Raw genomic sequence first — 242,185 nt, 5'->3', positions numbered from 1 at the left:
AACAACACATCCTCTTTAATACATCCTCTCTCGGCAAACAACAGATTTGGATTATAAAAATTGTTTCTGTTATAGAGTTGTAGAGGTATTTTTCATGAGAATAAGTGTTTGCGCTCAGCAGTTTCGTTTTTTTTTTTACTTTAGTGCATAGCGGGGGCTAAACTGATGCTCCGGAAAGGTTTAATCAAACGGAAGAAAACCGGTCAGAGCCTACAGATGGATATGTTTATTTACACAAATACATGTGCCACAATGGAGCACTTTGGCAATTTACAATAACTAAAACTGAATTGCAGTTCATCTTACATAAGAACATTAAAAGAAACTCAATTAAAACTACCCCATCTAGTGTCTGTTTAAAAGCCTAAATAAGGATGGTTTTGTTTTTTAGCATTGTGTTCCATTTGATCTCCAGTAGTTGCTCGTCCTGCCTTTTCCTTACTCCTGGTTGCTTATCCCTTGTAGGTGGCAGCCAGCTGGAGAATTTGTTTGAACCCTGCAGCTTAAGAGGACATTTCAGACAAAGCTCATCTGTAGGGTTTGGCAGGCCACCGAGTATGTTGAATAGTCAGAACCTAGGATGAACTTGAGGGCCCTCTGGACTCTTAAGGTCTGGCAGCACATACACTTACACGCACCAACTTATTAATGGACTGCTGAATCATTTTTCCTCTCGCTTTGTTTGCTCTTTTCCATATGTATATCTCTAAGCTACCCAGGAAAGGGCTAAAAATAGCCCATATTAATAAATGTTGCCTTAGAAATAAGGTTCATAAAATAAATAACTTGCTAACATCAGATTACATTCATATATTAGACATTTCTGACACTCACTTATATCATTCCTTTGATACAGCAGTAGCAATACGAAGATATATAACATCTTTTTGACCAGGAAGTCCTGATTCACGCAGTCTCCTTTGAACAGTTGATGTTGAGATGTGTCTGTTTGTTGTTACATACAATATACAGTTGAAGTCAGAAGTTTACATACACCTAGGTTGGAGTCAATAAAACTCGTTTTTGTCACGAATACCACGATGGTGGCTCCCCTTCCTGTTCGGGTGGCGCTCGGCGGTCGTCGTCACCGGTCTACTAGCTGCCACCGATCCCTTTTTCCTTTTCGTTTGGTTTTGTCTAATTGTTTTCACCTGTTCCTTGTTGGGGTTTTGGGATGGGTGTTATTTAAGTTCATTTAGCCTGCTGGTGTTTGTGCGGGCTTGTTGTTATTTTTGACGTATGTGGTGTTTGTGTTCTTTTGGGTTTTCGCTGTCCAAGTTTTTTTTTAGTAACTATGGTTTTGGGTTTTGTTGCACCTGTGTTTTGGGCTTCACCCATGTTTTTAACTGGTTTCTAGCCGAAAGGACATTAAAGCGTTTTTCCCGTCTACCTTCTGCTCTCTACGTCTGACTCCACACCCATCACTCTCCAGACGTTACAGTTTTTCAACCACTCCACAAATTTCTTGTTAACAAACTATAGTTTTGGCAAGCCGGTTAGGACATCTATTTTGTGCATGACACAAGTAATTTTTCCAACAAATGTTTACAGACAGATTATTTAATTTATAATTCACTGTATCACAATTCCAGTGGGTCAGAAGTTTACATACACTAAGTTGACTGTGCCTTTAAACAGCTTGGAAAATTCCAGAAAATGATGTCATGGCTTTAGAAGCTTCTGATAGTCTAATTGACATACTTTGAGTCAGTTGGAGGTGTACCTGTGGATGTATTTCAAGGCCTACCTTCAAACTCAGTGCCTGTTTGCTTGACATCATGGGAAAATCAACAGAAATCAGCCAAGACCTTAGGAAAAAAACTGTAGACCTCCACAAGTCTGGTTCATCCTTGGGAGCAATTTCCAAACGCCTGAAGGTACCACGTTCATCTGTACAAACAATAGTATGCAAGTATAAACACCAAGGGACCACGCAGCCGTCACACAGCTCAGGAAGGAGACGCGTTCTGTCTCCTAGAGATGAACGTACTTTGGTGCAATAAGGGTAAACCAATCCCAGAACAACAGCAAAGGATCTTGTGAAGATGCTGGAGGAAACGGGTACAAAAGTATCTATATCCACAGTAAAATGTGTCCTATATCGACATAACCTGAAAGGCTTCTCAGCAAGGAAGAAGCCACTGCTCCAAAACCGCCATAAAAAAGCCAGACTACAGTTTGCAACTGCACATGGGGACAAAGATTGTACTTTTTGGAGAAATGTCCTCTGGTCTGATTAAATGTTTGGATATAATCACCATCGTTATGTTTAGAGAAAAAGGGGGAGGCTTGCAAGCCGAAGAACACCATCCCAACTGTGATGCACGGGGGTGGCAGCATCATGTTGTGGGGGTGCTTTGCTGCAGGAGGGACTGGTGCACTTCACTAAATAGATGGCATCATGAGGGAAGAAAATTATGTGGATATATTGAAGCAACATCTCAAGACATCAGTCAGGAAGTTAAAGCTTGGTCGCAAATGGGTCTTCCAAATGGACAATGATCCCAAGCATACTTCCAAAGTTGTGGCAAAATGGCTTAAGGACAACAAAGTCAAGGTATTGGAGTGGCCATCACAAAGCCCTGACCTAAATCCTATAGAAAATTTGTAACCAGAACTGAAAAAGCATGTGCGAGCAAGGAGGCCTACAAACCTGACTCAGTTACGCCAGCTCTGTCAAGAGGAATGGGCCAAAATTCACCCAACTTATTGTGGGAAGCTTGTGGATGGCTACATGAAACGTTTGACCCAAGTTAAACAATTTGAAGGCAATGATACCAAATACTAATTGAGTGTATGTAAACTTCTGACCCACTGGGAATGTGATGAAAGAAATAAAAGCGTAAATAAATAATTCTCTCTGCTATTATTCTGACATTTTACACTCTTAAAATGAAGTGGTGATCCTAACTGACCTAAGACAGGGAATTTTTACTCTGATTAAATGTCAGGAATTGTATTTGGAGTTTAAATGTATTTGGCTAAGGTGTATGGAAACTTCCAACTTCAACTGTATCTCAATATTTGTATTATTTATTTTATACAGTCTATTTTGTTTTATTTTTTGCACCTTACATGAATTAAATTAAGTATATTATTTTTGCATCTCGGCCTCTTTGGGCTATTCCTTTTCATTATCCCTTTTTATTATCCCTTTTCATTATCCTTTTTATTATTCCTTTACATTATCCCTTTTTATTATCCCTTTGTATTATTCCTTTTTATTATTCATTTTCATTATCCCTTTGTATTATTCCTTTTTATTATTCCTTTTCATGGTTTGCGTGCAAGTACCTTTTGAACTCTATTTTTCTCCTACGCACCACCCACCTTTTCTTTTTAGCCTGAGCGCAAACCATCAGACTGGCTTTCTACCAGTGGTGTAAAGTACTTAAGTAAAAATACTAGTTCTACTTAAGTAGTTTTTACGGTACAGTATCTGTACTCTACTTTACTATTTATATTTTTGGCAACTTTTACTTTTACTTCACTACATTCTTAAAGAAAATTATGTACTTTTTACTCCATACATTTTCCCTGACACCCAAAAGTATTCGTTACATTTTAAATGCTTAGCAGGACAGGAAAATGTCTAATTTACACACTTATCAAGAGACCATCCCTGGTCATCCCTACTGTCTCTGATATGGCGGACTCACTAAACACATGCTTGGTTTGTAAATGACGTCTGAGTGTTGGAGCGTGCTCCTGGCTATCTGTAAATTTAAAAAACTAGAAAATGTGGCTGTCTGCTTTGCTTAATATAAGGATTTATTTATTATTTATACTCTTACTTTTGATACTTAAGTATATTTAAAACCAAATATTTTTAGACTTTTACTCAAGTAGTATTTTACTGGGTGACTTTCACTTTTACTTGAGCTATTTTCTATTAAGGTATCTTTACTTTATGTACTGTATGACAATTGGGTACTTTTCCCACCACTGCTTCATAGTCCTTTTTTCTCATCTTTATCAAGGGATCCATTAATTGTGGACCTCATTGCAGCTCAGTATTTGTATAATTTATTTTATACAGTCTTTTTCTGGTCATCTTTATCAAGGGGTCCAATAAATAAAGGGTAAGTGAGAAAAAGGGTAAACAATAAATGCGCACGAATTGGCGGGAGTCAGTTCGTAGTGGAGAGAGACCTTCCTCCAGCATGTCTTCCCCACACAATGACAACTGTATATTCATTCCATTTATAAACAGTCTCAACCATATATCAAATGTTATCTGAACTTCTACAAAGCCACAGCCTTGTCATAAAAACATAATTGAAAAAAAAGTTGCATAGCAGTTGAATAGCCTCAGTGAACTGTTTACAATAGGAAATGATGTACATTTGGACTTGGAGAGCAGCAGTGGTAGAATTGTGAGACAGCAGAGGAAGTCAGGCCTGAGTGAACACTGAAGGCATTGTAGAGGTAAAGTGATTGCACTCATTTCTCTTTGGCTTCCTCTAAACATAGCTCAAACACACATCTCTCAGTGGACACGGCCATCAGAAGACTGATTCAACAGGGTTCACTGGACTGATGACAAGTATGCAACAGTATTGGACCACAGAGAGAGGTACTGTCAACTTTCTCATGTTTATTTTTGTTCTACTAGAAATTGAACATGGTAGCCACGGAACCAAAACAGCAGAGAAGTTGAGCCTCACACTTAGTTGTGGAAATTGACCTACTCTGCTGTTTACTTTCTTCATCTACATTATATCGATGAGTCTACCTGTAATAACATGTGAAAAATCCTTCCTGTAAAGTGGCTCTGGCTATTTTTGTTAGATTTTTACATGGATTAAAATGACCCATTAGTAAACCTCTTTTTCTATCACTCATACTGTTGGTCAGTTTTGTAAAGTAACCAGAACATCTGATAGTAAAGTGAATATTTATGCCCTCTATTTATGCCTCTCTAGTGGCTGTAAAAATGTATACAGGCAGCATCGGAAGAGGAGAGGACCATAATTAAATGCCTCAATATAATGTAGTGTTAGTTTTCACTTTTCAGTCTCTCTATGCTGTCTTTTTACCTTCCAGCACACACAGTACATTTTCCATACCTTTGTCTCCCTTCCTTTATTCAAAGGTCTAACTGGAGGCACAGACAATATGAGTCTGGAGTCAGGGATGAGTAATCTGACATGTGATTGTCCCATCGACAGCTTCAAGCGCAGTGTGTTTCCTGCTACGTACCTGCTCCTCTTCTTCCTGGGCCTAATAGCCAACACCGCCTCCCTCTGGGTCTTTCTGAGCATGTACAGGAGGAGGAGGAGCATCACCATGGTCAACCTGTACATGGTGAACCTGCTGATGTCTGACCTCATGCTGGTGTGCTCTCTGCCTCTCAGATCAGCATACTACCTGCTGGACTCCCATTGGCCGTTTGGGGACCTCACCTGCCGCCTGGTCTCCTACGTATTCTATATCAACATGTATGGCTCTGTCTACTTTCTGCTGGCCCTGAGTGTCCTCCGTTACCTAGCCGTATCACACCCCTACACCTTCATGAGTCTGGAGGGTGGATCCTGTGGTTGGGGAGGGTGTCTACTCATCTGGATCTTTGTGTCCCTGGCCTCTACACCCCTACTGAGTATTGGGACTATCCAGGAGGGGGAAGAGCAGACCCGCTGTCTGGAGCTGGGCAGCAGCTTGGGCACCATCATCCTTCTGAACCGTGCTGCCCTGGTGGTGGGCTTTGCCTTGCCCTTCACTGTCATCTCTGTCTGCTACATGTGTGTGCTGCTCAGCCTGAGGCAGTGTAGGGCTGGGGTGGAGGGGATGAGGAAGCCCTCTACAAGAAAGTCTTGTGCCCTTGTCATCCTCGGTCTCTGCATCTTCCTGATCTGCTTCCTGCCCTATCATGTGGTGCGAACCCTCTTACTGGCAGCAGAGCGGAATGCTCAACTAAATGGCTGTGAGGATTCTTGCAGCTACCTCCAGGGGATTCGGAAGGCTGCCGTGGTAACGCTCTGTCTTGCAGCGGGTAACAGCTGCCTGGACCCGTTCCTTTTCTTCTTTGTGGGAGAAAACTTCAGAGATTTCTGCACAAAAAATTGTGGGAGGCAGAGTAGAGTTATTAACAACACAGAGAGACCAAGGATTCAAGAGCTGCAGCCCATAGAATTAACAGTCAATTTATAATAAACTTGACACTTCAAGCTTATCAAAAATGTTGCATTCACTTTCACGTTCAAATAAAATGTACACCTAGTCTATGGATGGATGATTTGTAGTTATAAAATTCCTGTAGAGCCAAATTGTTTGTGGATTTATAATTATGGGATCATTGAAAATAGGTTTATGATGAGACTAGGCCTGGGTCTTCTTCAAAAATGGTGGCTTTTTAACCAGCAGACTTTTTTAAATGATTGAACTTGTTTTTTTTAGCTAAAACCCCTTAACATTATAATTCAACATATATTACAGCTTACTGTATTTTGATATTTTTACTACATTAAATAAAAAATGAATAAATAAATGCCTGCCTGCTGAAAATCTTTGCCAGTGCGTGTGTAGGGAACCTGCCCCTCCGAAGCATGGTCTAGTACAGTGGTTCCCAGCCTTTTTCATTTACTGTACCACCAACAAAATTTTGCTCTGCCTGGAGTACCCCTGAAGTACCCCCTAATGTGCATTTTACCAGTAAGCCTATAGTCTCATGAGTCTTCTCAAGTACCCCCTGTGGATAGGCCAAGTACGCCCAGGGGTCCTAGTACCCCTGGTTGGGAACAACTGTTCAAGTAGTGTGATTCAGAAATTAGGGAGAGAGATTTTTTATTAGAGAAGAATGGATTAACCTTTTCAATGCTAGTTAAGGAAACCATAGTTATCACGTTTCACATTTGATTTATTAACTACAAAAAGGTAAGAAGTGTTTTTATTTTAATTCTGGTGCTGCTCTGCACACACATGCTTGTTAGCTAGCTGGTCCAACATTAAGCTAACTCTATGAAGTTCAAAGACATTCAAAGTTATTTCATAGAAGCCTGTAGGTATAATTCTGTGAGCCTAATTCAGATAATGCATGTCATAACAACAAGATGCCCAACGCTTCAACCCAAGCCTCCTCTACCCTCTCTCTGTCTCTCCCAACCCGCAAAATGTCACTCGCATCTCGCACCCTACACTCGTCTGTCTAATTCATTTTAATAGCTTGCCCGCTCCATAGCAAGCTGCTCTATCTGGACTGATTGGTGAAGTCATTTAATGTTGAGCTCAATGTAATTTTTTTATTGATTTCAGAGATTAGAAAGGAAGAGTTAGTGTAACAGTATAACTTTAAACCGTCCCCTCGCCCCGACACGGGCGCGAACCAGGGACCCTCTGCACACATCAACAACTGACACCCACAGAGCGTCGTTACCCATCACTCCACAAAAGCCGCGGCCCTTGCAGAGCAAGGTGCAACACTACTTCTAGGTTTCAGAGCAAGTGACGTAACAGATTGAAACGCTAGTAGCGCGTACCCGCTAACTAGCTAGCCATTTCACATCCGTTACACTAGCAACGATATAAACCGTTACTTTTTTGGGGTTCAAACCGGTTCAGAACTTTATTCTGCTGGTCGGAACAGAATAAAAAAAATATATATTTTCACAACGAAATGATTGGAAAATAACATAGGTTCCAACCCATGAACACCAGTGACACATCTTAAGGCCTCGCATGAAATGATGAAATGAATCATCAAATTGCCAACATTTGAAGAGAAAGTGCAGACTCTCCACGTGGTTTTCAAAACAGCCCCACCAACCTGGACTAACATAGTAAATGTAAATCCATTGACACTCCAATTAGTCTGGTATGTTTGTTTCGTCAGTGGTGGAAAAAGTACTCAATTGTCATGCTTGAGTAAAAGTAAAAATACCTTAATAGAAAATATACCCTGCCTAGTGGTACGTTCCGTTGAGTTTTGGCATATGAGAAGAAAATAAGCGACTTTTTAGCTTCAGCTAACCATCCTAAAATCTCATTAGAAATTAGGTGTACACAAGCACCATTGTGAGAAGTGATAATCTTCTATTTGTAATAATAATCATAATATGTGATGAGTATGACTATTAGGCGTAGGCAACAGATCTTGATGAGATGTCATTTAAAGCGATTGGAGCGCCCTTCGTGGTGCTCCAGGATCGTGCAATGATGTGAGAGAAGTTCAATGGAACTGTAGGTTGTCCCAGTAGTCATAGGCTTGCATCTGTTTGCATTTGTTTTATTGGATAATTATATGGAGAGTTGAACAAATTGCTGTCTTTAATACTGAACAAAATATAAACGCAATAAGTAAAGTGTTGGTCCCATGTTTCATGAGCTGAAATAAAAGATCCTAGAAATGTTCCATATGCACAAAAAGCGTATTACTCCTAAAATGTGTTTACATACCTGTTAGTGAGCACTTATCCTTTGCCAAGATAATCCATCCACCTGACAGGTGTGGCATATTAATAAGCAAGTTAAACAGCATGTTCATTACACAGGTGCACCTATGGCACTGTGCTGGGGACAAAGCATGTTCCAGTTCCCACCAACATCCGCAAAACTATTGAAGAGGAGTGGGACAACATTCCACAGGCCACAATCAACCGCCTGATCAACTCTATGCGAAGGAGATGTGTTGCGCTGCATAGTGCAAATGGTGGTCACACCAGATACGGACTGGTTTTCTGATCCACGCCCCTACCTTATTTTTAAAGGTATCTGTGACCAACAGATGCATATCTGTATTCCCAGTCATGTGAAATCCATAGATTAGGGCCTAATGAATTCATTTAAATTCACTGATTCCTTTATATGAAATGTAACTCAGTAAAATCTTTGAAACTGTTGCATGTTGCGTTTATATTTGGGGGGGGGGGGGGCTGTGTCCATGGGGGGAAGTAGTGGGGGGAGTAGCGGAGGGAATGTACATAGGGGGAGTAGCAGGGGGTAGGGGGGAGCAGGTAGCTGACTAGCGGTGGCTATTCAGCAGCCTGATGGTCTGAGGGTAGAAACCTTTGGCCAGTCTTTCAGTTTTTGCCATGATGCTTATGTAGTGCCCGCATCTGAGTAATTGAAGCAGGGAGAACATGGCATGGCTTGGGTGGGACAGGCCAAAGGTTGAAGAGTCCCTGTCGTGCCTTCTTCACTACGGCATCCGTGCGAAGATGAGTAGGCCGAGGAATTTGAAGTTATTGACCGTCTCCACGGCGGACCCATTGCTGAGGATGGGTGTGTGTCCAGCCTGGTTCCTCCTGAAGTCCACAATCAGCTCCTTTGTTTTGCTAACATTGAGGGAGAGGTTGTTTACCTGGCACCATGCTGTCAGAGTGCCTATCTCCTCCCTGTAGGCTGTCTCGTCGTTGTTGGTGGTCAGGCCTACTATTGTTGTGTCGTCAGCAAACTTGATGACAGAGTTGCGACTGTGTGAGGCCACTTAGTCATGGGTATACACAGGATACAGGAGGGGAATCTGGACACACCCTTGTGGGGCCCCGTGTTGAGGATCAGTGTCGAGGAGGTAATATTGCCTACCTTCACCACCTGGGGGCGGCCCGTCAGGAAGTGCAGGACCAAGTTGCAAAAGGGAAGAGTTCAGACCCAGGGCTGTGAGCTTTGTAATGAGCTTATAGGGCACTATGGTATTGAAGGCTGAGCTGTAGTCAATGAACAGCATCCTAACATATGCATTCCTTTTGTCCAGGTGGGTGGGGTCAGTGTGCATTGCAATGGCGATTGCGTAGTTCGTGGATCTGTCAGGGCGGTAGGCAAATTGGAGGGTCGAGTGTGTCAGGGAGGGAGGAGGTGATATGGTCTTTGATTAGCCTCTCGAAGCACTTCATGATGACGGAAGTGAGTGCTACTTGTCGGTAGTCATTCAGTTCAGTTACTTTCCTTTTCTTGGACACAGGGATGATAGTGGACATCTTGAAGCAGGTGTGTATAGAGGCCTGAGCTAGGGAGATATTGAAAATGTCAGAGAACACAACAGCCAGCTGGTCTGCACATGCTCTGAAGGCATGGCTAGAGATGTCATCTGGGCCTGCAGCCTTGCGAGGGTTACAGGTTTGAATGACTCCTCTCCTCAGCGGAGACTGTGAGTGTGTAGCCCACGTTGTCATCAGGGGCTCTCCTCGGCAACTCAGGGTCATTGTGCCCTAACCCTAACCCTAACCCTAACCCTCATCTGGTAGGGTGGCGTTGTTGACAGTGATGTCGCTGGCTTTCTTTTTGTAATCCATGATCGTTAGGAGCCCCTGCCACATTCGCCTTGTGTCCTACCCGCTGAATTGCTCCTCCACTTTGTCTCTGTACTTATGTTTTGTAAATTTTCGCCTAAAATGGCAAACCCAAACTGCCTGTAGCGCAAGACCTGAAGCAAGGATATGCATATTCTTGATACCATATGGAAGGAAACACTTTGAAATTTGTGGAAATGTGAAATTAATGTAGGAGAATACAACACGTTAGATCTGCTAAAAGATAATAACTTTTTTTAATCATCTTTGGTCACTAGATGGCAGCAGTGTACGTGCAAAGTTTTAGACTGATTCAATGAACCATTGTATTTCTGTTCAAAATGTTGACCAAATGCCCAAATGTGCTTAAGTGATTTATTAATACATTTTCAAGTTCATAACTGTGCACTGTCCTCAAACAATAGCATGGTATTATTTCACTGTAATAGCTATTGTAAATTGGACAGTGCAGTTAGATTAACAAGAATTTAAGCTTTCTGCCCATATCAGATATGTCTATGTCCTGGGAAATGTTCTTGTTACTTACAACCTCATGCTAATAACATTAGCCTACGTTAGCTCAACCATCCCGCGTAGTGGACACTGATCCTGTAGAGGTTAACAAAACTATTGTCCTCGGTCTCCTTGCCCTGTTTATAAGTAGTATCTCTCTCTTTCAGTTTCCTACAAGGCTGCTATTAATCCACGGTTTTTGATTCGGGTACGTTTTGAAAGATACTTTCGGTATCAAGTCATATGCGTTTTTTTAATGAATCCGATGACTGAGTCGACGTATTCATTGACATTTTCTCTAGAGGCAACCCGGAACATATTCCAGTCCATGTGATCAAAACAGAATTAGAGTATGAATTCTGATTGGTCAGAACTTCCCACCTGAGTCTTTGTTTGTAGGCAGGGAGAAGCAAGATGGAGTCATGGTCGGATTTTCTGAAAGGAGGATGGGAGAGGGCCTTATACATGTGTCGAAAAGGCATGTAGCAGTGGTCAAAAAAATAATTTCGATGTGTTGGCAATATTTTTGGAGCACGGTTCTCAAATTACTTTTGTTGAAGTCCCCCGCAACAATGAATGCTGCCTCCGGGAATGCAGTCTCCAGTTTGTTCAGGGTCCAATGAAGATCTTTGAGAGCCTTTGTGGTGTCGGTTTGGAGCGGGATGTACACAGCCATGGCGATAATCCCTGTGAACTTTCTCGGAAGGTAAAAAGGACAACATTTTATGACCAAGTATTCCAAGTCGGCAGAGCAGAAACTGGCAAGTTACTGTATGTTTCTCCTGTCACACCATGTGTTGTTGGTCATGAAGCAAAGCCCCCCACCCTTGCTCTTGCCAGAAAGAGCCCACTTCCTATCCGCTTGAAAATCTGTAAAACCCGCTGGTTGTATAAAATCCATCTGGATGTCGGAGGAATGCCAAGTCTCAGAAGAACAGAGAATGTTGCAGGATCTACTGTCCCTCTGGAAGGAGATTCTCGCTCTGAGTTCCTCAAGTTTGTTGATTAGTGGAGAATGGGTCGCCCCGGCATCTTAATCTCACTAAGACCCCGCCACATCTACTTCTCCATCTGCGTCTTCGCTTCCTACTCTCCGGTAGGACTCCTAAGCAGCTCGGCTCCTTGTCGAAGAAGCTAGCCCATTGTTCTGCTGTCTCAGGGAATTCGGGGAGGTCGGGTGGACGGTGAGTACCCAGCGATTTGTTTTCCAAAAGTTCTACTCGGGTGTGTGTAGTAATGCACAAAACAAACTGATTAAGAAAATTTGAGAAAAACACTAGAAAAAACACTAGAAAAAATGGAAACCTGCAATGTTTTATCGGAGCTCAAGGTGAGGTCCCTCTGTCGGCGCCATCTTAACTCATAGATCTGTTCCCATTCTTAAGTTTCGTTTTTGCATCTTTTGTACATCAGCTTCAAAATGTTGAAAATATAATATTTGTGGTTATTGAAAATATATTTCACAGCTGTTTAGATGGTACAATGATTCTCTACATTATACTTGCTTGTTTTGTCACATAAACTGAAATTAGGCAAACAATTAGAATTTTAGCAATCAGGAAACGGTGGAGACATTTCTGCATATTGCATCTTTAAACACTTTTATATATAAGCACCATGGCATGAGATTGAGGATCCATCTTGAATCAGGCATATATCTTAGTTTACATGAATGAAATCCAATATGCATTCATATCTATTCCTGTACTGCATGGAGAGTTGGCACTGAATGCATAATTGACACAGCAAAAGTACCTGAGATCAGTATTCTCTAGCAATACAGCTCCGATTCATTGTATTTTATGAGCATGCATCCAATAGCTTATGTGTTGAAAAAAAAAGGAAATTACATTGAAATTTTGGTCATTTAGCAGAGACTCTTATCTAGAGCAACTTACTAGTGAGTGTGATATTGGTGATATGGATTTATCATTGTTATATTATCATTATTCATTTCGACAGCTTATCAAATCAAATCAAACTTTATTTGCCACATGCGCCGAATACAACAAGTGTAGACTTCACCGTGAAATGCTTACTTACAAGCCCTTAACCAACAGTGCAGTTCAAGAAGAAGAAAATATTTACCAAGTAGGCTAAAATAAAAAGTAATAATAAAAAGCAACACAATAAGAATAACAATAATGAGGCTATATACAGGGGGCACCGGTACCGAGTCAGTGTGCAGGGGTACAGGCTAGTTGAGGTAATCTGTACATGTAGGTGGGAGCGAAGTGACTATGCATAGGTAACAAACAAACAGCGAGTAGCAGCAGTGTACAAGGGGGAACAATGTAAATTGTCCGGTGGCGATTTTTATGAATTGTCCAGCAATATAATAGATTGGGGGTAGAAGCTGTTGAGGAGCCTTTTGGTCCTAGACTTGGCGCTCCGGTACCCCTTGCCGTGTGGTAGCAGAGAAAAAAGTCTATAACTTGGGTGACTGGAGTCTGACAATTTTATAGACTTTCCTCTGACACCGCCTATTATATAGGTCCTGGATGGCAGGAAGCTTGGCCCCAGTGATGTACTAGGCCATTCGCACGACCCTATGTAGCGCCTTACGGTCAGATGCCGAGCAGTTTCCATACCAGGCGGTGATGCAACTGGTCAGGATGCTCTCGATGGTGCAGCTGTAGAACCTTTTGAGGATCTGGGGACCCAAATCTTTTCAGTATCCTGAGGGGAAAAGGGTTTGTCATTTTCTCTTCACGACTGTCTTGGTAAGTTTGGGCCATGATAGTTTGTTGGTGATGGACACCAAGGAACTTGAAACTCTCGACCCACTCCACTACAGCCCCGCCAATGTTAATGGGGGCCTTTTCGGCCCTCCTTTTCCTGTAGTCCACGATCAGCTCCTTTGTCTTGCTCATATTATGGGAGAGGTTGTTGTCCTGGCACAACGCTGACAGTTCTCTGACCTCCCTATAGGCCGTCTCATTATTGTCGGTGATCAGGCCTACCACTGTTGTGTCGTCAGCAAACTTAATGACGGTGTTGGAGTCGTGTTTGGCCACGCAGCCGTGGGTGAACAGGGAATACAGGAGGGGACTAAGTACACACCCCTGTGGGGCCCCAGTGTTAAGGATCAGCGTGAGAGACCTGTTGTTGTCTACTCTTACCACCTGGGGCGGCCCATCAGGAAGTCCAGGATCCAGTTGCAGAGGGAGGTGTTTAGCTTAGTGATGAGCTTTGTGGGCACTATGGTGTTGAACGCTGATCTGTAGTCAATGAACAGCATTCTCACATAGGTGTTCCTTTTGTCCAGGTGAGAAAGGGCAGTTTGGAGTGCGACTGAGATTGCATCATCTGTGGATCTGCTGGGGTGGTATGCGAATTGGAGTGTGTCTAGCTTATGCTTCCATAGATAGTAACAGAGAGCCATGTTAATTTAGAAACTTTTGTGAATATGGAATAAAAAACCTTCATATCCTGAGTTTTAGACCCTGACAAGGGCGGTGTTGGTGTCAATTCCCATTCTTTTATACTAATAATAATAATAATACATGATTACATGAATTAAAAAATATACATTTACAAACAAAAACCACTTCGCAATACAGCCATTGAACAGACATTATTAAATAAAGCATACTTCATATTTCCATAGAGGCAGTACACATGACAGGCGACACCACTCCATCGCAAAGCAGCTTAACAAACCATTAAGAGTGCAATGGACGCGTTGTTCTTCTCAGGAATGCAGATTGCGAACCCTGGGTGAACCTCAATTGTAATTCTTTGATTCCTCATGTCCTCTCTCCTTTACTCCTTCTCAAAATCCATTTGAGAATTAGAGCCAAGGTCCCTACCCTCGGAACTTCTCCACCAATGCGTTTCTAGAAGGAGACGAGGAAATGGACACATGGGATCAAGGAAAGACAAAATGAGATCCACCATCTGTGTTCTTGGGAGGCGCAGTAGAGGGAGGGGCCACCTGGGGGCGTGTGGGAGAGGAGCGGGCCCTGGTGGGTTAAACATGTCCCCACTGGACGAGTGTCGAGACGGGGCCTTCTGCCTCTTTAAACTCTATGGCTCGCTCTGCTGCTTCTCAAAGTCCCCCTCATAGCTGGGGGAAAAACAGGAGGGAGCGGAAGATGGTGGACAGAGAAGAGAGAAAACAAGGTTCATAAAGAGATAGACGGTTGATGACAATGATGATAAAACTAGTCATTCAGCTCAAAGTACTGTATGTACATATATTAACAATGAGATGGTGTGTGTGTGTGCGCGTGCGTGTGCGTGTGTGCGCGTACGTGTGCGTGCGTGCGTGCGCGTGCGAACGCCACTGTGTGGGTTCAAGATTAAACTGATTTTACATGATGCACAGTAGATCCATTAAAGGGGCCATCAGCAGTTGAAACAATAACAAAGCATCCGGTTTCACAAGCCTATGGCGATGAGGCGCAAGGTGGAGTTCTACAGGAAAGTGAGGATGGAGTTTTAAGAGTCTTTTCAGATGAAGAGATGGAGAAACTGTATTATGCCAATGTCTAGCAACGTTTAGCATGTTAGCTAACCCTAACCATAACCGTTTTAACTAACCCTTCACCTAACCCTAACCTTAAGCCTTTTAGCTAACCCTTCACATAACCCTAACCTAACTCTTTAGCCTAACTCCTAAACTTAACCTTAACCTTAACCTGTAGCCTACAGTGGCTAACATTATTCGTAACATTTAATATGATATGTAATTCGTAACATATCATAGGAAATGGGTGATGAACATTCACATATCAAAGATGGCGTAGCAGTCAGACGTGTGTGTTTGTCTTTGTCTTATCCCGTGTAAATAGGCGGTCTTTTTTGTATATATCTTAATCTCACTTTCTATCTACGAACTAAATATACTTTCCTGCAACCCGCCTCACTCAATGTGGTACGGATCTGCTATTTTTATTCCTTATAACTGGAACTACCATCAGGAGTTAGCCAGCTAACTAGCTACTAGTCTTTGTTAGCCACGGCTAGCGGTCTTCACCTTTTTCTCGGTCACTAGCCAGCCTTAGCTCGGACAATACCTGCCAGTCTGCACAGCGCGATGTCAACATAGAGCATTTCGGAATGCTTCTCTCTACCACATCACCGGATTCCTGCCGCTCTGGATCATTACACCGAATCATCGCAGCTAGCTAGCTGCAAACGAGTGGCTACTGTTAGCTAACGCCTCTGTCCCGAAGAAAGCACCAGCTAGCCTTGAGCTAGCCTCAAGCTAGGCCCATATACCAGCTAATTCTAGGGCTACAATACCTCCTTTGCCAATTGACCTGGACCCTTTATTGTCGACACGGAGCCCCGCCGATCCATCACGACTGGACTGCCGACGTGATCGCCCAATGTGGTCTCAACAGGCTATTCTGTTACAATGTCACCGAAGAACCATCTACCAGCCCCGACCCGCTAGCTTTTCTGAACGCTGTGTCCCCTACTCGCCTAGAATAGTAGTGACCGAACAGCACCCTGATTCACCTATTGCTGCTCTTTTGAACCTATGATCACTCGGCTACACAGCTGAAGCCCCCTAGACTGTTTCAATAACACGGTACCTCATTTTGTTAACCTGTCGGCCCCAGCCTTGAACTCAGGTCCTGTATGTACCTAACTGACCCGCTCTGCCCATTCATTGCCATTTACCCATTGTTGTCTTAGCTCTCCTGATCAACACCTGTGATTGCTTTATGCCTCTCTCTAATGTCAATATGCCTTGTCTACTGCTGTATTGGCTAGTTCTTATTGTTTTATTTCACTGTAGAGCCCTCAGTCTTGCTCAAAATGCCTTAGATAGCTCTTTTGTCCCACCCCACACACATGCAGAGACCTCACCTGGCTTAACTGGTGCCTCCAGAGACGAAACCTCTCTCACCGTCACTCAACGCCTAAGTTTACCTCCACTGTACCCACATCCTACCATTCCATTGTCTGTACATTATGCCCTGAATCTATTCTCCCACGCCCAGAAATCTGCTCCTTTTATTCTCTGTCCCCAATGCATTAGACGACCAGTTCTTATAGCCTTTAGCCGTACCCTTATCCTAATCCTCCTCTGTTCCTCTGGTGATGTAAAGGTTAACCCAGGCCCTGTAGCCCCCAGTTCCACTCCCATTCCCCAGGCGCTATCATTCGTTGACTTCTGTAACCGTAAAAGCCTTGGTTTCATGCATGTTAAGATCAGAAGCCTCCTCCATAAGTTAGTTTTATTCACTGCTTTAGCACACTCTGCCAACCCTGATGTCCTAGCAGTGTCTGAATCCTGGCTTAGGAAGGCCACCAAAAATTATGACATTTCCATCCCCAACTACAACATCTTCCGCCAAGATATAACTGCCAAAGGGGGTGGAGTTGCAATCTACTGCAGAGATAGCCTGCAGAGTTCTGTCATGCTATCTATGTCTGTGCCCAAACAATTCTAGCTTCTACTTTAAAAAATCCACCTTTCCAGAAATAAGTCTTTCACTGTTGCCACTTGCTATAGACCCCCCTCAGCCCCCAGCTGACCTGGACACCATATGTGAATTAATTACCCCTCATTTATCTAGAGAGTTCGTAGAGTTTGTTCTGTTAGGTGACCTAAACTGGGATATGCTTTACACCCTGGCCGTCCTACAATCTAAGCTAGATGCCCTCAATCTCACACAAATTATCAAGGAACCTACCAAGTACAACCCTAAATCCGTAAACACGGGCACCCTCATAGATATCATCCTGATCAGCCTGCCCTCTAAATACACCTCTGCTGTCTTCTACCAGGATCTCAGCGATCACTGCCTCCTTGCCTGCATCCATAATGGGTCCGCGGTCAAACAACCACCCCTCATCACTGTCAAACGCTCCCTAAAACACTTCAGCGAGATGCCTTTCTAATCAACCTGGCCCAGGTATCCTGGAAGGATATTGACTTCATTCCGTCAGTAGAGGATGCCTGGTTATTCTTTAAAAGTGCTTGCCTCACCATCTTAAATAAGCATGCCCCATTCAGAAAATGTAGAACTAAGAACAGATATATAGCCCTGGGTTCACTCCAGACCTGACTGCACAAAAACATCCTGTGGCGTACTGCATTAGCATTGAATAGCCCCCGCTACATGCAACTTTTCAGGGAAGTTAAGAACCAATATACACAGGCAGTTAGGAAAGCAAACGCTAGCTTTTTCAAACAGAAATTTGCATCCGGTAGCACAAACTCCAAAAAGTTCTGGGACACTAAATTCCATGGGGAATAAGAGCACCTCCTACCAGCTGCCCACTGCACTGAGGCTAAGAAACACTGTCACCACCGATAAATCTATGATAATTGAGAAGCATTTTTCTACGGCTGGCCATGCTTTCCACCTGGCTATCCCTACCCCGGTCAACAGCCCTGTATCCCCTCAGCAACTTGCCCAAGCCTCCCCCATTTATCCTTTACCCAAATTCAGATAGCTGATGATCTGAAAGAGCTGCAAAATCTGGACCCCTTAGAATCAGCTGGGCTAGACAATCTGGACCCTCTCTTTCTAAAATTATCCGCTGCAATTGTTGCAACCCCTATTACTAGCCTGTTCAACCTCTCTTTCATATCGTCTGAGATCCCTAAAGATTGGAAAGCTGCCGTGGTCATCCCCCTCTTCAAAGGGGGAGACACTCTAGACCCAAACTGTTACAGATCTATATCTATCCTGCCCTGCCTTTCTAAGGTCTTTCGAAAGCCAAGTTACCAAACAGATCACCGACCATTTCAAATCCCACCGTACCTTCTCCGCTATGCAATCTGGTTTCCGAGCTGGTCATGGGTGCACCTCAGCCACGCTCAAGGTCCTAAATTATATCATAACCGCCATTGATAAAATACAATACTGTGCAGCCGTCTTCATCGACTTGGCCAAGGCTTCGACTCTGTCAATCACCGCATTCTTATCGGCAGACTCAACAGCCTTGGTTTCTTAAATGACTGCCTCGCCTGGTTTACCAACTACTTCTCAGAAAGAGTTCAGTGTGTCAAATCGGAGGGCCTGTTGTCCGAACCTCTTGCAGTCTCTATGGGGGTGACACAGGGTTCAATTCTCGGGCCGACTTTTTTCTCTGTATACATCAATGATGCCGCTCTTGTTGCTGGTGATTCTCTGATCCACCTCTACGCAGATGACACCATTTTGTATACTTCTGGGCCTTCTTTGGACACTGTGTTAACAAACTGTTAAGATAATTATGTTCTCAATGTTCATAAACTGAACTTCAATTAACTACTCAGTCTGCAACCCAGAATTTGTAAGATACTGGTTGAAATGTAAACAGACAGAGGACCAGCCTACAATAGTCAAATGTTTATTCACGAGAGCGCTCTGAAGTCCATTATACAAAGACATCCATTTTATAGCTGTGCACATACTTCCACACAAACAGTAGATATCCTACGCACATACATACACACAAACAGTAGGTATCCTTCGCACATACATACATGTTCAAATCTTAAGCTACGCCTTGCTCAGACAATCTGTGTTTTTCTACTATACAGATACAGTGTTTCTTTAATCTGCAACATGTTTCATAATCTTCTGCAAGCCTAACAGTTTCTCCCCTCCACGGGTGGAGACAGAATGTCCTGAAAGGAACACAGTGGTCCAGCTTGTCTGTCGATAGCCCCTCTTATCATTTGTTTCCCACATGCACCCTGCTTACATACTAAAAAGGAACAAAAGGTTCTTGTTCTAATTCTGACTAAAACTACACACATCATCAGATTATAGTTTTATGATTCTAATAAATTTCATACAATTATATGGTTTCAGGGTGGAATATTCTAATCATTAATTTAAACATATAAATTCCATTATCACAAACCTCCAAATGAGCTTCAATGTCATACAACACTCCTTCCGTGTCCTCCAACTGCTCTTAAATACTAGTGAAACTAAATGCATGCTCTTCAACCGATTGCTGCACGCACCTGCCCGCCCGACTAGCATCACTACTCTGGACGGTTCTGACTTAGAATATGTGGACAACTACAAATACCTAGGTGTCTGGTTAGACTGTAAACTCTCCTTCCAGACTCACATTAAGCATCTCCAATCCAAAATGAAATCTAGAATTGGCTTCCTATTTTGAAACAAAGTCTCCTTCACTCATGCTGCCGAACATATTGTTGTAAAACTGGCTATCCTACCGATCCTTGACTTCGGCGATGTCATTTACAAAATAGCCTCCAACACTCTACTCAGCAAACTGGATGTAGTCTATCACAGAGCCATCCGTTTTGTCACCAAAGCCTCATCTACTACCCACCACTGCAACCTGTATGCTCTCGTTGGCTGGCCCTCGCTACATATTTGTCGCCAAACCCACTGGCTCCAAGTCATCTATAATCTTTGCTAGGTAAAGCCCCGCCTTATCTCAGCTCACTGGTCACCATAGCAACACCCACCTGTAGCACTTTAAGCATCAGCTGTCAGAGCAACTTACCAATCACTGTACCTGTACACAGCTAATCTGTAAATAGCACACCCAACTACCTCATCCCCATATTGTTATTTATCTTCTTGCTCTTTTGCACCCCAGTATATCTACTTGCACATCAAATCAAATCAAATGTATTTATATAGCCCTTCTTACATCAGCTGATATCTCAAAGTGCTGTACAGAAACCCAGCCTAAAACCCCAACAGCAAGCAATGCAGGTGTAGAAGCACGGTGGCTAGGAAAAACTCCCTAGAAAGGCCAAAACCTAGGAAGAAACCTAGAGAGGAACCAGGCTATGAGGGGTGGCCAGTCCTCTTCTGGCTGTGCCGGGTGGAGATTATAATAGAACATGGCCAAGATGTTCAAATGTTCATAAATGACCAGCATGGTCAAATAATAATAATCACAGTAGTTGTCGAGGGTGCAACAGGTCAGCACCTCAGGAGTAAATGTCAGTTGGCTTTCATAGCCGATTATTGAGAGTATCTCTACCGCTCCTGCTGTCTTTAGAGAGTTGAAAACAGTAGGTCTGGGACAGATAGCACGTCCGGTGAACAGGTCAGGGTTCCATAGCCGCAGGCAGAACAGTTGAAACTGGAGCAGCAGCACGGCCAGGTGGACTGGGGACAGCAAGGAGTCATCATGCCAGGTAGTCCTGAGGCATGGTCCTAGGGCTCAGGTCCCCTGAGAGAGAGAGAGAAAGAAAGAGAGAATTAGAGAGAGCATACTTACATTCACACAGGACACTGGAGAAATACTCCAGATATAACAGACTGACCCTAGCCCCCCGACACATAAACTACTGCAGCATAAATACTGGAGGCTGAGACAGGAGGGGTCAGGAGACACTGTGGCCCCATCCGATGATACCCCCGGACAGGGCCAAACAGGCAGGATATAACCCCACCCACTTTGCCAAAGCACAGCCCCCACACCACTAGAGGGATATTTTCAACCACCAACTTTCCATCCTGAGACAAGGCCGAGTATAGCCACATCATCATCTGCACATCTATCACTCCAGTGTTAATGCTAAATTGTAATTATTTCGCCTCTATGGCCTATTTATTGCCTTACCTCCCTAATCTTCTACATTTGCACACACTGTACATAGATTTTTCTATTGTGTTATTGACTGTACGTTTGTTTATGTGTAACTCTGTGTTGTTGTTTTTGTCGCACAACTTTGCTTTATCTTGGCCAGGTCCCAGTTGTAAATGAGAACTTGTTCTCAACTGGCCTACCTTGTTAAATAAAGGTTAAATAAAAAAATATAAATTATTTACCTGTAATTTGTGTGGTACTAAAAAAGATTCTGCTAATATGTAAAATTACGTGTAATAGCTAGGAAAAAAAATTAAAGGCATTTTTTTTCTCAGACTTGCAAAAACAATGATAGATTATTGCAGTGCTTTTACTGTAATAGAGATGTTTCCACCCCTACTGTACTCTTGTCCACACTGGTCTGCGAACCCACAATCTTCTGGCCCGCAGCCCTGTACGCTTTTAAAATGAATGCATTCCCATGTAATTCCTACAGGGCGAAAAACAGTTTCTAAAACTGCATAACTAAGGCTTTCGTCTGTCCAATAAGTGAGGGTAAATGGTAGACATGTTCTCTGCCATCCACTTTATGTTTTAGTTATTCTTTTGGATATAGGGGTGGGTCACTTGTTTTTTTTTTCAAGCATACAGTTAGGTAAAATATATTTTGCTCAAGGGAGTGTCATCCATTTTCATTTCAGAGAGCCATGTAACCCATATTATAAATAACATTTACTTCCTTAGCATGCTGATGATTTCAAGTTGTATTGGATTAATGTTTTATCTGTTGACATTTAATACATGTTGTTTAGTATATTTAGTACATTTAGTATTTTCTGTTTTCTCCGTGAGAAGCAAGTTCATTAAAGTTTTAAGTGATTTGGTTTATGTAGATACAATGTTGTTAACACACAGTAACCAAAAACCTGATCTAATTTGCATATTCATACTGAGTTTGCAGCAAATTTGCAGGATACAGTAGAATGTTCTCCAATAGTTTCCCATAATTGTTTGCCAGAAGTACACAAGTCGCTGCAAATCTGCCGCAACAGTTGGCAACAAAACTAATTTGCATGTGTTAATATGAACTCGCAGCAAATTGGCCAAAGGTTTGCCACAACTGTTTGCCAGTCTCTGCTCTAGGCCTACTTTAGTTCAAGGACAGCGTGCCTGCCTGGTGATCCAGATACACTCACTTTGGAGGACTGACTCATTCTAGTTCTGTGCTTGTATCACAGTATTAAACACACACAAACACAATAACAACTAAGACACTCATGAATTAATAACATGTTTATTAATTCACTCTTCACTTCCCTGACATGAGCTGCCGGTATTACAGGGTTATAATAAGATGCGTGCGTGTTGCAATGAAATAATTCCTACTGTCCAAAAGTGCCCCAACAGCTAAAAGTGCCCCAACCGCTAACTGCATCTTTTCTGGTTGAACATACTACTACAGTTTAACTTGTTGAGGATTTACATTTACAAAGCCGTGTCGTTACCATGGGGCTCAGCATCACTTCCACTGACGGGCCTCGGAGCTGATGTTGAGCACGGGCGATACCGTCACAGCTTTTACATATTGACGGTAGCTCCACCCAATCAGACTTCCTTGTATCTTATTTTCGACCAATACATTCAGTTGACATTGTGTAGGGGGCGGTAGTTATACATTCTCGGTTATTGAACCGCTACATTCAACAGTGGCGGCGGCTTCCAATCTGTCAGGTATCGAAGAGAGGTGTACTCGTTCATGCCAGAGACACGATTTGACTTAATTGGATATATTTTATTTTAAGAATTAAAATGCTCTCCAAGGTGTAGGAGTTGGGTTCCGTTTTCGAGCACATCACAACAGGTATGTCTCTATCCTTAGGAGAGTACTGTAAGCTAACGTTAACACGTTACTTAGCTAGCTACGAGATATAGAAGCTAGCTAGCTAACAAGCATTTACCAACACAGAATAGCAAACGTGCCAGTTTGTAGTGGAATTATGCTATCATACAGTATGATAGTTAGCACTGCAGAAAACATAAGTTTGTTTGCTAGCCATATCGCTAGCTTGTGTGTAGCTAACCAGATGTTGTTGGCTAGCTAAGTTCTGGTCGGCTAAACTAGCTAACGTTAATGCAAAGAGACTCTTATCTTCATCTGTGGTTTCAGTACCTGTAGCGCACTGATTATAGCTCAAGTTAGTTACTCAGTACTTACTAGGCCTACATTTAGTTTTGTCGACATTGATGACTGTGGTGTGCATGTCTATGTGATTGATGGATTGTCTATTTCTTGTAACTTAGGTCTGTGGACATTGCGACCAATGCAGAGAGATGGAGGCGGGCTCAGTGGTGCAGGAGGACATTACATTCCGAGGAGTGGAGTTTGCTGTGAAGATAGAACTAAAAGAAGGATTGCTAATAGTCGAGATCTCTGATGCAATGACAGCTGACCAGTGGAGGGGAGGGTTTGACCCAGCATGTAAGTGAAGCATTGTGAAATGACATAGTTAATTTCCATGGATATTATAGACATTACTATTTATTATTATAATGTTTTCATTGTGCCCCAGACATCGAAGACCTAACTCGCAAAACAGGCAACTTCAAGCAGTTTCCCATCTTCTGCAGCATGTTGGAATCTGCTGTTAGTATGGTGAGTCTGCGAGGCAGTAAAGGAAGTTAAAACATGTTTAAAAGTGTTCTGCCTAGGGTGAGTATAATTTGTGGAACGTTCCAACAGGAATCGGTTCCAAAAACTTTGTAAAGTACAAGGTTGCCAACAAAATTCACCTAGCTAACTAGCTGCCGAATAGGCATACTCTCACCACGTAGCTTATTCTTGATGTTTGTCCATCGGCTACCAGAGTGGGGACAGACATTTTTCGGGATAAACGTTGGGAGTGAAAAAAGTTATTAAATTGCCCACGCCCTACCCAGTATCTTATTCTGCCGCTATACAACTTTATAAGCGTTGTTTGTTGGGAGCCTTGTTATTTACGACGTTTTTTTCAACAGATTCCTGTTGGAACTTTCCACAAATTATACCCACACTTCTGATTATGGTGCATGCTTTTTCTTCAGACTAGTGAGTCTGTTACCCTTGACCTCTTGACCTATGCTGACCTGGAGCTCTTGCGGAACCGGAAGGCTGGAGTCGTTGGTCGTCCCCGAGCCCAACAGCAATCTCCTAACCTCAGTGCCAAAAGATATCTAATTCTTATCTACACTGTGGAATTTGACAGGTTTGTCTCTCTTTTAGTGATATCACTACCATAAGCTTGACTCAAACTCTGCTTGAAATGTACAACTGCGAAATTGCCATGTTAACCTTTCCCTATAGAATCCACTACCCCCTGCCCCTGCCCTACCATGGCAAGCCTGACCCTGCCGCCCTGCAGAAGGACATCAGAGCCCTGAAGACTGAGCTAAACGCCCTGGCCAACCATGCAGGTCACAAACCAGCAGAGCCAGAGATACGCCGGCTACGGGCAGAGTAAGTTATGATTTGTTACACTGTATTAATCAGGACAGTCTGTGTTGTTTTCTTCAGGTCAGAGGTTAAGGGTCCTGACTGTTCTGTCTGTTGTTAGACTCACGTTGGTCAGAGAGGAGAAGGAGGCTCTGGCCAAGGCTCTGGAGCGTCTGCAGTTAGTGAGGTCTGCTTCCACCCCTGGAGGAGGGGCTCGGGGGCTGAGAGAGGTGGTCAGGAGTTTAGAGGACCAGCTCCTCAGAGAGAGGGCCAAGAGTCAGCGCTCAGCCAGCAAGAGGGGCCAGGAGCAGCGCCTCCTACTGGAGCAGGTTGGTCCTTGTTTGCATCATATTTCAAATAAGCATGTACTCTGTAACTTTTATAACTTTGAATAATTTAGAATGCCTGGCCTACAGTTGATGCAAATAATGTAGTAGCATAGATTCCTGCATATCAAACAAATGTATTGTGTGCATGCCAACACTTGGAAGTAGACATTTTTGCGCCATTATAAGTAGGATTGCTTGGAGCTGATTCCATTGTTCAGCTGGTAGGCTAATTCTGACGTTTCCTGTCTCTCCTAGTTGGAGGAGCTAAGGGCATCGGAGCGAGCTCTACGGATTCGCGTTAAGAGTTTGACCAATGAACTGGCGTTGCTAAGACGAGGGTTAGTCAATCTAAGCATGTATGTCTTTCCTTTTTCTTTCTCTCTTTCACTTTCACTCACTCACTCCCACCTACTTACTCACTCCTTACAATACTCTCCCTGTGGCTAATGTTGTATACTATGTGTGTCTGTTTTTAGTAGGGTGACCAGTGGGGTGACCCCTGCCCTTTCTGGGTGCAGTGCCTCGCGGGGTGATGGGGAGATCAGGCGTTCACTGTCCCGGGAACGTAGTTTGGGACGTGTTGTAGTTCGGGCTCACTCAGGGTCCAGAGAGAGGACAGAAGAGAGGGGTCGGAGGTCAGAAGGCCAGAGGGCAGACTCCTCAGGGCCCCGCTCGTATGTTGCCAGACCCTCACCTTCTCCCACAGGTATCTTGTTTTTTCTGTCTCTATAGGAGTTTGGAGTTGACTGGTAATTCAGCTTCATTGCATTGATTGTTTTGACTTGGTGTAATTTTGGTAATGAAAAGGATACAATTAAAGTTGACACCACCAAGTCTGAGTAAAACTAACAGGGCTTGATTAACTGCTTGATCTGCTATCTTCAATGAAAAATCCACTCAAAATCTTTTGGTAACAAAATATAGTTTGAGTGGATTTTCCCTTTTAAGTATGAGCTCCCAGCCAATCCTGTCATTCCTGTTTTCAGGTTCGCGGACGCCACGCTTTGACCCCACTGCATATATCCAGGACAGACAGCGCCGACTGAGAGAGGCGGAACTCAAAAAGTCAGTCTCATCTCCCTCTATCCATTTCACTGTCATAACTGTATCTGCAGTGCAAGCTTCTGCCAATTATAACAGTGTATTTTGCATGTGAGACACTGGTATAGTGATTTTCATGTGTTGAAATGCTCAAGGATTTCAAATGGCAACCCATTTTTTTTTACTCTAATAGGAAAACCAATACTGAGTGAAACGTTCCCTGTAATCATGACTTAACTTGGCCTCCTGTGTTCTCTCTCTCCGTCAGCCAGAGAAAGGTCAGAAGAGAAATGTTAGCATCACCTGTTCTGGAGAGGGGCCTAGAGAGGGGGCGGTCTCGGTCCAGGGAGGCTTATCCCCAGCTGACCAGGGCAGGCAGTGGGAGCAGAGGGAGGAGCTTATCAATTGAGAATAGGAGAAGCAGACAGTCCTCTGAGAATTCATTGGTGGAGTTGGATGAGTTGACTATCAGGTAATTTATGCTTTACCATGCTATATCACTTGGTATTACAGTCCAAATGGGGTTTGTTTAAGTAAGTGAGAGATGTTCTGCTTTACTGCGTGTCTCAGACAGTTCCTCATTTTGTTCTGTGTTTCAGAGGAAGGAAGCAGACCTACAATGGTCCAACCATGGTGAGTGTGGTATGTTATTTTTTACAGCTTGTGATAGACCTTGATTTAACATCTTTGTGTTGAGTGACATTATTTATTTTTGTAGCCCAGAGGAAGACATTTGACCAGGAAGCCCCATTGTAGCACTCCCACACACAGGGTACGATCAGACAAAGGTAACCAATCAATGCCTACTCTTCAATCTAAAGTTTAATCAGAGTCAGTTAGCTAAAAAAAATGAATGTACTTTTAATATGAGCCCCGGTGACACATTCTGTGTGAGAACCTTGCTGAAACCAATGATTTACCATTATCTGTGCATTGCTTGTCCTTTACCCAGAAGGCTCCATAGATGGGGCTGACCTGTCAGAGATCGATGCCCGGCTGCAGGCCCTACAGGACTACATGAGGGACCTGGACACGGGACACTAAACCCTAGGCAGGAAACATTTGTTCAAAGACTTCCCTGTGCTGCAAACTTAGACCAATGACTACTACTATTTGACATTACTAGTCGACACTGTGACTAAACAAGATCACTGCACTACACTGTGATATTTTAGCACACATTATCAGCTGATAGGCTTTTGCAAGTGCAAACACAGATGGATGCACACACTGCTTATTTTGTCACCCTCTGGGAGACGGTGCCTGATCTGTGGATAAAGATACCACTGTGAAGGCTGTTAAGCCACTGTTAGTGTATTGAACTAGAACTGAGGCATGACTGGTTTTATAACTTATGCATTGTGTCTGTTGATGTGACCGTAATACCCCATTTTACCCCCCCTTTTTTAACGAGTGATTGATGAATGTGATTTCAGATGTTTTAGTCTGTAAATATAACTTTATTTGAAACATTCTGGGGGGTGGTTGCTTTTGGTGAGAGTATCTTTTTTTATTTTTTATGTTTTTATATATAAATGAAATCTAGTTTCTCATTTAATTTTATTGAAATGTCCACCCATGTTCTATTATCATTACTTCCTCTCTAGCTGTGTGTTATGACTTGATGATGGGGGTAATGCTGAGTGTCTGTTAAGGTGTTTTGGCCCATTGGATCAGAGATGGATTTTTACCAAATGCTGCATGAGGATTTATTGCTTTGTTTTTGTGCCATTAATTTTCTAATAGGTATTTAGCCAAAATCTTTGTATTTTTTTCTACTTTTACTAGACATATCTTCTCTATTAATAATCACTGCAGCAGCTTTGTCTCTCAGTAATGTGGTGTGAGTGAGTGCACCAAGTGCACTGTGTCCTCCCCCTCTGCAGTAGAGTTAGTTGGTTGGGTGGGCTGAAGGTTCCTCCCTAGGGCTGCAGCTCCACTACAGCTGACTGAGTCTCATGAATTAATAGCTAACCTACCCGGCCTGGACCCTTCCTCTCCGGGGTGAGCAACTGGGCCGTAGGAACAGCTGCTTCCATCTGCACTACTGTAGGAGGATGAGAATAGTGGAGAGAGCTGAGAGGCGTTTTGTGCTGTTTTTAGATTTTACCTCCGCTGCTAATAAAATGTAAGATGCTTTCCACTTACCTAAAACAACATCTATCAGAATTAAAGCCCTGCACCAGAGGCTGAAATTAAATGTACCTATCAGTTTTGGGATTTGTTGGTATTTTGTTACATTAATATTAGTATTTCCAAAATGTAAAAAACTTAACGTATATTTTCTTTAGATTATCATACTACTGTCACCAGTTTTATGAATTCTAACCACTTTAAAATGGACATGCATCAATACTTTCAAAGCTCACTATGTTGAATTACACAATTTCAAAGTCCAACTGCCATTTGCCGAAAGTCAGACTTCCCACACGCCAACTCATTTTCTCAGCTTCAGAAGCATCTGCTTTTACCAAATTTATATGGGGGGGAAACGTGTATCCACAATCTGTCCTGGACAAGTCCGGTCCTGGAGTGTCTTAACAAAATGAAACAACTAGTTAGGCTGACTTCATCCAGTGTCCAGAAAAATGCAGTTGTGTACAAATATTTAATGAGATTGCCTCATTTGCATATTTTAATAAACATTTTCTGAAATATTATCCCAAAAAGTGTAATACTTGTGTCTACATTCAACTGGGACAAGTTTGTGATATGATTGAGAGAGAAAAAAATCCCGATTGGGGTTTCCTGCCTGGCCTTAAAAGGATCAAATCACAACTTGACACATTCAATCTCTTTCAATGGGTCATAGTTATGCTAGCAAAATGTTGTGATTGTGTAGCACTTGCTAAATACTTTATATTGTAACCAAATATATACTAACCCAAGGTAGTTGATCTGTGTCGTTTCGAATAAGAGAAAATTGAGCATAGTGGGCAGAACAAGCATGGAGGTGGGCAAAGCCAAGCATGAGTTAGCGAGATCCTATTGGCGCGTTCTAGCATTATGATCATATTTCCGTTTTAAAAACTTTGGCAAAGTGTCATGTATATAAAATGTAGCTGTGTTCGTAACAGATTTTAGTTTTGTGAACAGAACAGTTTTTGAGATCTGATGTTTCATCGATGAGAAAATTAACAGAATCTTGGCCCAGTTTCACCCTCTCAACTACACGCGACCCGACTTCCTCTCACTACCATATTTGGTGGTAAGAAAACGTTCTAAACGGATGTTTCAGTTTATAGCCCCTGTGACTTCTCTCTGGGTTTCCCTTTATGTCTGTGCTAAAATTGCTTCTCCAATAGAAATCCCCCGATCACACTTGTAGGCGAGGTGGGTTCGTTTAGCGTATGTGTAGAAACATGTATTACGGTCTTACGTCATCTCGCGCCGAACTGCGCATGTGCAAACCGTCAAATCAGAGGCACTCTTTCGATATATCTAGTTTTTTTGACGAAAATGAAAAACTGGGGTTTGGGGTTTAACAAATCAATGGGAGAAGTGAAACATTCTTCCTTAGTTGTTAATTTTCTCGAAATCTTAAGGCACAACCTAGATTCGAGCAAATGTCTTAAGTAGTTGAACATATTACTACTCCAACCTCATGAAAGTGACAAATTGACACGTTCATTTTCGTCAAAAACAACTATCGATGGCGTGCACACGCACAGTGCGGCGCAAGACGACCGTTATAACCGATGACCTTCTTTCTGCCCATGAGTTTAGCTAGCCAACGTTGCAATGGCGTGATCAGGTGAATGCAGTCGCTCTGGATACGAGCGTCTGCTAAATGACTTAAATGTAAAAATGTAAATGATCAGGGATTTCTATTGCAAAAGCAATTTATGCCCATCTTCATACTGTACTGTCTTTGCTACAGCTACTCCTCGATGATTTACATATACATATTGATTAACGGACAACACATCATTGTCGTTTAGGGGTGGGGTTAACAATAGCTAATGCAATTCTAGCCCCCCCATGTGGCGACGAAGTATTATTGCAAGCACCTGGTTGAAAATATTTGGTCGTGATTTGGTGAATGTCGTTAGAAATGTAAACTTCTCGGAGACTGGCATATCTGCATTATCGCACGTGCAAACGGTAATGTAACTAGCTCTTGGCTGCGTTGGTGGTTAAACTGGTTTGAACGGTTAAAAAGGTGCATCAAGTTGCGGAGATCAACCAGGGTATTGTCCGTTCAATTATTGCTTCAATCCAAGATGAAACGTACGGTGGGCGTGGCTCCCTATTTTCGTTTGGACTAGCTAACTAACCTCGGCAGCAGCAAAATCAGGTGAGACTGCACTCATTCACCACAAAAATTCTGATGAGGATGACTAAAACTCTAGTGACCACAGTTCGAGCCCGAGGAGCAAGGGGGATATGAACCACAGTTGCTCAAACGCGTCGGAGGAGCCAGCGTTGTCGGCGAACGGGAAGACAGACTCCACAAAACATGCTGCTGATTTCCCCTCACATTGCGAAACCGTACACGAAAATGTTACACAACTGGTGGTCACATGTGAATCGAGCCGAATTGAATTGGAGGCCATGAGGATTAGCGGGCTCTCGGTTGGATCTCATCCCGACGAGGAGTCGATTTGCTCGGACAGTGGGTTCGGAGGCTCCCCCGCGTCTCTTCTCCTCAGAAAACTGTCAAACGCCTCATCGTCTGTGTTGTCACCAGCCTCGTCTTTTGAAGAAAATGAGGACGACCGCGGCTGTCCTGATGAGGTCCCCCGGGTGAGTGTAGGTGGTCATGATAATGATTATAATGCTCTATCAGCTGCCATATGATTGGACCAATCGGCATGAGTCTATGTAACGTTCGCTCAGGAAGATGCATGTGTCATTAGAATATATCATACCAAAACATCTTTGATTGTATGATTAGAACTGGTTTTGGTTCAACAGTTCTGCTTAGTTTAATCTGAACTGATTGAAATTAGGGCAAAGTGTGACTTCTGAAGTCCCAGTAAATTTCAAATCTGTCATGATGCCTGTAAATCTTATGCTTTTTTTTACTGCTGTGGAAGCACTAGTGCTGGGTGGATCTGTAAACACTGACACAGAAACTGTAAACACTTGTATCCTAGGTGCCCACTCTCCCTACCCCCTCTCCTCATCCTTCTATACACAGACAGAGGCTCAAAGCCTGAGACTGTATAGGCTGAGCTGGGGATAGGATAGGTTTATCACAGAACAAGGAGCCACAGGCCTCCCGAGTGGAGCAGCGTTGTAAGGCATTGCTAGAGGCATCACTACAGACCCGGGTTCGACCCCAGGCTGTGTCGCAGCCTGCCGCGACCGGGAGACCCATGAGGCGGCGCACAATTGACCCAGCATCGTCTATGTTAGGGTAGGGTTTGGCCGGCCGGGATGTCCTTGTCCCATCTAGCGACTCCTTGTGGTGGGCCGGGCGCATGCATGGTGACTTCGGTCGCCGGTTGTACAGTGTTTCCTCCGACACATTGGTGCGGCTGGCTTCCGGGTTAAGCGAGCAGTGTCAAGAAGCAGTGTGGCGTTTCAGGGGATGCATGGCTCTCGACTTTTGCCTCTCCCGAGTTTGTACGGGAGTTGCAGCGATGGAACAAGACTGTAACTTCCAATTTGGTATCATGAAATTCGGGAGAAAAAGGGGTAAAAAAAGAAGAACAATGAGCCAGATATTTCACTGGATGTAAAAGTGTGAAGCATCCGATTGGCGTTTCCACTCACTACCACATATAGTGATGAGAGGAAGCCCAGTGGGAGAAGATGGCGTGAGATGGATTTTAGCTGACATTATTCTCATTTTCTCATTGATGAAACATTTGATCTCAGTTTTCTGTTCCCCAAACTATAATCTGTTAAGAACAGAGTAAGTTTGTAGATTTTACCCTTTGCCCCAAAAATGTAAAATTGCTTTGTTTAGAAGAAGCGCAAGGGCGAATTTAGTTACTGTTCACTTCAGAGTAGGCGCCAATAGGCTCTTGCTAGCTCGTGCTTGGCTCTGCCTTCCTACTTGCTTGTTCTGCCCACTGACTAATTTGTTCCTATTGGGAATGACAGGCTGTGGTCTGTCTTGTTATAACACATCTTTGGTTTTGTCATGCTAGTATGCCTTTTAGGGCATTAGAGTATTAGACTGTATGGATAATATTAGAGACTGGACAAAGATGGGACAGTCCTTCTTTGAAATCTCATTGTATTTATATGGTAAACATGTAGTCTAGGCAACTAAGGTTGAAGTACAATAAGGTTTGTTCAACTCAACTTGCGGTGTAGCCTCTCCTTGCCAGGGGGTTTTGTAATGTTTAGTTTCAGGTGTAGCTGCAGGCCACTGCATACATAGAGAACAGGTTGGGCAAGTATTTCCACAGATCCTCATCTGTACATATTTCCAGGGGACACGTTTAGAGTTTTGTCAAACTACAGAGACATAGAGCAGAAGAATAGAAACTTAATAAAAGAGAGAGACATGTTAGCACCTTTTAATTAAAAAAATTAATATATATAATATATATACATAAAAATCTTTGATGTAAACAATGCCAGAGTGCTGCTGACAATTCCCTATGAAGTGACCTGCTGTAAAGAAGCAAAAAATAACAGCGAATTTAACAGATGGTTTTATTGATTAGCGTTTAGGATTATGTTATTCCAAGTCTGTTGTGGTGTCAACAAATTGCATGTCTGCTTTCGCTGGACATCTTCATAGGTTTTGAAAACCATGAGAAATAAACAGCACACCGCGGAATTATCACTTAGCAAAGGCCATGGAGGAAAAAGTGACGCTCTCGGAACATTCAGACAGAAACAGCGTTGGCCGGTCTGTCCTGTTTGTCTATCTGTGAATGACTCTGCACATACTCACTGGGGTACTTTAATGTGTGTTGTGGTCCAGACTTTTCTCAAGTTCATCACAGCTTTCAACAAAACAAGTCCAGCAGCCTGTAAATTATTGAATGTGTGCAGCTGTTACACAAGATCCCAGCCCAACCCCTCCTACATGTCTTGGCTCAGTCTGGTGGCCAATGGTTGTTTCCATAGAGACGCTCGGCCATAGGTCAGAAAGTTGTGTGATGGAGTTTGAGGTTGTCGCTCTCATGACAGTGTCTCTCAGTAAAGTCACAGGGGAGCAGGACAGACAGGAGTGAATGTAAGCTAGAGGTGTTGTACTGTACACTTTGTAATGAGGTGTAATTGCACGATTGATTGCTCTCCCCATGCAGAGTGTCACATGGAAGAAACCCAGAAGCACAGGGACCTCGTCTCCCCTCTCAGTGCCCCCCAAGAAGCCACAGCCCTGGGTGCAAGTAGTCGGACATGCAGGTTGGTTCTTTCTGTCTGACTTTTTCTTTAATTGATCAACTTAATTTGAACCATTATTTAACTAGGCAAGTCAGTTAAGAACAAATTCTTATTTTACAATGACGGCCTACCCCGGCCAAACCCTCCCCTAACCCGGATGACGCTGGGCCAGTTGTGCGCCGCCCTATGGGACTCCCGATCATGGCAGGTTGTGATACAGTCCGGGATCGAACCAGGCTCTTTAGTCACGCCTCTAGCACTGAGATGCAGTGCCTTAGATTGCTGCGCCACTCGGGAGCTGACTTCTGCCTTTCTGTATAGTCAAGTTAGTCTTTCTTGCTGGCTTACTGCTAATAGAAGATGGCTGTGTAGTACTAATGTGTTTTGAGAGTATAACATGCCCCCCCCCCCCCCCCCCCCCTTTGCCCTCTCGTGGCTGGTGGTCCAGGGAGCTTCCATGTAGGGGACTATGGGATGCTGCTGAAGCGTTACACTGAGGGAGAGCAAAAGTGCCTGCAGAGGCTAATGGAGGACTCTCTGAGACCCTTTGTGCCAGGCTACCATGGAGTGGTGCAGCGGGCCGAGGAGGACTACAACATGATGGACGACCTGCTCACACACTTCAACTCCCCTGCCATCATGGATTGCAAGATGGGCACCCGGTGAGTGAGACTGTGATTTAGAGACACTGGGGGCTGGAAATGTTTGCAAAAAAACCCAGATACCTTATTTATTTAAGTTTTCAGACCCGTTGCTATGAGACTTGAAATTGAGCTCCGGTGCATCCTGTTTCCGTTGATCATCCTTGAGATGTTTCTACAACTTGATCGGAGTCCACCTGTGGTAAATTCAGTTGATTGGACATGATTAGGAAAGGCACACACACAGGTCCCACAGTTGACAGTGCATGTCAGACAGAGCAAAAACCGAGCCATGAGGTTGAAGGAATTGTCCGTAGAGTTCCGAAACAGGATTGTGTTGGCACAAATCTGGAGAAAGGTACAAAAAAATGTCAGCAGCATTTAAGGTCCCCGGGAACACAGTGGCCTCCATTCTTAAATGAAGGAAGTTTGGAACAGAGAACGTCCTTGGTCAGCCAGGTGACCAAGAACCCGATGGTCACTCTGATAGAGCTCCTCTGTGGAGATGGAGAACCTTTCAGAAGGACAACCATCTCTGCAGCACTCCACCAATCAGGCCTTATGGTAGAGTGGCCAGACAAGCCACTCTTCAGTAAAAGGCACATGATAGCCCGCTTGGAGTTTGCCTGAAGGACTGAGAAACCAGATTCTCTGGTTTGATGAAACCAAAATTGAGCTCTTTAGCCTGAATGGGAAAAATGAATGTACATAGATCCTTAATGAAAACCTGCTCCAGAGTGCTCAGGACCTCAGACTGGAGTGAAGGTTCACCTTCCAACAGGACAACGACCCTGAGCACACAGCCAAGACAATGCAGGAGTGGCTTCGGGACAAGTCTCTGAATGTCCTTGAGTGGCCCAGCCAGAGCCCGGAATATAACCCAATCGAACATCTCTGGAGAGACATGAAAATAGCTGTACAGCGACGCTCCCCATCCAACCTGACCGAGCTTGAGAGGATCTGCAGAGAAGAATGGGAGAAACTCTCCAAATACAGGTGTGCCAAGATTGTAGCTTCATACCCAAGAAGACTCGAGGCTGTAATCGCTGCCGAAGATGCTTCAACAAAGTATTGAGTAAAGGATCTGAATACTCATGTAAATGTGTTATTTTTATTTTATTTGTCTAAACCAGTTTCTGCTTTGTCGTTATTGGGTATTGTGTGTAGATTGATTGGGGGGGGGGGGGGGACGACAATTGAATCAATTTTAGAATAAGGCTGTAATGTAACAATATGTGGAAAAAGTCAAGGTGTCTGAATACTTTCCGAATGCACTGTAACTATTGTTTGATTGCATTTTCATGGAGGTCTATAGGGAAGGCCTAATGTAATTGTTGGTAGTAAAAAATGACACAAAATGCACATCAGGTCACCCTCCCAAATTAGTTAATTTGAACTGGACACTAGAACAGTCCAGAAAAATAGGATGTGGAGATGTTTTTTAAAAATAGATTTTCTTAGTATCTCATGTGAGCTGCACTGCAACTCAGTTTTCTGTATTGTAAAGTGCACCAGTGTATAGACCCTTAGTTGACTATAAAATGTAGATCACTAAACCCATTTAAAGAGAAACAAGTTATTAATGTGTTTGATAAGATTACAGATTCTCTCAGGGGAACCACATGGGTCCCTGACCCCAAGTTTGGGAACCACTGCAATAACCTCTCTCTCTGCTTGCTTCCTCTCTCTGTGTAACTCCTTTGCCCCCTGCATTGCAGCCTGCCACTGGCTTTCTCACTACTCTCTGTAAAGAAAATATATTTTGTGAGAATTTATAGTAGCCTTTTTTTAAGATTATAGCTAGCTTAATTTCTGTCAACTGCTCCTGCTGAGGTCAGGCTCCGTTTAACTTCATCCTTCTAGCCAGCTAGTTGTACAGTGAGCTATCTGGCTAACAGTAGCCAGGTCACCGTTAGCTAGCCGTCTGACTGAAATATCAGCGACTATTTACCAATTGTACACTCATTCCCTGAGAGTCAGGTTTTTTGTTTGTTTGGGGGATGTCTGTTGACACGGCAGGAGTCAAGGGACGTTAAAAAAATTGCCTTAGACCACTGCGCTACTCGGGAGGCTTAAGGTGCTTGAGGTGTCACTACAGACCCGGGTTCGATCTCGGGCTGTGTCGCAGCCGGCTGCAACCAGGAGACCGCGCACAATTGGCCCATTATTGTCCATGTTAGGGGAGGGTTTGTCCGGTTGGGATGTCCTTGTCACATCGCGCTCTGGCGACTCCTGTGGCGGGTCGGGTGCAGTGCACGCTGACCCGGGCGCAAGGTGTACGGTGTTTCCTCCAACACATTGGTGCGGCTGACTTCCAGGTTTAGCGAGCAGTGTGTCAAGAAGCAGTGCGACGTGACAGGGTCGTGTTTCTGGGGGTGCATGGCTCTCGACCATCGCCTCTCCCGAGTCCCATCGTTGCAACTACCGTACGGACAAGACTGTAACTACCAATTGGGGAGTTAAAAATAGAATTTTTTACATACGTTCGGCATTTCGCAAGACCATTGTCAGCAGCGTCTCTCTCTGCCACTTGCCAGCGTTGGTCTGGGCAGAGGTAGTTTGTTTCACATCTCGGCCTGAGTTTGCCGTTGGGCAGAGTGGTAAATGAAATGCGCTGCTGACAAGGCACATCCCGGGGGAGCAGGTGAGCATACCTGAATTATGAATACACTCATTCGCAGAGGCAGGCGTGGTTAGAATATTAGCGTTCTGAGATTTGATCAACGCTGGGAACGCAATAATAATAAGTGGGTAAACTATAATTAACAGAATAAAAAGGTTAGTAAACACTTTCACAAATTAAAAAAAGTGCAGAAATGGTGATTACATGCGTTTACCCTCCAGTACATCCCTGCTTGTGATGAGTATGTATGTGATATTAAGCTGTCTGCTCTGTTAGGACATACTTGGAAGAGGAGCTGGCGAAGGCTCGGGAGAGGCCCCAGCCTCGTCAGGACATGTATGAGAAGATGGTGGACGTGGACCCAGAGGCCCCCACTGCAGAGGAGCGAGCCCTACAGGCAGTACTCAAGACCAGATACATGCAGTGGAGAGAGACCCTAAGCTCCACCACCACTCTAGGCTTCCGCATCGAGGGACTCAAGGCACGAACATGCACAGACACGCACGCACAGACACACACAGACACACAAACACAGACAGTCTGGGGCAAGTGAGCTGAGCAAGTTGAGCCTGCTCTGAGGTTGCCCAGGTGTAAAAATCCCCATTGTTTAAGTCACATGTGTCAAACACAAGGACACATTTCTATCAGGCAGCAAGCACTGCCAACTGGCTGTGTGCCAAATGGCAGCACATTGCCACACATGCCCCTCCTCCCAGACCCACACACACTGGCTGGCTCATATGTGTGTGGGTCTGGGAGGAGGGGCATGTGTGGCAATGTGCTGCCATTTGGCACACAGCCAGTTGGCAGTGCTTGCTGCCTGATAGAAATGTGTCCTTGTGTTTGACACATGTGACTTAAAAAATGGGGATTTTTTTATATCATTACTAATGCTAGTATAAATTACTACTAAATGACACTAGGGCATACGCGAATATTAAGGAGTTGTAAATTGTCATCTACTTTATGAAATTACAGCCTGAATTCAATGTGGCTTTCACTCGCCATGGAGTGAAAGTGCACAGACACATGCCACAGTCCTAGGCTTCTAAAATGTTGGGGTCTGGTATCGGTTTCTAAAGCTTGACAATGAATAACCAAAAGAACAAACCTACAACAAAACACCGTTGCGAAGGAGAAACATGTCGGCCTATTACAGCAACATTTGATCAGAAGCCTAGGCTGACTACTCAACTGCAAGAAGTTGAGCGCACCATACAGCAGTGCTGCATTCAAGAACACCATTATCCATGCATTGCAAATAACAATTAAAACAGGTTTTAAGTTCATGTTATAACAACCTAGCTATGTTTTTATTTTGAATCTTTAAATACATTTTGATTAGGGTCGCAGTATATTATGCAAAGCTAATACTTGTCCAGCCTTTGCAGCTAATTTCCTTCATTTTATGTATGTTAAAATGCTATATACAGTGTCCTATGTACATTTATAAGACATTGTAAAGGGGCATATTTCTTTGTTTTATGAAACAATGGCCAGTTTGGGTAGCAGTTGTATGCACATTTATATGTAAAAACAAACTGGCAAAGTCTGGCCAGCAAATTCGTTGGCCCGATTTGAGTTTGACGCCCCTGGTTTAAGTGAAGGATAGAAAAGTTGAGACTCCTCTGTGGTTTCCCACATTAGGCTGATGATTTCTTTTAAAACTGAAAACAAACAAACTGCAAAGAATTTCAGTAGCTTAACAGACTTGCTCCCCTATGTATTTATTTGGACGGTGAAGCTAAAATGTTTAATTTGACTCTAAGGCAGAATTTTGGATTTGAGAAATGTTTCATATTAGGCGACATTACAGAATGTCATCTTTTTTTATTTGAGGGTATTGTCTTACATATCCATTGTACTGTTATATAATATCTTTCATTTCTAATCTAGCTACGATTTCTAAGGAGGGGACAGTACATGTACATCAAAGTTGGGATCAAGAGACTGATAAACAGTTTTATCACCAGGCCGTCAGACTGTTAAACAGTCACCACTAGCCGGCCAACGCCCAGTACACTGTCCTGAACCTTATTCACTGTTACTAGCCGGCTACCTCCCGGTACACTGTCCTGAACCTTATTCACTGTTACTAGCCGGCTACCTCCCGGTACACTGTCCTGAACCTTATTCACTGTTACTAGCCGGCTACCTCCCGGTACACTGTCCTGAACCTTATTCACTGTTACTAGCCGGCTACCTCCCGGTACACTGTCCTGAACCTTATTCACTGTTACTAGCCGGCTACCTCCCGGTACACTGTCCTGAACCTTATTCACTGTTACTAGCCGGCTACCTCCCGGTACACTGTCCTGAACCTTATTCACTGTTACTAGCCGGCTACCTCCCGGTACACTGTCCTGAACCTTATTCACTGTTACTAGCCGGCTACCTCCCGGTACACTGTCCTGAACCTTATTCACTGTTACTAGCCGGCTACCTCCCGGTACACTGTCCTGAACCTTATTCACTGTTACTAGCCGGCTACCTCCCGGTACACTGTCCTGAACCTTATTCACTGTTACTAGCCGGCTACCTCCCGGTACACTGTCCTGAACCTTATTCACTGTTACTAGCCGGCTACCTCCCGGTACACTGTCCTGAACCTTATTCACTGTTACTAGCCGGCTACCTCCCGGTACACTGTCCTGAACCTTATTCACTGTTACTAGCCGGCTACCTCCCGGTACACTGTCCTGAACCTTATTCACTGTTACTAGCCGGCTACCTCCCGGTACACTGTCCTGAACCTTATTCACTGTTACTAGCCGGCTACCTCCCGGTACTCAACCCTGCTTCTTAGACTGCTCTGCCCTATTTACATAGTCATTGAACACTGGTCATTTTTAATAATGTTTACAAACCGTTTTACCCACTTCATATGTATATACTGTATTCTAGTCATGGCTCATCCTATATCACTACTCCTGTACACATCTTTACTATTCAAATACTGTCCATACTATCTCTACAGTGCCTTCAAAGTATAAATACCCCTTGACTTATAGCACATTTTGTTGTTACAGCCTGAATTCAAAATTGATTAAAATAAAGTAGCACCCATCTACACACAATACTCCAAAAATGTTTTTACAAATTTGATAAATCAAATACAGAAATATTTAATTTACATAAGTATTCACACTGCCTGAGTCAATACATGTTAGAATCACCTTTGGCAGGGATTACAGCTGTTAGTCTTTCTGGGTAAATCTCTAAGTGCTTTGCACACCTGGACTGTACAATATTAGCCCATTTATCTTTTAAAAAAATTCTTCAAGCTCTGTGAAGTTGGTTGTTGATCATTGCTAGACAGCCATTTTCTAGTCTTGCCATAGATTTTCAAGCAGATTTAAGTAAACTGTAACTAGGCCACTCAGGAACATTCATTGTTGTCTTGGTGAACAACTTCAGTGTATATTTGGCCTTGTGTTTTAGGTTATTGTCCTGCTGAAAGGTGAATATATCTTCAGACTGAACCAGGTTTTCCTCTAGGACTTTTCCTGTGCTTAGCTCTAATCCGTTTCTTTTCATCCTAAAATATTCCCTAGTCCTTGCCGATGACGATCATACCCATAACTGTCATCGGCAAGGACTAGGGAGTGTTTTAGGATAAAAAGAAACGGAGGCCTGGAAGCCTGGTTCAATGCCTCGCAAAGAAGGGAACCTATTGGTAGAAGAGTAAAAATAAAAAAGCATACATTTGAATATCCCTTTGAGCATATTAATTACACTTTGGATGGTGCATCAATATACACAGTCACTACAAAGATACAGGCGTCCTTCCTAACTCAGTTCTCGGACAGAAAGGAAACCGCTCAGGGATTTCACCATGAGGCCAATGGTGACAGATTTTGAGAGTATGAGCAATACTCCATCACCTATTCTGCCTTACTCTTGTGATGATTTAGTTTAACTTTAATAGCAAATTAAGGGCAACCATTGATGCCATATCCAAACGGAGAGGCCCTTGGATGAGTGAGGAAACTAATGCAGAGATGACGTGGAGAAAGGCAAAAGTTGCAGGTCCATTATGATATTCTGAGACAGCAACTTGGCATATTTAACAAGACCATTAGAAATGCCAGAAGGGCTCATTTTTCTCACTTGATCACTAATAATCAGAATAATACGAAAGTGCTTTTCTCAACCATTGGTCTGATAAATCCTACCCCTGCAAACCTATGTGAACTTTCCTCCACATCTGAATGTGATGAGTTTGCTGCATATTTCAGAGATAAGAAACATTAGGCTGGGTATCAGTCAAACAAGACCTGAATAGGAGTTTGACCTGTGCCCTACCCTACCACGCAAAGGCTCTATGGATTTATTTTCCCTGGTTGACACAGACATGCTCAGGAAAAAAATATCACAATTTAAACCTTTAACCTGCCTTCTCAATCTTATCCCCACCACCTTCAAAAGTGTTTAATTGCATATCTGAAGAAATGCAAGCTATTATTAATCACTCCCTGTTCAAAGGCACTTTCCCCACTGCACTAAAAACAGCTATGGTGAAACCTCTTCTGAAGAAAATCTAGATTCTCCATATGATCTTAGAGCCAACACAGATGCCAAACAGCTCTCTGTCCTTGTACTCTTGGATTTAAGTGCTGTATTCGACACTGTTGACCACGATGTCCTTCTGGACACACTGGAGAGGTGGGTTGGCCTCTAAATTGGTTTAGGACCTATTTAACCGGTCGAGAGTTTTCTTTGTCACCAACATAACTCAGAAAAAACATTATCACGTGGCATTCCACAAGGTTTGATTTTGGGTCCGGTACTGTTCAGTTTATATATGTTACTTCTTGACAGCTTATCAGACAGCACAGCATTGATTTTCACTGCTACGCTGATACACAGCTTTACAGTTCTGTGTCACCAGAGGATTTTAGCGCCACAGATAAATGATTAGACTGTATTATTAGTGATTTAAATACTTGGATGGCTCAACTTCCTACAGCTAAATTAAGACAAGGCCGAGGTATATATTGTTGGAGCCAAAGCACAGCGAGATGATCTATCCGCACATTTTCATTCACAGTCAATAAAGATAAAACCCTATGTCAAAAAAACAACCTAGGTGTAAATTCTATCACATGTTAGGAAAGTGACCAAAATAGTTTTTTAGCAACTGAGGAACGTTGCCAAGGTGTGTTTGTTACTCTCTCAGGCTGATACAGAGAGACTCATCCATGCTTTTATTACAAGCAGGCTTGACTACTGTAATACTCTCCTGTCTGGTCTACCCAAGAAAGCCATTGGTCAACTGCAAACGTACAGAATGCTGCTGCACGGGTACTGAGCAAGACCAGACGGAGAGCACACTGCCTGGTTTTAAGGTCTCTGTACTGACTGCCTGTGAGTTTTAGAATTCATTTTAAGATTCTTCTATTGATTTTTAAATCAATCCACGATTGTGCATCCCAATATGTCAGACAGACTTTTAAGTTATGTACCCAGTAAGTCCCACAGGTTCTCTGGCACTGGCCTTTTAACTATTCCAAGCCTAGGACCAAGAGCCATGGAGAGGCAGCCTTTAGTTACTATGCCCCCAGCCTCTGGAATAGCCTGCCAGAGAACCCGAGGGGGGACAAAACTGTGGACCTAGTTAAATGAGATCTTAAAACACACCTTTTCTGCTTTGTTTTTCCTTAGGGTGCTTTTAGTTGTTCAGTTTGTATTATTCTTGTTTTTTTATCCTCATGTTTGTTGTATAGTAAATATTTCAGTTTATTTTCATTGTTTTGTATTTGTTTTTTTCCTGTGACGCACCGTACCTTGTGTTGCGTTCCATGTCTGAAATGTGCTCTGTAAATAAAGCTTGATTTTATTTGACTTAAACAGTTAGTTTAATAGCTGTGATGGGGGAACTTAGGATGGATCAACAATATTTTAGTTACTCCACAATAATAACCTAAATGACTGACAAGAAGGAAGCCTGTACAGAATACAAATATACCAAAATCCTGTTTGCAGTAAGACACTAAAGTAAAAACTGCAAAAAATGTGGTAAAGAAATGATCTTTTTAGGATAAAAATAAACTGAATAGATCTCAGCACAGGCAAAATCCTAGAGGAAATTTTGGTTCAGTCTTCATTCCACCAGCCACTGTGAGATGAATTTACCTTTCAGCAGGACAATAACCTAAAACACAAGGCTACATGTTGCTTACCAAGATGACATTGAATGTTCCTGAGTTGTCTAGTTACAGTTTTGACTTAAATCATCTTGGAAAATCTGTTAAGACATGAAAATGGCTGTCTAGCAATGATCAACAAACAACTTGACAGAGCTTGGAGAATTTTAAAAGAATAGTGTGCAAATATTGCACAATCTAGGTGAGCAAAGCTTTTAGAGACTTCCCCAGAAAGAGTCCCGGCTGTAAACCCTGCCAAGGGTGATTCTAACATGTATTGACTCAGGGGTGTGAATACTAATGTAAAGGAGATATTTCTGTATTTGATGTTCATTAAATTTGCAAAAATGTATAAACATGTTTTCACTTTGTCATTATGGGGTGCTATGTGTAGATGGGTGAGAAAGAAATCTATATGAATCCGTTTGGAATTCCATGTAACACAGCAAAATATGGATTAAGTCTAGGGGTAGGAATATTTTTGAAGGCACTGTAGAGATAATATGGACAGTATATTTATATAAAAGGTGTGCAGTAGTTTTTAGAGTGAGCCATGACTAGAATACAGTATATACATATAAAGTGGGTAAAATGGTATGTGAACATTTATTAAAGTGAACAGTGTTCAATGACTATAGGGCATAGCCGTCTCGAAGGTGCAGGGTAAAGTACCGGGTGGTAGCAGGCTAGTAACAGTGACCAAGGTTCAGGGTAGTGTACTGGGCGTAGGCCCGGCTAGTGGTCAATGTTTAACAGTCTGATCGCCTGGAGATGAAGCTGTTTATCATTCTCTTGATCCCAACTTTGATGCACCTGTACTGTCTCCACCTTTTAGATGGTAGTGAGGTGAACAGGCCGTGGCTCTGGTGGCTGAGGTCTTTTGATGATCTTCTTGGCCTTCATGTGACACTGGGTGTTGTAGATGTCCTGGAGGGAAGGCAGTGTGCTTTGATGATGCTTTGGGCTGATCGCACCACCCTCTGGAGAGCCCTGCGGTTGAGGACGGTGCAATTTGTATTTTTTATTTAACTAGGCAAGTCAGTTAGGAACAAATTCTTATTTACAATGACGGCCTACACCGGCCATACCCAGACGACTCTGGGCCAATGTTGCGCCGCCCTATGGGACTCCCAATCATGGTCGGTTGTGATACAGCCTGGAATTGAACCAGGATGTCTGTAGTGACGCCTCAAGCACTGAGATGCAGTGCCTTAGACCGCTGTGCCACTTGGGAGCCCTAATTGCTGTACCAGGCAGTGATACAGCACGACATGATGCTCTCACTGGTGCCTACCTTCACCACTTGGGGTCAGCTCTTCAGGAAGTCCTGGGTCCAGATTCACAAAACCTTCTTAAGAAGAAATGTCTTCTTATTAACTGCAATTTTTTCCTTAACTATAGTTTTATGAAAGAAGTTAAGCAACGTTTCTATTCTTTAAAAAGGTTATTGGAAATGTTCTTGAACTATTTCTTATGTTTCTCCTTAAACAAGAAGTTAAGAAATTAGATTATTGAAAAAAATAAAGTTATTGGATTTGTTCTTTATTCCAATATAGCTAAACCCTTAAACTCAGGGCAGTGAGAGAATAAGGTCATGAAAGTAATTGAACATTCACCCACAAACTTTGTCTGAAAGTTTCAGTATAGATTATTATAAACCCAAGAACATGTTTCAGAACAGTAATCTCAGTACAAATATGCTAAAATGATTGCCATTGCTAGCTAAGAAGATGGTTAAGAAAATATTTGAGATGTTCATAAGAAAATCATAAAATCTTAGTTTAAGTGCAATTCATCAACAATATCCTATCTTTTTCTTAAGAAGCTTCTTAATTTTTTTTGCATAAAAAGTGTTTTCTGTGAGTCTGGGCCCAGGACCCAGTTCTACAGGGATGGGTTCAGACCCAGGCCCCTGAGCTTAGTGATGAGCTTGGAGGGAAATATGGTGATGAAGGTTGAGCTGTAGTCAATGAACAGCATTATTACATAGGTATTTATATTGTCCAGGTGGGATAGGGCAGTGTGCTGTGCAATGGCGATTGTGTCGTCCGTGGATCTGTTGAGGTGGTATGCGAATTGTAGGTTGTCGGGTAAGATGGAGGTGATATCCTTAACTAGCCTCTTGAAGCACTTCGTGATGATAGAAGTGAGTGCTACGGGGCGATAGTCATTTAGTTCAGTTACCTTCGCCTTCTTTGGTACAGGAACATCTTGCGGCTTGAGATGCCGTCTGGGCCGGCAGTCTTGCGAGGGTTAAAATGCTTAAATTACTTACTCACGTCAGGCAAGGAGAACGAGAGCACACCGTCCTCGTTAGTGGAGGGGGCATGCTTTGGGGGCTTCATGTTTTCCTCGAAGCAGGCAAAGGTGTTTAGCTTATCCGGGAGCGTGGCGTCGGTGTCCGAGGTGGCTGGCTTTTCCTTTATAATACATGATTGTCTGGAGTTCCTGCCACATTTCTCGTGTCGTTTTGCCTCTAGATGGAATGCTGCCGTCTGTCCAGGGTTGTTGGTTTGGATAAGTTGTAATCGTCACAGTGGCAACAACATCCTCTATGCACTTCCTGATGAACCCAGTGTATACGTTGATACTATTCTCAGAGGCGACCCGGGAAAATGTTCCAGTCCGCGTGATCAAAACAATCTTGAAGCATAGATTCCAATTGGTCAGACCAATGTTAAACAGTCCTTACCACGGGTGCTTCCTGTTGGAAGTTTCTGCCTATAGGTGTGATATGATTTCCCGAAGAGAGGGCGGGGGAGGGCCTTGTAGCTGTAGCAATGATCACGAGTTTGAGTATAGCCCAGGAGATGTTGACAGAATTTCGGTAGCGTTTTACTCAGATTTCCTTTGTTAAAGTCCCCAGCTGCAATACATGCGGCCTCAGGATATGCGGTTTCCAGACCTAAATGTCATTCCCTGAGGATGTGTAGCCTAAAGACCAGTGTATATAAAGTTACCTGTTTGGGCTCGAATGTCTAATCCAGTTTGCACATAGTCCAGTGTAGTTCCCTGAGAGCCGTCGTGGTGTCTGCTTGGGGGGGAATATACACGACAGTGATGATGACCAAAGAAAATGATCTCTGGAGGTAATGTGGTCGGCATTTGATGGTGAGATATTACAGATCGGGAGAACAAAAGGACTTGAGTCCCTGTACGTTACCACAATGCTATTGGTCTTTCGCACTCATTATTCATGATTCATTCATGATTATCCGTAATCATGGTAGCATCCACATTAGTGCAGGTGTTCAGAAACATATTCTATTCTTATTTACAATAAAATTAACTCCAAAATGTCACAATACATTATTTACAATTAATTTCTATTGAGCACAACATAATCTGAAGAACAACCAAAACAAACTGCAAATGCATCCATTAAATGCATCCAGCTAGGAATATGTGACCAAAATATGAAACGTTTGACTACTTTAATATACATTTAAGTGAATTTGTCCAAATACTTATGACAAATTCAAAATGCATTCATTTCTAAATGGTAAAACGTGTATGAAAATGCCCTGAAATAAAAAGTGACATTCTGTAATGTCGCCTCATATGAAACATTTGAAGCAGCATCCAAAATGCTGTAGTATACAGCTAAATTAAAAGTTTTAGCTGCACTTTTCAAATAAATATGTAGGGGAGTGTATCACAAAAGTTTTACCTGCTGTACTGGAAGTGTAACTTTTGTTCAGCGTGAGCCACTGTCTTATTGCTCTCCAGCGTGAGCCACTGTCTTATTGCTCTCCAGCGTGAGCCACTGTCTTATTGCTCTCCAGCGTGAGCCACTGTCTTATTGCTCTCCAGCGTGAGCCACTGTCTTATTGCTCTCCAGCGTGAGCCACTGTCTTATTGCTCTCCAGCGTGAGCCACTGTCTTATTGCTCTCCAGCGTGAGCCACTGTCTTATTGCTCTCCAGCGTGAGCCACTGTCTTATTGCTCTCCAGCGTGAGCCACTGTCTTATTGCTCTCTAGCGTGAGCCACTGTCTTATTGCTATCCAGCGTGAGCCACTGTCTTATTGCTATCCAGCGTGAGCCACTGTCTTATTGCTCTCTAGCGTGAGCCACTGTCTTATTGCTATCCAGCGTGAGCCACTGTCTTATTGCTATCCAGCGTGAGCCACTGTCTTATTGCTCTCCAGCGTGAGCCACTGTCTTATTGCTCTCCAGCGTGAGCCACTGTCTTATTGCTCTCCAGCGTGAGCCACTGTCTTATTGCTCTCCAGCGCGAGCCACTGTCTTATTGCTCTCCAGCGTGAGCCACTGTCTTATTGCTCTCCAGCGTGAGCCACTGTCTTATTGTTCTCCAGTGTGAGCCACTGTCTTATTGCTATCCAGCGTGAGCCACTGTCTTATTGTTCTCCAGCGTGAGCCACTGTCTTATTGCTCTCCAGCGTGAGCCACTGTCTTATTGCTCTCCAGCGTGAGCCACTGTCTTATTGCTCTCCAGCGTGAGCCACTGTCTTATTGCTCTCCAGCGTGAGCCACTGTCTTATTGCTCTCTAGCGTGAGCCACTGTCTTATTGCTCTCTAGCGTGAGCCACTGTCTTATTGCTATCCAGCGTGAGCCACTGTCTTATTGCTCTCTAGCGTGAGCCACTGTCTTATTGCTCTCTAGCGTGAGCCACTGTCTTATTGCTCTCCAGCGTGAGCCACTGTCTTATTGTTCTCCAGCGTGAGCCACTGTCTTATTGTTCTCTAGCGTGAGCCACTGTCTTATTGCTCTCCAGCGTCAGCCACTGTCTTATTGCTATCCAGCGTGAGCCACTGTCTTATTGCTCTCTAGCGTGAGCCACTGTCTTATTGCTCTCCAGCGTGAGCCACTGTCTTATTGCTCTCCAGCGTGAGCCACTGTCTTATTGCTCTCCAGCGTGAGACACTGTCTTATTGCTCTCCAGCGTGAGACACTGTCTTATTGCTCTCCAGCGTGAGCCACTGTCTTATTGCTATCCAGCGTGAGCCACTGTCTTATTGCTCTCTAGCGTGAGCCACTGTCTTATTGCTCTACAGCGTGAGCCACTGTCTTATTGCTCTCCAGCGTGAGCCACTGTCTTATTGCTCTCCAGCGTGAGCCACTGTCTTATTGCTCTCCAGCGTGAGCCACTGTCTTATTGCTCTCCAGCGTGAGCCACTGTCTTATTGTTCTCCAGCGTGAGCCACTGTCTTATTGCTCTCCAGTGTGAGCCACTGTCTTATTGTTCTCCAGCGTGAGCCACTGTCTTATTGTTCTCTAGCGTGAGCCACTGTCTTATTGTTCTCTAGCGTGAGCCACTGTCTTATTGCTCTCCAGTGTGAGCCACTGTCTTATTGTTCTCCAGTGTGAGCCACTGTCTTATTGCTCTCCAGTGTGAGCCACTGTCTTATTGTTCTCCAGTGTGAGCCACTGTCTTATTGCTCTCCAGCGTGAGCCACTGTCTTATTGCTCTCCAGCGTGAGACACTGTCTTATTGCTCTCCAGCGTGAGCCACTGTCTTATTGCTCTCCAGCGTGAGACACTGTCTTATTGCTCTCCAGCGTGAGCCACTGTCTTATTGCTCTCCAGCGTGAGCCACTGTCTTATTGCTCTCCAGCGTGAGACACTGTCTTATTGCTCTCCAGCGTGAGCCACTGTCTTATTGCTCTCCAGCGTGAGCCACTGTCTTATTGCTATCCAGCGTGAGCCACTGTCTTATTGCTCTCTAGCGTGAGCCACTGTCTTATTGCTCTCCAGCGTGAGACACTGTCTTATTGCTCTCCAGCGTGAGCCACTGTCTTATTGCTCTCCAGCGTGAGCCACTGTCTTATTGCTCTCCAGCGTGAGCCACTGTCTTATTGCTATCCAGCGTGAGCCACTGTCTTATTGCTATCCAGCGTGAGCCACTGTCTTATTGCTCTCCAGCGTGAGCCACTGTCTTATTGTTCTCCAGCGTGAGCCACTGTCTTATTGTTCTCCAGCGTGAGCCACTGTCTTATTGCTCTCCAGTGTGAGCCACTGTCTTATTGCTATCCAGCGTGAGCCACTGTCTTATTGCTCTCTAGCGTGAGCCACTGTCTTATTGCTCTCTAGCGTGAGCCACTGGCTTATTGCTATCCAGCGTGAGCCACTGTCTTATTACTCTCCAGCGTGAGCCACTGTCTTATTGCTCTCCAGCGTGAGCCACTGTCTTATTGCTCTCCAGCGTGAGCCACTGTCTTATTGCTCTCCAGCGTGAGACACTGTCTTATTGCTATCCAGCGTGAGCCACTGTCTTATTGCTCTCCAGCGTGAGCCACTGTCTTATTGCTATCCAGCGTGAGCCACTGTCTTATTGCTCTCTAGCGTGAGCCACTGTCTTATTGCTCTCCAGCGTGAGCCACTGTCTTATTGCTATCCAGCGTGAGCCACTGTCTTATTGCTATCCAGCGTGAGCCACTGTCTTATTGCTCTCTAGCGTGAGCCACTGTCTTATTGCTCTCTAGCGTGAGCCACTGTCTTATTGTTCTCCAGCGTGAGCCACTGTCTTATTGCTCTCCAGCGTGAGCCACTGTCTTATTGCTCTCCAGCGTGAGCCACTGTCTTATTGTTCTCCAGCGTGAGCCACTGTCTTATTGCTCTCCAGCGTGAGCCACTGTCTTATTGCTCTCCAGCGTGAGCCACTGTCTTATTGCTCTCCAGCGTGAGCCACTGTCTTATTGCTCTCCAGCGTGAGCCACTGTCTTATTGCTCTCCAGCGTGAGCCACTGTCTTATTGCTCTCCAGCGTGAGCCACTGTCTTATTGCTCTCCAGTGTGAGCCACTGTCTTATTGCTCTCCAGCGTGAGCCACTGTCTTATTGCTCTCCAGCGTGAGCCACTGTCTTATTGTTCTCCAGCGTGAGCCACTGTCTTATTGCTCTCCAGCGTGAGCCACTGTCTTATTGTTCTCCAGCGTGAGCCACTGTCTTATTGTTCTCCAGCGTGAGCCACTGTCTTATTGCTCTCCAGTGTGAGCCACTGTCTTATTGCTATCCAGCGTGAGCCACTGTCTTATTGCTCTCTAGCGTGAGCCACTGTCTTATTGCTCTCTAGCGTGAGCCACTGTCTTATTGCTATCCAGCGTGAGCCACTGTCTTATTGCTCTCCAGCGTGAGCCACTGTCTTATTGCTCTCCAGCGTGAGCCACTGTCTTATTGCTCTCCAGCGTGAGCCACTGTCTTATTGCTCTCCAGCGTGAGACACTGTCTTATTGCTATCCAGCGTGAGCCACTGTCTTATTGCTCTCCAGCGTGAGCCACTGTCTTATTGCTCTCCAGCGTGAGCCACTGTCTTATTGCTCTCTAGCGTGAGCCACTGTCTTAATGCTCTCCAGCGTGAGCCACTGTCTTATTGCTATCCAGCGTGAGCCACTGTCTTATTGCTATCCAGCGTGAGCCACTGTCTTATTGCTCTCTAGCGTGAGCCACTGTCTTATTGCTCTCTAGCGTGAGCCACTGTCTTATTGTTCTCCAGCGTGAGCCACTGTCTTATTGCTCTCCAGCGTGAGCCACTGTCTTATTGCTCTCCAGCGTGAGCCACTGTCTTATTGCTCTCCAGCGTGAGCCACTGTCTTATTGTTCTCCAGCGTGAGCCACTGTCTTATTGCTCTCCAGCGTGAGCCACTGTCTTATTGCTCTCCAGCGTGAGCCACTGTCTTATTGCTCTCCAGCGTGAGCCACTGTCTTATTGCTCTCCAGCGTGAGCCACTGTCTTATTGCTCTCCAGCGTGAGCCACTGTCTTATTGCTCTCCAGCGTGAGCCACTGTCTTATTGCTCTCCAGCGTGAGCCACTGTCTTATTGCTCTCCAGCGTGAGCCACTGTCTTATTGCTCTCTAGCGTGAGCCACTGTCTTATTGCTCTCCAGCGTGAGACACTGTCTTATTGCTCTCCAGCGTGAGCCACTGTCTTATTGCTCTCCAGCGTGAGCCACTGTCTTATTGCTCTCCAGCGTGAGCCACTGTCTTATTGCTATCCAGCGTGAGCCACTGTCTTATTGCTATCCAGCGTGAGCCACTGTCTTATTGCTCTCCAGCGTGAGCCACTGTCTTATTGCTATCCAGCGTGAGCCACTGTCTTATTGCTATCCAGCGTGAGCCACTGTCTTATTGCTCTCTAGCGTGAGCCACTGTCTTATTGCTCTCCAGCGTGAGCCACTGTCTTATTGCTCTCCAGCGTGAGCCACTGTCTTATTGTTCTCCAGCGTGAGCCACTGTCTTATTGCTCTCCAGCGTGAGCCACTGTCTTATTGCTCTCCAGCGTGAGCCACTGTCTTATTGCTCTCCAGCGTGAGCCACTGTCTTATTGCTCTCCAGCGTGAGCCACTGTCTTATTGCTCTCCAGCGTGAGCCACTGTCTTATTGCTCTCCAGTGTGAGCCACTGTCTTATTGCTCTCCAGCGTGAGCCACTGTCTTATTGCTATCCAGCGTGAGCCACTGTCTTATTGTTCTCCAGCGTGAGCCACTGTCTTATTGCTCTCCAGTGTGAGCCACTGTCTTATTGTTCTCCAGCGTGAGCCACTGTCTTATTGCTATCCAGCGTGAGCCACTGTCTTATTGCTCTCTAGCGTGAGCCACTGTCTTATTGCTATCCAGCGTGAGCCACTGTCTTATTGTTCTCCAGCGTGAGTCACTGTCTTATTGCTCTCTAGCGTGAGCCACTGTCTTATTGCTCTCCAGCGTGAGCCACTGTCTTATTGCTATCCAGCGTGAGCCACTGTCTTATTGTTCTCCAGCGTGAGTCACTGTCTTATTGCTCTCTAGCGTGAGCCACTGTCTTATTGCTATCCAGCGTCAGCCACTGTCTTATTGCTCTCCAGCGTGAGCCACTGTCTTATTGCTCTCCAGCGTGAGCCACTGTCTTATTGCTCTCTAGCGTGAGCCACTGTCTTATTGCTCTCCAGCGTGAGCCACTGTCTTATTGTTCTCCAGCGTGAGCCACTGTCTTATTGTTCTCCAGCGTGAGCCACTGTCTTATTGCTTTCTAGCGTGAGCCACTGTCTTATTGTTCTCCAGCGTGAGCCACTGTCTTATTGTTCTCTAGCGTGAGCCACTGTCTTATTGTTCTCCAGCGTGAGCCACTGTCTTATTGCTCTCCAGCGTGAGCCACTGTCTTATTGTTCTCCAGCGTGAGCCACTGTCTTATTGCTCTCTAGCGTGAGCCACTGTCTTATTGTTCTCCAGCGTGAGCCACTGTCTTATTGCTATCCAGCGTGAGCCACTGTCTTATTGCTATCCAGCGTGAGCCACTGTCTTATTGTTCTCCAGCGTGAGCCACTGTCTTATTGTTCTCCAGCGTGAGCCACTGTCTTATTGTTCTCTAGCGTGAGCCACTGTCTTATTGCTATCCAGCGTCAGCCACTGTCTTATTGCTCTCCAGCGTGAGCCACTGTCTTATTGCTCTCTAGCGTGAGCCACTGTCTTATTGCTCTCCAGCGTGAGCCACTGTCTTATTGTTCTCCAGCGTGAGCCACTGTCTTATTGTTCTCCAGCGTGAGCCACTGTCTTATTGCTCTCTAGCGTGAGCCACTGTCTTATTGTTCTCCAGCGTGAGCCACTGTCTTATTGTTCTCTAGCGTGAGCCACTGTCTTATTGTTCTCCAGCGTGAGCCACTGTCTTATTGCTCTCCAGCGTGAGCCACTGTCTTATTGTTCTCCAGCGTGAGCCACTGTCTTATTGCTCTCTAGCGTGAGCCACTGTCTTATTGTTCTCCAGCGTGAGCCACTGTCTTATTGCTATCCAGCGTGAGCCACTGTCTTATTGCTATCCAGCGTGAGCCACTGTCTTATTGTTCTCCAGCGTGAGCCACTGTCTTATTGCTCTCTAGCGTGAGCCACTGTCTTATTGTTCTCCAGCGTGAGCCACTGTCTTATTGTTCTCCAGCGTGAGCCACTGTCTTATTGCTCTCCAGCGTGAGCCACTGTCTTATTGCTCTCCAGCGTGAGCCACTGTCTTATTGCTATCCAGCGTGAGCCACTGTCTTATTGCTCTCCAGCGTGAGCCACTGTCTTATTGCTCTCTAGCGTGAGCCACTGTCTTATTGTTCTCTAGCGTCAGCCACTGTCTTATTGCTATCCAGCGTGAGCCACTGTCTTATTGCTCTCCAGCGTGAGCCACTGTCTTATTGCTCTCTAGCGTGAGCCACTGTCTTATTGTTCTCTAGCGTCAGCCACTGTCTTATTGCTCTCCAGCGTCAGCCACTGTCTTATTGCTATCCAGCGTGAGCCACTGTCTTATTGCTATCCAGCGTGAGCCACTGTCTTATTGCTCTCCAGCGTGAGACACTGTCTTATTGCTATCCAGCGTGAGCCACTGTCTTATTGCTCTCCAGCGTGATACACTGTCTTATTGCTATCCAGCGTGAGCCACTGTCTTATTGCTCTCCAGCGTGAGCCACTGTCTTATTGCTCTCCAGCGTGAGCCACTGTCTTATTGCTCTCCAGCGTGAGCCACTGTCTTATTGCTCTCCAGCGTGAGCCACTGTCTTATTGTTCTCCAGCGTGAGCCACTGTCTTATTGCTCTCCAGCGTGTGCCACTGTCTTATTGCTCTCCAGCGTGAGCCAGTCTTATTGCTATCCAGCGTGAGCCACTGTCTTATTGCTCTCCAGCGTGAGCCACTGTCTTATTGCTCTCTAGCGTGAGCCACTGTCTTATTGCTCTCCAGCGTGAGCCACTGTCTTATTGCTCTCTAGCGTGAGCTGCGCGTCAGTCTTGAAAATGGAACCAGAGTTTAGTTATATGTTCGGGCAGCGCAAGTATTTTAGGATTTTATGGAGCTGACCTGCTCACTTCCAGGTTTTGTTGAAATGAATAAAAGCATCTCATGCGCTGCAAAAGTTGCAGGTCCAATGTTAGCAAGCCAGTAAAACTGTTTGTGACCGTGTTACGGTGTTTCTTTGTTGCATGTAAACTATTTTCACATTTCGTGACTTTAATCTTCGGGCATGCCAAAAATACTCCGGACTTGCCTTTTGGACATTTCAGACCTAAATGTCATTCCCCGAGGATGTGTAGCCAAAAGACTTGTGTATATAAAGTTACCCGTTTGTGCACGCATGTCTAAACCATTGTTAAATCCTTGTGTAGAAGGCTGATGGTGTATGCAACACAAACTTTAAAAGGACCAAGAGCAGAGAAGAGGTGATGCAGGCACTGCAGGACTTTGTGGGTTGCAACACCCTAATTCTGGTGAGTGTTTCTCTTTCTCTTAAAGCTGAAATTTGCTTAAGGTGAAACAGAGCCACTGTTCGCCCCGGCCGTCTATTTGTTTTTTTGTTAATTTAACAGAAGAGCAGAGCATCCAGCATTGTGGTCAAAAATATTTGCAGTAACTTCTCTGTTGTTTTATTGCGCAAATAATGATGTGCAGTGATGTCAACGGGAGGAAAAGGGTTTGTTGTTTGGAGTAACTTCTTTTTTTGTAATATCGCAAATGGACGTGGCAGTTTTACCAAGTATATATTCCAGCTTTAATCTTACCCCCTTTACCTTTATCTTCCTCTCTCAGGATTATAGTTCTCTTTCTCTTCTCTTTCAGAAGGGATATCTGAGACGAATGAAGGATCTTCGACTGGTGTTGGAGGCATCCATCTTCTTCAGAACACATGAGGTAAGCCGTTTTCCACTGCGTTCATGGTATAATGCATGCTTTGCATGTCTTGATGCTGGTCTCTGAATGGCGAGGTGCACACTAACGTCTGTTTCTCTCTGCAGGTGGTGGGCAGCTCCCTACTATTTGTGCATGACAGTACAGGGAAGACAGGAGTATGGATGATTGATTTTGGGAGGACTGTCCCCCTGCCGCCGCCTCTCACCCTGGACCACCGCACCCCCTGGATAGAGGGCAACCGAGAGGATGGGTACCTGTGGGGTCTGGATAACCTCATTGATGTCCTGACCGATATGCTGCATCTCACCTGAACTGAACCTCACAATTGAATGACTGACACAGGACCTCATCCCAACCAAAACACCCTTTACCACCTGAACCAAATCCGAATGGCCATTTCAGCTTTTACCTGAGAGTTTTGACAAACGAGAGATTGTTCACATATTGGACTCGGATTCTGTGTTGGGGTTTAGGGGGTACTGGACTACCGTCTGTGGCTATAATGAAGGCAATGGGGGAGGAACAGAGGTGTATGTGGTGGACAAAGGAAAATAGTAGCACTAGTTCCTCAGAAGAACTATACAACAGCAATGCAAAATGAAACACTGCCCTTTTATCATCTTCCACATAATCCCCCCCAAACAAATTCCGCCATTTTGTTCTATTACAATTGTACTTAATAATCATCAGCTCTAAGTGTTTCTTACTCCAGGTTTGAGGGCTGTACGACCTAAACAATTAATGTTGATACTATACTATTATGCTCCACATAATGGAGAGGCCCTTAATATTAGAGGACTCATAAAACCTAGTAAAACCTCTGCGAACTGTGTTAATGAACACTGCCTTCAAGTTTGTTTATTAGTCATATACTCATGATATACAGTGCATTCGGGAAGTATGCAGGCCCCTTGACCTTTTTCCACATTCTGTTACATTACAGCCTTATTCTAAAATGGATTAAATATTTTTTCCCTCATAAATCTATACACAATACCCCCTAATGACAAAGCAAAAACAGGTTTTTAGAATTATTTGCAAATTTATAAAAATTAAAACTGATATCACATTTACGTGAGTATTCAGACCCTTTACTCAGTACTTTGAAGTACCTTTGGCAGCGATTACAGCCTCGAGTCTTCTTGGGTATATGACTCTACAAGCTTGGCACACCTGTATTTGAGGAGTTTCTCCCATTCATCTCTGCAGATCTTCTCAAGCTCTGTCAGGTTGGATGGAGAGCATCACTGCACAGCTATTTTCAGGTCTCTCCAGAGATCGATTTGGTTCAAGTCCGGGCTCTGGCTGGGCCACGCAAGGACATTCAGAGACTTGTCCCGAAGCCACTCCTGCGTTGTCTTGGCTGTGTGTTTCGGGTCGTTGTCCTGAACCTTCGCTCCCAGTCTGTGGTCCTGAGCGCTCTGGAGCAGGTTTTCATCAAGGATCTCTCTGTACTTTGCTCTGTTAATCTTTCCCTCGATCCTGACTAGTCTCCCAGTCCCTGCCGCTGAAAAACATCCCCACAGCATGATGTTGCCGCCACCATGCTTCACCTTAGGGATGGTGCCAGGTTTCCTCCAGACGTGACACTTGGCATTCAGGCCAATGAGTTCAATCTTGGTTTCATCAGACCGGATAATCTTGTTTCTCATGGTCTGAGAGTCCTTTAGGTGCCTTTTGGCAAACTCCAAGTGGCCTATCATGTGCCTTTTACTGAGGAGTGGCTTCGTTCATGCCACTACCATAAAGACCTGATTGTTTGAGTGCTGTGGTGATGGTTGTCCTTCCGGAAGGTTCTCTCATCTCCACAGAGGAACTCTTGGGCTCTGTCAGAGTGACCATCGGGTTCTTGTGCACTTCCCTGACTATACCTTCGACCTCATTGCTTTGCTCTGACATGCACTGTCAACTGTGGGACCGTATATAAACAGGTGTGCCTTTCCAAATAATTTCCAATCAATTGAATTTACCACAGGTGGACTTCAATCAAGTTGTAGAAACATCTCAAGGATGATCAATGGAAACAGGATGCACCTGAGCTCTATTTCGAGTCTCCTAGCAAAGGGTCTGAATACTTATGTAAATAAGGTATTTTTTTTATTTAGTAAATGTGTCATCGTGGGGTACAGCATGTAGATTAATGATGGAAAAACATTTTATTTAATACATTTTTGAATAATGCTGTAACGTAACAAAATGTGTAAAAAGGAAAGGGTTCTGAATACTTTCTGAATGCACCGTACATAGTGCAACGAAATACTTACTTGCAGGTTCAGCTCACGACAATAGAAATTAAGCGAAGAAAAACATTTGGGGCCATAAATATAATTCAAAGCGGCACTCGGACAAATTGTGAATTTACATGTGCCAGGGAATTGTGCAATAATAAATAGACATTGTGCAGTAGGTGTGTGTGTGCATGTGTGTGAGTCCATGTGTGATAGGGTGCAGGGAGTCTGTTATTCTGGCAGTCAGTCCTGGTTTAAGAGTTAAGTAGTCTGTTAGCTTGTGGGTAAAGAACTGTCTCTGAGATGGTGGTCCGGGAACAGACGGTAACGGAGTGAATAGTCCATGGCTGGGCTGGGCTGAGCGGGGTCCTTGTCCTGTATGGTGGGGAGCACAGTTCCAATGATGTACTGGGCAGTCTTCTCACCCCTCTGAAGGGCCTTGCGGTCGTGAATGGAGCAGTTTCTGTACCAAGCCGGGATGCAGCCGGTCAGGATGCTGTCAATGTTGCTGCGGTAGAATTAGGAGAGGACCCGGGGAAGCGTGCCGATTTTCTTCAGCCACCTGAGAAAGTAGAGGCGCAGTTGCACCTTGACCAGGGCTGTGGTGTTGTCTGTCACTGTGAGGTTCTCTGTGATGTGGGGGGTTCTCCTATGCAGGGAGCAGCCGTTTCAGTCCAGCACTCTCACCAGTCCCAGGGGTGTTCTGAGGGGACGTCCAGAAGCCCCAGAAGGCAATGAGGCCCATGCTTCTGGTCAGCAGCTCGTTGGTCTCGGGGCAGAAGTGCATGCCAACTCCAGAAGCAGGGCAGGTGGTTCTGTGAAACACGGTCATGTCCTGGGGGGTCAGTGAAGACACACAGAGACAGATCACTGTAGGCCCCCACCAGAATACGCTGGTTCGGTACAAACACCAGGTGCTCTACCCGGTACTTCCTCTCCATAGGGATGCTCAAGTAGTGCATCAGCTGGCCCTACCCATAGTCTCAGCAGGTGACTCACTTTATGCCTGAGCAGTGTTGGGAAAAGTACCCAATTGTCATACTTAAGTAAAAGTAGAGAACCTAATAGAAAATTACTAAAGTAAATGTGAGTCACCCAGTAAAATACTACTTGAGTAAAAGTCTAAAGGTATTTGGTTTTAAGTGTCAAAAGTAAGTATAATTGCTAAAATATCAAAAGTAAAAGTATAAATCATTTCAAATTCCTTATATTAAGCAAACCAGATGGCACCATTTCATTTATGGATAGCCAGGGGCACCCTCCAACTCTCAGACACCATTTATTAACAAAGCATGTGTGTTTAGTGAGTCTGCCAGATCAGAGACAGTAAAGATGACCAGGGATGTTATTTTGTTCAGTGTGTGAATTGGACCATTTTCATGTCCTGCTAAGCATTCAAAATGTAACGAGTACTTTGAGTGTCAGGGAAAATGTATGTAAAAAGTACATTATTTTCTTTAGGAATGTAGTGAAGTAAAAGTTGTCAAAAATATAAACAGTAAAGTACAGATACCCCCCAAAAACTAGTACTTTAAAGTATTTTTACTTAAGTACTTTACACCACTGCCTGAGCAGGGTGTGTCCACACTAAAATCCCACCACTGTGCCACCTCACCCAGAGAAAGTTGTGAGGCAATGTAGGTAGTTAGGGGCACAGGTGTATTCGAAATGTGTACTTGGAGATGCATCCAAGTACAGTGGAGCTTCTTGCTCATCTTTAGATGAACCTAAAAAAATAGGACTGAGATTCCTGGCTCTTCTGCTCTTTCTCCTTTAGAATTCAAATGGAATGGATGTTTAACAAAAAACTGAAATATGTCCTCAAATATATTTAAATATACAATCCTTAGTTGCTACATCCATTTTTGGACTTAAAAATGAATGACATACTGAACAAAAATATAAATGCAACATGTAAAGTGTTGCATTTAAGATACTAGAAATGTTTCATACGCAAAAAAAACCCAAAAGTTTTTGCATTCATTTGTTTACATCCCTGTTAGTGAGCATTTTCCTTTTCCAAGATAATCCATCCACCTGACAGGTGTGGCATATCAAGAAGCTGATTAAACAGCATGATCATTACACAGGTCCACTTTGTGATGGGGACAATAAAAGACCACTCTAAAATGTGCAGTTTTGTCATACAACACAATGACACAGATGTATCAAGTTTTGAGGGAGAGTGCAATTGGCATGCTGACTTCAGGAATGCCTATCAGAGCTGTTGCCAGAGAATGTAATGTTAATTTCTCTACCATAAGCCGCCTCCAATGTCATTTTAGAGAATTTTGCAGTACATCCAACCGGCCTCACAAACGCAGACCATGTGTAACCACGCCAGCCCAGGACCTCCAAATCCGGCTTCTTCACCTGCGGGATCGTATGAGACCAGTCACCTGGACAGCTGGTGAAGCTGAGGAGTATTTCTGTCTGTAATAAAGCCCTTTTGTGGGGAAAACTCATTCTGAATGGCTGGGCCTGGCTCCCAAGTGAGTAGGTCTATGCCCTCCCAGGCCCACCCATGGCTGCGTCCCTGCCCAGTCATGTGAAATCCATAGATTAGGGCCTAATGAATTTATTTCAATTGACTGATTTCCTTATATGAACTGTAACTCAGTAAAATCCTTGCATGTTGCATTTACATTTTTGTTCTGTATATTTACCCATTGATTCTTGAAGAATATCACTTATAAACGCCTCATAAGCATAGTCAAACTGTCATACCCCATCAGAACCCAAAATGTAAGCTTGTTTTACTCTGTAAACAATGTAAATGTAAACAAACACTTTATAGCCTCAAAACATTGTTAAAACTATAATTTTTATATCATGAATGGGCAGTCCTTGTATCCAAGGTCACATTTCTCCAGGCCCATCCCATAGCTTTGTTACCAAAATAGAGGTTGGGTGTCCACTTTGTTATTGTTTCAACTAAGGACTCTAGCTTTAAGCTTTAAACTTTTTACCTGTATGGTTTGTTTCAGTTGTGATATAAAGGTCTTCCAGTCTGGTATAATTATTTTAATTGATCCATCAGAGGAGGCTGGTGGGATGAGCTATAGGAGGACGGGCTCATTCTAATGCTGTAATGGAATATTTGGAACGGAGTCAAATGGGGTTTCTAGATGTTTGAATCCATGCCATTTATTCCATTCCAGCCATTACAATGAGCCCATCCTCCTATAGCGCATTCCCACCAGCCTCCTCTTCATCCCATATTTATTGTAATTTGAGCTCTCCCACGCATATCCTAAGCGACTAGTCACATGCTTTCCCATACAGAATTATGCTTTATCCACTTTCCTTTTCATGAATTGATACATTTTACCGTGTCATGATGGTCATACAGAATCATAGAATCATTGCGACAAAGAATGTGTAATTGGAATGGTATTGTTGTGGGTTTGATAGCATAGACAATGGATTGGTTTTGTGGATTAGTGAAGTAAACTGGATGGGAAGAGAGGAAGAAAATTGATGGACATTGCAAATTTAGGCAATTAAAACAACTGACAGATCTGTTTTATAGCTCTGCGCCAACAATCTTCTTTTTAATTAAATGGACTTCATAGAATTTGATGCTACTATATGAATTTAAAATATTTATTTTATTTTACAATGACAGCCTACCCCAGCCAAACCCTCCCCTAACCCAGACAACACTGGGCCAATTGTGTGCTGTCCTGTGGGACTCTCGATTACAGCTTGTGATATACCCGGGGATTGAACCAGGGTCTGTAGTGATACCTCTAGCACTGAGATGCAGTGCCTTAGACCGCTGCACCACTCGGGAGCCCACTCAGGAATTAATACATGGTTTACTCAGCAAATATTTAGAGCCAAAATAGCATGTCATGAAATGTCAAAAAATGAAACTCTACAGGAGCTTGTGTGACACACACACACACACACACAAAGAGCACTGTGAGCCCATTGAGGATATGTGAACTGGCTCATTGACACTTGGGAGAGGTAAGTATTCCGTTTTTCCTCTACAAGTTATACCCAGATTTCTTTGGAATGTGTTTTAGCATGTGCAGGTGAGGGCTGACAAATTGTCTGTTGTATTTTGTTGCCTTGCATTCAACCGCAGATCATCAGTGGTGACTGATTACTGATTAGTCTATGTACTTGACAAGATAGACTGATTACATAGTCTATGTACTTGACAAAATGGACTGATTACATAGTCTATGTACTTGACAACAGGGGCTGATTACATAGTCTATGTACTTGACAAAATGGACTGATTACATAGTCTATGTACTTGACAACAGGGACTGATTACATAGTCTATGTACTTGACAACAGGGACTGATTACATAGTCTAAGTACTTGACAAAAGGGACTGATTACATAGTCTAAGTACTTGACAACAGGGACTGATTACATAGTCTATGTACTTGACAAAATGGACTGATTACATAGTCTAAGTACTTGACAACAGGGACTGATTACATAGTCTAAGTACTTGACAACAGGGACTGATTACATAGTCTATGTACTTGACAAAATGGACTGATTACATAGTCTAAGTACTTGACAAAAGGGACTGATTACATAGTCTAAGTACTTGACAACAGGGACTGATTACATAGTCTAAGTACTTGACAAAATGGACTGATTACATAGTCTATGTACTTGACAAAATGGACTGATTACATAGTCTAAGTACTTGACAACAGGGACTGATTACATAGTCTATGTACTTGACAAAATGGACTGATTACATAGTCTAAGTACTTGACAAAATGGACTGATTACATAGTCTAAGTACTTGACAACAGGGACTGATTACATAGTCTAAGTACTTGACAACAGGGACTGATTACATAGTCTAAGTACTTGACAACAGGGACTGATTACATAGTCTAAGTACTTGACAAAGGGGACTGATTACATAGTCTATGTACTTGACAAAATGGACTGATTACATAGTCTAAGTACTTGACAAAAGGGACTGATTACATAGTCTATGTACTTGACAAAAGCTATCCTACTGTTTTGTGAGTGGTCATGATTGAGGGATGCTTTGGGGAATTTTGCTGGTAGTCTTGACCACCTGCTATTTGTTATGTGCTGCTATGAGGCCTGTGGGCACTAACCTGTGGGGGTTAGTCAATACACTTTGCAACAATAAAGTTTTACAACCTGTTCTCTAAAAATGACCAGAAGAATGGTCATTGATTTGGTTGATACATGCTTTGTGGTTGGGATGTTAAAATGGACTCAAGAATAATGGATTGATATTAATGCAAAATACAAAGTTTTGCATTAAAAAGCAATTGGTGACCATGTATGAAGAAATTCCTTAAACATTGATTTGTTCAATCTGTGCTATTCAGTGCAATCCAGAGCTGTGAATCCCAGTGCAGTACAATGCAGCTTGGTGTGAACAAAGGGAGCACTGACTACACTCACATGAACAATCAGCCCTTTATTCCTCAGGCCCAGAGCATATAGCCGTGCCTTTTCTAGGGTGGCTCTGGACAGCCCTTCCTCTCATATAGCAAATGAGACGGCTATATGAGACTCCTAAAGACTGTACAAGGTTAGGACTGAACAAGGCTGCTTCGTACTGCCACACACACACACACACTGTTAGCGGTTATATTGTACATGCATGTTTTACATTTTACCGTTGACTTTTGCTTATGTATTTCTCTTTCCCTCACTCTGTTTTAAACTTTCAAACCAGTCTGGTCATACATTCCCCCATAGGTGCTGTGGAACATACCAACCATTACCTCTGTCAAACACTCACTCTTTCTCAGTTGGAGGTGCTGTACTACCGCCACCCCCACCCAGCAGTGACTCTCTCCATGATGGCCTCCTATAGCCCTACCCACAAGGGCTGGTTTGGTGAGAGGGGTGTTCACCAGGGGATTGGGCTGGACATCCTATTCAGTGGCAGAGACTTTGACACATCTAATCTGTACTCCCAAAATGGCACTCAACAACTTCAGGAGGCCAAGTCCCATTATGCCTGTCCCAGGGCCCCCCAGAGGTCCCTGCATGGCTGGGGCACATACAGCCCCCCTCCACAGAGACCCAGCACTGGGAGCAGAGGGGGGACCAACCAGTGCCAGGGCTACTACGCCCACACCCTGCCCTTGCCCCACAGAGCACTGCCTGTCTTCAGACCCTGGTGAGTAACAGACAGGGGGAGTGAGGGTGGGACACCCTGGTGGGTGAGACATGGGGAGTGAGAGACGGGAAGGGAGGAAGGGAGGAAAGAGACACACCGGTGGGAGACAGGCGTAGTGAGACAGAGACCCAAGTGGGAGGGACCTTGGTGGGGTATAGATTTATATGTGTGCGGATTCCGGGTCAGCTGAGAGCCGCAGGGTCCCAGGGAGGATTAGGGGAAATGTGGGACACACCCTCCCCTCCACCATCACCATGTGACACATAACTTATAAAAACACACTGGGTGGGGCATCGTGGCAGCAATACATTATTGGATTAATGCTTGGGTAAGTCTCAATGGTGTTGAAATTTGATTAGAAAATGTCGATGCATGCCATGTGTGAGTTTGCACATCACCACTGGGTGTGCATTTATTTGGTGTGTGTCTGTCTGCTGTGTGTTTGTTTGTGGTGCGTTTTTGTATGTGCTGCTGTGTGTGTCTGTGCTGTACCCGTGGATATGGTATGTGTGTGTTTGTTTTGCCTTCAGTGTCTGCAGAAGCCCCCAGGGATATAACACTACCACAGTGGACAAACCTTGCATGCTTAGAGCCACTATTACATCCAGCCCCTCGGATTCCAACCACCCTGTCCAGGACCAGAGCCAGCAACACAGACCAAACCAGCAGCAGGTCATCAAGCAGCAGCATCAGCCAAGTCTCAGTCAAAAGCCTGTCTACCAGCCAAGCCTCAGTCCCACTCCAATCTATAGGAGACTCACAACCTGGCAGCTCAAGGACAACACTAATACAGACAACACCATCAAGACTAACAGCCCTCACAGTAACAGAATCAGGAGGTGAGTGTTTCTGTAAGTTTGAGCATGAGGAGAGAGTTATTCTATATTAATGCAGTTGTTGTATAGTGCCTGTACCAAGTACTTCATTAATGTGTAATTCATTGATTTAGAATAATTATAGTTCTGTAATATTTAGAGAAAAGGGTCTTTGAGATCTGAGTTGACAGGAGTATTTCTATTGAGTTGATCCAGACAGGATTTGTAGTGTGTTGAGATTGATTACTGAGTAACTGTACAGTACCACTCTGTAATCAGACAGGTGGACATGACATCCCAGAACGTGTTTGGTCAGCCGCGTGTCCTGGCCTCTCTGCGCTGCCCGCCCTCTCCACGACAGACCCACAAGACAACTAACCTAGAGGAGGAACTGAGGCTCATCATACTGGACACAGAGGACTCAGAGAGGGATGCAGTTAATTAGGCACACATCAGCTGCGTTTACACAGGCTGCCCAATTCTCATATTTCTTCCACTAATTGGTCTTTTGACCAATCACGTCTGATCTTTTGGGCTGCCTGTGTAAAGACTGCTATCTAGAAACATCGTAGATGCACAAGTGAGGCGATCGAAAAATAAATGTAGCCAATTCTACACCACAGGTTTAGTTAAACAAGAACATTGGGAGCTCTGCCTCCGATAAAGATGTCAACAGGTTTTATTTTCTCCTCCACCATTAGTCAAAACCACAGACTTCTCTTTCAAACCTAGTTAACGGACAAGAAGCACACAATGAAATATACAAACAGAAACAGGTTCTGGACTAGTGCAGGGTCGAGGGAAGAACTACCTAAACATTCATTCATATTCAAATCAAGAATAATCAAATATATTCTCTCAACGTAGTCAGACAGTAAAAACTAACATGACAAGTCACCCTCTTACCTGCACCTTCCCAGGCGGATGCACCTCAAACAAAAAAGAAACAGTATTTAAAGAAATAGAATATAATAACTATTTTTCCAGAAGGAACTTCAGTTGTGGCAAGTTGGATAAGATAAAGATATACTGTATAGTAAACATATTAACAGAAACATTCACATACAAATGCTTACAAAGTATATACACACACACGCCTTCGGAAAGTTATCAGACCCCTAGACTTTTTCCACATTTTGTTACGTTACAGCCTTATTCTAAAATTGATTTCAATAGTTTTCCCCCCCTCATCAATCTGCACACAATACCCCCTAATGACAAAGCAAAAACAGGTTTAGAAATGTTTGCCAATTCATTAAAAATAAAATACTTATATCACATTTACGTAAGTATTCAGACACTTTGCTCAGTACTTTGTTGAAGCACCTTTGGCAGTGATTACTGCCTCAAGTCTTCTTTGGTATGACGCTACAAGCTTGGCACAATCCTGTCTCTGAGCTCTACGGACAATGCCTTTGACCTCATGGCTTGGTTTTTGCTCTGACATGCACTGTCAACTGTGGAACCTTATATAGACAGGTGTGTGCCTTTCCAAATCATGTGAAATCAATTGAATTTACCACAGGTGGACTCCAATCAAGTTGTAGAAACATCTCAAGGATGATCAATAGAAACAGGCTGCACCTGAGCTCAATTTCGAGTCACATAGCAAAGGGTCTGAATACTTATGTAAATAAGGTATTTCTTCTTTTTATTTTAATACATTTGCAAAAATGTATAAAAACCTGTTTTCACTTTGGTATTGTGTGTAGATGGATGAGGAAAATTTTAATTTAATCCATTTTAGAATAAGGCTGTAACATAACAAAATGTGGAAAAAGTCAAGGTGTCTGAATACTTTCCGAACGCACCGTGTATGTGTATAATTATATATATACAAGATAAATGTAAGTCACAATTTTTTTTTTAGTTTTCATTTATGAGCTGTGCTGATGATGGTACTCAACTTTTAGTGGCTCTTGCTTTTTGGAGGTGAAGACAAGAAAATAGAGGCTCATTGTCAGACCTGTGACACACAGATGTTCAATATTCTAACATACTCATATTCAATGAGTACTAATCTTAAAGTTACAGAGTATGTCCATGTACTCATTTAACTGACCACAGCTCTGTCCCATAGTCCTGCCGTCATAGCCTCTCTTCAGAGATCAGCCTCGGCAGTGGTCCCCTGGATTCCAGTCTGGCATGTTCCCCAGTCTCTGACTGCCCAGAGCTGGAGGGGCTAGAAGACCTGTCTGCCTCTGAGCTGTCCCTGACAGAGGGCTGGGACCCTGGGCACATCCCCCTACTGGACCCTGCCTGGGGCCTGGAGTGGAGCAACCTTGTCAATGCTGCCAAGGCCTATGAAGGTAGGAGACTGTGTGTGCAAGAAGCATGTCTATGTGCCTGAGTTTGCTTATGAATGTTTGTGAGGAGCATGGCATTTTAGACCAAATTATAATATGCAATGATTTTTTTGTGATATCAGTGTATGTTGCGTTCATTTTTTATGCTTGTAGCAAAGAGGACAGTGGAGCCCATTCCTCCCAGCAAGTCCAAGAAGCATGGATCAGAGGGTGGACCTGCTGCTTGCCCACCTAATCATTACCCTCCTCAGGGCTACAATGCCCAGCCCACATTAAGAAGGTACAGTACACACACTCTCTCTCTCTATGGGCCCATTCCCTTTACTGGACACACACTCATAATGGCTGTACTCCGACTTAATGACCCAAGTCCTCTAAGATATTCATTCTCAAGCAGACATGGATAAGTTTGGACTGTGCCATTTATAGAGTTATGCATTTTAATTCAGCTTCAGCAAATTTGTTTTTTCCCTCATGAAGTTTGTGTTGAAGTTATTCTTTATTAACAATATGTTTTGCTTCTCTACAGTGAAGTGCCCAGTGATCTGTCAAGACTTCACCACCTGGAGGCGCTGCTGAGACACTTGGAGAGCAACCTGGAGAAGGTGCGACACTTCCGCCTCAGATACACAACCCCCATATCTCATCATTAAATCAATTTTGACCACTTCACCATCTCTTTTTAAATAACCCCATGACCTCTCTCTCTGTGACGGTCAGGAAAGGGAGGATAAAGTAGCCCTGATGGAGGAAGTGACAATTCTGAGAGAGACCAACCAGCGCCTGTGGGAGGAGTCTCTTTCATCCAACGAACAACTCTGTAAACTCAGTCTGTTGTGGCCCCAGGAATGATGCCTAGAGAGAGAGAATGACCAGTGACACTAAGAGGAGAGAGAGAGAGATGATTTGAAAAGAGGAGTAGAGGAAAAAATGGTTTCAAAAAAGATAGTACCTTGAAACAGAGTTTTCAAATGTAAATTGTTTTCAAAATGTGATCAGAGAAAGAGGACAGATCACGGCGAGTTACCAGAGTTTGTTGTAGAGGTTACTTATGCTGGGACAGTGACATGTACAAGCTGGCTAGATGCTTGAGTTGTTAGCCAGTTCAGTTGTACACAGTTGGTACGTTTTAACTCCATGACATTGTAATATTTCAGTTGTGTAATCCTCATGTTCTCTCGCCTCTCCTGCTTGTCAAAACCCATTGGATGAGAAAACCAGAGGTCCATCCCCTCTGACCTTCTCCACCAATGGGTACAATAAAATATTTAAGAAGGCACTGCTGAGATTTGAACTCAGGATCTCTTGTTTACTAGACAGGTTCTTTAACCAACTAAGCCACAGCACCCATAGCTGTAATTTCTGTTGGGTATGAAAACCCACAACTATTTTGAATCAACCCAGTCATGTTCATTTAACCCATAACTCTGTCTATCAAAATTACATGTAAAAAAAAAACAGATGTAATTTCCTAATATTGGAATCGATACGGACACCTTAAATTGACTAGCAAAAGGGTTTCTTAAACTATGGTTTGGGAACAAAAGTGGGCCCTGAGCATGTGAGAGGTTGGTCGCGAGTTATGAGTAAACATTTAGAAACATACACTATTTCTTCTTCATTTGGGTTGTTCGAGGACAGTACATTTCACATTTGGGTCTTGATTTAAAAAAATCATAAGAACCTTTGAAATAGCAGATGAATCAGTTTGTGTAAGTCATTAAGCTACCATGAGCTGGGGGACTTTTTCAAATGGCAGTTTCCAAAGTAAGTTTAAACTCATTCAAAGTTAGGGCCTTTCGCCATGACATTCTGCATAGCAATGCCGTGACTGGGATTCGAACCAGGATTTCCGAGGCCACAACGCAGAGTACTGACCACTATAAGATCACGGCGAGCTACAAGAGTTTGCTTGTAGGGGATATTTATGCTGGGACGGTGACGTGTACAAGCTGGCTAAATGCTTGAGTTGTTTGCAGGTTCAACTTTACACAGTTGGAACGTTTTAACTCTTGATGACATTGGAATATCCCAATCGCATATTCCTCACGTCCTCTCCCCTCGCCTACTTGTCAAAACCCATTGGATGAGAAAACCAGAGATCCCTCCCCTCTGATGTTCTCCACCAATGGGTAAAAAGAAATGCACGAAAACGCACTGCTGGGATTTGAACTCAGGATCTCCTGTTTACTAGACCAGCTAAATCACAGCCCCCACGCGGCGGAGATAGACGTAATTTCTATCGCGGGTATGAAAATCTGTCTAATTTGAATCAAATCAGTCTCATTCATTTAACCCATTTCTCTGTCTAGCGAAATAACATGTCACAAAACAGATGTAATTTCATAGTATTGGAATCGATACACCTTGAATTGACTAGCAACAGGGTTTCTTAAACTATGGTTTGGTACCTAAAGTGGGCCCCGAGCATAAGAGTTGGGTCGCAAGTTATGAATAAACATTTATCACACACTATTTCTTCTCAATTTGGGTCATTCGAGGACAGTACATTTGTCATTTGGGTCTCGAGCTTAGAAATCTTAAGAACCCCTGGGCTAGAGACCTGCTGCTCTGTACCTTGATAGATTGCCTGTTAACATTATTTATCGTTTAATACATTCTGGTATGAAAAAGGCTAAGTAATAACTACCTGATTGTATTACCAGCGCTTTGAATATACTGCAACCTGAGATTCCCAGTCAAGCGATAACTTCTAAACGACTACCATGTAGTTTGAGGAAACAGTGGTCTTGACTTTAGATTAAAAACTAAGCCGTGCAATGTGACTTGTTTTGTTTAAAGAATGATTGTTATATTTGTAATAATCTAAAATACCATATTGTATGGTATCTAAAATAAATGTTCACTTGTTTCATTTATCTCAAATAACTCATCAAAGTAGTAACAATTGAATAACTTTAATTTACAGAACATCTTAACATATATTGAGACCACACATAGAAACACTTCAGCAAACTTCCAATTGACAATTTGAATAACTCAATACAATGGTAAGACTTCAGTTCCTACCTGCCTTGTAAAAAAGGAATTTACACAATGTGTAATAGAGAAACATAGACATTTCACACATATTAATAAATGCAGTGTGTATAAATAGGTAATAAATAAAATGGTCAGTCCATGGGGCAAGTGATTTATGTGCTGCACTGTGTAGCCTGGAATTTCTTTGGCCCTTATGATAATAAATATAGACTGATTGATGAAATAAACTTCAGGATGACATGACTAGTAAAACACTGCCTTGGCATTATAACCCACGGGAAGACATCACTTAATGTAAATACAAAACTTCCTACTAAAATGGTTCTCAATGATATCTGTAAAACCACGTTTGAACATGTTGTATAAATAACTTTAACACGAGGCAGAAAACAAAAAGTAACAGTTAAATGTGGTGTGCTATAGACCAGGGGTTCCCTAACCTTTTCACTCGGGGCCCCCCTTCTAGCATTGGGGAACAACTTATTTTTTGCAATTCTATACATTTTGTCATGGGGTGCAAAGAAAATGTTGCAGTTTTAAAGCAAATTATCTTGCACTTCTATACATTTTGCCATGTATTAGAGTGACACAAAAATTACAACAATATCTATGGGCTAAAAAACCTAAATAAAAAAATGTTTGCTGACATGGGCTAGTTTTTCTGGACATTTGACAAGTTATACATAGCTCTCTAAGGTATGCAATGACAAACATGACAAGAGGGACTGATGATTCAGTACCTAATTTCAGTACCTAATTCTACTATTACAACTTCAAGAGTCAGTTTAAAGTTGGACTGACTTCCTTTAAAAAACGTATATAATTTGAGAACCACTGTGCTAGACAGAGATTAAGTGTCTGTGTTTGAGAATATAATTTAAACTCCAAAGAACATCATAATTAACTCATACAGTGTTTCTTAAATAAACAATATTGTTGATTTGAATATGGACAGATACAGTATAAATATGGACATCCAATGCTAGATGCATATGGTCAGTGAAGGGTCAGTAGCTACTCTAGGGGCCTCCTCTGGCTGCAGCACACAGGTCTCTTTGGGCCAGCAGCATGTGGAGGGGGCTGGGTACACAGTCCTCTTCCTCTCCGCCTCCCTCCACCAATTCACTCCTCACGTTACGGTTCTGCTGGCGGCTGAAGTGACGAGCCTTCAGACTGAGAGAGATTACACAAGCTCCTCTGTAAAACTGAGAAATTCCAACTGTAAGTAAAGAGACAGACACAATAAGAAAGTTACTGACCAGTAGACATGCCTCTCCTGCTTGGGCATGACGTGCCACAGGCTGGCCAGCTCCTTGGTGACCACAGTAGATGGGGTGCCAGGGTGGGTACTGTTCAAAGACATGGCAGCCATCTTAGTTAGAGACACACAGAGGTACAGTACATCAAGCTGAAACACAGGCTTATGGGGATAAAGGTCAGGAGTCACTCACCGGAGGTAGGTCTTCCTGTTGATGCGGCAGAACATTATGAAGCCGTTGACACACTTCTTCTTCAGGTTAAGAGGGGTGCGAGGGGGACCCTTGGTGGAGGCATTGGCTCTGCGGTGCCGTCCTGTGCTACTGGTCTTTGACTTCAGAGGGAGTTGCTGTTGCTTGGGGGTCCAGGTGACGTCCGCTTCCTCCCCCTCACTCAGGGAGGACAGCCACCCTCCTCGGCCATGCCTGACTTCAGCTTCACCCTCCGACATCTAGGGGGAATAGTGGCTTTATCATTAAGCTGAATATACCCATTTCCTTAATTGTTTTGCACGATATACAGACTCTTCTGGGTAGTAGAACATGAAAAACAGTTCAGTAGTAGAATTTTTGTTACTTTCGGTACTGCTGTCAAATGTGTCTCACGGATTAAGCCTGCCTCCACCTAGAGTCTGGGCTGCATCATGTTAGCTCCACCTACTCACTGCTAGCCTCCACTGAGAGTCTGGGCTGCATCATATTAGCTCCACCTACTCACTGCTAGCCTGCACTGAGAGTCTGGGCTGCATCATGTTAGCTCCATCTACTCACTGCTAGCCTCCACCTAGAGTCTGGGCTGCATCATGTTAGCTCCACCTACTCACTGCTAGCCTGAACTGAGAGTCTGGGCTGCATCATGTTAGCTCCACCTACTCACTGCTAGCCTCCACCTAGAGTCTGGGCTACATCATGTTAGCTCCACCTACTCACTGCTAGCCTCCACCGAGAGTCTGGGCTGCATCATGTTAGCTCCATCTACTCACTGCTAGCCTCCACCGAGAGTCTGGGCTGCATCATGTTAGCTACACCTACTCACTGCTAGTCTGAACTGAGAGTCTGGGCTGCATCATGTTAGCTCCACCTACTCACTGCTAGCCTCCACCGAGAGTCTGGGCTGCATCATGTTAGCTCTGTTCGCAAAACAATGTCCATACAGGCAAGAACACTTTACAATGCAAGATACCTGTAGCTTCCAGCTTTGTAGGCTAACTTTCCTTGCTAGCTGACAGATAAAGGTAACATCAATTCATTACCCTTGTACTTTGTTTGTGACAATATAGAAACAATAACGCAAAAGCTGATTGCCACCAAAAACCTTATTCATTCACTTATTCGGTCTCTCTCACGTCTCTCCCAAAGATGATCTATTGCTTCAGCAAACTGACTGTGCTCCAAACCTCTTGCCTTGTGAATGAGCCATTACTGGTTAAAGAGACGGCGCACATTTTTTATAAAAGAAGCTACTTCTATGCCAATGTTGTTGATCAGTATAATAAAATAAGTCCCAAATGGAAGGGAACTAAATAGTTTTTCATCTGTAGCCCTATGAAATCAGCCAAAACAAGCTCAATAACTCAATGCATGCACACACTCCTATTGAATATGAATTCACCTGTATGGTGGATAGGCCTAGGCTACACCCTGATTTACCCAGTTTATCAATAGATTTATAATTTATTGTGATATTGAACTCAAAAGATGCCCAGCGATTGAACAGAGCAGTAGCTGAGTTTATCTGTCCGAATCAGGTGCCATTCTGTGACTTTGGCTAATATGTGTATATTTTATTTTTTTACTGTTCTATCATTTTGGTATCACGTATTGTGATACTAAACCTGGTATCGATATCGAACACAACACTAGTACCTAACATACTATACACTCAACATTTGTGTTGTGGAAACATGATTCTATGAGGCTTACTGAGTCATTGGGGTCATGGCAGGGCAGGCAGGAGACTTTGGTGTGGGTCGTTTTAGGGGTGACCCAAACATCCTCGAATAGCACTGCAAAAAGATGAGTGTGTGTTGGCTGTTGGCTATGTTTCACTCTCTCTCTCGCACCAGGAACTGAAGACGTAAGTAGGAATGTATATGATTAATAGCTGGAGGAATCCTTCCAATCGAGTTACAATTAGGTTTTACAGACTGCACTACTTGGTAGACTACACACTACACCAAGCTTCCCGTAATCTATTTGAAGTCAGAAACTTCAAATATACTTCAATGGCAGGCAGGGTCTCTTTTGTACCCAACAACATAAAGCAGCAATACCCTGGTCAATAAGATGATATTAAATCAGCTTAATATTGAGCGTGTGTTATTAAAAGGAGTGTTACCATGGAGCTCCTCCTGGCCCTCAGGCAACAGGCAGTGGCTGAGGCCCCGGGCAGGGGATGTGAGGAGGGAGGGGCTGAGGTTCAGACTCTCCCCAGTCCCAAACAGCGGCAGCAGGGGGAGCAGGGTAGGGCGTTGGGGCGTGGCAGCAGGGCTGTGGAAGGGCTCCCTCCGTCCTCGCATGGGTGGGATTACCCCAAGCATTTGGTCCTTCAGGAAAAGTGATCCTGGCCTGGAAACACATACAGTAGAAGTCAGATCTTTACATACACTTAGGTTGGAATCATTAATACTCGTTTTCCAAACACTCCACAAATTTCTTGTAAACAAAGTATAGTTTTGGCAAGTCGGTTAGGACATCTACTTTGTGCATGACACAAGTAATTTTTCCAACAATTGTTTACAGACAGATTATTTCACTTATAATTCACTGTATCACAATTCCAGTGGGTCAAAACTTTACATACACTAAGTTGACTGTGGCTTTAAACAGCTTGGAAAATTCCAGAAAATTATGTCAATGCTTTAGAAGCTTCTGATAGGCTAATTGACATAATTTGAGTCAATTGGAGGTGTACCTGTGGATGTATTTCATGGCCTACCTTCAAACTCAGTGCCTCTTTGCTTGACATCATGGGAGAATCAAAAGAAATCAGCCAAGACCCCAGAAAAAAAATTGTAGACCTCCACAAGTCTGGTTCATCCTTGGGAGCAATTTCCAAATGCCTGAAGGTACTACGTTCATCTGTACAAACAATAGTACGCAAGTATAAACACCATGAGACCACGCAGCTGTCATATCACTCAGGAAGGAGACGCGTTCTGTCTCCTAGAGATGAACGTACTTTGGTGCAAAAGTGAAAATCAATCCCAGAACAACAGCAAAGGACCTTGTGAAGATGCTGGAGGAAACAGTTACAAAAGTATCTCTATCCACAGTAAAACGAGTCCTATATCGACATAACCTGAAAGGTCGCTCAGCAAGGAAGAAGCCCCCGCTCCAAAACCGCAGTTTACAACTGCACATGGGGACAAAGATCGTATTTTTTTGGATAAATGTCCTCTGGTCTGATGAAACAAAAATAGAACTGTTTGACCATAATGACCATCGTTATGTTTGGAGGAAAAAGGGGGAGGCTTGCAAGCCTAAGAACACCATCCCAACAGTGAAGCACGGGGGTGGCAGCATCATGTTGTGGGGGTGCTTTGCTGCAGGAGGAACTGGTGCACTTCACAAAATAGATGGCATCATGAGGGAGGAAAATTATGTGGATATATTGAAGCAACATCTCAAGACATCAGTCAGGAAGTTAAAGCTTGGTCACAAATGGGTCTTCCAAATGGACAATGACCACAAGCATACTTCCAAAGTTGTGGCAAAATGGCTTAAGGACAACAAAGTCAAGGTATTGAAGGGGCCATCACAAAGCCCTGACCTCAATCCTATAGGAAATGTGTGGGCACTAAAAAAGTGTGTGCGAGCAAGGAGTCCTACAAACCTGACTCAGTTACACCAGCTCTGTCAGGAGGAATGGGCCAAAATTCACCCAATTTATTGTGGGAAGCTTGTGGAAGGCTACCCGAAACATTTGACCCAAGTTAAACAATTTAATGGCAATGCTACCAAATGCTAATTAAGTGTATGTAAACTTCTGACCCACTGGGAATGTGATGAAAGAAATAAAAGCTGAAATAAATAATTCTCTCTACTATTATTCTGACATTTCAAAATCTTAAAATAAAGTGGTGATCCTAACTGACCTAAGAAAGGGAATTTTTATGTCAGGAATTGTGAAAAACTGAGTTTAAATGTATTTGGCTAAGGTGTATGCAAACTTCCGACTTCATCTGTATATATGGGTTGAAAACACATTCACATGAATACTATACTAAGTTACACTAAAAAGGGCAGGCATGCGGCTACAGGGATGTAAACCCACCCAGTAATTGGCGTAGTTGGAGTGTCTAGGACCCCGCTCCCTGATGGGATGCTCTCGCTGCCTGTGCGGTCCTCACAAACAAAGCAGTGGCCTCTCTGTGTTGGGGATGGAGTCCACAGAGTCCCACTGCTCCCTGTGGGAGACCAAAATACAGAGGCATCAACTCAGTAACATTTGTCCCAAACACACCTGTCATGTATAGCCCTGGGAACACTGAGGGACCCTCCAGCCTAACTCACCCTCCAGAGGCGTTCTCAGGGGGAGCAGCTGATTTAGGCTGAAGCCTGAATCCAGGGAGCTCGGCTGGGAGTCGCTGTCATACACAGGCCACGCCCCATGGCTATCACTAGACTGGAGCTCTGACCAATCAGAATGCACACCCCACATGGGGACAGACACACCCTCCTCTGGGTAAACTATTTTTCCATTGGCTACAGATTTGTACAACCTCTGTCTGTTCACCTGAAGCTCTGCCTTCACCTCTGAGTTAAGCAAACAGAAAAGCACCATTCTGGTTAGTGTGATGTTATTACACACAAAACTACAGTTTGTAATCATACTTGATGTAACTAACAGAACTACTCTCGTCACCTTACAACAGTCTTTGATAGTGTTGAACATAATGTCTTGGGTAGTTGGGGGGAGGTGTGGGTCTGGTACCTGAGGTGGGGGCAGGTCTCTTGCGGGAACGGCTGCAAACATATTTGCGCTTGGCCTTTAGAGTGTGAGGGGGGGTGCAGTGATCAGAGAGGGTGTTCTCTTCACTCTCAGACCCTGTGCACGCACACACACATACAGTGTAAATGCATTGATATGAAAGTCAGGTACGTAGTCTATACTTGTCTTGATGCTTGGCTGAGGTTGTACCTGTGTCGGGTTCCTGCTTGGGGATGCAGTGTGGGGGCAAGCGGCTCTGCAGGGTCTGGATCCTACTCTGAAGAAAGTCAAAATAGCGCAGCATGTGGACCAGAGTCTCCTTCTGAAGATAGATTAGAGATGAGACAACACACACAGAAACACCCACCCACATAATGTAACCGTACTGTATTCAGACATACTGTAGCCATGCACCCACATACGGACACAAATACTCATAAAGGGAATCTATTAATACAATTAAATCAAGATCGTCCGTGCACAAACCTTGGTGAGTCCTCGGCCATTCCTAGGCTTAGATATGGGCAGGAGGCCTGCAATCTCTTTCAGACTGTTGCTCCAGCATGTGCTCCAGTCCAGCTGATCCTTACTGTAAGATAATGTACCCATTACTTAGCTACAGTAGATCATTTTCATGATGTCTTCAAGTCTCTTTTATCATTATTTTTGACAGTGACGTGCAACAGGCCATTTAAGTAGCTAAAAGTACCTTTTCCTGCGAGTCGCGTCTCTGCCTGCGGATCCTTGTGCCATGCTCAAATCTGCCACAGGGGGCGTCAAAGATGCTAAATTAACGTTCACAGTCCCTTGCGCGGTAACGTTAGTTTGCTAGCCAGTTAACTTAGCTAGCTGAAGTTTGCCATCCATCAGTCTAGCAAATTATTTTCACGCCTTTAACCAACGAGTGTCTATCTACATGCGTCGCCTATTGCTCTCTGCTTTAACTAAAATATATTAACATAGTTACGTTGAGCTAATTGCACAGAAAAAAATATATAACGTTAGCTAGCTAGTTAGCAATCCAGCTATCCAGCTAACTTTATGGGTAACTTACCCGTTTTTTGTTAGCGAGGGCGAGCCAATGACTGTATATGAAGGGTGAGCAGAGATAAGCAAGATAAATATACATTTGAATTATTAGCCACTATAAAAAGTATTAATATCTGTGGAAATAATTGTTAGTGACAATTTATGGCCAGTCACTTACCTAGAAGAAGTTTAGCAGCAAAGAGAATGTTGGCTATCTATTTTTTAAATGATTGTTCTCTAGCCAGCTAGTTATGTCACCTCATTGGTTAAGAAAAGACCAATCCCTTCGCACGAGGCAGGTCATTGGTTAGACACAGACCTATCCTAGCGGGTACATTGAACGTTCTAAGACTTTTAAGAAATGTGATTCTAATGCTACCATGCAGAAATATTTTGCCTACATGACAAACCAATCAGTGGTTTGGTTCACTAGAAATCAATCAATAAATCAATAATTGATTAATTCGTTCAGAAATATACAATTATACAGATATAGATAGCACAATACACATATCAATTCATATTTTTGGGCTAATGTGTGACTTTTTTTCAATTCTAGTCTATTGTCATTTTTAGAATTTCTTTTAAATAAACAAGGCACATTTTTCAGTCTCCTTTTTCCATCAATTGACAGCATTCTCCTGAATCATTTTCGCGTACAATTTTCACAGCAGGCGGTCGGAGCTCGTGCACCAACTGCAGACACAGAACACAGCGTGTGCACTAAAATTGGGGCCATAACGAAACGACGACGATATGGCCGGGGTCAATATACGATTAGTGCGGACATTGATAGTTTATTATACCTCAGTGGTTGATAGATTTGATTGGATAGATCCGTCGCTGCTTGTATGTCCCAACATGACTGCGTGAGTGCTCCATTCAGGTAAAATAGCCTGTATCTTGTTGTTAAATTGTAGCCTATCCTGATGAGATTGTGTTAAATGAAAATAATAGATGTCATAAATGGTTTCATGTTTATTTGCCCACCCTCGGCTCGAGTCTAAGCAGCCAGTGGCCTCATTAATTCAATCGGTCATGGACGTTATTCTCCATTGCCATACGCTAGCATGGAATCATAAGCACTATAACGCACATAGTTAAGAAAGGCTCTGTACCGGACTGAACTGTTGTATGAATCTAACGGTTCTTCCAAGTTATGAGAACCACCCGGAAGCACCGATCTTCTCCGGGCACCAAGCTGCTACTGGGACGCTGCTACCGGCTCCGGATGTCCCGAGTTCGGGTGCTTCTCGTATGCCTATGTGGGATGCTGGCTATAGCTCTGACACTTGGATTTTCTTTCTCGAGTAATGATACAAGCGATGATGATGACAGTATTCATATGGACGATAACACACAATTTCGTGTGCCAGACTTAATAAGGGACAAGGTAGGTGATGGATCCTGCACTGTAGCCTCCGGTTTTTCAATATTGCACTAAGCCTAAGGAGTAGCCTACTTTTTAGGTGCTGCTGTCTTGCTACAGCCTACATACCCGAGCCAGCTGGAACACTTAACCCAGTCTGTTCAACTATATACACTTCACTGATGGCAGACAATTTACCTCAAGTCAGATCTTTGATTGTTCAATAATAACAGTATTTTCTGCCTGGTGACTGACGGTTTTCAAAATGCATATGTGAAAAAACTACTGCAACTGTCTCCTCTCTCCTGCTGTCCTCCCTTTCTGCAGTTGACCCATAACCCCCGTCGGGCCACTGTGGCCCAGATCAAGCGTCTGGTGGGCCAGGTGAATTCAGGTAGACTGTGGTACTCTCTCCTGAGGCCCATCCTGGTAGAGAGACTGCCAGGTACCAGGGGCAGCCGTAGGGTGCGTGAGGTTAGGAACTCTACTGACTCCAGCAAGAGACATCAGGGTAGAACGTCTGTAATTAAAGTGGAACTGGTGTCTCTCTTTATCCCTTGTCTTACATGTTATTGTATCAATTAACATGTTGTTTTCTGATATAATGTCCTTAGATTAAAATCACACTGTTTTTTCTGTGACTGCCACAGCATATCTACAGCCATCTAGAGTTCCTGTCAGCGGGTTGGTCATTGGAGGTCGACTCCTTCAACTCTGCTACCCCAAAGGGAATTATCACCTTCTCCAACCTGCTGGCAGTCCTGGACCCCTCGGCCCCACGCCGTCTGCTGCTGGCCTGCCACTACGACTCCAAGGCTATGCTCCCAGCTTCCAAAACCCCCGACGGGCCTCTCAGGAGGTTCCTAGGGGCCAGCGACGCGGCCGTCCCCTGTGCCATGATACTGGAGCTGGTGACTGCTCTGGACTTCCACCTGAAAGTGCTAAAACAACAGGTAAATACTGTCTGCTCTGCTACTGTAGGACAAGGGTACGCTTCAGAGGGCAAGGATGAAAGTGATGACTTGACAGATCCTTTTACGTTCCTGGCTGCACTGGGAATATAAGTTGTTGGATTTGCGGAAAACTGATGACAGGATGAGGCTTTAGTGTGTTGTTGGGCTACCCTCTGACGTGTTTGCCTCTCTCCCAGGATGTCAGACTATTTATAGATCTGGAGTCTGACCCATGCACACACATCAATTATTAAAACATTTATATCCAAATGAAACTGTGCAGACATTTATAGGTTGAGGCACAGACATCATTAACACTCACCGGACATCTCCCATGTTGGCATCAGAAGCAATGTATTTTAAAGGATATTGAATGATAGTCACATATTACTCGACCAATATATATTTTTCTCAGCATATATGTTATATTACAAGAAAATGTATCACTCCAACCCCTGTATCATTCTTTCTGTCTGTTTTTCTTTCTGGTAGAAGTCACAGGTGACTTTGCAGTTGGTCTTCTTTGATGGTAATGAGGCGTTTGATCAGCCGAGCCCCTCCGACTCTCTGTACGGCTCACGTTACCTTGCTGACCAAATGTCCCGTACACCTCACCCTCCAGGAGCCGAACATACCACCCTGTTACATGCTTTGGTGAGGCTTTGTTAGTGTTTGTTACAATGTTCCATTGCCAAGCCTTATGTAGTATGCAGTTAATGTTTTGCTTAGCGGAGTGTTCTGTATGTTGAATGGCAGGACCTGTTTGTTCTTTTGGATCTGATTGGTGCCCCTGACCCTATGTTTGTCAACCACTTTGACGACACTGTACGCTGGTTTGATGAGCTGATATATGCAGGTACGGCCCCCACCTCTCTTCTCAAAATGTATACTCCATATACTGTATCACAAAAATGTCCTATATTGCCAGGTAAATTAATGCATTTTTATCACGCTCATTGCTCACTGTAATTGCAATGTGGCAAAAACCTATTGTAATGGAGATAGTGAGGTAGAGGGACACTAGAATGACAGAAAGAGCCAGGGAGCAAGGCAGAGAGAGTTTTGTAGGTGGATGACTGACTCATGCTAATACAGGACCAGGCTCTGCAGTGCTGATCTGGCTATAATTCCACTCAGGCACAAGTAATAAGACACCTGAAATGAGCTGTTCTTCCTCCATCATTTTTTCTCTCCTCTCTGCTTACCCTTTCTCCACCCCCCATGGCCCGCGGTGGCTGTCATGTCCGTCTGCTAGAGAGGAGGCTCCATAAGCTGGGTCTGCTGTCCTCCCACCCCAGAGAGGTGAGCTACTTCAGGAAGGACATAAACCTGGGCCCTGTAGAGGACGACCATGTGCCATTCCTCCAGCAGGGTGAGAGAGCACACCCACATAGATAGGCAGATGGTCAGAGGGCACATTTACTGACTAAGGATGGACGTTTAACAGTACACCATGAAAATATACAAGTGGAGGCTCCTCAGAGGAGGAAGGGGAGGACCATCCTACTCAGTGAATTTCATATTTTGTTTTATAGTGAAACATTAAAGATGCACAATGCGGAAATCACTTGTCTATTTCCTGGTTGCAAAAATTTGAATAGTTCGCCTAATTTCAGTTTATGTGAAGTAATGTGTAGAGCCCTCAAACTCAACTCTGGACCTCAAAGCAATTTCCACTGCAATGTGCACTTAATTATCAGGTAGAACAGAAAACCAGCAGGCTCTGGCCTTCTACGGTAAGAGTTGAATACCCCTGGTGTAGAGAATCATTGTACCATCTAAACTGTGGTGAAATATATTTTACATAACCAAAAACATTGTATTTTCAGCTGTTTAAAGATGGTGTACAAAACCGAAAGTAAAAGACGCAAAAAAACATAGAAATTGCGCATATAGAACAGATCTACCGCTTCTTAGAGTATGACAAATCTATAACTCACATTTCTATGAAATGTTTGTCAAGTCACCCAAAAAGATACATATTGCAAGTTCTCCTTTTTAGGTAAAACTATACTAAATATATTCACGTCACCAAATAACTGATTAAAACACAGTTTTGCAATGAAGGTCTACAGTAGCCTGTAGGGTAGCACCATGGTGTAGCAGAACAGCTAGCTTCCGTCCTCCTCTGGGTACATTGACTTCAATACAAAACCTAGGAGGCTCATGGTTCTCACCCCCTTCCATACACTTACACAGTAATTATGACGACTTCCGGGGGACGTCCTCCAACCTATCAGAGCTCTTGCAGCATGAACTGACATGTCCATCCAATCAAAGGATCAGAGAATGAATCTAGTAGTGAAAGCATAAGCTACAGCTAGCTAGCACTGCAGTGCATAAATTGTGGTAGTTGACTCAAAGAGAGAGAAAGACAATAGTTGAACAGTTTTGAACAAAGGAATTTTGTACAAAATTAAGGAGAAGCAACAGAGCGAAATATATATTTTTCTTTCAGTTTCACTTTGACTTACACTAGCTAATGCAGCTAATTTAGCGTCTTCAACAACCTGACTCAAACAGCGAGGTATGATATTTATGTTAGTTAGCTGGCTAAGGCTATCCGACACGTCCAATTCAAGGTGAGCTTTCGGTTTTATAAGTGTATTGCCACTGGGGCCCGCCGGTGTAACTGCTAAACTGCTTGTTGTACACTACTGCGTGATTGTACACATGGATTGGATTGTGGGTTTACTAACATGTTAGTTATAGTAGCTATGTTGACTATGAAGTTAGATAATATGGTGACAACAATGTAGGCTGTATGTAGCAGTTATGGTATGAAGGTTTGGCTTGGAGAGGTTTATTTCACATGGGCACAGACAGCTGTTGTGTTGTGCACTGAACTCCACAAGCGAAGGGAAAATATGAGAAGAGAGCGTGTAAATGTGATGATGATGTTTGTGTGGCTACTATGAAAGTGAACTGTGTGTGCTTATAAGGGCACAAGGCGAGACCCAGATGCAGACACGGGAGGCAGATGGTTTGAGTCCTTGATATTTATTATATCCAAAAGGGGTAGGCAAGAGAATGGTCGTGGACAGGCAAAAAGTCAAAACCAGTTCAGAGTCCAGGAGGTACAGTGTGGCAGGCAGGCTCGAGGTCAGGGCAGACAGAATGGTCAGGCAGACGGGTACAGAGTCCAGAAAACAGGCAAAGGTCAAAGTAAAAGAGAATAGAAAAGGCAGGAGCACGGGAAAAACACGCTGGTTGACTTGGAACATACAAGACAAACTGGCACAGAGAGGCAGGAAACACAGGCATATATACACCGGGGATAACAAGCGACACCTGAAGGAGGTGGAGACAATAACAAGGACAGGTGAAACTGATCACGGTGTGACAGTGCGGGTGAACAGGGGTGTATTTATTCCGCCAGTTCTGTTGCAAAACGTTTCGTAAATGGAAGAAAACGGAATGAAACAGGGATGGACCTACCTGAATTTGTCCACTAGAACCTTTTGTTTAAGTTTTGCAACTGTTTGGACTAATGATTACACCCTAGATCAGCTAGATGCAGGCATTACTCCAATTTGTCTTTCGACCTTTGCACCTACGTTATAAACTTAATTTGTAGGCTAGGTTGTAACAACGTCATGATGGGTATAGGGCAAATACGAGTATCATGTAGTAGCCTAAACATATCGACGTTACATTGAGCTGGGTGAATGTAATATGAAAGACAGACAGTCATCCAATATGCTGTAATAGAAATAAGGCCATGCTCATAAAAGAGCGTCCTCCTTCATCTTAAACCGCCACTGATATCTACACAGCTGATTAGACTATGACCTTATGACTGTACTGTATCTGCAGAGAGTGGTGTCCTCCCTCTGCTTTAGTTTTATCCCTGTAGAACTTAATCTACCATCTGCCTTTTTTTTCTCTCCCTCTATTAACCTCTGTCATCCCCTACACTCTACCCTATCTCATTTGTCTTCTCCCCTCCCCTGTCTCTCTGCCATTCCCACCCACTCCCCTCTATGCCTGCAGGGGTTCCAGTCCTACACATGATCACAACGCCCTTCCCTTCCTTTATGCACACTCTGGAGGACACAGCGGAACACATCCATTCTCAGACTATAGAGAACCTCACCAAGGTGCTAGTAGTGTTCCTTGCTGAATACATAGGACTCTGACTGACGTTTCCTCCCTTTACTGTTGCTCATAGACATGTATCCTTTAGACTTTATGCCACAATCACCCAGATGCATTTTATAATACCAGCCACTCTCCCACATAATCAATTTACAATCATCAAAGTCCTATCATACCATGCCTTTTTCTACATCACCTATATCCCTCGTTCTAGAATCTATACCCTAGTAGTCTTGTTGTTGTTGTTTTCTATCCATTCTGGAGCCATACTAGAAAACGGTTGAAATTAGGATTGTGATTATAGAGGCCTTTTATAAACCCTGTCCCTCACATTCCCATAATCCATGTGGAACTCAGACTTATGCAAAAACAGAATGATAAACTTGATTAGGTGACTTTTCTCAATACGTTCAGTAAATGAGGTTGTGAACACTAGAGTATATAGTGTTTCCCAATGAGGGAAGTTCAAGCTAGATCATGTGGATAAAAAAAGATTAAAATACTAAATAAAGAGGTGATATACAGACATTACTGTACATATTTGTTCCCCAAAAATCACTTATATGTTTAGGACAGACAGTCCAGTAATAATATAGCAATAAATATGTGCTTTGGGAAGTGCTAGATTATATGGGATATAATTGTGTATTAACAGTGCCTTCAGAAAGTATTCACACCCCTAGACTTTTTTCACATTTTGTTGTGTTACAGCCTGAATTTAAAATTGATTAAATTTAGATTTTTTTTTGCCACTAGCCTACCTACAATACTCCATAATGTCAAAGTGGAATTATATTTTTGAAAATGTTGCAAAATTAATTACAAATGAAAAGCTGAAATATCTTGAGTCAATAAGTATTCAACCCTTTTGTTATGGCAAGCATAAATAAGTCTCATGGACACACTGTGTGCAATAATAGTGTTTTACATGATTTTTGAATGACTACCTCATCTCTGTGTCCCACACATACAATTATCTGTAAGGTCCCTCAGTCAAGCAGTGAATTTCAAACACAGATTCAACCACAAAGACAGGAGTTTTTCCAATGCCTCACAAAGAAGGGCACCTATTGATAGAAGGGAAAAATAAAATTAAAAAAATACATTGAATATCCCTTTGAGCATGGTAAAGTTATTAATTACACTTTGGGTGGTGTATCAATACACCCAGTCACTATAAAGATACGAGCTTCCTTCTTAACTCAGTTGCCAGAGAGGAAGGAAGCCGCTCAGGGATTTCAACATAAGACCAATGGTGACTTTAAAACAGTTACAGAGTTTTTTTGGGCTGTGATAGGATAAAACTGAGGATGGATGGATCAACAACGCTGTAGTTACTCCACAATACTAACCTAATTGACAGAGTGAAAGGAAGCCTGTACAGAATAAAAAATATTCCAAAACATGCATTCTGTTTGCAACGAGGCGCTAAAGTAATAATGCAATGAAATGTGGCAAAGCAATTAACTCTTTGTACTGAATACAAAGTGTTATGTTTGGGGCAAATCCAATACAACACATTACTGAGTACCACTCTCCATATTTTCAAGCATAGTGGTGGCTGCATCATGTTATGGGTATGCATGTAATTGTTAAGGACAGGGGAGTTTTTCAGGATAATAAGAAACAGAATGTAGCTAAGCACAGGCAAATCCTAGATGAAAACCTGGTTGTCTGCTTTCCACCAGACACTGGGAGATTAATTCACCTTTCAGCAGGACAATAACCTAAAACACAAGGCCAAATCTACACAGGAGTTGCTTACCAAGATGACAGTGAATGTTCCTGAGTGGCCGAGTTACAGTTTTGACTTAAATTTACTTGGAAATCTATGGCAAGACTCGAAATGGCTGTCTAGAGCTTGAATAAGTTTTTAAAGAATAATGTGAAAATATTGTACAATCCATGAGTGCAAAGCTCTTCGAGACTTACCCAGAAAGACTCCCAGCTGTAATCGCTGCTAAAGGTGCAAAGTATTGACTCGGGTGTGAATTCTTGTGTAAATTAGATATTTCTGTATTTCATTTTCAATACATTTGCTAAAATTTGTCATTATGGGGTATTGTGTGTAGATGGGTGAGAAAATCCCTCTATTTAATCCATATTGAATTCAGGCTGTAACACGACAAAATATGAAATAAGTCAAGGGGTATGAATACTTTCTGAAGTATTTTATAGTAGCTTATGCAAGTAATGCGAAGTTATGCTTCCTACATAGACCCAACAGTTCCAACTCTGTTTGTAGAAATACATGTACTATGTATTAGGATGAAGATAAAGATGAATCAAATGTATTAGTATGACTTTGTATATTGAGCATTACAATATGTAGAGATATTTATCTAGAAGTAATACTAGGTTCAGTGCCAATGTGTCACATAGTATTTGTATACTGAAAGAGTCGAATCCACCAGTTATCTTGTCAAAAAGCGATAATAACTCAATTGAAAAGTATGATTATTGTTTACTGTATGCATCCACTATTGTAGCACAACAATGGCTTTCACATGATAAGTTGTCAGCCAGCAGAATCTAATAATGCATAATAAGAAACTATTTTATGCGCAATACTTGCTACAGTAAACTCAGTGACAACATTATTATACTGAATGAACCAGACTGTGTGAATGGATGCTGTAACTGTCACAGTGTTGTTACATAGCCTGGCTGACAGTCTATTTCTGCTAGCCAACATGTCTTATAATTGTTTTGCCGAAAGAAACAAAACACTCAGAATGGTTCATGCACAACAGGCATGCACCCGGGCTTCCATTGGAGTCATGCCATCTCCTATGTGAAAGATTGATTGAGGCTATTTTGTACTTCAACCCTCAACCCAATATTGTATTGCACTACTATCTGCCATCGCCTCATACTTTAATTATGTTTGTATTATTATTAAACTGTATGAAAAATGTATATGAAATTAAGGATTGCTTGCATAGAATTCCACACAGAATGTTTTCCTAAATAAAGATTATAAACTTGTTTGATTTGTTTAATTTCATGTGTGAGAAATTTGTTGAAACATGTTAAGTTCACCCCAACATTTGAGCCTGTACTAAGCTGACAACAGAATTGTGAGGTGAGACATCCAAGCCAATAGAGGGCAGTGTAACTAACACCCAACGCAACAGTTCCGTCGCCTTTGGCTTTCGTAACATAAACATTTAAACACAGAGTTTCTAAACTCAGAGGCGCAACATCGCGAGACTTCCGGGAACGCTTGCGAAACAGACCAGGCCTGGGTTTCGCAAAGGTATCGTAGCACTAACCATCTTAATTCCATTGAAACTCAATAAACGAAAGATAATTTTAGTGCTACGATGCTTTTGGGAAAATCAGCACAGGCCGGGGTTTGAGAAGTGAAAAATGGTTCGTTAGTTTTTAATTTCTCGAAATCTAAAGGGACAACGTAGATTTGAGCCAATGACTCAACGAGTTTAACATGTTATTACGCCAACCTCGTGAAAGTGACAAACTGACACGTTTTCATTTTCATAAAAAACAACTTTATATCGACGGAGTGCCTTTGATTTGACGTCCTGGGTCATTCCTACTTTTCGGTACCTTTTCTGTCCCCAGGAAATATCAGTTCTTATTTAGTGTAATATGTAGATTACAGAAGGCTTTAAATATAAGGCCAGGTGTCCTTAACCTTAAAAAAACATAAAAACATGGATCCTGAAAGGGAGTTTTATGCAAAAAAAATTGTCAGTGAATGTTGGCGTTTTTGTTTTTTGTCTCCAGTTATCTACTTCCACAATAAATATGCCATAAAATAATAATAAACATTCTAATCTTTCTTCATTATTTTATAGTCCTAGTTAAAGTCTCTTTCATCAATAAAGTATTTTTCATAATTATTGTATTTATTATTTTATTTATGATTTTCCCTGATCACTTTCCCTGTTAGTTTGTTGTAATTCTTCATTTAAGAAAGCAACCCCTTCCTACAATGACATCAAATTTAGGAAGTGTCGTAATTTCTTTGGTGGGAAAACTATTGTGCAAAACTAAATAAATATAAACACTCAGTTGTTAGTCTATATGTCCCACTCATAAATGTCCACTATGTTAGGCTAAATTATGGAGAAAATGTAAATATGTTTGATAGAGAAGTTAAAATCCTGTTAAAGTGTTCACCATTTTGCTAGCCAGCTCAATCTTGCTACAAGTGGGTTCCACCCTGTTAGGATTATGCACCTAACAAATTGGAAAATGCACTCAATATTTTTGTAAGTGCCTGAGATTGACCAATTTGTTTTTCTGAAAGTCAAACATGCCCATTTTCTCTTAGAATACTATTTAAAATACATATAATTTTTTTTCTCCAAAAGTTTTGAGGGCCACATGGCACCGCAAGAGAGGAATGACCCGCCTGCACATGACGTATTTATACGCATGAGTTTAGCTAGCAAACGTCGCTGTGACATCGCCTAGAAGTCTGGTATGGGGAAGCAGTTTTGGCCTATCTTCATACAGTACTGTCTTTGATACATAGCTAACATGAGTTATCATAGAGGTCGTGCTGTGTTAGCGAGCTAGTGTTTTAGCAATATGTTCATCAAACGGTTTAAGTGGTAAACAGGTTTTTAACGGGAGGTTCACACTTGACATTAAACGCATTTCACTATCAAATGCAGGCAAATTTACTGTATTTTCGAAGTTGATACTGACTGTCAAGGTATGTTAGTTTGCAGGTTAGCTAGCTAGCAGTTCTAGCCCAGTAAATTCGACTAGCTAGCTAGTATTTAGCTACTTGACTTTAAACCATATTGTGGTGTTTTAGTATCAGAATGTATGTGGAATGTCTTGTAAAGTGTTCAACTTTGTGGTGGGTGTAGGTTAGCCACTAGCTAGAAGTTTTATTGATGTGACTCACTCATATAATACTGTTCCTGTAATGTTACTGTCCACTGTCTGGGATGAGTTCGGGTCCCTGACTGTCCATACTGAGTTTATTTATCATCAGGGATATTGGTTTCATGGGCTATCATCATGAGGCTAATAAATTATTTAGGACCGTATAGTGTTTCTTCAGAAACACACCTATAACCATAAGATAATATTTATAATGACAACTAACATGGCCAGATAATATCATTGTTTCACCAGTCACTATGATTTCTTTCTCCCATAGGTGTAGGAGACACTTCATCTACACCCTGATGCATGTGTTGTGACGGTGAGGCTGCTCCATTCTCTATCCTCTGGTCAGTCGTCTTCCCTGGTCATCTGTGTTGCTGGTGCCCTGTGTTCCACACCATGGTACGCCACAGTAAGCTGCAGAAACAGGTGTTGTCTCTGTACCGCCAGTTCCTGCGTGCTGGCCAGGACAAGCCAGGCTTTCTACCCAGGATCCGGGATGAGTTCCGAGAGAACTCCCACATCAAGAAGACTGATGTCATGCACATAGAATATCTTTACCGGCGTGGACAGAGACAGCTAGACCAGTTGAAAGATGTGAACACAAAGCAACTAGGAACTTTCTCCAAACCTAAAGCAGAGAGATGACCAAAACCATTTCCTTCTCTACAGCCTCTGTTGTCGCTACCTCTAGCTGGATACATCGGCATCCACTATGTAATTACATTAATAAATCACTAGTCAGATTACTACTCCTTTCAATCTGCAGCTGAGTAAGTGCAGTCATTGTCCTAAGCAATGGCCATGGATCTGAACTGTATGACTGCACTATTGTCCTCTGTCAGAGAGGTGGACACCACTGATGATGAGGATGAACATTTTTAAAACAGTCTCTGGCCAGTGAGTTTGTTGGGTTGAGCAGACCATTTGCTCTGGTCATTGTTGTAAAATACTTTCATCTAGCTACATTAACCTGTTGAGTGTTTTGGATTAAAGATGATATGATCAGTATGAGAAGTGAATTTGACTATTATTTTAAAGGTCTAGCAAATACTATTATATGCTTACGTGTCACAAGAGGTCAAGTAATGGCATTATATAATGCTTATGAAATGTATGGTAAATAAACATGTATTGTCACATATACCAGATAGGTGAAGTGAAATATGTTGTTTTATAGGGTCAGCCATAGTAGTATGGCACCCCTGGAGCAAATTAGGGTTAAGTGCCTTGCTTAAGGGAACATCGACAGATTTTTCACCCTGTTGGCTTGGGTATTCAAACCAGCGATGTTTCAGTAGCTGGCCCAATGCTCTAACTGCTTGGCTACCTTCCACTCACAGCCAGCAGCATACCACCCTGCATACCACTGCAGGGTTGCTTCTGACGGTAAGCAGGGTTGGTCCTGGTCAGTCCCTGGATGGGAGACCAGATGCTGCTGGAAGTGGTGTTGGAGGGCCAGTAGGAGGCACTCTTTCCTCTGGTCTAAAAAATATCCCAATGCCCCAGGGCAGTGATTAGGGACACTGCCCTGTGTAGGGTGCCGTCTTTCGGATGGGACGTTAAACGGGTGTCCTGACTCTCTGAGTTCATTAAAGATCCCATGGCACTTATCGTAAGAGTAGGGGTGTTAACCCCGGTGTCCTGGCTAAATTCCCAATCTGGCCCTCAAACCATCATGGTCACCTAATAATCCCCAGTTTACAATTGGCTCATTCATCCCCCTCCTCTCCCCTGTAACTATTCCCCAGGTTGTTGCTGCAAATGAGAATGTGTTCTCAGTCAACTTACCTGGTAAAATAATGGTAAAATAAATAAAAAATAAATAAAAGGTGGCATCACACAAATTAGAAATGCCTGAGTAATTTTGATATTGACTGTCAGAACCAGAAAGTAGCACAAGCTAACAGCCCAATCCCAAATGGAACCCTTGACCCTACTCCCTATGCACTTGTGGAAATCTGAAATTATTTGGTTGGTATAAGCAATATGGTGAAACTTCAACCTAGCATATGAGAGGGCAAGGTGCAGCTATTAGCATATTGGTTGCACCTGTCAAATCCTCTCAGATCTCAAGTGTGTAGGGTCTACTATAGGGGGATATCTCAATTGCATTTCCTTAACTCCGCGTGTCCTCTCGCCTCATTCTCAAAACCCATTGGAGGAGAAGGTCAGATGGGTGTGAGGAGAGAGGACATGAGGAAATGCAATTCAGATTCTCGCTAGGGGTCCATTTGAGATTGGGTCATAATCTTGACAGCTCAATATGTAAGGCTCTTGCTTTAGCCGCTAGGTGGCGGTAATATGGGTAGATCTCAGCACATGAACTAGAAGCAGAAGCAAAGATGGTGGATAAATGAAAGATGCCGTTTACCATTGAAAAAATGGTCCGTTCCGGTCTGCTTAACGGGTTGACTAGGCACCAATGCAATAGCAGCTGGCTCTGGTCTGTTTAGTTCAGGGATGGGCAACTGGTGGCCCCCTTAATGTCCCCCAGTTTAACCCCCCCCCCCCCCCCCCTAAACTTATCATGGTTGAATTACTTTGTTAGTCATCTCACTCAGATATCATATTAAAAACTGCAAACATTTCTCTCCACCCTATGGCAAAATGTGCAGAATTGCAGGAAATTCGCTGTTAAACTGTGGCCCCTCATGATGAGTTCAGATTTTTTGTGGCCCCCCACCCCCATCAAAGTTGCCCATCCCTGGATTAGTTAATTGACTGTATAATACTGTATAGGAACACCTGCACTTTTCATGACATAGACTGACCAGGTGAATCCTGGTGAAAGCTATGATCCTTTATTGATGTCACTTGTTAAATCCACTTCAGTCAGTGTAGATGAAGGGGAGGAGACAGGTTAAAGAAGAATTTTTAAGCCTTGAGACGGATTATGTGAATGGGCAAGACAAAATATTTAAGTGCCTTTGAACGGGGTATGATAGTAGGTGCCAGGCGACCTGGTTTGAGTGTGTCAAGAACAGCAACGCTGCTTTGTTTTTCACACTCAAAAGTTTCCTGTGTGTATCAAGAATCCAATCAACTTGACATAACTGTGGGAAGCATTCTGTGGAACGCTTTCGACACCTTGTAAAGTCCATGCCCTGAGGAATTTAGGCTGTTGTGACTGCAAAAGAAGGTGCAACTCAATATTAGGAAAGTGTTCCTAATATTTTGTACACTCAGTGTATATAGCCTTATTTAAGGTAGATATAATTGTTGTCAATTGTATGTTGTCTTTGTCTATTTTCTAATATGATACATATTACCTTATTTTAATTATTGTAATGAATGTATATTAAAAGCATTGGTGGAAAAAGTACCTAATTGTCATACTTGAGTAAAAGTAAAGATACATTTTAATAGAAAATGACTCAAGGTAAAGTGAAACTCACTCAGTAAAATACTACTTGAGTAAAAGTAAAAAAAAATATTTGGTTTTAAATGTACTTAAGTTTTCAAAGTAAATGTAAATGCTGAAATATACTTAATTATCAAAAGTAAACGTATAATGATTTTAAATTCCTTACAAGGTTTCACAAACTCGGTCCCCAAGGGATGCACGTTTTGTTTTTTGCGTAGCACGACACAGCTGATATAAATAATCAACTAATCATCAAGCTTTGATAATTTGAATCAGCTGTGTAGTGTTAGGGAAAAAAACTAAACGTGCACATTAAAAACGCTGTATTAAGCATACCAGACTACATGATTTTCTTGTGTTTTTAAATTTATGGATAGCCAGAGGCACACTGCAACACTCATCATTTACAAATGAAGCATTTGACCAGAGATGTTCTCTTGATAAGTGCATGAATTGGACCATTTTCCTGTCCTGCTAAGTATTCAAAATGTAATGAGTACTGTTGGTTGTCAGGGAAAATGTATAGAGTAGAAAGTACATTATTTTCTTTAGGAATGTAGTGGAATAAAATTAAAAGTTCTTAAGAATATAAATAGTAAAGTAAAGTACAGATACCCTAAAAAACTACTTAAGTATTTTTAAGTGTTTTACACCACTGATTTAAAGGGAGACTGTTCTGATGCTTTTTAGGCAAATTATTGAACACAAGATAACTCATGTCTTCATTCATATGACCTAGACTTCATACATCAGGTTTTTGCCAAAAGATAAAGAGTGGGTTGTGATTTAGGGACATTGCCATGTTTCATTCTGTCCATAGCACAATGCATGATACGTGTGGTAAGTGCTATATGAAAAATTGAAGACAGAAAAAGAATGGATGCAAATAGAGCAGCATGAATACAAGACTGCAGCACTAAACACCATATGCTCTTAAAATAGACTAATGAATACAAGACTGCAGCACTAAACATCATATGCTCTTAAAATAGACTAATGAATACAAGACTGCAGCACTAAACACCATATGCTCTTAAAATAGACTAATGAATACAAGACTGCAGCACTAAACATCATATGCTCTTAAAATAGACTAATGAATACAAGACTACAGCACTAAACACCATATGTTCTTAAAATAGACTAATGAATACAAGACTACAGCACTAAACATCATATGCTCTTAAAATAGGCTTGACTACACACACTGATAAATGATCTGAAATCACTAGAAGAAGAGTTAGCTGAAGGATATTTTGCAGGTGTAAATGCAGGTGTCACTTTCATGCACAGCCTCTTTCTTCTGCACCTGGACACTCAGTGCTCCAGTGTCCTAGCATGAAGCCATGCCCCTCTAGTACCCCTCAGCCCTCATCCAAGATTAAAGGCAGACAGACAAACACAAAAGAGAACAAAGCCATCCTTCCCACACAACCTACAACAGAGAGGACTTATAACTGAGGCATTTGGGACAGAAACGAAGGAGAGAGGAGAACATACATTGTATGCTGGTTGTCTGAAAAATATACTTAGTTAATCACTTGGTAAACTCCTGATAAGAGTATCATCAATAAGCTGTGAACCACTTCAAACGCCACATTTGCAATCAGATGTTGCAGGGATAAATACCATGCAAAACTTTCTCTAAAAGGAATTGAGCTGTTGAATAAGAAGTTGTTGTGTTTTAATCAGTTTACAGTCCAGATCCAGTGTTTTAATCAGTTTAGATATTTGCATATCAATAATATATTGAAGACCACCAGTCTCACTGCCCAGTGAGGAGGAAATGCTAGATTGAACGTTGATTACAGGTTGGAGGACCTGAATAGAAAAGCTTCTAAAATCAAGAAACGATTATTACACCAATCAAGGTATGCTTGCACACATGGGTTTTATCCCTCTGATCTCTCCCTGCCTCTCCCTTTCTCTCTCTCTCTCTCTCTCTCTCTCTCTCTCTCTCTCTCTCTCTCTCTCTCTCTCTCTCTCTCTCTCCCTCTCTCTCTCTCTCTCTCTCTCTCTCTCTCTCTCTCTCTCTCTCTCTCTCTCTCTCTCTCTCTCTCTCTCTCTCCCTGTCTCTCTCTCTTTCTGCCTCTCTCCCTGCCTCTCCCTCTCTCTCTCACTCTCTCACACACACACACACACTTAAACAACGAATATATTTAAGTCTGTGATGGCAACATTTACGGATCAGATTGCTTCTCCACATCTCCCCCATCTCCATTGTCACTGATCATCAGATCCTCGGAAATGTGTACCCAGCGCAGATAGGCTACCTCGAACCGCAGATCAAGTCTCACCATGACGATGGACAAAAACTGTTTGAATAAATTGTGGAATCATCGGATTAATCAAGATATATAAAATCAGGTATGTTTTGTCTCTCTTTATATTTCAGATAATATATGATATTAATTATCAAAGCGCCTTATGAACATTTCATGTAACAAAAACAAAGATCCAAACTATGAGAAGTGTAGGCTTTTGTGATGTTTTTGATTTTCAGGCATAGTAAAGAGCTCTAGTGGTTCATGATGGTTTTACTTTACACGACAGATGTCAGTAAATTTATATACACATTTTGAGAAAGATGGGGAAATGATTTGTACTTGTTGATTGAAAACAATGCCAATACCAAATGAATTGCCCACTGGTACCGATATCTTGTTCACAGACCAGTGCAGGATTCCAGAGTCTTACACAGTGACCAAACAGTCAGGAGTTCTCTTCTATCAGTGGGCACATCATCACACAGCTGACAATCTGTGAAACTGTTCATCAGATTCGGAACTCATAAGGAACGTGAATGACCACTCAGGACATTACACCACATTGAGAGAGCTCTGGATGGACCAACCATCAACATCCTCTGGCCTAGGGGGCCAGCTGTGTGTGTCGGTTTTCTGTGTGAGTACCCAGTTTGCTTTAGCACATTAGGGCTTGTTAAGCGTGTTGTGTGTGTGTGTTTGTGTGTGTGTGGGTGGTAGTTTGGTGTATGTAATGTATGTGTAGTGAGTGACCTGAGTGGTGTTAATAAGACAGGCTCAGACAGGCAGTGTATGTTAGTGCGGTGGTTCGTGTATCTGTGCCGGGCCAGCTGCACTCATGGCTCGTAAACGGGATGGTGGCTGCTGCCCCCTGCCCCTCAATGAGGACAATGCCCGCTTCTGCCTGCTGGCAGGGCTCATCTTGCTCTATCTGCTGTGTGGGGCAGCTGTGTTCTCCGCCCTGGAGCGCCCCTCCGAGCTCCGTGCCCGCCTCCTCTGGGACCAGCAGCTGGCCAACTTTACCCTGAGCCACCGGGTGAGCCTGGGAGCCCTGCATACGCTCCTGCGCCAGTATGAAGAGGCCAACGGGGCCGGGATCAGAGTGGACGCTCTTAGGCCCCGCTGGGACTTCTCTGGAGCCTTCTACTTTGTCGGCACGGTGGTGTCCACCATCGGTGAGTTGGACAGCTGCTTTCGTTGAGGGTCAGAGACAGGGTATTAAAGATGCAATTCTTTGTTGTCATGTAGATGCAAACATCCGAACACAACTGTCTCAACAGATACACAGTATAATGTAGAGGACGTATTGAGTAGATGATGGGGGTGAAGAGAGAGGAGAGGAGGCTACGGGGATTAGATGGATGATCGGTTAGACTCCGAGACACTATTGTCAAATTAGTTTAATTTCAATTAAATGTTGGCATGTGAGGTTGATTTGCTTTGCTATGACTTTTTCAATGTGAACACTACTCATGACTGAACAATGCCCCCATTTTTAACAGACAACAGGATTGCCATCTCATCCCTTCTCTCCCTCAGCTCCTGTCTTCATGACTCATTCAGTCTCCCTTATTTTTAGTTTATGTTAACATAATTTGGAAGTACCCAGTACTGTGAAATGGTTATCCCTCACTAATATCAGCTACATTCATAGCATGAAGCCAAAATGCTGATATCAAAATCAATGCTAATATCTCCACGTCTTTTGTCATCTCGACATAGTAGTGCTAATTATGTAGTGCTAATTAAGAACAACTGTAGGGGCACTTAATTGCCAAACAATTTTCACATTGACCCTTCTCTTTTGTACTCTTTCCCACCAGGCTTTGGTATGAACACCCCAGCTACCATCCCTGGTAAGATATTCCTGATCTTCTACGGCCTCATCGGCTGTGCCGCCACCATTCTCTTCTTCAACCTCTTCCTGGAGAGGATCATCACCATGCTGGCCTACATCATGCGTTGGTGCCACGAGCGGAGGATGAGGCGCTCGGGGTTGGGGGCTGTGTCAGGGGCCGAGGAGCCCCGCAGTGAGGAGGACAGTCTGGAGGGCTGGAAGCCCTCTGTCTACTACGTGATGCTGATCCTGGGGGTGGCGTCTGTGCTGATCGCTTGCAGCGCCTCCTCTCTGTACTGCTCCATGGAGGACTGGAGCTACATGGACTCCCTGTACTTCTGCTTTGTGGCCTTCAGCACCATCGGCTTCGGGGACCTGGTGAGCAGCCAGAGGGAGCACTATGAGGCCCAGGAAGCCTATCGCCTGGGCAACTGCCTCTTCATCCTCATGGGCGTGTGCTGCATCTACTCGCTCTTCAACGTCATCTCCATCATCATCAAACAGACTCTCAACTGGATCCTGGCCCGGCTGGCTTGTCCAGGCCGACGCTGTCCCTGCTCGTGCCCTAAGAGAGGCCTCCGCAGGCGGGTCTGCTGCCCCTGCCTCCATAAAAAGCACTCTGGCTTGAGGCCTCCACCTGCACGACTCCGTCAGCAGCACTTCAAACGCAACGCCGTGCAGCCCACCCCGTCCCAAGTCCCCACAGGGCGACATCGCTACACGGACGCCTCTGTGGAGACAGTGTGTGACAGCGAGACGGATGCCGGAGCGGGGGTGGACGGGGTCGCTGGGGGCCGGCGTCTCTCTGGGGAGATGATTTCGGTGAATGACTTCACAGCGTCCAATAAGGTGTCTTTGGCACTGCTGCAGAAGCAGCTGTGTGAGACAGCCCAGCAGGGCCCCAGGCAGAGCCACGTTCCTCGCCACAATGGCTTCTCTGGGGGGGTGGGTGCATTCGCCATTATGAACAACCGCCTGCAGGAGACCAGTGTGGACAGGTAGTCCCACCTGACCCCAACCAAACCTATTCACACCAACTCAGAAATAAAGCACTGTTTTGTTTGGGTTATTGAAATATGACTGGAGCTAGACTGGATGCTGGATCTTCTCCTGTTATGTCTAAAAAAAACTAGCAACGTTTCATCCTCAGAATGAGCATTGTTTGTAGATCAAACAGTAGTGAAACAGAACAGTTGGATGCTACAGCTGGCCATACATATTTGCCAAATTTGTTTTCAATGTAAATCATATTGAGGTTAGCTAGATTTCTAGTTGTAGACATGATTATAACCCACAGCATACCTCTGTTCTGTCTGACAGCTTCTCAGAATGCCAAACATTCATGACGATCACTGATCTCCTGAGACAGAATGATCCCGCTTGGTTCTGTGGGGAGATGCGGTGGACAGACACCTTCCATTTCAACAGCATATGTCTGGAGAGGGTTTGAGAGGCTCAAGTGATTGGCTCGAATGCAATGCTGAACGCAATCAGGCTTTGTGTGGAGTATGGAGATGTGGAGGGGGTCTGGAGGAGACCCACTGATTTATGAGAGCCTTTCAGATGTGTCCTGAGCTCCTCCACAACACAATGGATTTGCGTGGGGTGGCATCAGTGAACATAGAAATTTACCCATATTCTGTATTTGTATCCTCAGTCACCTAATGTCTAGGGCTCTGCTAGAGAACCTGTTGAATATGTATCACATTTCAATTGTGTTGCGTTAATTAGATAGAAAGCCCTCAGACACACAGTATGAGAGCTGTAAAAGGAAGATAAAACCTCTTCATCTTCTGATGGCTGAGATGGAGGTCACATTAAAATGCAATGCAATCATCAAGATAACTCTGACAAATAGGATGTTGAAAGAAAGCACATTTAATCAAATATAGCATTTGGAAAGGTATTTATGTCAATAAACGGTGTGAGAGTGTGACTATCTCATCCAATTTTTATGGATTGCCAATTTTCTGTGTTCATTTTAACAGTACCTAACTGATCAGGGCCCCTCACACCTATGCAGATATTCCCTCAAGAGTCACCTTGATCATGCATACTTATCTCTTTACAACATGAACATCATGTACCATATTATCCTCACCAAGGTGTTTCATAGCACACTTTTAAACAGAAACGTTCAAAAAGAAGAAGGCTGAACACTTTTGTATTGAGAGACAACTCCTCCTGGTGGACATAAATGAAATGAAGTCTCTTCGTTGTCTGTGATTTACCATCCGGCAGTAATAATTTAAAACACAGTAAAACCTTTAATGATCTGGCATATTAGTTAACCACGTTAACTATCAAAATATTTGTCATTATAAATATGTAGTTGAAAGCCACTTGATGGAGATGTAAGTGGATGCTGTGGTGCTCTCTAGTAAATTCTCTGCAAGTTCTTATTCAGTCAAATCATCTTTATTTAGGCTGAAAACAGTCATGACTTTTAACATGTAGTGTCTATACACACTACACAGTATGTAAGTAAAGTACATACTCATTTAAATCACATATGATAATACATTAACACATTCATCAATCTACTGACCTTTCTTGGGTTTGTCTTGGTCATATCACTGTAACATGTTATTAAATCTACTGTCATCAAGGTCGGTAAGGCAGCACAGTACAGGTCATGCCAACCAGACCAAACACAGGACAGAGAGAGAGAGGTTTGATGACTCAACACTAAACATCAACCTGAAATCCATACCTATAGAAGTTGTGCAAAGAATACTGGTGCTAGTTTTACCTCATTGAATTCCATTTTTAAATAATATAACAATTAGAATATGACATTGTTATCCATATGGGATAAATATAATTCAGATGTGTTGTCAACTACTGGATCATATTGCTAAGCCAGAATCTCTGAGTTTAAAAGTGTCAGGTCCTATAAAATAAAATGTTCCCTATATTGTAGAAATATAAAATCTATAGTTCACAAATTGCATTTTACTTGTCACGTCAGGATGTTGCTTGGCAGGAGGGATGCGACAATATTCCTTCCTCAGCTTCCCTTTTGTGATTGATTGAATTGCCACATAATGAAAACAGTTTTTATTTTGTCATTGGTTGTGTTCCTGAGACGGTTCCCAGACAACAGAGCCTAGACGAGCTTCTCAGAAACACCAAGCCCCTGGAGAAAAATGTGGACTGCTGTTAAGTGATTGTCCATAAATACTGACCCGCTCAGAGATGACGTAGTATTGGTATAGTAACTAAGATAGCTTGATATAAATACAAACACTTACATTAGGTGTAGTAGGATTGTGTGCCTCTTTCTTTTCGTAATAGGCAGAGATGATACAGTTCCTTCTGCAACACACAGGAAACAGGTTAGAGGACAAGCAGTGTCTCTCTACTCAGAGGATCCTTATTGCACTTTGTTATTTAGTACCTATTGCGCTGTAATTAACTTTTGGCACAATGCACTCAGATTCACTTACTTGCTCTGCAGACCGCCTCCAGGTGGTAAACCTGGGACATCAGTGTTTGCCAGCACAGTGAGGACAGACAGCAGGTCAGGATCCTCCCCCTGGGAACTCAGCTCCTCATAAATCTCTATCAAAAGGGAAGAGGGGAGTAGTTAAAAGAAAAACAATGATTGAAATTATACATGTAGCGTACTTGACAATAGTGCACCTGCCCTCTCTGTGTCAATGAACTGTTTCACTCCACAAAATGAGTGCCTTTTGCATTCCTTGCATTGATATTTGAAGTAGAAATTGTGCACAGATATTGAATGTTAAAGCCTGTTATATTAAATGAAGTTGCCTTTAATATTGAATAAATCAGATTTTTTTATATTAATAAAGACTTGCTAAAGTGCCAGAAATTCAGCATTTGTACATGTCCTTTTAAGCATCCTCTGTGACTTATAGGACTATTTTAACCCCAATATTTCTCCAAATTGTCACCATCATTGCAAAGCCCTAGTTATTTTGTTGCATTTTGTCAACACTGTTACTTGAACTGAACTCTTGTTTTAATATCTTTTTCAAAAGAAGTATTGAACATCTAATAGTCAAATCACAGTGTAAAAGCAGGTGAGCTGGTTCTACTCTTTTTGGCCATTTTCTGATGTTTCGTGGTGGAAAACTGAGCGGGTCGATCACACCACGTCAACCATGTTAGCTATGAACAGACAGGCTAGACATTTTTTTCCAGAACTGTTTTGGGGTGAAGATTGCATTCAATCGCCCCTCCTTGTTGTACACAACAAGCTTCTTTTCCTTCTGTCACAAGGGGATTTATGGCTGATTTAAGAAGTTGTCAACACTGTTACTTTATTTGTACTTACTATAGTATTTCTTTTATTTAACCTCTTGAGATGGGAAGATGTGTTTTTTATTAAGTTTAACGTGCTCTTTATGACAGAGTGTTGGTGTTTTTAGGTACTCAAAGGTGCCTAATTTGTGGAACGACCCAACTATAGTAGTGTAAATCTTGTTGTAAACTGATTTGGGGTTAAATTGGATAAACTGAAGTGAGTGAATATAATTATCCTCACAAGGACCGCCACAATACTGCACCTGCCACTTTAGACTCCAGCAGGTCTTCAAGCGCTGCCTCCTGGTGTAGTGCCTCTGCTGAGAGCTGGGGGGCGCCAGGGAAGCAGACCAAGATTATGCTGATGTTGTCCAGACTGCCCTGCAGACAGAACAAGCCAACCAGGGTTAGTACAGTCACAGTACACAGAGATGACCTCATGGTAGGACACAGTACAGACCTGACATAAGTACATCTCACATTTGTAAAGAGGGTTGACTGTTGTTAACAAATTTTAGTGATGTACGCTGCATTCTCTAAACAGTGTGCGAGATAGGATAATCTTTCCCTCCATTATGATAATGGTGAACATTTATTGAGCTGTAGATATTGTTGTTGGTCAAGTGCCAAATCAGGTGAGTGCCAAACAAGGCTTAGTAGAAGGCTACTAGCAGGATTACCACAGCCTGCTAAATAGTGACCTTTGACCTCCAACTACGACCACTTCTCTTCTGTGTTTGTCTGATCCTTACAAGATTAGGCCCCCTTTGTTCTAGAAATTACCCCACTCTCAAATGATAGAGTACTGCCTGTCTTCCCTGTAGCCTACGTGGTGCATGAACTGCTGACTGCTATTAATTGCAGATGATTGTTGACACCTCAACCAGGATTAAGGAGCAGGGCAATTTGCGACTGTTGTCGTCTTTGTAATCAGTGGCTGTATTGGAGGGGGAGTGGTTTCTCCTCTCATAGGCAATCAGCAATTGGTATCATGGAGGTGTGCTCTTCACCTCTGCAAGGCAATTATTACTAGCGCTTCAGTCTCCCATGTTTTCTCAGTGGCGGTCGCGTTGCAAATCTAAGACCGTCGCTGAAACAAAGAAGGTGCTGTAGAGTTATTTGAGGAAGGAAAGAGAGGAAGGCTCCACACCACTCTCTTACTTGAGTATCTTACCTCCAACTATGACCACTTCTCTTCTGAAAAACAGCTTCTATCTCAAGGCCATCAGACTGTTAAATAGCCATCACTAGGCACCTTAGAGGCTGCTGCCACATATACATAGACTTGAAATCACTGGCCACTTTAATAATGGAACACTAGTCACTTTAATAATGTTTACATATTTTTGCTATACTGTACAGTACCAGTCAAACGTTTGGACACACCTACTCATTCAAGGGGTTTCTTTATTTTTACTATTTTCTACATTGTAGACTAATAGTGAAGACATCAAAACTATGAAATAACACATGGAATCATGTAGTAACCAAAAAAGTGTTAAACAAATCAAAATATATTTTATATTTGAGATTCTTCAAAGTAGCCACCCTTTGAATTGATGACAGCTTTGCACGATCTTGGCGTTCTCTCAACCAGCTTCTTAAGGTAACCAGGTAGGCCAGTTGAGAACAAGTTCTCATTTACAACTGCGACCTGGCCAAGATAAAGCATAGCAGTGCGACAAAAACAACACAGAGTTACACATGGGATAAACAAACGTACAGTCAATAACACAATAGAAAAAAATCTATATACAGTGTGTGCAACTGTAGTAAGATTAGGGAGATAAGGCAATAAATAGGCCATAGTGTCGAAATAATTTCAATTTAGCATTTTAACACTGATAGATGTGCAGATGATGACGTGCAAGTAGAGATTCTGGGGTGCAAAAGAGCAAGAGGGTAAGAGGGTAAGTAATAATATGGGGATGAGGTAGTTGGGTGTGCTATTTACAGACTGGCTGTGTACAGGTACAGTGATCGGTAAGCTGCTCTGACAACTGATGCTTAAAGTTAGAGAGGGAGATATGACTCCAGCTTCAGAGATTTTTGCAGGTTGTTCCAGTCATTAGCAGCAGAGAACTGGAAGGAAAGGTGGCCAAAGGAAGTGTTGGCTTTGGGGATGACCAGTGAAATATACCTGCTGGAGCACATGCTACGGGTGGGTGTTGCTATGGTGACCAGTGAGCTGAGATAGGTGGGGCTTTACCTAGAAAATACTTATAGATGACTTGGAGCCAGTAGGTTTGGCGATGAATATGTAGTGAGGGCCAGCCAACGAGAGGACACAGGTCGCAGTGGTGGGTAGTATATGGGGCTTTGGTGACAAAACGGATGGCACAGTGATAGGCTACATACAGTTTGCTGAGTAGTAGGTGTTGGAGGCTATTTTGTAACATCGCCGAAGTCAAGGTTCGGTAGCATAGTCAGTTTTACGAGGGTTTAACAAGGATGTTTGGCAGCATGAGTGAAGGAGGCTTTGTTGCGATATATGAAGACGATTCTAGATTTAATTTTGGATTGGAGATGCTTAATGTGAGTCTGGAAGGTGAGTTTACAGTCTAACCAGACACCTAGGTATTTGTAGTTGTCCACATATTCTAAGTCAGAACCATCCAGAGTTGTGATGCTAGTCGGGTGGGAGGGTACGGGCAGCAATCGGTTGAAGAGCATGCACTTAGTTTTACTAGAATTTAAAGCAGTTGGAGGCCACGGAAGGAGTGTTGTATGGCATTGAAGCTTGTTTGGAGGTTTGTTAGTACAGTGTCCTAAGAAGGGCCAGATGTATACAGAATGATGTTGTCTGCGTAGAGGTGGATCAGAGAATCACCAGCAGCAAGAGCAACATCATTGATATATACAGAGAAAAGAGTCGCCACAGAATTAAACCCTGTGGCACCCCCTAGAGACTGCCAGAGGTCTGGACAACAGGCCCTCCGATTTAACACACTGAACACTATCTGAGAAGTAGTTGGTGAACCAGGCGAGGCAGTCATTTGAGAAGCCAATTAACATGTGTGCCTTGTTAAAAGTTAATTTGTGGAAATTCTTTCCTTCTTAATGCATTTGAGCCAATCCGTTGTATTGTGACAGAAGAGCCCTATTTGGTAAAAGACCAAGTCCACATTATGGCAAGAACAGCTCAAATAAGCAAAGAGAAACGACAGTCAGTCATTACTTTAAATCATGAAGGTCAGTCATTTCGGAAAATTTTAAGAACTTTGAAAGTTTCTTCAAGTGCAGTTGCAAAAACTACCAAGTGCTATGATGAAACTGGCTCTCATGAGGACCATCACAGGAAAGGAAGCCCCGAATTACCTCTGCTGCAGAGGATACGTTCATTAGAGGTACCAGCCTCAGAAATCGGTAATTAACTTCACCTCAGATTGCACCTCACAGAGTTCAAGTAACAGACACATCTCAACATCAACTGTTCAGAGGAGACTGCGTGAATCAGGCCTTCATGGTCGAATTGCTGCAAAGAAACCACTACTAAAGGACACCGGTAATAAGAAGAGACTTGCGTGGGCCAAAAAACATGAGCAATGGACATTAGACCGGTGGAAATCTGTCCTTTGGTCTGATGAGTCCAAATTTGAGATTTTTGGTTCCAATCGCCGTGTCTTTGTGAGACGCAGAGTACGTGAACGGATGATCTCCGCATGTGTGGTTCCCACCGTGAAGCATGGAGGAGGAGGTGTGATGGTGTGGGGGTGCCTTGCTGGTGACACTGTCTGTGATTTATTTAGAATTCAAGGCACACTTAACCAGCATGGCTACAACAGCATTCCACAGCGATACGCCATCCCATCTAGTTTGCGCTTAGTTGGACTATCATTTGTTTTTCAACAGGACAATGACCCAAAATACACCTCCAGGCTGTGTAAGGGCTATTTGACAAGGAAGGAGAGTGATGGAGTGCTGCATCAGATGACCTGGCCTCCACAATCACCCTGCCTCAACGCAGTTGAGATGGTTTGGGATGAGTTGGACCGCAGAGTGAAGGAAAAGCAGCCAACAAGTGCTCAGCATATGTGGGGACTCCTTCAAGACTGGTGAAAAACAATTCCTCGTGAAGCTGGTTGAGAGAATGCCAAGAGTGTGCAAAGCTGTCATCAAGGCAAAGGGTAGCTACTTTGAAGAATCTCTAATATAAAATATATTTTGTGTTATTTTAAAGTTTTTGTCTTCACTATTATTCTACAACATAGAAAATAGTAAAAATATAGAAAAACCCTTGATTGAGTAGGTGTGTCCAAATATTTGACTGGTACTGTATATAATGTATTCTATTCTATTGTATTTAGTCCATGACACTCTGACATTGCTCATCCTAATATATATATATATTCCTTAATTCCATTCTTTTACTTTTAGGTTGTGTGTATTGTGTGTATTGCTGTGAATTTTAGATACTACTGCACTGTTGGAGCTAGGAACACAAGCATTTCGCTACACCCGCAATAACATCTGCTAAACGTGTATGTGACAAATAAAATTGGATTTGATTTAGTTATTTTCAGATTATCTCATTTTGATCTTTTGTAGCTTTGCCAACTATGTGTGTGTTTTCTATACCTGTTCCCTCCTCTCCTGTGGGCTTTACAGATGCACCCCACCCCTCGGCTGCAACCCTTCTAATTTAGTGAACCCTGCATGCACAACGATGTGGGATTCCTGGTCTGTCTCTGGCAGTGTTTTGAACTCTTTCTTCCCTTCCTTGCCTCTTTTGACCTCACCTGTTCCCAGTCTCCTCCCACTCACAAGGCAGGCAATACGCTTGACCTCCTCTTACTAGAGGCTGTTCACCTACCTTCCATCACTGTAAATTTCAAGCTTCTGGCTCTTTTCGACCTTCACCTCCCCCGTAGCCCTTTCCTGCAGTCAATGACCAAAACTACCCTCTTTGGCCTCATGGATGGAATGTTATTCATATTTTTTATAATTTCATTAATAAAGATTATTTCAAAAACCTGCAGAAAGTCAGGTGTTTCTATGTTAAACAGGTGTTATATTCTGTGATGTACAGTACATAAAGTGTAATATTGGAATGCATTAAATTTCAACTCTATTTGACACGGTACAGGTGTTTTCTTTTTTTTTTAAAGCCAATAACCATATGTGTAAGGTGTACACTTCTGTTTCAAGGTAAATGTGTTAAAGACGACCAAGATACACTCTTTGTGACCCTGATTGAGCCCATTGCAGTAAAAGATTAATCCTCCCCTCCTCCTCCCGCTCTGCGGATGACTTTGTCAAACACTTTGAAAAGAAGGGTGACCACATTTCCTTCTCATTCCCTCAGCCTTTTGAGTCCACTGGTCCCACTCACACAGAACTACCCTACACCTTGACCTCTTTCTACCTCTCTCTTCAGATCAAATCCTGCGATTAGTGTGGTCCGGCCGCCTGACAACCTGCTCTCTTTACTCCATCCCCTTCTCCAGACCATCTCTGGAGACCTCCCATTCCTCATAAACTCATCCCTGACCACTGGCTGTGTCCCCGCTGACTTTAAAATGGCCAGAGTCCTTCCCCTCAAGAAACCAACACTTGACCCCTCTGACGCCAAAAATTACAGACCGGTATAACTGTCTTTTGTTTCCAAAACTCTTGAGTGTGCTGTCTCTGACCAACTCTCTCTCTATCTCTCTCAGAACAATCTTCTTGACCCTAACCAGTCAGGCTTCAAGACAGGTCACTCAACCGAGACTGCTCTTCTCTGTGTCACGAAAGCTCTCCGCACTGCCGAAGCTGACACTCTCTCCTTTGTTCTCATCCTCCTAGATCTAGCCACAACATTCAACAATGTGAACCATCAGATTCTCCTCTCTACCCTCTCAGGGCTGGGTGTCTCAGGCTCTGCACACTCTTGGATTGCATCCTACCTGGCTGGCCACTCCTACCAGGTGACGTGGAGCGGATCTGTCTGCACCACATACTTTCAACACAGGTGTCCCTCAGGGCTCAGTTCTAGGCCCTCTCTTCTTCTCTCTATACACCAAGTCACTTGATTCTGTCATATCCTCGCATGGTCTCTCCTATTACTGCTATGCGGATGACACCCAGGTGGCAACACGCATCTCTGCGTGCCTGGCAGATACACTACATGACCAAAAGTATGTGGACACCTGCTCGTCGAACATCTCATTCTAAAATCATGTGCATTAATATGGAGTTGCTGTCTCCACTCTTCTGGTAAGGCTTTCCACTAGATGTTGGAACATTGCTGTGGGGACCTGCTTCCATTCAGCCACAAGAGCATTAGTGAGGTCGGCAATGATGTTGGGCGATTAGGCCTGGTTTGCAGTCGGCGTTCCAATTCATCCCAAAGGTGTTCAATGGGGTTGAGGTCAAGGCTCTTTGCAGGACAGTCAACTTCTTCCTTCCACCTCAATCTCGACAAACCATTTCTGTATGGACCTCGCTTTGTGTACAGGGGCATTGTCATGCTGAAACAGGAAAGGGCCTTCCTTAAACTGTTGCCACAAAGTTGGAAAAACAGAATAGTCTAGAATGTGATTGTATGCTGTAGCGTTAAAATTTCCCTTCACTTGAACTGAGGTGCCTAGTCCGAACCATGAAAAACAGCCCCAGACCATTTTGGCACTATGCATTAGGGAAGGTAGCGTCTATTGGCATCCGCCAAATCCAGATTAGTTCGTCGGTGTCATGTTTTGTCTTTGATCATCTTGTCTTGTCCCTGTGCTTCCCTCTGCTGGTCTTATTAGGTTCTTTCCCTCTTTCTATTCCTCTCTTTCCTCCTCCCTCTTTCCCTCTCCCGCTCTCTCTCTCTATCGTTCCGTTCTTGCTCCCAGCTGTTTCTCATTCTCCTAACGACCTCATTTAGTCTTTCACACCTGTCCCCTATTTTGCCCTCTGATTAGAGTCCCTATTTCTCCTTCTGTTTTCCGCTTCTGTCTTTGTCGGATTCTTGTTTGAGGTTTGCTGTTCTGTGTCCTTGTTGCGCCCTGTCGTGTTTTTTGCCTTTGTCAGATGCTGCGTGTGAGCAGGTGTCTATGTCAGCTACGGTCTGTGTCCTCCTGAAGCGACCTGCAGTCTGTGGTCGCGTCTCCAGTCGTTCCTCTCTACTGACAAGAGGTTTTCAGTTTCCTGTGTTGGAATTACCTTTGAGAAGATCCAGGAGAATCATTGTTTGTTTAAGAATGGAATAAAGACTCTGTTTCTATTACGTCGCTTTTGGGTCCTCCTTCATCAGCATAACAGAAGAATCCGACCAAGAATGGACCCAGCGACTACGGATTCTCTCAACACTGCCGTCAAGATCCAGGGGGCAATGCTCGGCAGACACGAGCAGGAATTGTCTGCTGCTCGTCATGCCGTTGAGACCCTGGCCGCTCAGGTCTCCGATCTCTCAGGACAGTTTCAGAGTCTTCGTCTCGTACCACCAGCTACTTCCTGGTCTTCCGAGTCTCCGGAACCTAGGGTTAATAATCCACCATGTTACTCTGGGCAGCCCACTGAGTGTCGCTCCTTTCTCACCCAGTGTGATATTGTGTTCTCTCTCCAGCCCAACACATACTCTGGAGAGAGAGCTCGGATCGCTTACGTCATATCACTCCTTACTGGTCGGGCTCGGGAGTGGGGCACAGCTATCTGGGAGGCAAGGGCTGAGTGTTCTAACGTTTATCAGAACTTTAAGGAGGAGATGATACGGGTCTTTGATCGTTCAGTTTTTGGGAAGGAGGCTTCCAGGGGTCTGGCTTCCCTATGTCAAGGTGATCGATCCATAACGGATTACTCTATAGAGTTTCGTACTCTTGCTGCATCCAGTGACTGGAACGAGCCGGCGTTGCTCGCTCGTTTTCTGGAGGGACTCCACGCTGAGGTTAAGGATGAGATTCTCTCCCGGGAGGTTCCTTCCAGCGTGGACTCTTTGATTGCACTCGCCATCCGCATAGAACAACGGGTAGATCTTCGTCACCGAGCTCGTGGAAGAGAGCTCGCGTTAACGGGGTTTCCCTTCTCCGCATCTCAACCATCTTCTCTCATCGGCTCAGAGACTGAACCCATGCAGCTGGGAGGTATTCACATCTCGACTAAGGAGAGGGAACGGAGAATCACCAACCGCCTTTGCTTCTATTGCGGTGCTGCTGGACATTTTGTCATGTCATGTCCAGTTAAAGGCCAGAGCTCATCAGTAAGCGGAGGGCTACTGGTGAGCGCTACTACTCAGGTCTCTCCATCAAGATCCTGTACTACCTTGTCGGTCCATCTACGCTGGACCGGGTCGGCTGCTTCCTGCAGTGCCTTGATAGACTCTGGGGCTGAGGGTTGTTTTATGGACGAAGCATGGGCTCGGAAACATGACATTCCTCTCAGAGAGTTAGGGAGGCTCACACCCATGTTCGCCTTAGATGGTAGTCCTCTCCCCAGTATCAGATGTGAGACACTACCTTTAACCCTCACAGTATCTGGTAACCACAGTGAGACCATTTCCTTTTTGATTTTTCGTTCACCTGTTACACCTGTTGTTTTGGGTCATCCCTGGTTAGTATGTCATAATCCTTCTATTAATTGGTCTAGTATTTCTATCCTATCCTGGAACGTTTCTTGTCATGTGAAGTGTTTAATGTCTGCTATCCCTCCTGTTTCTTCTGTCCCCTCTACTCAGGAGGAACCTGGTGATGTGACAGGAGTACCGGAGGAATATCATGATCTACGCACGGTCTTCAGTCGGTCCAGAGCCAACTCTCTTCCTCCTCACCGGTCGTATGATTGTTGTATTGATCTCCTTCCGGGGACCACTCCCCCTCGGGGTAGACTATTCTCTCTGTCGGCTCCCGAACGTAAGGCTCTCGAGGATTATCTGTCTGCTGAAGGCATTCAGATGGATCCCGCTAAGGTCCAGGCTGTCAGCGATTGGCCCGTTCCTAAGTCACGTGTCAAGTTACAGCGCTTTCTCGGTTTCGCTAATTTCTATCGGCGTTTCATTCGTAATTTCGGTCAAGTGGCTGCCCCTCTCACAGCTCTGACTTCTGTCAAGTCTTGCTTTAAGTGGTCCGGTTCCGCCCAGGGAGCTTTTGATCTCCTCAAGAAGCGTTTTACATCCGCCCCTATCCTTGTTACTCCTGACGTCACTAAACAATTCATTGTCGAGGTTGACGCTTCAGAGGTGGGCGTGGGAGCCATTCTGTCCCAGCGCTTCCAGTCTGACGATAAGGTCCATCCTTGCGCTTACTTTTCTCATCGCTTGTCGCCATCGGAACGCAACTATGATGTGGGTAACCGCGAACTGCTCGCCATCCGCTTAGCCTTAGGCGAATGGCGACAGTGGTTGGAGGGGGCGACCGTTCCTTTTGTCGTTTGGACTGACCATAAGAACCTTGAGTACATCCGTTCTGCCAAACGACTTAATGCACGTCAAGCTCGTTGGGCATTGTTTTTCGCTCGTTTCGAGTTCGAGATTTCCTATCGTCCGGGAAATAAGAACACCAAGCCTGATGCTTTATCCCGTCTCTTTAGTTCTCCTGTGGTTTCTACCGGAACCGAGGGGATTCTCCCTGAAGGGCGTGTTGTCGGGTTGACTGTCTGGGGAATTGAGAGACAGGTAAAGCAAGCACTCACTCACACTGCGTCGCCGCGCGCTTGTCCTAGTAGCCTTCTGTTCGTTCCTGTCTCTACTCGTCTGGCTGTTCTTCAGTGGGCTCATTCTGCCAAGTTAGCTGGCCACCCCGGCGTTCGGGGTACGCTTGCTTCTATTCGCCAGCGGTTTTGGTGGCCTACTCAGGAGCGGGACACGCGCCGTTTCGTGGCTGCTTGTTCGGACTGCGCGCAGACTAAGTCAGGTAACTCTCCTCCTGCCGGTCGTCTCAGACCGCTTCCCATTCCTTCTCGTTCATGGTCTCACATCGCCTTAGACTTTATTACCGGTCTGCCTTCGTTTGCGGGGAGGACTGTGAGATCCGCCAATAAACGTAGGATTAAGAGTCCTAGGTATTATCGCGGTCAGAGAGTGTGGCTTTCCACTCGTAACCTTTCCCTTACGACAGCTTCTCGCAAGTTGACGCCGCGGTTCATTGGTCCGTTCCGTGTCTCTCAGGTCGTTAATCCTGTCGCTGTGCGACTGCTTCTTCCGCGACATCTTCGTCGCGTCCACCCTGTCTTCCATGTCTCTTGTGTCAAGCCTTTTCTTCGCGCCCCCGTTCGTCTTCCCTCCCCCCCTCCCGTCCTTGTCGAGGGCGCACCTATTTACAAGGAACGGAGGATCATGGACATGCGTTCTCGGGGACGTGGTCACCAGTACTTAGTGGATTGGGGGGGTTACGGTCCTGAAGAGAGGAGTTGGGTTTCATCTCGGGATGTGCTGGACCGTTCGTTGATTGATGATTTCCTTCGTTGCCGCCAGGGTTCCTCCTCGAGTGCGCCAGGAGGCGCTTGGTGAGTGGGGGGGTACTGTCATGTTTTGTCTTTGATCATCTTGTCTTGTCCCTGTGCTTCCCTCTGCTGGTCTTATTAGGTTCTTTCCCTCTTTCTATTCCTCTCTTTCCTCCTCCCTCTTTCCCTCTCCCGCTCTCTCTCTCTATCGTTCCGTTCTTGCTCCCAGCTGTTTCTCATTCTCCTAACGACCTCATTTAGTCTTTCACACCTGTCCCCTATTTTGCCCTCTGATTAGAGTCCCTATTTCTCCTTCTGTTTTCCGCTTCTGTCTTTGTCGGATTCTTGTTTGAGGTTTGCTGTTCTGTGTCCTTGTTGCGCCCTGTCGTGTTTTTTGCCTTTGTCAGATGCTGCGTGTGAGCAGGTGTCTATGTCAGCTACGGTCTGTGTCCTCCTGAAGCGACCTGCAGTCTGTGGTCGCGTCTCCAGTCGTTCCTCTCTACTGACAAGAGGTTTTCAGTTTCCTGTGTTGGAATTACCTTTGAGAAGATCCAGGAGAATCATTGTTTGTTTAAGAATGGAATAAAGACTCTGTTTCTATTACGTCGCTTTTGGGTCCTCCTTCATCAGCATTACAGTCGGACTGCTAGATGGTGAATCGTGATTTATCACTCCAGAGAACGATTTTCCACTGCTCCAGAGTCCAAAGGCAGCGAGCTTTACACCACTCCAGCTGATGCTTGACATTGCGCATGGTGATCTTAGTCTTGTGTGGGGCTGCTCGGCCATGGAAACCCATTTCATGAAGCTCCTGACGAACAGTTATTTGCTGACGTTGCTTCCAGAGTCAGTTTGGAACTCGGTAGTGAGTGTTGCAACCGAGAACAGACGATCTTTACACGCTTCAGCACTCGGCGGTCCCTTTCTTTGAGCCACCACTTTGCGGCTGAGCCGTTGTTGCTCCTAGACGTTTCCACTTCACAATAACAGCACTTACAGTTGACCGGGACAGCTCTAGCAGGGCAGAAATTTGACAAACTGACTTGTTGGAAAGGTGGCATCCTATGACGGCATCCTATGATACTGCCAATGTTTGTCTGTTGGGGTTGCATGGCTGTGTGCTCGATTTTATATACCTGTCAGCAACGGTTGTGGCTGAAATAGCCGAATCTACTAATTTGAAGGGGTGTCCACATAATTTTGCATATATAGTGTGCCTCAGCTTGGATGTCAGCCCACCACTTCAAGCTCAACCTGGACAAGATGGAGCTGCTCTTCCTCCCGGGGAAAGCCTGCCCACTCCAAGACCTCTCCATCAAGGTTGACAACTCAAATGTCCCCTTCCCAGAGTGCAAAGAACCTTGGCGTGGACAACACCCTGTCGTTCTCTGTAAACATCAAAGCAGTGACTCGCTCTTGCAGGTTCCTGCTCTACAACATCCATAGAGTACGACCCTACCTCACACAGGAAGCGACGCAGGTCCTAATACAGGCAGTTGTCATCTCCCGTCGGTATTACTGTAACTTGCTGTTGGCTGGGCTCCCCGCTTGTGCCATCAAACCCCTGCAACTTATCCAGAATGCTGCAGCCCGCCTGGTGTTCAACCTTCCCAAATTCCCCCGTGTCACCCCGCTCCTCCACACACTCCACTGGCTTCCAGTCGAAACTCAGATCCACTACAAGACCATAGTTCTTAACTACTGAGCAGCAAGAGGAACTGCCCCTCCCTACCTCAGGCTCAAACCCTACACCCCAACCTGAGTACTCCGCTCTGCCACCTGTGGTCTCTTGGCCCAGAACCAGCTTCCCCCTGAAGCTAGGACAACAGAATCCCTGCTCATCTTCTGAAAATATTTGAAATCCTACCTCTTCAAAGAGTATTTTAAATAATCCCCTCGCACCCCCTCCTCGCGTCCGATCCTGATGTGACCTGGGTGGGCTAATAAAAGCAGAGTCTGATGCACAAATGCTGTACGCAACCTTATCCTTTGTATATGACTGACCCTCCACACAGCAAAGCTAAAGCACTTTGTCTCCCTTCAGGAACATGAATAGCCTACTTGCTCCTTCATGCACAACTGAACTGACTCGCCCTTCGACTATGATGGTGAAGTGTGTGAGAGCATTAGAAACTGTGACATTTTCAGGTCGTTGAGCAGAATCTCTAAACTGGAACACTGTTATATAACCGCCAAGCCATACTAAGGTGAGGATATGATAGTCAAAGCCAGCCCAGCTCAGCTCACAGAGTATGTGTTCAATAGGTGTGTGCTAGTGGGTATGTGTTTGTAAAGGTATTGTGACGTCATACATTCTCATGTCCCAGTGGTCTGTCTCAGCCTTGCGAAGGTCAGAAGGTACTCTTTGAGTTTTGGTATATCCTCGATAATCTTATTTCATGGAATTATTATTATGTAATGGAAAATAAAGCCATAGCCTCTGCCAAAATAATATCACGTTTTATTAACTAATGTTCAGTCTGTGTGGCTCATGTTTAACCAGATCAGAACATTTTGCCCTGTCTACACTGAGGATAGTGCATCCACATGTTGACAGCGAACTGATACACTTATGCACCAACATGTACATGAAGGAACTATTTTAACAGATCACTGATGTGGTCCATATGTACTGATCTACAGGTGACCTTGGGTACTGACCTTATAGAGGCAGAGGTCAATGACCTGGGAGCAGACGTCCCTGAGATCAGTGCAGACGCGCAGACGGCTGCGGATGAAAGCACACAGCTCATCGTTGGAGACCGTGTCCCACACCCCGTCACAGGCCAGCACCAGGAACTCATCCCCGGGCGACCGCTCCACCACACACACCTCTGGCTCCGGAGACACCATCTGCTGGGTGGGCGGCCGGTTCTCCGCCCCCTTGTAGCTGAAGTCCCCCAGGGCGCGGGACACAGCCAGGGAGCCGTTAATGCGCTGCAGGGACACGGAGCCGCCGGCGCTCTCGATGCGCTCCCTCTCCAGAGGGCTGTAGGGCTTGTGGTCCTCAGTGGAGAAGCACACTTGCCCTGCCCGGCACAGCATGGCACGCGAGTCTCCACAGTTGGCGAAGTAGAAGTATCGTGGTGAGATGAGAGTGGAGGTCACGGTGGTGCCACCCCGCTCCCAGCCCTCACGGCGGGCTGCAGTCAGCAGGTGTTTGTCTGTGTGTAGGAAGCCATCTGTGAAGCTCCCTCTCACCCGATCAGGGTGGTCCTCTGGCCCGATCCCTCCTACAGGACACACCCATACAGTTAGTACACACAGGCCATACAGTTAGTACACACACCCATACAGTTAGTACACACAGGCCGTACAGTTAGTACACACGGGCCATACAGTTAGTACACACATGCCGTACAGTTAGTACACACAGGCCGTACAGTTAGTACACACAGGCCATACAGTTAGTACACACAGGCCGTACAGTTAGTACACACATGCCGTACAGTTAGTACACACAGGCCATACAGTTAGTACACACAGGCCATACAGTACACAAGCAGTAAGTATACATAGGAAGTCAGTACACACTGCACACAGGCAGTAAAAGCAGTGGCTAAAATGATTTGTGTTATTGGTCAGCTACGTATATATTTTACCACAACACTGCTACTTTATCTTGCTAATCTCCAATAACCTAAAATGTAGTGATTATTTATAGTTATTACCAGGTATAAACCTCTCTAACATAGGCTATTCAATACATCACTGAGGAGTCACATGCTTTACCCCGATGAGCTTAATGTTACATATAAATATCTGCCCTCGAATGAGTCATCAACTCAATATATGAAGATCTGTTCACGCATCTCTTTTGTATCAAGCATCTATTTAAACTACGAGATGAAACAGGCTGTTAAGTAACATGAGAAGTATGTCAAACACAGATGATAACGTTTTGTCTAAGTTTGTTTCACCTGTAGCTAGGACCTGATCCAGCAGGTGTTGTGAGGCATACTGTGCCACTTGGTTGCCCGCATGCCCATCAAACACAGCAAAGAAGCTCCAGTCTGCCAGCCCTGCGCCCAGCTGAGGCACACAGTTGTGGTAGTCCTCCATGTTGGCCCTCCAGCCCTGCATGCTGCCCAGGGCGTAGGTCAGGCCCCAGCAGGAGCAGCCCTCCTCAGTCAGCTTGTCCAGGACGGGACGGTCCAGGTAGGGGCTGGGGATCACCTCCTCCCCCTCCCCCTGCATGTGCTCTGCCCCTCCACGCCCCCCTCCCTTGAAGAAGGAGCTGACCCTCTTCTCTGTCTCCTTCACCAGCTGCCGGACAAATGCAGGCATCTCCACACTCCCCTTCCGTGTTGTCCTCATGGTTACAGCAGCTGACAGTGTGGTTCTGGGTGTCTTCTTTCCCTCTCCCCCCCGCTGTGGGCCTGTCGGCCTGTGGGCCAGGGCTGTTGGCTCGGCCTGTGCCGTGCCGTGTGCTGCCTGCGTAGCCCCGCTTCTCCAAGCCTTTCAGAGCATGGCTTCCCAGGCTGATGCTATTGGTCTGGCTGATTGATTTTCTCTGTGCTGCTGCTTGCTGTTTACTCCCCTCTCTCTGCCCATCTCCTTCCTTTCAGTCCTCTCTTCTCTCTTTCTGTTCTCTCTGGAGATCTCACTGATCTGCACTCTCTCCTGTATTCATCCCTGCTCTGTGTTTGTTAGCTTTGCCTCTCCTCTGTAGTCCTGTGATTTCACCTTCTCCCTCTCTTTTTCATAGCACTTCCCTCTTTCTCCAACTCTCCCCTAGTCTTGTTGTTTGCCTCATCTGTGATTGGTTGGCTATTTATGTAGACCAATCCCTGAGCAGCATAGCTCATCCCTGTCATGCATGCGCTGTCACTTCTCCCTCCCTCCCTGTCTTCCTATCTGTGCCTCTGTTTTCCATCCCTCCCCATCCAGCTCTCTGCTAATCTCGACCTTTGATGAGTCTGGATTATCAGGCTTCTACGCCTGCAGATTAGAGGAGCCAGAAGCATCAGTCTTTTATAACAGCAGCACAGACTACTGCATGTGAAAGGAACGGACTGGGAGAGAGGGAAGGAGGGACTGAGAGGGAGGGAGGGGCTGGGAGTGAGGGAGAGAGAAAGAGAGACAGGAAGAGAGAGAGAAGGCTCATCTATATTATGCACACTGATGCTCCCTTTTAAATCCACTATGAGTCATGTGGTGGTGCATTTGTAGTGTTTTACTTTGCCTTGAGCTGAATTTGTGCATGACGCACTTAGCTCTGGCCACGGCCAGTTTATTTAGAACATCCTGCCTGACACTATTTATACTCATAATTCATATGCAAATAAAAACGGAACAGATTTGAATGACTAGTTACAGTGATTTTAAGTGATTAGACTGTACTAAGCAGTAATTAGAGAGAGGAGTTTTAAACTGACCTAAATCTACAGCACAAAAAAAATTTGATTTGTGAGATTTATGTGAAAACGCATGATGATATAGCATTTATGATTTAATTTGTAATTTTGTAATAGAACACAGTAATGATGGGGAACCTTATTTTGCGCCTTCATGCAAGTGCTTTTCCAAATGAATGTAACATGAGGGATTTGTATTATTTTGGGTTTGTATTCTTCAAATCCTAATCAATCAACCTGTAAATCCTATAAGGATTAAATGCCTATACATAAATACTAACCTCTGGTGTGATCTAATAGAGTGGTAGGCCTACTTTGAAAACCTGTTCCTTTGATTGACTGAGGGGTTTTGTTTTGCATAACAGACAGGCCAATGAACCAAGGATCTCTCTGGAGACCAAGGAACTGTCTGCACTAAAACACATACTGATGTCTCAGGTTCCCCAAGTTACGTGAATGTGGGTTTGTGTGTTAGTGTGTGTGGGTGTTTGTGTGTGTCTGTTGGTGTCTGTGCGTGTGCGCGTGCGTGTGTGCCCTCAAAGAGGGGGTATCCAATTGGCAGGATAAAAGTAGGCCAGCCGGGCCCTGTACTGCTGACAGGGATGGTAAGGACAAAAAAAGATCCTAGCGAGGGCCATAGGAGTGCAGGGGGTCTAGGAGATTAGTGAGCAGCAGAGTAAGCTAGTAGGGTGGTTTGCAGAGTGATCCGCTGCCGAAATGGCCACCAAAGGTAAGACGGTGTAAATGTGTGACTTTGCCTTAGGTAGACCTGGCCTCTGTGTATGGGCTGATGTGACCAGGAGGCTGTGGGACCAGTGAGAGGGGAGAAGGACTCCTCTGGGATCCCATGCCCACCTCAGGGGCTCTACTAATGGGTAGGTGGGCAGGAAGATTAGTTCTAATCAGGTCACTGATATAGGCAAAGAGACCTACAGTTAGTGGAGAGAGGGATAGACAACAAAAACAAAACAAGTTACTGACAGAATAGTGCTTAGCAAGCCTCTTTCTCCTGATCTGTCTTTGAGGAGTGATTACTTGTCAAATATTTTATCTGTCTTGGCCATGTTGGTGAATCATTATGGGCACAGCTGCTGGATATTTAGGGTTAAGGGTTGGGCTCTAGGAGGGAACTCGGCTCTATCTGTGAAAGATTCCTGGATGTTAGTTTGAATCAGATAATTTCCCCTCTAGATTTACACTTGGACTCTTCAGCTTTACTGCAGATCTGCTGTGCGTTTGCACAATCTACTTAATGCATTGTGTACGCGTGTGTGTGTGTCTCCTAACTACCCGAAGAGGTCATGTGTTGTGAACAGAACCATAAATACAGTACATGTCTCTGTAAGCTATGTGTTGTGCACGTGTGGCATATGGAGTGGAGACCATATATCTTCAACTCGCCTGTTGACGTTTGTTAATTCAAGAAGCATATAGGGTACTGGTACTGTAGGCATTAGACACACAATAAACAAGCCATAAGTTCAAGTTTGTTTATTCGTCATATACTGGAGTACACAGCGCAATGATTTACACCACGAGTAACGATAACTTTGCTATATACACAGGGTACCTGTACCGAGTCGACTTGCAGGGGTACAAGGTAATTGAAGTAGATTTGTACATACAGTGCCTTCAGAAAGTATTCAGACCCCTTCACATTTTTTGTTAGGTTACAGCCTTATTCTAAAATTGATTAAATCGTTTTTCCCCCTCAACAATCTACACACAATACTCCATAATGGCAAAACAAAAACTGTTTTTTAGAAATCTTTGCTAATTTATAAAAACCAAAAAACATAAATATCACATTTACATAAGTATTCAGACCTTTTACTCAGTACTTTGCTGAAGCACCTTTGGCAGCGATTACAGCCTCGAGTCTTCTTGTGTATGACGCTACAAGCTTGGCAAACCTGTATTTGTGGAGTGTCTCCCATTCTTCTCTGCAAATCCTCTCAAGCTCTGTCAGGTTGGATGAGGAGCGTCGCTGCACAGCTATTTTCAGGTCTCTCCAGAGATGTTCGATCGGGTTCAAGTCCGGGCTCTGGCTGGGCCACTCAAGGACATTCAGAAACTTGTCCCGAAGCCGCTCGTGCATTGTCTTGGCTGTGTGCTTAGGGTTGTTGTCCTATTGGAAGATGAACTTTCGCCCCAGTCTGAGGTCCTGCGTGCTCTGGAGCAGGTTTTCATCAAGGATCTTTCTGTACTTTGCTCCGTTCATCTTTCCCTCAATCCTGACTTGTATCCCAGTCCCTGCCGCTGAAAAACATTCCCCAGCATGATGCTGCCACCACCATGCTTCACCGTAGGGATGAGTTCAGGTTTACTTCCAGACGTGACGCTTGGCATTCAGGCCAAAGAGTTCAATCTGGGTTTCATCAGACCAGTGAATCTTGTTTCTCAGGGTCTGAGAGTCTTTAGGTGCCCTTTGGCAAACTCCAAGTGGGCTGTCATGTGCCTTTTACTGAGGAGTGGCTTCCGTCTGGTCACTCTACCGTAAAGGCCTGATTGGTGGAGTGCTGCAGAGATGGTTGTCCTTCTGGAAGTTTCTCCCATCTCCACAGAGGAACTCTAGAGCTCTGTCAGAGTGACCATCGGGTTCTTGGTCACCTCCCTGACTAAGGCCCTTCTCACCCGATTGCTCAGTTTAGTAGGCCAGACAGCTCTAGGAAGAGTCTTGGGGTTTCCAAACTTCTTCCGTTTAACAATGATGGAGGCCACTGTGTTCTTGGGGACCTTCAATGCTGCAGAAACATCTCAAGGATGATCAATGGAAACAGGATGCACCTGAGCTCAATTTCGAGTTTCATAACAAAGGGTTTGAATATTTATATAGATCAATTAGTAGATTACTGAGTATTTTTTTTTCTCATCCATTTTAGAATAAGGCTGTAACATAAGAAAATGTGGAAAAAGTCAAGGGATCTTTGTCTTGCTGACGTTGAGGGAGGGGCTGTCTGATCGTCGTCGGTGATTAGGCCTACCACCGTTGTGTCCTTAGCAAACATAATGATGGTGTTGGAGTCGTGCGCAGCCACACAGTTGTGGGTGAACAGGGAGTACAGGATGGGACTAATAACGCACCCCTGAGGGGCCCCCCATGTCAGCGTGGCAGATGTGTTGTTGCCTACCCTCTCCACCTGGGGGAGGGCCATCAGGAACTCCAAGATCCATTTGCAGAGGGAGGTGTTTAGTAATTTCATGGCTACAGATGTGAGTGCTACGCTAGGCGTTCTTGGGCACAGACTCTATGGTGGTCTGCTTGAAACATGTAGGTATTACAGACTGGTTCAGGGAGAGGTTGAAAATGTTAGTGAAGACACTTGCCAGCTGGGTACGCATGCTCTGAGTACGCGTCCTGGTAACCTATCTGGCCCTGCGGTCTTGTGAATGTTAACCTATTTACAGGACTTACTCACATCGGCTACAGAGATCACACAGTCATCTGGAACAGCTGGTGATCTCAATCATGGTTCAGGGTTGCTTGCCTCGAAGCAAGCATAGAAGGCATTTAGCTTGTCTGGTAGGCTAGCATCACTGGGAAGCTAGCGGCTGTGTTTCCATTTGTAATTCGTGATAGTTTGCAAGCCCTGCCACATCCGACAAGCGTCAGCTGGTGTAGTAAGATTTGATCTTAGTCCTGTATTGATGCTTTGCCTGTTTGATGGTTCGTCGGAGGGTGAAGCGGGATTTCTTATAAGCGTCCAGATCAGTGTCCCAGTCCTTGAAAGCGGCAACTTTAGCCTTTAGCTCAGTACAGATGTTGCCTGGAATCCATGGGTTCTGATTGGATATGGTACGCACGTTCACTGTGGGGACGACTTCGTTGATGCATTTATAAATGAAGCCGGTGGCTGATGTGGTAAACTCCTGAATGCCTTCGGATGAATCACGGAACATATTCCAGTCTACGCCAGCGAAACAGTCCTGCAGCTTATTGTGTGCATCACTGGTACGTCCTGTTTGAGTTTCTTCTTGTAAGCGGGAATCAGGAGGATAGAGAAAAATATGATAAAATAAAAACTCAGTGACATCAAATAGAACAGAATATAATTAAGCAATAAGGCCCGAGGGGGTATGGAGTATGGCCAGTATACTACGGCTAAGGGCTGTTCTTATGCACGACGCAATGCGGAATGCTTGGATATAGCCCTTAGTCGTGCTTTAATGGCCATCCTGTATACCACAAAGTCCTGAGGTGCCGTATTGCTTAATTATATTTTTGCTAAATTACTACTCTATTTGATCTCATTGAGTTATATTTGATCAAATAAACAGGTTACCAATGTAATTAGAACAGTAAACAAGTGTTTTGCGTCATACCAATGGTATATTTAAGCAATAAGGCCCGAGTAGGTCTGGTACATGGCCAATATATCACGGTCTTCAACTAATCAGCATTCAGGGCTCGAACCACCCAGTTTATAATGTCTGTTATAAACTGGATGGTTCGAGTCCTGAAGGCTGATTGACTGAAAGCTGTGGTATATCAGACCGTATACCACGGGTGACAAAACATTTATTTTTACTGCTCTAATTACATTGGTAACCAGTTTATAATAGCAATAGGGCACCTCGGGATTTGTAGTATATGGCTAATATACCACGGCTAAGGGCTGTATACAGGCACTCCGCGCTGTGTCGTGCTTAAGAACAGTCCTTAGCCGATGCGTATTGGCTATTTACCACACCCCCTTAGGGCTTATTGCTTAAATATACCATCGCTTTCAGACAATCAGCATCCAGGAGCCAAACTAGATAATATAATACAATACAAGAAGGCACTCAATGAATTAAGACGGCTATTAACAAAATGTGCTGGGGATATCTCCTTTGTAACTCCCTTGTTGTCCTCCTTTAATCCACACAGTGGATTAGTCAGTGTTCAGCTAATGTAATTGACATATTTCATACTTGTATTGCCAACAGTCAGGGCTGAGGCAATGGTATCACTGCCCAATGATGTAACTTGTTACTTAATTATCAAAGACATGTTGCATTTATCCCTTGTTTGACCACAGCATTCACCACAGTTCCAATATTACAAATGTAGGATCTTAATTTGAACCAGTTTGCTACAGCCGGAAAATAATCCTGCAGTATTAGGAAACGTGAATTATTATGTGGATTATAATTAATGGACATTTTTGAAGGTGTTGATACATTTTCTGTGAGGGAAAATCAAGTCTGAAATTTCAAAGTGGAAATTACAAACTTCAGAAGCCTTTTTAAACCTCAAATACACTACAAGTTTTAAATTTCCTGCGGAAAAGTTAATCTGCAACAGGGTGGTCAAATTAAGATCCTACATTTGTAGATCACCACCAATCTGGAATAGATATCTAACAAATTAAGACAGCCCAGCTGAAAACAAACACATTAAATATCTAAGATAGACCACTTCTCTTTCCATCTATCTCTATACATAATTCTATATTAAGAGTGGTTTGAACTTCTCTGTCTCTTTTCCTTCCAGACATCAGATGAGCTCAATTGCTCTCCATAAAATTGTATGATCTTAATTTGAGCACTCTTTAGTTGCTGAGAATTTATCTGCACAGCAGGAAATACAAACGTGTAGTGTATTCACAGTTTAAAAAGGCTTCTAAAGTTTATAATTTCCACTTTAAAATATCAGACTTGATTTGCCCTAACGAAAAATTTCTCAACCCCTACAAAAAATGTTCATTAAGTTTAATCCACATAATAATGAACATTTCCTGATGCTGCAAGATTATTTTCCTGCTGTTGCAAACTAGCTCAAATTAAGCTCCTACATCTGTAAATCGCTCATCCAGATCAGTCTGAGTACCAGCCCCGGCATCCACACTTATTCATCTGTACGACTCATCTATCTCTCCCTTCCATTCACTTGTTGTCCTCCACCACTTACTGATTAATTAATGAATTAATGGATGAATGGATGGATGAATGAATGTATGAATGATCTATACACACTCCATCCTCTCTCTGTCTCTCTGCAGTAGTGGATCTGATCTACTGGCGAGACGTGGGGAAGACAGGGCTGGTGTTCACAGGGCTGGTGATAGGCCTGGCCAGCCTGTTCCAGCTCAGTGCCATCACCGTGCTGTCCTACCTGTGTATGGCCATCATGTGTCTCACCTTCCCCCTACGCCTCTACTACAAACTCCTAGAGCTGATACGGAAGAACCCTGAAGGAGTGCACCCCTTCCAGTGAGTACAGTTTACAGCAGTTACCATGCTCTAGTTTATATATAGAGAGACATATCATATCACCCTAACAGCCATCTGTGTGCACGCACGCACGCACGCACGCACGCACGCACGCACGCACGCACGCACACACACACACACACACACACACACACACACACACACACACACACACACACACACACACACACACACACACACAAACAGCCATCTGTGTATGGCTCTGTGCATCTGTTGGTAGAAAATGCTTCTTGTAAACTAGGAATGTGTGTGTGTGTGTGTGTGTGTGTGTGTGTGTGTGTGTGTGTGTGTGTGTGTGTGTGTGTGTGTGCATGTGCGTGTGCGTGTGCGTGTGTGTGATACCAGGTCTTATATAGGAGACGACAGCTCTCTGACAGATGAGGAGACGGTGTTGGTGGTGGAGGAAGTGGTGCTGATGATTGCCTTCGCCGTCACAGAGATCAAACGCCTGCTCTTCATAGGCAGCATCATGGACTCCATCAAGGTCAGGGGCCACAGTCAATGTCCCTCTGAAAACGCAAAAAAACTCTGTGTATTACTGTAATTATGTACTGTAAAATATGTGTAGGGGTTAGGGAAGAAGCTTAAGGTTGAAGTCACACAATCAACAGCACTTGAGTCAGACAACATAACTGGTCCTCCTGAGGGCTTAAATCAGCAATTGGACAGATGCAATATATACAATACATCAACAAAACATATACATTGCTTCGTAAACTCACATGCTATCTATACCTATTCCAAACAATGACAATCTAAACAAATGTTTTTCTGTTGTCAGTTTGTGTTGCTGCTGTGCGTGTTGGTCTATGTGGGCATCACGACCAACGGACTGACCCTGGTGATAGTTGGTGAGACCATTCTGATCCACCTCTCTATCTTAGTGTCTTACACCACACCATCCTACAGCACTACCCTCATACATGATTATGCTCTAATACCATAACATGCTACATTGCTCTCTCTGTTTCATTCATACTTCACTTTACCCCATCACCTCTGATCTGTCATAAAGCTATATGTAAATAATGTCTGTGAACATAGTTTGTTGATCTAATTTCCTTCACTGTCTCTTTCGCAGGTGTCATCTGTGTTTTCTCTCTTCCTCTATTCTACAAACAAATGCAGGTGAGGCAAAGAGCTCCTGCTGTTCACGGACTCTGCTTGTAGATATTTATAATGTAATCCACATTACAGCAGCAACCAAAGGACTGTGTTTAATATGCACTTGTGTTTCGGTGACAGGGTCGGATGAAGAGGATTGGCAAAGCGGTCAACGGCCTCCTGAGGAAAATCAAAAGCTTGTAAGTGCTGAACAAGCCTGTTGAAATGACTAATATGACTGTTTTAATTTTTCATATGGCTAATTTCCTCACTAAACCCTACAGGGACATTTAATATTATATTCTTTAAAACATTCAGGTCACAATAACCCAGCAACTATGCTCAACACATTATAAATATCTCGTCAACTGATTTCCCTCTTTTGACACTTTCATTTTTGTATTTGCAGGTTTAAGAGGTTGTGCAGTATGCTGAGACCCTCTACTGCGGCTAAACCTGCTCCAACCACCACCCTGGCCCCGGTGCCAGCCCTGGCCCCAAAACACAAACAAAAGTCAAAGTGATAAGAAAGAGAAAGGGGGATCTATGGGAAAAGAGGGGGGTCATTCATAAGTCTTATCAGACCACCTGGGATTAGGGGCTGGGAAACTCTGACAAGGGGGGAGGGGTACAAGGACCTCATGGGGGTGTGACGGGAGGGGGTACAAGGACCTCATGGGGGTGTGAGTGTTCTTTGGAAGCCTACTGGTGTTTTATATTTCCATTTTCCCATTGTGGTGTCTGTGAATGGGAACAAGATTTCAAATCCAGTGTTTGGTGTTGGTACACTAAAGATGTTTACAGACAAATGTAATGTTTATATGGGAGGGAATTTTCAGTCAAATCTAAAAGACAACTAGTTCACCTTGGGGGGGTGGGGTTATACCACAGAACACTTGCCATCTTAAGACCACACAGGGTGAATACTGGCCATCTGACCACATGCCTTATAATTTACTTTGGAGGTGCACTCAAAGCGTAAGAATGGGTGAATGGGTGCATATTCAATGATTGGTGCTTACTCAAAAGTGTCATTAAACTGCATTGTTCCCTTTTTCTTGATTTTTGCTTAAATTGTTGAATAAATGTTTAGTACATGTTTGAACCTTCCGAAACTGCTCCAATCAATTAATATTTTTTGACATCTCAGTATGTCACTTTCAAAGGAAGCACAAACACACATTACATACTCAGGCCTATTACACTGATTATTCATCAAATTAAATAATTCTACAATTATATATGCCTAAATAATTATCAGAAACATAACTGAATTCATGTTATCATCGCACTGAGAGTAAAATATTGATCCAAAATGCTACAAGCGACAAAGCCTACAGTCCATGATGTGTGCCCTTCTTCTACAAATCATTTTACGTCTTGGATGGCAAAACAATTTATGTGGATGAGTCCTTCTGATTAAACGGGATTTGTGGCAATTTTTGATAAGCCAATAAGTTATTTATTGACATTTCATCATTCGAAGAGCTTCAATCCATCAAAGGAAATGACAGAAAGATATGGTAAGCAAAGCAATATTTGGCGTCACTATATGCTATGCGGGTTGTTCTTTCGTCTGGGATAAGAAACAAGATGAAGCTTGTAGGCTAGACAGCCGCCTATGGCTAGCAACTTAATAAACATTACTTGTCAGTCTATAAGATAGTTAGCTAGTTCTCTAGATATGTAACACTCGTCGTCAGGAACCTTAACCATTGCTTCTGTTTGATTTGTGAGAAAAAGACATAGCGACTTTCAACGTCTCTGCTCTTGGCTGCTTCCATGTGGTCAGTCTGTTGTAACGTTAGTCGTGTGATGTAGTAAATGTGTAATCATAATTTCTTCTCCTTCGTTCTTTTCCAGATTTCCTTTTTAAATTCTTGGTGATTGGAAGTGCGGGATCAGGGAAATCCTGTCTTCTCCATCAATTTATAGAAAACAAGTGTAAGTGAAATTGTTATTAAATTGATAACTTCCAGAAACAGTATATGCACGTCTTAAAGATCACTGCATAACTCATGGAGATGGAGATGGCACTGTAATGTTATATTATGGCGCTGTAATGTTCTATTATGGCACTGTAATGTTCTATTATGGCACTGTAATGTTATAGTAGGGTACTGTAATGTTATAGTAGGGTACTGTAATGTTCTATTAGGGTACAGTAATGTTATAGTAGGGAACTGTAATGTTATAGTAGGGTACTGTAATGTTCTATTATGGTACTGTAATGTTATAGTAGGGTACTGTAATGTTCTATTAGGGTACTGTAATGTTATATCATGGTACTGTAATGTTATAGTAGGGTACTGTAATGTTATAGTAGGGTACTGTAATGTTCTATTAGGGTACAGTAATGTTATAGTAGGGAACTGTAATGTTATCGTAGGGTACTGTAATGTTCTATTATGGTCTGTAATGTTATAGTAGGGTACTGTAATGTTCTATTAGGGTACTGTAATGTTATATTATGGTACTGTAATGTTATAGTAGGGTACTGTAATGTTATAGTAGGGTACTGTAATGTTATAGTACTGTAATGTTCTATTAGGGTACTGTAATGTTATAGTACGGTACTGTAATATTATGGTAATGTTATAGTAGGGTACTGTAATGGTATGGTAATGTTATAGTAGGGTACTGTAATGGTATGGTAATGTTATAGTAGAGTACTGTAATGGTATGGCAATGTTATAGTAGGGTACTATAATGTTATAGTAGGGTACTATAATGTTATAGTAGGGTACTATAATGTTATAGTAGGGTACTATAATGTTATAGTAGGTTACTGTAATGTTATAGTACTGTAATGTTATAGTAGGGTACTATAATGTTATAGTAGGGTACTGTAATGTTATAGTAGGGTACTGTAATGTTATAGTAGGTTACTGTAATGTTATAGTACTGTAATGTTATAGTAGGGTACTGTAATGTTATAGTACTGTAATGGTATGGTAGGGTACTGTAATGTTATAGTAGGTTAATGTTATAGTACTGTAATGTTATAGTAGGGTACTGTAATGTTATAGTATGGTACTGTAATGTTATGGTACTGTAATGTTCTATTAGGGTACTGTAATGTTATAGTAGGGTACTGTAATGTTCTATTAGAGTACTGTAATGTTATAGTAGGGTACTATAATGTTCTATTATGGTACTGTAATGTTCTATTAGGGTACTGTAATGTTATATTATGGTACTGTAATGTTATATTATGGTACTGTAATGTTATAGTAGGGTACTGATTGGTATATTCACTAGTATCACTACCACGTTTTTGGATATGTTTACTCTACATTTACATTAGGCTGTATGAGACAACATTGAATATGCCAGCAAAGCTTCTCTACCACCACGTGCAACAGAGTCTGTTTTGTTTTGTGTTGTCTGTTCTGTCCCATGTAGTCAAGCAGGACTCCAGCCACACCATCGGAGTGGAGTTTGGCTCCCGGGTGGTAATGGTCGCTGGCAAGACGGTCAAGCTGCAGATCTGGGACACAGCTGGACAGGAGCGATTCCGGTAGGTAGCTCTAAATAACAGGATGCTTGTTATCTGATATCTCAGCAGGATGTTCATTTGATCAAATCAAATGTTATTAGTCACATGCGCCGAATACAACCTTACAGTGAAATGCTTACTTACGAGCCCCTAACCAACAAAGAAAATACAGCCTGGTATAGAGGTCCTGGATGGCAGGAAGCTTTGCCCCAGTTATGTACTGGGCCGTACGCACTACCCTCTGTAGTGGCTTGCGGTCGGAGGCCACGGAGGCCGAGCACTTGCCATACCAGGCGGTGACGCAATCAGTCAGGATGCTCTCGATGGTGCAGCTGTAGAACCTTTTGAGGATCTGAGGACCCATGCCAAATCTTTTCAGTGTCCTGAGGGGAATAGGTTTTGTCGTGCCCTCTTCACTACTGTCTTGGTGTGCTTGGACCATGTTAGTTTGTCGGGGCCCCTGTGTTGAGGATCAGTGCGGCGGATGTGTTGTTACCTACCCTTAACACCTGGGGGTGGCCTGTCAGAAAGTCCAGGATCCAGTTGCAGAGGAAGGTGTTTAGTCCCAGGGTCCTTAGCTTATTGAGGACACTATGGTGTTGAACGCTGAGCTGTAGTCAATGAATAGCATTCTCACATAGGTGTACCTTTTGTCCAGGTGGGAAAGGGCAGTGTGGAGTGCAATAGAAATTGCATCATCTGTGGATCTGTTAGGACAGTATGCAAGTTGGAGTGAGTCTAGGGTTTCTGGGATAATGGTGTTCATGTGAGCCATGACCAGCCTTTCAAACACTTTATGGCTACAGAAGTGAGTGCTATGGGTCGGTAGTCATTTAGGCAGGTTACCTTAGTGTTCTTGTGCACAGGGACTATGGTGGTCTGCTTAAACATGTTGATATTACAGACTCGGACAAGGAGAGGTTGAAAATGTCATTGAAGACACCTGCCAGTTGGTCAGCGAATGCTCGCAGTACACGTCCTGGTAATCTGTCTTTCCCTGCGGACTTGTGAATGTTGACCTGTTTGAAGGTCTTACTCACATTGGCTGCAGAGAGCATGATCACACAGTCTTCCGGAACAGCTGGTGCTCTCATGCATGTTTCAGTGTTATTTGCCTCGAAGCGAGCGTAGAAGTAGTTTAGCTCGTCTGGTAGACTCGTGTCACTGGGCAGTTCTCGGCTGTGCTTCCCTTTGTAGTCTGTAATGGTTTGCAAGCCCTGCCACATCCGACGAGCGTTGGAGCCGGTGTAGTACGTTTCAATCTTAGTCCTGTATTGACGATTTGCCTGTTTGATGGTTCGTCGGACGGCATAGCGGGATTTCTTATAAGCTTCCGGGTTAGAGTCCCGCTCCTTGAAAGCGGCAGCTCTAGCCTTTAGCTCAGTGCGGATGTTGCCTGTAATCCATGGTTTCCGGTTGGGGTTTGTACGTACGGTCACTATGGGGACAACGTCATCGATGCACTTATTGATGAAGCCAATGACTGATGTGGTGTACTCCTCAATGTAATCGAAGGAATCCCGGAACATATTCCAGTCTGTGCTAGCAAATCAGGCCTGTAGCTTTGCATCTGCTTCATCTGACCACTTTTTTATTAATTGAGTCACTGGTGCTTCCTGCTTTAATGTACACATCTAAAAGTAAAAGGGATTTAATATAGAGGTCGACCGATTATGATTTTTCAACGCCGATACCGATTATTGGAGGACCAAAAAAAGCAGATACCGATTAATCTGCCAATTTTTATTTATTTATTAATCTGTAATACTGACAATTACAACAATACTGAATGAACACTTATTTTAACTTAATATAATACATCAATAATATCAATTTAGCCTCAAATAAATAATGAAACATGTTCAAATTGGTTTAAATAATGCAAAAACAAAGTGTTGGAGAAGAAAGTCTAAGTGCAATATGTGCCATGTAAAAAAGCTAACGTTTAAGTTCCTTGCTCAGAACATGAGAACATATGAAAGCTGGTGGTTCCTTTTAACATGAGTCTTCAATATTCCCAGGTAAGAAGTTTTAGGTTGTAGTTATTATAGGAATTATAGGACTATTTCTCTCTATACGATTTGTATTTCATATACCTTTGACTATTGGATGTTATTATAGGCACTTTAGTATTGCCAGTGTAACAGTATAGCTTCCGTCCCTCTCCTCGCACCTACCTGGGCTCGAACCAGGAACACATTGGCAACAGCCACCCTCGAAGCAGCGTTACCCATGCAGAGCAAGGGGAACAACCACTCCAAGTCTCAGAGCGAGTGACGTTTGAAACACTATTAGCACCCCGCTAACTAGCTAGCCATTTCACATCGGTTACACCAGCCTAATTTTTTATTTATTTTTTTATTTCACCTTTATTTAACCAGGTAGTCTAGTTGAGAACAAGTTCTCATTTGCAACTGCGACCTGGCCAAGATAAAGCATAGCAGTGTGAACAGACAACAACACAGAGTTACACATGGAGTAAACAATAAACAAGTCAATAACATGGTAGGAAAAAGAGAATCTATATACAATGTGTGCAAAAGGCATGAGGTAGGCAATAAATCGAATAATTACAATTTAGCAGATTAACACTGGAGTGATAAATCATCAGATGATCATGTGCAAGAAGAGATACTGGTGTGCAAAAGAGCAGAAAAGTAAATAAATAAAAGCAGTATGGGGGTGAGGTAGGTAAATTGGGTGGGTAGTTTACAGATGGACTATGTACAGCTGCAGCGATCGGTTAGCTGCTCGGATAGCAGATTTTTAAAGTTGTTGAGGGAGATAAAAGTCTCCAACTTCAGAGATTTTTGCAATTCGTTCCAGTCGCAGGCAGCAGAGAACTGGAAGGAAAGGCGTCCAAATGAGGTTTTGGCTTTAGGGATGATCAGTGAGATACACCTGCTGGAGCGCGTGCTACGGGTGGGTGTAGCCATCGTGACCAGTGAACTGAGATAAGGCGGCACTTTACCTAGCATAGCCTTGTAGATGACCTGGAGCCAGTGGGTCTGACGACGAACATGTAGCGAGGGCCAGCCGACTAGGGCATACAGGTCGCAGTGGTGGGTCGTATAAGGTGCTTTAGTAACAAACCGGATGGCACTGTGATAAACTGCATCCAGTTTGCTGAGTAGAGTATTGGAAGCTAATCTCGGGAGTCATAAACAGCGCAATGCTTGATTTGCGAAAAGCTGCTGGAAAACGCACGAAAGTGCTGTTTGAATGAATGCTTGCGAGGCTGCTGCTGCCTACCATCGCTCAGTCAGACTGCTTTATCAAATATCAAATCATAGACTTAATTATAACATAGTAACACACAGAAATACGAGCCTATGGTCATTAATATGGTCGAATCCGGAAACTATAATTTCGAAAACAAAACGTTTATTCTTTCAGTGAAATACGGAACCATTCCGTATTTTATCTAAGGGGTGGCATCCCTAAGTCTAAATATTGCTGTTACATTGCACAACCTTCAATGTTATGTCATAATTATGTACAATTCTGGCAAATTTATTACGGCCTTTGTTAGGAATAAATGGACTTCACACAGTTCGCAATGAGCCAGGTGCCCCAAACTGCTGCATATACCCTGACAGCTTGCACGGAACGCAAGAGAGGTGACACAATTTCCCTAATTATAAGAAATTCATGTTAGCAGGCAATATTAACTAAATATGCAGGTTTAAAAATATATACTTGTGTATTGATTTTAAAGAAAGGCATTGATGTTTATGGTTAGGTACATTGGTGCAACGACAGTGCTTTTTTCGCAAATGCGCTTGTTAAATCATTACCCGTTTGTCAAAGTAGGCTGTGATTTGATGAGAAATTAAAAGGCACCGCATCGATTATATGCAACGCAGGACACGCTAGATAAACTAGTAATATCATCAACCATGTGCAGTTAACTAGTGATTATGTTAAGATTGATTGTTTTTTATAAGATAAGTTTAATGCTAGCTAGCAACTTACCTTGGCTTCTTGCTGCCCTCGCGTGACAGGTAGTCAGCCTGCCACGCAGGCTCCTTGTGGAGTGCAGTGTAAGGCAGGTGGTTAGAGCGTTGGACTAGTAACCGTAAGGTTGCAAAAACGAATCCCCGAGCTGACAAGGTAAAAATCTGTCGTTCTGCCCCTGAACAAGGCAGTTAACCCGCCATCATTGAAAATAAGAATGTGTTCTTAACTGACTTGCCTAGTTAAATAAAGGTGAATAAAAAATGGGAAAAAAAGCTAATCGGTGTCCAAAAATACCGATTACCGATTGTTATGACAACTTGAAATCGGCCCTAATTAATCGGCCATTCCGATTAATCGGTCGACCTCTAATTTAACGTATATATTAGGACAAGCAATGTCGAAGTCCAGAGTATAATGAATATATATACACAGTGCCTTCGGAAAGTATTCCGATCACTTGACTTTTTCCACATTTTGTTACGTTACAGCGTTATTCTAAAATGAATTAAAATGTTTTTTTTACCCTCATCAATCTGCACACAATACCCCAGAAATGTTTGCTAATTTGTTAAAAATAAAAAATGGAAATATCACATTTACATAAGTATTTAGACCCTTTACTCAGTACTTTTGTTGAACCACCTTTGGCAGCGATTACAGCCTCGAGTCTTCTTGGGTATGACGCTACAAGCTTGGTTCACCTGTATTTGTGGAGTTTCTCCCATTCTTCTCTGCAGATCCTCTCAAGCTCTGTCAGGTTGGATGGGGAGCGTTGCTGCACAGCTATTTTAAGGTCATTCAGAGATATTCGATCTGGTTCCAATCCGGGCTCTGGCTGGGCCACTCAAGGGCATCCCAAAGTCACTCCTACGTTGTCTTGGCTGTGTGCTTAGGGTCGTTGGCCTGTTGGAATGTGAACCTTCACCCCAGTCTGAGGTCCTGAGCGCTCTGGAGCAGTTTTTCATCAGGATCTCTCTTTGCTCCATTCATCTTTGCCTCAATCCTGACTAGGATCCCAGTCCCTGCCGCTGAAAAACAACCCCACAGCATGATGCTGCCACCACCATGCTTCAAGTCAGGGATGGTGCCAGGTTTTCTCCAGATGTGACGCTTTGCATTCAGGCCAAAGAGCTGTCATGTGCCTTTTACTGAGGAGTGACTTCCGTCTGGCCACTCTACCATAAAGGCCTGATTGGTGGAGGGCTGCAGAGATGGTTGTCCTCCTGGAAGGTTCTTTTTTCCTGGCACCACTCCACCAGGGCCCTCACCTCCTCCCTTTCTTGTCATTGGTAATCAGGCCTACTACTGTTGTGTCAACTGCAAACTTGATGATTGAGTTGGAAGCCTGCGTGGCGACGCAGTCATGGGAGAACAAGGAGTTCAGGAGGGGGCTAAGCATGCACCCTTGTGGGGCCTCTGTGTTGAGGATCAGCGTAATGGAGTTGTTGTTTCCGACCTTTCCCTTTGACGTAAGTATTAGTGGATGCCACATTATGTTCTACATCATGATGTTGGAAAGAGATGGCTCCTCTGTCTGACACTCTTGTTTCCCCCTGACCTCAGATCAGTGACTCGCAGTTATTACAGAGGGGCAGCAGGGGCTCTCCTGGTTTATGACATAACCAGGTAAGACCCTGATTTACACTAATCCCAAATTAGTCCCATATTAGATGACAGTGGATCCATATAATATTTTACTTGAATATACTTCTGTGTCTCTGTGTATCCAAGTCGGGAAACGTACAATTCTCTGACCAACTGGTTGACAGACGCTCGGACACTGGCCAGTCCAAACATCATCATTATCCTCTGTGGGAACAAGAAGGACCTGGAAGCTGACAGAGAGGTCACTTTCCTTGAGGTATCCCGTTTTGCCCAGGAGAATGGTAATGTGGCTTAATGAACCTGCATACTGAGTGATGGTTGTGACTATAGATAAAGGAGATTGATTACTTAATTAGTCCATGTTGTTATAAAAACAGAAGTGATGTTCCTGGAGACGAGCGCCCTCACCGGAGAGAACGTGGAGGAGGCCTTCCTCAAATGTGGTCGCACCATCCTCAACAAGATAGAGTCAGGTAATAACGCAGAGCAATGTAGTGCACTAGTGATATATAGGCATCCACATTAGCTGAAGTGCTAACTGTGTATCTTTGGATGAGTTTTCTCATGTTTAATACGTCGATGTGTCTCCTCTGTAGGTGACTTAGATCCAGAGCGGATGGGCTCAGGGATCCAGCATGGTGACACGACGGTGAGGCAGCTTCGCCAGTCGCCACAGGCTGGCTCAGAACAGGGCAGAGATCCGTGCAACTGTTAAAGGCTAATGCTAACTCAGCTCTAAGACACACAGATCCCATGTCTTCAGGTAAGTAGTTTGTAATTAACCTACACTGATAAGTATGGCTCCTTACAAGTGTTTTGTATTTCTTCAATTGATAATCTATTAGTGTGATAATTTTAGGGATGTCCCCAATTATTCGACTGGTCGATAGGCTGTTGGTCGACCGACATTTTCTTTAGTCGAGCAGTAGCATATGTACACTATCGTTCAAAAGTTTGGGGTCACTTAGAAATGTCCTTGTTTTCCATGAAAACATACATGAAATGAGTTGCAAAGTGAATAGGAAATATAGTGAAAACATTGACAAGGTTATAAATAATGATTTTTAATTGAAATAATTGTGTCCTTCAAACTTTGCTTTCGTCAAAGAATCCTCCATTTTCAGCAATTGCAGCCTTTACAGACCTTTGACATTCTAGTTGTCAATTTGTTGAGGTAATCTGAAGAGATTTCACCCCATGCTTCCTGAAGCACCTCCCACAAATTGGATTGGCTTGATGGGCACTTCTTACATTTACACTTTATATGGTCAAGCTGCTCACACAACAGCTCAATTTGGTTCAGATCTGGTGACTGTGCTGGCCACTCCATTATAGATAAAATACCAGCTGACTGCTTCTTCCCTAAATAGTTATTGCATAGTTGGAGCTGTGCTTTGGGTCATTGTCCTGTTGTAGGAGGAAATTGGCTACAATTTAAGCGCCGTCCACAGGTTTTTTTTTTTTTTTTTTTTTTCACCTTTATTTAACCAGGTAGGCTAGTTGAGAACAAGTTCTCATTTGTAACTGCGACCTGGCCAAGATAAAGCATAGCAGTGTGAACAGACAACAACACAGTTACACATGGAGTAAACAATAAACAAGTCAATAACATGGTAGAAAAAAAGAGAATCTATATACAATGTGTGCAAAAGGCATGAGGTAGGCAATAAATCGAATAATTACAATTTAGCAGATTAACACTGGAGTGATAAATCATCAGATGATCATGTGCAAGAAGAGATACTGGTGTGCAAAAGAGCAGAAAAGTAAATAAATAAAAGCAGTATGGGGGTGAGGTAGGTAAATTGGGTGGGTAGTTTACAGATGGACTATGTACAGCTGCAGCGATCGGTTAGCTGCTCGGATAGCAGATTTTTAAAGTTGTTGAGGGAGATAAAAGTCTCCAACTTCAGAGATTTTTGCAATTCGTTCCAGTCGCAGGCAGCAGAGAACTGGAAGGAAAGGCGTCCAAATGAGGTTTTGGCTTTAGGGATGATCAGTGCGATACACCTGCTGGAGCGCGTGCTACGGGTGGGTGTAGCCATCGTGACCAGTGAACTGAGATAAGGCGGCACTTTACCTAGCATAGCCTTGTAGATGACCTGGAGCCAGTGGGTCTGACGACGAACATGTAGCGAGGGCCAGCCGACTAGGGCATACAGGTCGCAGTGGTGGGTCGTATAAGGTGCTTTAGTAACAAAACGGATGGCACTGTGATAAACTGCATCCAGTTTGCTGAGTAGAGTATTGGAAGCTATTTTGTAGATGACATCGCCGAAGTCGAGGATCGGTAGGATAGTCAGTTTTACTAGGGTAAGTTTGGCGGCGTGAGTGAAGGAGGCTTTGTTCCGGAATAGAAAGCCGGCTCTAGATTTGATTTTGGATTGGAGATGTTTGATATGAGTCTGGAAGGAGAGTTTGCAGTCTAGCCAGACACCTAGGTACTTATAGATGTCCACATATTCTAGGTCGGAACCGTCCAGGGTGGTGATGCTAGTCGGGCGTGCGGGTGCAGGCAGCGAACGGTTGAAAAGCATGCATTTGGTTTTACTAGCGTTTAAGAGCAGTTGGAGGCCACGGAAGGAGTGTTGTATGGCATTGAAGCTCGTTTGGAGGTTAGATAGCACAGTGTCCAGGGAAGGGCCGGAAGTATACAGAATGGTGTCGTCTGCGTAGAGGTGGATCAGGGAATCGCCCGCAGCAAGAGCAACATCATTGATGTATACAGAGAAAAGAGTCGGCCCGAGAATTGAACCCTGTGGTACCCCCATGGAGACTGCCAGAGGACCGGACAACATGCCCTCCGATTTGACACACTGAACTCTGTCTGCAAAGTAGTTGGTGAACCAGGCAAGGCAGTCATTAGAAAAACCGAGGCTATTGAGTCTGCCGATAAGAATATGGTGATTGACAGAGTCGAAAGCCTTGGCCAGGTCGATGAAGACGGCTGCACAGTAATGTCTTTTATCGATGGCGGTTATGATATCGTTTAGTACCTTGAGCGTGGCTGAGGTGCACCCGTGACCGGCTCGGAAACCGGATTGCACAGCGGAGAAGGTACGGTGGGATTCGAGATGGTCAGTGATCTGTTTGTTGACTAGGCTTTCGAAGACCTTAGCTAGGCAGGGCAGGATGGATATAGGTCTGTAACAGTTTGGGTCCAGGGTGTCTCCCCCTTTGAAGAGGGGGATGACAGCGGCAGATTTCCAATCCTTGGGGATCTCAGATGATACGAAGGAGAGGTTGAACAGGCTGGCAATAGGGGGTGCGACAATGGCGGCGGACAGTTTCAGAAATTGGGGGTCCAGATTGTCAAGCCCAGCTGATTTGTATGGGTCCAGGTTTTCCAGCTCTTTCAGAACATCTCCTATCTGGATATGGGTAAAGGAGAAGCTGGGGGGGCTTGGGCGAGTAGCAGCGGGGGGGGCGGGGCTGTTGGCCAAGGTTGGAGTCGCCAGGTGGAAGGCATGGCCAGCCATTGAGAAATGTTTGTTGAAGTTTTCGATTATCACGGACTTATCAGTGGTGACCGTGTTATCTAGCCTCAGTGCAGTGGGCAGCTGGGAGGAGGTGCTCTTGTTTTCCATGGACTTTACAGTATCCCAGAACTTTTTGGAGTTAGAGCTACAGGATGCAAATTTCTGCTTGAAAAAGCTGGCCTTTGCTTTCCTGACTGACTGCGTGTATTGGTTCCTGACTTCCCTGAACAGTTGCATATCGCGGGGGCTCTTCGATGCTATTGCAGTTCGCCACAGGATGTTTTTGTGCTGGTCGAGGGCAGTCAGGTCTGGAGTGAACCAAGGGCTATATCTGTTTTTGGTTCTGCATTTTTTGAACGGAGCATGCTTGTCTAATATGGTGAGGAAGTAACTTTTAAAGAATGACCAGGCATCCTCAACTGACGGGATGAGGTCAATATCCTTCCAGGGTACCCGGGCCAGGTCGATTAGAAAGGCCTGCTCGCAGAAGTGTTTTAGGGAGCATTTGACAGTGATGAGGGGTGGTCGTTTGACCGTGGACCCGTGGCGGATACAGGCAATGAGGCAGTGATCGCTGAGATCTTGATTGAAGACAGCAGAGGTGTATTTGGAGGGCAAGTTGGTCAGGATAATGTCTATTAGGGTGCCCATGTTTACGGATTTAGGGTTGTACCTGGTGGGTTCCTTGATGATTTGTGTGAGATTGAGGGCATCAAGCTTAGATTGTAGGACTGCCGGGGTGTTAAGCATATCCCAGTTTAGGTCACCTAACAGAACAAACTCTGAAGCTAGATGGGGAGCGATCAATTCACAGATGGTGTCCAGGGCACAGCTGGGAGCTGAGGGGGGTCGGTAGCAGGCGGCAACAGTGAGAGACTTATTTCTGGAGAGATTAATTTTTAAAATTAGAAGTTCGAACTGTTTGGGCATAGACCTGGAAAGTATGACAGAACTTTGCAGGCTATCTCTGCAGTAGATTGCAACTCCTCCCCCTTTGGCAGTTCTATCTTGACGGAAAGTGTTATAGTTGGGTATGGAAATCTCAGAGTTTTTGGTGGCCTTCCTAAGCCAGGATTCAGACACGGCAAGGACATCAGGGTTGGCAGAGTGTGCTAAAGCGGTGAGTAAGGCAAACTTAGGGAGGAGGCTTCTGATGTTGACATGCATGAGGCCAAGGCTTTTTCGATCACAGAAGTCAACAAATGAGGGTGACTGGGGACATGCAGGGCCTGGGTTTACCTCCACATCACCCGAGGAACAGAGGAGTAGTAGGATGAGGGTGCGGCTAAAGGCTATCAAAACTGGTCGCCTAGAGCGTTGGGGACAAGGAATAAAAGGAGCAGATTTATGGGCGTGGTAGAATAGATTCTGGGCATAATGTGCAGACCAGGGTATGGTGGGGCACGGGTACAGCGGAGGCAAGCCCAGGCACTGGGTGATGATAAGAGAGGTTGTATCTCTGGACATGCTGGTCTCAATGGGTGAGGTCACCGCATGTGTGGGGGGTGGGACAAAGGAGGTATCAGAGGTACGGAGAGTGGAACTACGGGGTCCATTGCAAACCAAAACAATGATAACTAGCCTGAACAACAGTATGCAAGGCATATTGATATTTGAGAGAGACATACAATAAGGCATAAAGTGATTGCAGGTCATGATTGGGAGAGCTAGCTGAAACAACAGGTGAGATAACAGCAGCTAGTCAGCTAACACTGCAACAGAAGGTAAAAATGGCGACGACTGGGCAGAGAGGGTCGGATTAACTACACACAGATCCTGAGTTAAGGCACAGAGCCGACAGATAAAACACAAATAAACAGAATGGAGTACCATGAATTAATGGACAGTCAAGCAGGCATCAGCTATGTAGCCAAGTGATCATAGTGTCCAGGGGGCAGCCGTAGATGGAGCAGTGAGGCCTCCACCTCCACTAAGCTAGCACGCGTTTAAAGTTAGTAGCCCGGGGGGTGGTCTGCTCAGACGGAGGGGGTCTGCTCAGACGGAGGCCGGTTGAGGGCACCGGTTGAGGGCACGTCTGCAGACCAGACGTGGTCGTGTCGACAGAGAATCCAAGCCGGATAGCGATGGCGAAAGAGAGGTTGTGAATTGTAGAATTGTGTTTGCTAACTGGTGCTAGCTTCCTGGCTGCGCTAGCTGCAAGATAAGCTAGCAGTTAGCAGACCGGGGCAGGCAAGTTAGCCTTTGGGGGACGTCGCGATGGGGGGGGAAGTCTGTTTTTGCCTCTTCGTGCGGTGACGTCAATAGACCAGTCGTGGAATTAGTAGGGTTCCAGGTAGCTCTAGGTAGCTAACAGGCCTAGTAGGTTAGCAGAATGGGCCTTCAGCGGGCGTCACGCCTGAGGGGCCTGTTGGAGTCCTCGGGCAGATTATGTCGGTATTCCAGTCGTAGAGGATCGGCGGGGTTCCGTGCTCCGTACCGGCAGTAAAGGGGTCCGGATATTGTAGCCCAGGAGTGGGCTTCAGTGGTAGCACAGGAGCCCTAGCCGGGCTAGCTTCAGGCTAATTGGTGCTTGCTCCGGGATGGAGACGCTAGCCAGGAGTGGTCACCCGGGATTGTGGTTAGCTAGTTGCAAAGATCCAGATGAAAATGTTCAGAGTTTGCGGTAGGAATCCTGGGATATGGAGAGAAATAGGTCCGTTATGCTCTGGTTTAAGTCACGTTGTTCGAACTAGCGAGAGCTTTCCGAGCTAAAGGTTAGCTGATGACCGCTAGCAATGGTTTGCTAACTGATAGCTGGTAGGCAGTTAGCTGGCTATCTTCAGTAGATGGATTCCAGATCAGAAGTAAATAGAAATACTTTAGAAAAAAAGCAGATCCACGCCGCATTGGGTGAGGCGGGTTGCAGGAGAGTATTTAGAAGTTGAGGTTTAAGAAAGTATTTTTAAAAGATATGCGAAGAAAAAGATGTAAAAAGATATATACAAGGGACACGGGACACGACAGGACAAAGACGTCTACACTGCTACGCCATCTTGGAAATCAGGGTATGGCGTGGCGTGGCGTGGCGTTGCAAAATAGAGTGATAGCCTTCCTTCTTCAAGATCCTTTTTACCCTGTACAAATCTCCCACTTTACCACCAAAGCACCCCCAGACCATCATATTGCCTCCACCATGCTTGACAGATGGCGTCAAACACTCCTCCAGCATATTTTCATTTTTTCTGCTACTTTTTTCCAATCTTCCTCTGTCCGGTGTCTGTGTTATTTTGCCCATCTTAATATTTTCTTTTTATTGGCCAGTCTGAGATATGGCTTTTTCTTTGCAACTCTGCCTAGAAGGCCAGCATCTCGGAGTCGCCTCTTCACTGTTGACGTTGAGACTGGTGTTTTGCGGGTAATATTTAATGAAACTGCCAGTTGAGGACTTGTAAGGTGTCTGTTTCTCAAGACACTCTAATGTACTTGTCCTCTTGCTCAGTTGTGCACCGGGGCCTCCCACTCCTCTTTCTATTCTGGTTAGGGCCAGTTTGTGAGTTTGTGCTGTCCTGTGAAGTGAGTAGTACACAGCGTTGTGTGAGATCTTCAGTTTCTTGGCAATTTCTCGCATGGAATAGCCTTCATTTCACAGATAAAGAATAGACTGACGAGTTTCAGAAGAAAGTTCTTTGTTTCTGGCCATTTTGAGCCTGTAATCGAACCTACAAATGCTGATGCTCCAGATACTTAACTAGTCTAAAGAAGGCCAGCTTTATTGCTTCTTTAATTAGAACAACAGTTTTCAGCTGTGCTAACATAATTGCAAAAGGGTTTTCTAATGATCAATTAGCCTTTTAAAATGATAAACTAGGATTAGCTAACACAACATGCCATTGGAACACAGGAGTGATGGTTGCTGATATGCTTATGTAGATATTCCATAAAAAATCAGCAGTTTCCAGCTACAATAGTCATTGACAACATTAACAATGTCTACACTGTATTTCTGATCAATTTGATGTCATTTGAATGGACAAAAAAATCAGCTTTTCTTTCAAAAACAAGGACATTTCTAAGTGACCCCAAACTTTTGAACGTTAGTGTGTGTGTGTGTTATATATATATTTTTTTGATGGCAAGCGAGACACCTGTCTTATTCGCGGCCATCTTAGTGAACTAATCCATTGCGCCGACCACGGGGATGTCACAGTCAAAGAAGGGGAGTGTGGCTGCACAATGCACTTCTTTCTCCAGAAATCCAATTTGTGCATATTCATTGTTTCTTAACTTCATTGTGATTTTTTTGCTGTTTTTGCATTTGATTGTTAGTGTCTATCAATTCTCCATTACATACAGTACCAGTCAAAAGTTGGGACACACCTACTCATTCCAGGGTTTTTCTTTATTTTTTACTATTTTCTACATTGTAGAATAATAGCGAAGACCTCAAAACTATGAAATAACACATATGGAATCATGTAGTAATCAAAAAAGTGTTAAACAATTCAAAATATATTTTATATTTCAGATTTCTAAGTAGCCACCCTTTGCCTTGATGACAGCTTTGCACACTCTTGACAATCTCCCAACGAAGTCCGTTTTTCTATCCATTGAGAATGACAATAGTTCCTCAATGTATTTGAAAATATTTCCAGTGCTCTCCCTTTCGATAACCACTCAGCGTGAAAGGGGAAAATGTCATTCTCTGATCATAAAATAGTTCTACCTGATTACTTCTTATTCCAGAGCTCACTGGCTCTGGAAACTCTGAGGGCCCAGAATATTTTATACAATGTTGCAAGGACAGTTCGTTGCAGACAGGCAATGCGTGGCCATGCGTAGCCAATGTGATTTATAGGATATTTATTTTTATCAGGATATTTTCTACCTGCAGGCAGCAATATTTTTTATTTGTTAGTTTTATAGGCTATTTTTACATATTTGGCAATGGCAGTAGAAGTAACTTTTTAGGTTTGTATCATTTTCATTTTGATTATAAATTAAATGAATATGTTCTACCAAAATGTGCATATGAACTGCCGGTAGAATTGGTAAAATAAATTGGCATTCCACATGAGAAAGTTTGCTGACTCCTCGTGTAGCCTATTACTGACAACTTCAGAAGAGTAATGGCAGAATTTGTGAAAGCCAGTAGGAGAGGGAGGATGGCAAGTTTTTTTCCCTTCTGGTTATCTTGATCTCTGGCTCCCTCTTTAGTTGGGACAGCCCTAGATCAGTTAGATTATTGGTATTTAGTGAACTGGGCTGAACTTGTTAAATCTCTCTCTGCCCGGTGTACATCTTTCCTTTAACCGTCTCTGCACACTCAGGCTTTTAGAGGACTGCCCTGTGACTTTTGACCCCTGCCCCTGGAAAATTGCTGGAGAGACCCTGTGTGGAACTTAAGGCTGGGTTAGCGTCTTGATCAGGAACAGTGATGTGATTATCTGGGTCCAGTCATTGAGATACTCTTCTCCAGGCCTGTCTCTCTCTGACTACTGCTCCGCTGTGCATCGCCAGGGACTACAAGTGACATCAGCAGAGAGACCTGACCAATCACAGAGCCAGGCCCATGGACACACACATCAGGATGTTTGTTTTCAATGTCTTTATTCAGAAGCAACTGCCACAGCAGCTCATACACCTTTCACTGTTCACTCAAATGATGTCTCTTGATATAAAGATAGTGAAAGTCCAGTCAAAGCTTGTAGACAGTGATGGGACTGACATGGTGTAAGGAGAACACAACACCAGACTTTTATTTGTGTTCGATCTCTATAAAAGTTTAGCCTATTTATTGGTTGTGTTAAACTGTTGTGAATATATCAAAAGGAAATAACATTTGTGACATTGGTGTACAATGTTTTATGAGACTGTAAAAAGTAGGGAACTTGTTTGACAACGTTAATACACTTATATATACATACACACACACAAAGTATGTGGACCCCCTCAAATTAGTGGATTCAGCTATTTCAGACACAGGTGTATGAAGTCGAGCACACCGCCATGCAATCTCCATAGACAAACATTAGCAAGAGAATGGCCTTAATGAAGAGCTCAGAGACTTTCAACGTGACACCGTCATAGGATGCCACCTTTCCAACAAGTCAGTTCATCAAATTTCTGCCCTGCTACAGCTGCCCCGGTCATTTGTAAGTACTGTTATTGTGAAATGGCAACAACTGCTCAGGTGTGAAGTGTTAGGCCACACAAGCTCACAGAATGGGACCACCGAGTGTTGAAGTGCGTAAAAATAATCTGTCCTCGGGTTGCAACACTCACTATCGAGTTCCAAACTGCCTCTGGAAGCAACGTCAGCACAAAAACTGTTTGTCGGGAGCTTCATGAAGTTGATTTCCATAGCCGAGCAACCACACAAGCCTAAGATCACAATGCCAAGCGTCGGCTAGAGTGGTGTAAAGCTCGCCGCTGTTGGACTCTGGAGCAGTGGAAACGCGTTCTCTGGAGTGATGAACCACGCTTCACCATCTGGCAGTCCGTCAAACAAATCTGGGTTTGGCAGATGCCAGGAGAATGCTAACTGCCCCAATGCATAGTGCCAACTGTAAAGTTGTTTCAGCATGACAATGCCCCCAAGCACAAGCAAGGTCCATACAGAAATGTTTTGTTGAGATCGGAGTGGAAGAACTTGACAGACTCGCACAGAGCCCTGACCTCAACCCCATCGAATACCTTTGGGATGTTTTGGAACGCCACCTGTGAGCCAGGCCTAATCGCCCAACATCAGTGCCCGACCTCACTAATGCTCTTGTGGCTGAATGGAAGCAAGTCCCCACATGTCCCAACATCAATGGAAAGCATTCCCAGAAGAGTGGATGCTGTTATAGCAGCAAAGGGGGGACCAACTCCATATTAATGCCCATGATTTTGGAAGGAGATGTTCGACGAGCAGGTGTCCACATACTTTTGTTCATGTAGTTTAGGAGTTGGAGGCAAGCCCTACAGTCGTTTGTATGTATGAATGAAGACAGTGTGCATTGGATCTTGATGACTCAAACTTCAGGTTAGGGGGAAAACAAATATGATGTATTTTACATGTGTGAGGTATTGTGCAATGATTATGAAAGGGTTGAGGCCATATCTAAATCCACTCAAACCAGATTGTCATTGATGGACCGAAGTAAAGCACAAACGTGAGTATCTCAATTTTTAAAGTTGTTTGTGTGATTGTTTTTAGTAGATGCATATATCTGGACTATGATCTTACATGTGATGTTTGTGTGCTAGATATAATTATTAAACTGAAGAACTGCCCCTCCTTTGCAAAGCCTGTATGAGCTTGAATTAATAAATAATTAAGCCAAATTCATTACACTTTCTCTTTCTATAACTTTGCATTGGTATGAGTGTGGCTGACACAAATTTTACACACCCCTGTTCCGGAGTCAGATCCTACACGTCAACATAGAATGAATCATCTTCAGTGGTTAAATTGAGCTAGGGCTACATGGCTCCTGCACCTTGGGTTAAAGGGAGAGGCAAGCTCCAGCACCTTGGGTTAAAGGGAGAGGCAAGCTCCAGCACCTTGGGTTAAAGGGAGAGGCAAGCTCCAGCACCTTGGGTTAAAGGGAGAGGCAAGCTCCAGCACCTTTCATGTTCAAAGAGAAAAGTTGGATAAAAAGTAAGATAAACCAACATTAGGGTTGTGGTTGAAGAGGTTTTTTTCAAATACTATATATACACACATTTTTCACATTTGTTTTTCATGAGAAATTAATGCTTATAGGTACCTTTTTGTGTGTGTAAAATATTACTGTTCTCAGATTTTAATAGAATCATAGGTGTGTATTAAAATGGATTTTGTTGCAAAATGCTATAAGTATCGTATCCTGTATATTTAACAAATTCAACCCATCATAAATCCAGCCTCATGCTATAGTGTTTGGTTAGAGTTAGGTCTTGTCTTGAATGGCACTACTTTTGACCAGAGAACAGATGTCATATTACTCTTTTGATAATTGTTTTAATATATATTTTTTTAAATGTCAGAAATTTATAATTTGTACAGTTCTTTATTAAGTGTTATTTGTCATGTTTGAGTGTAAAACCTTGCAGTGTAACATAGATACAGACGAGGCGTATATATCTCGTTTTGCAACAAAATGTGATTGTTTGTCTCTCTGAAATACATCCATCGTATAATAGGTTTCAAACAAATGTGACAGGGTTGGTTATGTTTCCACTTGCCTCTAAAGAAAGGGGTATTTAATGTTCAAGCATTCTTATTGGTTGGTTCAACTTTGATGACAATAAGGCGTGTTGTGATTGGCCCCGCTTGCAGATAGTGGGAGATCGCGAAAGTCAGGTCTTCCCAGTATGAAAATGTGATGCAAGGGTTAGGTCACGTTCTGAATACTGTTTTCTATTTTACAATGTGTACAAGTTTGCTGTACATTACTGATTTATACATGTGTGGGTATATGGTACCTGTTAGGGATTGAGGGGCTTTCTGGGATGAGCTTTGGCATATGATTGCTGTAAATAAGTGTGTTAGCTAGCATACACCGACGTAATGGTCATACAAGCCCACTGCTAACGCAGTTGTCTTCATGCTTCAGATTTTGCTATCAATACCGTTAAGCCCTGCACAACTAACGTGCTGTTTCCTATTTAACAACAGCAACAGAAATAAATTATGCCCAACTGGGACCACTGGCTGATGTGATTTATTTGGACAAAACACAACGCAAGGAGAGTACGATTTACATCTGTTACACTGGTGCCGTGACCCGGATCACTGGTTGCTGCGGAAAAAGGAGGAGGTCAAAAGGGGAGTGAGTGTAACCGATGTGAAATGGCTAGCTAATTAGTGGTGATGCGTGCTAATAGCGTTTCAATCGGTGACGTCACTTGCTCTGCAAGGGCCGCCGGTTTTGTGGCGCGATGGGTAACAATGCTTCGTGGGTGGCTGTTGTTGATGTGTGCAGGGGGTCCCTGGTTCGAGCCCAGGTAGGGGCGAGGAGAGGGACGGAAGCTATACTGTTACACAAATACATGTCTGTAATTGAACAAACCCATACACCAATCTCATAATGATATGATACTACAGTTAGGGTTGGGGTTAGGGTTGAACCAGGATGTGGATATGAAGTTAGGGTTAGTACTACCTAACCCTAGACTGGTAACACATTGTAATTACAGCAGTAGCCCGAACCCGAGTTTAATGTCCACATCCCAGGTTCAACCATAACCTTAGGTTAGGTTGATGGTTGAGGCTAAGTTTGTTCAACCCTAAACCTATACTCTACCCCTCACCCTAAATAGGGCTCCCCCACCTCTAATTCCCAAATTAAACACTTGTCATGTTGATACACTTTTTTGACCACAAGGTGGTGCTGTGGAACAACGAATGTTAATCTCATGTCAGTCAGCAAGCAACAGGTAAACAAAACCGTATTCAGATGACATTGGTGTTACATTTTGATGCAAAGTAATTTTTTGTATCAAGTGCAATGTGTATAATAAGTAGATTATACAGTCAGTAGTAATACCTACTAATACTTTTGGCCCCATGCAGGGTCAAGCCAAACAATGAACAAAAGGCTGCTATGTGTATGTCTGTCCCCTTGAAGGGTACGGCCCAAAGGGAGAGCCCAGGGCTGATATTATGACCTCGGACCTCTAGTGTTACAGATGAATGGGCCCGGCGTGTGACCAGACGACAGCTGGGCCACTGTTCTGCTGAGTCAGCCTCTGCTTCAGACATACGCGCGAGCACACAGATGGAACGGGCCCATTTACTAAGACACGTGTCCCCTTTAAGGCCTTATATTATCATCATATTAAATGACATGGATGGCCTTGTCTTTATGACTTGCTCACTCCTGGTTGAAATGAAAATGTATACACCAGCTGTGTTTGTATAGTATACATGTCTCCTTATGTGACCAAAGACAGCTGCTCAGAATAAGGCTGAGTGTTTATTGGGAAAACATTTGATAGAAGCAGAAAAAAATATATTACAAAACCAAGACCAGATAATTTTACTAGTAGGTTCATCCACCCTCTCTTTCAGACCTTTCCATCTCCTCTCCGTGAGCCTGGTTTTCCTCTGCTGTCCCCAGCCAGTCAGACACAGCTGGAAGCCACGAGAAGACTCATTAGTATTAAGGTTGGATGGATACCTACTAAACAAACAGAGGATGAGACACTAGACCTGTTAGTTCGTTTCTGGGTGTACAGTAGGTCTGGCAACATGTATACAGACAACCAGGCTTGGTTTTATTTCATAGTTCAAAGCGGAAATGTTCATGTGCAGTTTTCATTAGAAATGTTTCAATGAAATTGAGAAGATTTGCGTGTTGGATTTGTTGATTCATTTTCATGGTTGTGTCTCGGTTGATGTAGCCAGCATTCATCACACAGGCCCTGGGCCTCCTCTGTCGGAGTGTTGACTTGTCCCAGACATGTCCCATAGAGAAACACTAATGATCAAAGAAGCTGTTCTGTGTTTATTTTCAGTGTACCTGTTACTTTGTGAATGAGTTGGATTGCATTATGAATCACAGAACAGAATAAATACTGTCTGAAGTGCGTCAGTCTTGGCCACAAACATGCATATCCCAGATGAAGTGATACACAAAAAAACACCCTGCTTCACTCTACATTTACATTTACATCCACACACTTAAAAAACATGCAAATCAATAGACAGTCATCCACACACCTCTTGAAACATGCACACACACACACACAAGACACTCCAGTGTCATTGCTCAGATGGAGGTCTGGCAGACAGACAGAAGACAGGAAGCCCCACTCCTTCGTTGTGATGTATGGCGATGTCTGAACAGAGCCCCACCAATCGTGCTTTAATTGCCATGCCACCACAGCCACGACAAATAGGGAAAATGACAGCAGGCTGGCCGGCGCAGTGCAGGCCTTGAAGTGTGGCTAGCCGCTCTGGCCCAGACAAATAGATCTGCTCAACAGTCATAAATACATATAAGCCCTCAAGAAAGAACAAATGGGTTGAGAAGGCAAGGATCCACATTCAGTATCTCCTCTATATTCTCTGGACTCTGGATGAGTTACTGAGTCTGAGTACATTGAGTATAGGAACAGTGCAGCACAAAGCAAATAAAGAAGCACAGCCAACAACAGAAATGCCCAAAATACATTGGCTACAATAACTGACGATAGTATATGCAATTGGGGCCTTGTTTAAAGTGGATTTTCAATGTTTGTGAGAATACTTGGAATATCAATGGTGGGTAGGTTAGACCTGTGGAAGGGTAACTGGGGAATAGGGCAGTATGATAAAGACAGAAGGGGAGAAAAGAGGGAACTGGGAGAGAAAAGGGTTCAAGGGAAACAGATAGTGATCACATGAAGGTGATCGATGGAAGAGGTCAGTCCTTCATAGAGGCCATTTTGTTACCCTGACACGCACACACACGCAAACATGCATAGATACGATCACAGGGCCTTTAAAGGGTGCGCTTAGAGCTGGCAAATGTCTAGACATACATTAACAAAGAATAATGGCTGCCATTTTTGTACGCTTGCAAAAAGGCACTTTTTCTGTACAGAATGAGACTGGGCTGAAACTCAGAAATAATTATTAGGGAGAAAAGCAGGGGAAAACGTTTCATTCCAATATAGGGAGGGTCTGAAACATGTCTCTGTGCATTTTCACTCCTACTGGAAGCAACCTAGAGAAGGAGAAAGGCTGTATGTCCTTAAACAACCAGCATGATCTTTCATAAGGTTACAGGTAGAGTATCATACACAAAACATACAATTTTATCCCCATCAAAAGCACTACAGTATATTATCCAACAATGAGGTACACATTTATCCTCCTCTCATAGTGTCAGATACATAGACACATATTTGGGTTTGTCGAAAAATACCATTGACTTCATGAGCGGGAGTTGCTCTGGTTTTGTTGTGCCTCTGTGTTAGTCTGGGTTTTAAAGATAAGCTTTCAGAAACAATAGGCTACTCCCGTTGAGATGTCATGAGCTGGACATATCTAATAGTGTGTGTCTCCCTGCTGGAGACTGCTCTGTAAACAATCTGCTGGCTGTTGTTCAGTGATAAACCACTGTTCTATAAGTGGACACAGATCAATACTGAGATGCATTCATAATTGATATCACTTTTGTGTTCTTCTCAGTTTGATTTATAGGCGTTTCACATTGCTATAGAGAGCAGAGCTGACTCTGAGTTCAACTGATTGAGCCATCCACGCAGAGACACACCAATGCAGCCGATTTCAACAGATGGCACATCACAAAGTACAGTGCCTGTGATCACCCTTGAATGGTTGTAAAGCCTTGCCACACTCATCTCCCCTCCCTCCCTTCTTTCTCCACTGCTTCACCACACAGCCATCCATTATTCCATGCCCATCTCCATGGCACTGTATTTCTTCATCCACGTTTTACAGACGTAAAATAAATGTGACTAAAGGCTCAGAGGAAGAAGAAAAGGCCCCTCTTAACGGCAGTAAATTGTCAGTCTGGCCCCCTGTCCACCATCCCCCTCACCCTCTATCCTCCGCCCACTACCCTGCACCCCCTCCCCTACAGTGGCCTCCCCTCCCCCTAACCCTCCACCCACTACCCTACACACAGACTAATAGTCTGACGGGAGAGAAGGATGGCAGGTGGCCAGGCTAGCCTCTGAGGACAATGTCTCAGCCAAGAAGCATAGAGAGAGAGAGACAGACGGAGACAGAAAGAGATTTTACCGGATTGTAAAAACTGCTGTATGACCGAATCGTGATGACCTGAAGCCATCACTGTGGCTGTCCTAAATTACGCCATCATCACCTGCAGTCCAGCCATTGAAACACAAACATGTTGATAGTGTTAGTTTTACAACACCTCAATGGTTTTCCCCCACTGCTATGGGTAGGGTTGGGTATGTTACTTTCTAAATGTAATTCATTAGTTACTAGTTACCTGTCCCAAATTATAATCAGTAACGTAACTTTGGGATTACCCAAAATTAGTAATGTAATTTGATTACATTCAGTTACTTTTAGATTAGTTTCCCCTGAAGAGGCATTATTAGAAAACAAAAATGTATGTTACCAATTGAACGACATCTACTGCAGGATAAATCACTGTTAAAGTTTACATAGCTGGCCATATATGGATGTTCAATTTCACTCTACGGCTTGGTTATGTAGACTTCTTCTAAACCATCTCTTTCTACTACATGTAATAATACGATTAAACCTTCTCCGCTATGCAATCCGGTTTCCGAGCCGGTCATGGGTGCATCTCAGCCACGCTCAAGGTCCTAAACAATATCATAACCACCATCGAGAAAAGACAGTACTGTGCAGCCGTCTTCATTGACCTGGCCAAGGCTTTCGGCTCTGTCAATCATCACATTCTTATCAGCAGACTCAACAGACTTGGTTTCTCAAATGACTGCCTCGCCTGGTTCACCAACTACTTCTCAGATAGATTTCAGTGTGTCAAATCGGAGGGCCTGATGTCCGGACCTCTGGCAGTCTCTATGGGGGTGCCACAGGGTTCAATTCTCGGGCTGACTCTTTACTCTGTATATATCAATGATGTTGCTCTTGCTGCTGGTGATTCTCTGATCCACCTCTACGCAGACGACACCATTCTGTATACTTCTGGCCCTTCTTTGGACACTGTGTTAACAAACCTCCAGACGAGCTTCAGTGACATACAACACTCCTTCCGTGGCCTCCAACTGCTCTTAATTGCAAGTAAAACTAAATGCATGCTCTTCAACCGATTGCTGCCCGCACTCGCCCGCCCGACTAGCATCACAACTTTGGACGGTTCTGACTTAGAATATGTGGACAACTACAAATACCTAGGTGTCTGGTTAGACTGTAAATTCTCCTTCCAGACTCACATTAAGCATCTCCAATCCAAAAATAAATTGAGAATTCGCTTCCTATTTCGCAACAAAGCCTCCTTCACTTATTCTGCTAAACATACCCTCGTAAAACTGACTATCCTACTAATATCCTCCAACACTCTACTCAGCAAATTGGATGTAGTCTATCACAGTGCCATCCGTTTTGACACCAAAGCCCCATATATTACCCACCACAGTGACCTGTATGCTCTCGTTGGCTGGCCCTCGCTTCATATTCATCGCCAAACCCACTGGTGTCAGGTCATTTATAAGTCTTTGCTAGGTAAAGCCCCACCTTATCTCAGCTCACTGGTCACCATAGCAACACCCACCCGTAGCACGCGCTCCAGTAGGTATATTTCACTGGTCATCCCCAAAGCCAACTCCTCTTTGGCCACCTTTCCTTCCAGTTCTCTGCTGCCAGTGACTGGAACGAATTGCAAAAATCACTGAAGCTGAAGTCATATCTCCCTCTCTAACTTTAAGCATCAGCTGTCAGAGCAGCTTACCGATCATTGCACCTGTACACAGCCCATCTGTAAATAGCCCACCCAGCTACCGCATCCCCATATCGTTATTTATTTTTGCTCTTTTGCATCCCAGTATCTCAACTTGCACATCATCATCATCTGCACATCGATCACTCCAGTGTTAATGCTAAATTGTAATTATTTCGCCACTATGGCCTATTTATTGCCTTACCTCCCTAATCTTACTACATTTGCACACACTGTATATAGATTTTTTCTATTGTGTTATTGACTGTACGTTTGTTTATCCCATGTGTAACTCTGTGTTGTTTTTGTCGCACTGCTATGCTTTATCTTGGCCAGGTCGCAGTTGTAAATGAGAACTTGTTCTCAACTGGCCTAACCGGTTAAATAAAGGTGAAAAAATAAACACCTATGTGAGAATGCTATTCATTGACTACAGCTCAGCATTCAACACCATAATGTCCTCAAAACTCATCACTAAGCTAAGGACCCTGGGACTAAACACCTCCCTCTGCAACTGGATCCAGGACTTCCTGGCGGGCCGCCCCCAGGTGGTAAGGGTAGGTAACAGCACATCTGCCACGCTGATCCTCAACACAGGGACCCCTCAGGGGTGCGTGCTCAGTCCCCTCCTGTACTCCCTGTTCATCCATGACTGCATGGCCAGGCACGACTCCAACACCATCATTAAGTTTGCAGACGACAACAGTGGTAGGCCTGATCACCGACAGCGATGAGACAACCTATAGGGAGGAGGTCAGTGACCTGGCCGTGTGGTGAAAGGACAACAACCTCTCCCTTACCGTGATCAATATAAAGGAGATGATTGTGGACTACAGGAAAAGGAGGACCAAAGACGCCCCCATTCTCGTCGACGGGGCTGTAGTGGAGCAGGTTGAGAGCTTCAAGTTCCTTGGTGTCCACATCACCAACAAACTATCATGTTCCAAACACACCAAGACAGTCGTGAAGAGGGCACGACAAAACCAATTCCCCCTCAGGAGACTGATCAGATTTGGCATGGGTCCTCAGATCCTCAAAAAGTTCTACACCTGCACCAGACAGCATCCTGACTGGTTGCATCACTGCCTGGTATGGCAACTGCTCGGCCTCCGACCGCAAGGCATGACAGAGTGTAGTGCGTATGGCCCAGTACATCACTGGGGCCAAGCTTCCTGCCATCCAGGGCCTCTATACTAGGTGGTGTCAGAGGAAGGCCATAAAAATTGTCAAAGACTCCAGCAACCCTAGTCATAGATCCTTCTCTGCTACCGCACGGCAAGCGGTACCAGAGCACCAAGTCTAGGTCCAAAAGGCTTCTTAACAGCTTCTACCCCCAAGCCATAAGACTCCTGAACAGCTAATGAAATGGCTACTCGGACTATTTGCGTTGTAAGTAAACATTTCACTGTAAGGTCTTCTACACCTGTTGTATTCGGCGCGTGACACATTTTTTTTATATTTGATTTGATATACAGTGGTTGTTTATATTTACAATGTTTACAAACATTGGAGAAAAACAAGATTATATTTGGGTTCTCATGGAGTGTGACAGTTGAACTAAGCTCATGAGACATTTATAAGTTATATTCTTCAAGAATCAATGGATATATATATTACACACACAGTGACTTCGTAATGTATTCAGAACCCTTGACTTTTTCCACTTTGTTACGGCTTTATTCTAAAATTGATTAAATCAATTAAAATCCTCAGCAATCTACACACAATACCCCATAATGACAAAGCAAAACAGGTTTTTACACATTTTAACACATTTACAAAAAATATAAAGAACAGAAATTGCTTATTTACGTAAGTACTCAGACCCTTTGCTATGAGACTCGAAATTGAGCTCAGGTGCATCCTGTTTCTATTGATCATGCTGGAGATGTTTCTACAACTTGGTTGGAGTCCACCCCCAGTAAATTCAGTTGATTGGACATGATTAGGAAAGGCACACACCGGTCTATATAAGGTCCCACAGTTGACAGTGCATGTCAGAGCAAAAAGAAAGCCATGAGGTCAAAATAATTATCCGTAGAGCTCCGAGACAGGATTGTGTCGAGGCACAGATCTGGGGAAGGTACCAAAATATTTCTGCAGCATTGAAGGTCCCCAGGAACACAGTGGCCTCCATCATTCTTAAATGGAAGACGTTTGGAACCACCAAGATTCTTCCGAGAGCTGGCTACAAGCTTGAGCGTCATAATTATATAATTTATAAGTCCAAAAATGGATGTATTAACTACAGATTGACCCTTTAAGTCTATCAAAAGTGTGCGAGTTTGAGCATGTGTCCATTAGACCTATGGATTTTTTTTTTTTTTATCAGCATGAATTAAATTGAGCAATAAAACCCCACCATAGGCTTGGATCTGCACTATGCAGCTCTTGCAAGAGGATAATTTTTCACTGGCTGTCCACTGGTTTAAAAAACAATGATTGATAGGCAGTTTAAACTTCTTGAATTCAATCATTATTGGATTTAAATACGCATTTAGATTTGTGAACAGCCATCCACAACAACCACTATCCTTATGGCAGAAATAGCTAAATGAGAGACCAGCAGTGTGATTCACATCAATGCGCTTTGTACATATCAATGATACGTGATATCCGTATTGCCGTAGACTACACCACTGCTGTCATCCTTACCTCCAAGCCTTTATTCAAGTTGGATAATCTTTGGATGCCGACAGCAGTCGCACCATTGGAAGACATAGCTTGGACTGTAGCCTACAAAAGCTATTTTCCCGCGACCCATCAAACACGTTTGGTGTGTCATTGTAGTGGTCTCTGACTTGGTGGTCAGACTCGCTCAGGTGGAACAAATTTAAACTTGCGCTTTTTCCAATGCTGATTTGAATATCATTGAGAAAACAGAAGTGTCAAAGATTTTTTTTTGAAAACATCCTTTCTGAATTAAAATTGAATCCTCAAAGTAATCATCTAGCTTTTCAAAAGTATCTGTAATCTGATTACAATATTTTTGCTGGTAAAGTAACGGACTACGTGTAATCTGTTACTACCCAACCCTGGCTATGGGTCACATGTCACTCTCACTGTCACCGTTTTACTGCTGTGTCTCTAACAGATGAGTTGGAGTGACTCCATGGCCAGAAAATGTCCTGGATGGAAATGATGATGATGGGCCTTCACTGACCTGAACCAGAGCTGTTCTCTTTCCATTGGACAGGGAGCTGGCTACATTCCCCACACAGGGCTCCCTCAGGTGTCTCTGCAGACATAGGCTTTTAGAGACATATTTCCTGGCTGTAACTGCATGCGAGAAGTGCTCTATCCAGCCTGTACATCAAAACATAAACACAGGAGCCTTCCTCATAAAACACAGTGAGGATGACCTAAACACCACATTTTACAGGATGTCTGGAAGAGGCCATGACGGAGGACGGTTACTGGTCAGAAATAAAGATCCCTCTGTGAACAAACTAAAAACACATTTATCCTCAAACTCTCAATCATTCACATCCACAAACTCACAGTGCAAAAGGCATGTTTAAAAACTAAGGCTTTCTTCTTTAGCCTCCATTCATAAACACATATTTAATTTCTAAAATGTCTTGCCCTTTAAGACGTGAGCCATTATTTTTAAGTATGAATGAGCTGAGGATGAGGTAGGCTATTTAAAAATGTGTTGAGATCAGATCCCAAAACACCAATGCTACTCTACACAGCTACAAAAGTAGCTACAAAAGTGTACTCCTCTCATCCCTCAACTTTTTTTTGCAGCCCAATCCCAAACCACCCTCCCTAACAAACCAATAGGCTACATGACATCACAGTCCAAAACAGTCCATAATATTCAGCCCCTCAGGATGGTCTGGTAAAACTTGCCCCGTACATACTCTACTTCCAGCAGGGCAGTTTGTCAGCTGATGGAAACTGAGGGAGGTTGCCCCGTACATACTCTACTTCCAGCAGGGCAGTTTGTCAGCTGATGGAAACTGAGGGAGGTTGCCCCGTACATACTCTACTTCCAGCAGGGCAGTTTGTCAGCTGATGGAAACTGAGGGAGGTTGCCCCGTACATACTCTACTTCCAGCAGGGCAGTTTGTCAGCTGATGGAAACTGAGGGAGGTTGCCCCGTACATACTCTACTTCCAGCAGGGCAGTTTGTCAGCTGATGGAAACTGAGGGAGGTTGCCCCGTACATACTCTACTTCCAGCAGGGCAGTTTGTCAGCTGATGGAAACTGAGGGAGGTTGCCCGGGAACTGACACATTTTTATATTTCAATAGTTAATGCATTCCTGAGAGCTTATTCACTAGTGGCAGGGAAACAAACAATGGCCTTATTGTGGGTTGGCTCAGCTAGAGCTCTGGTCCCTACCAGGACAGGAGAGGCACGGAGGCCTAACTCATTAACACACTGCTATGTGGAGCTAACGTCCTTAGCAGATGCCTCTAAGGCTGCGACTGCCCTTCCAAACGTCTGACCATATAACAACGTTGACATTTATACAGACTACCTATACTGTATCAATATGATGGTTTCAAAACATCTAACCCTGACCAATGTGTAATAAACATGTTTAATATAAAAAACAAACACTGCATATATTATCTACTCACAATGGAAGAATGAGAATACAAAATCATCAACAGTTGAGAAGATCCCCTTCAAATATATAAATGACGCTAGAAAGACCTCTACGAAAAATTGCAGCGAAATAACACAAATCGGATTTTTCCACTGATGTATGAATGATTTATGTTTCAATTCCAAGTGCAAAAGTTTCCTTTTTCTATGATTCAGTTAACTTCTCGAAGCATTAAACCACATTCATCTTTTCTCAACATTTAAATTACATGATAGAGTACAGCAAATTTCATTATATGTAACTATCTGGTATACTGTTGCTATCTGGTATGCTTGATCCTGATGTCCTGGTGCATTGTCCTTCAGACAATGTTACAATCTCTGTTCAGATCCTGATGTCCTGGTGCATGATCCTTCAGACAATGTTACCATCTCTGTTCAGATCCTGATGTCCTGGTGCATGATCCTTTAGACAATGTTACCATCTCTGTTCAGATCCTGATGTCCTGGTGCATGATCCTTCAGACAATGTTACCATCTCTGTTCAGATCCTGATGTCCTGGTGCATGATCCTTCAGACAATGTTACCATCTCTGTTCAGATCCTGATGTCCTGGTGCATGATCCTTCAGACAATGTTACCATCTCTGTTCAGATCCTGATGTCCTGGTGCACGGTCCTTCAGACAATGTTACTATTTCTGTTCTTATACCATGAAGTTAAAATCCTACTAAATTGGCTGTGTGTTTACCAGAACCGTACAGAGATATGCCTGGTGTTTACCACAATCCTAAAAATAAGTATTAGTTCTAACTAATTCTAAGAGCATAACTGTACACAGGATTATCACATAGCAACACATTCAACTCCTATACATAATAGAGCATAGTATGGTGTTTTCATATTATTCCACTCCTATACAGTACACAGCAGAGCTTAGTGTTCCATTTGAAATAGTTACTTTGTGGTACTGTACCAAATCTGTCTTCCTGCTGTTATCCTCTGTTCATTGATGTGGTTGGGAACAGAACAGGTGTGTGTGTGCGGTGGTTCGGAGAAGGGGAGTGGGGGTGGTGTTTGGGTTGTTGTTCCTCAGAGAAACTCAGCAGTTTATGCTTCGGCCTCATTAGTCTTGCTTCTTACAGGTGATAACTGCTGCTCTCAAATGATGTTAAATGTGGAGTAGACTCATCTATGAAGGCTTGGTCAAGTCAAACTATTTTGTTGCCTGGGTTCTTCACATTGAAAAGGTCGGCCTCTGGGCCTACATGGCGATGGGTGGGGCAGGGTGAGTGATTGATTGACAGGTCCATAGAAGGTTAAGGACGTGTCCGTCACACATAGTGTTCCCGGTGGTTGATGTAGATGCGATCCGCCCCGTTCTGGTGACACACCCACTCCTGATAGGACAGAGGCTGGTGGGAGGGGCTTCGGGGTTCCCGGGGTGTGAGCCTGACAGGTGTTCTCTCTGCGATCTCAAACTGCCGCACAGCCCTGTGAGCCTGCAAAAAAAGAGGATGGGATGACTCACTGTGTCGCTGTTGATACAAAATAAATATATATTCCGGAAATGAGTCATATCAACTTTCTAAAAAACTTGAAACTTTTCATTTCAACACTAAATATATGCAGCTGAAAAACACATCAAAGATGAGGGAGTGAGTTGAAGAGAATTGGCACTGAATCAGTAGAGGGTCTCAGAGGAGAGACGCTAGATGGATAGAAATTACTGTTCTCCCAGTAGTCCAGACAGACGACAGTCTTTGTTGGGAATACTAGACTCTGTAGCTCTACATACACAGAGAAACTAAATTTTACTGGTGCTGTTTGAATAGTGTGAGGTAGGGTTCAGGCCAAAGCCATTACGTTCCTTTTATGGACCTGAATACTAATAACACTCTTAAATGAACCGGTAAATGAGGTAAAGATAGAAACAGAAGGGAGAAGGGTAGGATGAAAGAGCGAGAAAGAGAGAGAGCGAGGGAGCAAGAGAGATGCATGGTTGGAAACAGAGGACACTGAATCATTTAATGATTTTAAAAGAAAGACATGCTTTTGCATCTCACTGAGCTGAATGAATCTAACTCTATTTTAACCCCAATCTGGCTCTTCTTCTTCCCCAGAGCTCAGTTTATTTAAGGTTTACTTGAATGAGAAGTTGTCCTGTTAGGAGCAGTGTGGTGTAGTGCAACAACCCTAGCCCTAACCCTAGCCCTAGCTTCATGTCCACATCCCAGTTTAACCCCAAATCTGGCCATAACCATAACCTGAACTCCAGATATAACCCCAACCTTAGCTCCACCTGCAACCCTACACACAATAATAGGAGTGTTTACCTGTGAAAGGGAGGCCACCTGTGGTGCGTGGACAACCAGAGGGATGGCTGACGGTCTCTCTGTGTAGGGAGGAGGAGGCTTGTGTGTCGGAGGTAGATCAATCCTGCAGCGAGAGAGGAGAAAATAAAAAACATTGTCTGTCTCTAAAATAAAATGTAAACTGACAGTGACTATAACGCACACCTTAAGATATGTTATTGTGCGATGGCAAACCAGGTAATTGCAAAGTTGTAGAACCAGAGGAATTAAATTGTGTTAAAAACGGTTTCCACTGTGAATTAAATCAATTACAGGCTAGAATCGACAGGCGCTAAGCTGAGTTAAATAGAGTGATTAGGTTAACAGCAGTCCCCTCATCAAGGTCCAGCTCACGCCAATCAACCTAATCTCCTCCCACATCCTTCAAGGGTTGCCTAACCCTGCCCTACACTCTACTCCTGTTTTGGAGAGCTCTAGTATCATCTCTCTTGCTCTTTCTCTAACTCCAAATCTTTGTCCGTCACCCTCTCTCTAACCATATTTCCATGCTAGGGCATACACACAGGAACATGTAATATTAGGCTGTGGATGTACTTCCTATTATTATAGTGATCACCCTCACACATCAGAGTGAGAGAGCAGCTTGAGGTCATAGTTCATTATTGCAACTTTCCCCCAGTGGTCAAAAACATATACATATACCTGTGTTAATTTATTATCTCATGTCATAATCATTGATTTCTAAAAACATTGATCACTCTAAAGCGGTGTTTCCCAACCCTGGTCCTCCAGTACCCCCAACAGTACACATTTTTATTGTAACCCTGGACAAGCAGGCCCGATTCAACTTGTCAACTAATCATCAAGCCCTCAATGAGTTGAATGAGGTGTGTGTCAAGGGCTACAACAAAACTGTGTAGTGTTGGGGGGTACTCCAGGAACAGGGTTAGGAAACACTGCTCTAAAGTGCAGCCCTTGCTCCTCAGCATAGCCAGGCATAAGAACTCATAGATCTCCCTTTCCTTCTATCTGACTTGGATGAGACATGGAGAGAACACATAGCTGATGTATAGTTAATGACCTTGCATGTGTTTCCCACAGAAGGCTGTGGGACTGTGGAGTGCACCTGATCCATTAGAAGAAGAGCTGGGCTTTAATGTGTGTGTGATGACAGAGAGGGATGAGGCCTGTATCCATTCAGCTGGGCCCACAGGGTCCACAGGGATGCCCTCAGAGACACACAGCCAGGGTCACACTCAGGCCGACTGCCTTTCATTTGGCATCAGACTCAAAACAGGAAGGCCCAGAGTAGAGAAGACACACCCATCTGGACCGGAGTAGTGGAGCTATGCATGCAGGCACAGAAAGTCTCTTTTCCACACAGCTGTTCACTACTGGGTTTCAGATCAGGGTTGTGTTTCTTTTGTCCAGACAGGCTGTATTAGAGTCCTCTCCAACAGTCAGTCTGAGAATCTGCTTTCACACTCGTCGGCTCCAAGGCAGCGGGGACAAACAGCTGTAGGATCCAAATGTGAATCTCCAGTGAAAGAGCCAGAGAGTCAAGGACATGGTCGAGGATTTAGCAAAGTGACCAGACTTCTATCATAACGGTTAAATAAGACCGTGGCTAAATGGCAAAACTAATCAAACAATCTAGGCTTATTATCACCATTATTGACAGGATTAAACCTAATGCTCTTTATCAGAAATGGGTAGAATGTAGGGATAGGGTTAGTCAGAATCACACGCATACATATACTCACACATGCACGCGCACACACACACGCACAGACACACACACTTAAATACTTTCCACCTGATACATCCAAACAACCCTACCTCCCACTAGCCGAGAGAGTCTCCATAGGCCTTATCCTAAACTGCTCCCATGACAGATAAACAAGATCCTTTAAGCAGAACTACAGTACCTGCACCCCAACAACTCCCATTATCTTCATCTGTAAAGTACACACATGCTCACATTTGTTGGTACCCTTACATCTCATTGAAATAATACTTCATTCCTCCTGAAAAGTCATGAAACTAAAAGCTATTTTATCATGTATACTTGCATGCCTTTGGTATGTCATAGAATAAAGCAAAGAAGCTGTGATAAGAGATGAGTTATTGCTTATTTTACAAAGATATTCTAAAATGGCTGGACACATGTTGGTACCTCTTAGAAAAGATAATCAATATTTGGATTATAGTGATATTTCAAACTAATTTGTTTCTTTAATTGATATCACAAATGTCTCCAATCTTGTAATCAGTCATCCAGCGTATTTAAATGGAGAAAAGTAGTCACTGAGCTGTTTGGTATCGCTGTGTGCACCACACTGAACATGGACCAGAGAAAGCAAAGGAGAGATTTGTCTGAGGAGAAAATAACAGACAAGCATGGTAAAGGTAAAGGCTACAAGACCATCTCCATGCAGCTTGATGTTCCTGTGACAACAGTTGCAAATATTATTAAGAAGTTTAAGGTCCATGGAACCGTAGCCAACCTCCCTGGGCGCGGCCGCAAGAGGAAAATCAACCCCAGATTGAACAGAAGGATAGTGTGAATGGTAGAAAAAGAACCAAGGATAACTGCCAGAAATACAAGCTGAACTCCAAGGTGAACGTACATCAGTTTCTGATCGCATCATCCGTTGCTTTTTGAGCGAATGTGGGCTCCATGGAAGAAGACCCAGGAGGACTCCACTTTTAAAAGAAAAACATCAAAAAGACAGACTGGAATTTGGAAAGCATATTGACAAGCCACAATCCTTCTGGGAGAACGTCCTTTGGACAGCGGAGTCAAAACTGGAGCTTTTTGGCAAGTCACATCAACTCTATGTTCAGAGGAAGAAATGAAGCTTTCAAAGAAAATAACACCATACCTACAGTGAAACATGGAGGAGGCTCAGTTCTGTTTTGGGGCTGCTTTGCTGCACCTGGCCCAGGGTGCTTTGAATCTGTGCAGGGCACAATGAAATCTCAAGACTATCAAGGCATTCTGGAGCAAAACGTACTGCCCGGTGTCAGAAAGCTTTGTCTCAGTCGCAGGTCATGGGTCCTCCAACAGGATAATGACCCCAAACACACAGCTCAAAGCACCCAAGAATGGATAAGAACAAAACATTGGACTATTCTGAAGTGTCTTCTATGAGTCCTGATCTGAATCCTATCGAACATCTATGGAAAGAGCTGAAACCTGCAGTCTGGAGAAGCCACCCATCAAACCTGAGACAGCTGGAGCAGTTTGCTCAGGAAGAGTGGGCCACACTACATGTTAACAGATGCAGAAGTCTCATTGAGAGCTATAGAAAACGTTTCATTGCATTGTTTGCCTCTAAAGGTTGTGCAACAAAATATTAGGTTAAGGGTCCCATTTTTGTCCATGCCATTTTCATTTGTTTTATTATTTACAATATTATGTTGAATAAAAAAATCAAAATCAAAATCTTATTTCTATTAAATATGGAATAAAAAATGGTGGATTCCAATTACTTTTGTCAGATTCAAGTTATTTCAAAGACAATTGTGCAATCTTCGTTTTTTAGGAGGGGTACAAACAAATTTGAGCACGTCTGTAATGGAACCCTACCCTGTTTAACAGTGTGTAATGTAATGGAACACTACCCTGTTTAACAGTGTGTAATGTAATGGAACACTATCCTGTTTAACAGTGTGTAATGTAATGGAACACTACCCTGTTTAACAGTGTGTAATGTAATGGAACACTACCCTGTTTAACAGTGTGTAATGTAATGGAACACTACCCTGTTTAACAGTGTGTAATGTAATGGAACACTACCCTGTTTAACAGTGTGTAATGTAATGGAACACTACCCTGTTTAACAGTGTGTAATGTAATGGAACACTACCCTGTTTAACAGTGTGTAATGTAATGGAACACTACCCTGTTTAACAGTGTGTAATGTAATGGAACACTACCCTGTTTAACAGTGTGTAATGTAATGGAACACTACCCTGTTTAACAGTGTGTAATGTAATGGAGCACTACCCTGTTTAACAGTGTGTAATGTAATGGAACACTACCCTGTTTAACAGTGTGTAATGTAATGGAGCACTACCCTGTTTAACAGTGTGTAATGTAATGGAACACTACCCTGTTTAACAGTGTGTAATGTAGCAGGGTAATAAAGTCTGTAGCACCACAGACTGACTGTTCCCACATCAGACACATCCTCCTCAGCTCACTGTGTCTCTCTCTGTCTCCCTCATGACGAACATCATCTGGGAGTGATGGTCCGCTAGGGGCCTCCCACCGCTATGGAACGGGAGCGGCTGATTGGCCAGCTTGTCAGAAGCTGAATGTGTTAATGTACGGTGAGGAAATGCAGACAGACAGGGGAGGAGTGGGATTGAGGAGGCCTTTCAAGAACAAAAGGAAAACAGAGATGATGTAATCCCTGTGGGGATATAGATGCCGGATGGAGCTCCATATCTATGGTGTAATAGGAGGATAGACCAATGAGAAACATATGCGATTGTTTTGCTTCACATCCTGTGTTGGAAAATGTTGTTTCAACTGGAGGGTAGACTGGTTAAAGCTCTCCGTTTTTATTGGGTCATATGTGTGTGTGTCTGACATGAAACTGACCCTAAAGGGAGGACAGGAGGATACACATATAAGAGTCGAGAAATATGATGTTAGCCACTTGCTTTGGGGCATCCCAATCACTTGAACCCACCCACACACACAGGGACAGATGTCAGTCACAGACCTCTTGGGCAGGGAGTGACCCAACTCTTATGTAAATAATTTACTCTAAAAGTTCCTTCCTTCTCTTTGCCCCAACGTTAACATGAGTGCAGGTCTAGCAATAGAAACTTACTCAGCAAAACAAGACAAGGGCCTCGTGCCAAGACTGCAATTACCTGTCACCCCTCAACCTTGTACCACCACCTCTCTACCTCCCTGCACCAGACTCCATTTTATGTTACACCGCAGTGGAATGACTCAAAACGCAGTATGTATAGGAAAGCACTTTGGATTTGAGTTAGACTGTAACTCCATGATGATATGATAGTCACAACTTATCAGTTGACAATATTAACTAATTGATGAATTGATCCAATACAGCTGCAGTATTCTGTGACAGCACTTCAACTCACACTTTGTCTGTGTACGTTGGGGCCGAGGTCTTCCGTGCAGTGAGGATGACGATGGTGAAGACGGCTATGAGGAAGAGGGCGAGGACAGCCCCCATCACTGCCCCTGCCACAGCAACAGAGTTCGCCATCTTTTCCTGGGACTGGTCTGGAACAGAACACAGACGGATGATATGAAACAGCACAGACACAACCCCACATATCAGAGCAGTGTAGAAATCATGCGGCAAAACATTTGACTACAAATCCAGGAGCATTCTAACAGTATATAGCCGCATTCACACAGGCAACCCAATTCTGATATTTGTTTCACTAATTGGTCTTTTGACCAATCAGATCCACTCTGAAAATGATATGATGTGAAAAGATCTGATGTGAAAAGATCTCCGTTTCGACTGGTCAAAAGACCAATTCGTGGGAAAAAGATCTGAATTGGGCTGCCGGTGTAAACACAGCCTAAGTGTAAGTTTAAGAGGCTGTGTGTGTGTGTGTGTGTGTGTGTGTGTGTGTGTGTGTGTGTGTGAGATAGAGAGATCTGCAGGCAGGTTGCTGACTGTCTCCCAGCAGTATGAACTACAGTAACTCAAGTGTGATTAGGGGCTCCATGCTGCTCCTCTTAAAAGCCCTGCTTCTGTAGTCTCTCCCCTGCAGCTCCCCCATACTTCAATGGGCCTCATTCACTTTTCACCTCAGCATCCCTCTATCTATCTCTCTCTCCATCTTTCTTCCTGCTCCTGTGTATGTTGTGTGTAATGTGGTCTCTGGCAACCTCTCTCTGTTGACTCTATTCGTTAGATCACACACTCGTTATCCTCCATGTCAGGGGTCTGGAGAGGAGATTTGCAATGATCACGATTAATTAAGATGAATTCAAATCACAGAACCTTATACAACCTAGTGGCATACAGTACACATAACCCTTATGGGTCCCGGTCAGACATAACATTGTGTTTGTTAATTAGTTAGTTGCATGAAAAAAAGCATCCTTAAGACACTGAGCGGAGAGGAAGGGGCGAAGCGAGAGAGTGACAGCCAAGTCCAGTTGCTTAGCTCTTGAGCGGTAGAAAAATCTATAATCTGCAGAGACGAGAATCCAAAATAACATCTCAATTACGATGCAGAACAAACAGCGTGGGACCTTGGGCTGACCCCCCCCCCCCTTTCCTTCTCTCTCCCTCCCTCAATACACACCTCACATGACCGACAATAAGGGGTATTGGATTTAGCAGTAGCGCAGGGAGAGATTACGCTTGACTACAGAGCAGTGAAGAACACAGCCTCTTGAGTGAGACGCAGAAGGGAAAATTAGAGGAGGGATTAGCCAGACGTTCCATGAAGGGCTATAGTAACTCCTTTTGATAACCATGACAGCAGATGACGAGTCAAGTACAATGACCTTAAGACTCTCTGCCCACTTTAGCTAACGTACATCTGACCAGACAAGGCAAGAGTGAATATACTGCTCCTATGAGTGGGGTGGTGGTAATGGCAGACAGACGTGTAGGTGAGAGGAGTGGTGTGTGTGTGTGGATAAGAGTGGTGGTGTGTGTGTGTGGATAAGAGGAGTGGTGTGTGTGGATAAGAGGAGTGGTGTGTGTGTGGCTGTCAAGGTTGATCACAAGGATCCTGATTATCAAGCTCTAATGGCTCAGACACACCAATAGTGTTTGCTGGCGAGAGTACTCAACACCTCTGAAAGTAATTTGTGAACCGAGTGTGCACCGATTTTACATGTAGAATCACGTGAAAAAATGTTATCAGTCAGACTTCTGCAGCGGATGGTCCCTAAAACATAACAAGCTGAATAAACAGCAGACTAACGCTAGATCCACATTCAGTGTGATGTGCACAAGCCTTAAGGGTCCTGATTCTCTAGCTCTAAGGCTGCCATGGCCAACACCTTAGAGGATCTGATAGACACTACATCCCGTCGACACATTCCCAAACTGCAACCTGACCCAGGTAGAGGCTTAATCCTGTCTCAGGGTCTCAGTCTACTTATCCACTCCTCTCAGAACAGTGCTGACAGACAAAACCCAACTCAAACCCCTCTAAAAGGACAGCGGGAATCATAGGTGTATGACCACAACCGTTCCTAACCCAGGTCAGGGCAAACCTAAACCCCAGAGGTGACTGAACACACCTCACTGACCTACAGAGGTCAAACTGAGGGTGGACGGGCCAGCAAATGCCCCCGAGACAGTTGCCCACCCTAAAATCTCAACAGCAAGGTCAAGGGTCATGTGGTTACTGGGACATCAGCGAGCTCTGAGGAAGCAGATGCTTATGTAGTGGACGGATCAGATGGGACGAGGAGGCGGGACAGGAAGAGTGTGGGTGGTCGTGGTCTGTCAACCTCTCAGGCATCTGTCCCAATTAGACACCAGCTAGCTGCACAGTGGGACACAGTACTAGTGGTCCTCACTACCCTCTATTTGTTGCAGGCGAACTCCATCTTCATTTAAAACTGATTCCTAAATTAAACATTTTCACATTCATTTAGATTGTACTGCTGTACCCTGCTGTCTGCATTGTGGGTCGACTCTGGTTCCTAAAGTATCCCTAGAATCTCTTCATATCTGCTGAAGGTGATAGATAAGACAAATCAATTAATAGATTTTTTTTGTCAACATAATTCAAGCATAACAGACTGAAAATCATTACTGCTGGAGAGCTGGTGTTAAATCAACAGTCCACTCTGTACAATAGAATCAGGCATGTTCCAGTCCAAGGTGAAGGAGACCTTGAAAAACTTTCATGGACAGAATCTACTGAAATAAGATCTGAGCAGAAAGAAGATTTGTGGTGATGACATACACTAACACAATGCCAAGGTCAAATGATTTCTTAACCCTGCAGAGCCCACACTATGCAACTGGCAGCTTGTCATAAAGGGCCATTTCATGTCTGATGGCCAAACCTCTCATTTTCCCATCCTTCAACAGCCCCTTTAACCTTGCTCCCCCCTCTCTCTCGGTCTGCAGGTACATGCGGTGGGGCCCTGACGGAGCCCGCCTGTCACCAGCTCCAGATGAGACTGTTGCCATGGGGACAGAGTCAATGGCCCAGAGCGGGGGAGCTCAGGGGCAGATATAAACACTAACCATTTGATTTCACCAGCTGTGAGATACTGGGAGAGAGGCACAGGGGAAATTCACAAAGGAGACAAGCTGTAGAGGGGAGCAGGGGGCAATTTCTGTTCTGTCACAAAGCCAGACGAGAGATGACAAGAGAACCAGAGAGGGGAAAGAGACTAAAGACGAGAGATGACAAGAGAACCAGAGAGGGGAAAGAGACTAAAGACGAGAGGGTTTTTTGATCTCTGCTGACTTCTACCGAAAGCATTTGGAGAGACAGAGTAAGAGAGAGGGGAGGAGAAGGGAAAGATGGGCAGCAGTCAAATAGAGCAAAAACCAAATGAAATCTCATATTGCAACGCTGGCTTGTGAAAGTGGCAGTAACATGCTATGGATGTGTCTGCGAGTGTGTACTCTCCATGTGATGCACCGGAGCACAGGCTGTATGATGAGTGAGGGAGCTAAAGATGACATCACCTTGAAGAGCACAGGGAGGAGAATCATCACTTTGAGAGTACAGTAGCTACCCGAGGAAGCTTGTTTAGGAGCTCAGATCAGTCAGGAAATACAAATCACAGAAAAAAAGGTGCTTTATTGAAAACAAAAGTATTTCAAAAAAAATATGTACAAAATAATGCTTGTTGTCATTGATGATACAACATGTGATTATTTTAAATGTTTTCTTGCATTATATATTTTTTTACTTACAGTAGCTCTTCTCTTATATACAAAACAAGCATGAACACAATGGGAAGGTGCTTGCAAGGAGAATGTGAAATACGTTTGGAGGTTGACTCTGGTGAGGTGGTGGGGTGCTCCACTCTCCATTTTCGCAGACTTTGTACAAGAACTAAACAAAACCATCTGGTCCAAAAGTCCAAAAATCCCCACTTAATTTTCTTATATACCATGCACACTTAAAGGGATAGTTCACCCAAATGACACATTGGTTTCCTTACCCTGTAAGCAGTCTATGGACAAGGTATGACAAAAATCCATGCTTTCTCAGGCACTGTTTCCACAAGCTAATGTTTTAGCATTTTGTGGGACAACTCCCATTCAAGTCATGGGAACGATATCATTTTTCACGCATCATGTCCAAATCATCCAAAAGTATCTCAAATTGATTGTGAAGCTCAACAAAGTCACTTCTAGATGATCTGAATCTAAACCAAAGCATGGATTTCTGTCATACCATGTCCATAGACTGCTTACAGGGTAAGGAAACCAATCAATCCCTTTAACTCCGCTGCTCTGACAGAAAACTGCCATATAGGAACTGTACAATACGATCATTATCATTGTTTTAGCTTAATTCAGCTTTGTCCAGGTGTTTTGCAACTCAAACTTTGCAAAATGTCATTCATTGTACGAGCAAAAATAATGCTATCGTCAGAGAATAGAGAAAAGAGGATATGCCACAAAAACAGAACAACTCAATCAAAACATTGTAAAGAAAATAGTAAAAATGAAAGAAAAAAAAGGGGAAAAAAAGGCAACAAACATCTCACTCAACAGAGGATCAAACGGGCCTTGCACTTCTGTCTGTACATTTTACATGATTACTTTACTGCTCTTCTGGGATAAGGCACCGGTCACATAACTGAACCCAGAGCAGTGAGTAACAGAGGAAATCTCACTAGACAGAACAACGATTCTCTACTTATTTCACAGTAGCACAGCTGAAATAACAACAGAAGTAGAAGTATTATGCCCATTCACTGTATTCTAAACAGCCTTTAACATAGACAGTCTATACATCGTACTCTATTTTTTATGGGCATTTCAGATTATATGTAGAAAAGCAGATACAAATGGAGAGGAAGAGGGTGCTGACAGAAAGCATGTAGCTCCTGAACATACAGACCCACCCCCCCCATCTGTGAGAAGGGACCTCTAGTTGAATATGTTTTTATTCTATTAAGGGCTGAACATCTCTGTATGAAGAGGTGACATACAACTGAGTATTAGTTGACTTGTTGTAACTCGTTAGTTATCATTACTGTCCTGCTATCTGAGACGGACCCCCACACTGATACAGACATTGCAGAAGTAGTTCTAACCTATGACATCCTGCTGCAATGACAGCATCTAATGCTATGTGACAATATTGACCAGGTTGGCACTGGTACTAATAATACACTCACACATACGTGTGGAACAGCACATAATGACAATAATGTTTTGTGATTAGTATCCGTGATATCCACTTAGCAACTGCAACACATGTATGTGCCAGAAAGCTGTACATTATTTTCCCTTTCTGTGGGTACCAAACCACAGACCAAGAATAAATGAAATCTGGAATAACAAGTAAATACTGTCCACTTTTCCCTCTTTCCTTCCTCCAATACTCCCCCCCCCAGAAAGCTGATACCAGACATGGGTTCATGTCAACAAGAATAGTCAAATCAGATTCCCTAAAAATGATTTCATTTCATTTAAAGAATCATGAACTGAAAAGGAGCAAGAGTTCTGCCTTTGTTTACAAAGTAATTAACATAAAAAGGAAAATTGCTGCAGGCTTGCCATCAAAACAATACCACAAGGCCTACCCAGTAGTGCATGTGTAGTGAACTGTGAGCCCTAACCCCACATGAAGTAGTTAACAGATTTGTCCTCTAGCTCAGAATGAAGGCATGGCCACATAGAGTGGCTAGGCAATCCACACACCTTCCATGATGAGGATCAAAATCAGAGGAAAATACCTCCTGTATGAGAAATGAAAAAGCACGTTGAAAGAGAAAACTACAGTATGTAGAGAGAGAGAGAGATATGTAGAGATATGTAGAGAGGCAGAACATGTGAGTATTCTCTTTTCTTAAATAATGTATGAAATCCTCCTCTGATTTCTGAGCTGTGGTCTCTCTTCTCTCTGGTGGGCAGAGTCTGTTGGCAGGGTAGCGTGCCTGGTTGTGGTGGGATCAGACGTACCACTCCCTGCGTGAGATCACTGAGCCATCCATATGGGAGACATAGTCCCCCTCAGCCCCGCTGTCATAGCAGTCATCCGACAGGTAGGGGGAGCCAGTGCTCAGTGGGTGTGACGGGGCAGCGTATCTAGCATGGCCTGTTTGGTGGGGGCTGGGGTAGCTACGCAGGTGGTCATGGTGGTCTCCATTCCTCATCGCCCTCGTTAGGCCGTTGGGCTGGTACTCCGGTTCTCTGTGGTTGTTTATGATGGTTGTTGATGTTGGATGCATGTGGAGGCGTTCACGGTCCCGCACGTGGTTGCGTTCGCGGTCGCCCCACTCTTCGCGGTCCTTGTCTAGGTAGACGTTATTGGCAGGCTTAGTGGGTTGGAGCTTGTGCTGTGGAGGAGCCTTCTGCATGTCTGAAGGCCCTAGGTACTGCTTAGTGTAGTAGTCCCCGCGGAAGGTCTGCCGTTGTCGTAGGTAACATACCCCGCCCACTACCAGCAGCAGCAGGAGGAACAAGGCTCCGCCCACAGCCCCGCCCACGATGGTACCCAGGTGGTTGTCGGGGGGCAGGGCTGCCAGGGTGGGGGAGGTGAAGAGGACCCGTCGCTTTTCTTCCACAGAGGTGGATGAGGAGGCAGAGCCGGTTAGGACAGGCGCAGGGGTGGTGGAGGGCATGGAGGTGGTGGGAGGATCTAATGGAGGGAGGCAGGGAGGGAGGAGTAAAGGGGGAAAGGAGGGTCAGGGAGGGAGGTAGGAGTAGAGGGGGAAAGGAGGGTCAGGGAGGGAGGGAGGTAGGAGTAGAGGAGGAAAGGAGGGTCAGGCAGGGAGGGAGGAGTAGAGGGGGAAAGGAGGGTCAGGGAGGGAGGTAGGAGTAAAGGGGGAAAGGAGAGTCAGGCAGGGAGGGAGGTAGGAGTAGAGGGGGAAAGGAGGGTCAGGGAGGGAGGGAGGTAGGAGTAGAGGGGGAAAGGAGGGTCAGGGAGGGAGGGAGGTAGGAGTAGAGGGGGAAAGGAGGGTCAGGGAGGGAGGGAGGTAGGAGTAGAGGGGGAAAGGAGGGTCAGGGAGGGAGGGAGGTAGGAGTAGAGGGGGAAAGGAGGGTCAGGGAGGGAGGGAGGTAGGAGTAGAGGGGGACAGGAGGGTCAGGGAGGGAGGGAGGTAGGAGTAGAGGGGGAAAGGAGGGTCAGGGAGGGAGGGAGGTAGGAGTAAAGGGGGAACGGAGGGTCAGGGAGGGAGGGAGGTAGGAGTAAAGGGGGAAAGGAGGGTCAGGGAGGGAGGTAGGAGTAGAGGGGGAAAGGAGGGTCAGGGAGGGAGGTAGGAGTAGAGGGGGAAAGGAGGGTCAGGGAGGGAGGTAGGAGTAGAGGGGGAAAGGAGGGTCAGGGAGGGAGGTAGGAGTAAAGGGGGAAAGGAGAGTCAGGCAGGGAGGGAGGAAGGAGTAGAGGGGGAAAGGAGAGTCAGGCAGGGAGGGAGGAAGGAGTAGAGGGGGAAAGGAGGGTCAGGGAGGGAGGGAGGTAGGAGTAGAGGGGGAAAGGAGGGTCAGGGAGGGAGGGAGGTAGGAGTAGAGGGGGAAAGGAGGGTCAGGGAGGGAGGGAGGTAGGAGTAGAGGGGGAAAGGAGGGTCAGGGAGGGAGGGAGGTAGGAGTAGAGGGGGAAAGGAGGGTCAGGGAGGGAGGGAGGTAGGAGTAGAGGGGGAAAGGAGGGTCAGGGAGGGAGGGAGGTAGGAGTAGAGGGGGAAAGGAGGGTCAGGGAGGGAGGTAGGAGTAAAGGGGGAAAGGAGGGTCAGGGAGGGAGGGATGGAAATACAGACAGAAAAGTAGAGAATGTCAATGCCAACTACATCAGCATATTACTGAAAGGGGATAGGTTGACTTGAAAACACTACCAACATCTCTACATCTAAAATGACATGTTCATAACAGCCTCTGGTTTACATTGGCATGTTGTCTGTACAAACTATGTTGTTACGTCTTGACATACCACTTGAGGATAGAAGTTCCCTTTCAAAACATATAGATGTGGTAAATTAAGTCGATGTCTTGGGACTGAGCTAATGTACCCAAAATGACATGCAGTCTATAGCAGCCAAGTGTGCTGTAGGCAGAGCTGTAGCAATCCAGAGACTGTTTTGTGATTAGTGTAATAATGGTCAATGGAAAAGTAAGGTAAGGCAGAGGGATGTTGATGTTACTAGTCTAGGAACCAGAGATGAGTGATCAGGAAACTAAATCATCTACAAATCAAAAACACATTTTTAAACAAATCATCAATTGAAGTGAATGTTGCCTGGTTTTTGTTAGTGTCTGTAACACCTTATTTGAAGTAGGACTGTATAAGTGGTTAATAATGCTGACAACTAGGGGCAGCATGACATACACACGGTCAGTTACTATTTTCCTTGCCTGTAAATCTATGCAAGAGAAGATTTGTTCCGGATTGCACAGATCTACTGTTAGGTTTGAGGGACACTCACATGACGTACTGTAGCAACCTCCATTAAAATCAGGTCAAATTAACTAACCGATTAACACTTTAATGCTATGCCTGTTATGTGGGCTTATGGAGGGCTTTATAAAGAGCGTATGTTGAGCATTTCAAATAAAGACAAACATGTCATTGCCAGTGATTATGTTGTGAGGCAATGATAGGTAGGAGGGAGGGGATGTCTAGAATAGAGTCAGCACTAATGTTAGGGGCTTGGAGATATGGAAAGGACTACTAAAATGGTAGGGATTGGTTCAGGGATGGATACTTGGGTAAAGAGATGGGCAAAAAGGGCGAATCCCTCCTTCACAATTCAGCCAATTTGAACAACTGTTTTGGGCATATGCGTTAATGACTTGATCCAGATCTTCAAATACTCCCTAGAATGTTCTTTGGGCCAGATGAACCATGATCAAGCACCCTTCATCAACAGCTTAGTATCACAGATGGGACATGCTGTCACATCTCTGGTCAATCTGCTCTCCTTATTCCATCTGCTAGTATTTCTGTCTGGACTTGCTGAGTCTGTATTGAACCATTGTGGTTATGGTTGGATTAGAGTGACCTCTGCATCATGTGTGAACGGTTCCCTCTAAAAGTGTTGTTGTGAAGTTGTTCAAACAGGGACATAAGATGACACTGCAGTCTTAGTTCCAGGTCAGATGTCTGTAGAGATATCGATCTCTGACGTCATGGCCCTGTGAATTCCATTTGAATCATATGAATTATGCGACACCACGTGGAGACACTGCACGAATGTGTGGGCGCGCACACACACACACACACACACACACACACACCACCACCCTCCCAGAGGCGTGCACACAGCGAAAACACACCACACACAAAACCACAGAGCTCCTCTCAAAGGGAAAAGCGACAAAAAAGGTTTAATAAATAATGAATAGGAGTTGAAAAGAGCTGGTGAATGTTATGAATCTGGGACATCATCTCTCAGTCAAGGCTACACGTTTCTGCCTTTCACTCCATGACAAAGAGAGAGAGGAAAGAGAGAGACAGAAAGAGGTAGAGGAGAGGGAAAGAGCAGAGAGAGATGTACAGTAGTCAACGTGATACTGAAATGAAAGCTCCATTAAGGAGGGGAAGAGAGGTTTACGGCCAAAAGGGCTCATATTGCACAGCAGAGACAGAGACACATGCCAGGCCAGGGAGACGACAGAGGAGACATAGCAGAGGAGAGTGGAGGAGTGAGTTAGTGGTCTGGGGGATGAGCAGACATGGGTTTGGCCAGAGAACCAGGGAGATCTCCTCTCCTGTTGAACATCTGGAGACCTAATCAAGACTGATCAGGGACTCGTTGAGACTCGTACATCTGAGGACCAGAAATAAATTGGCACTACACAGCATGGCACTTCGCTTAATTTCAAACACGGACACACCCTCAAGCTTAGACAGACTGGGGTCTAGAATGACGAAATGCTGGACGGATCATGTTTTTTTATTTCATTTTTATGTAAATGCTGTTGTTACAAAAGCATAACATTTAAAAAGTGTTTAGTAGCAGGAGCCACAGAGACAGCATTATCCATACAGATACATCATGACTCATCTCTATGCTATTATGTTGACACCGAAAGCTTCAAGGCCAGAATATGTTTAAAGTTCTCCCTAAGAGAGACAGGAAGAATACGTGTGGAATAACAAGCTGTGTGCACATTCAGCAGCGTTTCTTTCCTCCGCTCACCTTGTACGCGTATCCGCAGGTCCCTGCTGCGTAGGTTGATGTCATTGGCAACCTCACACCTGTAGACTCCAGAGTCATTCCGTTGGAGGGGCCTCAGAAACAGCAACGTGTTGTTCACTATCTCCACCCCCTCTGGCATTTTCCCGTCCAGTCTTGGATATCCACACACAAGTACATGAAATGAAAGGCAGACGGACACAATTATACACAAACACTGGTTCAACGTTCAATCTGCAGTGGGAACAAATTTGTGCACATAAAAACATGAGCAGAGAGCGCACACACTCACACACCTGATCCATGTGAAGTGGTGTGCTGGTGGGTTTGCGTTGGCTTTGCAGGTCAGTTGGATGTTCTCACGGCCCACATACCAGTCACCGTCATAACCTACCACCACGATGTCTGGGGCGTCTGCAGAGACACAACACAGAGAAGGGGCAACAGACAGAACCTGAAAAAGTGGAAAACTCAACCACCCCAAACATTTTTTTGTGTGGAATTACATGAATCAATCAAATCAAGTCTGATGAAATTCCAGCATCATAGACATGACTTACAGTACCAGTCAAAAGTTGACACACCTACTCAAGCAAGGGTTTTTCTTTATTTTTACTATTTTCTACATTGTAGAATAATAATGAAGACATCGAAACTATGAAATAACACATATGAAATCATCTATTAACCAAAAAAAGTGTTCAACAAATCAAAATATATTTTATATTTGAGATTCTTCAAAGTAGCCACCCTTTGCCTTGATGACTGCTTAGCTAACTCTTGGCATTCTCTCATCCAGCTTCATGAGGTAGTCACCTCGAATGCATTTCAATTAACAGGTGTGACTTGTTAAAAGTTAATTCGTGGAATTTCTTTCCTTAATGCGTTTGAGCCAATCAGTTGTGTTGTGACGAGGTAGGGGTGTTATACAGAAGATGATATTTATCAAATAGGACCAAGTCCATGTTATGGGATGAACAGCTCAAATAAGCAAAGAGAAATGACAGTCCATCACTACTTTAAAACGCGATGGTCAATCAATATGGAAAATGTCAAGAACTTTGAATGTTTCTTCAAGTGCAGTTGCAAAAACCATCAAGCACTATGATGAAACTGGCTCTCATGAGGACCGCCACAGGAAAGGAAGACCCGGAGTTACCTCTGCAGTAGAGGATAAGTTCCTTAGAGTCAACTGCACCTCAGATTGCAGCCCAAATAAATGCTTCACAGATTTCAAGTAACAGACACATCTCAACATCAACTGTTCAGAGGAGACTGCATGAATCAGGCCTTCATGGTCGAATCGCTACAAAGATACCACTACTAAAGGACATTGATAATAAGAAGAGACTTGCTTGGGCCAAGAAACATGAGCAATGGACAGACATTAGGTGGAGTCCAAATTTGAGATTTTTGGTTCCAACCGTTGTGTCTTTGTGAGACGCAGAGTAGGTGAACGGATGATCTCTGCATGTGTGGTTCCCACCGTGAAGCATGGAGGAGGAGGTGTGATGGTGTGGGGCTGCTTTGCTGGTGACACTGTCAGTGATATATTTAGAATTCAAGGCACACTTAACCAGCATGGCTACCACAGCATTCTGCAGCGATACGCCATCCCATCTGGTTTGCGCTTAGTGGGACTATCATTTGTTTTTCACCAGGACAATGACCCAAAACACACCTTCAGGCTGTGTAAGGGCTATTTGACCAAGGAGAGTGATGGAGTGCTGCATCAGATGACCTGGCCTCTACAAACACAACGTGTTATTTCCTAGTTGAGGTCTTCACTAAAAATAGTAAATATTAAGAAAAACCCTTGAATGAGTAGGTGTGTCCAAACTTTTGACTAGTACTGTATGTGTGAATGATTCTGAACAGAAAAGGCAGTCTCGTGGGTAATCGTGTTGAATCGCACACACACACACACACACACACACACACAGAGAGAAAGAGAGACTCACACTGCACGTTGAGCTGGTAGGGGATCCTGAAGTCTGTGTGCAGGGCAGGATGGCGCACCACACAGGTGAGGGCGTGACCCTGGACGTGGCGGGTGGGCTGCCACAGGTAGCGTACCTGGGTGCTGGTCGTGCCGTTTGCCTCGTCCTGCAGCGACACCTCTGATTGGCCAAACAGGTCCGTCTCCCAGGAGACTTCGGCGGGGGGCCGGGCCCGCTCAGCGATGCAGGTTGCCACCACTGTTTCATTGCCCTCGTCGATCAGAGCCACCGAGCCAGCCGACACATACACCCTGGGCTCCACTGAGAGAGAGAGAGAGAGAGAAGGGGTGAGGAAATATGGATCGAAAGGGTTGTAGTGTTCAGTCAGTGTTCCAGTATCTTCTAGGGCAGGGGTCCCCAATTACATTCAGCCATGGGCCGATTTTTCCTTGAGCGGTTGGTCGGGGGGCTGGAAAATAGTTAGAAATCATTTTTACATTTTTACAAATTGACCACAAAATCCCAAACAGATACGCTGTAGTATTTGACAAAAACAGAATCATTTCAAACCTTGATTACATTGGGATATGATCACGTTTTAATTTATGCGTGAGAATATTTACAAACTGATTTCCTAAATTAACATCACTTTGAGATGATTTTCTGGTGATTTTACAGTCTTACATCCAAAAATGAAAATTCTAAATATACAAATATATATATTCCGATTTTGTTGTTTTTGCTCAGGGGCCAAATAAAATCACCAGTGGGCCGAATATGGCCCGTGGGCCACCTGATCTAGAGAAGCAGAGTTCCTGAGTAGGGTCTGGAAGTGGTTCAGTTATTCAAGCTCTTGTTTCCATCACTCTTTCTTTCAACCACCGCCCTCCTTTCCCCTGTCCTACTACGCAGTAGCAGCTCAGGGACTTCCTGTAACCATTCAAAAACAGTGTGTGTAAGTCATGGCCTTGCCTGGAATAATACATCTATCTAACCCCGACTCTTACTCCCCGGGATCCTTTAAAAGAGGGGCGTCTCAATTGTGCAACAGACAAACAAAACGTATTGCCCACCACATTCCTCTAGCTCCAATTATAGCACCCTGTTCCTGTACACCCCTCCCTCGCTCCCTCGTTCCCATTCCTTCACCCCTCCTCTCACGCAACTGTACCCAACTGTCATACCGTTCTCATTGCAATGCCCCTTCAACCAACCCTTATTCCAACCACTCGTCCTCACTACCTTCCATCCTTTCTCTCCACACTTTGTCTTACCACTCTCCCTCTGGCCCAGTGACGTGAGTAGGATCCTCTCCCCCACAATGGCCATGTGTAGTTCATACATTTTTACAAGAGGCTCTTTACTAAGATACAGGACTACGTTTCAGAATATTACAAGCACACCATCAGCCATACAAACACACACTTACAAGAGGTGTGTTGCACAGACACAGACACCAGAGGTGGGTCATATGGCCAAAAATTCATATTGTGATAAATTGCCTGAATTAATGAGATAATTATTATTTAAAATTATCTTTTAAACTACTAGTTGTAGCCATCAATTGTCCCATTAACAATCACCCATATTAGCAAACGTATTTAATTTCAAACTTCACATTTCTCTAGTATAGGTTACTTATAATGAACAATATCAGCAAAATGCCTGCGATAAGTGATCGGTATAGTCAGTGTCAATAATTTCCGGTTTATCGTCCCAGCTCTAATTGGAACCCACACACACACACCCCCCCAACACAAGCACACACACTCCTACCGAGCACGCTGACAGTGGTGGAGGCCTGTGTGTTGCCCAGGGGGAAGGTGGCCACCTTGCAGGTGTACACTCCAATGTCCTCAAAGCCCACATCCTCCAGTACGATGGTGGCGTCATGGGAGGAGGGAGAGCGGAAGGACAGGCGGCGCACATAGTTTGGGGGGATCGAGATGCCAAACACGGGATTGTACACCGCCACAGTCACCGAGCCTGTGGGGAGCCGGCGCTCCCAGGAACTCTGGGTAAGACTGAGGTTGGCCCCCACCTCCACGCTACAGCCCAACGTCACATTCTTCCCCAATACAGCACTCACCTTCTGGGGAACCAACACCTGACTGCCCCCCACACCTGGAGCACAGAGAGGGAGAGAATGAAAGAGAAAACGATTAGTTTCACCATCAACAATCAGTTCATTCCAATTTTTTCTGAAGAACTACTGTAAGAATCAAAAGAAAAGAATAACCACAATCCCCTGTGGTTAGTAAAAGTGTAATCAAAAGAGTTGTACTTATCTTGGGCAGTGAAACATAAGCCTGTGTGCAATGTGTATGGCTGTAAATGTAATATGCCCAATGATGACGGCAATAAAGGACTGTGGCAATAGCATACGGACTTCCCCTCGACACACTACACCCTCCATCTGTCTTTCAGTTGGACATCATTTACTCTAATAACATCACATTGTATTGGTCACATACACGTGGTTAGCAGATGTTATTGGTGACATACACGTGGTTAGCAGATGTTATTCAAATCAAAGTTTGTCACGTGCGCTGAATACAACAGGTGTAGACCTTACAGTGAAACGCTTACTTACAGGCTCTAACCAATAGTGCAAAAAAGGTATTAGGTGAACAATAGGTAGGTAAAGAAATAAAACAACAGTAAAAAGACAGGCTATATATAGTAGCGAGGCTATAAAAAGTAGCGAGGCTACATACAGACACCGGTTAAATCAGGCTGATTGAGGTAGTATGTACATGTAGATATGGTTAAAGTGGCTATGCATATATGATGAACAGAGAGTAGCAGTAGCGTAAAAGAGGGGTTGAGCGGGTGGTGGGTGGGACACAATGCAGATAGTCCGGGTAGCCATTTGATTACCTGTTCAGGAGTCTTATGGCTTGGGGGTAAAAACTGTTGAGAAGCATTTTTGTCCTAGACTTGGCACTCCGGTACCGCTTGCCATGCGGTAGTAGAGAGAACAGTCTATGACTGGGGTGGCTGGGGTCTTTGACAATTTTCAGGGCCTTCCTCTGACACCGCCTGGTGTAGAGGTCGTGGATGGCAGGCAGCTTAGCCCCAGTGATGTACTGGGCCATACGCAATACCCTCTGTAGTGCCTTGCAGTCAGAGGCTGAGCAGTTGCCGTACCAGGATTGATGCAACCAGTCAGGATGATCTCGATGTTGCAGCTGTAGAACCTATGCCAAATCTTTTCACGACTGTCTTGGTGTGTTTGGACCATTCTAGTTTGTTGTTGATGTGGACACCAAGGAACTTGAAGTGCTCAACCTGCTCCACTACAGCCTCGTCGATGAGAATGGGGGAGTGCTCGGTCCTCCTTTTCCTGTAGTCCACAATCATCTCCTTAGTCTTGGTTACGTTGAGGGATAGGTGATATTCTGGAACCACCCGGCCAGGTCTCTGACCTCCTCCCTATAGGCTGTCTCGTCGTTGTCGGTGATCAGGCCTACCACTGTTGTGTCGTCTGCAAACTTAATGATGGTGTTGGAGTCGTGCCTGGCCATGCAGTTGTGGGTGAACAGGGAGTACAGGAGGGGACTGAGCACGCACCCCTGGGGAGCTCCAGTGTTGAGATGCAGCGTGGCAGATGTGTTGCTGCCTACCCTCACCACCTGGGGGCGGCCCGTCAGGAAGTCCAGGATCCAGTTGCAGAGGGAGGTGTTTAGTCCCAGGATCCTTAGCTTAGTGATGAGCTTTGAGGGTACTATGGTGTTGAACATTGAGCTGTAGTCAATGAATAGCATTCTCACATAGGTGTTCCTTTTGTCCAGGTGTGAAAGGGCAGTGTGGAGTGCAATAGAGATTGCATCATCTGTGGATCTGTTTTGGCGGTATGCAAATTGGAGTAGGTCTAGGGTTTCTGGGATAATGGTGTTGATGTGAGCCATTACCAACCTTTCAAAGTACTTCATGGCTACAGACGTGAGTGCTACGGGTCTGTAGTCATTTAGGCAGGTTGCCTTTGCGTTCTTGGGCACAGGGACTATGGTGGTCTGCTTGAAACCTGTTGGTATTACAGACTCAAACAGGGACATGTTGAAAATGTCAGTGAAGACACCTGCCAGTTGGTCAGCACATGCTCGGAGCACAAGTCCTGGTAATCCATCTGGCTCCGCAGCCTTGTGTGTGTTGACCTGTTTAAAGGTCTTACTCACGTCGGCTACGGAGAGCGTGATCACACAGTCGTCCTGAACAGCTGATGCTCTCATGCATGCCTCAGTGTTGCTTGCCTCAAAGGGAGCATAGAAGTGATTTAGCTCGTCTGGTAGGCTTGTGTCACTGGGCAGCCCGCAGCTGTGCTTCCCTTCGTAGTCTGTAATAGTTTGCAAGCCCTGCCACATAAGACGAGCGTCGGAGCCGGTGTAGTATGATTCAATCTTAGCCCTGTATTGACGAGTTGCCTGTTTGATGTTTCGTCGCAGGGCATAGCAGGATTTCTTGTAAGCTTATGGGTTAGAGTCCCGCACCTTGAAAGCGGGAGCTCTACCCTTTAGCTCAGTGCGAATGTTGCCTGTAATCCATGACTTCTGGTTGGGGTATATACGTACAGTAACTGTGGGGACGACGTCCTCAATGCACTTATTGATAAAGCCAGTGACTGATGTGGTGTACTCCTCAATGCCATTGGAAGAATCGCAGAACATGTTCTAGTCTGTGATAGCAAAACAGTCCTGTAGTTTAGCATCTGCTTCATCTGACCACTTTTTTATTGGTCACATAAACGACGTGTTTAGCAGATGTTATTGCGGGTGTAGCGAAATGCTTGTGTTTCTGGCTCTGACAGAACAGCAATATCTAACAATTTCACAACATATCCCCAATACACACAAATCTAAGTTAAAACCTGTTGAGGATAGAGGGCGCTATTTTCACTTTGGGGAAAAATCGTGCCCAATTTAAACGGCCTCGTACTCTATTCTTGCTCGTACAATATGCATATTATTATTACTATTGGATAGAAAACACTCTCAAGTTTCTAAAACCGTTTGAATTATATCTGTGAGTAAAACAGAACTCATTTGGCAGCAAACTTCCTGTCAGAAAGTGAAAAATCTGAATTCGAGGCTCTGTTCCAAGGCCTGCCTATAAATGTGCTTGATATCTATTAGTATACATGCACTTCATACGCCTTCCACTAGATGTCAATAGGCTGTCAGAGGTGAAATGGGGTTTCTAGGTATTTCTATGGTCAAAAGATAGAGCTTGGAATGACATGACCCCAGAATTCCTTTTTTCAGGAAGCGCATAAAGGTCACCAGTATTGGCTTCTGAAAAGCATTCGTTATAGATGTCTTATATCTCCGGCTTTGATTTTATTTGATAAATGTGAAAATATCATCGTAAAGTATGTTTTTTCAATATAGTTTTATTAGATTATTGAATTTTTTTCCGGGAGATTAGGCGTGTTGCGTTCTTTACGTTTGGTGACGAAGGAGAGCGCCACTTGGCTAGTTTTGCTTGCTCATTCGAGGGGGAAAAATGCCATTCTAAAACCAAACAACGATTGTTCTGGACAAAGGACCACTTGTACAACATTCTGATGGAAGATCATCAAAAGTAGGACCCATTTATGATGTTATTTCATATATCTGTCGAACATGTTTACTTTTAGTTTGCGCCCAGATTTTGGGCGCTCTCTCGCAATAACGTAAGCTGCATGTCGTAATGTCGAAGTTCTTTTTAGAATTCTAACACAGCGATTGCATTAAGAACTAGTGTATCTAGTTCTTAAGTCGTGCTATAAATTCTCAGACAACAGAAAAATTCCTTAATGCCCTTCCAGACTCCTTCTGCCTACCCAAGGACGTCAGAGGACAAAAATCAGTTAACCACTTAACTGAGGAACTCAATTTAACCTTGCGCAATACCCTAGATGCAGTTGCACCCCTAAAAACGAAAAACATTTGTCATAAGAAACTAGCTCCCTGGTATACAGAAAATACCCGAGCTTTGAAGCAAGCTTCCAGGAAATTGGAACGGAAATGGCGCCACACCAAACTGGAAGTCTTCCGACTAGCTTGGAAAGACAGTACCGTGCAGTACCGAAGAGCCCTCACTACTGCTCGATCATCCTACTTTTCCAACTTAATCGAGGAAAATAAGAACAATCCAAAATGTATTTTTGATACTGTTGCAAAGCTAACTAAAAAGCAGCATTCCCCAAGAGAGGATGGCTTTCACTTCAGCAGTAATAAATTCATTAACCTGTTAGGGCTGTAGGGGGCGTTTTGAAAAAAATGGAAAATATGTGCAAATTTTCAAACGGCCTCCTAATATATTTTTGCTCTTACAATATGCATATTGTTAATACTGTTGGATAGAAAAGAGTCTATAGTTTCTAAAACCGTTTTAATTTTTTCTCTGAGTGGAACACAAGTCTTTTGGCAGCACTTTCCCCGACCAGGAAGTAAAATGCAAGATGTTTATGCTCGCTTCAACGCTCTGCCTATATATGGTCATGCCACCTATGACCCGAAACACACCTCGTACGCCTTCCTCTGGGTGTCAAGAGGACGTCAGAAGAGAAATCTTGCGTTTATCTTGTTCTGACGTGAAATAAGACCTATTTCTTTAGCGTGACCGTCAATTTCAGGAAGTCAGAAGCGCGCGACTTGGGAGAGATATCATGTTTTGTTTGCTGCCGTTTCTGATGTGAACTATCTCCAGCTCGGATTTGATTTGATAAATGAGACCATGTCATCGTAATGTATGTTTTTTCAATATAGTTTAATCAGATTATTTGAATTTTTTCGGGAGTTTTGCCGTGTTCTGTAATGTTTCCTTTGTTTACTTTGGAGAGATCCATGCCACTCGACTAGTACCCAGGCTAAAGGAAGATGGAAAGTTGCCATTCTGAATGGATTGAACGACTATTCTGGACTAAGGACAACTTGATCAACATTCTGATGAAAGATCAGCCAAAGTAAGACCAAATTTATAATGTTATTTCATATATCTGTCGTGCATGTCAACTGGTCGCGCGCGCCCAAGTGTGTCTGTCTGGCGTGGCTATGCTAATTTAGCGCTACATTTAGCTTTCGATGTAAAACATTTCATAAATCGGAAATATTGTCTGGAATCACAAGAATCCTGTTTTTCAATTGCTGCACAGTATGTATTTCTCCGAAATGTTTTATGAGGAGTAATTAGGTATTTGATGTTGGTGTCTGTAAATGTTATGGCTGCTTTCGGTGCAATTTTTGAGTGTAGCTGAAATGTAATTTATGATTTATACCATAAATATGCAGATTTTTCAAAAAAAACATATGCTATACAATAAATATGTTATCAGACTGTCATCTTAGGAAGTTGTTTCTTGGTTAGTGGCTATATATATCTTCATTTGGTCGAATTTGTGATAGCTGCTGATGGAGTAAAAAACTGATGGAGTTAGAAAAAGTGGTGTCTTTTGCTAAGGTGGTTAGCTAATAGATTTACATATTTTGTCTTCCCTGTAAAACATTTTAAAAATCGGACATGTTGGCTGGATTCACAAGATCTGTGTCTTTCATTAGCTGTATTGGACTTTAATGTGTGAAAGTTAAATATTTTAAAAAATATATATTTTTTGAATTTCGCGGCTCTGCCTTTTCAGTGGGGGTGGGGGGGGAGTGCCGCTAGCGGCACCCTCATCCTAGACAGGTTAACTTCTTTGAGGAAAAGATCATGACCATTAGAAAGCAAATTACGGACTCCTCTTTGAATCTGCGTATTCCTCCAGGGCTTAGCTGTCCTGGATCTGCACAGCTCTGCCAGGGCCTGGGATCGGGAGAGACACTTAACCTGTTGGGGATGGGGGCGCTGTTTAGACTATTTATGCTAATTTGGCTAATTTTTTAAACGGCTTCCCACAAAATCCTTGATCGTACAATATGCATATTATTATTATTATTGGATAGAAAACAGTCTATAGTTTCTATAGGAGTTGAAATTTTGTCTCTAAGTGGAACAGAGCCCATTCTACAGCAATTTCCCTGACATGGAGTCAGATTTGAGAAATGTTGGCCACTTTTCTGAAGTCAGTTAAAAGGGCACTGTCGTTGCTATGACTATACGGACACTTCTTACGTCTTCCCCTGGATGCCTTTACGTGATGACGATTCCAACGGGGTCGATTGCGCGTTCACAGGCCCTACAAATGAAAAAAACCTTTAGCTAGCAAGTCTTTTCTTGCTGCGTAACGCGCGTGGAAGACACCGACCCTCTCCTGTTCCAAGCGTTAGTTTAGCCTGTTATATTTCTCCGGTCATCTTTTCACTCGTTATAGGAGTTACAAACATCATAAAGTAGTTAATTTAAAGCGTTTTATAGCAATTTATATCCGTTTAGTGCGATTTTGGGACATTTATTTTTGCAACGATGTGAAAAGTTGGGCACGCTTTTCAGTTCATCCCGAACGCAGTTGACATTTCCACATGGCAAGAGGACAGCTTTCCACCAAAAGACGATTTCTCCCAAGAAAGGATCCTTTGCCCAAGATACTGATGGAAGAACAGCTCAAGGTAGGACATTTTTATTATGATAAATCGTGTTTCTGTCGAAACATTTTAGTGGCTTAGGACGCCATGTTTTTTGACGTAGCTTCGCTTGGCGCAAACTGTATTGAAAAGTAAGGATAAATTAAAAAATGTAATAACGCAATTGTATTAAGAATTAAATTGTCTATCAATCCCTGTCCACCCTATATTTTTTAGTCACGTTTATGAGTATTTATGTATAAGAGTAGATCACTGTCTAAGTGGCGCAAGGACATTTTCTGACCAGCTGAGCTACATTTCACATTGTCTAACCATGATTTTGGTGGCTAAATATAAACATTTTCGATCAAACTGTATATGCATGTTGTAATGTGATGTTACAGGAGTGTCATCGGAAGAATTCTGAGAAGGTTAGTGAAAAAATTAATATCTTTTGGCGATGTTGACTTTTATCGCTCACTTTGGCTAGAATCAATGCTGGGCTGCTAATTGCTATGTGCTAAGCTAATATAACGATTTATTGTGTTTTCGCTGTAAGACACTTAGAAAATCTGAAATATTGTCTGTATTCACAGGATCTGTGTCTTTCGATTCGTGTATGCTGTGTATTTTTACGAAATGTTTGATGATTAGTAGTTAGGTAAACACGTTGCTCATTGTAATTATTCTAGTCCATTTGTGATGGTGGGTGCAATTGTAAACTATGCCATATACCTGAAATATGCACTTTTTTCTAACAAAACCTATCCCATACCATAAATATGTTATCAGACTGTCATCTAATGAGTTTTTTTGTTGGTTAGGGGCTATAAATATCTTAGTTTAGCCGAATTGGTGATGGCTACTGGTGTTGGTGGACAAATAAAAGATGGTGGATTATGCTAATGTGTTTTTAGGTAATAGATGTACATCTTTACATATTGTGTCTTCCCTGTAAAACATTTTAAAAATCGGAAATGTTGACTGGATTCACAAGATCTGTGTCTTTCATTAGCTGTATTGGACTTTAATGTGTGAAAGTTAAATATTTAAAAAAAATATTTTTTTTGAATTTCGCGGCACTGGTTTTTCAGTGGGGGGGGGGGGGGGTGTGCCGCTAGCGCCACGCTGATCCTAGACAGGTTAAGTGTTTTAGTACTATATCTCTTGACACAATGATGAAAATGATCATGGCCTCTAAACCTTCAAGCTGCATACTGGATCCTATTCCTACTAAACTACTGAAAGAGCTGCTTCCTGTGCTTGGCCCTCCTATGTTGAACATAATAAACAGCTCTCTATCCACCGGATGTGTACCAAACTCACTAAAAGTGGCAGTGATAAAGCCTCTCTTGAAAAAGCCAAACCTTGACCCGGAAAATATAAAAAACTATCGGCCTATATCGAATCTTCCATTCCTCTCAAAAATTTTTGAAAAAGCTGTTGCGCAGCAACTCACTGCCTTTCTGAAGACAAACAATGTATACGAAATGCTTCAGTCTGGTTTTAGACCCCATCATAGCACTGAGACTGCACTTGTGAAGGTGGTAAATGACCTTTTAACCTGTTGAGGATGGGGGCGCTGTTGAGACTATTTATGCTAATTGGGTAATTTTTGAAACGGCTTCCAACAAAATCCTTGATCGTACAATATGCATATTATTATTATTATTGGATAGAAAACAGTCTATAGTTTCTATAGGAGTTGAAATTTTGTCTCTAAGTGGAACAGAGCCCATTCTACAGCAATTTCCCTGACATGGAGTCAGATTTCAGAAATGTTGGCCACTGTTCTGAAGTCAGTTAAAAGGGCACTGTTATTGCTATGACTATACGGGCACTTCTTACGTCTTCCCCTGGATGCCTTTACGTGATGACGATTCCAACGGGGTCGATTGCGCGTTCACAGGCCCTATAAATTAAAAAACCCTGTAGCTAGCAAGTCTTTTCTTGGTGCGTAACGCGCGTGGAGGACACCGACCCGCTCCTGTTCCAAGCGTTAGTTTAGCCTGTTATATTTCTCCGGTCATCTTTTCACTCGTTATAGGAGTTAAAAACATCATAAGGTAGTTAATTTAAAGCGTTTTATAGCAATTTATATCCGTTTAGTGCGATTTTGGGACATTTATTTCTGAAACGATGTGAATAGCTGGGCACGCTTTTCAGTTCATCCCGAACGCAGTTGGCATTTCCACATGGCAAGAGGACAGCTTTCCACCAAAAGACGATTACTCCCAAGAAAGGATCCTTTGCCCAAGATACTGATGGAAGAACAGCTCAAAGTAGGACATTTTTATTATGATAAATCGTGTTTCTGTCGAAACATTTTAGTGGCTTAGGACGCCATGTTTTTTGACGTAGCTTCGCTTGGCGCAAACTGTATTGAAAAGTAAGGATAAATTAAAAAATGTAATTCCGCAATTGTATTAAGAATTAAATTGTCTATCAATCCCTGTCCACCCTATATTTTTTAGTCACGTTTATGAGTATTTATGTATAAGAGTAGATCACTGTCTAAGTGGCGCAAGGACATTTTCTGACCAGCTGAGCTACATTTCACATTGTCTAACCATGATTTTGGTGGCTAAATATAAACATTTTCGATCAAACTCTATATGGATTGTGTAATATGATGTTACAGGAGTGTCATCTGAAGAATTCTGAGAAGGTTAGTGAAAAAATTAATATCTTTTGGCGATGTTGACTTTTATCGCTCACTTTGGCTAGAATCAATGCTGGGCTGCTAATTGCTATGTGCTAAGCTAATATAACGATTTATTGTGTTTTCGCTGTAAGACACTTAGAAAATCTGAAATATTGTCTGTATTCACAGGATCTGTGTCTTTCGATTCGTGTATGCTGTGTATTTTTACGAAATGTTTGATGATTAGTAAGTAGGTAAACACGTTGCTCTAAGTAGTTTTTCTATTCCATTTGTGACGGTGGGTGCAATTGTAACCTATGCCATCTACCTGAAATATGCACTTTTTTCTAACAAAACCTATCCCATACCATAAATATGTTATCAGACTGTCATCTGATGAGTTTTTTTGTTGGTTAGGGGCTATAAATATCTTAGTTTAGCCGAATTGGTGATGGCTACTGGTGTTGGTGGACAAATAAAAGATGGTGGATTATGCTAATGTGTTTTTAGGTAATAGATGTACATCTTTACATATTGTGTCTTCCCTGTAAAACATTTTAAAAATCGGACATGTTGACTGGATTCACAAGATCTGTGTCTTTCATTAGCTGTATTGGATGTTAATGTGTGAAAGTTAAATATTTAAAAAAAATATTTTTTTTGAATTTCGCGGCACTGGTTTATCAGTGGGGGGGGGGGGGGGGGGGGGGTGCCGCTAGCGGCACGCTGATCCTAGACAGGTTAATGGCGTCAGACCGAGGCTCTGCATCTGTCCTCGTGCTACTAGACCTTAGTGCTGCCTTTGACACCATCGATCACCACATTCTTTCGGAGAGACTGGAAACCCAAATTGGTCTACACGGACCAGTTCTGGCCTGGTTTAGATCTTACCTGTCGGAAAGATATCAGTTTGTCTCTGTGAATGGTCTGTCCTCTGACAAATCAACTGTACATTTCGGTGTTCCTCAAGGTTCCGTTTTAGGACCACTATTGTTTTCACTATATATTTTACCTCTTGGGGATGTTATTCGAAAACATAATGTTAACTTTCACTGCTATGCGGATGACACACAGCTGTACATTTCAATGAAACATGGTGAAGCCTGTGTTTCAGACATAAGGAAGTGGATGGCTGAAAACCTTCTACTTTTAAACTCGGACAAAACAGAGATGCTTGTTCTAGGTCCCAAGAAACAAAGAGATCTTCTGTTAAATCTGACAATTCATCTTGATGGTTGTAAAGTCGTCTCAAATAAAACTGTGAAAGACCTCGGCGTTACTCTTGACCCTGATCTCTCTTTTGACGAACATATCAAGACTGTTTCAAGGACAGCTTTTTTCCATCTACGTAACATTGCAAACATCAGAAATTTTCTGTCCAAAAATGTTGCAGAAAAATTAATCCATGCATTTGTTACTTCTAGGTTAGACTACTGCAATGCTCTACTTTCCGGCTACCCGGATAAAACACTAAATAAACTTCAGTTAGTGCTAAATACGGCTGCTAGAATCCTGACTAGAACCAAGAAATCTGATCATATTACTCCAGTGCTAGCTTCCCTACTGGCTTCCTGTTAAGGCAAGGGCTGATTTCAAGGTTTTACTGTTAACCTATAAAGCGTTACATGGGCTTGCTCCTACCTATCTTTCCGAGTTGGTCCTGCCGTACATACCAATACGTACGCTACGGACACAAGACGCAGGCCTCCTAATTGTCCCTAGAATTTCTAAGCAAACACCGGGAGGCAGGGCTTTCTCCTATAGATCTCCATTTTTATGGAACAGTCTGCCTACCCATGTGAGAGACGCAGACTCGGTCTCTACCTTTAAGTCTTTACTGAAGACTTACCTCTTCAGTAGGTCATATGATTGAGTGTAGTCTGGCCCAGGAGTGTGAAGGTGAACGGAAAGGCTCTGGAGCAACGAACCGCCCTTGCTGTCTCTGCCTGGCCGGTTCCCCTCTCTCCACTGGGATTCTCTGCCTCTAACCCTATTACAGGGGCTGAGTCACTGGCTTACTGGTGCTCTTTCATGCCGTCCCTAGGAGGGGTGCGTCACTTGAGTGGGTTGAGTTACTGACGTGATGTTCCTGTCTGGGTTGGCCCCTTGGTTTGTGCTGTGGTGGAGATCTTTGTTGGCTATACTCGGCCTTGTCTCAGGATTGTAAGTTGGTGGTTGAAGATATCCCTCTAGTGGTGCGGGGGCTGTGCTTTGGCAAAGTGGGTGGGGTTATATCCTTCCTGATTGGCCCTGTCCGGGGGTATCTTCGGATGGGGCCACAGTGTCTCCTGACCTCTCCTGTCTCAGCCTCCAGTATTTATGCTGCAGTAGTTTGTGTCGGGGGGCTAGGGTCAGTTGGTTATACCTGGAGTACTTCTCCTGTCTAATCCAGTGTCCTGTGTGAATTTAAGTATGCTCTCTCTAATTCTCTCGTTCTCTCTTTCTTTCTCTCTCTCTGAGAACCTGAGCCCTTGGACCATACGTCAGGACTACCGGGCATGATGACTCCTTGCTGTCCCCAGTCCGCCTGGCCTTGCTGCTATTCCAGTTTCAACTGTTCTGCCTGCGGTTACGGAACCCCTACCTGTCCCAGACCTGCTGTTTTCAACTCTTAATGATTGGCTATGAAAAGCCAACAGATTTATTCCTGATTATTATTTGACCATGCTTGTCATTTATGAACATTTTGAAAATATTGGCTCTCTAATTTTCTCCTTCTCTCTTTCTTTCTCTCGGAGGACCTGAGCCCTAGGACCATACGTCGGGACTACCGGGCGTGGTGACTCCTTGCTGTCCCCAGTCCGCCTGGCCTTGCTGCTATTCCAGTTTCAACTGTTCTGCCTGCGGTTATGGAACTGCCACCTGTCCCAGACCTGTTGTTTTTCAACTCTTAATGATCGGCTATGAAAAGCCAACTGAAAATTATTCATGATTATTATTTGACCATGCTTGTCACTTATGAACATTTTTGAACATCTTGGCATAGTTCTGTTATAATCTCGACCCGGCACAGCCAGAAGAGGACTGGCCACCCCTTATAGCCTGGTTCCTCTCTAGGTTTCTTCCTAGGTTTTGGCCTTTCTAGGGAGTTTTTCCTAGCCACCGTGCTTCTACACCTGCATTACTAGCTGTTTGGGGTTTTAGGCTGGGTTTCTGTACAGCACTTCGAGATATTAGCTGATGTACGAAGGGCTATATAAAATAAACTTGATCGATTGATTGATATCTATCATTTACTATACAACATGTATTTTTTAGTAAAGTTTATGAATAGTTATTTGGTCAGAATAGGTGAGTGTCAGAAAAATATCTGGACATTCTGGGAAAAAGATGCTAAGTTTTCAGAATGTATAACCACGGATTTCAGCTCTAAATATGCACATTTTCGAACAAACCATAGATGTATTGTGTAATATGATGTTATAGGACTGTCATCTGATGAAGTTTATGAAGGTTAGTGAAAATATTTATATCTTTTGCTGGTTTATTCGCTTTCGCTAACGTGCCTATCGCTAAAGTGCCTTGAATGAATGAATGCGGTTGTGTGGTAGGCTATTGTAGTAAGCTAATATAATGCTATAGTGTTTTCGCTGTAAAACACTTTAAAAAAAAATCGGAAATATTGGCTGGATTCACAAGATGTTTGTCTTTCATTTGCTGTACACCATGCATTTTTCAGAAATGTTTTATGATGAGTATTTAGGTATTTCACGTTGGTCTCTATAATTACTCTGGCTGCTTCGGTGCTATTTCTGATGGTAGCTGTGATGGTAGCTGCAATGTAAAACTGATTTATACCTCAAATATGCACATTTTTCGAACAAAACAGATTTATTGTGTAACATGTTATAAGACTGTCATCTGATGAAGTTGTTTCTTGGTTAGTTTGATTGGTTCTTGGTTAGTTTGGTTGGTTTTGTGCATGCTACCTGTGCTGTGAAAAATGTCTGTGCTTTTTTGTATTTGGTGGTGAGCTGACATAAGTATACGCTAGCGGAACCCCGGGGCTATACAGGTTAAGTAATGGAATTAAGAATATATAAATATATGGACGAGCAATGTCAGAGCGGCATAGACTAAGATACAGTTGGATAGAATACAGTATATACATATGAGATGAGTAATGCAAAATATTTAAACATTATTAGTGACTAGTGTTCCATTTATTAAAGTGGCCAGTGATTCAAGTCTATGTACATTTGAAGTCAGAAGTTTACATACACTTATGACTTGAGTCATTAAAACTCGTTTTTCAACCACTCCACAAATTTCTTGTTAACAAACAGTTTTGGCAAATCTGTTAGGACATCTACTTTGTGCATGACACAAGTCATTTTTCCAACAATTGTTTACAGACAGATTATTTAACTTTAACTTATAATTCACTGTATCACAATTCCAGTGGGTCAGAAGTTTACAAACACTAAGTTGACTGTGACTTTAAACAGCTTGGAAAATTCCAGAAAATTATGTCATGGCTTTAGAAGCTTCTGATAAATTATGTCAAGTAGCCTGAGTCAATTGGAGGTGTACCTGTGGATGTATTTCAAGGCCTACCTTCAAACTCAGTGCCTCTTTGCTTGACATCATGGGAGAATCAAAAGAAATCAGCCAAGACCTCAGAAACAAAATTGTAGACCTCCACAAGTCTGGTTCATCCTTGGGAGCAATTTCCAAAAGCCTGAAGGTACCATGTTCATCTGTACAAACAATAGTACGCAAGTATAAACACCACGGGACCACGCAGCCGTCATACCACTCAGGAAGGAGACGCGTTCTGTCTCCTAGAGATGAATGTACTTTTGTGCAAAAAGCACAAATCAATCCAAGAACATCAGCAAAGGACCTTGTGAAGATGCTGGAGGAAACAAGTACAAAAGTATCTATATCCACAGTAAAACGAGTCCTATATCGACATAACCTGAAAGGCCGCTCAGCAAGGAAGAAGCCACTGCTCCAAAACCGCCATAAAAAACCCAGACTACGGTTTGCAACTGCACATGGGGACAAAGATTGTACTTTTTGGAGAAATGTCCTCTGGTCTGATGAAACAAAAATAGAACTATTTGGTCATAATGACCATCGTTATGTTTGGAGGAAAAAGGGGGAGGCTTGCAAGCCGAAGAACCATCCCAACCGTGAAGCACGGGGGTGGCAGCATCATGTTGTGGGGGTGCTTTGCTGCAGGAGGGACTGGTGAACTTCACAAAATAGATGGCATCATGAGGGAGGAAAATGATGTGGATATATTGAAGCAACATCTCAAGACATCAGTCAGGAAGTTAAAGCTTGGTCGCAAATGGGTCTTCCAAATGGACAATGACCCCATGCATACTTACAAAGTTGTGGCAAAATGGCTTAAGGACAACAAATTCAAGGTATTGGAGTCGCCATCACAAAGCCCTGACCTCAATCCTATAGAACATTTGTGGGCAGAACTGAAAAAGTGTGTGCATGGAGGCCTACAAACCTGACTCAGTTACACCAGCTCTGTCAGGAGGAATGGACAAAAATTCACCCAACTTATTGTGGGAAGTTTGTGGAAGGCTACCCAAAACGTTTGACCCAAGTTAAACAATTTAAAAGGCAATGCTATAAAATACTATTTGAGTGTTTGTAAACATCTGACCCACTGGGAATGTGATGCAAGAAATAAAAAAGCTAAAATAAATTATTCTCTACTATTATTCTGACATTTCACATTCTTAAAATAAAGTGGTGATCGTAACTGACATAAAACAGGGAATTTTTACTTGGATTAAATATCAGGAATTGTGAAAAACTGAGTTAAAATGTATTTGGCTAAGACGTATGTAAACTTCCGACTTCAACTGTATATAGGGCAGCAGCCTCTAATGTGCTAGTTATGGCTATTTACAGTCTGATGGCTTGGAGATAGAAGCTGTTTTTCAGTCTCTCGGTCCCAGCTTTGAAGCACCTGTCTGACCTCGCATTCTGGATGATAGCGGTGTGAACAGGCAGTGTCTCAGGTGGTTGTCTTTGATTATAATTTTTGGCATTCCTGTGACATCGGGTAATGTAAGTGTCCTGGAGTGCAGGTTTAGTTTATCCCCAATGATGCGTTGGGCAGACCGCACCACCCTCTGGAGAGCCCTACGGTTGGGGCGGTGCAGTTGCCGTACTAGGCGGTGATACAGCCCGAGAGGATGCTCTCAATTGTGCATTTGTTAACGTTTGTGAGGGTTTTATGTGCCTACCCAAATTTCTTCAGCCTCCTGAGGTTGAATAAGCGCTGTTGCACCTCTTCACCACACCGTCTGTGTGGGTGGACCATTTCAGTTTGTCAGTGACGTGTACACCGAGGAACTTGAAGCTTTCCACCTTCTCCACTGCGGTCCCGTCGATGTGGATGGGGGGTGCTCCCTCTGCTGTTTCCTGAAGTCCACGATCATCTCCTTTGATTTGTTGACGTTGAGTGAGAGGTTATTTTCCTGGTTACTCCCAGAGCCCTCACTTCCTCCCCATAGGCTGTCTCGTCATTGTTGGTAATCAAGCATGCTACTGTTGGGTTGTCTGAAATCTTGATGATTGAGTTGGAGGCGTGCGTGGCCACGCAGCCATGGGTTAACAGGGAGTACAGGAGGGGGCTATCAGGAAGTCCAGGACCCAGTTGCACAGGGCAGACCCAGGGCGTCGAGCATAAAGATGAGCTTGGACGGTACTATGGTGTTGAATGCTGAGCTAGTGTCAATGAACAGCATTTTTACATAGGTATTCCTCTTGTCCAGATGGGATAGGGCTGTGTGTAGTGTGATTGCATCATCTGTGGATCTATTGGGGCGGTAAGCAAATTGATGGGTCTAGGGTAACAGGTAAGGTAGATCCTTGACTAGTCTCTCAAAGCACTTCATGATGACAGAAGTGAGTGCTACGGGGCGATAATTTAGTTCAGTTACCTTTGCCTTCTTGGGTACAGGAAAAATGGTGGCCATCTTGAAGCATGTGGTGACAAGAGACTGGGATAGGGAGATATTGAATATGTCTGTAAACACACCAGCCAGCTGGTCTGTGCATGCTGAGGATGCGGCTAGGGATGCCGTCTGGGTCGGCAGCCATGCGAAGGTTAACACTTAAATGTCTTAGGCACGTCGGCCACGGAGAAGTAAAGCCCACAGTCCTTGATAGCGGGCTGCATCGGTGGCACTGTGTTATCCTCAAAGCGGCCGAAGGTGTTGAGCTTGTCCAGAAGCAAGACGTCGGTGTCTGCGACGTGACTTGTTTTCCTTTTGTAGTCCGTGATTGCCTGTAGACCCTGCCACATACGTCTCATATCAGAGCCGTTGAATTGCAACTCCACTTTGTCTCTATATTGACGTTTTGCCTGTTTGATTGCCTTGGTGAGGGAATAACTACACTTTGTATTCTGCCATATTCCCAGTCACCTTGACATGGTTAAATGTGGTGGTTCACGCTTTCAGCGTGAATGCTGCCATCTGTCCACGGTTTCTGGTTAGAATAGATTTTAATAGTCATAGTGGGTACAGCGTATCAGTATATTTTGTCAATGTTATTGTCAGAGGCTACCTGGAACATATGTCTGTGTGATCAAAACAATCTTGAATGTGGATTCCGATTGGTCAGACCAGTATTGCATAGTCCTTAGCACAGGTATTTCCTGTTTGAGTTTCTGCCTATAGGAAGGGAGGAGCAAAATGGAGTCGTGGTCAGATTTTCCAAAAGGAGGGTGGGGGAGGGCCTTGTATGCATCCCAGAAGTTGGAGCAGTGGTCGAGTGTTTTAGCAGCGTGAGTACTACAGTCAATGTGTTGATAGAACTTCAGCAGCCTTTTTATCAAATTTGCTTTGTTAAAATCCCCAGCTACAATAAATACGGCCTCGGGATATGTGGTTTCCAGTTTGCATAAAGTCCAGTGAAATTATTTGAGGGCCGTGGTGGTATCGGCTTGAGGGGGGATATACACGGCTGTGACTATAACCGAAGATAATTCTCTTGGGCGATAATATGGTCGGCATTTGATTATGAGGTATTCTAGGTTGGGTGAACAAAAGGACTTGAGTTCCTGTACGTTATCACAATCACACCATGAGTCGTTAATCATGAAACATACACCCCGCCCTTCTTCCCAGAGAGATATTATTCCTGTCTGCACGATGAACTGAGAACCCAACTGGCTGGACAAACTCAGAAAGTAGATCCCGAGAGAGCCATGTTTCCGTGAAACAGAGTATGTTACAATCCCTGATGTCTCTCTGGAAAGAAATCCTCGCCCTAAGCTCGTCAACTTTATTATCCAGAGACGGAACATTAGAGAGTAATATACTCCGAAGTGGTGGGTGGTATGCACACCTCCTAAGTCGGACAGGAAGACGACTGAGTACCTCTCCTCCGCCGGCGTGGTTTAGGGTCAGCCTCTGGAATCAGTTAAATTGCCCTGGGGGGTGTGAACAAAGGATCCTATTCTGGAAAGTCGTGTTCCTGGTTGTAATACTGGTAGTGCTTGTGAGTTACCGCTGCTCTGATACCCAATAGTTCTTCCCGGCTGTATGTAATAACAAAAACATTTCTGGGCTAATAATGTAAGAAATTATACATTTAAAACAATACTGCAGAGTTTCCTAAGAGCTAGAAGCACGGCAGCCATCTCTGTTGGTGCCATTTTCACACATAAAAACACACGCAGAGCCTATGTACGTGTAGAAGTATGCTAATAGGTAAGGAGGACATGTGAGGACAACCTGCTAGTATTACAACAGCTGTGGTGTCTCTGACAAACACAAGTGCACAACACACACAGCCATGCACACACCTAGCTAGTAAAGATGTGTTGATTTACCGATACGCATCGGTCCCCGATTGAAATGTTTAAGACATGATTCAAATATTTAAGATATGACTGCGTCGGTCCGCAGACCCTAAACCGATCCAAATCTAACATGCAGGGTCCAAAAATGTATTCAAATGTTACAAATCTCCAATTGATCCGTCCTCTCCACACAATATCGGTAGCCTAGTCAAACTGTACGTTGTGCCCAGCTTCGCACACGCTAACTAACGCGAGGTAGGCAGCATGTTCCTGATCATGTACATCTGCGCGGCACATTCAGCATTCAAATGCTAAAATGGCTTGCGTGATATTAAGCTTTATTAGTTGAGTGACCACCTATGTACTTTGCTAGGTAGATTATTGTTTTCTATGCAAAGTAGAAAATTGTGTTTTGCCAGAATAAAAGTAAGCTCCTGGAGACACACCTAATCTAGCTATAGGCTATCTGCTGAACGGGGCTTAGATTGTCCAGGTTCACATCAGCAATAGTTTTCGTAGTTTTGCTTTAAACAATCAGTGTATATGGTCAATTTTAGATATTAAATTATTCATTTAATGAATTAATTTGACCCTGTATAATGCTGAATCACGTTTCCGAGGAAATCCAAATATTCATTGGCTGTCACAGCTAATTTGTAAACGATAAATATTGATGCATTACTAGCTCAAACACTTAATCTGCCAGCTCAGACAGAGCCAGCTCAGACAGAGCCTGCTCAGGGAGGCCCTGCTCATGAGCTCCATCAGCAGATGATTTTAATTTAGAATGGAAAATGAATGTGTTCATGCAACCGAAACGTTTCCCACTAAATCGTTCCGGTATCGTATCCAGCCCATGTATATAGATACATATCGAATCGTCTTGAAAGGGAAAGATGCACATACCTACTTGCTAGTCATATAGCCTAACCATGGATGCTATTTTGTATTTTATTAGGATCCCCATTAGCTTTTGCGAAAGCAGCAGCTACTCTTCCTAGGGTCCACACAAAAGACGACATAATACAGAACATTAATAGACAAGAACAGAAATACATAAAAACATATATACACTGCTCAAAAAAATAAAGGGAACACTTAAACAACACAATGTAACTCCAAGTCAATCACACTTCTGTGAAATCAAACTGTCCACTTAGGAAGCAACACTGATTGACAATACATTTCACATGCTGTTGTGCAAATGGAATAGACAAAAGGTGGAAATTATAGGCAATTAGCAAGAAACCCTTCAAAAAAGGAATGGTTCTGCAGGTGGTGACCACAGACCACTTCTCAGTTCCTATGCTTCCTGGCTGATGTTTTGGTCCCTTTTGAATGCTGGCGGTGCTTTCACTCTAGTGGTAGCATGAGACGGAGTCTACAACCCACACAAGTGGCTCAGGTAGTGCAGTTCATCCAGGATGGCACATCAATGCGAGCTGTGGCAAAAAGGTTTGCTGTGTCTGTCAGCGTAGTGTCCAGCGCATGGAGGCGCTACCAGGAGACAGGCCAGTACATCAGGAGACGTGGAGGAGGCCGTAGGAGGGCAACAACCCAGCAGCAGGACCGCTACCTCCGCCTTTGTGCAAGGAGGAGCACTACCAGAGCCCTGCAAAATGACCTCCAGCAGGCCACAAATGTGCATATCAAGAAGCTTATTAAACCGCATGATCATTACACAGGTACCCCTTGTGCTGGGGACTCTAAAATGTGCAGTTTTGTCAAACAACACAATGCCACAGATATCTCAAATTGAGGGAGCGTGCAATTGGCAGGATGACTGCAGGAATGTCCACCAGAGCTGTTGCCAGAGATCTGAATGTTCATTTCTCTACCATAAGCCATTTAGAAAATTTTACAGTATGTCCAACTGGCCTCAACTGCAAACCATGTGTAACCACGCCAGCCCAGGACCTCCACATCCAGACTCTTAACCTGCAGGATAGTCTGAGACCAGCCACCAGGACAGCTGATGAAACTGACAAGTATTTTAGTCTGTAATAAAGCCCTTTTGTGGGGAAAAACTCCTCCTGATTGGCTGGGCCTGGCTCCCCAGTGGGTGGGCCTACACCCTCCCAGGCATACCCATGGCTGCACCCTGCCCAGTCATGTGAAATCCATAGATTAGGGCCTAATGAATTTATTTAAATTGACTGATTTCCTTATGAACTGTAACTCTTTGTATTAAATTGTTGCATGTTGCGTTTATATTTTTGTTCAGTATAGATATCTTCATTTCATGTGTGTGTCATCTGAAGATGATCATAGTCTTTCAATAAACATTAATCGTGTGTGTGTGTGTGTGTGTGTGTGTGTGGTCGGGAGAGACCGAGACAGTAAAAAAAAAAAAATTATGTATTTAGTTGAAAGAGCATTGACGTCAGCTCCCGCTAAGACATTCCAAACAAAACACAAGCTTAGTCAGTGCCATCAAACTAAGCATTCACAGACATCTGTGTTGACCTGATCATGAATCCACAGCAACCGGCATTTGGTTTTCCATCATAATAATACACAGGCCAGTGTTTGCATGTGTTCCCGAAGATCAGTGCATTCTGGTGCAATAGCTGCCTGCCCTACTTCTGACCTGAATCCAGGAATTAAAAGCAGCCCTTTGTGAAACTGCTCGCTCTCTCCCGGTGTACAATCAGAACTACCCCCTAAAGTCATGTCATCCCCTCCAGTCATTTACATGTCCTGTCCACACACACAGCATTAAGATCAGCAGCGGTCCACAGACACAGACAAAGAGAGGGGAGAGGCGGGAGAGGGATAAAGAGATGGAGACCGAGACAGAAACCGTGAGGAAGAGAAAGCAGAGATATGGCAATATGATGTAAGTGCCAGAGGGAGAGGCAACAGGAGAATACAGAGGGAGAGGCAACAGGAGAATACAGAGGGAGAGGCAACAGGAGAATACAGAGGGAGAGGCAACAGGAGAATACAGAGGGAGAGGAAACAAATGTATCACTAAGAGATTCTGGCGAAGAGGAAAAAAAGTGGAAGGAATGAGTCCCAGATAGAATACATGCGAAACATCATAATACCATCATGCTGCAAGCCGCCAGCCCCCTCAACGACATCACTAATTGTAACAAGCTGCCAGTGGGAAGACGTCATTGTATAGCATTGCTTGGCAACTGACTCCAAACATTCTGCCTGTTTTTGTTGTGCCAACAACAGTCCCCGCCCCCCCCCCCCCCCCCCGCCAACGGAAAACAGACGGTTTCCGTTAGTGTCCCCCTAACAACACCCCAACCTCTGAACCTGGGGAGACCTGAGCACAGAGATAAGAGAGGGGGAGGGGAGCAAAATCAACAGGAGGAGGGCCATTCATTAAAAGAAAAGGATTTAATCAAAGAACGCAACAATTCTCTGAACATTCTCTGAACATCCAGGGCCATGTCGTGCCCTGGAGATTAACGGTTGAGTTGTGGCATTTTATAGGGGTGGGATAAGACAGAGAGGATGGGAAAGAGTCAGAAACTCTTTGTAATCCTTCCCCGAATTCTCAGATTTTTTACTAGCTTGCAGCGCAACGACTAGAGGTCTGTAAATTTTCCAAATGACTGTCCTGCCACGCATTGACCACAGTTGACTTTGCAAGGCTCTTAGGTCTACAAGGAGGAAACACAGTATTGTGTTTACTGTTGGACATCTGTTGACTCTTGCTAGACATGTCAAAGATCATTGGCAGCTGTGTCACTTCCTGGTGGCTCATTTAGTTAGATAGTTACACACAGTGACCGTATTCTCAGCCAGGAATTCCACAATAGAACAATTTACATTGCAACCCAGCAGAGGTCGAGCTTCATCCACAGAGGAGGACCTACAGGATGTGGTTTCTGATGAGGGGAACTGTAGAACTGAACCATCCTGTTGTCCAGGAGAGGAGTGGCTGTATCGGTGCTCACTACTGAAACTGGAACTTTAAGATGGAGATTTATATAATGGGAGTCAGGTGGCTATATTGCAATAGATTGTTATATATCCTATTAATAACCAGACCACTAGAGATCAGAGCTTTCATCTTCTCTGTTGTTATTTTTAGGCTCCCCTCAAAAGCAGAGACGGAAAGAGAGCCTCTTTCACCATGATCTTCAATGTAATCACCTAACCGTCAGGAGAAAGAGGAAAGGCCAACCAATGCTTTCCTCCTCAACGCTCCTGTGATGACATGATCTGCCTTAATAAACGGGTGTGAAAACTGCACTTTCAGAGAAACAAATGAAATGTCATTTTCTACTGTATCAAAATGAATCAGCCATGAAGAGAAGCACACACATACTCATCACAGAGAAGAAGCACTACTGTAGCCTCTGTCACACGCACACACAGTCCTGGCAGCAAGGACAGATCGTTCCCAGAGGAGACTCAAGTGTTCATTCTCCCTCCATCAGCACTACCTTCACATGCACCACTCACGTGGCAGCAGGTGTGTGTGTGTTACTATACCTCTGTGTGCTAGTGATAGGAAGGAACTATTGTTTGTGTTAGTGGCTTTGATAGTGTATTTGGGTATACATGTGTCATGAACACATTATATTAATGACATCAACTCATTGGGAGGTGTCCCTCTAGGTTGTGATGTGTTAGAACTAGATAGTTACTACAACAATGCCTGCGTGAAATCCGACTCCGTCATCACTGGAGGAGGTCTCAGAGAACACAAGCCAGGCGTCTAATCAGGATTGTACAATATTTGCACATTTGTATTTAAAAAAAGATTATTCAAGCTCTGTCAAGCCGGTTGTTGATTATTGCTTGACAGCCATTTTCATGTTTTGCCATTGATTTTCAAGTCGATTTAAGTCAAAACTGTAAGTAGGCCACTCGGGAACATTCAATGTCGTCTTGGTAAGCAACTCCAGTGTATATTTGGCCTTGTGTTTTAGGTTATTGTCCTGCTGAAAGGTGAATTTGTCTCACAGTGTCTGTTAGAAAGCAGACCAGGTTTTCCTCTAGGATGCCTGTACTTAGGTATATTCTGTTAATTTTTATCCTAAAAAAACTCCTTAGTCCTTGCCAATGACAAGCATACACATAACATGATGCAACCACCACCATGCTAGAAAATACGAAGAGTGGTACTCTGTGATGTGTTGGATTTGACCCAAACATAACACTTTGTATATATGACAGTTCATTTCTTTGCCACATTTTTTGCAATTTTACTTTAGTGCCTTATTGCTAATATGAATATTTTGTTTCTGTACAGACTTCCTTATTTTCACTCTGTGATTTAGGATAGTATTGTGAAGTAAGTACAATGTTGATACATCCTCCCATCAAAGCCATTAAACTCTGTTTTAAAGTCACCATTGGCCTCATGGTGAAATCCCTGAGGGGTTTCCTTCCTCTCTGGCAACGGAGTTAGGAAGGACACCTGTATCTTTGTAGTGACTGGATGTATTGATACACCATCCCAAAGTGTATTTAATAACTTCACCATACTCAAAGCGATATGCAATGTCTTTTTTTTTTTTTTCTCCCCCAATAGGTGCCCTTCTTTGTGAGTCAATGAAAAACCTCCCTGGTCTTTGTGGTTGAATCTGTGTTTGTAATTCACTGATTGACTGAGGTAAATCTGTAAGGTCCTTACAGATCATTTTATGTGTGGGGTACAGAGAAGACGTAGTCATTCATAAATCATGTTATACACTATCATTGCACACACAAATGAGTCCATGCAACTTACTATGTAACTTGTTAGACAGTTTTTTAAATAATAATACATTTCCACAGGGCCACGGAAATTGACTCGAGGGTTAAGCACATTTTTACTTCTGAACTTATTTAGGCTTTCCATAACACAGGGGTTGAATACTTATTGACTCAAGACATTTCAGCATTTAATTTTCAATTAATTCCACTGACATTATGGGGTATTGTGTGTAGGCCAATGACACAACTTCCATTTTAAATTCAGGCTGTAACACAAAATGTGGGAAAAGTCAAGGGGTGTGAATACTTTCTGAAGGCACTGTGAGAATACTATAATATCCAAGTGTATTGATGGACATACTAAGAACAGATCCATGAGTACCAATATAAAATGCCTGTTATTAAGTTTGATCATTTAACTCAACTCCCTCCCTATGGTGGGGAAATTGGGCGAGTGAGCAGAGTGACTATCTGTGTGGTGGGTGATGCACGTGGTGACATGGTTGGAGAGCCACTTCAGCGAGCACAGACAGCAGGTGTTCTAGTCAGAGAGAACAGACTAGGGCTTTAACACGGACTTCATCTGTCAAACACTGAACACACACAGTTACATGAGCGCTGAACACAGGGACAGAAGGTTTAGTCATTACATGTGTGTGTTTGCTTTTACACACAAGGTCACAGGTTAGATCATTACTGTGTGCACAGTAGCAGCTCTAGAGGCATCAGGTCCCCCCCCCATTCTCTCTGACACACACACCTGAATTCTGAGCATTGGAATGCACAGGAGACTTGACATAAGTCCTCGCCAAAAGGAAAAACATATGCCCCAGCTCCAGAGAGCCTGAACTCTCCAGAGGTGGTTAACTCTGTCTGGAGGAGGAGGAGGACTCATCCCCTACAGGCCTCCTGTACCAGACAGGGGAGTATGTCTCTGCTGGGTGATGGAGGAACCAGGCCTCCTGTACCAGACAGGGTAGTATGTCTCTGCTGGGCGATGGAGGAACCAGGCCTGCTAATGCCGAGGTTATGCCATGGCCATGATAACGCAGGGCTCATACTGTGGAAGCTAGTGCTTTGCTAATGGTGTCATAATGCCTTACTAATGCTGTAATAATGTTGTGGTAACACTGGCAAAACCATTCCAGAATGTTTATATAAAGGTTGGTCAATACGGGGGGAGAGCGGCTTGGGGGGAGTGACTCATGGAGTTCGATCATCTTAATAAACTACAGACAGAAGAGCGGCCTAATCCTTTACAAAGAGTAGGTCTCTCTCTCAACTCCATCCTTCACATAAGCATACAGCCATGGCATTCACAGACCCTTATTCTGAGATGAATGAAAGAAATGTGAAACATTTACATTTAAGTCATTTAGCAGACGCTCTTATCCAGAGCGACTTACAATTTGGAAAGTTCATACATATTCATCCTGGTCCCCCCGTGGGAATTGAACCCTGGTCCCCCCGTGGGAATTGAACCCACAATCCTGGCGTTGCAAGCGCCATGCTCTACCAACTGAGCCACACGGGACCACGTGAAACCTAAATGGACCATCACATTGAAGAGCATCCCTCTCCCATATCATTCAGCATCGTGAGAGCGAAAACAAGGGTCCTAAACCAAGGAGGAAGGGTCCATGTGGATAGAGCATCAGAAGGATAGCTACAGACAGGCACCATCAGTGGCTTGGAGCCTATGACTGTGGGTTGAAGCACTAAAACAGGCAGGAGAGCAGTCATGGATAGTGCACAGGCCCATGCTAATGAGGTAGGGAACACATCCTGTGTGTGTGTGAAACGGTGAAAAATTCACACAGTCATCTCACTGAGGGAATGCCAGGAACGCACCAAGCTAACATGGCCTGCATGCCTAAAAACATATTCGACAATGGACTCCAAGGACACAAAACTGTCTAGCATATCTGGCCAGCCAGACTGTGGAGGGAAAATCCCCTTCAAAAGACCATTCTCAATTCCCATAAACTCTCTCTGACAGGCACAAACACTGAACTTATGTGAACAAATCTGGTGCAAATGAGTCAGATAAGAGACATATGATTGCTTAGTAATATGAGTTTAAAGAGTGAGAAAGCAGAGGGAAGCTGAGGCACTGCCTATCCGTAGAGGAAAAAAACAGAGCACCTCCTAGATTGATGATGACTCAATCTCAGGCAAAGGGCTCCACTAATGTAGGCTTTTTCACATATTTCTGCATCTCATTCTTGCATCAAACAGCAGCAGAGGGTGTATAATGCCCAGGCATTTTGTGTGTGTGTGTGTGTGTGTGTGTAGGCACTCAAACAGACCACACATTACTCAATGACTCACCTATTTCAGACAAACTTTGTTTGCATGCCAGCCAAAGCTGCTCTACATGTTCATTTAATCGACTAGTAGTAGAAGAACTACAGAGATGTGGCTGCTAGCTGCTGTACACAGATTCCCCTTCTGAGAAATTTCTAGGGAGAGAGAGAGAGAGTTGGGAAAAGAACGTAAGGGAATAAAAACAAGGACAGCAACAGCTAGGCAAGAGGGAATGATGTCTGCTAAAGTTTTGTAAGTGTTACGGTAATTTGGCTGCATTTACACAGGCAGTCCAATTCTGATTTTTCCCACTAATTGGTCTTTTGACCAATCATATCAGATCTTTCACATCACATCTTTTTCATAGCAATTACAGAGATCAAAAAATAAAAAAATCTGAATTTGTCTGTAAATGCAGCCTATGAGCCTCAGGCCTTGAGACTGGTTGATTGGTGGATTTGGGGATGAATGAGCTGGTCTGATTGGCTATGGTTTGAGCTAGTTTAAATAGAGGTTGCCTGTCGCCGGGAGTGCCACAGTAATTACGTGTGTGTGTGTGTGTGTGTGTGTGTGTGTGTGTGTGTGTGTGTGTGTGTGTGTGTGTGTGTGTGTGTGTGTGTGTGTGTGAAAGAGAGACCCGAAGAGGGAGAGAGAGTGAATCCTATTCCAAAGCTAAATGTAGTTATGAGGGATGTGGCACAACACCAGGCAGCATTCTGTGGATCACTGAGAGGTTTCTCCTTCCACAACCCTCCCTCTCTCTGACTCCTTTACTTTACAGCAAACCCCAACTAAAACAAGCTTTGTTGGCAATGCCACAAAGTACCAAGACAAGAGTGATTAGGAAAATAACTTGAAATAGTAATAACAGCCTTAACGGTAGCTTCTGCGCATTTCGGTTCTGTGAAAACTAGGCTAGTTTTGAACTGTGGTTACTCCTGAGACATACTACCCACTAAAAATGTTTTCCTCCTAAGTTTCAGTTAAGTCTCTAAACAAAGTGATTGTTTGCAGAGTTGTTATAAAGTATTGTTTCCTATGGTTGTTGTGAGTCGTATTTACAGCCTTCCTCCTCTGGTAACCAATAGGCATTGTGTTTAACTGTGTAACTCATAGAACCTACCCCATGATCTGCAATAACCCCTCAATGTAGGCTAAGGTGCTCACACTCAATCACAAGGCCTGGAATGCCCTTACTCAGCCACCTCAAAGTAGACGTTTCAAATCCTCAAGTAAATTACAGTAGGGTCGGGAAAATAGCATACAAAGAGTTTGGTTTGCTGAGTGTTTTCATTTTTGTCATAGGAAATATATCACAATACTGGTATCGTCCCAGTCCTAAAAGACAAGACTAACTCTACGGAACAATTTCAATGATTTTACAGAGTTACTGTTCAGATAAAGGAAATCAGTCAATTGACATAAATTCATTAGGCCCTAATCTATGGATTTCACATGACTGGGCAGGGACGCAGCCATGGGTGGCATAGGGCATAGATCCACCCACTTCGGAACCAGGCCCACCCACTTGGGGGCCAGGCCCAGTCAATCAGAATTCGTTTTTCCCCACAAAAGGCTAACTCTACGGACAGCAACACTACTCAGCAACACTACTCTACTTTACAGACAGCAACACTACTCAGTTTCATCAGCTGTCCAGGTGGCAGGTCTCAGACGATCCTCCAGGTGAAGCAGCCAGATATGGAGGTCCTGGGCTGGTATGGGTACACATGGTCTGCAGTTGCGAGGCCAGTTGGACGTACTGCCAAATTCTCTAAAACGACGTTGGAGGCAGTTTATGGTTGAGAAATGAACATTCAAATCTCAGGCAACAGCTCTGGTGGACATTCCTGCAGTCAGCATGCCAATTGCACACTCCCTCAACTTGAGACATCTGTGGCATTGTGTAGTGTGACAAAACTGCACATTTTAGAGTGGCCTTTTATTGTCCCCAGCACAAGGTGCACCTGTGTAATGATCATGCGGTTTAATCAGCTTGATGATATGCCACACCTGTCAGGTGGATTTCTTGGCGAAGGAGAAATGCTCACTAACATGGATGTAAACAACTTTGAGAGAAATAAGCTTTTTGTGCGTATGGAACATTTTGGGGATCTTATATTTCAATTCATGAAACCAACACTTTACATGTTGCGTTTTTATTTTTGTTCAGTATAACTTGAGACAGACTACCTTTTTATATCTCAGGTCAGGCATACGTGGTAAAACACACAAACATGCTGTGCACACAGATAAACATTATGCTGGTCTTCCGGTGCCAACAAGAGCTCATTAAAGCCTTCCAGGACCATGGGCTGACACAAAGACAGGGCGAGGGCTGACAGTGAACCCCACAGACCCACCGCACAGTGGCCTGGTGGTCGGTCCCCGTCAGAACCGCAGTGGGATGGAACAACCTCCACTAGCACTGGACAGGATGACATCACAGAGGAGCCTCATGCAATACCCATCTGAGTCCCCCAACAGGAAACAACATCCGAGCAGTGAGAGATTACACTGGGCCATAATGGCATTAAAACAATCTGTGAAAGGGTAACAAATGTTACCAAGTGCAGTGTATTCATAATTGATGGGCTGCTGTTCTGGAACAGTGTGTTCACAAGTCTGCACATGCTCGGCTACACACAGCACCATCCTGTCCTTAGCCTGTCAGCATTACTCTACTCATCTGACATGTCTTCTAGTGCACTGACAAATAGGTTGGATTATAAGAATAAAAAGTGCTCATACTGCAGGTATTCTCTGAGTGAAGAGGAAACACATTGTGTGCTTTTGGAGCTGTGTATGAAGCAGCGTCAACCCATACAGTAGACTGGGACGGGGGGACGGGGGGGTCTGAAGAAGCAGCATCAACCCATACAGTAGACTGGGGGGGATCTGAAGAAGCAGCGTCAACCCATACAGTAGACTGGGACGGGGGGGGTCTGAAGAAGCAGCGTCAACCCATTCAGTAGACTGGGGGGGGGGGGGGGGGGGCGGGGTCTTGAAGAAGCAGCGTCAAACCATACAGTAGACTGGGGGGGGGGGGGGGGGTCTGAAGAAGCAGCGTCAACCCATACAGTAGACTGGGGGGGGGGGGTCTGGGGAAGCAGCGTCAACCCATACAGTAGACTGGTGGGGGGGGGGGTCTGACGAAGCAGCGTCAACCCATACAGTAGACTGGGGGGGGGTCTGAAGAAGCAGCGTCAACCCATACAGTAGACTGGGGGGGGGTCTGAAGAAGCGGCGTCAACCCATACAGTAGACTGGGGGGGGGGTCTGAAGAAGCGGCGTCAACCCATACAGTAGACTGGGGAGGGATCTGAAGAAGTAACCTATGTTCTACCTATAGCAAGAATGACAGACCAGTTGGAGACTCATGTGGAGAAGTCTATCACAAGTCTGTCCACAAATCCACGTACAGTACAGTAGTGGCTCAGTAGTGACTCCAGCTCTACCTGAAAACCCTGGAGGAATTTTAACCCCTACATCTGCTTTTCCGGTAATATAAATAATTTACCGCACAATTATAATTTAATGTGGGTCTACAGTGACATTATCAAGATAAGTTCTGAGGGTATGTGGGTGGAATAAAATGAGAAAGAGAGGAAGTTGGATGTCAGGTTTTCCCACCCCTCCTCCTCCTCGGCCTTCTATGCTGACTAGGAGTTTGTTGGCATAAAGAGGGGAAGCCTGCTGGAGCAGTCAGTGTCAACTCCCCACCGTAGCATGACTCTGGGTGGAGAAGTCACTGCCTCCAGCTGGGCCTCATCAGACCTAACCAACCAGCAATGATGAATAATAGATCACAAGTGCTGCTATCTGCATTGCAGGTCATGTACAAGGAAAGGAAGAAGGAAGAGAAAAGGAGGGGAACGGGTTAGAGATGGACAGAAGAAGAGTCAGTAGAGGAGCTAAAGATGACGGGGTAGGAGACTAGGAGTGACCTCTTTCACCCAGGACTGGTTTTCTAGTATAATTACATTTGCATTAAAACATCTCCCAGTCCTAGATTTCCTCAACTGGCTGCACATTTTCTGCTGAGGTTAAAGACGTCATTTTCCAAGGCTGCTTTTCCTGTTAAAATGCCTTTGTGTGATCAAGAATGAGAATTGTCTATGCCCACTTAAATACTGCCTTCTCTTTCTCGCTTATTAAAGCACAACGGCAAATCTCAGTTTTCATAACCACAAAATACAGCAGAAAGAGGGGAAAAGAGAGCATATATAATGCATTTTAGACATGTTTAACCACCCATGCTCTCAACTTTAACAGCAGCAAAGAGACTGTGCTGAGTATAACAGAAAAGGGAAGGGAATATATTACAAGGGTATCATTGATAGGAACTCAAAGACAAAGTCTGCAACAAATTGATTCAATCAAGGCCAAATACAGAGTGGGAGGGAGAGGTAATTTTTTTCTCAGTTTCAGTCTCTTGAGTTAAAGAGCCACTGAACATGCCGATGGGCACGTGTGTTTGTCTGTTGCTCATTAGAAAAAGGACATTTCAGTCTTGGAGGTGCATTTCCTGATCGATTCCGTGTTTGGTTAATTATGTTTGTCTCCCATGAGACACTGAAAACGAGAAGCCTATTTCACTTCCTCAAAATCAATCTAAGATAACTTCCAAATGAATTACAGATTTCTAGAGTTTTGGTTGAGGATGTTTTAGTTGCTCAATTTTACATCTAAAAGGTGTTTGGTGCAGCATTTCTCTAGTAACAAAATGCGCAACTTGTTGTCTTACGCAAACAAAGTCGGGCTGTTGGGCAGGTCTGCCTCACTGTCTATGCTATTGGATAGAGACCAATCACCGCAGCTGTTCACCTAATGTTAGTGGGCACACATACATCGTCAAATCAAAACCCAACCTTCATTTATCCCTTGTGACGCACAGCAGTTCCAAACAAGACTTACTTCATGACCAGAATGATCCTATTTACAAACTGTTTCTGACTCATATCGATGCAACATAGGCCGTTTTCAAAAGGGATTAGTTGCATTTTAAAGGCAGTTGCTCTTTAAAAATAACACAGTTAAAAACAACTGCATCTGGTAGTAGTACATCTCTTATACTAAACTCCTGTCAAGAGGGGGGGACGCATTAGAAAGAGATAGGCTAAGTCCGTCTGGGAGATCAGCGTCTCATCACATAAATTGATATCAAATCCACACAAACAAAAACAGACATCAACATGGCCCCTGTCCAAGGCCGTAACCAGGATTTGAGTTTTAGTGGGTGTGGAAGGAGTTTCCCCCCAGGATTTATTTATTAGGTTGAAACTCATTTACTGCATTTCTATACAATTAAACTTTTAAAATGCTATTTGGAGCACTTCAAATAACAACAAATGACCCCAGCCATTATCACCGTCGCTGCTGGAAGTGAATTCACATCAGTCGCTCTACAAACACATAGCCTATTAGCTATACAATTGTAATGTTATATCCATGAAATGGGGGGGGGGGGGCAGAGAAATGATTCACACTGAGTCAGTTGCAATGAATTGCATAAAATCATCAATTCTTTACATAGATTTACTACATGACCAAAAGTGTGAAGCCACCTGCTCACAACCAAAATCATGGGCATTAATATGGTGTTGGTCCCCCTTTGCTGCTATAACAGCCTCCAATCTTCTGGGAAGGCTTTCCACGAGATGTTGGAACATCGCTGTAGGGACTTGCTTCCATTCAGCCAGCTTTGTGCATGGGGGCAATGTCATGCTGAAAACAGGAAAGGGCCTTCCCCAAACCTTTGCCACAAAGCTGGAAGCACAGAATAATCTATAATGTCATTGTATGCTGTAGAGTTAAGAGTCCGAACCCTCCTCCACCAAACTTTACAGTTAGCACTATGCATTCGGGCAGGTAGCGTTCTCCTGGCATCCGCCAAGCCCAGATTTATCCGTCGGACTGCCAGATTGTGAAGCGTGAATTGTAACTACAGAGAACGCGTTTCCACTTCTCCAGAGCCAATGGCGGTGAGCTTTACGCCACACCAGCCGACGCTTGGCATTGCGCATGGTGAATTTAGACTTGTGTGCAGCTGCTCGGCCATGGAAACCCATTCCATGAAGCTCCTGATGAACAGTTATTGTGCTGACATTGCTTCCAGAGGCAGTTTGGAACTCGGTAGTGAGTATTGCAACCGAGGAAAGGCGATTTGTACGCGCTTCAGCACTCGGCAGTCCCGCTCGTGTGGCCTACCACTTTGTGGCTGAGCCGTTGTTGCCACTTAACAATAACAGCCCTTACAAATGACCGGGGCAGCTGTAGCAGGGCAGAAATTTGACAAACTGACTTGTTGGTAAGGTGGCATCCTATAACGGTGCCACGTTGAAAGTCACTGAGCTCTTCAGTAAGGCCATTCTACTGCCAATTTTTGTCTATGGAAATTGCATGGCTGTGTGCTCGATTTTATAAACCTGTCAGTAACCGGTGACGAATCCACTAATTTGAAGGGGTGTCCACATACTTTTGTACATATTGTGCCTTCGGAAAGTATTCAGACCACTTGACTTTTTCTACATTTTGTTACGTTACAGCCTTATTCTAAAATTGCTGAGAAAAAAAACTATTGAATCAATCTACCCCATAATGACAAAGCAGTACTTCGTTGAAGCACCTTTGTCAGTGATTACTTACTTGTCTTGGCTGTGTGCTTAGTGTCATTGTCCTGTTGGAAGGTGAGGCCCTGAGCGCTCTGGAGCAGGTTTTCATCAAGGATCTTGCTGTATTTTGCGCCATTCATCTTTCCCTCGATCCTGACTAGCCAAAGGAGTTCAATCTTGGTTTCATCAGACCATAAAATCTTGTTTCTCATGATCAGAGTCTTTAGGAGCCTTTTGACAAACTCAAAGCGGGCAGTCATGTGCCTTTTACTGAAGAGTGGCTTCTCGTCTGGCCACTCTACCATCAAGAGTTGATTGGTGGGAGTGCTGCAAAGATGGTTGCCCTTCTGGAAGGTTCTCCCATCTCCACAGAGGAACTCTAGAGCTCTGTCAGTGACCATTGAGTTCTTGGTCACCTCCCTGACCAAGCCCCTTCTCCCCAGAGCTCTAGGGACAACTCCATCGACCTCATGGCTTGGTTTTTGCTCTGACATGCACTGTCAACTGTGGGACCTTACATAGACAGGTGTGTCCCTTTCCAAGTCATGTCCAATCAATTGAATATACCACAATTGGACTCCAATCAAGTTGCAGAAACATCAAGGACGATCAATGTAAACAGGATGCACCGGAGCTCAACTTTGAGTCTCATAGCAAAGGGTCTGAATACTTATGTAAATAAGGTATCCGTTTTCTATTTTTGATAAATTAGCAAAAATGTCAAACAACCTGTTTTTGCATTGTCATTATGGGGTACTGTGTGTAGATTGCTGATCATTTTATTTTTTTATTTAATCCATTTTATAATAAGGCTGTAACGTAAGAAGATGTGGGAAAAAGTCAAGGGGTCTGATTACACTAATTTTCTCAAATTAGATAGTGTTCACATTTGTAATCCTAGGCATAATTAAATCAAGCTCTGCACAAACACACATCAATGGAGCACACAGATGATTGTATTATCACATTCACATGAATTATTCAAATAATAATTACGATTCTGTATTAATATCAGTTGTGTAGTGGTAAAAAAAATGAACCACTAATAAACGGAAAACGTGTGACATTTTTAAAACGGTATTGTTTTCATTTTGATGACATGTTAAATGTAGGCCTATAGGGAAGATAGGCCATATGGACATGTTCATATGGCCTATTGAAATATATCTTAGTTTTAATCTTATCTTGTTTGATAAGATTAGTACAGATTTTCTCAGTAGACCCCACTTTACTAATCTTTTTTCTCAGCTTGCTTCCTCTCTTCATCTCCTCTGCTTCCTCCTTCATGCTTTGCAGCCTGCCTCAGCCTCACCACGTCACTGTGTCTCAGTAGCCTACTCTCTGTAAAGCAAAGCTATTATGAGAACTTAGTAGCATATTTTTTTCTCCTGCTGAGGTAAGCATTGTTTAACGTTAGCCAGCTAGAAGGATGAAATAAGAAGCTAAGTTATACTAGCCACAGCCCTTCAACATTATTGCAATAGAATTCACTGCCGGCAGTTGTGCAGTCAGTCCTTCTCAAAGAGAGTCAGATTTTGTTTGTTTGGTGGATGTCTGTACACACGGCAGGAGTCGCGGGACGGTTTTAAAATTGCCTTTTGCCCGCCATCTCAACCACATCTCTAATGGTCTACTTGAGTCGACTCCAAGCTTGGGTAGTTTGTTTTACGTCGCAGGCCCCCGGCCTGTGCGCGAGAGGGCAGAGTTAGCCGTTTGAGAGAGTGGTGAATGTGCTGCTAAAAAGGTAAACCTTTAGGCAAATCCGGGGGACAAAGGCAAACATAATGAACAAACCACTGTAAATGATTCCACTCGTTTGCAAAAAGCAGGCAGGATAACAACTCCGTCAGATCAAGAATACAGGCGTTCTAAGCTTTAAATCAACGCTGGGGGAAATATATTGATGTTGGCCGGTAATTGATTTTCTTAGTGTACAAAATATATACACTGTGTACAAAACATTAGGAACACCTTCCTAATATTGAGTTGCGCCCCCCTTTAGCCCTCAGAACAGCCTCAATTCTCTGGGGCATGGACTCTACAAGGTGTCGAAAGCATTCCACAGGGATGCTGGCCCATGTTGACTCCAATGCTTCCCACAAGTCAAGTTGGCTGGATATCCTTGGGGTGGAGGTCCATTCTTGATACACGCGGGAAACTGTTGAGTGTCAAAAACCCAGCAGCGTTGCAGTTCTTGACACACAAACCAGTGCACCTGACACCTACTACCATACCCCGTTGATTGAAAGGCACTTCAATATTTTGTCTTGCCCATTCACTCTCTGAATGGCACACATACACAATCCATGTCTCAAGAATGAATCCTTCTTTAACCTGTCTCCATCTAGGCTACACTGATTGAAGTGGATTTAACAGGTGACATCAATAAGGGATCATAGCTTTCACCTGAATTCACCTAGTTAGTCTATTTCATGGGAAATATGTTTTGTACACTCAAATTAAATTAGAAAAAATTACTGAGGTCCAGACCTCTGTGTCCTCATATGTAGTTACGGCCCTGCCCCTGTCATATTATCTTAATTCAGCCACAACAAAACACAGAAACATCAACAGAAAAGCACTTAAACCTAGCCCTTCCGTTATTGCTTGAATCTAATCCTCTAAAGAGCTAACAAAAAGACAGATCCTCCAAAGCTTGTGCTGTGTCACTGCATTAATCTCCCCAGTGCACCCCAATACTCCTTAATATAGTGTTGTATTACGGGCACTATACTTGAAGACATTTTGTGGACCAGCAATTGTATCCCTTTCAAAATCCTATTTCTAACCCCAAACCTAAACTCTAAATATAACCCTAAAATAGCCTTTATCATTTTTAGGACCAGTGAAATGTCCTCACTTGTCTGAATTTTCCTTGGTTTACTATTCTTGTGCGGAAATTTGGACCTCAAGTATAGTAAAACACACACACACACACAATACCAGAATTTTGACTTCGACACAGATGCCAGTTTTGGGATCACTATACTCAAAATCAAAACGATAAAACAGCAAATAAAGAAAGCGGGGAGGACCAATTTTTGTTTTCGGTCTCAAAATCATTTTTTTTTTTACAAAATTGGATGTTAAGTCCACAACAATACTTAACCCATATCAGGAAAACACTTTTGAGGTCTGGGAAAAAAATCTAGGAAATGTTGATTTGAGTTCATTTAACCTTGAATTAAAGTGTGCATGCACCTAGCACTGTTTGGTTAGCGGCATTTGCAAAACAAATGCCCACTGGAGTTACGTAAATAATCATGATCCTTACAGGTTGGCATGGGCTACTTTGTACTTAACTTTTAATTGAGGTCTTTTGATAAGCTTGGAAAAATAATTTTAAAAATGTTCTAATAAGTCCAAAACATTTAGTTGATTTCCAAACGTGTGACGAATGTTACTTTCGGTTCTTCTAATACGGACCGTTTTTCATGTTATAGTATCGAAAAGTACCCAATCGTCATACTTGAGTAAAACTAAAGATACTCTAGTCATTTTCTATTAAAGTAAAAGTCACCCAGTAAAATACCACTTGAGTAAAAGTCTAAAAGTATTTGATTTTACATATATGTAAGTATCAAAAGTAGATGTAATTGCTAAAATATACTTAAAAAGTAAAAGTATACAGTGCCTTCAAAGTATTCACACCAACTGACTTGTCCATATTTTGTTGTGTTAAAGCCTGAATTTCAAATGGATTCAATTGAGAGTGTGTGTCACTGGCCCACACACAAGTCAAAGTGGAATTATGTTTTTAGAAATGTTTAGAAAACAATATAAAAATGTAACTGAAATATCTTGAGTCAATAAGTATTCAACCCCTTTGTTATGGCAAGCCAAGTTCTGGAATAAAAATGTGCTTAACAAGTCACATACTAAGTTGCATGGACTCACTGTGTGCAATAACAGTGTTTAAAATGATCTTTTTGATGACTACTTCATCTTTGTACACCACACAGTGCATTCGGAAAGTATTCAGACCCTTTCACTTTTTCCACGTTACAGCCTTATTCTAAAATTGATGAAATACATGTTTTTTCCTCAATCTACACACAATACGCCATAATGACAAAGCGAAAATGGGTTTAAAAAACAGAAATACCTTATTTACATAAGTATTCAGATCCTTTGCTATGAGACTCGAAATTGAGCTCAGGTGCATCTTGTTTCCATTGATCATCCTTGAGCTGTTTCTACAACTTGATTGGAATCCACCTGTGGTAAATTCAATATATATTGGACATGATTTGGAATTGTCAGAGCAAAAACCAAGCCATTGGGTCAAAGGAATTGTCTGTAGAGCTCCGAGACAGGATTGTGTCGAGGCACAGATCTGGGGAAGGGTACCAAAACATTTCTGCAGCATTGAAGGTCCCCAAGAACACAGTGGCCTCCATCATTCTTAAATGGAAGGCGTTTGGAACTACCAAGACTCTTCTTAGAGCTGGCCGCCCACCTAAACTGAGCAATGGGGGGAGAAGGGCCTTGGTCAGGGAGGTGACCAAGAACCTGATGGTCACTCTGACAGAGCTCTAGAGTTCCTCTGTAGAGATAGGAGAATCTTCCAGAAGGACAACCATCTTTGCGGCACTCCACAAATCAGGTCTTTATTGTAGAGTGGCCAGACGGAAGCCACTCCTCAGTAAAAGACACATGAATACCCGCTTGGAGTTTGCCAAAGGGCACCTAAAGGACTCTCAGACCATGAGAAACAATATTCTCTGGTCTGATGAAACCAAGATTGAACACTTTGGCCTGAATGTCAAGCGCCACGTCTGGAGAAAACCTGACACCATCCCTACGGTGAAGCATGGTGGTGACAGCATCAAGCGGTGGGGATGTTTTTCAGTGGCAGGAACTGGGAGACTAGTCAGGATCAAGGGAAATATGAACGAAGCTAAGTATAGAGAGATCCTTGATGAAAACCTGTTCCAGAGCGCTCAGCACCTCAGACAGGGGCGAAGGTTCACCTTCCAACAGGACAACAACCCTAAGTACACAGCCAAGACAATGCACGAGTGGCTTCGGGACAAGTCTCAATGTCCTTGAGTGGCTCAGCCAGAGCCCGGACTTGAACCTGACGAACATCTCTGGAGAGACCTGTGCAGCAACGCTCCACATCCAACCTGATTGAGCTTGAGAGGATCTGCAGAGAAGAATGGGAGAAATTTCCCAAATACAGGTGTGACAAGCTTGTAGTCATACCCAAGAAGACTCAAGGTTGTAATCGCTGCCAAAGGTGTTTCAACAAAGTACTGAGTAAAGGGTCTGAATACTTCTGTGAATGTATATTTACATTTTAATTTTTTTTATACATTTGCAAAAATTTCAATTTTTATCAATATGGGGTATTGTGTGTAAGATGAGGGGGAAACAATTGAATACATTTTAGAACAAGGCTGTAACGTAACGAAATGTGGAAAAAGTCAAGGGGTCTGAATACTTAACGAATCCACTGTAAAATTCCCCTCAGTCGAGCAGTGAATTTCAAACACAGATTCAAACACCAAGACCTGGGAGGTTTTCCAATGCCTCGCATTGAATATCCCTTTGAGCATGGTGAAAAACACTTTGAATGGTGTATCAATACACCCAGTCACTACAAAGATACAAGTGTCCTTCCTAACTCAGTTGCCAGAGAAGAAGGAAACCGCTCAGAGGTTTCACCATGAGGCCAATGATGACTTTAAAACAGTTACAGAGTTTAATGGCTGTGACAGAAGAAAACTGAGGATGGATCAACAACATTGTAGTTACTCCACTAATTGACAGAGTGAAGGAAGCCTGTAGAGAACAAACATATTCTAAACCATGCATCCTGTTTGCAATAAGGCCCTAAAGTAAAACTGAAAAAAATGTGGCAAAGAAATGAACTTTGTCTAAAAGTTAAATTTGTGTTGTGTTGGCAAATCCAACAACACATCAATGAGTACCACTCTTCATAATTTCAAGCACGGACTAAGGAGTTTTTTTGGAAAAAAAATAAACTTAAGAGCTAAGCACAGGCAAAATCCTAGAAGAAAACCTGGTTCAGTCTGCTTTCCAACAGACAAATTCACCTTTCAGCAGGACAATAACCTAAAATACAAAAAAAAAAAGTATGTGAACCCTTTGGAATTACCTGGATTTCTGCATACATTTTACATAACATTTTATCTGATCTTGATCTAAGTCACAACAATAGACAAACACAGTGTGCTATATATATATTGAATTCATCATTTAAACATTCACAGTGCTGCACGTCGGAAGTTTGCAAAAGTGTACCTGGATGGCAAAATATTCTGTGGACAGATGAAACTAAAGTTGTGTTGTTTGGAAGGAACACACAACACTATGTGACGAGAAAAAAGGCACAGCACAACAACGTCATCACGTTTTGGGGCTGCTTTGCTGCCTCAGGGCATGGACAGCTTGCTATCATCGACGGAAAAATGAATTCCCAAGTTTATCAAGACATTTTGCAGGAGAATGTAAGGCTATCTGTCTGCCAATTGAAGCTCAACAGACGTTAGGTGATGCAACAGGACAACAACTCAAAAGAAAAGTAAATAAACAACAGAATGGCTTGAACAGAAGAAAATATGCCTTCTGGAGTGGCCCAGTCAGTCCTGACCTCAACCCGATTGAGATGCTGTGGAATGACCTCAAGAGAGCAATTCACACCAGATCTCCCAAGAACATTGTGGAACTGAAACAGTTTTGTAAATGGGAATGGTCCAAAATTCCTCCTGACCGTTGTGCAGGTCTGATCCGCAACTACAGAAAACGTTTGGTTGAGGTTATTGCTACCAAAGGAGGGTCAACCTGTTATTAAATCCAAGGGTTCACATATTTTTTCCAATCTGCACTGAGAACGTTTACACGGTATGTTCAATAAAGATGTAAAATTATAATTGTTTGTGTGTTATTAGTTTAAGCCGACTGTATTTGTCTATTGTTGTGACAGATGAAGATCAGATACAAATCTAGGTCATTCTAAAGGGTACCTTTACATACCTTTTCTTCCCACTGTACACTGGAGTTGCTTACCAAGACGACATTTAAATGTTCCTGAGTGGCCTAGTTACAGTTTTGACTTAAATCAGCTTGAAACGCTATGGCAAGACTTAAAAATTATCAACTTGACAGAGCTTGAAGAATTTTAAAGAGAATAATGTGCAAATATTGTACAATCCAGGTGTGCAAAGCTCTTTGGGACTTACCCAGAAAGACTCAGTTAGAATTACCTTTGGGTGCGATTACAACATGTGTTGACTCACGGGGTGTGAATACTAATGCATATTAGATACTTCTGTATTTCATTTTCAAAAAATTAGCAAAAATGTCTAAAAACATGTTTTCACTTTGTCATTATGGGGTTTTGTGTGTATAATCCATTTTGAATTCAGGATGTATCACAAAATGTGGAATAAGTCGAGTGAATACTTTCTGAAGGTACTAGTACCGAATCGATGTGCAGGGGTACGAGGTAATTGAGGTAGCTATGTACATATCGGTAGAGGTAAAGTGACTAGGAAACAGGATAGATAGACTGAGCTGTAGCAGCAGCGCATGTGGTGAATGTGAAAGCATATGTGTGTGTGGCGTCAGTATGCATGTGTGCGCATTTTGTGTGTGTGCGGGCGCATGAAGTGATTGTGTGTTGGGGTGTCAGTGTGTGGGTAGAGTCCAGTGTGTGCATAGAGTGAGTGCAAGAGAGTTTATTTTTAACTAAGGTCAACGCAGGTAGCCCGGGTAGCCATTTGATGATCTATTTAGCAGTCTTGGTTAGCAGTCTTATGGCTTGGGGGTAGAAGCTGTTCAGGATCCTGTTGGTGCACTGGTACCGCTTGCCATGCGGTAGCAGAGAACACTCTATGGCTTGGGTGGCTGAGTCAGAATATTTTTTAGGCATTCCTCTGATACCGCCTGGTATAGAGGTCCTGGATGGCAGGGAGCTTGGCCCCAGTGATATACTGGGTCGGACTCACAACCCTCTGTAGCGCCTTGTGGTTGGGTGACTTGCAGTTGTCGTACCAAGCGGTGATGCAGCCAGTCAAGGTTCCTCAATGGGGGAGGAGCAGACGGCAAGAACAGAGAGGAGAAAAACGCAAGGAAATCAAAAGATAGAAGTGGCAGCTGTACCGATAACTCATCCAAAGGGCTTTGACAACTTGAATATGTCAGAAAGCCAACACAATATGATGCTCCGTCACCTTATTAATTCAGCCACGTACTTAGATAACTAGTAAATTAAACTTAGGGGTCACGGTAACACTGAAATCTTTATCATTTCTAATCCATAAGAAATATCTTGCTGCGTTTTGTAAAAGCAGATCAAAAATGATTTCATTTTGTAATTTCTGCTCGGCATCAGACTCATTTTGTGTTTCAGTTGCACTTTTCCACTCAGATGAGAATTCACAAACGGGCATCCTATCAGCAGAGTACTGACTGATGTGTAGCTACTTTTCTCCTGTACTTTTCTTGGTGTAGCCAGCCTATTTTTCTCCTGTAAAATGCAAAATTACCTTCTTTTTTTTTTAAACATTAGTAAATGTTGCTGGCTATATTTCTATGATAAACAGAAATATGATGGCCATGCATAGTTTTTGCAAAAATTACCTTGCTTTTACATTGTAAGCTCATTTTGCCATATTGTGTGGCTGCCAGGCAAATAGCGTTCCACTTCTGTTGTCAAATTAAGTTATTTTCTAACTAAATGTGTAGCACAAATGTATTTTCTGTGAAAGAAAACTATAGTTGCAAATCACTGATCACTCTATTGAAGCAAAAATGAACACACTTGACTTTCAATATAAAACGTGACCCGTCAATACACAGCTGGACTCACCTGCTCATGCTTTCTCCAGTTGTGCTATTTACAAACACACACGTGATTGGCTCAACTGTTCTGGGGAACTACGGTAAGTTTCGTAATGTAAAATAATGTGACGGGTGAAATGAAGAACGCAATCTGCTTTATCTTCTAACAAGTTGCACAAGTTGACTGCAGGTATTTACTTAAAAAGTAGCTACAAATACTAAAATGAAAAACTTCAAATAAATAGTTTCAACAGTATTGACGGTATTGAAAAACCATCCCGTGATGATTTCCAAATAGCCTGGTATACAGTTATGACAAACTTAGCGGGAGTGTTTTTTGTGCTCTCCTGCCAACTTCGGCTACATTTATTTTAATCTCTTATTTTAAATCCTCGTAACACAAACAGCAATTTTCTTGGACAATTTCAGGCGTTATAGTGGACGCGCTTTGTGAGTTTGGAATTGTTTACCAAACGCGCTAACCAAAGTAGCTAATTGGAATAAATAACGGACATTAACGAACAAATCAAGCATTTATTGTGGACCTGGGATTCGTGGGAGTGCATTCTGATGAAGATCATGAAAGGTATGGGAATATTTATCATGTAATCTCTGGTTTCTGTTGACTCCAAAATGGCGGCTAATTTGACTCTTGTTCTGAGCTCCGTCTCAGATTATTGCATGGTTTGCTTTTTCCGTAACGTTTTTTTGAAATCTGACACAGCAGTTGCATTAAGGAGAGGTATATCTATAATTCCATGTGTATAACTTGTATTATCATCTACATTTATGATGAGTATTTCTGTTGAAACGATGTGGCTATGCACTATCACTGGATGTTTTTGGAACTAGTGAATGTAATGCACCAATGTAAACTCAGATTTTTTTATATGAACTTTATCAAACAAAACATGCATGTATTGTGTAACATGAAGTCCTATGAGTGTCATCTGATGAAGATCATCAAAGGTTAGTGATTAATTTTAGCTATATTTCTGCTTTTTGTGACTGCTATCTTTCGCTGGAAAAATGGCTGGGCTTATTGTGGTTTGGTGTGACCTAACATAATCGTTTGTAGTGCTTTCGCTGAAAAGCATATTTGAAATCGGACACTTGTGGGATTAACAACAAGATTACCTTTAAAATGGTATAAGAAACATGTATGTCTGAGGAATTTTAATTGTGAGATTTCTGTTGTTTTGAATTTGGCGCCCTGTACTTTCACTGGCTGTTGTCATATCATCCCGTTACCGGGATTGCAGCCATAAGAAGTTTTTAATGGATCAGTCGTATACTTTACGATTAAGGGGAGGTGGGAGGGGAAGCGTTGGGTGTCTTGGTTAGGGAATTAGGGGAATGTGGTTCAGTGTTTTACTGTTAGGATAGATTTGTTTGTTTCAACAGATCTTTACATATTTTCCTCACTAAAAAAATACTCACGCGATGCTAAACATATTTAGATATGCCCTTATGCTATAGCTTATTCCATGTTTACATATTTGGTTAAATGACATCAAATGCAAAACTTAAATTTACTTAGTGGAATCTCCGTAGAGTTGGTAAACTATCCAAGCTTAAAACAGGTTATTACTAGGCCTAAACAACTCTATTCATCTTCCTACAAGAAACTCACTTGTTGAAAGATGAGCTACTTAAAGTACGCAGGAGATGGCAAGAGCAAGTAATGGCATCCTGTTTCTCCTCTCATTCTCGTGGTGTTATGGTTTTAAATTCACAAATTAGTTCCGTTTCAAGTGGATAATATTATAACTGATACAGCTGGTGGATACATCTTGATACAGGGAAGTCTTTCGAATGAGCGCATTAATCTGGTTAATGTTTATGGTCCTAATGATGATAATCCAAAATTCTTTGAGAATGTATTTCTATTGATAGGACTTTACCAGGAAGGGAGGCTAATGGCAGGGGATTTTAATTGCACTCTTGATCCTCATCTAGATCGCTCCTCTGGTTTAGACAATTCCCAGAAAGTGTATAAATAAATTACAGCATTTCATTAAGGACTTAAATCTATGTGATCATTGGAGGACTCAGAACCCGAGTAAAAGGGAGTATTCGCGTTAATCGTCGACATTTAAATCATATTCTCAGAGTACTTTTTCGTTTTTTGCTTATTGCTTCCCAATGTAGCAGGACGTGGAAATGATAGTATTGTTCTGAGTGACCGTTCCATTATTCTATAGGGATACAAAACTAGTAAAATGATACTCTAGATGGCTTTTGCATTTATTTTACATTGAACACTGACCAAATGTCAGCGAGTACCAGAAGGGAGCCTTTCAAAGCATATATTTGGGGGAAAATTATACGTTTTACCAGTTTCAAATCAAATCAATTAAATCTGAAAATGAGAGAGATGGACAGCAAAATCAGAGAATTGGAGAGGGAAGCTTTTTTGGAAAACTCAGTAGAAGTAAACCAATAAGTATTAGCTCTTAAAGCTCAGTATGAAGAACTTTCCACCTCAATGGCTGCTGAAACAGTCCTTCTATAACCAAGGGGGAAAACCTGCTAAATTGCCGGCTTGGCGCATTAAGAAGTTAAATTCAGACAATTTATGAATTGCATTAATAGCTCTAAGGACAATTATCAATGGATCCTGTAGAAATAAACCACACATTTTCTTTGTACTACAACACACTTTACACTACGCTGACAGACACAGCAAACCTTTTTGCCACAGTTCGCATTGATGTGCCATCCTGGATGAACTGCACTACCTGAGCCACTTGTGTGGGTTGTAGACTCCGTCTCATGCTACCACTAGAGTGAGAGCACCGCCAGCATTCAAAAGTGACCAAAACATCAGCCAGGAAGCATAGGAACTGAGAAGTGGTCTGTGGTCACCACCTGCAGAATCACTCCTGTTTTGGGGGGTGTCTTGCTAATTGCCTATAATTTCCACCTTTTGTCTATTCCATTTGCACAACCAGCATGTGAAATTTATTGTTAATCAGTGTTGCTTCCTAAGTGGACAGTTTGATTTTACAGAAGTGTGATTGACTTGGAATTACATTGTGTTGTTTAAGTGTTCCCTTTATTTTTTTGAGCAGTGTATTTTAAATGTTTAATAAATGTGACAAATGTGATTTTTTTTTCCTCCCAGAATCTAGTATACTCTATATTTTACAGCACACTATAAGGAGTATAATATCACCAAGGGTCTTACATGTAAATGTATAAAAAAGGGCCTAGAAATAATTGCCACTTTCATCCTAATTTTCCCCCAAATATCGTTTGTGATACAAAGCATGTCAAATATCCTTATTCCCAATTAAGATTATGTGAGAATTGCCAGAACAATTAGATATTTTCAGTCTATCCTGGCGTGGAATCGCCCACCTGCCTATTACAAGCCAACCGGCAGCAGTAGGAACGGAGACGAGGGGTGGGGGTGGGGGGAGGTCTGCTTGTGGGAACATTGACACCTAAGTAGATGAAAGGCTCCATGTGAAGAGAACATGATTTATTCAGCTTCCCCTCTTTCTCCCTAGAAGCCCCTGGCCTGCCCTACACAGCGCAACAGCCACAAAATGCTGTCTTTATGTTACTACAGGTCAAACAATAAAATTCCATCTAACATTGTGTCTGTTGTCTTGTAATGCCTACCATCAATGACATACAAATACTTTAGAGACAACAGTGATGCATTGAGAGTGTGGGTGTGGGGTCAGTAAAAGGATTGGGCTACTAATGTTTCAATTCCCAAGTCACATCAGTGCCCTCATCGATCCAAGGCAATAAGCAGGCAGACACACTGACAAAAGGGGAAGGAGACAAGATATAGACAGAGGCTGACTATATAATTAAGAATAGAGGAGGAAAGGAAGAGAGGATTCTCCTAGAACAGAGGGAACAGAGACACAGCAGTCACCAGTGATATTAGAGAAGGAATGCCGGCAGTAATCCCCCGCTCCCCTGTGGTATTTTAACGGTTCCTCCCCTTCCACTGTTGCCATCAGTCAGTCAGAACACAGCAGCTAATGGCCTTGCCTGGGCCACCTGGGGAGGCTGTCCCACCTCATCGGACCCAAGGTCACATGCTGGCTGGAGACGCCTCTGTGTGTGTGTGTGTGAGAGAGATTGAGTGAGTCAATATGGATATGGATCTTGAACAGGAGCATCTGCACCAAATTCACATAGAAATGTGAGTTAAAGATCTGTTGTTCTCATTAAAAGCAAGTCTAAAAAGCGGTAGATATGTTCTGTGTGCGCTATTTCTATGCTTCCCGTTCTTAAAGGAAAAATCCACCCAAAACCACTCATAACTATAATTTACACTAATATGTGAGAACAATATTTTGTTTATTTTTTTATAATAAGGTTGGCAACAATATATGAAAATCATTGTGGAAATCTGTTGCAGCTCAAGTTGACTACAAAACCAACAATGCACTGCTAGGTAGCTAGTTAGCAAATGTAGCTACATACAATAATACCAAAGTCAATATCAGCATGTGAAGTAGCTAGTTAGCTGTAAAATTGCTTAAACAAATTGCACTATCAATTTAGGAATACAAACACACCATTTTCAACCTGCAGCTCGATGTGCCTCACAGAGTGGAGTCTGACATTCGCAACAGCACCATGCAATGCACTCTGGACTGAAGAGGCAGACAAATAGGATAAATGTGTTAGACCCTCTGTTAAATGATATTCCTCAAAGTAGAAATATCGCAAAATTATGATCAATGGCTCATTCGAGAGAAGACATTATGACATCAGCCAATATTGAAATCTGACACGTATGATAGACATTTCCGCAATCTAAAAGTCGTATTCCTATTCACTTTTAGTGTAGTGAGAGTGGCTTTATCTCAATGCTACGTCATACCGGACACATTTCTGCCTGCTCCAACTGCTCAAACTCATTCCATGGAGGGCAGAGTGTCTGCAGATTTTTGTTTTTTCCTTTGAATTAAGACCTAGACAATCAGGTGAGGGGAGTATCTTACTAATTATTGACCTTAATTCATCAATCAAGTACAAATGTGGAGTGTAAACCCGCAGAAATTCAGCCCTCTATGGAATGAGTTTGACACGTGCACTACACTATACTTGCATATTTTATCACAAACTTCAATTTTTGCAACCAGGAAATGGCAGAGCGATTCTGCATAGGGCATCTTTAATAATTACTAAATAAATTAATTGACTATTAACCAGACAGACAACAGAAATGGGTCTCTAGCTCATGAAAAAACAGGAAAAAATATGTCCCACCATTTATCATGTATGAGGTGAGTTCAATGATCACAGAACTACCTACCATACGGTCCATATTGGGGCATCATTGATTTCCCTAAAGAGACTTCTTCTCAATTATTCTTGGAAAGTCGTCTTTAGGGCAGGCTGCACAACGACAAAATAATATCACCCAAAATAAAGAACTGAAAATAACCAAAAGTGCATATCAATAATTCCAGGAGAGGAGAAACTGATAAAACTTCACACATAATCTAAATCAATCAGCTTATGTCCCCTTGCCTGACAGCAACTGTTTCAACACCGGTGGCAGGTGCTGCCTATTGCAGACCAATTGGACCAATTTGCCACACGTTTATTTCATCTTCTGTCATGGGGGACCATTGTTTGATTTTTGTCAGCCTAGTAAATGGAGACAGGTGTCAACAAAGAAACTTTATAACTTTCCTCAAATACATACATCAGAGAATCCCTAGTTCCTACTTCTATGACATAGACACCACTGATGACTGACAATGTTATATTCTGGAATTTATACTAGGAGCAGCCAGGGGCCTCCTTGCTGTTGCGCAGATAGTCTCCACTCTCCAAAACAAGTCTTAGTTTGGAGCACTTTTTTTTTTAAATTGCAAAAATTATATTAACTTCTATTAAATAAAAAACGTAAGGATTGGCTGTTTGGCTCAGACATCTTCAGGTAAGATAAAGAACTATGGGCCGGCTCTTGGCATACGCGACATAAGTGGTTGCCTATGGGGTCTCAACTTACGGTTGAGAGATCGAATGGTAGAATGCACAAGGTGTAAGTTCAAAATTTGGTTGTGCATCAATCAGCAACTTTTCTCGTTATATCAGTCACTAACAGTCACTCAATTAGCCATGTCAGATAATGTTTTGATTGGTAAGTTAGTTTAGCCAGCTACCTAAACTAGTAGTAATCATGGCCGAATACCAACTGGAACGTTCTTGACCTCCAGGGGGCTCCCATTTACCTTGTCACTCACTCAGAAATATTTAACACAGCAAAATGTGTAGAATTGCAGGAAATTAGCGGTAAAACTACAATTTTCTTCTAGGTCTGCCCATAGCAAAAAGTGTAGAACACAGGAGGTTGGTGGCACCTTAATTGAGGAGAACAGGCCTGTGGTAATAGTTGGAGCGGAATTCCATGTTTATGATTCCATTTGCACCATTCTGGCCGTTATTATGAGCTGTTCTCTCATCAGCAACTTCCTATGGTGTAGAACTGCAAAGTCTTGCTTTAAAACTGCAAAATGTTCACTCCACCCCATGGCATAATGTGTAGAATTGCAGGATATTAACTTTCAAACTTTTATGTTTTGCCTGCGAGGTGGGGAGGCCCAACCAAATATCGCTTAAGGGCCCCAAAATGTACTGATGAGAGCAACATATGTGCTACCGTGCGGCTCTTCAAATTGCCCCACCGCTTATTAAGAGCATCTACCTCAACGTTGCTCCTCAGTGGTTTCCTATGGCAATGTGAATGTTTCCATGGCAGCCGCGGATCACACCATCATCGGGCAGCGGCACCATACCAGCACTAAACTTCTCAACAAAAGTTCCCCTGCCTTGAACAGTCGTTAATGGCATTCGAAAAACAAGTCAACCTTTCTTATAGAAACAATACAGTCCAAATCTCAAATAAACTAATACAACGAATGTTTTGTAGACTGTGTAAGACGAGACCCAAGTCGGCTTGCTGCCACGCTCTCACTGGCTGCACTCAGAACTTCTCAAAATCTTTTACATTGGCTAATGTTACCGAGCGTTCACAATGTATAGCATACCTGTCAAGATGTACAGAAGAACAATAAATACAGCATGCTGTCCTTTGTAAAGCGGGTAATTCCTTAGGCAAGGCAGGAACATTTTGAAAGTAGAGCCGTCTTCCATCGAACACGCTTGTCTGTCCTCCGGACTACGAAACCTCCTCAGCAACAACTCCAAACTGCGATTGGACTGTACCACTAGAGCACCAATAGGGGGGCTCACCTGATTCCAGCGATACAGTCAAATGAGAAGCAATCCTCCAGCACACCATCCCTGAAAAATGTGTGTAATATATAGATTACGTCATCCATATTGCAAATAAAGATTTATACATTTATGCTACAGTTGAAGTACACATTTACTAAGTAGGCCTATGAAATAAGATGTGTTTCTGAACGGGGGTAATTTCCCTGTGGTAATTGGTAAGTAAAAACACATTACCTATCATTAATTAACTGAAGAATTAATAAAGATTTTCTGAATGAGGTCAATATAAGAGACATGAGTAACAATATGACCTGAAATTTGATCAACTGCTGATTAAACATATTTTGCGGGTTGCAACAAATCTTTGGTTAAAGGGATATTGCACAAACTTGTATTCTAAGCAAGTGGAGGTTTTAATCAGACACAAGTTATATACAGCATGGAGAATGCAGCACAATGAGCGTGGCACATGTACCAGTGTGGTTCATATCCATTGCTGTAAGCCTATCTCTGCTCCCCATGTCCGAATTCCTTCCTGTTCCCATGCATGTTTGGCCCAGTCACCTCTCTCTGAAGGCAAGTTAACTCAGGACCAGCATCAGCCTTAATCCCCTGTTCCCCACTGGTAATCCCCCCACCATAACATCTCTCCAAAAACCCAATCTGTGTATCCGTCCCCCTGCCGTTCTTCAACAACTGGGACACACCACCCCAAGTCTAATTGGGGCGTTCAGAAATTAACTAGCTAATCCTTGCAAACAGCAATTGTGGGGGGCACCCCTCCTTTTGGCTGGAACCTAACCAGGTCAGTGCTTTAATTTGAGTCTCATATTCTGTCTTCTCAAGAGCCACCAGGGACACAATTACTCTCCTGACACCCTATTCATCCACACCCTGGCACAGTGTGAGGCAGGCCAGGGTGTGTGTTGGGATGTGTTCTGCATGTCTTTCCATCTGATTTATGAGATGGGGGAAGAATCTATCTTAAAGAGGGCCCTAGCCATTGTGAAAGATGCTAAGAATACTTTTCCGACCACAACAAAAGAAGACTGTTTTTTTAAAAAGCACAATGTCCTGGTATTGGATTCTAAGAGATACATTGTCAGATTAGTAATGAAATTCCATTAATAATGGGGTTATAAAGTGCTCAGACACTGATATCCTACTGTGTGAAAAAAGAGAGAATGTTTATAGCCTACTAGGCCAGATACCAGTCAGCCGGAGCCATTATTACTTGCACAGATGCAGGCTTACAGTTGGTACAGTCTTCTTGTTAAGCAGTCTGTCAGAGAGTTTTGATGGTGAGAAAAAGTAGAACAGATACATGCTTCATTTGTTTCATTTTATGATCTATGGTTACACCACCCTCATGGCCTCATCAAAATACAATGACTTCAAAGTTTCACCAAACTCTCCCACAACCCCTCATCACAGGGTAGCGAGTGGCTGTCATTACAGAAACATTGTGCCTGCCTGTCAGTAGCCCCAGCAGCAGAGCCCAGGGAGCTTTCACCTCGATGCGCCTGAGAGCAGAGGCACTCATTCAGCTCAAGACCTTCTCATCTGTCATGGATTAGATCAACTGAGACCTGAAACTCGAACCCGTGTTCTATTTCAATCTATTTCCCCCTCTAGCTGTCTCAAACTTCAATGTAAAAAAAAAAGAATTACATTCACATCCCTCAGGTGTCTTCACTTTTTCCAACACAACATTTCCCACTGATGCAATACCTTAATTCATGCAATGAGGACATATATTAGGATTTCATAAAGCAGTCAAGTGTATATGAAATTATTGTGTGTTCACAGTGCATTGTGTTTATTGCTTCGCCCAACGGAAAATATACAAAAAGAAGCTGGCCTTGCAAGTGACTCTTACCCTCAGATCTACCATATTAACTCAATTTTTAAGTTTATGGAACTTGTGTGTGACTTAAAATCCAAAATGTGTCTTATCTGCTTGCATGTTCCCCTCTATATCATTATAGAGACAGACATCTGTTGCTATGCAAATAATCTAGAACCAGACTGCAGAATCCTCTTCTCCTGATCACCCCATTTCACAAGTTCTACCCTTAAGTACAACAAACACACCTACCAGACTTTACACCAGACATAGGCCATACAAACACGCAAGCACACACACACACAAACAAATGGAAACAGCACCGGCAGTTAAGGTCCTCTCCTGTTAATCTCAGATGAATACTTTTTACTCTGATCCATGTTAGTCTGATGAATGCTGTGTATGTTCTTGTCATCACCTTACCCACATGGTTTGCTAATGAAAGAACACATCTGCATATTTTTCGCAGGAACATGGATGGTTTGTTTTGAGAGGCAGCATTATTAAAGGTAAAAGTAAAACAATTGCACTACCATTGTCAGACACCAGGGCACATTTGTTACACAAATTCTCTGGTGGGACCATAATACACCTGTTATAAAACATAATTGATGAAATTAAGCAATAAATTGAAGCTGAGGGCGATAGAGGAAAAGGAGCTTTGTAACAGAAAAACTTTCACTTTGAACAAGAACCATGACATTTTTTGGTGGATGGTGGATTTGTTGTCTTTTTAAAACTGTTGTCCTGTGGCTGGGATAACAAACATCCCGTCCTGCAATCCGTGTTCACATTGTTCTCTTTCACAGAGCACTTTGTCTCTCTGAGGAATGTTGAGTAAGCCTCAAGGGCTCTTCAGTGAGTGCCAGGGGGATTGGAGGGGCTGGTGGAAGTGAAGCTCAGTGTAATAAGTGCAAGTCCCCCTTTCTCTCTTTATCCTTTTATTCTGTGGGTCTCCTCCCCCATACATCTCTCCATCCCTTATACAGGTGTCTGTCTTGGCCATGGGCAGGTCTGAGACTGTTTAGCATAATAACTCATTTAGAAAACAGAGGGAACAAACTGGACACTATCAAGTGAATGGATGGATTGACGAATGTTCTTCTGCAGCTCCTTAGGTGCCCCTTAACACTCTCTGTATCCCTACAAGGTTTTCATTGGACAACATGTTTCCCCAGGGACAGTTATACTTTGTACTCTATTCAGGCTGAGTTACTTTTAGAGTTCTAGACCATTTCACTCAGCTTTTCACATTAAGGCTAAATCCTTATAGAATCACAGTGAGAAAATACCATGGATTTTGTGCCTTAAAGTGATAGTATACCCCAGGTTCAAAGGGTCTGACGTTTAAACCTCAACAGCGCTCTAATATCAAGATGAGTTCACCCGAAGACCATCAAGTTGTACGCTTCAATGAATGGGAAAGATAGGCACCATTTGAAAGAGATAACATCTGAGAGATCTCTAAAGTGAGTGCATTATAATAATACCACTATAAAGTGTTGCATTCATTCACTAGAACCTAGTCTGAATTTCCACTCACATTGAGTATCTTTATTCCTCCCAAGCTTGCACCTCATCATGCATGAGTAGATTCAGAGTTGAGAGCTGCACAGCAAGGATATTATATGAACCCACAGCGACATCTGCTGGCCATAAAGAAATCAAAAAGGCTGTGACACTGGGAACACAGCATGCTGCTACTCATTTGGGACCCCGCTTCAGAATTGAGATAAGAATACTTAACATGGACTTAAGGCAACATTTGACTTTAGCAGAAAGTGCATAAGAAATGTAAGTGTTTCTGCCCAGACCAAAACGCTATTCTATTGGCATGTTACATACTAGTAACAAGACAACCTTTTTTCACCTGCATTTAAAAATTGACATAACTGATAAGATACACAAACAAGATCAGACTGCAATAAACAAAAGTCACATGCACCTTTTGGCTACCTTGAGTCATAACAATACTTGTATTTTCAGCACTTAAACTGCTAAAAGTACTTAATACATTATCTAAAAAGACAGCAGTGAAAGCTGTAATCTCAAATTGCACTTCTCTGCTTAAATGCACACAAACACATGACAGCAGTATATTCACATTAGCAATAAAATAACAATATTTAATTTGTAGAGCGTATATCCCACACTCAATGCAAAGTATTGGACCCACAAATTGGTTCCCATGATTGAGTCAAAACTTATCAATAACTAATCAGCAGACATAACAAGAAAATCCCCTCCACTCTAAATTCTGTTCATCAAGAGGCGTTTCACCACTAGGCTGCCATACAGGCAGCATCAATGTAAAGTCCATGTGGCCTAGTAGTCACATCATACAAACAGAATAAGGTGGACAAGACTGTAAATGGTTCAATAAAGTAGAGTTAGTCCTCTCGCAGATATGCATCAGGGATGTCTTCTTCCTCCATGGCGGCAGGTAGCTTGATCCTTTGACTTTCCTCTGCTTTGGACTCCTTTAGGTTCTGCTCTGCCTCCATAGAGAGCTGTCTGATCTGATCGACATGAGACTGCGCCACCTGGAGGCTGGTCTGTGCTGTCACAGACGCCTGGTCGGCACCTGAAAAAACACACAGTCTACAACCAAGGACCAAAACGGACACAGGTGGACACTCGTTGTCTAGGTTGTCTATTCCCACCCCTAATTAAATATTGACCTATCAGGAGCATCAGAATATAGTAGTAAGCCTATACTTCATTCAAACCTTTCATCTTAATTTTATTTTTATTTATTTTTTAATCACAAAATAATGTGTGGCATTTGAAATAATTAAACTCAGCAAAAAAATAAAACGTCAATTTTTCAGGACCCGGTCTTTCAAAGATAATTAGTAAAAATGCAAATAACTTCACAGATCTTCATTGTAAAGGGTTTAAACACTGATTCCCATGCTTGTTCAATGAACCATAAACAATTAATGAACATGCACCTGTGGAACGGTCTTTAAGACACTAACGGCTTACAGACGGTAGGCAATGAAGGTCACAGTTATGAAAACTGAGGACACTAAAGAGGACGTTCTACTAAAGGCCGTTCTACTGACTCTGAAAAACAACAAAAGAAAGATGTCCAGGGTCCCTGCTCATCTGCATGAATGTGCCTGAGGCATGCTGCAAGGAGGCATGAGGACTGCAGATGTGGGCAGGGCAATAAATTGCAATGTCTGTACTGTGAGACGCCTAAGACAGCACTACAGGGAGACAAGACGGACAGCTGATCGGCCTCGCAGTGGCAAACCACGTGTAACAGCTGCACAGGATCGGGAACATCCGAACCTCACACCTGCGGGACAGGTACAGGATGGCAACAACAACTGCCCAAGTTACACCAGGAACGCACAACCCCAACATCAGTCTGCCTGTCTGCAATAGGCTGAGAGAGGCTGGACTGAGGGCTTGTAGGCCTGTTTTAAGGCAGGTCCTCACCAAACAAACATCACCGGCAACAACGTCGCCTATGGGCACAAACCCACCGTCGCTGGACCAAACAGGACTGGCAAAAAGTTCTCTTCACAGACGAGTCAAGGTTTTGTCTCACCAGGGACGATGGTCGGATTCGCGTTTATCGTCGAAGGAATGAGCATTACACCGAGGCCTGTACTCTGGAGCGGGATCGATTTGGAGGTGGAGGGTCCGTCACAGTCTGGAGCGGTGTGTCACAGAATCATCGGACTGAGCTTGTTGTCATTGCAGGTAATCTCAACGCTGTGCGTTACAGGGAAGACATCCTCCCTGCAGGCTCATCCTGACATGACCCTCCAGCATGACAATGCCACCAGCCATACTGCTCGTTCTGTGTGTGATTTCCTGCAAGACAGGAATGTCAGTGTTCTGCCATGGCTAGGGAAGAGCCCGGATCTCAATCCCATTGAACACGTCTGGGACCTGTTGGATCAGAGTGTGAGGGCTAGGTCCATTCCCCCCAGAAATTTCCAGGAACTTGTAGGTGCCTTGTTGGAAGAGTGGGCTAACATCTCACAGCAAGAACTGGCAAATCTGGTGCAGTCCATGAGGAGATGCTGCATTAAGTACTGTTGTGCTGGTGGCCACACCAGATACTGACTGTTACTTTTGATTTTGACCCCCCCTTTGTTCAGGGACACATTATTCAACTTCCGTTAGTCACATGTCTGTGGAACTTGTTCAGTTTATGTCTCAGTTGATGATACAAATATTTACACGTTAAGTTTGCTGAAAATCTTTGTTTCTTTTTTTGCTGAGTTTAGACTACATTTCATTTGATCAAATAAATTATATAACTCATCACAATTGACTAAGAAATTATGCTTTAATGACAAATTGTAATTAAAATATTACATGAATTGGAAACTAAATTAATGAGGCTGCACAAACATGAGTTTTTCATTCATACAACATGTAGGGTAAATTACCACAGTAGATTTTCCATGGTAAAATAGTAAATACTTTATTTCAGTTGTACGGAATGATTGTCAAATAGATTAAGTCGCCCTTAGTCTGTTTAAAAAGTAGGATTCATTTGTTCTGATGATTATACACACAAGAGCGCAAAATCTTAAAATGTTGGCAGCAATCAGAACTAAAAGAACCTGGAAATCCACTTTAGGGAGTGGTAAATTGGTGGCCAAAGGTTGCAATTGATATCAGCTGTGCGGGTAATTTTAGGGCGTATTGATGGTTTAACAAGAGATTCTCTTGTGTTGTTAGTACACTGGCAAATTTTCCTTGCAATAGACCCAGAAGCACTGGTAGGTTGCCAGGTCCCAGATCTGTTTGTGCCATCATGTTATGTTTGGCATGACAAGGAGTGAAATGATAGCACAAACAGGCTGGTACCCAGGCTAACTGGTAGGGGTATAGGCAGGTCAACCTGAAGTTAACATAAAAATCCTAACAAATCTACTTTCTATGATCCAATGTGGGAGTAGGTGCATAGGATACAGTACCCGCGTTGTATGCCGTTTCAGCTGCCAGTTTAGAGAGGTTGATGGCCATCATCCAGTTAGACTCAAACCTCTTACAGTCCTCCCTCAAATCACTCACCTAGACAAAGATGGCAAGAGATGGGATAAGGACAGGAGTTACTCATCCGGTAAAAACATACATACAAAACTATCTTGTTTTCCATTTCTGTGACATTAAATTAACAAATACAGCGGGTGAATGTTGACAGGGAATAGTCTAAGCTAACGAGGCAGCCTGAGTAGTGCATGACCTTTGACCTCTTAAACCACTGATGTCACCTACCTCCTGGCGCTGACGAACGATCACTTGCCACACAGAGTCCTCCTCCGCAGGGGTCAGCTTGCTGCCTGAGGCAACATAGTGCTTGTGTAGGGTCACCAGTGTATGTATTGTCTAGAGAGAAAATGCAAACATTAGCTAGCTGGCCAACAGACAGACGCACAAACCAACACGTGCAAGTACATACTGTGTGTACACAAGTGGAGTGTACTAAAGTGAACGTTGCTGTGATGTCATACACTGCTCGTGCAGCTACAGTAGGGCTATGTTTGTGTCAAATACATTTCAGAGTTTATGAATGGACAGTAGAATGAATCCACAGTAAAAGCTGAGTAGAGGAGAGTGGGGTCTGTTGAGCCACCTCTTGCTTCTAGGAAACAATACACAAAATCAATCATGTGATCACATTTAGGAAGAGGTCATTCATTTATTTATGAAGGAAGAAACCACATGGAACAAACTGGTAAGACAGTTTTTAATATACAGTATGTGGACACTCCTTCAAATTAGTGGATTTGGCTTTTTCAGTCACACCCGTTAATGACATGTGTGTGTAATATATATATATATATATATATATATATATATATATATATATATACACCCGTTAATGACATGTGTATGTATATACACTGCTCAAATGCAGATTTGTGGCCTGTTGGAGGTCATTTTGCAGGGCTCTGGCAGTGCTCCTCCTGCTCAAGGGCGTAGGTAGCGGTCCTGCTGCTGGGTTGTTGCCCTCCTACGGCCTCCTCCACGTCTCCTGATGTACTGGCCTGTCTCCTGGTAGCGCCTCCATGCTCTGGACACTACGCTGACAGACACAGCAAACCTTCTTGCCACAGCTCGCATTGATGTGCCCTCCTGGATGAGCTGGACTACCTGAGCCACTTGTGTGGGTTGTAGACTCCGTCTCATGCTACCACTAGAGTGAGAGCACCGCCAGCATTCAAAAGTGACCAAAACATCAGCCAGGAAACATAGGAACTGAGAAGTGGTCTGTGGTCACCACCTGCAGAATCACTCCTTTATTGGGGGTGTCTTGCTAATTGCCACCTTTTGTCTATTCCATTTGCACAACAGCATGTGAAATTTATTGTCAATCAGTGTTGCTTCCTAAGTGGACAGTTTGATTTCACAGAAGTGTGATTGACTTGGGGTTACATTGTGTTGTTTAAGTGTTCCCTTTATTTTTTTGAGCAGTATATATATATATATTTTACCTTTATTTAACTAGGCAAGTCAGTTAAGAACAAATTCTTATTTTCAATGACGGCCTAGGAACAGTGGGTTAACTGCCTGTTCAGGGGCAGAACGACAGATTTGTACCTTGTCAGCTCGGGGATTTGAACTTGCAACCTTCCGGAAATGTCTAGGAGCAACAACTCAGCTGCAAAGTGTATATTCTTTGTGTTCTGAATGGTCCTCCATCTAATGTTCCATGATTCTAGAGGCTGAAGCACGAGTTGAGCACCTACATATACTGAAACTGGACAATATTAGAAGTTCAGATTCATAAGCTACAGGCAGAGTGGGACTGGCGAGTGCTGAAACGCATTAAAAACAATAATAAAATAAATAAAATCGGTCCTCGGATGCAACAATCACTACAGAGTTCCAAACTGCCTCTGGAAGCACTGTCAGCACAATAAACTGTTCATTGGGAGCTTCATGAAATGGGTTTCCATGGCCAAACAGCCGCACACAAGCCTAAGATCACCATGCTCAGTTCCAAGCGTTGACTGGAGTGGTGTAAAGCTCGCCGCCATTGGACTCCGGGACAGTGGAAACACATCCCTTTGGCGTAATGAATCACTCTTCACCCACTGGCAGTACGACGGACGAATCTGGGTTTGGTGGATGCCAGGAGATTGCTATACAGAAATGGTTTGTCGAGATCGGTGTGGAAGAACTTGACTGGGCTGCACAGAGCCCTGACCTCAAACCCATTGAACACCTTTGGGATGAATTGGAACGTGAGCCAGGCCTAATCACCTAACATCAGTGCCGACCTCGCTAATGAGCGTGGCTGAATGGAAGCAAGCCCCCGCAGCAATGTTCCAACATCTAGTGGAAAGCCCTCCCAGAAGAGTGGAAGCTGTTATAGCAGCAAGGGGGAAACCGACTCCATTAATAATGCCCATGAATTTGGAATGAAATGTCCGACGAGCAGGTGTCCGCATACTTTTGGTCATGTAGCGCATGTCAATTAAAAAATAAATGATTTTCACAAAGTCAAACGAATGTACTGTGTTATAGGTTTCATGATGCTTGTATCTAATCCAAAGTAGATATAGTTTTCTACATCAGTTGGGGTCTCTAAGCCACAATATGAGGTCCTAAACCTATCATGAACGTGCATCCTGGTAGCTGTATGGGCTAATAGTAAAAATGCTTGCCTGGGGGTAAGTTGAGCCAAAGGCCACCATACAAATTATGATTATATTTTGTCTGTTTTATGCATAATATGCATAGCATTTTTGCAATGAACTCAAGATTTGCATTGTTACAGAGAAAACATCACGCTCCATGTATACTGAAGTAAAACAAGCCCCCCTCGAGGTCATTGAGAGAGCAGCCAAGGAAGTGCGAGAAGTCCATTTGAGCAGCAGCAAGATAATTTTTACTTAATGACACTGAAGAGAAACTGACAAAAATAAAACATGTACTTTGCGAAAGAGAGGCTATGACAGAGTAGCAGAAGCGCACAAGGTCTTATCCAATGCCATGGAGTCGGAGCTTGCTAATCCTATCAAGAAACTCACATGGACTAAAAGCCTCAAATGTAGAGAAATGTCCTATGAATTGGCACATCCCTGTCCCAGACAACTGGTCACGAAATGTAAGGGTAAATTATATTGAACAGAAATCTATATCTGAATGCAGGCATACATTTAAGATATTGTATATCACACCGACATTCCATTAATTAAACTGACCTACCAGCACCATCACCCACTTATCCCAAGGCGGCTCAACTTATCCTGTCCCTATGCTTAACTTACCCATTACAGGGGTAGGTTGTGCCAAGAGACCACTTTCTTTTGGACAAGCTATGTTTTCAGAAACATATGTTTCTGAAAGGATACACAACATCCTGAAATATATGTAGATAGCTTGGTTAGAAAGAATTCTATACTTCCCTGATGTAGTGATGCTGAATTGTAAATGGCTAAACATACCCCACTCTCCCCTAATACAGTGAAGTATGCTGAACACTGGCCTATGATAATCACTTTAGTGACATATGAAGGGTGTTAGGTGACAAACAATGGACAATAAGAACTTTACAAAAAATTTAAATGTCAATGTGATAGTTAAGACAAAAATATTTTGAAAACAATGTGGCAGTTGCTACCCATGACAAAAAAAATCCCAATAGTGTACATTATAATATTTACACAATATGAGCCCAAATATAAAGCAAGTGCCGTGCTAAGGAATTTCAAATCTGTTTTGTGAAACCCGCGAAATTGGTGAGTTAATATTTGTGACGTGTATTCCTCAACCTGTCAAGAGTAAGATCAATGTAACATTGTATGGCCAAGCAGTGCAGGAATGACCTGAGGGTGTTTCACAGTCATCGAATGCCTTTCAACTGAAATATAAGGTAAATCATTTTTTAATTCGCTTCTGTCATTCAGATGTTTTCAGAGATGTATGGGTTGTCAGGGATTTGTCCAAATTTACCTTTAGCCACCCCCATTTCTATGACAAGTGCTAACTGTGTGGGAGTGCCTGACACCGATGGCTAAGGCAACAAGCCGGGCAAGAGGCAGCGTTGCGTGGCATTGGCTGTATTGTGATGGTTTTATTCTTTAAAGTAAAAACTACCAGAATTCAGTAGCTACAGCCCTACAATCGATAAAAACATAGCTAAATACCAGTGAATTGAAAATGTGTCCCATCTACATTATCTTACTGTGAAGCTGGCTAGGAGGCAGCTCACTGTCTCTTCTGTGCCTAGGCAAATTATTTGCTGCAGTTAAACCTCCCATGGCCAAGAGTAACTCAGGCCTACCTTAGAAGTAAGCTTTTAGACGAGTAGCCTTCTGTGTTGAAGTTCAGACTTAGTGAGAAGTGTGAGTCTGTTAGGCTGTGTGTGAGATGGTGTTGTTGTAGGTGCTGTGTGGTGTGTATAAAATAACCAATTTCCATAAATGTGTACATAGTTATTATAATTTCATAAATTGTTACAAACTCAGGTTTGCATAAAGCACTCAGATTTGTTAATATTACCACCCTACTTCAAATTATTGAACTTAAATTACTGTAAATACATATTCCATACAGACTAATTTGTATATTAAATGTCTAACTTGAATAAAAAACAATTTTAATAAATTGTACTTTTATTTGAATCAGCCCTGAAAATGTAATTACAATATGGCCATGCGATATTGAAATACTGAACAAAATGTGTTGAATTTAAGAATCCAGACAGGTGATTTGGAGCCACAATTGACTAAGGATTAACATTGACCTGTCCGTGACCTTAATGAACTTTTCCGATAACTTGAAAATAAGATCTCAGCTATGGTAAGTCCTATCCTAATGAATCAACGTGTTTTATGTTCCTGCAAAGCTTCTATTTAGCATGGGATACGAAGTATAACATCAGAACCAAAGTTTAATTGTCTCCTAACACATGGTAATGTGAAAAAGTGGTTACCTTAACGTACTGTGTGAATGAGTCTACGAGTGCCAGGGTGGTCTGAGAGAGGAAGGTGTTGGTGCTATCTGTGACCAAAGAGGATGCCCTGCGGACCAAGGCTTCATGACACAGGTTGTCTTGTTTCTAGAAGAGGGAATAGCAATGGATGGTTAGCTAGTCTTATTTTTGGTTAGATTTCCATTGAATTGGAACATGAAACTGAATGAAGGAATCTACAACTGGCTTACAAGTCTGCATGACTAGCTAACTGTATATCGTTTAAATGTGTAAAACAACCTGTGAGAAGGGCACTGCGCATAGGCCACCAATAGCAGACATAGATATCCAGTTCTTCCGGATCACCCTGGGGAATTTCATGACTTGTCGGCGCACCAACGCCCCACTGAGTCTCCCCAGGTTTGAGGCATAGCTAGAGGACAGAGAGAAAAACATGTAAATCACGAAGTGAATTGCCACATTTCAAGATACCACAACTTACGTGTAACGAAATAGCCACGACAAGAGTAACGTTAGTTAGCTAAGAACAGTAACATTAGCTAAACAATCATATACCTAGCTAATGTTAGCTAGCTCGCATAGCTAGCTTTGTTTCGACATATCCAAACGCAAATTAACGTTAACCCTTTGGAAATACACCGGCCATACATAGCCTAGCTGTTTATATTAGGTCAAACTTGACACACTTATAATTTAGTACGTGAATTAGCTAATAGCTCGACAACTTACCTCAAACCAACACAAACAAAACCTCTCCTGAACGCCGACATATTGGTGTGACGAAAGAGGAAGTTATTCGTCGTCTATGGTATTTTGACGATTGCATAATTTAATGTGCATTTGCCACCTACTGTGCGGGAAGGAAACAGGATTCCCCCAAATACCAACCAAAACTATTTTTTTTTAAACGACCAAAATAATAAACTTAACTAAATAAGAAAATATACATAATAAAAAAATTAAAAATCAAGGAAACAAGCTCAAGGAAACCAGGAAGGGCGGGTCTTCCGGTGCCATTACCCCTTGCAAGTCTTCAGGTGTAAAATCCCCAAAACTGTTCTGCCGCAGACACAATAATGTCCAGTTTATTAGATTTCTTTGAGACTTGTGCGGTACAGTTTATAACTGTGGCAATGAACGCCACAAAATCCACCTTTTTAACACAGAGGGTATCTTTGACTGGCAGCAAACATTTACTACAGGCTCTGGTGCGTCCACTACCATATCTTCACTAGTTTTTGCAATTCTTTTAAATCAACTCCGCATAGGAGATTCGATTGACGACTCTAACTTTTGCCACCTCAATCTCCTTCACCCTTACAGGGCACTCCAGGACATTTAGGAATTTGTAGAAGATGGAGCCAGAGGGGATGGCTGTCGTTTTATTGGCTCTTAACCAACCGTGTTATTTCGTTTAACTTATTTTATACATAATGTTGCTGCTACAGTCTCTTATGACCGAAAAGAGCTTCTGGACATCAGAACAACGATTACTCACCTTGAACTGGACAAAGAATTTTTCTTTAATGAGTCAGACGAGAGGTATTTACTCCAGTCACCCAACAAGGCCCTCATCCCCGTCATTCACAGGAGAAAGAGAGAGATATCGCGGAAGGAGATCAGGGTGCCTTGTAAGGATCTGGCGATGAGTGGCTAATCTGCCTGTGCCATCGGTATTATTCAGAGGTGTGGACTCGAGTCACATGACTTGGACTCGAGTCAGACTCGAATCACAAATATGATGACTTGCAACTCGACTTTGACTTTGTAGTCTAAATCCTGCCTGATGTTTCTGCTGTTCCTATAACCATTGACATACCTTAACCTACTGTAACCACACAGAGAGAGAGCGTGTGTGTGTGTTAAGGTTGGGCAATTGTGTACAAGCCTATATCGCCCCATAGCTATCCTCTATCCTCTCAGTCGATCACTATTGGGGGGGGGGGGGGGGGGGGTCTTTATCATGGCTACCCATGGAAATATAACATTTATTTGGAGAGTAATAAATATATAGATATTTTTAAAAGCATTCATGATTTGCGTAATTGTAATATACTATTACTCTTGTTAAATATGAAATAGTATTAAATTTGGTGAAGAGCACATTATGACTTGTTTAGGACTCAAAACTCAAAGTTTAGGACTTGAGACTTGACTTGATACTCGACGGTCTTGACTTGAGACTTGACTCGGGCTTGCCTGTGTCGTGTCTTTGGCTATGCCGGATTAAGTTTTATGACATGCTATTCTATAAAATACTTTCTCCGTAATTAATATTACCTGATTGAACTAATCATGTAAATGTAATTAACTAGAGAGGAGGGGCACCACAAAATAATATTTATAGAGCTGTTATCTTCCGAATAAACTCTTAAAGACCTAATAAAATTTTACATCAATAGCAGTCAATATTAATCGTCACCTTATTTCAGTCTCATCTGAAAGTTGTAAATTCTTGGTTATCTTCACGAACCCTGGCTAACAAGTTGAATCAGCAATACAAAATTGGGTTTAATTATTTACTAACTAACTAAACTAACTAAACTAAATCACACAGAATTACATATACACGTAAAAAATCATACCTTGATTACAAATTACGTCATAAAGGAAAACGTCCCTAGCGGGCGGAACAGATATGACAGCTTGTTACACAAAAGAAAAGGGCTGGGTTTGAGTGAAAGAGCGGGAAGACTGAGGAATAAAGGGTCGAAGCTGTGCAATCGTAAATACAATATCTTATGTATTCTAAATTATCGCCCATTTGGAAAATGCAATAAATATTTACTCTGAGCTGTGCTTCGGTAGGTTGGTGGTAGATGGAAGGCCGTGTTGCCCAACCGGGTCCTTTGTTCTTTGAAGAATGTCTCTGCTGCTGCTGCTGAGTGGTAGACTGGACACTCTGTCTGTCCTAATTTACGTTTACAGCTGTTGCTGACAACGTCTAGGAGGTATCACTTCTATAGTGAATACGAGTTCAATGTTCATACCATTCACAACCAAAGCTCATGCTGAGGTTGGTTTAGTTCTGTGGTTATTATCTGAACCATTCTGACATCGGACCATCGTCCTCGGAACAGGAAGTTACATTTTCGTCAATGGCTTATATAGTGGAGGGAGAAGGGTGTGTCTGAAAAGTTTATAACTCATGTCTCTTCACAGGGGCGGGCCACTGGTTGAGCAGAGCCCTAAACTTATGAAAACCCAAATCTCTCATTTGGAAGCTAAAATGACATTTAATCTCTTCACAAATAATTTCATATTCAAACATTTGAATTAAACAACAATTCCATGTGAATCCGATACCTCTGATGTGCAGACTTTCCACAGTAGAGTTTATGTCATTCTATCATTGATGAGAATGTGCCAGATGACAACCGAACTGACATAATATACCTTAAGTACCACCGCATATGTTCACTTGGTCGGATTACCAGAATATAGTTCATTTCCCCCCAACTTCTGATGTTCCCAGAATCTCTATGTTAACCAAAGGGGCTTTCTAATGTCACATCAGTAGAGTAGGGAGAGGAAAGGGGGGGGGGGGGATGTATTTATTAGTGTCATAAACCTACCCCCAGGCCAACGTCATGACACCTGTCTTGACTTGGGACTTGATTGCTAAGACTTGAGATTTACTTGTGACTTGTAAAACAATGACTTGGTCCCACCTCTGGTATTATTGGCCAACGTACCATCGTTGGATAATAAAGTGGACAAACTACAAGCATGTATATCCTACCAACGGGACATTAAAAACTGTAAAATCTTATGTTTCACCGAGTCATGGCTGAATGACAACATGAATAACTTTCAGCTGGCGGGTTATACTCTGTATCGGCAGGATAGAACAGCAGCCTCTGGTAAGACAAGGGGTGGCAGTCTATATTTGTAAACAACAGCTGGAGCACGATATCTAAGGAAGTCTCAAGGTTTTGCTCACCTGAGGTAGAGTATCTCATGATAACCTGTAGACCACACTATCTAACAAGAGAGTTTTCATCTATACTCAATCATAGCTGTCTATTTACCACCACAAACCAATTCTGGCACTAAGACCACACTCAATGAGCTGTATAAGGCCATAAGCAAACAGGAAAACTCTCATCCAGAGGCACTGCTCCTAGTGGCCGGGGACTTTAATGCAGGAAAACTTAAATCTGTTTTACCACATTTCTACCAGCATGTTAAATGTGCAACCAAAGGGAGAAAAAAAAACTCTAGACCATCTTTACTCCACACACAGAGTACAAAACTCTCCCTCGCCCTCCATTTGGCAAATCTGACCATAATTCTATCCTCCTGATTCTTGCTTACAAGCAAAAAAAAAGCAGTAAGCACCAGTGAAAAAAAATGGTCAGATGAAGCAGATGTTAAGCTACAGGACTGTTTTGCTAGCACAGACTGGAATATGTTCCGGGATTCTTCTGTTGGCATTGAGGAGTACACCACATCAGTCACTGGCTCAATTAATACCTGCATCAAATCAAATTTATTTATATAGCCCTTCTTACATCAGCTGATATCTCAAAGTGCTGTACAGAAACCCAGCCTAAAACCCCAAACAGCAAGCAATGCAGGTGTAGAAGCACGGGGGCTAGGAAAAACTCCCTAGAATGTAACGCTCGTCTTCCTCCTCATCTGAGGAGGAGCAAGGATCGGACCAAAATGCAGCGTGGTTTGAATACATACTTTTAATATTATCAACGAAGACGACAAACACTTGATAAACTACAAAACAACGTGAACAGACCTGAACTTGAGAACATAAAACATGAACGCACAAACAGGTGGGAACAAACGAACGAAACGAAACAGTACCGTGTGGTGAAACAAACACAGACACAGCAACAATCACCCACAAACAAACAGTGAGAACAGCCTACCTTAATATGGTTCTCAATCAGAGGAAATGTAAAACACCTGCCCCTGATTGAGAACCATATCAGGCTAGTTGACAATGAACCCAACATAGAAACCCATAACATAGAATGCCCACCCAGCTCACGTCCTGACCAACTAAACAATACAGAACAAAGGAAATAAGGTCAGGAACGTGACATAGAAAGGTCAAAACCTAGGAAGAAACCTAGAGAGGAACCAGTCTATGAGGGGTGGCCAGTCCTCTTCTGGCTGTGCCGGGTGGAGATTATAAAAGAACATGGCCAAGATGTTCAAATGTTCATAAATGACCAGCATGGTCAAATACTAATAATCACAGTGGTTGTCGAGGGTGCAACAGGTCAGCACCTCAGGAGTAAATGTCAGTTGGCCGATCATTCAGAGCATCTCTACCGCTCCTGCAGTCTCTAGAGAGTTGAAAACAGCAGGTCTGGGACAGGTAGCACGTCCGGTGAACAGGTCAGGGCTCCATAGCCGCAGGCAAAACAGTTGAAACTGGAGCAGCAGCACGGCCAGGTGGACTGGGGACAGCAAGGAGTCATCATGCCAGGTAGTCCTGAGGCATGGTCCTAGGGCTCAGATCCTCCGAGAGAGAGAGAGAGAAAGAAAGAAAGAGAGAATTAGAGAGAGCATACTTAAATTCACACAGGACAACGGATAAGACAGGAGAAATACTCCAGATATAACAGACTGACCCTAGCCCCCCAACACATGAACTACTGCAGCATAAATACTGGAGGCTGAGACAGTGACATTGTCCCTCACAGTGAATGTACTTACATGCCCCACCCAGAAACCATGGATTACAGGCAACATCCGCACTGAGCTAAAGGGTAGAGCTGCCGCTTTCAAGGAGCGGGACTATAACCTGGAAGCTTATAAGAAATCCTGCTATGCTCTCCGATGAACCATCAAACAGGCAAATCGTCAATACAGAACTAAGAACGAATCATACTACAGTGGCTCCGACGCTCGTCGGATGTGGCAGGGCTTGCAAACTATTGGACTACAAAGGGAGCTGCCCAGTGACACAAGCCTACCAGATGAGCTAAATTACTTCTATGTTCACTTCGAGGCAATTAACACAAACATGCATGAGAGCATCAGCTGTTCCGGACGACTGTGTGATCACGCTCTCCGTAGCCGATGTGAGTAAGACCTTCAAACAGGTCAACATTCACAAGGCGGATTACCAGGACGTGTACTCCGAGTATGCGCTGACTAACTGGTAAGTGTTTTCACTGACATTTTCAACTCTCCCTGTCTGTAATACCAACATTTTTCAAGCAGACCACAATAGCCTCTCTACCCATGAACACTAGATCCACAGATGCTGCAATCTCTATTGCACTCCACACTGCGCTTTCCCACCTGGACAAAAGGAACAGCTATGTGAGAATGCTATTCATTGACTACGGCTCAGCGTTCAACACCATAGTGCCCTCAAAGCTCATCACTTTTATTTAATTTTAATTTCACCTTTATTTAACCAGGTAGGCCAGTTGAGAACAAGTTCTCATTTACAACTGCGATAAGATAAAGCAAAGCAGTGCAACACAAACAACAACACAGAGTTACACATGGAATAAACAAACATACAGTCAATAACACATTAGAAATGTCTATATATAGTGTGTGCAAATGAGGTAAGATTAGGGAGGTAAGGCAATAAATAGGCGACAGTGGCGAAATAATGACAATTTAGCAATTAAACACTGGAGTGATAGATATGCAGAAGATGAATGTGCAAGTAGAGCTACTGGGGTGCAAAGGAGAAAAAAAAATTACATTATGAGGATGAGGTAATTGGATGGGCTATTTACAGATGGGCGATGTACAGGTGCAGTGATCTGTGAGCTGCTCTGACAGCTGGTGCTTAAAGTTAGAGAGGGAGATATGAGTC

The 242,185-nt window shown here is 43.3% G+C and overlaps 13 protein-coding genes and 1 non-coding gene across 26 annotated transcripts; 9 read left to right on the top strand and 5 right to left on the bottom strand.

Moving 5' to 3' along the window:
• Positions 1–4,809: 4,809 nt before the first annotated feature.
• LOC129867841 (cysteinyl leukotriene receptor 2-like) lies at positions 4,810–6,407 on the top strand. The gene is made up of 2 exons (XM_055941327.1): positions 4,810–4,820; positions 4,998–6,407. The coding sequence occupies exons 1-2, from the start codon at positions 4,810–4,812 to the stop codon at positions 6,148–6,150; spliced, it is 1,164 nt and encodes a 387-aa protein (XP_055797302.1). The 3' UTR covers positions 6,151–6,407.
• A 16,581-nt stretch (positions 6,408–22,988) lies between these two features.
• On the top strand, positions 22,989–28,717 carry ccdc61 (coiled-coil domain containing 61). Of its 2 annotated transcripts, none has more exons than XM_055942683.1 (13): positions 22,989–23,079; positions 23,520–23,697; positions 23,789–23,871; positions 24,300–24,460; positions 24,559–24,711; positions 24,809–25,016; positions 25,272–25,354; positions 25,493–25,722; positions 26,003–26,081; positions 26,326–26,529; positions 26,657–26,690; positions 26,776–26,845; positions 27,010–28,717. In XM_055942683.1, exons 2-13 carry the CDS (start codon positions 23,550–23,552, stop codon positions 27,099–27,101), a joined length of 1,545 nt encoding a protein of 514 aa, XP_055798658.1. In that variant the 5' UTR covers positions 22,989–23,079; positions 23,520–23,549; the 3' UTR covers positions 27,102–28,717. The 2 variants fall into 2 exon arrangements, with proteins under 2 accessions (XP_055798658.1, XP_055798657.1); XM_055942682.1 differs by having other exon boundaries at positions 25,272–25,372.
• A 1,328-nt stretch (positions 28,718–30,045) lies between these two features.
• Positions 30,046–56,757, top strand: itpkca (inositol-trisphosphate 3-kinase Ca). Of its 2 annotated transcripts, none has more exons than XM_055942679.1 (7): positions 30,046–30,803; positions 33,275–33,374; positions 33,802–34,015; positions 36,894–37,098; positions 53,829–53,930; positions 54,280–54,351; positions 54,456–56,757. In XM_055942679.1, exons 1-7 carry the CDS (start codon positions 30,444–30,446, stop codon positions 54,660–54,662), a joined length of 1,260 nt encoding a protein of 419 aa, XP_055798654.1. In that variant the 5' UTR covers positions 30,046–30,443; the 3' UTR covers positions 54,663–56,757. The 2 variants fall into 2 exon arrangements, with proteins under 2 accessions (XP_055798654.1, XP_055798653.1); XM_055942678.1 differs by having other exon boundaries at positions 30,046–30,809.
• Positions 56,758–56,862: 105 nt separating this feature from the next.
• Positions 56,863–68,326, top strand: LOC129868573 (signal-induced proliferation-associated 1-like protein 3). 6 transcript variants are annotated; one of them, XM_055942677.1, is made up of 8 exons: positions 56,863–60,554; positions 62,357–62,730; positions 63,261–63,569; positions 63,825–63,981; positions 65,626–65,854; positions 66,005–66,131; positions 66,381–66,456; positions 66,572–68,326. In XM_055942677.1, exons 2-8 carry the CDS (start codon positions 62,405–62,407, stop codon positions 66,701–66,703), a joined length of 1,356 nt encoding a protein of 451 aa, XP_055798652.1. In that variant the 5' UTR covers positions 56,863–60,554; positions 62,357–62,404; the 3' UTR covers positions 66,704–68,326. The 6 variants fall into 6 exon arrangements, with proteins under 6 accessions (XP_055798652.1, XP_055798650.1, XP_055798651.1 ...); XM_055942675.1 differs by having other exon boundaries at positions 62,304–62,730; XM_055942676.1 differs by having other exon boundaries at positions 62,281–62,730.
• On the bottom strand, positions 67,126–67,199 carry trnat-agu (transfer RNA threonine (anticodon AGU)). Its single transcript has one exon. It is a non-coding gene; the product is annotated as a tRNA-Thr (tRNA).
• A 427-nt stretch (positions 68,327–68,753) lies between the features above and the next one.
• Positions 68,754–76,747, bottom strand: LOC129868571 (uncharacterized). 2 transcript variants are annotated; one of them, XM_055942670.1, is made up of 11 exons: positions 75,753–76,747; positions 75,530–75,632; positions 75,254–75,365; positions 75,047–75,160; positions 74,626–74,868; positions 74,387–74,519; positions 72,449–72,678; positions 72,034–72,116; positions 70,306–70,562; positions 70,114–70,203; positions 68,754–70,027 (listed from the first exon to the last, which is right to left on the bottom strand). In XM_055942670.1, exons 1-11 carry the CDS (start codon positions 75,794–75,796, stop codon positions 69,874–69,876), a joined length of 1,563 nt encoding a protein of 520 aa, XP_055798645.1. In that variant the 5' UTR covers positions 75,797–76,747; the 3' UTR covers positions 68,754–69,873. The 2 variants fall into 2 exon arrangements, with proteins under 2 accessions (XP_055798645.1, XP_055798646.1); XM_055942671.1 differs by lacking the exon at positions 74,626–74,868.
• Positions 76,748–76,867: 120 nt separating this feature from the next.
• On the top strand, positions 76,868–85,480 carry LOC129868576 (glutaminyl-peptide cyclotransferase-like). 2 transcript variants are annotated; one of them, XM_055942680.1, is made up of 8 exons: positions 76,868–76,958; positions 77,230–77,465; positions 77,769–77,915; positions 78,092–78,394; positions 78,887–79,048; positions 79,151–79,250; positions 79,650–79,766; positions 82,388–85,480. In XM_055942680.1, the coding sequence occupies exons 2-8, from the start codon at positions 77,232–77,234 to the stop codon at positions 82,531–82,533; spliced, it is 1,209 nt and encodes a 402-aa protein (XP_055798655.1). In that variant the 5' UTR covers positions 76,868–76,958; positions 77,230–77,231; the 3' UTR covers positions 82,534–85,480. The 2 variants fall into 2 exon arrangements, with proteins under 2 accessions (XP_055798655.1, XP_055798656.1); XM_055942681.1 differs by lacking the exon at positions 76,868–76,958 and having other exon boundaries at positions 77,232–77,465; positions 79,650–79,696; positions 82,388–82,503.
• A 1,387-nt stretch (positions 85,481–86,867) lies between these two features.
• sdhaf1 (succinate dehydrogenase complex assembly factor 1) lies at positions 86,868–88,372 on the top strand. 2 transcript variants are annotated; one of them, XM_055942669.1, is made up of 2 exons: positions 86,868–86,942; positions 87,636–88,372. In XM_055942669.1, the coding sequence occupies exon 2, from the start codon at positions 87,668–87,670 to the stop codon at positions 88,007–88,009; it is 342 nt and encodes a 113-aa protein (XP_055798644.1). In that variant the 5' UTR covers positions 86,868–86,942; positions 87,636–87,667; the 3' UTR covers positions 88,010–88,372. The 2 variants fall into 2 exon arrangements, with proteins under 2 accessions (XP_055798644.1, XP_055798643.1); XM_055942668.1 differs by lacking the exon at positions 86,868–86,942 and adding an exon at positions 86,958–87,179.
• A 4,437-nt stretch (positions 88,373–92,809) lies between these two features.
• On the top strand, positions 92,810–96,765 carry LOC129868566 (potassium channel subfamily K member 13-like). Its single transcript, XM_055942663.1, has 3 exons — positions 92,810–93,095; positions 93,400–94,167; positions 94,816–96,765. The coding sequence occupies exons 2-3, from the start codon at positions 93,831–93,833 to the stop codon at positions 95,829–95,831; spliced, it is 1,353 nt and encodes a 450-aa protein (XP_055798638.1). The 5' UTR covers positions 92,810–93,095; positions 93,400–93,830; the 3' UTR covers positions 95,832–96,765.
• On the bottom strand, positions 96,690–114,197 carry ppm1nb (protein phosphatase, Mg2+/Mn2+ dependent, 1Nb (putative)). The gene is made up of 6 exons (XM_055942664.1): positions 113,360–114,197; positions 112,101–112,672; positions 99,365–99,482; positions 98,279–98,393; positions 98,084–98,147; positions 96,690–97,968 (listed from the first exon to the last, which is right to left on the bottom strand). Exons 1-6 carry the CDS (start codon positions 113,754–113,756, stop codon positions 97,939–97,941), a joined length of 1,296 nt encoding a protein of 431 aa, XP_055798639.1. The 5' UTR covers positions 113,757–114,197; the 3' UTR covers positions 96,690–97,938.
• Positions 114,198–115,413: 1,216 nt separating this feature from the next.
• On the top strand, positions 115,414–123,231 carry LOC129868568 (reticulon-1-A-like). Its single transcript, XM_055942665.1, has 7 exons — positions 115,414–115,526; positions 120,781–120,991; positions 121,358–121,496; positions 121,794–121,863; positions 122,094–122,140; positions 122,258–122,316; positions 122,526–123,231. The coding sequence occupies exons 1-7, from the start codon at positions 115,514–115,516 to the stop codon at positions 122,638–122,640; spliced, it is 654 nt and encodes a 217-aa protein (XP_055798640.1). The 5' UTR covers positions 115,414–115,513; the 3' UTR covers positions 122,641–123,231.
• A 53-nt stretch (positions 123,232–123,284) lies between these two features.
• Positions 123,285–143,269, top strand: LOC129868569 (ras-related protein Rab-4B-like). Of its 2 annotated transcripts, none has more exons than XM_055942667.1 (8): positions 123,285–123,639; positions 123,980–124,060; positions 125,522–125,636; positions 131,139–131,201; positions 131,307–131,461; positions 131,558–131,653; positions 131,777–131,943; positions 140,076–143,269. In XM_055942667.1, exons 1-7 carry the CDS (start codon positions 123,624–123,626, stop codon positions 131,893–131,895), a joined length of 645 nt encoding a protein of 214 aa, XP_055798642.1. In that variant the 5' UTR covers positions 123,285–123,623; the 3' UTR covers positions 131,896–131,943; positions 140,076–143,269. The 2 variants fall into 2 exon arrangements, with proteins under 2 accessions (XP_055798642.1, XP_055798641.1); XM_055942666.1 differs by having other exon boundaries at positions 139,927–143,269.
• A 10,416-nt stretch (positions 143,270–153,685) lies between these two features.
• On the bottom strand, positions 153,686–223,599 carry LOC129868564 (nectin-3-like protein). Of its 2 annotated transcripts, XM_055942662.1 has the most exons (8): positions 223,426–223,599; positions 174,860–175,207; positions 173,105–173,404; positions 171,440–171,557; positions 171,147–171,298; positions 160,973–161,117; positions 155,867–155,969; positions 153,686–155,032 (listed from the first exon to the last, which is right to left on the bottom strand). In XM_055942662.1, exons 1-8 carry the CDS (start codon positions 223,529–223,531, stop codon positions 154,865–154,867), a joined length of 1,440 nt encoding a protein of 479 aa, XP_055798637.1. In that variant the 5' UTR covers positions 223,532–223,599; the 3' UTR covers positions 153,686–154,864. The 2 variants fall into 2 exon arrangements, with proteins under 2 accessions (XP_055798637.1, XP_055798636.1); XM_055942661.1 differs by lacking the exons at positions 153,686–155,032; positions 155,867–155,969; positions 160,973–161,117 and adding an exon at positions 164,619–167,659.
• Positions 223,600–226,989: 3,390 nt separating this feature from the next.
• Positions 226,990–236,215, bottom strand: diablob (diablo, IAP-binding mitochondrial protein b). Its single transcript, XM_055942660.1, has 6 exons — positions 236,110–236,215; positions 235,660–235,792; positions 235,381–235,506; positions 230,712–230,822; positions 230,411–230,507; positions 226,990–228,045 (listed from the first exon to the last, which is right to left on the bottom strand). The coding sequence occupies exons 1-6, from the start codon at positions 236,148–236,150 to the stop codon at positions 227,852–227,854; spliced, it is 702 nt and encodes a 233-aa protein (XP_055798635.1). The 5' UTR covers positions 236,151–236,215; the 3' UTR covers positions 226,990–227,851.
• Between the last annotated feature and the right edge of the window lie 5,970 nt (positions 236,216–242,185).

Source organism: Salvelinus fontinalis, chromosome 13, assembly GCF_029448725.1.
Source record: "Salvelinus fontinalis isolate EN_2023a chromosome 13, ASM2944872v1, whole genome shotgun sequence".
NCBI classification, from domain to species: domain Eukaryota; kingdom Metazoa; phylum Chordata; class Actinopteri; order Salmoniformes; family Salmonidae; genus Salvelinus; species Salvelinus fontinalis.
The sequence above is the reverse complement of the archived record's forward strand: the minus strand, read 5'-3'. Positions and strand labels throughout refer to the sequence as shown.

Excerpts from the sequence above, each read along its gene's own strand:
- ccdc61 (XM_055942682.1), top strand. The coding sequence starts at position 23,550 with ATGGAGGCGGGCTCAGTGGTGCAGGAGGACATTACATTCCGAGGAGTG. Across the intron at positions 23,872-24,299 it reads TGGAATCTGCTGTTAGTATG|ACTAGTGAGTCTGTTACCCT; the intron begins GTGAGTCTGCGA and ends CTTTTTCTTCAG. Across the intron at positions 26,846-27,009 it reads CAGGGTACGATCAGACAAAG|AAGGCTCCATAGATGGGGCT; the intron begins GTAACCAATCAA and ends TCCTTTACCCAG.
- itpkca (XM_055942678.1), top strand. The coding sequence starts at position 30,444 with ATGAACCACAGTTGCTCAAACGCGTCGGAGGAGCCAGCGTTGTCGGCG. Across the intron at positions 33,375-33,801 it reads GCAAGTAGTCGGACATGCAG|GGAGCTTCCATGTAGGGGAC; the intron begins GTTGGTTCTTTC and ends CTGGTGGTCCAG. Across the intron at positions 53,931-54,279 it reads GTTGCAACACCCTAATTCTG|AAGGGATATCTGAGACGAAT; the intron begins GTGAGTGTTTCT and ends CTTCTCTTTCAG.
- LOC129868573 (XM_055942672.1), top strand. The coding sequence starts at position 62,237 with ATGTATTTCTCTTTCCCTCACTCTGTTTTAAACTTTCAAACCAGTCTG. Across the intron at positions 63,982-65,625 it reads AGGACTCAGAGAGGGATGCA|TCCTGCCGTCATAGCCTCTC; the intron begins GTTAATTAGGCA and ends TCTGTCCCATAG. Across the intron at positions 66,132-66,380 it reads GCCCAGCCCACATTAAGAAG|TGAAGTGCCCAGTGATCTGT; the intron begins GTACAGTACACA and ends GCTTCTCTACAG.
- LOC129868571 (XM_055942670.1), bottom strand. The coding sequence starts at position 75,796 with ATGGCACAAGGATCCGCAGGCAGAGACGCGACTCGCAGGAAAAG. Across the intron at positions 74,520-74,625 it reads CCTGAGAACGCCTCTGGAGG|GGAGCAGTGGGACTCTGTGG; the intron begins GTGAGTTAGGCT and ends GGTCTCCCACAG. Across the intron at positions 70,563-72,033 it reads GCCATGACCCCAATGACTCA|ATGTCGGAGGGTGAAGCTGA; the intron begins GTAAGCCTCATA and ends TATTCCCCCTAG.
- LOC129868576 (XM_055942680.1), top strand. The coding sequence starts at position 77,232 with ATGAGAACCACCCGGAAGCACCGATCTTCTCCGGGCACCAAGCTGCTA. Across the intron at positions 77,466-77,768 it reads CAGACTTAATAAGGGACAAG|TTGACCCATAACCCCCGTCG; the intron begins GTAGGTGATGGA and ends CCCTTTCTGCAG. Across the intron at positions 79,049-79,150 it reads CCACCCTGTTACATGCTTTG|GACCTGTTTGTTCTTTTGGA; the intron begins GTGAGGCTTTGT and ends GTTGAATGGCAG.
- sdhaf1 (XM_055942669.1), top strand. The coding sequence starts at position 87,668 with ATGTGTTGTGACGGTGAGGCTGCTCCATTCTCTATCCTCTGGTCAGTC.
- LOC129868566 (XM_055942663.1), top strand. The coding sequence starts at position 93,831 with ATGGCTCGTAAACGGGATGGTGGCTGCTGCCCCCTGCCCCTCAATGAG. Across the intron at positions 94,168-94,815 it reads CACGGTGGTGTCCACCATCG|GCTTTGGTATGAACACCCCA; the intron begins GTGAGTTGGACA and ends CTTTCCCACCAG.
- ppm1nb (XM_055942664.1), bottom strand. The coding sequence starts at position 113,756 with ATGAGGACAACACGGAAGGGGAGTGTGGAGATGCCTGCATTTGTCCGG. Across the intron at positions 98,394-99,364 it reads GCTGGAGTCTAAAGTGGCAG|AGATTTATGAGGAGCTGAGT; the intron begins GTGCAGTATTGT and ends CCCTTTTGATAG. Across the intron at positions 97,969-98,083 it reads ACAATCCTACTACACCTAAT|GGGCTTGGTGTTTCTGAGAA; the intron begins GTAAGTGTTTGT and ends ATTTTTCTCCAG.
- LOC129868568 (XM_055942665.1), top strand. Across the intron at positions 120,992-121,357 it reads GAAGGAGTGCACCCCTTCCA|GTCTTATATAGGAGACGACA; the intron begins GTGAGTACAGTT and ends GTGTGATACCAG. Across the intron at positions 121,497-121,793 it reads GCATCATGGACTCCATCAAG|TTTGTGTTGCTGCTGTGCGT; the intron begins GTCAGGGGCCAC and ends TTCTGTTGTCAG.
- LOC129868569 (XM_055942667.1), top strand. Across the intron at positions 125,637-131,138 it reads GCTGGACAGGAGCGATTCCG|ATCAGTGACTCGCAGTTATT; the intron begins GTAGGTAGCTCT and ends CCCTGACCTCAG. Across the intron at positions 131,654-131,776 it reads CCTCAACAAGATAGAGTCAG|GTGACTTAGATCCAGAGCGG; the intron begins GTAATAACGCAG and ends TCTCCTCTGTAG.
- LOC129868564 (XM_055942661.1), bottom strand. The coding sequence starts at position 223,531 with ATGGAAGACGGCTCTACTTTCAAAATGTTCCTGCCTTGCCTAAGGAAT. Across the intron at positions 175,208-223,425 it reads TCTTCTGTACATCTTGACAG|GTGTGGGGGGCAGTCAGGTG; the intron begins GTATGCTATACA and ends TCTGTGCTCCAG. Across the intron at positions 173,405-174,859 it reads CACCACTGTCAGCGTGCTCG|TGGAGCCCAGGGTGTATGTG; the intron begins GTAGGAGTGTGT and ends TCTCTCTCTCAG.
- diablob (XM_055942660.1), bottom strand. The coding sequence starts at position 236,150 with ATGTCGGCGTTCAGGAGAGGTTTTGTTTGTGTTGGTTTGAG. Across the intron at positions 235,507-235,659 it reads GCGCAGTGCCCTTCTCACAG|AAACAAGACAACCTGTGTCA; the intron begins GTTGTTTTACAC and ends TCCCTCTTCTAG. Across the intron at positions 230,823-235,380 it reads CATTCACACAGTACGTTAAG|ACAATACATACACTGGTGAC; the intron begins GTAACCACTTTT and ends TTTTCTCTCTAG.